The following is a 288,358-nucleotide window of genomic DNA, read 5'->3' as shown; positions in this document are numbered from 1 at the left end:
AGGACTTTTCGGCATTATCTCTTTGATCCTCACAATGACTTTCTAAGGCAGTCCTGTTAGCCTCCTTTTACAGGTAAGGAAACTGAAGAGGTTAAGAATCACACTCCCGGGGGTAAGTGGCAGCTGAGAACGGAACTGCCTATCACAGAAGCATTATGAAAACGGGAAGACCCCAAAAAAAGGGTGTTTGTTGTTGATGACTGTTTTGAATGTAGGCAGAATTTAGTGACTGGAGAATAGCTTATGTTTGAGCAGTTAGAGAAGGTCCCAGAGGAAAGAGTTGGGTCTGCAAGGAAAGTAAACTTTTATGACTGTGTTGTTTCAGAAGACTTGGCAGCGCTAGTTACTCACAGCTCGCCTGTATCGCCCTGTTACTTAATCAGTATTATACAGCACCACTTAATCCTTTTTATGGCTTAGCTTGTCTCGTAATATTGTTGCACTGCTGATAAACCCATTCGCAGAAATGATGTACCTGTAAAAAAATCGACACCATGCGTGGTTTTTAAAGTAAGGATGCTTTATTTGTGAAAGTTTCCATTATATCACAGCATTCATTACAACACAGACACTAACAACAGGATTACCTAGTAAAGACTCGGGACAGACGAGACCGTTTTTAAAACAAGTATTTGTTGCACTGCCCTGTGAGATTCCGGAGGCACGGCGTGAGTCCTCTTGAACCATGGGTTAAAAGCATCCAGATTACATTTTCATCATGACATACATCAAGTTCTTCAACAGTTAAAACCAGATTTAAAAAAAAAAAAAATTATTTTTTTAAGTAGAAAAGCATCTCAGTCCTGAGAACCGGCACAGATTTCCTTTTTTTGGCTAATAAAGGCAAAATGTATTATAACCTCCTCTGTAAAGGCTTTTTGCAGTCAAAGGTCCAGAAAAGCTGGCCATTTTAATTTCACGAAAACACACATGCTTAAATCGAAGAACTTTTAAGGTCGCATTACAGGGACGGCATCATTCTGCTTCCTTTGAGAATCAATTAGCAACTAAACAACTCCACAGGCTCTGTAATGATGCACGGCTGTGGTATTTCCCCAAATCACCTGGAGCAACGTAAATGGCAGGAGAGCTTTGGTCACCAGGGAAAGCATGAAAGGATATACCACACCTTCACGAAGTTATTCAGGAAAAATCCGGAAAGAAAGAGTAAATGGCTGAGGGTACACGGCAGCTGTTTCAAATAATAAAATATCATTTGCATCTCTGCTGAGGGTTTTGATTTTGTCGGCTGGCAGTGTCCCATGCATTTTTCTTGAACTTCCTGCTCATTTTTTTGAGCTTAGCCAGTTATGATTAAACCATCAAGTAGGTACACTTGTTTGTTTCGGATATATGAGAGACAGTAAAGCTTCATTTCAAATAGAGATGCCCAAGAGGAAAAGATTAGAAAGTCCTGTGCAAAGCTGTGAAACACTGACTGGCAATTTAAATTGGAATCAGACAATTCAGCATGAATAGGAAAAAAAGAAAACCCTCACATACACAGTGTGTGCAGTGGAGGGGGTGAGGGATGGTGAAATAGGTTTTATTTTTAGAAGATTTTGCTAAGTTCTTTATAAGCATCTCAATCTTTGTTAAAAAGAAACAGCAGATATGCACATTTTCCTTAGGGGAGCATTTTTTTTTTTTCATATAAAATTTTAGTAGTTGGCTGCCTAGAGTGAGGCTTTTTGTAACAGAATATACAAATTGTATTTTTTATGGTTCCTTATTTATAGGGAAACAGCCGTTTTAATAAAATGATTCACTTAGATTATTTTACTGCTTTTCATTATGGATCTTCATATTTTTTCATTTGTTTATGTCTTCCTCCTAGTTAAAATTAAGATGTTTGACTCTGCAATTAATCCCAAATGCATTTGATTTTGAAGTACTGTCTTCTTTCAAAAAACTTATTAAAATATCTTTCTACAAATATGAATTTCAAAATCAATACACACCATTTGACTGCTCATAGAGGTCATCCCCGGAGTGTGTTAAACGTTACTCAAAGCAAATATCTATTTCTTGGGAGTGGGGGAAGGTGGTATAAACTTAGCACACGAAAAAGAAAAAATCACCTTTGTCCCTTCCAAATTATAGGAGCAATATTGATACCTGCCTACTGCATTTTTTCACAGTGGCAAGGCGTTTGGTTTTTATTTGTTTTGTTGGAGGAATAGAGGTGGCTTTTGTTTTGTATTTGAAATATTGTAACCTAAAGTTTGTTCTATAAAAGGGTTCCTCATGTGTTATGTGCCGTAGTTTATCTTCAGTCATGAAGGAGAAATATTGTATTCAACAATGTAACTTGTGTTAAAGAAAATTTCTTAGGATTATATATCTGAACACCAGTAAATCCAGTTTAAAGCAACAGAGTTTACATTTGAAGAGATGAGGATGGTAAAATGTATCGCATTATATGAATGCCTTTTTCATGCCTGTTAGCAACTTAGGAGCATTGTGACAGTCAACTGAACATTTATGGTTCTAAAAAAAACCAAAACTGTATCAATATAAGTTATTTCTCATCTTATTTCAGATGCAAGATCAAAATCAATGTTAAACACAACTGATGTTGTTAGTGTAAAATTAATCTGCTAAAAAATTTGGAACTAGGGAACTTAAACACTGGAAAATTCAAGAGAACATTCTCTTTGTTTTGAATATATCGTATTGCTGAATGTTCCATATATTGCTATGACAACATACAGTGCACCTAAAGATTTGTAAATAAAGTGAGAGATTCCAATTAGAAAATATGTGTAAAGATAAATGTTGCCTTTATTATTAATACATATTCTCCCAGAACATGTAGCTAAAAATGTAAAAACATACACACACACACACTCAGAGCCTCGCCTCTACCTAATTTGCTGAATTAATGTTCCTTCTCAGAAAATATATACTTTGAATAAGATGGATTAAATATGTTGGTTGGATTTTAGAATGCAATAAAATAATTACGTTAAAAATGACCATCTTTAAAGGGAAAATAGCTAAGTTGGGCTAATTTATTATTATTACTCGTTGCATTTAAAGAAACTTGGCCTAGAGATCAAAGTGCATTTTGATTTGTTTGAAAATTGTAAATGAGCCATTCCCAGATTTCCAACCCCATAAAGTTAGAATGCAGTCTGTGAGTACTCTGTGCTCTAATCAAGAAGGAAGGGGCTTCAGCTTCAAATGTCAATGCTGTAAACATGTTAAACCTGGAAAATATTTTCGAAGCAAGCAACCATGTGTAAAATTTACCGAACTTGTCATGAAAGGGCTGCAGCTGCAAACCTGCAAACTTCCCACTTCCGTGAAGACTCCAGATGCTGAGACGAAGAAGCGAGGTTTTCATCTTGGCTTCCCAGCTGTTGCACCTCGGACTTTGCCTGCCACTATCCTCACCACCAGTTTTTCCCCAGGTAAAGGAGCAGCGACCAGTTCACGCCAGAAAAGCAAATCCTGGGCTTCCTTCAGAAAGTGCTCCATGGCATTTACGACATTGCCAGCCCAACATTCCACCATAGATGAGTGGTTGCAATCTATCCGGCTACCCAGAGAAACCAAGTTAGTTTAACAAAAGCTTCCAAAATGCAGAGGGAAAATCATCAGCTAATTATAAAATTAAGCAATTGTCTTGTGCTATAGCCAAAGAGGATTGCCAGTAAATTACACTTATGCATTATTTCACGAAAACTTTTTTAAAACCATGTTTGGTGCATATAACTAAAAACATCTTGGGATAAATTTAAAACTTTGCTTTACTACAGAAATATAAAATCTGCCAAATATCATCATAAACAAAGACAATTTGATGAATTTTTAAAAATTACTAACACTTTTTAACACCACTACCATTATATGTAATATTTACAATATGCAATCTTCTTTTATAATGTGAAGTGTTTTTAAAATGAAATCTGCACTTAAATGCCAATATCCTCTCCTTCTGGCTTCTCACTTTATGACACTAACATAGGATCTCATTCACCGAGCCAATTGAAATTTTAATAAAAGAAAGCAGGAGTTTCTAATAAACTCCTGCAGTGAGCTGATAATACTAAACATCTTTAGCAGCATGGTGTTTTTTATTATTATTTTAGCTGTATATTAATATGCTAGTATTTGTAAACTCCCTAGTGCCACTAGATTTATTTCAGAAGCCTTCACTACATTCTTCTATTGTGAAAAGTTTATCTGACAAAGAATAATTCTTTTTCAGTGGTTTTCCACCCAACAACTCCATGACAGGAAAATATATGGTTGACAAATGTGTTGTGACTATGCATTCAGTCCTGGAAGGAAGAGTGACTGATTTCACTTGTGTGGTGCTGGTTCTGGGCTAACCAGGGGAACTGGCATAATCCACAACTGCAAGGGAGGCACTGTTTGTGATTTAGCAAGATATATACTGACCTACATCCGACACCACCATACCTCTGAGATAACCTTATCTTCTATTACATCCCCTCAATACCTCCACCGCCCCTCATTTCCCCACCCCAACATCCCAACTAGAACACCATCACTCTTCTATCTGAGCAGTAGGGACTGTGGCTGCATGAAGAGTCCACTTAAAACATAATATACGAGGATCCGTGTTTACAATGTAGTTTGGAGTATGGAATTCAAATAAAACCATGGGGGATATTCTTTTATGATGCTGTGTATGATGTGGAAGTGTTACTATCAATGGACAATGAACTCCAACATATATTGTATGTAATAAGAGTCAACATTTAGGCCCTGTTTATTGTGTGTCAGGCCCTGTTCTAGGCAGTTTACATATATGGAGCCCATTTGATCCTTTCCACAGTCCTGTATGGCAGATACCGTTAGTCCCCACCTGATAGATAATAATAAAACTAAGATGCAAGAAAGTGACTTGCCGAAAGTGACTCATGCAGTTAGAATGACTGTGTCAGATACAAACTCAAGTAGTCTAGGCAGAGAGTCCAGCTATCCATCACTCTGCCTCGGTGAACTACATTGTATTAAGATTGAAACTATTTTAACAATTAGTTCTCACTGGGGCCGCTCCTATGGATTACACCCATTCCACTGTTTCTTCGCCCACAGTCTCTAAGTAAGCAGGATATCTCTGGTTTTCTTAATCTTAAATTCAGGAAGGGAAATGAATCCCCTCACCCTCAATCAGTACTCCTCCTCCCAATCTGATTAGGTAACAACAGTAAATAGATATATGGTTGGTGTCTTTAACACAAAGCTGAAAGGAACGCAGAAGTAGCCCAGGCTGTGCTGGCTGTTATGGGCCTTGTGAGTTTAGGATAAAGCCCAGAGGATGCATGACTTGAGAAGCAGGGGATCCTCGCACAAAATTTTTAAAGGTACCCTTTCCTTGAGGCTGTCAGAGCCCAGGTAGAAGGCTTGGTGAGAAGGCTCACCATTTTCAGTGAGCATCCTGTACCGGGCTGGGCGGGTCCAAGGTGAAAGAAAACATACGGGCCCCTGGGGCCTGGCATGAAGAACCGTGATGCCCAAAGCACACATTTCAGGAAAGGAAAACTTTGTTTCTTCCAAAGCCAGGACACCGAATCAGCTCAACAGGATAATGGCAGCCCCAGGGGCGGAGGTTGGGGGAGAGTTTAAGCAGATACACAAAATGCATCAAAGCTAACCCCCAAAATTGCAAGCCTCCGTTTTCCCCAAAACGTCTTGTCTCCATCATAAGGCCAGGTATTGGTTTTCAGCAGGTCGCATAGAGGGCAGCACCATGCCGTCTCTTGAATTACAACTCCGATGCGCTCACATTAGATTACTGACCAATACGGCTCCTAATAGTCAATCACATATTGTCCATTAGGCATTCTGGAACTGGTTTCTACAAGCAGGCTACCAGAAGCTATAGGCACATTTGAAAAAAAATAAGGTAACATTTGGTGATAGAAATACCATATATCTTTGTTTAGAAGTAGTGGCTTCTATTAAATTTAATGACTTCCCCTGTGGCTTTAAATCAAGGGCAGCTTCTGTTAAATTTAATTACTTTCCCCTGCGGTTTACATGGCAAAGGTGTCAGTGCTACTTGCCGAGTGCTTCTAGCCAGAGTAAAAGCTTGGGTGTGATTTGCTCCATTATACGAATGCGTTCTCTCATAATTTTACTTTCTCCCTCTATCCAACATTTTGTGGACATTTTATTCATGAAATCTGCCTTGGGTATCCTGAAAATTATTCAATTAGTAGCCTATGATTGACAGCTGAAATCTGAAGAAAAAAAGAAATTCTAATAAATTTCAACCCAAACATAGCCTATACTCATTTTGCCGCTTTATTGTACCAACGTTTAGTGTTTGTCACACAACAGCACATTAAACGTATTATGCGGAATCTGCAGAAAGGGGCACTGTCTTAAATTCTCTGGATAAGGCTCTTACTATTGCTTTGGTTTTATTAGTTGCATGCCTAAGCTAACAATTTTTACTACTGGCCATGTCAACAGCAATTCCAATTGCTCTTCTGCCCCCAATTGTCAAAGTGCACATTCAATTGCAGCTACCTAGGAACGTTGCCCTTTATTGAGTTGCCACTGGGATTATTCACAGAAGTGAATTCCTAAAAGTTTGCTTCTCTCAAGATGAAGTGGATCTTCATTAACATTCTGAAAATGAAATGCAGCTTCATAAAAAAAATAAGGCAGCTTTCAGACCCTTTTAGAATTTCAGAGAAATTTTGCATTATCTTTCCCATGATTCTATGCTGATGTCAGGCTGTATTTCAACCGAAATGACAATGAAATCATTTCAATTCCATGCAATGTGCAAAAAAACAGTCAATTTTTCACTTGGCAAGCTGAAGTCTAAAGTAATTAAGCACTGCTGTGTGGGAGGCAGCTTCCTGCTCTGAAGTCAGCCTGAGATAATTATCATATTAAAGTCAAAACATCATGTGCCGCACTGATAGATAGATGGATGGAGAGATTGGGCATCTATTAAATGATCCATTTTGTTATGCTTCCTGGGAAATGTGCCATTGATGCCAATTAAGAAATATATATTCCAAGTGAGTATTTCTAAGTGACAAAACTTCTATCCAGTAAATTGAATTTATTATTTACTGATCATGAAGTACTTAAAGTCATAAAATCTAGATAGAGAGCAACCTATGAGGAGAATTACACGCTCTGACTTGCTTTACAAACCCCTCATTACCCAATTGCCATGTTAGCATAAAGTTCCTCATGATGACATTTCTAGCCAAGGTACTAAGTTTTGTCTGTCAGGAAAACTCGAACTGGAATAATAAATAATAATAATAATAGGATATCACAGATAAAATGTAAGCATTCAGAAGATTCAAAGGCACAAACAAGTTCAGTGAAAAATTCATGTTTTATGTGTTTAAAGGAAGGTAAATGAAATACACCTCAATGAGTAATCTTTCTTAAATATCTTTGAATCTCTGCTCATGGCATTGAAAAATGAAATGACTCCCCCCAACACTGAAGTAGGAGACTAATCTAGTCACACAATACAGCTGAAAGCACTGCAGCAAGATTAAATTGTTAAAATTCTTAGCAGGCTCATTTATTAAAAGTTAATAATTTATTAATATTCTTTCTCCAGTGACCAAACATACGGTATTATTTATGCTTTTATAATGATACTTGGTTAAGAATATACTTAATAAAGCAGTTTGGTCTGTGATTTAAATCTGTCCCCTCTTTATCAAAGTTCACATTCCATTATAACGGACAATAACAGGCAGTTTATTTTCGTGTAAATATCAGCGAAAGGAGAGAAGACGATGTTGGCTCTCTGAAAGAAGAGGGCATCTCCAAGTCAGGATCTTTTTTTGAGTAGAAAAGAATAGGCACCTCTAGGTCTGCAGTGAAGGTTATGTTTGATCTTCTAACTACTTTCTATGGGATTTATTCGCCATCATTTCCACTAGCTTATTGATACCATAAAGGATGGAGAACTAAAGCAATAGCCCTTTAAAATCAGAGACAAGAACTTTGAGGATCAAAACTAATATTTTTCTTGTTGACAAAAAAAAAGTAGACTTTAAAATACAAAAATCCACCCATATAAAGATTAAATGATAATTATTTTCCCAAGGAGGTAATCTAAATAGGCTGCCTTAATATCCGATTCCGTCCATGCCCTCTAGCACATCACTTGATCGGGGTTCCAGTGAGTTAGGCACTCATCTGAGCAAGGCTGGCATCTCTACATTCCAGGCTGTTCTGATAGACAGTTTCAGGCCTCTGGTTCTCTGTGTTTCAACAGAAATCCTAAAATGAATGCAGTTTTAATTACCTGGTATGGGGGAGAAGGAAAAATGGAGTTTTTATTAGGGCTGGTTTTGTGTGCCCTGGAATTTAGTGGGGAAGTTTGCTGCCTGACTTATCGTCCTCCTCCCTGCATTTTCAGCAACACCACTGTCTGTTTACTACAAATGGCTAGAAAATTTGAGGAGAAGTAATAGTAACGGAGAACAGGAAAGAGTAAAGATTTCCTTTGATTCTGTGTATGTGATGTGTACATGTGTTTATAAAGACAGATGCACGCATATCCACACATGCGTATATGCAGAAAAAGCATCCCATTTTAAACCAAAAAGGGAAGCCTCTGAATGAGTTAAAAATGAAAATCAAGATGTTTTTATTTTGTCCTTAACTGGAGTTATTTCCTAGTAAACTACAAAATTTTGTTTTGCTTCTACTTTGTTTCTACTTGCAAAATTTTCTGAAATGAAGACATGCATCGTTGAAAAAATAGATTCACTTTTCAAAAACAATTTTTTTTTAATTTAGCAAGAAATATTTAGTCATTTTATAATGCAGTCCAAAACAAAAGGGAGCATATAGACTTCAGGGTGGGGAGACCGCTTTGCAGCAGACAGTCCTGCTAGAAGAAACCAGAAAAGGGGTGCCTGGGTGGAGCTCAGTTGGTTAAGGGACTGCCTTCGGCTCGGGTCATGGTCCCGGGGCCCTGGGATCAAGCCCTGTATCGGGCTCCCTGCTCAGCGGGAAGCCTGCTTCTCGCTCTCCCACTCCCCCTGCTTGTGTTCCCGCTCTCACTGTCTCTCTCTCTGTCAAATAAATAAATAAAATATTAAAAAAGAAAAAGAAAGAAAGAAAGAAAGAAAGAAAGAAAGAAAGAAAGAAAGAAAGAAAGAAAGAAAGAAAGAAAGAAAGAAAGAAAGAAAGAAAGAAACCAGAAAAGAGGCGCGAGGTCTCCTCCAGAGCAGTCAGGAGAGGGAAGCCAGCCCAGGCCGGTGGAAGAGCACTTACTGGGGGCCACTTATGTCCCATTTTGCAGATGCAAATAAACGAATGCATTTAGAATGGCCCAGAGAGAGGGAATTTGGTTCCGTGACTAGAGCAGCTGTCTGCGAGTAAGGAGATCTAGGTTTCTATTTCTGACCCTGCCACTGACTCACTTTGTTAATTGGGACATTTAGAACGCCAGTCTTCTTTTACTCCATCTGTAAAATGGAGGTAGTAATATGCCCAGCTTACCCTTTAGCAAAGCAGAATTAGCAAATAGTCTGAGAAAGAACGTGTGTACATTCAGAGCATGATTCGTTCTGAGAGAATTTCGGTTCTTCATTGTGAATTCTAGCATCGTTTTCAGCTGCCAAAATCCAGGTGCTATTTAGAGAATTCAACCTCAAACATTGCATTTATTTTCTGCCCTTTAAATGTCCATGGTTTTGAGGGTTTTCTCACCATATTAACTGCAACAGTGAAATTAGATTGTTCAGCTTCAGTTTATAGCCCATTTCATTCTTTAATTTCTGTGTTCAGAGATGATGAGTTTTGGTTTGCATTCACCCTGTTCCAGAAAAATAATAGATAAAATGGGTTTTCACTGAAAACATTTAAACTTCATGGAAAAAAAAAATCTGGCTTTCCCTGCCACACGGAGTATTGTGAATAGAAGTAGAATAATACACGTGAAAGCAGTTTAGGCTTTTCTAAGAACAGAGTCCCCGGCTCTCATTCCCGCCCCCCGGCACACAATTTTGTACAACTAAAACCGAGTTAAAACTACCTTCCGAAGCTTATTTTGATATATTTTGGTTATGTATGGGAAAGCATATCTTTAAGATAGTTCTCCTAACATGCTAAAAACTGAAATAGATTAATTCTATCTCAAACTCCTAAATCAAATAAACAAGACATCAACGCGTGTAACCTTTCATTCACACTCCATCCGCCACCTCATCCTTTACTCGGCTGCACTTCACCCATGGTAATCTTCCGTCTCGCAACAAATGTCATATCCAGGAACTCATACATCTTCATCAAAAGCAGTAAGTGTAGCACCCGACATGAAAGAACACCTACATAAACATAGGCTTTTTTGCCTTCAAGTCTCTCTTATACTGACACTGTTAACACAAGACAGCACTTCTCAGCACTAGAAACACACCCCGGAATTCGTTAAGTGTTCAACACCTTCTCTGACATCATATGACAACACCCAGCAGCGGTGTCATCGGATTTTAAAGCAGACTGGCATGGAGGAAGTTTATGCTTCGGAATTAAGAAGAGATAAAGGGAGTATTTCTTGCACTATCAAGATAGTTCCCCCAAGGTGCTAGAATAATTACCTGACCCTCAAATATTATTTTTATGCCTAATTTATCCAATCACTCCTGGCAACTAAGGCGATAAGAGGGATTTTCTTCTGTCTTCAAATTTCAAACCAAGGCAAAGAAACAAGGTTTTTGGAAGGGATGCGCTAATGGGTTTTCATCAGATGGAGTTTCCTGCCACGTTCACCAACGCCGTCACCTTGGAAAGTATGATCATTTTCACCGTGTACACGGGCGGAGTAAGAAAGGCAGTCATTCTCTTCCCTCTCGTGTTTTTACAACTTGATTTGCCTTCTAATACTGTGGTAATATCACCTTAATAGTCAAGAGGATGCTAACATCTCTTGAGCCCCTTGCACAGAGTCGGCACCCTGTTGGGTGCCTTCAAGCATCTCACAACAATTCTCACAACAACCCTGTTATGCCAATCTTGTTGCTCCCAATTTTTCACAATGAAGAAAAGTATTAAGCAAATTAGGAGTAAAGCAAGCACGTCACAAGCTGGAAAGTGGCAGTACCAGGCTGGACTACATACAGCAGGCGCTCCACGAATATTTGTTAGTCTGTGTGTGACTCCATACCCAAATACGTTCTACTGCTCAGGACTGTGCTAAATTTTTAGTTTCAGTGTACAGCACCCTACCCCATGGCCTTCCATCAGTACAGCTGAGGAAACTGAAGTTCTGAGAAACTGTAGTTGTATGGCTAGTTAATACCAGGCTCACACTTGGATTGCCCCTTCGATGAACTCATATATGGGTATTGATGAAGAAAAACAGACATGGTACCACCAACCAATAAATTTACCACTGGAGAGAAAAGTGATGTTTGTCATGAATCTGTATAATACTTTTTCCAATCTGCATATCTCGTAGGCACAATTATTGACTTGAGCATACCGAACGCAAGGTCAGGAGATTTGGTTCGAGTCCTGGCTGCGCCACTTATTGCAGATACTCAGTTTGACTTGCAGAAACGGCGAGTGAAGTATCTCCTTCCACTTTGGCTTATCATGCATTCCAGGCATCAGTACCTGGAACAAAGCAAGTCCTCAACAAGCACTTGTTGAAAAGATACATGAAATGATTGCCCTCACAGGCAGTTACACGAGCAGTGCTTGTTCTAAGTGGAGTTGAGGAGTGATAACCCCACGTCTCTAGGCCTTGGGTTTTTGTTTGGGTTGTTTTTTTTTTTTTCCCATTGAAAATACAAGCTCCTAAATACTTATTTAGAGAAAGCAGCTGCCTTTTAAAGTTGTCCAAGACTGTACATTTGTGTAATTTATCTTTTAATAGTTCATTTGAGCTGATTTTTACATTAGTCTTTATTATACTTTAAGCCAATAATTGTCTTCTTACTATGGTCAATGCAAAGATTTAGGTCAGGGGTCAACAAACTTTTTCTGTAAATGGCCAGATAATAAATATTTTAGCCTAGTGGGCCATATGGTCTCTGTTAAAACTACGCAACTCAGCCATTAGAGCACAAAATCAGCCAGACAATATGTAGACAAGTGAATGGGCTGAGCTGGGTGTCAATAAAAATTTATTTTAAAAAATAGATGGCAGGCCAGATTTTGGGCTGTATAGTTTGCCAACCTCTGATCTAGTATCTAAGTGACCACCAGAGAGCGGCGTGTCATCATTATCGTGTTATCGCAGGTGCTTTGTAGGTAGTTAGTGCTCAGTACTACTTTGAGGAGCTAAAAAACTTTTTGAGCTGTGCGAGGCACCATACTGTGCATCCTACAGAACATAATGGAAAAGAAGATGGCAGCCTCGATCGCTTCTGTCCAATGTCACACCTGAGAAAAGAGTTTATCAAGAAACACACCCAGGAGGGCTAATTGGTCCATGCAGTCCCTTCCTTGATGTTAACACAGGCAATAGAAGGTGTTATAATAGGATGTTCCTTTTAGGTTTGGGGCACGTTCGTTAACCTACAATATATTCAAGTTTCTGCAATAATAAACTATGAGCTATAATATCACACCAATGACAAATGAGAAGCACACCTGAATGATCCTTGTCAAGTCAAACACTTCAGGAAAAGCGCTTAGCAGGAGATGATTTTAGAGCTGGTTTTTGAGAGGAAAGCATGTAGAGGGGAAGAGAAAAGAAAAGGCATCCCAGGTGGGAGGGAAAACATATGCAAAGCCATAGAACAAAGCCAAGTAAAAGACAAGTAGATTAGCTTACATGAAATGGTTGGTAAATAACAAGACACAATATCAAAGATTTGCACAAGACCTTGCTCACTCAGACTTCCTCTTCTTTGTACACATTATTTAACTTGAGAACTGGAACTATAGTCTAACAAAAAGTTCTAACAAGCTAGCCATGTGGAATGAGATGATTTGTGGAAATGGTTCTTCCTAAGCACGTCTACCAGAGGTGAATGTTTTTATATCATGGGTAGTAGACGAATGGCAACAAAGGAGTGAAACTCATAAAGAAATTTCCTGTTGCTCCACTAGCTTTAACCAATTGAGGTTCCACCAGGTAAAATTCTACCTAAGCAGCGGGCTATCCCAAGTATAAGACCCAAGCACAAGAATTTCCTGGACTTGCCAGCGATGCTGAACCACCCTCATTCTATGGTACATGTATGGTATAGCATCGTTCATCATGTGGCTGTCCCCTCTACCGTCTTGAACTGACAGTCCTTGCAACAGGCCACAGCTATCAAAATGCAGCTGCCTTTAGTGGGCAGGTAAACCTCAGGAGCCAAATCTTTTTTTTTTTTTTTTCGCTTTCATAGAAAGCAAAGTTCGTTTTTAAGGCAAGGGGCAAAATAGCTAACCCATATGCTCCCCACTTGGAAAAGCCTCCTGTTTGCCCTGGGGTTAGAGTGTTGGCCTTTCTGCATGAAAAGCTGCTCTCACAGCTGGCTGAGAATATTCAAAGGTCTCTCAGGTCAAGGCAATACATATGGCTCAGAGATGGGGTCTCTCTTCACCATTCATCCTGGAAAAACAAGTGTTAGGGTAGAAGGTGGGAAGAGGCCTTGGTTCACAGACTCGTTTAAGAATTTGTTGGTTAAAAAAAAAAAAAAGATTTTTTAGTTAAAAGAAAACTTAGGTGCCTGGAGAGTACCTCGTGAAATACACATTTCATTTCCCTAGCAACTCAAGTTGACCAGATTTCTAGTTTTGTGGAGCCTCCGAGGTGGCGTAATTCAAACAAGAAAATAAAAAAAGCCTCATCAGTGAAAATTAAAATAAAAAGGCAGAGCACAGAAACAGAACCAAATGGACAAGGCATGTAATTTTGTATGGCAACAAATGATCTCCGAGATTCTCTGTGGTCCCGTAACCTACCACACACCGCAGCTTTAAAAACCAAAGTCACCCATTACCTGGAATGCTTCAACTGGGAGACCGAACACACTTCTTGGGTTGACATTAATTACGATTAGTAAACTGCTTCGTTTCTTTTAAAACACAAGCCTTGTCCTGGAAGACTGAGATGGGATTTGCCTCTGATGGAAAGCAGGAGAGCAAGTGCCTCAAGTGGGCGAAGGCGCCAAGAGGAAGCGCCACGTCTCATTTCTTGCACCGGATCTGCGGCGCACATTCTCGAAGACAGTGACACCTAAAGGGATTTTGAAATAGCCGGGGCTGCTACATGGCAGCAATCCTGACAAAGTCAAGGGCATGTCATATTTTGGAAAACTGATGAGTTTTCAGGTTTCCTGTGCTTGATTGTCCCAAGTAACCATGAAAAGAGGATCAAATTCCGATTTTAATGACATGCCTCAGGGTGCCCTCAGGACAACTGCCATTTTTATCTTAGATTCTGCAGGTCCTGGTGAACAAAAGGGGGGAAAATCAGCTTTGAATAGATTGCTTACGCTCTTGTCAAAAGTAATCCAACTCTGAATATCTATATCCCAAAATATCATCATGTGGGCAGTTTTTATTAACCTAAAGAATTAATAGAGCAGAATATTTAAAATGGGGTTTCAGTTATTGATTCTCCAATTAGATCTTGTGTTCCCTAGGTGCTGTGTGTAATCATGGTTTTTGCTCCGTCTCCCGCGCTCGCTGGCTTGCTGTCGCTGCTTCTCTTTCTCTCGGTGTCTCTGTGTTTCTCATAAGCAGGCATGCTCTGAATACACATGTGGTGCATAATGACCAGATCTGGGAGGCGAGGCTGCATTTGTGGATTCCGATTATGCTTTTGAAAAATATCCCCAACCCCCAAATTTAGTCTTTTCCAAGCTTATAATCCCCGCTCTCCTTCCTCCTGCACAAAATAATTTTTATTTTGGAGTTGACTATCATAGTATGTGGCAGCTTAGCCAGAGAGCAGGGCCTGTGTGCTTGTTAACAGCACCCTGATGTTAACAATGAACTAATTACTTTTACTACTGATGTGCTCTGGGGCATTATTTTCTTTCTGTATGCTTTCCTACTGAACTATTGTCATTACTCAATCAGAGGACTGAGAAAAGCAAAAGCAAACAACAACAACAATGAAAAGTGAATACATTTGCCTTCCTAGGGCTGAAAGCAGAGTCTACATCCTAGGTCTCGTTTTTCTCCACTTTCTTTAATTGTGCATTCCTTGGGAAGTAGGAATGCCTTCTGATGCATTTTTACTTATTTATGAAAAATAGTATAAAATCATGCAAGGCTCCTGGGATCCTCTATCACATTTATAACAATGATGCCCCAGTGAACTGCTTAAGCACGGATCAGCTGCAGACCGAGAAGTTACTCTTTCTTCTTTACAGAAGCTGCGTCAAAGTGGTAAAACAGTTTGTGGTGTATTCCCTTTTCGATAAAAGCGCCTCTGGAAAGGAGAAGTATGTGCGTTTCTCCATTTGCACCATAGTATTTCCAGTTTTATTGGAGTTGGGGGGCATGGCAGGGAGGGGAAGCTATGAGAAAGGATCACATTAGCCCAGAGAAAGCGATGATCAGAGAACATTTGCAGTGGGATAGCATTTGCAGCAAAAGTGTTATTTTGCCTGAAGATAGAATTTGCTCACACAACTGATTTTCTGTGATTGTTTTTATATAAAACACCCACCCTAGACCCATTCGCACATCTACCCAAACAACAATATTTCACTTTCATGTCAAAAGAAGTTGGCATAGAAAATTCGGAACAAAACATGGAACCTGAGGCATTGAAACGACAAATTATGACAGGACCTTTCAGCTAGTCTTAATAAAGAAGATTAAAGCAACATGTAACCTAAGATGTATGTTAATAAAACAAGCGGTGAAAAATAATAACTTGACTAACCTAATAACAGACGCATATCTTTACATTTCAATTAGTCTTTTGCCAAAGCTGTCTTTTTTTTTTTTCAACACTTACGAATAGATTGCGATCGTAGAAAAATGATGATTACCAAGCCCGAGTGTTCTCGAAAATATGACTATTTGGGTTGTTGTTTGAAAATAAGTCATCTTTCGCATACGGCAACTTTTCCTTCCAAGCTACCTCATTTAGAGCAAGGATCAATCATTGTGTGTTCAGACGCTGCTCAGTTTCCCAGAGCTGTCAGTGCCCACAGTCTGCCTGCCTCAGAGGGCTGGAATTCTGATAAGAAATCAGAAATGTAAAGGCGGGGATGAGAAATCTTGGGGCAGGGGGGCAATAAGAATTAGAATAGTCTTTATCTCTTCTAACTCACAGACCAGTGTGTAGGGCCAGAAGGAAATCAGCTTCCTACTAATAGTGCAGCTTAAACTTCGTTGCTAAAATATTTCTTCAAGTATGAGTTCGAGATTCTCATTTTGATTCTTTTGTTCTTCCAATAGTTATTTTCGCACTGAGATGTTGAACGTTTAGCTGTTTTCCTGCAGGAGAGAAACTATGCTAATACAATAGGGCTTTGTTCCTGCTTCTTGACCGCGTTGAGCAATAACAACGTGAAAAGAAGCCGTAGAAGTAAGGAAGCAGCCTGATGGCATCCCTCGGCTATTATGCTGTATTCGCTTCACCATTCAATTTGTAAGTCTGGCTCAGTTCTCGTTCTGATGTAAAACTGTAATTTTATGTTGCCATATCAGAATTTTAGGAAGTTGTTTCTTTTATAAAGGAAACATCTTGAAGACAGGATTTATGAAAGAGTACAAAGGTAAGCAGTGAAAACTCTATCAGAAGAAATATCTCTGAGAAGGATTATACTAAGCTATACCACTCAGGTATCTTTCAATAGCTGTAAATAGAATCACAAAACTAAAATGTGGGCCAGCGCATGGATCCAGTGAAAAAATGAAAACCCTAAACGATGTCAAAATTTAAAATCAAACATCACCAGAAGTCGCTTTGTATTTTTAAAGAGGTGAAAAAGCGTCTGATTAGAAACCAGATCATTTAAAGCTTCTATGGTATATTTCAGCGAGAGAGGGAGAAGGACAGAGCGCGAGAGCAACATTTGGGAGTGAGGCTGTCGATTCTTTGCCAACTACAATTTTATTATTTAGCCTCTGTGGATTTTTTCCTGTGTCGTACAGATGATAGACTTGACTTAGACATAAATTTTTTATCTTGGTAAAAATTAAATAAGGCTTGAGCAATACCAAAATTCAACTAATGTTTTTTAAAAATATTTTCTCAGGAGTTTCTACAAGTTTATGTCTGAATTATTCGGCCGCAATTTGGACTTTCTGTTATGAAATATCTGCTTTTCCTTGTATTAAAACAATAATCCATGATATTCCCATGCATCATGTGTCATAATTTTTTAAATTGTATATGATTTAAGCAACAGTGGTGTAGAAGCCAAAATGAAGAGAAGGACAAAACACTTATCTAGACGGCTTTAATTCTATGAGCCTCATGTGGACAAAAGCAGGGTCCCAAGCACTATTTTCTCCTTGACCGGATAACGGTCATTAACATCTGGGGAGAGTACATACAAGGGGTGTTTTGAACAGACTGCAATCAGTTTAAGTCCTAATGAACTGAACGATGCAGAAATTGATGAATTCCACACTGGGCTTTTCCACATATTCATCCATATTGTGATTGGAAAACACAAGATGTAATTACAATGTTGGCTGAGCTTAGCTCTAACTATTTCTATCCTGAGTTACCAACCACTTCCACTCCTGGCTACACAGGCCCCCCCAGCCCCCAAAAGGAGGGTATCTTTTCCTAGTTCTAATTTTAACTTGAAAAATCACATCGCAGGAAACCCAATATCCTTTTTAAGAGTAAGAACAATCAAAAAATGTATAATATATTCAGTTCATAGCAGAGTGAATCATTGGGGCAACTTCCAAGATATGAAAATGTATCTGTTAAAGCTTAGACTTGGCTTTGTCAGAAAAGCAGTATTAAAAATAGCAAGGTGATTATATAACTGTGGGAGGGAAAAGTAAGGCATTAGCAAACAATGAATGAAGGAAAAAATAAATCTAAATACCATCTTTATGAAGGAATCAAGAAATGAATTGTCCCAGAACAAGAGTATAAGTTTCCAGCCAATGAGTAATCCATGCAAGAAGACAGATGTATTTTCTTTGGAACTAATGCAGCACAAGTTACTGATAAATACTTGGAATCGCCTTGTACCTTCTCTCAAAGTATGACCCTAGGCTATTTTCTTTCTTGTCATGACTGTGGATTTAGAACAGGTATCCTTAGCACCATTTTGCAGAGTGACAAAGCTGTGGCCTACATTGAATTCTCCTAATTTCCGTAACATCAACTCAGACCTCTTATCTTTTTCCTTTCTTTTTAAATACCCTAAACCCCATCTAACATAAAAGACACATAAGTGTTTTCTAAGTGTCTATTGAATGAGGAAGCAATTGAATAACTAACTCTGTAGGCAAGGATGTACAAAAAGAAAAAAATATTCTCAAAGCGCAATTCCAAATTTCTGTCTCAATTACTTTTATTACGGACGCTACCTACAGCCAGAAGACATCCCAGATTGGCCACTGCATTCATTTATTCAAGAAATATTAATCAACCACCACTGTGTGACAGGTGCACAGATACAAAGATGAATATAACACGGTTTGTGCTCTCAAGAACCCCAAAGGACTGCGAGACAATGTCCCTATAGTTATAAAATGATATGATAAGTATAATAATAGAGACGGCCACAGGATACTACCGTAGTTCCAAGGAAGAATACAAAATACAAAGGAAAGGTGTGGGAGAGATTCGGAAGCAGCTTATCCAGCTAAAGAGGGAAGGGGACGGGCATGGGCAGGGATTTCAAGCAGAAGGGTTGCATTGGGGTCCCCAAGGCTACCCTCAGGTTTTATGGTTCTCTAGGAGGACATATGGACTCAGCATATACTCACAGCTATGATTTCTTACAATGAAAGGATACAAAGAGAAATTGGCAAGGGGAAAATGTGCATGGCGGTCCAGGGGAAACCACAAATAAGCTTCCAAGAGTCTTCTCCCAACCGAGTCACACAGAATCCACTTAATTCTCCCAGCAGAGTTGTGACAACATGTGAGAAATATTGCCAACCAGGGAAGCTTGTTGGAAACATAGAACCCAGGATTTTTACTGGGGGATAGTCATGGAGGCATCCTTTATCTAGAACGTACCAACATTCCAGACTCACAGAAGGAAAACAGGTGTTCAGCACAAACCATATTATTTGCATAGTTATTAGCTCCCGGAATGGTTGGAACCCTCCTGAAATCCACATTTCCAGATGCAAGCCAGGGACATCCTTGTCACCAGGCTTTTCAAATGATAGCCGTTAGGCCTCCTGGATCAACTCTTTTTTACAAAGGGGTTAACATGAATAACTTCAGATAAGCAAAAACTAGCTAAAGGCTTTTGAGTAAAAGGAAGATCAATTAAATGTTAGGCTAGGATGAGAAATGCGCTGGGTATGGACACATGAAGCAATAGTTCTGTGTGGCTAGAGAGAATGAGTCAGGCAAAAGTTGGCTGAGGCTAGATCAGGGAATGCTTTGAATTTTCAGAAGTTTAGGTTTTATCCATGGGTGGTGGTAAACTAATGAAGAGTTCTCGGTAGGAGAGGGACAAGGCCATAGTTGCCTGGAAACTCTAATATTTTTAATTGATGAGAATCGCAAAAGAGAAACTGCTCCTCCCTTTCCCTCATGTACCAAGGCAATATAATGTGTGGTGAAGAGCGTAGACCCAAGCCCCACACTCCGACGCTCTAATCCCAATCTGCCACCTACTAGCTGTGTCCTTGAACAAGTTAACGCCCCGAGCTTCACTTTACTCACCTCTAAAAATGGATAATAATAGTTGGTCACTTCATGGGCATTTGTGTAGGAATTAAATGAGCTACCTAAAATTTCATCAATTGGAGTCACCATCCACTGTAAGACACATCAGACAAAAGAAAATACTACCAATTAAACCATGGCTCACTGCCTTTTTATCACTTAAAATTTTGTTTTAGTTACAAGTTAGACATAGCTTTTCTCCAATATTACTATTATGCATACATAAAAGGGAAAATACAATGAAATGAATTGGTTGTTGCTTTACAGGAAAATGTCCAAATTATGAGCAGTCCTCCTACAACATTTGCTTCACTAACACTACATTTTACTGGCTTTTCCTGCTTTTCTGAACACATGCTATCTTTTGGTTTCGGTGCTGAATCATAACGTAATCATTTTTACAGTGTTCACCGCTGAAACTCAACGTAGGTACCAAAAGTGCATACAGCTCAGCCGAATGATGATGGTGCGAAACGCCAGCCGTCCCTAAGGTCATCACACACATAGGCAACAATGACTGTGCTGTGACTTCTGCCTGGATGACAGCAGTCACGAGGTGCCTCAGCTTATAACACATATTCCATTGCCACAGATGTTAAAACGTGGGGGGTGGGGGTGGGGATGTGCATCTCAAAGTAAATGAAAGGCAGTAATAGAAGAGGTGGATTATTATGAGCCTCAGGAAGCTTCAGCTTCTCAATCATAGGCCCTTTCCAAAGCCCCACAGAGAGCCCTAGGAACGTAATCACACGGTCACATTGTTTTGAAAATTTTGTTTATCTATTAAAAAATTAAAAAATAGTTAAAAATCAGTGATCTAAGCATCTAGTTAAAGAAGCTAGAAAAAGAAGATCATATCAAACCAAAAGTAAATTAAAAAAAAAAATGAAAGTAAAGAGAAAACAATACAGTAAGTTAGGAAATCAGTGATCAAGAAAACAGGTAAAACCTAGAGAAAAATCAACAAAGTCAAAAGTTGGTTCCTTGGAAGGATTTATAATATTGATAAACCCTTCGTAAGAGTGATCAAGAAAAGAAATGAGAGAAAATGCAGATAGTTAATAGCAGAATAAAAACAGGATATCACTTGACAAATATTTAAAAAGATAGGAGGATACTATGAGTAACCCTATGCCAATAAATTTGACAGTTTAAATGGAATGAAAAATTGCTTGAAAAACACAACTTAACAAAACTGATAGAGAAATAAATGGAAAATCTGAAACGGCCCCATATGTAGTGGGCAGATTCTAGTAATTCCCTAACAATTGTCCCCACCTCCTAGTATTCATGCCCTTGTGCAATTCCCTTCCCTTCAGAGTGGGTGGGACCTGACTTGCTTCTAATAATAATGTAAGGCAAAGTAGGGGGGACGTCACTTCCATGATTATGTTACATAAGACCGTGATTCCTATTGTGCTAGCGGACTCTCTATGGACATTCTCCTTTCCCGGCTTAGTGAAATTGCCAAGTAGAGAGGTTCACATGACAAGAAACTGAGAGGAGCCTCCAACCAACAGCCTGTAGGGAATTGAGGCCCCAATTTCGTGAAACGAACTAAATCCCATCAATACCCAGATAAGCTTGGAAGCAGATCTTTCTCCACTTGAGCCACAGATGAGACCTCAGTCCTATCCAACCCCTCAATTGCACCCTTGTGAGAAACTCTGAGGGAGAGAACTCAGCTAAGCCATGCCTACCTCTCTGGCTCTCACAAAGTGTGAGGTAATAAATATCTGATGCTTTTAAGCAGCTAAGTTTGTGGTAATTAGTTATACTCGGAGGACAGGCCTTGATGAGAATAGGGGACATTGTTCCCGAGCTTCCTCATACCTGTCACACCTGCCACCTTTACCCACCTGTCCCTGTTCATTTTATTTATTTATTTATTTATTTATTTATTTATTTATTTATTTTTAAAGATTTATTTCAGAGAGAGAGAAAGAGTAGGAGGGGCAGAGGGAGAGGGAGAGAGGATCTCAAGCAGATGCCATGCTGAGTGCAAAGCCCAACATGGGGCTCGATCTCACAATCCTGAGATGACCACCTGAGCCAAAACCAAGAGTCCCCGATGCTTAACCAACTGAGCCACCCAGGCGCCCCTCACCTGTCCCTGTTCTAACAGTGAAAACTGTCCTTTCTTAGTGTGATCAATCCATTTCCTCAGGCCACAGGGTGACTTCTCCAGTATGGAGGGGGATGAAAACAGTTCATGAGGGGGACAGGGGTCAGTCGGAGTCAGGGTACCTGGGGGATGTAGGGGGTGTTAAAATTCTCCCTGGAGGCAGCACAGGGCAGGGGAAGCAGAGACATGCCCAGTATGTCCTGTTCCATCCCTTAGAAAGCCATCCCTGCGATAGATAAATACAAAACTCATTTTTTATTGAATGTGCAATAATGTTCTCACTTCAAAATTTCAGGCCCAGAAGACTTCAGTGGTGAATCCTATCAAACAATTAAGGAAGAAATAATACTAATCCTACAGAAATGTATTTCAACATACAGAAGAGGATTTTACGAGGCCAGTATAACCTTGAAATCAAGATCTAACAAAGTTTTTACAAGAGAAGAAAATTACAGACAAATACATTTCCTGAAGATGGATATAAAAATCTTTAACAAATAAGTAAATTAAATCCAGAAATATATAAAAGAGAAAACACACCATGACCAAATGAGTTTATTCCAGGAATGGGGACGGCATGGGCAGGGTCAACATTTGAAAATCAATCAATGTAATTCACAGCAGAAGAAATGGGGGGGAGGGGGAAAATCATCTAAATAGAAGCAGGAAAAAAAAATTGGCAATGCCCATCTATGACAAAAACTCTCAGCAAGCTAAGAATAAAAGGGAATTTCCTCACCCTGATAAAGATATGTAAGAAAAACCTGTAGCTAACGTCATTATTTAATGGTTGAATGTTAAGATTGAAGACAAGGGAGATATGACTGTTCTCACTATTTCTTTTTAACAGTACATTAGAAGCTCTAACTAGTGCAATAAAGGAAGACAAATACATAAAAGATGTAACTATTGAAAAAAAATAGTACAACTGGAATTAGTCATAGACAATATGATCGTGTACATATAGAACCACATGGAATCCACAAAAAATGACAACTGATAAGTGAATTTAGTAAGGTTACAGAATACAAGGTCAATATTAAAAATCAATGTCATTTCTATATACTAGCAATGAACAATTGGAGCATGAAATTTTAAAAAATGCAATATACAATACTACCAAAAAATATCAAATACCTAGGAAAAAATTTAATGAAAATGTGCAAAAATGCTATACCAAATACTATAAAACAGAGCTGAGAAAAGTTAATAAAGATGTACATAGATGGAGAGATACATCACATTCATGGATTGGAGGACTCAATAGTGTTTCTATGTCCATTCTTCCCATGTTTACCTATATCGTCTACCCAATGCAATCCCTATCAAAATTCCAGCAAGCTTTTTTGAAGCAATTGACAAGTTAATTCTAAACCTTAGATGGAATACGATAGATCTAGAATAGCAAAATGTATCTTGAAAAGAAGAATAAGCTAGAGGACCTGTATTACCCGAGTCCAAGAATTATTATGAACCACAATAATCAAGACACTGTGCTACTCGCGTAGGATATTAAATCAATGGAAAAATCAGTCAAGAAATAGACCCTCATATAGGTCAATCGAGGGGCGCCTGGGTGGCTCAGTTGGTTAAGCGACTCCCTTCGGCTCAGGTCATGATCCTGGAGTCCCGGGATCGAGTCCCGCGTCAGGCTCCCTGCTCGGCGGCGAGTCTGCTTCTCCCTCTAACTCTACCCCCTCTTGAGCTCTCTCTCTTGCTCTCTCTCTAAAAATAATTTTTTTTAAAGATTTTATTTATTTATTTGAGAGAGAGAGACAGAGAGAGAGCATAAGAGGGGGGAGGGTCGGGAGGGTCAGAGGGAGAAGCAGACCCCCCACGGAGCAGGGAGCCCGATGCGGGACTCGATCCCGGGACTCCAGGATCATGACCTGAGCCGAAGGCAGTCGCTTAACCAACTGAGCCATCCAGGCGCCCTCTCTAAAAATAAATTAAAAAAAAAAAAAGAAGGTCAATCGATTTTTCACCACAGTACCAAGTTAATGGGGAAAAGAAATTTTTTTAGAAAATGTTGCTGGAACAACCAGATAGCTATGTGAAAAACTAATAACAAACCTGAGTCCCCATTTCACTCCACACACACAAATTATTTCTAAATGGATCATAGACCTAAATAACCAAACAAAAAAACCCAGAACCATGAAGCTTCTAAAAGAAAACATAGACACAAGAACATGTTTTTGCAACCTTGAGCTAGGCAAAGAAATCTTGGACAGGACACAAAAAGCAATAACCAAAAAAGAAAAATTTGATAAATTTGACTTCATCAAAATGACGTTTTTCTGCCTATCAAAAGACACCATTAAGCAAAAGAATAGGCAAACCACAAACTGGGAAAAAAATCTTTAAAACATGTATGTATATTGTATGTATCTTTAAAGGCCATGTAAATATATACATATATAAAACATACATAAACAAGTCTTACAAATCAAGAATAAAAAGACAATTAAATTTGAGCACCTGGGTGGCTCAGTCGGTAAAGCATCTGCCTTCGGTTCAGGTCATGATCCCAGGGTCCTGAGATCGAGTCCCCCGTCGGGCTCCCTGCTCAGTGGGGAGCCTGCTTCTCCCTCTCCTCCCTGCTCGCGCTCTCTCTCTCTCACTATCTGTCTCTCTCTCTCCAATAAATAAATAAAATTTTTAAGAAAAAAGACTACTAAATTTTAAAAGAGCAAAAGACTGGGACACTTTACAAAAGAATATAAACAAATGGTCAAAAGCACCATTCAGTGTTCAGTATCAGGAAGATGCAAATTAAATCCACAATACGCTACCACTTCACACCCACCATAATGAAGAACATTTAAAATATTAAAAATGCCAAATATGGGTGAGGATGTGGAGCGACTGAAACTCTCACAATGGTGGACATGTATAATGGCATAACCGCTTTGAAGAATAGTGTGGCAATTTCCTGTAAAGTTAAATATACATTCATCCTACAAACCTGGAATTCCATCCTAGGTTCTTGCCAAGAGGAAATAAAAATTATCCACACAAACCATTGTACTAGACTGTCAAAATGTCAAAACCTGGAAACATCTGTTTACTACCCATCAGTAAAACAATGGGTAAACAAATTGCATTATATTCCTAGAACGGAATGCTACTCAGTAATAAAATAGTGAAGTACAAATTCAAGCAACAACACGAATGAATCTCAAAAACATTAAGATGAGGAAAACAATCCCGATGCAGAAATATACTGCATGTTTTCGTTGGTCTGAATTCTAATAATTGGCAATGGAAGTAGGAAGTGGTTGAATTCAAACATGGGCTGGGACTTGATGAAGAGACCTGAGCAAACTTTCAGGGTGGTGAAAATGTTCTGTTTTGGGGGGAGCAGCGCTTATAGGTTCAGAAGAATTGTCAGAACTCATCAAATGCATAACTGAGATGTGTGCACTTCATTGTATTTTTTTTTTTAAAGAAAAGAGTGGAATTGAATCTTTATTTATAGGACACTGCAAGGGAAGAGATTCCACATAGAAATAAGAAACGCACTGAGAGGAGGCGCTTCATACAGGTTGTACAGCTTGGAACTGGTCAAGTAGAGTTTCATTGTAAAAAGTGCTACAATAACAAAACACATTTAAAAAGAGTTCTTAGTAGAGAAACAGTAAGACAAATTTCTACCAAACAGAGTACACAACCAACAACTTTCTGCCTCAGCTGTACAATCTAAAAGTTAAAGGTCCCGGGAGTGCCATCCTGAACTTGGAACATATAGCCTTCAGAGGTAGCTTCTGGCACAACATTCTGATCTTCCTCTTCCTCTACAGAGAAATACTTCTCAATCAAGTTTAATGAAGCTTTGTACACAGACTCATTTTCATGGTTTTGTAGAGCTTCAATTTTGTCCAAACCTCCACATTCTTCAATCATCATACTAAGTTTCTCAGTTTCACCTAGTTTCTCAGCAGCCTGAAAGATGTTTGAAATGGCATCCAGAATAAACAGAATAATTTTGGTATCTTTTGCAGTTAAGAGGTTCATCAATGGTTCTATTATGCCACAATGAATGAGGTATACAATCTGTTCAACTGTCCCACCACGTGTATAGTTGGTCACAGCCCAGACAGCTTCCTTTTATGTCTTAAAGTCTGCCTTAGAGAGAACACCAACGAGGAATGGGACTAATCCATGATTCACAACTTGCTGTATCTGGTCCTGGCGACCAGCTGTGATGTTTGACATTGTCCACGTAGCTTCCTTCTGAATATTAGTTTTGGGGTTCGTTAGGAGGCTGGGAAAAGCAGCAAGTGCTTCTGCATCTATTACAACCTGAGTCTGTTCATCTGTCCCAGTGACAATATTTCCTGGCTCTTAGCGCAGGAGTCACAACTGGCAATTCAGTAGCTCCTAGAAGCTTCACAAGCTGGGGCGCAACTCCTGTTTTCACAACCATTTCAATCCATTCATTTGGACCATCAGTGAGGTAGGAAATGGCCCAGCAGGTATCTGCCAATACTTCTGGATCATCATGATGCAGGAGACGGACTAAGGTAGGAAGAATCTGCTCAACAGCATCTAATGGGGGTGCAGGATTCTTGTTGCGACAAAGGTTTGAAAGTGTCCAAGTAAGGTTACGTAAGTAACCACATGCTAAAGATGACATATGAGGAACTACAAGGAGAGCCAATAGCGAGTCAACAGCACCATACTTGATAACCAAGTCTCGAAAAACTGAACCATCACCTGCAATGTTTCCTAGAGCCCATACAGCTTGTTCACTGATGTGAGCATGGGAAGATGCCAAAAGAGAAATGAATGCTGGGATAGCACCTCCATCTACCACAGCCTTGGTCTGTTCCGATGTCCCAGAAGCAATGTTAGTGAGAGCCCAAGCAGATTCAAACTGAATGGGACTACAATCAGTTCTGCCCAAGAAGGACACAAATTTTGGAATCAAACCAGCCCGGATTTTGTTGTCTATGGGGGGCTGTTTTTCCCTAGAAAGCAGTTTCCTAGCAGCTTGAGTAGCCTGGAGCTGGTTTTCCAAATTGTTGCTATTTATGCCTTTGACAATGTCATCAACAGACCAATTTACAGTGTCCTGGTTGTTACGGTTTCCTGTAGTGGAGAGGTAGCATCATCAGGAAACGAGCTCACATTTCTCCTTTTCAGCATCTAGTCATCCTTCTTAGCTTTCCTCAGCTCCACATTAACTTCTGTTCGGCGCTGCCTCATTTCTGTACTGTCTTTCCCCTTGTTCTTGAATCTGTTAAGGTGGGCAGCTGGTGAATTAGCATTCTCGTTGGTGGACACGGTTATGAGACAAAGGGAGAAAGATCCACGGCCAGCTCAGGCTTCCACAGGAGGCGGTCCGGGGCATGCAGGCTGCGGGTCAGCTGCCCTCAAAACGTCCAACGCGGATCACCCCAAAGACGGTGTGGACTTCATTGTATGTTAATTACATGCCAATTAAAATTTTTAAATTCCAAATCAGCAAGCATATATTGAACACCTACTCTTTAGAAAACACTATTGTACTGTGAAAATGGCACATTTTCTGAAATTGAGAGGAAGGTAGATAGATCCACACCCTTAGCCAGGTAGCCCTATCTCAGCCAGCTGGTTAGTTAACAAAAGTTTTATCAAACCTGTATATTCACACCTAATGCACATTTAGGAAATACTTTTGTTCTTAAAACTCAGAAGAAAAAACAATTAAACTTACTCCTCCAGACTAAATGGAAAAACTCCTGCCAAGAAATGAGTTTCCTTGAAATGAAAAATCAAGGGCATTCAGACAGTTAGAAAACATCAGAAGTAAATAAAAGGTCAGCAGGAGAGGGAGGATAAGGTTGATCACCCAAAGGCCCTTTGGCTAAGATACCATGACCTCTCCTAGTCATAAAGTGACTGGCTCTATCATTGTTATCACTCATGGCTCCCACCAAGTTTCTCATCACAAAGACCAAGGCCTTATCCAATTAGCACTCACTTTGCAAGCAAGATGGTGGGAAAACCCATTCCACTTGCTTTCAGGTACTCCACATGTTCAGAGAAACTCCTCTAGTAACAAACTATAGAAATGACCCCTGAAAGTATAGTCTTTCCACTTGCTTTCAAAACGCTGCACTAGGTAATTTCATTTGATTTTTAGTGACTTAGTTATTGCAATAACGGGGTAAGGGGGACTCTTTATGGAAGGATTTGAACTTAAGGTACCCTGATCAGTTTTTATTTGTATTTTTGTGAGTTTTTTGCGGCTGCTTAACTTAAATATTTTGTTTTAAAATGAAATAAATTAATTTAAATATTTTCTGGGATCAAGCCTTAGAATGATCTACGTTTGCATTTGATTAAACATCTTTGCCACCATTTCTTCATCCTTCTGGAGGCTTTCTGTGGTTGAAGAAATATTGTGCACTGTTTTATAAGCCACATAGAAGCCATGGGGACATACCACATGGTACATAATACATAGGTGCCTGATAAATATTTGTTGCCTGAATAAATGAACAAATGTCATGGTCATAACCAACATTTCATAATGCCCTACCCAAATCCAAAACCGAACATGGTTCAAAATACTGTTCGGGTTATGGGCTTTGGGGTCAGTCTCCAAAATCTTGATTCCCAGGTTGCAAAATTATGAGATTATAAGATTATGGGTAAGTGTCTTAATTTTTTTTAGTCTCAATTTTATCCTGTGTAAATGGGGATTAAAAACTATTCTCACCTGGGGTGCCTGGGTGGATTAGTTGGCTGAGCATCCGACTTGGATGCTCTTGGTCTCAACTCAAAGACTCAACGGTCATGAGTTCGAGCCCCATGATGGGTGTGAAGCCTACTTTAAAAAAAAAAAAAAAACTATTCACACTTAATATCATATAATGCTTACAAAGCATTTTATAGCTGGCTTGTAAAAATCTCTCAACAAGTACTTGTTGCTATTATTTTTAAGTTGTTCTCCATCACTGTTTTGTATTATTTTGTTATAGTCTGATAGCAATGGCGCAAACTCTGGAGCTCACCCCCTCTGGCCGTTAGTTTCCCCATCTATAAGATCACCAGTAATGGTGATGGTACCTACTGCATAGGGTTGTAAGGAGGATCAAGTAAGTTAACAAGTGACATGCCTAGAATTGTAAAAACATCATTAGAGTTAATTGTTCCTGGTGGTGGCATTAGTGATATGTCCACCTGGGTAACTGTGCATTCAGTGTCACCTAGGTTTGAATCCCAGCTCTTCCCATTACTTTGCTATGTGTTCTTGAGCAAGTTAATTAACCATCCTGTGCCTCATTTTCCTCGTGCACAAGAGAACATAATAATAGTACCCATCACACGAAATTACAGTTAGGATCAACTGAGAGAATACACGTAAAGCACTTAGATGAGGGCCCCGAGGAAAACAAGCAAGTAACGAGTATTTGCTGGTATTGTGAGGGAGTAGCGATCATCATCAACCTCATCATCCCTGCCAAAGGAATCCACACTTACAGTTGAAAACATCAACAGATAAGAGCTCTGTCTAGAAAGAATGCATAGGCAAGATTCTCATGTAGCATTTCTTTCATACCCGAACCTAACAGTTCATGGTTCAAAGGTCCTAAATCTCTGAGCTGTTTTTTTCATTTTCCTACCCATCTAAATAGTTCAAAACCTCCCACCAACAAAGGCAACCCTTCCACATTAGCTTTGGAGGTCATTTTCACATGAATTCTGTTATTTCTTTAAAACTAAAAATATAATAACTGCAAATCCTGCCCCATAAAAATCAAGACTTGTGAATTCTGTGCCCAAAATTGCCACTAAATTAAATGTCCTTGGCTTACTCATCAGTTCTCTGAGTTGTGTACATTCTTCCTCAGTAAATATGTCCACAAACTAACCTATAAACTTAGGTACACCCAAGGCTGCCTGTAAAAAATAAACCAACTCAGGACACCAAACAAATACTCTACATTGGTTATAATTACCATCATTAAAATTCCAAGAAACTGCACCAGGGATGTGGTTGTAGTTGACCTTCAGTATTACTGGCCAAAGCTGGCTATTGTAAACCAGCCATGCCTCCTTAACTCTGTCCAGTGGGCAAGCATTATTCAACAGCTACCAGAAAAAAAAAAGAAAGAAAGAATTAAAAGACCCCAAAGCTGAGCGGGAAGAGCTATTAGAGACCAATCTGCGTAAGGAGAAAATGATAGTAAAAGATGTTAAGTAACTTGACCAACACTATAAATTATTTGAGGTAAACTTAGAAGTCAATTACTAGTGATGGTAATAAGAATATCTTATTCAGAAAGCCCGTTACAGTTTTCAGAGCACTTTTAGACTATTGTATTTGATCCTCATGGCAACTTGATGAGGTAGAAAAAAAATATATATATTATTATCTACATTTTACAGCTACAGAAACAGGCTAAGAGTGGTGATGTGATTTAACCAAAGTAACCCAGCAAGTGCATAGCAGAGCAGAGATCAGAAGTCAGTGCACCTGGATTCCTGTCTCCTGCTTTTATCTACTGTCTTAGACTATAATATCAAGTCATCTAATAAAAGAAAAGCTATACATTATTATGGTCTGACTGTGTACCCTCAAAACTCATGTGTCAAAATCCTAACTCCCAAAGATGATGGTGTTAGGAAGTGGAAGCTTTGGGAAGTACTCAGGTGATACAGGTGAAGCCTTCAGTAATGGGACTGGTGCTTTATAAAAGAGGCTCCGGAGAGAACCCCAGCTCCTCCACCAGGTGAGGACACAGCAGGAAGGCATTGGCTATGAGCTAGGAAGAGGGCCTTGCAGAACATGATCATGTTGGTGCCTCGACCTTAGACTTCCCAGAACAGTGAGAAATAAATGTCTACTGTTTATAAGCTACCCAGTCTGTAGTATTTTGTTATAGCAGCCTGTAAGATTAAGACATTATGTTTCAAGTGTGTGACTTCACTATTTGTTTTGTGGGAGGAAGAATACAGAATATTTCTTATGTATTTTCCTCATATTGTAGAGACAGAAGGATCTCTGAGACTTTATTTTATCCTCCTGTATCAAAGCAGGATTTCATACAGGTCATATCTGGCAGACCAGGCATCTATTTGAAGATAACGTGTTTTTCAAAATCCTCAGGGAATGTAGTCTCAAACAACTTCATCCACAATATATTTTTACAAAATAATTTGACCAAATTGGTCTTCTATGCTTTACCTAATATTTTATGGAATTCGTAGAAAACTAAGATTTCTTTTGTATTCTAATTCAGAATAATTCAACTATTCTAAAAGTGAAGAGTACGTTTGAGCATCAATATATATTTTATTTTAAAATAGCAAAAGTAATTGGTGGTTTAAATACTTATAAAGGCCCCGATTAACCGAATCTTACCAGTGAAATGCATCTCTTGGGCTATTGTGATTGGTTCAGTGATGGGCACATAACCCAGGCTGGACCAGTGAGTCAACAGAAGATGTTTCCTAAGGCTTCTGGGAAAGGAGCGATATTTTCACTTCCTGCTGGATGTGGAAGAAAAGGCCCAGTACCTGGTGCTGTTCAAAGCACTTTGATTCAGCAGCCTTGGGTGAAAGCCAACACTGGAAGTTTGGAAAACAGCAACAACAAAACCAGGAGTTTGGTGAAATGGTTGATGCACAATATACAGCCTTGTTTAAAACATATCCTATTTATTCACTTTAAGTGACTTGAGCCACTAAAGGCCCTTAACTCTTTAGTCATTCTGATACCAAGTTCCCAGTTCAAATGCAGTGTATGCAGTGTGTGTGTGTGTGTGTGTGTGTGCAGCAGGCCGCAGATGCTGGTCCTTCCATGAGGCAGAGGAAACAGAGAGAGGGAAGAGGCCTTTCTCTGGCCACACAGACAAGTGACATGTGGCATTACTAAGCAATGTATCTTGTGGCCTGGCCAGCAGGAGATAGCCGATGATACACTGGCAGGACCCCAGGGGGATGGAAATGCTGCCCACTTCCCTGGGGAGTCTTCTTCACTTGCCCAGTGGTCCAGGAACCTAAAAGATGTAGACAACACAAGCTTTGATATCAAGGCCTTTAGGAGCTCGTACATCAGGCTACCAAAAGCTAAACGCTCTAGGAGCTAGTAGATCAGCCATCATGACCTAGAGACAGAAAAACTTTGCTACTCAGTCATACCCCCAACTATTGATGCCTAAGGATAAGAGGTGCCTCCAGGTGAAGTGGCTGATGGGGGAGTGTCCGTCATTTTTTGAGCACTTTTCTTTTTTCATTTCACAAGTATCAGGTACCTCAAAATAGTGGATAAAAGCCCTACATCGGAAACAAGATTACAAGAGAAATTTCATCTCCACCAACCTGCTACTTCCACCCTTGCTTAATGGAGAGACTGCCATCTTCTGTGGCCTGTCGTGCTACAGAAAATTCAACTGCAGCTCTTAGAAGCTCTCAAAGCTTGTAAGAGGACTGTTTAAAATTGTCCAAGTTTTAATGGACCCATCCTAAGACTAACAATCAATTATTATAAGTTGGATCCTTGAAGAATAACTCTGCTGCCCACTTCCTGTAGACAGCAAACCCAGCCACATCCTTGGCTTATAGAACTCACCACACTCCTCAAACCACAACACTCCCTTTAATAGTAACTATAGCTTACAGTCGTATGACCCCTCCCTTTCCTCAAATTACATACAGTAGGAAATAACATGTCCTTAGAATGACCCTTAGGAAATCCTTGGGTAAGCCGAGGAATGGGATCATCATTTATCAGAAGTTCTTGGATAGGATGTTTCATGGGAGATAATCTGGCTTTTCCCTAAACCCATACACACCACTAAGCCACAGAAAGAAGCTGAGGAGGGATATATGTGGTTTTTCATTAATGCTTTTGGTCTTCCAAGCACAATTTCTTTTTTCCTGGACATCCCCCTCATATTCTGCTTACCATATTCTACTTAATAACAGGAGTACTCAGGAAGGAAGTGCTAGTGTCTTAGTCCATTCAGGCAGCTATAACAAAGCACTAGAGACTGGCTGGTTGATAGACAGTAGAAATTTATGTCTCATAGTTCTGGAGGCTGGAAGTCTGAGATCAGGATGCCAGCATGGTCAAGTTCTAGTGAGAGCCCTCTGTGGGTCACAGACTGCTGACTTCTCATGGTATCCTCACACAGCAGAGAGCAGAGGAATGCAAGATTTCGTGATTGTTATAAGGGCATTAATTCCAATCAGGGGGGCTCCACCCTCATGATTTTATCTAATCCTAATTACCTCTCAAAGGTCCCACCTTCAAATACCATCACATACTGTGTGTGTGCGGGGGGTGGGGAGGAAGGGGGTTCAACATATAGATTTGGGGGACACAAACATTCAGTCTATAACACCAAGATACACTGAGATATCTTGGCCAGCTTAAATACTTGATCCTTTGGAAAGTGTGTAGCCCAGATTGCCAGTTGCAGGAATATGACTCCTACTTCATACCTTTTTTCATCAGATGTTAACTCTGAGTAAATCAGGAAAACCCCAGCCCATTTATACCTTCAAACTAGTCCAGTACTCTCAACAGCTATAATATTTTGCCTCCTGTTTGCCCTAAACATGTCTTATCTTATTTCTATAATATATAGAAGATAGTTTCACCTGTTTTCAATGTGTTCCCTAACACTGAAAATGTAATCCCAATCTAATTTTTAAGTATACTCACTAGAGTTATGTATTTCATAACTGATAGTGTCTAGTTTAAAAGGTAACTTTCTCTCTATAGGGAACATTTTCTTTATTTGGGGCTTCAGTCAGGCTATCCCTTACCAGTTTGTAAGATCCATGACTCTTTTTCTGGAAAGTAGGTAGACTCTCAGAAGAGCAGAATGAATATCAGACATTGACACATTAATGAAAGGTATATAAATAATTGTATTAATATGTGAACAACAACTTTGAGTGAGTCATAAATTCTTTCTATCACTTAAGCCCAGAACAGACTGGCACTAGGGAAAAAAAATCAGAGACTCTTCTTTCCCTTCCTCCTGTAATTTTCTTGCAAAGAGCATATTCACTGATGTTTTTGGAGAGCTCAGTTACTGAAATCTTAGGAGAAGTAGGCTATAAGATTAAAATATCAATTGATAGTTACCATATTTCCTGCAAGAAATAACCTCTTTCTCATGTTCAAAAAACAAAAAAAAAAAAACAAAAAAAAACCTAGAATATCTTCAGGTAACCAAATTCAAATAGTTACTAGACAATTATGTATGGCATTTTGTAGGCTATGAAAAGAAGCAACATACCATTTCTGATCTTAAAAGCACACAAACTTGGTCAGAAAGATAGTAAAGATTTATAAATGCTAGGATATAGTAATTTTTCTTTAAAATAGAGAGCCACATTTTTTGAGACCAACAAAAAAGCTTTATGAAGATGGAAACTTCAAATCAGGTCTTGAGAAATTAGGTAAGATTCCAGAAGGAGCACTCTGGGAAAGATTGAAGTAAGTAGGTGAGGAAATAAGTAAACTCACTGATTAATTAAGTTATGTGTTAACAACGGAACTAAGAAGCTCCCAAATGAGAGCATAATAAATTGCTGCATATAATAAATAAGTAAATAGTATATGCACAAGTAATAAATACATGAAACTTTTCAGCTGTTTCATTTGGAAGGATGTGGCCCTCAACAAGAACACTTGATGTTACCCTCTGGCAAGATACAGCTGGAACTGTGAAGTTGAGTGCCAGTGGTTTAAATTAAGAAACAGCTTGCGATATTAAAATTAAGACACTTTTGAATAAAGCAACAAGACATATCACAAAATTCACAGAGCTATAGAGCCTTTCATATGGTTCAGCAAATACAGGAGCAGGATTCTCTTTATTTATTAATTTGATATGCATTCATTAGGTACCAATTGTCTACCCCATATTGCACTAATTACTAGGAAGATGTAAAAGAAAGCATGGAAAGAGTCCTCTCCCAACAGGTTGCCTAATATCTAAGAGGTGAAATAAAATGTGTTAAAATAAAGTGGGAGGAAATTTCTAGACAAAATATGAGAAATTGAGAAATGCAAATGCTACCTACAGTTTTTCTCTCTCCCAGGGGGCTCACAGCACATCATAATTACCTGGCAGAGAGTATCATTCTCATAAGCATTTTGCAATGTGATTGGCAGGGATGCAGAGAATCTAAGCGATCTGCATAAAAACCTTGTGAGCTGAGTGGGAGAACTAGAAATTAGTTTTATATATGGTATATTGCCAGGAATACTGGTAGGTCCAGGGTCAGAATTCCTCAAGGTTATTTTTCACTCCACTTTTGAGGCATCAGGTGATTCCAGAAAAGTTATTTCATATCTCTGAAATAAGGTTTCTCCATCTGGGGATGATATCCTGGGATATCTACTTTGCCTACCTCACAGGGGTCCTGTGTGAATTGAATGAGTTGAGCGAGGGGGTAGGGAATTTTAAAGAGCTTCATAATCCACAAAACATTTTGTAAGTATATGGTAAAATATCATTATTGATTGATTGATTGTGAGCCTTACACAGTGTAGGTAAAAGGGGAAGGATGTGTTCTGTAAAGACTGACCATCTGGAGAAATCTGCTATTCCAGTTGGTAAGCATGCCAGTAGGCACAGTCTTAAACTTTGGGTGGCAGAAGAAGTGAGAAGAAGAGCTGAAAAATAGATAAAAAAGCCTCAGGTGCCCAGGCTCAAAACTAGAGGATAATAGAGGCACCTGTGGAAGCGTCTAGATTACAGAGGATCTGGGCAGCCCCACTGCATCTCTCTCAACTCTGAAAAAAAGCACTGACGTCTTTTCAATCCCACAAGATAGGTTCATAAATTAACTGAAAAAGAGAGAAAGCCAGCTGGCCCAAACGTGACTCCCTCGTTGTCACAGAGAAGTACCACAAGAGAAAGCAGTAAAGACCATAAAATTGGGGACAGTATAGAAACACGGGGATCTGGCTGCTCGGTGAGCACCAGCATGGAACAATGATCATTCCTGGAGACCTGCTCCAGCACAGACAGACACCACTGAATGGCCGATTAATTTCTAGATGATGCCATCCAGCTATGTCATTCCCTCGGAATGTTGATGCCAGGAAAAGTAAGGTGAAAAGTAAAGACTGGCAAAATCACGACCAATTGAGTTTCAATGTGAAATGACTAAGAAAAACATGAAGTGACTGGGGTCATCTAGAATGAACTAGAAACATTTTCCACCATGAGAGAGTATAGAAAACCTGACATAGAAGTGAGGTATGGAAAAATTTGAAGCAGAAGGTCTATGTACCATAAAGAAAGGAGTGGGAAGATGTTGACAGAAGCAAGTGGATGGTGGGGGCACACTATAGGGCAGCCCCTAGTAGTCTAGCTCTGTGATCCTTAAATCGTAATGTGCACACAAATCACCTAGGGGGCTTGTTAAAATGCAAATTCGGATTTTTACTGGTCTTGAGGGTGTCACTGAACTCTCAGTTTCCAGCAAACGCCAGGTGAGGCTGAGGCTCCAGTCCACGGAGCATGTTTTGAGTAGCAAGGGTCTAGGTGACAGGTGACCTAAACCTGAACGAGGCAGTGACAATGGAAACGCAGAAGAGAAGACATGGCTGAGAAGCAGTCAGGAAGTAGAAATGACAAGACTCGGTGACTGATTAGGGAAAGAGGAAACATTCATGATGACTCCAAGATTTTTAGGCCTGGACAATAGGGCGGTTCATAGTGCTATTAACGGAGTCCTTGGTAAATAAAGGTTTGTGCAGAAACACCGCAAGACCTTTCCACATGTGTGTTTTACGCATACTTATTTCTACCAAGTTACTGAGACACACTCCTACTGTGTGAGATTGTTTTTGGAGTCGTTTGAGATTGGGATCCATCTCTCTTTGCTTAGTGGGTTTGGGCTACTTTGTTTTCATTGCGCATTGTTCATGGCTTGCCCCTGAATAAACTGAAAATACACCATTAGGGAGACTGGCTGACATGGAATGTAGAAGTACTCTATGGCAGCATGAGAGCTATAAAGGGAGTCCTTCCTAAGTAAGGAGGAAAACATGGCGAACAGGTGCTTTAAGATTTTCCAAGTAATAGTCCAGAGAGGGCCCTGGACGCCAGCAGCCATCTTCACTTGCTTGTGACTTTAGCTCTGTGTCCGAGAGAATGATAAAGAGATCAGGAGAGACCTCAGCTTCTGCTGATGCTCAAGAGTCATTATGGGCGCAGCAGAGAGTTAAGAATGGTCCACGTGGTTGCCAAAAAGCATTCACGGAGATGAACTTTTGGACATGGTCGTGAGATTCTAGTTCTTGTTTCAGATTCTTAGTGAATTCAGAGCAGATTAGACTCAAGCCCCAATCTGTGCTCTGTGTGCGTGCTAGGAGGGAGGGGGGCCCGAGCGACAGAATGACAAGGGGGGCGGGAAGGGTGGTGTTGTGCTTCTGTGGGCTGGTTTCCTTAATGCATGGAGGTAGCACTTACAGCAGTTCATGGCTTCCCCAGGAAACCATTCTAAGTGGGCCACGTGCCCAATGGTTTCTATCCCAGTTAAGTAAATAAATGAAATATGCTAATTAGCACCCTATTAGCTCACAGCAGGGAGTAATCCATGGCATTTTGATTGGAAAGAATTCTGTCATCCAAAGACTGGTCTGTAACAGAATGCAAACTGGCCCAATTTCCTCCCTCCCTTCCCCGTGGCAGTTGTCCAAATGTCTGAGAAGCAGACCTCACAAATGTGTGCAATTCCAAGGGTGTCGCCGGGCTCTGTGAGAGCACCTCCTGGCCTCCGCGGAATCTGGCACTGCGCTGCGCTCTGAGAACAGATTGATACAATCCAGAAATGTGGGCCAGAGCTCAGAAACATCGAGCAGGTTTGGGAGGATCTTTAGGGGGCAGCTCTTATTTCTTTCGTTATGAGAATATCCCCACTTGTATTCTCTGGCCCTCCCTGACTCCAATCCAGAATGCATTTCCTTGACTCAGGTAGGCAGGCATGTGGCCACGGTGCGGTTCCGTGGAAGGAGGCCTTCTTATTAAAATGGTAGAGCTGCAGGGTTTCAGTTGGGGAAAGGGCAAGCTTGGGTAGGTTCATATTTTTATTGTTTCGGCTGCAGGGAAATTCCACCTAGCTCCTGTTCTCCTAGCCCTATTTAAATGCTTGGATTCACATCTTGCCTATCTCCTACCAGTTTGCAGAAGGAGGGATTTAGGGGCAGCATGGACCCTGAAGGAAAAAGCTCAGGACAAAGACATGTGTTTTCCAATTTGCTCTTTTAAAACATCCACTTTCCAAGAGCTCTGGGTGTTTACAGGGATTGGACATCATGACACATGTGTCAGGTTGCCTCAGAATCTATCAGAAATCCCCATCAGAGTGGGACTTCCCCAATGAAGCTCACTTATATCACAGTGAGGCTTCGAATACTTTTTCTGTTCTTGATACCAAACATTACAGGGATCACCTTGTATTTGCTGACGGCTGCTTAATAAAAGGGGTGGGGTGGGGAGATAGGGTTTTTAATCATCTGAATGTTATAGAGGTAAGTTGCCAGTATTTTTTTTTTCTTAAGTTTGGTCCTTTGTATGATGACCTACGAGAGCCAAATAGATTATTGAATGCCTATGACAAGCCACATGAAAACACTTTTCTCTGCACGCTCTTGTATTTCCTGCCTGATAAAAAAGTGATGATACTTAAAGTTTAAAATTGTTAATGGAATATATTGGTTACAAGTACATCATTCTTTTTTCTCCCCCACCCCAAAGTAGTTTTTCTTTTACCTAGGAAGAGAATCTATTTATCTTGATTAGATATAAATTCAAATCGAATGCTGAATACCAGCTGTTTTATCAGCAGCACTTTAAAATTCAACTTTAAATGAAATCTTTAAGAAAGCAAGTCCAAGAAAAATCTTATAGTAAAATTTGTGTCTCACTCACTAACATTACTGCACTACATTGATTGCAGTACCTGAAGAAATCGTTAGGCACCATATGACAGTCATGTCTGTTTAGAATTTTTTTTTTTTTAATCCTGTATTGGAAAATGAAGCACATTACCTAAATGATTCAAATGGCAAAAAAAAAAAAAAAAAAAAAAAAGTCATTCCTAAAAGCCATCTGTGAATTAGCATATGGGCTTCTGGAACCCAACATCTTGGTTCTGTATGTGAGTCAGAAGAAAAAAAAAAGAAGGAAGAAGGAAAGGAAGAAAATGGCATCCTGTCTTTAAATATGAAACATGGAATGATTTTCTCCAATCAAGGGGACTTCAAAGAGGGAAGACATTTATGACAATGAAGCAGTCAGCTGGACCTCACAGCAGCTTGCGCCAAGACTGGTCCCAAGAGCAGTCACAAAACTCTTAAGTGAGCCGAGACCAGACTCTGCTAATAGAAAAATGTGTTCCTGAACCGGGGCTCTATAAATCTAGGCACGTTCTGTATGGAGTATAGGCTTTGTTGCTTTGGCAAATCTGTCTTGAACTGGAAAGCAGTTGAGTAAGGAATTAAGCGAGAATGGGTATGAGTTCAAAACAAGAAGCCTAGCAGTGGTAGCAGCCACTGAGATTACTAGGCCAGTGTTAGTGAGCATTAAAAGACCCACATCGGCACCACTCCCTGCCCCCAACCCAGTTGTCAAAGTGTAACTTTTCTGCTTGGTAAAAAGCTGAATGTTCCTCTTGCATTTATCAGATACTGTGTATCTGGCTTGAATATGTAAATTGATATAACCTAGCCAAGTCATGCAGATAGAGGGATGATGCCTACATGCTTTTACATATTTTGGGTTTCTGGGGAAAATTTTTCCTTGAAATTCACATGTTCCAAATATCTGTCTTACTTTGAGCCTGAATTCAAAATGGAGAACTCACAACCTGGGAGTGAGAACAAAAGACAGAAAGAAACTCTCTGTTGACACTTTAGACGTGGTTGCGAGGCCACTCAAGATGACAACCACCCCCACCGCAGTCCCAACTGACAGATTACAAGCAAACATGCCCGCTACCTGGTAATTCTACCTGCTAATTACTTGGAAAGATTCAGATACTCAACAAGTGACCTGAATGTTTTCGTGAGTTTGAGGACCAATGAGGGAGGGGTGGGGGAGGACTATAAAAACCGCACAGTGAAGTTGACCCTCAGTCAAGAGCTGTTGAAATTCTATCAAAAATATTCTTGCAGCATAATGAAGCTTTTCAGGCAATCTCCCCAGACTTTTGCCTTTGCCAACAGTTACAACAATAAGGAAAACTTTATTAGTGGATATGAATTAAAAACAAGAAGCCTAGCAGTGGTAGCAGCCACTGAGATTACTAGGCCAGTGTTAGTGAGCATTAAAAGACAATTGTGTGTGTGTGTGTGCTGACTACAGAAACACCCACTGAGCTGTTCACAGGCTCTGCCAAGTGGCAAGTGCACCGTGAATTTCAGATAAGAGAAGACTTTGGATTCCAGCCCTAGAGTGATACTTGGGAGGTGCATGTGTGTCTTTCTGCATGGAGGAGAGCAGACAGGTGTGTGTGTGTGTGTGTGTGTGTGTGTGTGTGTGTGTTAGGGAAGCAAGAAGGATGAAAAGAAGCAGATGAAGAAATGCAGAGACAAGTGGACACTCCTCCTTTTGCTTGTTTTTCTCCTACTTCTTCTCAGTCCTCTCAGTGGGATAGCATCCAGTGAAATCCTGGGACCTCTCCCATGGTGATGGCCAACATTAGTGCTGTGGCTGGCTCTGGCTGTGAAAAGAACAGACCCCTGAAGGGATTCCTGGTCATGGAGCACTTACTGAGGCAGAGCTGAGAAATTCAGATGGTGAATAATTTGACAAGGTCACACAAGTTGCCATTCAAAGTAAGAGTAATTAGTTCATTCATTCAGTGGACATTTCCTGAGTGCCCATTATGTGCTAGATGGAAGAAATACATGGTCCCTATGTGTAATTTAAGCACAATCATAGCTGCTATGGAACTCATTTACTAAAAGGAGAAAAAAGCACAGTTTGCTACCTCTAGGAAGCTCATAGTTCTAGAAATAATAACTATCCTTATATCTTTACTTTGTACTGTGACAAAAGCTATTTTATTGTATCCTCACTATACCCCTTACAAGGTAAAGAGTATTATCTCATAAATTTATAATTGAGGAAAATGAGCCTTGACCTTGCTCAACGTCACACAGCTAGGAAGCTAGGAAGCTAGGAAGTTCAAGCACCAGAACTTGAACTCAGGTGTCTTGATTCCTGTGTCTGGGACATCACACAGCTAGGAAGCTAGGAAGCTAGGAAGTTCAAGCACCAGAACTTGAACTCAGGTGTCTTGATTCCTGTGTCTGGGACCACCATCCCTGCTGTCTGGACCTTGGCACACTTGTGAGTTTTGATGTAGCAAAACTCAATTGAAATTCATACCTGAGATCTCCAAGCCCCACTGGAAGCTGTCCACATTCAGACCACATGCCAGACTGTTATTACAAAGATGCAAGAAGAGACACAAAAAAGACAAGAAAGATTTCAAATCAATAACTTAAATTTACAACTTAAGGAATTAGAAAAAGAAGAAGAAACTAAACCCAAAGCTAGTGGAAGGAAGGGAATTATGATGATTAGAACAGAGATAAATTAAATAGAAAACCAACAGAGAAAATTAACAAAACCAAAAGTAGGTTCTTCGAAAAGATCAACAAAATTGACAAAACTTTAGTTAGGTGAACTAGGAAAAAAGAATACTCAAATTATTAAGATCAAAAATGAAAGTGTGAACATTTCTGCTGATTTTATAGAAACAAGAAGGATGATAAGAGAGTGCAATGAGCAACTACATACCAATAAACTGAATGACCTAGATGAAATGGAAAAGTTCCTGGAAACACAAAACCTACCAAGACTCAACCACAAAACAAATAGAAAATCTGAATAGACTTCTAGCTAGTAGAGAGATTTAACCAGTAGTCAAAAATCTCCCAACAATAACAACAAAAAGCCCTGAGCTGATGACTTCACTGGTGAATTCTACCAACAATTTTAAGAAGAACTAACACCAGACCTTCTCAAATTTTTTTCAAAAAATTGAAGATGAGGGGCCACTCCATAATTCATTTTATGAGACCAGCATTACCCTAATACCAATGGCAGACAAAGGTACCACAAGAAAAGAAAACTATAGATCAATATCTCTTATGAACACTGGTGCAAAAATACTCAACAAAATATCAGCAAACCAAATTCAGCAGCATATTAAAGGGATTACTACACCAAGAGCAAGTGGAATTTATTCCTGGGTTGCAAGGATTGTTCAACATAGGAAAATTGACCAATATAAAACACCACATTAACAGAATGAAGGAAAAAAAAACCCATATGATCGTTTCAATTGATAAAAAAATTCAACACCCTTTCATGATAAAAGCATTCAGAAAACCAGTAAGAGAAGGAAACTACCTCAACATAATAAAAGCAATATGTGAAAAAAAACCCAGCAAATATATCCAATGATGTAAACTAGAAGCTTCTCTTCTTAGATCGGGAACAAAGCAAGATGCCTGCTTTCATCACTTCCATTCAACATAGCACTGGAGGTCCTAGCCAGAGCAATTAGGCAGAAAAAGAAGCAAAAGGCATCTAAATTGGAAAAGAAGTAAAATGATTCTCCTCACAGATGACTGATCTTACATATAGAAAATTAAAGATTCCACACACACACACAAAAAAAAAACGCTGTTGGAACTAAATAACAAATTCAGCAAAGAAGCCAGATACATAGTTGACACAAAAATCAATTGCATTTTTATACACTAGCAATGAACAATCTAGAAAATGAAGTTAAGAAAATAATTTTACTTATAAAAGCATCAAAAAGAATAATACTTAGGAATTAACTTAACCAAGGAGGTGAAAAACTTGCACAATGACAACTATAAAGCATTTCTAAGAGAAATTAAAGAAGACAATTAAATGGAAAGATATCCCACGTTCATGGATTGGGAGACTTAACATTGTTAAGATTTTGATGCTACCCAAAGCAATCTCCAGACATAATGTAATCCTTACCAATCCCAGTGATGTTTTTTGTAGAAATAGAAAAATTCATCCTAAAATTCATATGGTATCTCATCATCCTAGAAAGGAAGAAGCTAGAGAACTCACACTTCCTAATTTCAAAACTTACTATAAAGCTACAGCAATCAAAATAGGATGGTACTTGCACAAAGACACACATGCAGACCAAAGGAATAGAACAGTCCAGAAATGCACCCTCATATATACGGTCAAATGATGTTCAGGGGCACCTGGGTGGCTCAGTTGGTTAAATATCTGACCCTTGATTTTGGCTTGGGGTCATGATCTCAGGGCCATGAGATAGAGCCCCATGACAGGCTCCATGCTCAGCCGGGAGTCCGCTTGAGATTCTTTCCCTCTGTCCCTCTCCCCACTCATGCATGCTCTCTCTCTCTAAAATAAGTAAATAAAATCTTTAAAAAAAATGATGTTCAACAAGGATACCCCAACCATTCAATGGTGAAAAGACAGTCTTTTCAACAAATGGTGCTGGGAAAACTGGCTATCCACATGTAAAAGAATGAAGTTAGACTCTTACATTACACCATACACAAAAAGTGACTCAAACGGGCATTTGAGTTGGTCCCCAAATGACCTGAAACATAAAATTCTTAGGAGAAAATACAGGGCAAAGGCTTCATGAAATTGGTTTGGCAATGATTTGTTGGATATTACCAAAGACAAAAGTAACAAAAGAAAAAATAAACAAATTTACTTCCCCCAGAGTAAATGGTTCAAGAGCAAGGAGGAAGCCACATGCTTCCTATGACCAAGGCTTGGAAGCCCCACATTATCACCACATTCTGTTTGTTAGAATCAAGTCACTAAGTCCAGCCCTCACCTAAAGGGAAGAATTAACTTATATCTTTTGAAAGGAGGATTATCAAAGAATTTATGGATATATTTTAAAATCACCACAGTAATCATATTAAGGCTAAAAGAGTGTCAGTAAGTTTTTCTTTATTAACCAATTTTCTGTATTGTATTTTTACAGTAAAAAAACTTGAAAAGATAAACTTGCCTTTCATTATAAACATTATCTCTGTATTTCAATGCACTCAGCAAAATTTTGTTCAAAAAAAGATACCTCCAAAGGTCAAATTCAACTCTGTCAATTACTCCTTTGGTCTTTATCACACCCCCTGAAATTAATACACAGACAGTTCATCCTCAAATGGCCACCATACTCTGAGAGGAAGGAAGATTTGGGGAAGCAAACCTAAAGCACAGGCCTCACACCTCTCTACTCCCTGAGGCATTTTTGTGTCTATCCCTCAGTCCAGGCTGACCTCCACATCAGCCTAGCTGCCCTTAGAATTGTCTTAAGTTGTACGAAAGCCCTGTGCCTTTAGCTTTTCTCGGTTCTTACAAGAAATAGCCATCTGAAACCTGTTAGTAAAAATTTGGTAAATCTGTTTTCAAGGACACTAAATACTATGCCTCTCAGTACCATTTATAAAAGATCCCATTGGAGAGATATCTTTTAGAAGGGTCTGCCAGGAAAAAAATTGCTCCCGTGAAGAATAAGTGCACTTAGACATCTCTTGAGTTATAAAGCTTGACGTTCTTTTTTTGTTCTGGCTACAAGGAAACTCACAGTAATGTACTGTCTTTTGCAATTAACACAGGTCTCTTCTTTTACATTATGTTGATTTTACAATACTGTAACCTTATTTTACATCAGCCCTTTATTCAAAGCCATGAAAAGTATTTTTTTTTTTTTTTAGGAAAAAAGCAGGTAGGAACAACCATTAATATTTTAGTGCTTATTATATGTTAACCACTAGCTAAATCTGTATATGTGTAGTGAGGTCTGCAGTAAAGGAGGAACTTTTATTTTCTTTTCAAGCAATAGAAGTTCAATGTGGGAGTGGTTTACAGTTTTCCGTTCTCCAGATAGAGACCTTTGGAATATCCTATTGGGAGTAGGAAGTTGAGATTATTACCAGGAAAATGTACTGTAATGTAATGTAAATGTACTGTAATGTAATGTAAAATGTACTGTAATGCAAAGCAAGTTCCTATCCATAGTTTTTTTGGGAGAAAAAAAACTGGACGTCGCCATAAATTTTAATGATCATGAAACTAAGATAGTGAATGTCTTGTTTATTTCTACAATATAAACTAGATTGAGCTTTAACTATGCTATATCTTGGCAGATGTTGAGAAATGTGTTTCCAAAACATAGATTTAGACTGAATTTAGAGCCCACACATAACATTGCTTAAGTTGGAAAAAGCCTACTTTTTGAACAATATACTCTCAGCTTTTTAGCTTGATTGTCTTGTCAGGACAATGGTGTTCAGAACATACATCTGGGTGGGGTTAGGAGCTTCCCTGAAGGAAATACAAATTTCCACTACCAGGTGGGAAACAACATGGCCTTGGACAGAGGGAGGGGAGGTGTTCACACCCCAATCTCATGCTGAGGACTGAGACAGGTGGGGGCTCTGAAGTGAAAAGCACTGTGATCTCTAGATAGTTTCATGATGAGTGGGACCTCTCCTGCATGGAAGCCAGTGGGGAGCAAAGCAAAGACCTTCAAATGGGGGTCAGAGCCTATAAACCCCAAAAGTAATTACCATTGGGAGTAGTGTATATCATAATTTTTACGCCTTCACTGAACATTTATTGAGGACTTTCTCTTAATCAAGTAGTGTGATTTTTATATATACTTCTAACTGACTTAATGTTATTGGCCACAATACTGGCTTATATTTGTTTTACTCTAAAATGATTTCCTCAGGGGCGCCTGGGTGGCTCAGTCGGTTAAGTGTCTGCCTTCAGCTCAGGTCATGGTCCCAGGGTCCTGGGATCGAGCCCCACGTTGGGCTCCCTGCTCAGCAGAGAGCGTGCTTCTCCCTCTCCCTCTGCCTGCCGCTCTGCCTACTTGTGCTCTCTCAATCTCTCTGTCAAATAAATAAATAAATAATCTTTAAAAAATTAAATATTTTCCTCAAAATAAAAAAATTTAGAATATAAGCATTTAATTGGCCGTCCACTATAGTCCACATACTTTCGTATGGATAGTACATGAGAGCTGGGGGTGCCAAGGAATAAGGGGGTTGGGTGCTCCAGACACTCTCAAAGAGTAGAGCACATTCTGTAATCTTCACTCCTCTGTTGTTTCTCTTCCTGCCATTTATTTTTGGCAAATAGTTTTGATGCATAATAGCTAACAAAGGTAAGTAAATGAAGTGTTCAATTTGCCACAAAGAATGAGAATCATACTCAATCACTCAAATGCAAGTTTTCCGGCCAGTCAAGGATACAGTAGAGCAAACCAAGGGTAAAGATCAGCAAGCAGTAGGGCTTGGTGGGTCTTTTGACATTAAGAAGGACTTCATAAATATCACTGCAGAATGGAAGGGTATGCCAACATTCTTATAAACGGTATCTGTGAGAAACTAACAGCCAGAGGCAGGTCATAGCCTGTCTGCTCTTATATCCCTTAGAATGTTAATTCATATCAACCCTATTTTTTTGCAGATTAGGAAACCAGAATCCCAGAAAGTTTTGGGAAAAGCTACTGAATGTTTCCAGCTAAGAATTATTATACAGCCAGTGTTTGGACACAAGCAATCTGACTCTAGAACCCACTTAATGGGTCACTTTAACTGCCTTCAGCTCTCTGTAGTATTATTTTCTTATTCTTCTCTGTATTCAGTTAGACTTCATCAAATAAGACTCAATGGTTTTGAGCTGGTAGAGGGGGTAATGGTAAGGGAGTGACTGGGTCCATGTTTAGAGCAAAGTAGAACTGGGAGAAAAACCTAGTGAGAAATTACCAGTTGCCTACCTCCAACATCCATTTTCCCCTCCTCCTCAATAATAGAATCACCATATAACCATGTACCCAGCTAATAAGTTAACATTTCTGTTTCCTTTTCAGACACCTGTGTCATATGATTATTTTTTCGTCAATAAGATTTATGCAAAATGATCCTTATAAGCACATGGGCATACCCACTTCATCCCCTCCTCCTTCCTACCACTTAGGACTTGGATAAAATAGTGTGAGCTCCACAGCGATCATGGGCCATCAGACAACCCTGACGAAGGAAGCCATATACTGCTGATAGTGGAACAGAAAAACAGGGACCTAGTGCTCTCATGACACTACCAAGTGGTCAAATCAGTCCTAGAAGTTCTACTTCATTTGCATGAGCAGGAAATAAGCTATTATTTTGTTTAAGCTAGTATTACTTTGGGATTTTCCATTACATGTAGTGAGGGATTGCCTTGTTGGTCGTGGTTGTATTGAGTTTTTTATTGCCCAAAAGTATCTGACAGAATAAGAGGGATGGGGCCTGAAATCTGGCCTGAACCCCTCAACAAACCATAATCTTGAGATGAAGCTGAGTGCATTTGGATAAAGAGGATACCATTTTCTCACTCATCCAAAGGACTAATCTTCTCCTGGAGGCCATGACCCTATCTAGTGGGGACACCTTTTGCACTATATGGGCTAGCTGAGGTTTCATTTTAACTGATTCAAGTTCAGAGAAGTGAGGTATGCAATGGCATGGGGTTATAGGGGGTATCTGGAGCAGACATCTTTCAGAGAAATAATAACTACCAGGATTAATTTGCAGGACTTGTATTTTTTCTGGTATTCCCAGAAATAACTTGGGGAAAGGGGATCCAATGGAAAACCGGCCTTCCTACAATCACTAAGATGAGGGCCGAGGGTTCATTTTTGGAAGGGAATGTGACTTTACTTTTTAATCATGGGCTATTGTGCATTCATTACCTCATTTAATCCTCAAAACTACTTTAAAGTTGCCATTCTCCCAGTTTTACAGAAGAGAAAACAAACTGAGAGTAAAGAAGTTGTCCAAGAACACAGCTTAATAAAAGGCAAAGCCAGGACTCTAACCTTGATCTGTCTGCCTCCCAGACCTCTGCACATAGCCACCACTCTATATGTCAGCCTGGCTGCACCTACATTGTCGCGTGTCCGAATCAGCGAAGTACTAAATTTGGTTGAGCTTAAGCTTGGTGGAAACTTAAAAACACTTTATGACGGGCCCCGCTGATGTGTGAGAATCTTGTTGTTTAGAAAAAAGAGGTTGCCTCCCTTCTGAAGTTATTTCTGTCTCTGAGAAGACGAACACCCCACAGATGTGTGAGGCAGCCAGGATTCCCACTCAGCATGACACAGCCCACCCAGCATGGAGAAGCCAGGCCCGGAACCCTCTGTGGAAAAGGGCGAGTCCTCTTGAATGAAATTTCTCCTCTCGAGCTGCAGCCTCCTTCCCTCCGGTGCTCAACTCTGAGTTCATCTTGGGATCACCCTACCCTAAGTTATTTTAAGGCAGTATTAATGTTTTATGACTCATTTCCTAGTTTCCTGCTGGGGAAAAAAAAAAAAATCACAGCCTAGGCATTCGGTCTCAGACACTGAAAACAGCTGATGTGTAATTTGGAGACGTGTATTTTATTGTGAGTGGGAGGATATGCAAGAAATAGGAAAAGATTTCTGTTGGAGCAATATCTGCTCCTTGTCCTCCCTTTATCCTGGTGCCCCTGCAACCACACACATATACACCTGGGCTTCTGCGGACTTCTGCACGCACATTTCCTCTGACTGTAAACTCTCCCCTGGAGACACGAAGTGTTGATATGCAGCAATTTTTGCCTCAAAAAGTTGACTCAGGATCATCTCAGGGATATGTCGTTGGATTATCTTACTTTTTTATTCTCTCGGCATCTTCTTTAGCCTCAGATGTGTGTGTGTGTGTGTGTGTGTATGAATGTGAGTGGGCATTCGTGTGTGTGTGTGTTTAACCATTTGAAATAATATATATTTCTTCCTCCAAATAAAAGCCAATGCTAAATAAAGAGAATACTAATGTAATTGGCCTAGTACATAGGTGAGGTCAGTAATGCATGCTTTTGCACATGGTTGAGAAGAAAGGGAATTGTTAGTATCTCCCTCTGAGGGACACAAAAGGCCCTGGGCTGAATCCATTCCCAGGGAGTTCTCCCACTGACCCCATGCACAGGCAATCCAGTCATTCCTGAGGCATGCTCCTGGGACTACTTCACCCACATCACTCAGAGGGGAGAAACAGGTTTCCTATGGGCAATTGGTGCAAATGGTGCTAAAAATAAAAGCAAAAGCAAAGACAAAACAAACAAGGGGAAAAAAACTAGGAAGAATGGCTTACAAAAATAAATTCTGAAGAGTCACTCACTCCACCCCACAGTTGAGACCTGAGGTGCTAGGTTCAGGGAGCCAGCCATAGTCAAAGCTGTGAGGACAAGTGTATGTTAGAGTTAAAAGGCATTTTGGAGAGCAGAGGTCTGCCACCATCTTACATTTGCATACTGGCAAATCTGTATGAATTTCTACAGACTGGTAGGATTTTAAATATACATCCTAGTGGTGCCTGGGTGACTCAGTTGGTTAAGCGTCTGCCTTCAGCTCAGGTCATGATCCCAGGGTTCTGGGATCGAGCCCCGCATCAGGCTCCCTGCTCTGCGGGGAGACTGCTTCTCCCTCTCCCTCTGCCTGCTGCTCCCCCTGCTTGTGCTCTCTCTCTTCTGTCAAATAAATAAATAAATAAAATCTTTAAAAAATAAATATATATCCTAAAGAAAAATATTTCTTTGTCTCATGTTAGAAAAGAACTTTGGGGGGGTGGGAAAGAACTGACTTTCTTAATCTCAAATACTTAGGTCCCTTTTTAAAAAAATGTTAACAATCATTGAGGGATGACTTTATGCTAATCACATTATATGTTATCTCATTTACTCATCACATGTTCATACCTGACATTGGTATTATTTTTCTCCCCTTTTAAGGGATAAGGAACCTGAGTCATAGAGACTAAGTAGCGTATTCAAGGCCATATACATTTGAAACAGACCTGTCCTGTCCTAGCACTCAAGTTTTGGAACCAAACTTATGCTCCCAGATGCTTTGTCTAGATTTGTTCAGCAGGAGATGGGGGGAAGGAGGTATTAGGGCAGACTATTGGAACATGTGTTAGGGAAAAAGACTAAAATTGTAGGAGGACCTTCTGTGACACAACGTTCTGTGTACATCAGTAAATGAGAGCATAATTTTCATGATGCACTATCTTAGTACAATAGTTTAAAGACTGCACATTTTCTTTGTAATAACCTTACAATAAACTATTGTACATTTTTCATAGACCAAAGTGATAAAATTATAAGCTCATGAATGATCACAAACAACTTGTAGATTCCTACTGAGCAAGGCATCATAATGCTCAATAAATTGAAACTATTACATTGTTGTTCTTGTTCTTATTATGGAGACATAGTATCTTGATGTCTTTAGAGCAAAAGCATTTCCACAGTTCATCTCTAACCAAACCATGGAACCTATCAGGGCTCATCTTAAATGAATCTTCTCTTCATTCAATCACCAAACATTTATTGAGGGCCTTCTCTAGGCCTGGCACTATTCTAGGCTCTGGAGATACTGCAGTGAAGGAAACAAAATCCCTACATTCTAGGGATCCTACATTCCAGAGGAAAGACAAGCTTTGAACAAATAACAAATGTATGTTGTATGTATAGAAAAAGTAAGCTGATTAAGGGACAGAAAGGAGTAGTGCTTATTAGCTGGCCCTAATCTAGACAGGGTAGTTGGGGAAGTGCTCCCTGAAGAGGTGATATTGAGTGACGTGACTATGTGGGGGGATGGGCATCCAGGCATGGGAAGCAATGAGAGGGAAAGTCTTAAGGTGGGACCTTCACTTCTGTGTGGTGGGGAAATGGGGAAGAGGCCCGTGGGGTTGGAACACAGTGAATAAGGGAGAAAATGAGGAGAAGAGTTGCAGAGTAGACAGAGCCAGGTCTCTTAGGGGCGTCTAGGCCATGCAAGGAAGGCTCTGACTTTTATTCTAGGTAAGATGGGAAGCCCCTGGATGACACTGAGCAGGAGAGTACTTATTATCTGACAAATTTTAAAGAATCACTCCACTCTGGCTACTGTTTCAAAAATAGACCATCATAACTTGTGGTGAGCATGGCATAATGTATAGACGTGTCCAGTCACTGCGTCGTACACCTGAAACTAAAGCAACCCTGTGTTGCTAACTATACTTCAGCAAAAAATAATAATAAATAACGAAACAGACCGTAATATCTAATGATACTAATGATAGGTGACAGCCACTTCGCGGTTTGGAGGTGACCGTGGTACTGAATGTCAACTGCACTGATTGCTGGTGTCTCCACCCTCAACACACACAGAAACTGAGCCAAGGCAATTCAAACCTGCCCCCAAGGGAAAATGTTAAGGTGGGGGTATATGAATTGAGCAGGAATGTGAACTTAAATCATAAATATGAACTTAAAAAGTATACATTTTTTTTAAGGTATTTATTTATTTATTTATTTATTTATTTATTTATTTATTTGAGCAAGAGAGTGCATGCATACAAGCCAGGGAGAGGGGAAGAGGGAGAGGAAGAAGCAGGCTTCCAGCTGAGCAGGGAGCCCTGGGGCTCGATTCCAGGACCTGAGATTATGACCTGAGCTGAAGGCAGATGCTTAACCAACTGAGTCATCCAGGCACCCCAGAAAGTTTACATGTTTCTACTGAAGCCATTATGCTACAAAGTAACAGACTTCTGTTCTGGCATAAAGTGAGCGGGGAGCACCTCCAGAAATCCCAAACTCTTCCCTCCCCTCTGAGATGGACAAGGAGACACTGATGGAGTAACACAGGAATGGTCCAACTGCAGAGTGAGCTGGTGATTATTCACCTCAGATTAGGGCCAGGCGAGAAGGGGAAGAGGGAAGGACAGGCATAAAAGGAGAAAGCCAGGGTGATGGGAAGTGAAGTGGGTCTGCAGGAAATTACTAGGAGGAAATTAACACTGCAGGCCTATGAGGCACCAGGCTCCCCACAAATGTGATCTTGCTTAACTGGCACAACAACCCTGTGAGGAAAATGAGGCTCAGATATGTTCAATAGCTAGTCCAAGGTCATGTAATTGGTGAGTGACAGAGCAGACATTTAAGATCAGGCTTTTTACTTTTTCCCCAAAGCGTGTGCTTTTTTATGCAACATCTAGTTATACTGATGGAGTAGGCACAGCAACAGTGAGAAGACTGTCCTAAATAAATGTAAAAATAAATCTTGGGCTATTCATCACCCAGGGTTTATAAACAAGCCATCTCCCTGTGGCAGGACCAAGCTGCAGAGAAATCTCAGTGCACACATAAAGAAGCATCATTTAGTTTACAGTGCCCTCACCTGCTGGATGAGAGGGGTGGGGTGTGGAGGAGGAAATATCCCCAAAACTCTTTTACCTGGAACCCAATAAATAAAAAGGGAAACAGAATTCCAGCTGATGAAAAAAAGACCTCTCACATCAAGCTCTCCCTTTCATGCAGGAAACATTCATTGTTAGTTTTAACCAATTCTTATTAAATCTCTACCTACTTTGGAATTCTACGGAGAACCTAAATGGCAAAATGTTTTTAAATCATAGTCAGCAGCCTGAGTCCACCTCCATGAATATCATCATCACTGGTTAATACTTCCTTTTATGCCTTCATTCAACGAATGCTTATTGAACATCAATTTTGTGCCAGGCACTGGGATAATTTGACAAAGAAATTTCTAAATCCTGCTGGTGTTCATTCTGAAGCAACCAAGTCTCCCTGACACATCACTAATTCTTAAAAACAAATACTGACCAGAAAGATCCCCAGTTAAATTGTATATAAAATCTACTGCCTTTGGAATTTGGAAATTTACACAATATGAAAAAATATGACATACCATTTATTGCCCTTTATTTTTCAGTAGTCTTGCATCTTGTTCTCATTCTCTTAAGTCTGGTTATTATTAAGTAGAGAGCATTCTCAGCACACTACAGCATATTAATTTCCTTTGGCAAACTGTCAACTGGAATGACTGATTTTTATGTGTGGTTGGCATGTGCGTGGACAGAGGCAGAGGTTGCTAAAGCTTCCTCATGAGTTATGAAACTCAGGGCTGAGTGTGGGGAGATGAGAATCCCTTCATGGACCAGTGTTGCCCATCTGGCTCGCCACCTTCTGGTTCCACCAGCATCTCCAGAATTAATATCTGGAGGCCCTCCAAGGAAATGTTCTCCGTGGCCAGTACCCAATTGAACCTCAAGTCACTCTGCTGGAATTATTCACGCCAGAAGAGAGTATGGATTTATCTCGAAGGCCATCACTGTAGTATTAGACCAGGGTGTGCTCCCTTCCTGGAGATCTGCATGTCAGAGACACTAATCCTCCTGCCTGAGGAGAATGAAATCAGGCCAAGGTGACCAAACTGCCAAACCAGGCAGCCCCACATTAGTCAGACCTCCCTGGGATAGCTAGATACAGAGAACGGAGAACTTTGGAACAAAGACCACCACAGAGCCAGTGGTGAGCTATAATACATCAAAGACTGGAATCACCGTGTTGAAGTTGAGAGCTGAAAGGGAGCGCCAAGTGGAATGTCTTTACAGAGCCATCCAGAGGAAGTAGGTGCTTTCTCTAAAGACATTCCACCTTGAATTGCAAAGCCAGGCCTGGACTCCACGACCCTAGAACGCCCACCCCAGCTGTGCATGGAGCCATCGTGAGCAAATCTCCCTGGTGCTGTGTTTTCCAGAGCTGTGTTCTCGATGCACTGTCCAAAAAGCCCCCAGGAACATGGTAGCTGAAAACAGGTGTAGGCCTCTCCATAGGTGCTTCTCTCCCCAACTCTTTTTTAAATAATCTCAAACTCATAGAAAATTTGTACATAGAGTACAAAGAGTTGTTTTCCCTAAACCCTTTGAAAACAAGTTGCTCACAGGATATCCTGAATCCCTACGTACTAGAGTTTATACGTCCTATAAACACAGATAAATCTCCTATATCATTTTTCAAATTCTCAATATATTCCTCTTATATTATCAAATACAATCATCAAAATTAGGAACTACAACACTGATACGTTACTACCATCTAATCCACAGATTCCATTCAAGTTTCCTGTTTCCAAAAAACATCCTTTAGAGCAGAAGAGTCCAGTCAGAATCATGAAATATACATGTAGTTGTTACAGCCTTCTTCAACGTGGAATGGTTCCTGGGTGTTTTCTTGACTTCCATGACCTCAACACTTTCAAAGATTCCAGGACAGTTTTGAGGAATGAACTCCCTTTATCTTTGTCTGGTAAGAGTCAGGTTTTTACACTTTGGGCCAGAATATCAGAGAAATGATATATAATCAGGCCGCACATGATTTGGGCTTTTCTTACTCCTGATGATGTTACCATTGATTACTTAATTAAAGTGGTTTCTGCCAGGCTTCTCCACTGAAAAGTTATTTTTCTTCCTTTTCTAATTAGTAAGTATTTTGTGAGGAATGATTCAACCTACACAGTTGTCCCATTCCTCATCAAACTTTCAATGTATTCATTCAGTTACATATATCAGCATGAGTACACAGATTCCTAGTTTATTCAAAAGGTTGTATATAATCTGTTACCAGTGTTACTTGTTTTGATACTCACGTTGTCCCAGGATTGGCCAGTGAGAGCCCCAGTCAAGCTGGATCCTGTGTCCTTTTGGCATGTTCTCATCATTCTTTGAACTCAGTGCTTCCAAAACAACCAGAATTTGCAGACTCATCTTGTTCTTTTCCTGCCCAGCTACTGAATCAGCCAAAGATCTGGGTGTTTGGTATGTTTGTTGCTATAGGTCTGTGACCCTCGGTGTACAGGACGGGGAAGTATATATATACACACACCAAAAACAAAAACAAAAATAAAACAAAACAAACAAAAACAAGGCATACTCTTATATTTGTTCCTGAATCTCTCTCCACATATTGAAAATCATGAGTTCACACTGAAACCCCAATTCTAATACAACACTATAGTGTTCAATTTCATTTTCCCAATCCCATGTGTGGAATTCCCTTTTCTAGCAGTGGAAAATCTGCTTCACATTACACTGAATATATTTACTTATCTGATCACGCTCTACTGAGGCCACTGCAGTCTTCTCCTGCAGACACCTGCCTCCTGTGCTTGAACTCTGACATCACATGGAGACACTTCTGTGGGCAGCCCTGCTTGCCTCACTTTAACCCGAACACCCCAAACTGGGCTGTGACCAGCTGTGTGGACACTTTTCTCCCGCCAGTTTGGAAGGCCCACAGAAGCTTCCTCTCACCTCCTGGAGACAACTGGTAGGGGGCGCCTGGGCGGCTTGGTCGGTTAAGCATCTGACTCTTGATTTCGCTCAGGTGATGATCTCGGGGTCATGAGATCAAGCCCTGTGTCAGGCTCCCTGTGGCTCCATGCTGGGTGTGGAGGCTGCTTAAGATTCTCTCTCTCCCTCTCGCTCTGACCCACCACTCCGCTCTCTCTCTCTCTCTCTCTCAAAAAAAAAGACAACTCCGTAGATTCAGCCCTCCCTAAGGGCTTTATGGAGAATTGTTCAGGGGGGAAAATGAAAAAAAAAAAGAAGAAACCCTGCCGTCTAGGAAAGGGAGCTCTGTCAACCTCTCATTCTACATTTTACATTTTCACCCTCCCAAGTGACAGGCCATCTTCGCACGCAGCCTTTCTGTGCCCATTCTTCAGGCAACTTTCGATCCCTTACTGTAGCTACTTCTGGATGCCCTTTAATATTGTGAACAAATAGATCGCCTGGTATTATGAAGCCCGTATGTGCGGGAGCCTGCTCCTCTGAGATATGTGGCGTGTAGGTGGCTGTATTCACAGCTCATCCCCCTCCAACCATTTTGTTCTCAACCCATTTCTGTGTGTTCCGCCCCCGCCCCCCGCCCTTTATTTCCAAGTGACATTTTTAGTCTTTCAAAATAAAAAATAAATAAATAAATAAATAAACAAAACCTCGATAGAAGTCCTCAAAACTGATCACACCAAGCCCGCCGGGGTCCAAGTATTTCGTGAAGTCCTTCACCTGCTCTGCCCCGTAGGCCGGGGCGAACCGGACGAAATCCTCGATGCCAACGAAGCCGTCCCCCTCGCCGCCCGGGCGACGACCTCGGCTCGGAGGCGGGCTCGCTCGTTCGGGGGCAGGTCTGGCTGGGGTCCGAGGGCCGGTCCGGGTCCCCGGGACCCACGTCCAGCGTCAGCTCGCCCACCGCGGGCGAGGGGAAGCCGGGGAAGAAGGCGACCTCGCCCCCCACGTGCTGGCTGTGCCTGAAACCCTGCACGCGGAGAGAGGCGCTCTCCGGGCAAACCGGCCGTCCGTAATCCTCTGGCTTTCAGCCCGGGAAAGAAGCGGGCCGAGTTCTGGCAGCTGCCGGTCGGGGTCGGGGTCGGGGTCCCGGCAGGCGGCCTGGGCCGGCAGGAGGTAAGACATGCCCGGGCCCGGGGCGAGCGCACAGGCGCTCTCGGGGCGCCCGCCCGGCCCCGGGGATCGTCCGGCGCTCGGGTCACCCCTTAAGCCATCCAGCTGTGACTCTTTCCTCAATGACTCTAATCCGTATGAACTCCTGTTGCCTGAATTTCTATTGCACTTATAGTCAGTACAACAAAGCCAGCGCTGTATTTTTATTTAAATTATCTCTCGAAATAGGCTATAAATACCTTGGAAGTCGTGACCATCCTTCTACTTTTTTGTTATTTCCTGCAGTGTCTAAAAAAAATATTAGGTGCCTAATAAATATTTCACTGATTGATTGGTTGATTGATTAACATCTGGTAAGTGGCAAGAGTGGTGTTAGTAGTCAATATCCTTTAACCTATTGTTTTAATACATACCTACTACTTTGAATAATTTCAGCTGGCTCTGGGACATAGGGGCTCTCCGTGGTTGTCTGGTACCTGGTCCAGAGTGTGAGAGCCTAATAAGTGAGATGACTAGGGATTTAATCAACTGCTCAATAATGGGAACGGAATGGTCTTTCTAGCCGTGGGCTCAAAATTGGGTCAAGACAGTATTTTTTAGAAATGTATTATATTAAAACTTATTGTGCCAAAAAGAAATGAGCTATCAAGCCATGAAAAGATATGGGGGAATCGTAAATACACACTGCTAAATGAAAGAAGCCAATCTAAAAAGTCTACATACTATACAATTCTGATTATATGACATTGTGGAAAAGGTAAAACAATGGAGACAGTAAAAGGATCAATCAGTGGTTGCCAAGGGTTAAGGAGGAGGGTGGCATGATCAGGCAGAATGCAGAGGAGTTTTAGGGCAGGGAAACTCTTTTGTATGATGTTATAATACATTTGTCCAAATTCCACAGAATGTACACCACCAAGAGTGAACCCTAATGTCAACTGTGGACTTTGGGTGATAATGGTGTGTCAGTATAGATTTGTCAACTGTAACAAATATACTACTATGGTGCAGGATACTGAGAGTGGGGGAGGTTGTGTGTATCAGGAGTATATGGGAACTCTCTGTACTTTCCACACAATTTTTCCGTGAACCCAAAACTGTTCTGAAAAATAAAAGCTATTAATATTTGAAAAAGAGGGAACATAATGAAAGTCATCTAGAAAAAAATACTAAATGAGCGATTTCCTCTAAAGATCAAGAAAGAAAGAATGGGGACAATTATGACACCATTATGCAATGAAAAGAAGAATGACAGAACCCTGTTATTACTAAAAGACAATCTAGAAAACAAAACCGTAGTCATAGGATATTTATGGGAGGCAGGCTACATGCCAACCACCACAAGAAGTATTCAAATAATGAGACATTATCTCATGTAATCTCATTTAATCCTTATTTATTCCTCACGTAAATGTGTTATTAACCCACTTTAAGATGAGGAAACTGGGGATCAAAGTTGGTAGGTGGCTTGTCCAATTTGATTAATTCAAGAAAGCAGGGTTGTCTCCAGTGGACCAAGGAGTGTGTTACACTGAGAAGATCCTACAATAAGGACCATCTTCTGTAGACCTGACAATTTTAAGAGAAGGCAGCCATCCAACCCACTAACCATATAGCATTCAGGGCATAGGAAATGGAGAAATGCATGAAACAACAGACTTCACTCGGAAGGCATAAGAAGGCTCCATAAACAAGATAGCATTAGAGCTGGGACCTGAAAGATGAGTACAATTTCTAATAAGCATGAAATGTAGGACAAAGTATTTCTGATGGGAATAATGGCAAAGGCAAAGAGGTGTAAAGAGCAGGAGGCCCAGAGTAGATGAAGTATGGCCCCAAAGAGAAATAGAGAGCCACTGCATCCCTTGAGGAGGAAGGTTACACAGTTCAATATATAGTTTTGGAATATTATTTGTGGCAAATAGCAAATGTCCTTTGGAATATCACTGTGACAGTGTGGGACTGCCAATCAGAGAGAACCAACGCTGGGGACAAGGAGACCAGAAGGAGGCAAGGGTGCTACAATGACATCCAACTAAGGCAAAGGCAGAGCAGGGTTTATGGAAGGATAAAGCAATCAGGTCAGAAGTACTGAGGTTTGGGGCACCTGGGTTGCTCAATCCATTAAGCATCTGACTCTTGATTTTGGTTCAGGTCATGATCTCAGAGTCATAGGATGGAGCCTCAAGTTGGGTTCTGCACTCACTGCAGAGTCCGCTTCTCTCCCTCTCCCTCTTTCCCTGTTTGCTCACTCTTTCTCTCTCAAAAATAAATAAATAAAAAAAATTTTTTTTAAAGTACTGAGGTTTTACTCAGAAAAAGTATAGTACACTCTTCAAATTGCTTCTGAGTAACTTTTATCTCAAATGTTTGTCTAAATATCATCTCAGTGAGGTCACTTCTAACCACTCTATTTAAAATTGCAACTTCACCTCAGAGTCTCAATCCCCTTCATGTGCCTTACTCTTTTTTTCATAAAACTTATCAATGTAACTGCTAACATTCTATATAATTTACATTTATAATTATTTATTGTTTTTTTTTCTGTTTGTCTTCCCTCACTGGAATAGAAGTTTCATAAAGAAAGACATGTCTGGGAACACCTAGGTGGCTCAGACAGTCAAGCATCAAATCTTGGTTTTGGCTCAGGTCATAATCTTGAGTTTGTGGGATCCAGCCCTATGTCCATCTCCGTGTTCTCTCTGCCCCTCGCTGCTCCTGTGCGTGCTCTCCTACTCTCTCTCTCAAATGAATAAATAAAACCTTTCTTTAAAAAAAGAAAAATATGTTTGTTTAGTTTATTGATTATTCCAAACACCTAGAGCACAGCCTAAGACATAGTAGATGTACAACGAATATTGCTGAATGAGTGAATGAATGCGAGTGTGCGTTGACTCATGCCCAGCAGTGCTTTAACGTAAGCAACTGAGATAGCATAAGCTCTCTAGGGTACTAAGAGATAAAATATTCTTTATTAAAACATTTATACATGTAACTAGGGAGAAGTAACTAGAAAAAGGATCCATGATTAATAAAGGAATATAACACCAGTCAAGAAGACCGTATTTTTACATCTACTAAAACCTTCTTTGGTACTAATATTCTTGTAGATGGTAGTGATTGATGACAAGGAGGGATGCTTTAGGTGTGGGGATTGAGTCAAGGCAGAAATCCATGACAAGATTTGAGAAGCCATATTTATCACTTTAACATGCCAGATTTATTTTTTATATATTTTATCTCAATTAATTTTTGTAAAAGCATGTCATCACTGTAAGGTATTGCTATTTCTATTTAATGGAGGAGGAAACTGAGACCCAAAAAGGCAGCCAGCTTGTCCAGTGACATAGTTCGAACAAGTGCATCCAGTTTCAATGCCTGTGTGCTTATCGCTATGCCAAGAAAATTGTAACAATAACCAGGAAAAAAAAATTTTATTGACCATTTATTCTGGACCAGACACTGTGCTCCTCACATTACAATAGCCCTATAAGATGGTTAACTTTAGTTTACTGTTTTACATATGGAAAGCCTAGCAAAGAGAGTTGAAATAAATTGTTCATGAGTGCATGTCTAGAAGGTTCTAGAACTAGGACTCAAACACAGACCTCATGGACTCTAATGCCCATGCTCATAACCACTACACCATATTGCCAAGTGGAAAACAATGATAATGCCAGATGGAACAGGCTGAAGTTTTGCTGATGTAGGGGAAAGAGAACTAGTAAAAGATCGGTTTCCACAAGGCAAGTGCAAAGAGATAAACATTTAGCAAATTAATGCAGTAATTTGAAGGGTAGTTTGAGCAGATGCCATGTGGAAGTTACCAGAGAAAACATCAGTTCTTTAAGCCAAATGGTATTTTGAGAGTATGAAAAGAATGTAATTATAAGATTTTTTACCATAAAAACAAATCCATATACATAAACACTTAGCTAAAAGGAGGACGGGGCATATTGCTGAGAATATTACATTAAACAAGTCTTTTACTAATTAATAAGATATTGGTCACGTGAAATTACAAGTGCTCAAATGCAGTGATCTTGGCATTTGATGTACGATTACTGATGTTAATGTTTGCACAGGAATATGAATCTTTCCACTCACTTCTCCCAGCGGAGAGTCCTGTGAGGCCATGACAGAAGCTGAGAATGTCTCATCCGTGACAGTTTGGGGCCTGCCAACTCAGAGAACAGAGACAGGAGCTGTGCAAGAAAAAAAAGTCTGAAGGGAGCTGAAATCAGTCCCCAAAACAAGGATGCCATGGCAGAGACCAGCAACTGCCTACAACAGATGCTGTGCTTTTCATGTGAGCCATCTTGCCTCTTGCTTTTATCTGCACATTGAGATGTACGAGAACTAAAGGGCCAGGTGGTAAAGGGAAGGAACTTAAGAGTTGACAAAGAAGGCTGACATATATGAACTATCTTACTGGATGATGAATAATTCAAAGGCCGTAAGTAAAGCTAATCCATCTTTGTTACCCCAGCTCCGGGTGTGGGCCTAACAAGTTGCTCAGCAAAAGTCTGTTGACTAAAGAAGGACTGGTCTCATTGATCAACACAGCTGTGATGATTATTTGACTTTAATGTGCAGCTTGGACACACCAAGGGATAAAAACCAACTACTGAAATAATCAAACATCCCTAACTGCCTATATATAGCTCAGTTCTCTCCTGCCATATTAGGAGATGATAACCAGAAGCAAAATTCACTAGTCTGACGCGAAGGTTGGCCTAAGTACGTTGGGTCTCAGTGCCTCATGTCAGACACTCAGCAGGTATTAAGCGTAGGTGTGCACAGGACAATGTGGAAAGAATAGGGCACATTCACACTGACCATTATGGGAACTAGATGCACACACACACAGAGGAGAGCTCTCTAATGAGCCATCTTCACGTTAAACAGTGAGGAACACTCACATCTCTTCCCACACAGTCCAGCCTCCTCACTTTGAGGAATGGAAAAAACAAATGCTTTTCTCATTCTATCGCATTTATTCTGCAAGCAGTCACCATCTCTGCCGTCGCCCTTCTGAATGCCATGCTCAGATGGAAGTCCCTGTCTTTTTTTGCACTGTGTAAAAAAATAGTAAGTTAGAGGTGGAAATAAAGGCAAAACAACGATGGGGCAAAAGCAAAATAGCAGAGAAATACTTGACGGAGTGGAATCCAACAAACCGATTTGGTAGCTTATATTTTGCTGGTCATTTGCAAGTCCATCTTAGGAAAGTTAGAAGTTAAAAATACCATAAAAGATCACGTGCACAACACATAATTGGTACTCGGTGAGTATTTGTCGAATTACTAAATTTCTCCCAGCTTTCACAGGACCATGCCAGATGGGAAGATTCAGCATCATTGTGACAACATGGCCAACTCTGCTCCCCTGGCTTCTGTCACACCACGCGTAGCTGATTCTCATTCTTCTTCTCACCCGGTCTCCTTCATTGGCATTCTCTTCCTCTGTCCACTCAAAGATGCTGTATCCCCCAGGGGACTGAGCTTAGCTTTTTGTTCTTCCTACTGCACACACTCCGTGAGTGTGCTGAATCTGGCCTTAGCCCCAGCCTACATGGGAACGATCCCCACGTCTCCATGTCCAGCCTGGACTCTCCCCTGAGCTTCCTGTGTCCTCGCATTCCCTGTCCTCTCCTGCTGTCCTTCCCCACGTCCTCGTCAGCTCTCTCCTGGACCACTGCAGTGTCGCTCATCCTCTCCCTCAGTCTTTCTTCTCAAATCCATTCCACCCAAGCTGCTAAACGCAAACTAAACCATACTAGTCACTCGCCTCAGTTTGAATCCCCCACCCCCAACCACGACCTATGGCAGACCACTTCACCTCCCTAGTGCGGCAACCATGTGTCTCTGCTGCCTTTTCTACCCTCTGCTACATTCTTTTTTAAGATTTTATTTATTTGTCAGAGAGAGAGAGACAGAGCACAAGCAGTGGGGGAGCGGCAGGCAGAGGGAGAAGCAGGCTCCCCGCTGAGCAAGGAGCCTGATGTGGGACTCGATTCCAGGACCCTGGGATCATGACCCGAGCCAAAGGCAGACATCCCTGCTCCACTCTTTATCTCACTCTCTAATCACTAGCAATTCAGGCTGCTTGGGACTCCATGCTGTTCCATGCCTCCCAGTCTTTGCCTTCATTGTTTCCCTAAACCCTACTCCCTTTCAAAGATCCAGTTCCAGCAGCTCCTCCTGCCCTGAGGCCTTCCTGACTTCCCCGACCCCCTGTGGACAGGGCAGGCACCCCTGATCCCGCGTTACCCTGTGTCATACCCCGGGCTATCACTGAGTTTGCCACACTGCCTTCACATCATCTGTGAGCAGCCCTTCCTCCTCCCACAGAATCTGCACTGAGACAGGAGTAAGCCCGGACTTCCTTCAGCTTTGGGTATTCAGCCCATAACGTTGGTCTCTGATACAGAGGATAAAAAAAACTCAGCAAGTATCTGTTGAATACAACTGAACTGATGGTTGCAGATGTGTGCATTAATTAGCATCTCAACAGTCTCTGAGCACATGACGACTAGAGCACAATCAATTATTCCATTTCCTAAATTCCCCTGAGGAAGGAACCTGCCCCACTCAATGCCATTCAGAGGCACAATTGCTTAACTGATACGGCCAAACAGGGCCTCAAGTACTGAGAAAAGTTCCATTTCCCTCAGCCGGGAAGGTTCTGAGCCACACAACATGATCCTAGAATCCTCGTCACCTGGCCTGCCACTTTGGCGATTGGGGCCTCTGTTGTTATGACGTGATGCCTAATTAAGTATACCTCGAGTAACAGCGTCACAGCCCAGAAGAACAATTCTGCCACAGGTAGACTTCCCGTTAACTTCACCGGAATTCCCATTTCTCTGTCTCTGCCCTGTGTGCAGAAATAAATTGCCGATTTTGTAGATGCAAGCACATTCTCAAACAACTTGCAACTACTCCAAATACCAACGACCACGTGAGGGGGGGAGGAGATGAAATGCAGTTTGTGGGAAGTAAATTCTTGATTATGTTGGAATTAAAGGGTATGTGCTTTGCTGCATTCTCAAGAGTTCCAGAGAAGAGGCACAGCAGTGTTTTACCCCTCTGCCAAACACAGGGCTGGCAATGTGCTGTGCAAAATAAACAGATGGAGAAACATAGAAAGGTTACCACCATCTCTGCTTTTTAACTACATTCCTCAAGGGTCATCACGAAGAGAGAAGTCATAATTATAGCAACAGAGCGGGGCTTCTCTTGCCTCTTGGAAAGCTTTATAGGCCAGTTGTTTACTGCTAACTTTTGGTGAAAGACTAGTTTATCAAAATTTTATGGCCCGAGCGGGAGCCATTACATATGGAAACTGACCTGACTGTTAGTTACCAGGGGGGCCAGAGACTGGTATTCAAAAAATAATAATGTGACTATTGCAAAGAGAGAACAAGATTGTCCTAAGAGATCGTTTTGAGGAATCAAGGCACTAGTTTTCTGCCAGCTCGATGTGCAGGGACAATATGTGTGTTGACCCCACTGAAAGAGAGAAAAAAAGGAAAGAAGCTCTACCCTGAGAATTGGTGAGTTGGCATACATTTATAGAGTTGGAAACAAGTCACGGCTAGCATCCAGGGCTCACCTTGAGGTTACTGAATAGATATGAAATAAAACTCCAAACAGCCCGATGTGTACTAAAGACTGGCTGACATTCAGCTCTTTGCCGAGCTGTTACAGATACACAAATGGTGGTGAATGCTGTGATGTCCAAGTGTTCTTAATCCCCTCTGTTGCTTCGTGGCTTTTCCCATGGTCAAGAGCTTCATCCAATGGGGCGCCTGGGTGGCTCAGTTGGTTAAGCAACTGCCTTCAGCTCAGGTCATAATCCTGGAGTCCCAGGATCGAGTACTGCATTGGGCTCCCTGCTCAGCGGGGAGTCTGCTTCTCCCTCTGACCCTCCCCCCCCTCATGTGCTCTCTCTCGCTCTCATTCTCTCTCTCTCTCAAATAAATAAATAAATCTTAAAAAAAAAAAAAAAAGAGCTTCATCCAAGGCATTATCCTTTTAGACCTGTTTAACTGGGCTCCTACCTGAAGACTTTCCCTTTTCCAATCCCTTCGTTCTAACCTGACATTGGTTGTGTAGACCTTAAATACTATTTGGGTAGCACAAATATCCACCCACTTCCACTCTTTTAGAGAGCTGTTGGGTCCCTCTTAAACCCTATGTTTCAGGCTGAGGGGAAGATGCTCCTAATCATAAATCCTCCCTCCTAGACACAGGGGTAAGCGCTTCACCTGGAGGGGACTAATCATGGCACTCCATTGCCTTTGCCACAGTCGGGGTACATGCTCAAAATTTTTACTGGTATGGAATCAGCAAAATTTGAGACTTCTGCACAGATGGATTTACTGTGAAGCTAAAGAGGTTCAATCCTTCGGGTGCATTACTAGAACAGGCTCCTGGGGGTCTTGGACATGCTGGGAGTTATAGAGTGTCCTAGTGCGGAAGGAGTGAAGGTTGCAATCATGAGCATTTTGATGTAGGCACTGCTGGTAACTCATCTAAAAAAAAATCTCAGAGGATGGAGACCTGAATCTTCAAGGCTCCAATAATTTGGTGAGGTTTTTTTTATTCTAAATAATTTCTAATTTATATATGTAAGTTTACGTCCACAATTTTCTATTCTTTTTCTTAAAGAGGGCCCCTCAAATTATATAAATGGCAGGCTTCTATTCCAAAGCACAGCTCTATGTGTATCACTCTTCGAAATCTCCTCTGAGATATGTCTCATCCCCAGCCACCTTCCTCACGACCCTCCTGCCCACATGCATCCCGCGTTCCATCCTCCCCACTTCTTCACTCCTCCGAGGTCCTGCACTTTCCAGCTTAGTCTATGCATACCCTTTCCACCTGGGAATGCCCATTGGGTCAGCCAAAGACCGATCCTTCAGGCCCTGAGAAAACCCCACCTCCTCCATGAGGTCATCCCGAATTTTACTTCTACTGTCTCTCCATGCTCCTTGTAGAAAATGAATGAATCTTTGCTTAATGAAATTGGATTAGGTTAGGATACTCATCGCAATGGGCCTTGCATTAGTTACCTGCGTGTCCATTTTTTCGTCTTTATGAACTTCTGGAGGGCAAGACTCTATTTGCTTCAAGTTTACATCTCTATAGCTCCTATCATGGCTGTGCACAAAATGAGAGCTCAACAAATAACTGAACTGAATTGAAGAGATGTGCTCATTAAATGGTTGCCGACTGACTAGAGGATTTCTATTTTGGCATATACATCCTGAGCTCAGAGACCTGTTGTGCTGCCATGGAGGCAACCATTTCTTTCCATTTTTCAGGTTTTCCTCCTTCAGCACAAGGAAGCGCACGGTGGGAAAACAGGTATAGCAGTCTTGTACTATCCGGAGTGGAAACTGAAGTCCTGTTTAAATGATTTCCCTTCGCCTCACAATCCCAGCCCCCAATTATAACTCATTATGCTCCTGCGAGTCCCTGCCTAGCATGGGTTATTGGTTTGTAATATCCCCTGGCAATCAATATCTTACCTTTTTACAACTTTCACTAAACAAACCTCGCTGGAGGGTATTTGAAGAAAGGCATAGCCAGGGAACCTGACAGGTAGACCAGCAAAGCAAAACCACTTTTCCAAACCCTCTGTTAAGGGAATAAAAGCCATCTATGTAAATAAATAGCAAGGCCAACCACTTTTCATAGTGGTTAATCTGCTTCTACTCAGGGTATGTGAGGAGAAAACAATGAAGATTGTAAATTGCACACGGGCCTGGATTGCTCAGTTCAGATTCAAGGCATATCACTTGGGGTTAGCTGGGGGCGATTTGTTAACCATCTGTTAGTTTTTGTTCAAAGAAAAAAATTGTTCTTCATGCAATTTTTAGGTCCAGATCTACCTGGCAGGGCCTTTGCTGTATTGTATGGACTTGTTACAAGGATGCTGTTTGCCCCAGAATATTTCCTTTGTAAGGCTGGAATTTGAAGCTCGTTCCTTTCTCAAGCTCAGGCTGCCAAGATGAGGAAGGCATCTTTCTTTCCTACTAGCCCCAGGTATGTATCTCACTTACAATGCAGAGAGAGTAGCTCAGACAATCAGGGGAGTAGCTAGAATCCACAGGCAGACACGAAAAAAAAAAAAAAAAAAGGATTCCATTTTGGGCTCGACCTCTGCCTGGTCCAGGAAGATTGCGTTTGCTATCGGTGTCTGAACAAGCTCCCAGGGGTTAGTGAGCTCTCCCATTCGAGGCTCCCCTTTGTCACAGGGTAAAGAATTTATTAGTGAAAAATTTCAATTTCAGACTTTAAAATTGTCTTGCTTGGCCTCAAGTTCTGTCCATACCATGTATTTTACACTTCCTATCATTGTTTGAACATCTTTTTTCACCCTGTAATCCCTTCCATGTTTGTTTATAAAGGGATTTTGCTTTAAAACAGAGGAATTATTACTTCATTTGAGCGGTTTTATCCAGTGTCCCAAAGGATTCTTAACAGGCTCATGGTAGTTCTTAATGGATTTAGGAGAGCTGCGCATGCACAGTGCCCAAGTGCTGGTCCGTCGGCCGAGCTCAAAGGGCGCTGCGCTGGCCAGCCCACGTGGGGATGGCGTGTGTTCATCACTACCCTCACTTGCTAGAGCTGCCACAGGAAAGAGCCACAGCCTGGGTGGCTTGAAACAACAGAAGCTTATTGTCTCACCATTCTGGAGGCTGGAACACTGAGACCAATCCATCGGCAGGGTGTCTTCTGACAGTGGTAAGGACGGGTGGATTCGCTGCCTTCATCTTCACATGGCATTCTTCCTGTGTGAGTGCCTCTGTGTCCAAATTTCTCCTTTTTATAATGATACCAGTTATATTGGCTTAAAGCCCACACTAATGATCTCATCTTAACTAGTTACATCTGTAATGAACCTATTTGAAAAAAAAAAGGCCACCTTCTGAGGTACTTGGGGTTTGGACTTCAACACAACGATTTGGGGATGGAGACACGATTCAACCTATAACAATCACTAAGGAGACGCCGTGAGGCCCTTGGAAAAATCCCACCCCATGGGTCAAGACTTTATGTCATTTATCAATGACAATCTAGACTAGGATATGCTTTGGTAAAAATAACTCATGGCTTAACATACTAAAGGTTTGTTTCTCATTCATGTCAAAGTCTGATGTGGGTCTGGTAGCCTTTTTAGGGATAGAGGAGAGAGACAACTTTCCTTTAACAGTGAGTCAGGGATCCTCCAGGCTGCTTTCACCTTGCATCTCCAACATCTCAAACTTCTTCCTTTCCAGCCTTGCAAATAGACAAGAAGAGCATGGAGAACTCACCCTTGTTCTCAACTGCTTTAGATTAGAAGTGACACATACCATTTCTACTGCAAGTGAATAGACCAGAATTCGTCATGTGATCTCAACTCAACTGCAAAACAGGCTGGAAAATATAGAACAGCATATGGGTGTTTGGTGAGCACAAACTACCCTTGCTAAATCTTCCTTCACCTAGAACATGATAGATTTGATAAGCAATTCTAGGACGTAGAATAGAAAAGCATTAGTTTAAAACCCGGACTTTGAAGCAAGACTGGGTTTGAATGCTAGCTCACCACGTAGTAGCTAAGTATATTGACCAAGTCACTTCATCTCTTTGTCCCTCGTTCTCCTCCTTATAAAAGGGGGATAATAATACTTCATATCTAATAAGCTTTTTCTGAGAATTCAGTGTTATGAGTTTTGAATATAAGTGTTTCTAGGGCATGATACCACAAGAATTGAGCCATTTCATTTGCAGAAGATAATTTACAGATCTTAAAACAAACAAAAATGTGGGGGAGGGTCATATATGAAATATTTTGAAAATTTTATTGATCTCAGTCCTGAGTAATTATGTGTCTTGGTGCTTAGTAAAGTTTGGCAGTGCGAATGAGAAAGAACAGTCATAATTGATGTCATCACTGTCAATCATTTCACTTATAAAAGTAAGTTAGGTCATGTTTCTCCTATAAAGCTGGGAGCAGTTGTTTCTGTAGAGCATTGTTCACCCCTTACACAGATGAGAGAGCCTCCATATTAGTGGCAAAATTTCACCAGAAAAGTTACGAGAAAGAGTGCAAGTAGTAATCTGATTCTTTTTTTTTTTTAAGATTTTATTTATTTGAGAGAGAGAAAGAGAGGGGGAAAGCACAGAGGGAGAGTGAGAGGGAGAAGCAGACTCCCAGCTGAGCAGAGAACCTGACGTGGGGCTCAATCCCAGGACCCTGAGATCATGACCTGAGCCATAGGCAGACGCTTAACCAACTGAGCCACCCAGGTGCCCCAATAATCTGATTCTCAATATCATCCTTAGTAGAGATAAAAAATGGGACTTTGTTGAAAAAACCTTTTTTATATTTTTAAACTTTTTAAATTGAGGTAAAATGCACATAACATAGAACTAATCATTTTAATATGTACAATTCAATGGCATTTCATATATTCAAAATGTTGTGCAACCTACTTCCAAAACATCTTCATAGCCCTAATGGACATCTTGTAAGTATTAAGTAGCAGTCACTTCCCATCCCTTATGGCCTCTGAGCCCTTGAAAACCAATCTCCTGTTTTCTGTCCCTATGGATTTATTAACTGGGGATATTTCATATAAATAGAATCATGCTATATGTCACCTCTGTGCCTGGCTTCTTTTGCTTGCATGATGTTTTCAAGGTTTATCCATGTTGTAGCATGGATCCTTTTAATGAGTAAATAATACTCCATTGTATGGATTTACCATGTTTTGTTTATCTTAGTAAATGGACTTTTGAGTTGTTCCCATCTTTTGGATATTGTAAATAAGTGCTGCCATGAACATTCATGTGTAAGTTAGGTTTTTTAAAATATCTGTTTTCAGTTCTTTTAGGTATATATCTAGGAGTGGAATTTCTAGGTCATATGGTAATTCTATATTTAACTTTTTGAGAACTGCCAAACTCTTCTCCACAGTGACTGCACCATTTTGTATTTCCACTAGCAACATGCCACTGTTCAATTTCTCTACGCCCTCATCAACATGTCATTTTCTGCATTTTTTTTTTAATTGTAGCCATCCTTAGTGGGTAGGAAGTGGTAACTCATTGTGGTTTTGATTTACATTTCTTTAATGTTAATGATGTTTAGCATCTTCTCATGTACTTGTTGGACATTTGTATATCATCTTTGGAGAAATATCTATTCAAATCCTATGCCCATTTTTAATTGGGTTTTTGTCTTTTTGTTGTGGGGTTGTAAGAGGTCTTTATGTATTCTGGATACTAAGCCCCTTATTATATGTGATTTATAAATATTTTCTTCCACTCTGCAGTTTGTATTTTCACTTTCTTGATAGTGTCCTTTGATCAACAGAAGTTTTTAATTTTGATGAAATCCAATTTATCTTTATTTTTTTTGTTGCTTGTGCTTTTGGTATATCTGAAAAAGCCTCTTGGAAGATATTTATTTTTTTAAAGTTTGACTCACAAACCAATTAGAAAGAAAAACTAATTTATTAATCAAGACCTGGAAAGAGGAAAGCAGTCTTCTGTGATCCTCGCCACTTATCTTTGATCAAGAATTCACTAAAATTAGTTTCCAATTTGTAATATATTTCCCCAAAACATGTGTCTGTCAGTACTATGTCTTTGTAGTTATATGGAGAATCAGACAGGTATGAGAAATATGCAGAATACAATTAGATGTCATTAAGTGCTATGGCCCAGAGAAGCAAAGAGAATATGAAAAAGATCCAGAATTTAATCAGGAAATTTAGAAAATAAAGAGCAAACTGTTGGCAATTCATTATATCCTGGTTGGGGGCAGAGACTGGCACCTAACCAAATTACCTGAAGCAATTAGATAAAAACATATCTTGAACCCAGAAGATAAGCGTTGCTACACGAACCTCATCTAAAGGATGTAACTCGAAGTCTTCGTTTTCATAGAGAGTACTAAAAAGAGCTCCAGGTGTCCATATTTGAGATAAAAAGAATAAACCTGAACATGCAAAGCCTCAGATTTCACATCTGAGATGAAAACACTATTCCCTTCATGAGTGTCTTTCCAAATCCAGGATGGTTTAGTATTAATTATACAGATGATGAAGTATTAATACTTTTGTGTCAAGTTCAAGAATAGGTTTTTAATCATTGGGACACTCTGTTTATATTCAGTATTTAAAGTGTTTGTAATGATTTAGAATTGACATAATAGAGATTCTGACAGATTAGCCTTGTGATTCCAATTTAAAATATGTAATTAATTTGTGATTCAAGTTGAAGGTGTAAGATTTTTGACTAAGTTTGTAAACAGAATAAGAATGCTTAAGAGAACTAGATTTACTATATTTATATGTTTAATAATTTATTAGACTGGAAGACAGTTTTGTTCATTAGAGATATAAACTTGTCTTGTCTGGTCAAGTACCTAAAGTGCTTAAAAAGAAGACTGAATATTACATTTACAGCTGCAGTTTAAAATGCCCACGCTTGTAAATGAGACTGATTGTTTAAAGAGATATTGGTTTGTTAAATCGATCAGACACATAATCAATTCCTTAAAGTCATGGTTCTTAGTTATTAAAAAATTTATACTTTTAATAACAACCATATTTGTAAGTTGAACTTCAAAATTTAGGAAAAACTACAGGGCCTTAATTTTAAGAATTCAATACTAATCAAAATTATAGGTAAGCCTGATTGTACAATATACTGGATTTTGAAATTCTCAAATTTTATAAATAATGAGGGTGGTTTCCAATATAGAGAATCTCTAGTAATGGACTAATGGATATTATAAAGTAATTTCTCATTGATCTATTTTTGTTTGGATTGCATTATTTAGAAAGAGCCAGAGACCTTTCTGGCTAGCAAACTAGATATGGTAAGCTGAAGATGGTTCTAGCCCTAAGTTACAGTTAATATGACTCCTAGGACTTGAGTGGTTTTTGGTCACAAAAAAATCAAACAGAAAATGAAAGAGAAATGGTCAAAATCCTTAGATAGACAATATATTTGAAGCATCCCCATCTATAAGTCATCTAACAGACTGCAGTTATGTGAGATGCTCTTCTGTCATCATGCCCACTCGAATTGTTTAATCAAGGAACAGTCCTTCTGAGATAAGAGAAATGCAATTAATGAGCAAAGGTCAACACGAGATAGACTGGGTGTAGGCAATTCCACATAAACTAGGGAAAGGCTTAGCTTTTTTTTTTTTTTAGTAAGTGGAAAAGTCAGTCTCCTTCCAAGCAATTAAAAAAAGAGAAAAAACAGCTTTAGAATAAGGTATTGTTCTCTGAATTCTGCTAATGAAGAAATATAATTGCTGCAACTAATACGTGTCTCTGAAACACTGGTGTGGACTAAATCTCTCAAGAAAGACAAGGTCTTGACATTCAGGATGGCTGAGCTCAACATCCTTTTAAACTGCTTGCATATGACTTTGTGGTTTTAAAATGGAAAACCTTTAAAGACCTGAAGGAGTGAATAACTGATATATTTCTCTAGTGGAGAATGAAGTGCCATCAGATGGCTTAAAAGTATGTCTTTGGAGTCAGATACCTTGGGTTCAAATCTTAGCTCAGCCACTTATTAAATGAATGACCTTGGACAAATCACTAATCCTCTGGAAGTTCAGTTATTTAGTAGAGTCATAAGTAGAGAAGGTAATAACTATCTCTTCGGGTCATGAAATATTGGAAAGAGCTTAATACCATGATCAACACGTAAGAACCACTCAATAATTTATATCGCTGCTTTCACTTGCATTGTTAGATGTAGGAAATTTCTGTAAAAGGACACGAATCCCCCATTTACATGGTTTCAGTCTTTTTCTGTCTCCAGCGTCTGGCCAAGAAATATACTTTAGTGTTTTACATTAAGTTTGTGTTTTTCATACTGCTTAAAGCAAGTTATCTCTTTAAGAATCAAGAGTGATACACTGTCATCTGTTAAACATTTGAAGAAAGGACATAAATGCTGAAGGCTTTTATTAAAATGTCTCTAGATATGAAATAACATTATTCTCATTGAATGGTCATAAATTGAGAAATATGAGGAAAGCCAGTTGACACAGCTGTGAACATCTACTTATTGTAAAGCAAAAGTTGACTTTTAAATACTTTGTCCATGTACAAAACTACAAAATTATTAAAATGTGTGATAGTTTAGGAATGTTAGACACAATTTGGTTGTTCTCTTAATTGGTGTTTCAGTACTTCACTATTATTTAAATTAATTCTCACAGATCAGCCTTGACCAGTTAAAAGCATTAATAAAACAACCAGGGTCATACCTTGTATGTTGTTGAGTAAATTTGGGAGCCTGGGGATGACTGTAGGGAACAGTGTCATCTAAGGTCTCTGAGGACTCCCTGGAAAAATAAGGCTTCTGAAAACCACCCCATGGCTCACATCCAATTACCTAAATTTCCATAAAGACAGTCTTCTTGTAAGAAAACTGCTCTACTTGATAAATATTTATTACAATGGGACTTGAAACTGGATTTAGTGGCAAATGGCATTTTTCAAAACAATGTGTTTCCTATGGTTTCAATAAGTAGCAATTTTTACTGAACTTATAAGAAACTGGGATTTCATTTTTTTCATTAAGGAGTATTTCAAATAAATCAGTATTTCAAATAAATCAGTATTTCATTTTTTAATCATTTTTTTATCATGAATAAAGGAATTGTATACAGATATGGACCAGCTGTCCTTGATCTTCATTAGAAGGGGGAAAATTAAATTAGGAAAGGAAGCCCTCAAATGCACAGGACATTTAAAAGATGAGAATAACCAAAGAAGGTTTTGGAACCTCCATGCTTGGAGGTCTTCCAAAGGACAGTCCACAACCCACCCGGGGTGACGAGGTCCTCCTGGGCCAGATGCCATTGCAAAGACCCAATTAATCTAAATATTCCATTTTTGACAGATATACTCTTGGGGTTTCTATGACAGGAAACTGAAATTTATAGTTGAGGAGTGCATCTATGATTGTTAAGCACTGAAATATCTGCCCAAATTAGCCTGACCCAGGATGTGGACTTTGATCTCAAAATGGTTGAATCCTGAAAATACTGTCATTGTCTTTAAAAGCCCCAAGAACTGGAGACAGCTTTTTAAGTAGTATAATTAGTGTGGAAGCATAACCTAAAAGAAGACTTCATCACACCCAGCAACTGGGATGGTCCTTCCTAAGACTCCCATGTACCAAGTTAAGAGAAAAAAATCTTAAAACTAACTAAGGCACACTTAGGGCTCAAAAAATTGGAGCACTTAAGAGGATTTATTTAAATCTCCCAAATAACAGCTTGAAAACAAATCCTGTTAAATGTTCCATTTCCCTATTCTTGTCACAAATTTTTGCTTGGCCCTTTCTCTTTTATTAAACTCTGTAACTATCCATTATATTGCAACATAACTTGAATAGTTGTTAGCAATCACCTGCAGCTACTGGCATTTTTTAAAGCAAAGCCTTAAGATTGCCCACATGGTAATGCTGGATTATGAAGATATGATTCATCAGAGAAAATAAACGGAGGCAAATTTTTGAAATGCTGTGAACACGCACCCTCTTCTTCAGATCTTTTCCCCCGTTAGCATCACCTGCAAGAACTGTTTGCTCTAAAAAGGATTGCCAAAACCAAGTTTTCAACTGAATATATACTACTGTAAAAACCCAATGGGCTTTGGTTGTCCCAGAGGCTGGTAAGGAAGACCAGCCAGGTCTTATATGCAAGAAGACTCAAGGAGTTGGGAAAGCCTTAGAGATACGGGGGCTGACACATGACTGCCAGGGCTAAGATCCTTGCACTGCCTAGGAGGGAGGCCTCCCACAAGCACAAGCAGTGCACCTGGATAGACACTGTGAAGGGATGAAGAAGATGATGCTGATGGTCCATTGGGGGAAAGAAGCCATCCTAAGAAGAGAAAGTGGAAGTCCAACACTTGACCAAGGGACATGATTGGGGGGCGGGGTATGGGTGGTCACAGGGGAGGAATGACTTTGAATATCTCTCAGTTTGGTGACACTCATTATCTTCAAAGGAAAATGCATATAATAAATACTGAATCACATGGAAGAGGCAAGCTGTCAGAGATGAGAAATGAATAAAGCAAGAGAGAGAAGAGTGTTTTCCCCCTTCCATGTGGAGACCACTGGAGCAGGACCAAACAACAACTGGAACTAAGCTACTTGAAAATAGCAGAAGAGAATACCATAAATATCTGGGAGCCTCACAGCCATTGCTGAGCATCAGGGCAGAAATAACAAGATGAGACATGTAGGTGTCAGCTGTATGAAAAGACTTGATAAGAGACCACAGGACACTTCTTTCATTGATAGGAAGGATTTGCAGGAAGTAGGGTTCCAGGGATTTCACCGGTGGGGGCTAAGCCAGAGATTATTGTTTTCCACTATTATTGTGATCCTGTTGGGGTGCAGATAAGAATCCCATAGAAAGCAAGTATAAATGGTATACTGAGCAATCTGAACCCTAAAAGGCTCAGTCCTGTTGCATACTTCTCATAGGAGAGATAACGCCCTGACATGATTTCTTCCAATCGCCTCTCTTTATCTGCACCTCCTTGCTGCTGGTGCCCCTTCATCTGGCACTTGGTCGGCATCCTGGCCAGATGGTACAAGCCCAACTAGCTCCTACAGAGTCCTAAAGGTCCAAAAGGAACTCATAGACCTCTACTAAGATAAACAGTAGTATGACTGTGGGCAATATTTCCATTCCCTCTCTTCCTGATAATATTTCATTCCCATCTCTCACCAGCTCCTTTACCCTTTATTCAAATCAGCAAATCCATTTTATATGCAGGTGTCCGCCTGTAGAAAAGAAGCCAGTCTCCTTTTTTTTTCTTATTAAAGTCCCCCTTACAAATTTAAGAGGTTCTCTTAGATCTCCCCCTCACTTTATTCGGTGGGTGGAGGAGGTAGATGTTCCAAGAATGTAATACCCACTAAGCGGACAAATTCTCTGATTATTCTTCTTGACTCCTTTATAAAATGGAGAGGATGATAAAAGAGCTAGTTTGACCATTTTTTAAGTAGGTTCTGCAAGATTTGGGGAGGCTGCATTTAGAATGGGAGGCCTACTGTTCTCCTTTTAGGGGATTTAGCTGCATATTTGAGGCACAGAAACAGTTCAGTTTGACATCCTGTTACATCAAGTAGACACCTTAGTAGAGAGACTTCAAATGAGGCAGCAGAAATGCTGCTACTCAAAGGAGCAGTCTCAAATCTTTCTTAAGGTAATGCCACTGTCATTCTGTTGATACAAAATATGACAGCAATTATTATTTTTTATCTCTGTTCTATGGACAATGAAAGTGGAACTCAAAGATTAAGCAGCTTGCCCAAGATCACACAACTAATAAATAAGGGGTGAAGACAAGACTCTCAGTTCTGTCTTGAACTGAACTTTACCATTTGACTTCTTTTTTGTCATACTGTCACTAGTATCTCATACTTTGTCCTCTTAATCGTGAATCTCTTATCTGATTAAATCAGTATCCATGGGTTTATGTGCCTGAATACTTGTTACTAAAAACATAGCATCTCAAGTAGATGTTATTTGGACATTAGCCTAAACTTACAGCTAGATCCTCTATATGCAAGGGAGTAATCACTTGTAAATTGATTCTTCATATTCTAACTCTAATTGTTTTGGTACAGTTGAGAATTTATTCTCTAGTCATGTGAGGAGAGCCCGGATTCGATACGTATGATAGTTCTTATGTAAATATTCTCAACTCAAGACTATCTCATAATGTACATCCTCTAATAAACAACAGGCCAATTACAGGACAAATAGGGGAAAAATCATTAGTGAGACTAGATGTAGCATATCTGGCTTCCCAGGCAAATACTTCTGCAAGAGAAAAAAAATTAATCGGACTCAGCTTGACCTTAAAGAAACTGCAATTATATTTAATCATTTTATCATGTCCAATACAGCATATCAACAGTACTGGTGAATTTTAACATTGTGTCTAGAAATATCGCTAAATAATGACACATAGATTTGGTAACTTTGTATAGGGTAGCCAACTTTTAATTTTTTTTCAGATTTTTAGAGACGGGGTTTTTTTAAAGATTTTATTTACCTATTTATTTTTTAGAGAGGGAGGAGGAGAGAGAGAGAGCATGAGCAGGGGAAGGGCAGAGAGAGAGAATCTCAAGCAGACCTGCCGCTCAGCATGGATCCCGGCTCAGGGCTCTATCCCACAACCCTGAGATCATGACCTGAGCTGAAATCAAGTCAGATGCTTAACCGACTGAGCCACCCAGACACCCTGGCACTGGGGGTTTTTTAGAGAGGTTTTAGGTTCATAAAAAAATTGAGAGGAATGTACAGAGATTTCCCATATACCTCCTACCCCCACATATACATAGCCTCCTGCATTATCAACATCACTCATTAGAGTGATGCATTTGTTACAACTGATGAACCTACTACACTGACACATCATAATCACCCAAACTTCATAGTTTACATTAGGGTTCACTCTTGGTGTTCTACATCTTGTAAGTTTGGACAAATGTATAATGACATGTATCCACCATTACAGTATCACACGGAGTAGTTTCACTGCCCTAAAAATCCTCTGTGCTCCACATAATTCATCCCTTTCCCCCACCTCAAGCCTGGTTTCAAACCACTGATATTTTTCTGTCTCCATGGTTTTGTCTTTTCCAGAAAGTCACATAGTTGGAATAATACAGTATATAGTCTTTCAGATTGACTTGGTTTTTTTTGTTTGTTTTCATTTACATTCCAGTTAGTTAACATACAGTGTAATATTTGTTTCGAGTGTAGAATTTAGTGATTCATCCCTTACATACAACACCCAGGGCTCACTTGGTAATATGCATTTAAGTTTCCTCCATGTCTTTCCATGGCTTGATATCTCATTTCTTTTTATCCCTGAATAGTATTCCATTATCTGGATATACCACAGTTTATTTAAACATCTGTGTGGACAGGTTTTTGTGTGGACATAAGTTTTCAGGTCCTTTGGGTGAATACCAGGAAAGCAATTGCTGGATCATATAGTATGTTTAGTTTTGTAATTAACCCCAAACTGTTCTAAAATGGCTGTTGCATTTTGTATTCTCATCAGCAATGAATGAGAATCCTTGTTGCTCTACATCCTCTCTAGCATTTAGTGTTGTCAGTACTCCAGATTTATGCCATTTTAATAGGTGTGTAGTGGTATCTCATTTTAATTTGCATTTCTTTGATGACATAAGATGCGAAACATCTTTTCATATACTTATTAACAATTTAAGTATCTTCTTTGGTGAGGTTTCTGTTACAGTCTTTGGCTCATTTTTTAATCCAGTTGCTTGCTTTCTAATTGTTGAGTTTCAAGAGATCTTTATATATTTTGGATAACAGTCCTTTATCAAATGGGTCTTCTGCAACTATTTTCTCCAAGTCTGTGGGTTTTCTACTCATTTTTTTGACCAACTTTTAATTTTGTCCTGAGTTTTTCTAACATGACTCAGGACATGTAAGACAAAGACCAATTTAAGTTCTTAAGACTGCAAGGGTAAGGGCCAGGGCCCAAGCCAAAGTGAATTCAAAAGACAAATGCCACTTTATGAGTTTGGGAATGAAGAGGCTTTATAGATAATCCAGTCTAACTCCATCTTGACCTCCCTATCAATTATTGGTATCCTATTACATATCATATCTGAAAAAGATTGTTTGACCTGGTGGTTTCCAAACTTGGTTTTATATCAAAATTATCAAAGAAGTTTAAAAACAATACAACTCCTAGACTCCCAGTCCTGGAAAGAATTCTCAGGTGGGCTTGGCAATCTATATATTTATGCACCCTCTCTAGGTCCCTCTGATACAATCCAGCCCACCTTCAGACTATTCTGACTATTAGAAAGTTCTTCCTTCTATTGCCTCAAAATGTACTGAACTGTAGATTTATATTCATTGGTACAAATTTTAGTTCTTGAAGCAAAATGAATAATGATTCTTCCCTCTTCTCCCCAGCAGCTTTCAGATACGTGAAGGCAACTACTTTGTCCTATATGTCCTTCTCCACTTTCAAACTATCTCGAGGCCTGTGATCTCCAGCTTTTCTAACCTTTCCCATCATGCCAAGATTTAAGTCCCTTTATCTTCCAGGTTGTCTTTCTCTGATGCTCCTCGAGTTATTTTATTAGTTTTAGATCTTTGATCCATTCAGACAATGTACCCATTTTTGCAAACAGAGATCACATTAGTTTATAGGTGGACATATCACACATGGTCCATTGAGTAAGATCTCCAAACCATTTTTTTAACAGAAGTTGTTGCCAAGCTAGTTCCCTCCCTCTTTCCCTAATTCTGTATCATTATAGTTTGTTGACTTTTTATTTAGACCCACATGCATGACCTTACAGTTAAATCCTTTAAAAACTTGTCTTCTTAGATTCTGCTTATTCCTTCAGCTTGTCAATATCTTCATTCATACTAGTCATTTTGTCCTCCAAAGTGACTTGGTTCTTCAAAAAGTTAAAAATAGAACTACCCTATGATCCAGTAACCGTCCTACTGGGTATTTACCAAAAAACAAAAACAAAAACACTAATTCAAAGAGAAATATGCACCCTTAAGTTTATTGCAGAATTATTTACAATGCCAAATTATGGAAGCAGCCCAAGTGTCCATCCATAGATGAATGGAAAGGAGATATGGTATATGAGTACAATGTGTACAATTCAGCCACAAAAAATAATGAAATCTTGCCATTTGCAACAACTTGGATGGGGCTAGAGACTATAAAGCCAAATGAAATATGTCAGTCAAAGAAAGACCAATACCATATGATTTCACTCCTATGTGGAATTTAAGAAACAAATGAGCAAAGCAAAGAGAGAGAGAGACAAACCAAGAAACAGACTCTTAACTATGAGAACAAACTGATAGTTACCAGAGGGGAGGTGGGATGGATGAAATAGGTGATAGGTGATGGGGATTAAAGTGTACATTTATGATGATGAGCATTGAGTAATATATAGAATTGCTGAATCACTATATTATACACCTCAAACTAATATAACACTATATGTTAACTATACTGGAATTAACACAAAAAACTTAATAATAAAAAAAGGAGTAGCTCTTTTGTAAGTTCTTACATAGTTTTTTAAAAGATTTTATTTATTTGAGAGAGAGAGTGAGAGAGAGAATGAGCAGGAAGAGTGGCAGAGGTAGAAGAAGAAGCAGACTCCCCTCTGGGCAGGAACCTGATGCTCGGCTCGATCCCAGGACGCTGAGATCATGACCTGAGCAGAAGGCAGATGCTTAACCAACTGGGCCACCAAGGCACCACAGTTTTTATGTATTCTCCTTAGTTTCCTTAACTCCCAGTCACCAAATCTCGGGGTTCCTAACATGTTCCGTTGTCATGGGAGTAATGACATTTAGAGTACAACCTTCTGTGCTAGGAGACTCAACATCATGTAGAATATCTTGGTTTTCTTAAAATTTCTTTGTCCCCTTGGCTCTGTTTTCCCTGTATAATTTCAGTTCTGTCATATTTAGTTTCAAGATTAGTTTCCTTCACAAACAACAAGCAAAAACAATTAAGGGGTTGTGGGGTATTTTTTTTCTTTTCTTTCAATATTATGCCATCAGTCCTTAACAATTAAATAAATTTTGTGTTTTAATCTGGTTGATATTATTAGTATAGGTTGAGTCCATTTTCTTTTAATTGTGATTAAATATCCTTATTTCAATAATTTATCCATGTCCTTTTAATTTACTTATTCCAAAAAATATTTCTGGGGGCCTTCTATTTGCCAGATCCTTTTCTAAGCTGATGATACATTTATGAACAAAACAAGGACAAAGGTCTATTCTTTGGAGCCTACATTCTAGTCTGAGGAGAAAAAAATCAGCAAACAAGTATAAATATAACATCAGGTGGTGAAAGTGCTATAATGAAAAATAAGGTCATGTAAGAAAGAGAGCAAATAAGGGTGATGAAGGAAGGCCTCTCAGGGTCACATTTGAGCAGCGTGGAAGTGAGGGAATGAGTTGTATGGATTTCTGGGTGTAGAACTTAATAGGTAGATAAAATAAAATAAAGCCTTGAGGTGGGACTGTTTGGTTTGCTCACTGCAGTGGATAAAGTAGAGTGAGAAAGTGGGGAGGTGAGTAAAATAAAATGGAATACTGAAAAATAGAAAAGGAATACAGGGAAAAAATTAAAATAAAAGTAAACAGATGGAACAAATAGAAAACAAATAGCAAGATGGAAGATGTAATCCAACCATATCAATAATTACATTAAATACATATGGTCTAAACCAATTAAAAATCAGAATTGTCAGTCTGGTTTAAAAGCAAGATTCAACTATATGCTATCTGTAAGAAACAGCTGTGTATAAGAATCTTTAAATATAATGATTCAGTAAGATTGAAAGTAACAGGATGAAAAAATATATATAATCACTAACCATAAGAAACCTAGTATAGGTATAATAATGTCAGAAAAGAGACTTTAAGACAAGAAGCATCATCAGTATATAAAGAAGGACATTTTATAATATTAAAAGGGTATATTCATCAGAAAGACATAACAATCATTTTTTATTATGATAAAATGTATATAACATAAAATTTACTATTTAACAACTTTAAGGTATACAGTTCAGTGGCATTAAGTAAATTCACATTGTTATACAACCAGGACCATCATTCATCTCCAGAACTTTTTCATCTCCCCAAACTAAAAATTTGTACACATTAAACAATAACTTCTAATTTCCCCCCTGCCACCACCCCACTCCTCCAGCAACCACCATTTTACTTTCCATCCCTATGATGTTGACTGCTCTAGATACCTCATATAAGTGGAATCATTCAATATTTTTCCTTTGGTGTCTCGCTTATTTCACTTAGGAAAATATCTTCAGATTTCATTCATTTTGTAGCATGCATCAAAATCTCATTTCTTTTTAAAGCTGAATATCATTCCATTGTATGTATACACCACATTTTGTTTATCTATTAATCTGTCAATAGACACTTGGGTTGCTTCCACTTTTTGGCTATTATAAATAACACTGCTATGAACATAGGTGTACAGATATCTGTTCAATTACCTAATGTCAATTCTTTTAGGTATGTACCCAGAATTGGAAATGCTGGATCATGTAGTAATTCTGTATTTAATTCTTTGAGAAATAGCCATACTCTTTTCCACAGTGGCTATAACACTTTACATTTCTACCAGCTCTGCACAGGGGTTCCAATTTCTCCTCATCAACACTTATTTTCCCTTCCTTCCTTCCTCCCTTCCTTCCTCTCTTTTGTAACAACTGTCCTTAATGGGTATGAAGTAGTATCTCACTGTGGTTTTGATTTACATTTCTCTAAAGGTTAGGGGTGTTGAGCATCTTTTCATGTGCTTATTGACCATCTGTGTCTTCTTTGGAGAGATGTTTTTATTCAATTCCTTTGTCCATTTTTCAGTTGGGTTGTTTGTTTTTTCTTATGAGCTGTAGGTGTTCCTTATATATTCTGGATGTTAGTCCCTTATCAGACATATGAATTGCAAATATTTTCTCCCATTCTATTGGTTGCTTTTTCACTCTACTGATCTTGTCCTTCAACACACATATAACAATCTTAATGAAGTTCAAAATACATGAAAAAAAATTAACCAAACTAAAAGGATAAATAGACAAATCCAAGATCACAGTTGGTTCTTTTAACATCCCTCTCTTAGGAATTGATGGAATAACTAAACAAAAATACCTGTCAGAATAATGAAGATTTGAATAACAAAGCTGACCTAATTGACATTTAAAAACAAAAGTTAATAACTGCAGACTAAAATTTTATAGACTATGTTATCTGAGCACAATAGAAGTAAATCAGAAATCAAAAACAGAAAGAGATCTACAAAATGCCAAAATATTCCTAAATAACTCATGAGCCAAAAATAAATAAGTTTTAGTTCAATTAAAATAGATTTTAATTAAATATGTCATTGAATGGCAACAAAAATAGAACATACCAAAATTTGTATAATGCAACTAAAGCAGTGCCTATAGGGAGATTTATAGGTTCAAATACATATATTAGAAAGAAAAAAAATGTGTAAAAATAGTGATCTAAACTTCTACCTTACGAAGCTAGAAAAGAAAGTGCAAGTGAAAACCAAAGCAAGTAGAGGGAAGGAAATAATAAATATCAGAGCAGAAATCAGTAAAATAGAAGACAAACAACAGAGAAAGTTAACAAAATTAAAAGATGGTTGTTTGAAAAACTAAAATAATTGATAAAGTTCTAGTGGGCTGAACAAGAAATCAAGACAGAAGAACAATCAGTAAGAGGAGCTATGACTCCAGATCCTACAGAACTGAAAACTATATTAGGGCCATTCTACTCCTAGGTTAGACATAGAAAGTTACAAGAGACCATCATTCTCACTCTACCAACCAAAACAAGGTAAATCAGATGAACTATAAAATCACAGTATTATAAAACCAATTAAAATACTGAGGATAGAAAGAACCACAAATGAATTAAATGCAAGAAATTGAGGAGCCATGTTATGTAAGAAAGGAAATACTCTCAAGGGCTCTCATCCCAGGCAGAAATGTGAAGGATGAAGAGTATACCCTATAAAATTAGGATACAAGATAATAAACGCCATGTATGTCTGTATCCTGGTAGTAAAAAATTGGAAAGTAGGAGGTTTTTTTTTTTTTTTAAGATTTCATTTATTTATTCATGAGAGACAGAGAGAGAGAGTGAGAGAGAGAAAGGCAGAGGGAGAAGCAGGCTCCCCAAGAAGCAGGGAGCTTGATGCAGGACTCGATCCCAGGACCCCGGGATCATGACCCAAGCTGAAGGCAGACGTTTAACCATCTGAGCCACCAGACGCCCTGGAAAGTAAGAGTTTTTAGCAAAAGATTGGAAAGTACGAGTTTTCCATTTAAAAAGCACTGAAATTTATAATGCTTAGCAGTACATTTAACAAAAACCAAGTGAAACATGTATATTAGAAATTCAAATTATTCTGAGAAATATTAGATATTAAAGAAATCCTCAACAAATGGATGAAAAAACCATGTTTATAGAGTAGAAGACTCACTAATGTTAAGATGTTAACTTTACTTAAATTGATGTATAGATTCAATGTAATCCTACTCAAAACCCCCGAAGAATTTTATTAAAATTGACATACATATTCTCAAATTTCTATTTTAATATAAAGGGAATTAAAACAGCAAACAACATCAAAAAAGAAGGCAAAATAAAGCTGGATTTTAAGATTTCATTATAAAGTTACAATAATTAGGTGATATGTATGTGGTATTAGTGTAAAGATAGACCAAAAAAATCTATGAAAAAGATTTGTGAAGATATATATATATGATCAAGAGATTTTTGACTGAAGTACAAAGATGATTCAATGGGGAGAAACAAAATCTTTTCAACAAATGGTACTGAAACAATAGGATACACCTAGGGAAAAATAAATAAACTTCAGCCTCTATTTCACTCAGTACACAAATTTCTGATAGATTGTAGACCTAACTATAAAAGCTAAATCCATAAAACTTGGAGAAGAAAATATAAAAGAACATCATCACCTTGCAGTATGTAAAGGTTTCTTAAATTGGACACAAAAAGGAACACTGGCCATAAAGAAAATGTTGATAAAGTAGGCAGCATGAATATTAAAGACTTGTTCTTAAAAATATATACCATGTAAGCAAATACAAAGGCAGGCAATGCACTGCAAGAAATTACTACATTACATACATCTAAGAAAAGATTTGTAAACAGAATATAAAAAAAGCTACTATAATCCATAATAAAAAGAAAAACAGCCCCATTTTTAAAAGTGGGCGAAAGATTTGAACAGTTTATAAAAAGAGATGTGCAAATGGCCAATAAGCACATGAAAGGTGTTCATCAGGGAAGTGCAAATTTAAACCAAAATGTCCTACCACTTCACACACACTAGACTGGCCAACATTAAAATACTGACAACAACATATGTTCGTGAGAATGTGCAGCAAGTGGGACTCTCATACACTTCTGGCAGGAGTATAAAAATACTACAACCACTGTCAAAATTAGCAGTTTCTTCTACAGTTAAACAAATATACTACCCAATTATCTAACAGCTCCTCTCCTAGATATTTATCCAAGGGAAATAAAAACATATGCCAACAAAAATATTTTTATGAGAAATACTCATAGTTGCCTTATTCATAATAGCCAAAAAGTGGAAACAACACAAATATCCATCAACAGAAGGATAGAGTACAAACCAAAAAAACAATACAACCATGGCATAGCCATACTGTTAAGCAATAACGAGAAGAATGGGTTATTGATACAAACAACAACTGGATGAATCCCAAAAAACATTATGTCGGGAAAAAAAACTAAACACATACTTTATTATTCCATTTATACAAAATTTAGAACCAGGCAGAACAAATCTAGGCATGAAAATCAGAACACTGCCTATGGGGATGGGGAACATTCAGATTCATCTCAATGAGAGACAAGGCTAGAAAAGGAGAGAGAAGCAGGGATAGGGAATGAGAGAGAGAGAGAATAGGAAAAGAGACAGTGCAGATGACAAGTAGGGAGAACCCTTTGGGGAAGTTCTGCTCTAAAGAGATTTAGAAAAATGGCACATGAAGGAAATGTGGACTCAAGATAAGGTTTCTGGGGGGATGCCTGGGTGGTTCAGTCGGTTAAGTGTCTGACTTCAGCTCAGGTCATGATCTTGGGGTCTTGGGATTGAACCTGGTGTTGGGCTCCCCACTCAGCGGGGAGTCTGCTAGTCTCTCTCCTGCTGCCCCTCCCCCCACTTGTGCACACTTTTTTTCTCTTTCTCAAGTAAATATATAAAATTGTTAAAAAAAAAAAAAAAAAGATAAGGTTGTTTTTATAAAGTTGGGTGATATTCCAGAATTTCTGCACCATGATTTGGAAAAGAGGGAGCATATGAAGATGCAGGGGAAGAGGACACAAATGTAGAAGTGATGTTTCTGAGAAGGCGAAATGGGGGAGGATCCAGCGTATGAGTAGAGGGGCTTTTCAGAAAGGGCTTTGAACAACCATCCTGGTTTCTTTAAACATCCCAAATTAAAAGAGATGGTGCACTTAAAATGTTTATTGCTGTTATATTCGGTTGTCAAACAAACAAACAAACAAACTCCTGTTGCTGTTCCTTTTTCTCTTCTGTGATGACACAGAATCACACACCATGGGTGAGATTTCACAACAATGTGATCTTTCTTCCAGCATGCAAAGAAAGCAAAGTTTGTTAACTAATGAAGGAGGATGAATTTGGGTTAATGGATGGTGACAAAGGTTTTGGAAACTGATAACTTCAATAGCTATTCTCAAAAGATAAGCACAGCAAAAAGGGGAAATATAAAAAACTTTTTGGTCCAATTCAGGTTCAAGAGCTGAATTAAGGTTACAGGAGAACAAATGCTAATCATGCTTTTGTCATTCTGAACAGATTACAAGCTCCGGCTCTTCCATAAATGCCGCACATATCCTTAACAGCCTGTGATTTCTGCAAGCCTCACTGGTTTAGAATTAATATCAACACTCCATTCGCACCACATACAGGACACTCTCTCTCTCTCTCTCTCTTTCTCTCTCTCTCTCTCTCACACACACACACACACACAGACACACACACACAAAGCCTGCGCTCAACATCGACAAATACCCACAGTTTGAGATTAATAGTCAGGAATTAGGAGGGCAGGAACCTTTGATAAAAGCCACATGTAAAGGCCAAAGTGGATTTTTAATATTGGGGACAACAAGCATTAACTAATTTTTCCTACTGGAGTGCACCGTCCTTTAGTCTCTATTTTTGCTCCTAATTGTTCCTGCAGGTAGTAGGTTAACACATAACGGTACTTAGAGAAGGAAGCAATTGAATATGGCATAGATACCGAAAGAAAGGGCTCAATAAAAGAGCAGCATGTGCTCTAATCTGGCCTTTTACAACATCCACTATCAAAGAGCTTTGGGGGTTTAAGGGGATTAGATACCATAACCCATCTGTCAGGTCATTATGTAAGGAAACACTCCTGCTGTTTTCAAGGGAAGATGCCCTACTGTATATTATTATCATTAAGCATTTACAGAGTATTGTAGACTTGCAAAGCTCTTTCAAGGCCTTTTTATTTGTTGTTCCTTACAAAATGCTGTCAACTCTAAGTCTTACTTACAAATGAAGAAACTGAGGTACAGGAAGATGATGGCAAACACCTCAGTTCCCCAGGGAGTAGGAGGAGCTATGAGAGGAACTTGGAGCCCAGAGAAAAGAGAATACTTACTTTATAGCCTTCTACCTAAAAATACACCAAAGGTTTTTGGAATTCCGTTTGTTTGCTTGCTTTTTTTTAAAGCCAAGGGTAATTCTCTTGTGTTTTCCTGCAATCTTATACATTATTCCATAACAAATACTTTTGGGTTATATTCTGTAGACTCAAGTTGTATCTTAACAACAGTTGTACATCATGATTGACACTGTTCCATATGGGAGGAGAAGCAGGACGCGTTCAAGCATGAGCGCGTGTAAAGATGGAGTGATATATCGTAGCTATCATTTACAAAACTGGAGATCCCAAATCTAAAGCATAATGAGGCAAAAATGAAATACTACATGACCATTCATCCATGTTGCTTATAATTTGCTAGAGATAATTTAGCATTCTAGTAAACCCTAAGCAAGCAACTTAATATACAGGGGGAAAAATAAAGATGCCTGCTGGAAAACAGCAAAGCTATCTACTATGGGCTCCCTGGAGAGCTCTAACACGTCACAATAACATGGATGCAGTTACCTGTAACATTTCTTTTTCTGGGGTTTTCCCTCCCATTTAGAACAGAATTATGGGACTCAATTTTGTGAATTGTAACATGAAAGGATTATAGTTTTCCTCTGAAAGAGAATTAATCCCCACTTAAAATAAAGGAACTAACAGCACTGATATATTTAGACCTTAATGTCAGAAGATACATTCCTCAATTGTGCAAAATTGTACAAATATACTGATCGAACTTGAAGACTTAATTAAAAGACCATGCTTTGTATCTTTTAAATTTCCTGTATCTTCCCCCATTAAAAAGGGGAAAAAAAACTCATACCATTCTTTAATCATGAGTTGATAAAGATTACTGATATTCACTTACTTATTACCTACTGAGGACCTACTGTATCCCAGACACAATTCCTCTCCTAAGGCGTCTACAGGCTGATAGAAGAGATAAGATCTATCCATATATAACCATATATACAAGGTAGAAGGTGATGGTAAGTAAGTGATAGGTAAATTATTCTGGAGTCTGAGGAAGAGCCCAGCGCTGGACAGGATTACCATCTCCTTCGCTGGGGGAGGCAGGGCAGGGTCCTGTGAGGTAGGAGGAGAGATGCAGGAAAGCTTTACATGAGAGATTTCAGTTGAGGTGGTCCCCCAAGAATGTGTAGGAATTGGGCCATCAGGAAAGGAGCAAACAGATCATTCCAGGAGAAGGTGGTGGCACAGGAAGGGCCAAAGAAGATACTTGTAGGGGAGCATGAATTGTAGTTGGGAGTAGTTCATAGTTACCACTACAGCCTAAATGGTTAGGCTGGATCACAGCTACATGTGAAAGAAAATAGGAGAGAAGGCAAAGCCAGACCAGTTAGTGCTATGGTTCATAGGTTTGGTTAATCATCAAGGAGATTCCGACTGAGGTGGTCTGGTGTACAGCGTTTGAATCTATGTAGCTATAATTATCCATAAGTCATTTGGAAACTCAGCCAGGGGCTAGTGGAGCCTTGGCTGCTTTCAATTGCCTCCCATTCAACGGTCTCCTCAATTCATACTCACTCCCACAGGCCTTCGTTACCTATCATCTGGAGGAGTGCAAGAGCCTGCTGCCTCACTTCTCATCATTGCTAGAATCATGCTTCTAAAGTGGATGTATGCTCCTCACCAATCCACTTCAAAACCACGTATGGCTCCCCATTGCCTATTACAAAGGACATGGCATACTAGGTTAGTCGAAAGCTGGCCCAGCCTACCTTTCCTTTATCTGCTTCCAGCACAATGTGCACACACAACACACACACTCCCAACGTTCCAGAAAGCCCATTCAGCCTCTGTTGGAATGCTCTGTGCTCCCCTTCCTTTCCAGCAAAAATTCTAATGACATTTAGCCTTTTGCTCCTGGAATTTATTCTAAAGAAATCATCTAAAGTGTCTATGCTAAAATCATGTTAAAATGTCTCTCTTTAGTCCCATTTCCTGTCATCTCGCACCCCACTCCCTAGCACCAGGTAGGTGTAAGAACTACTTGCAGTTTTCCTTGTCTTCCTGCCTTTGCACATGGTCTCCCTCTGCTTGGTGGTTTCTTGTTGGCTGATATTACCCCCCTCCCCTTGCTTTTCAGTTCCCTGGATTTTATCTTTATTTTTTTTTTTTAAGATTTTATTTATTTATTTGAGAGAGAGAGAGTGAGAGACAGAGAGCATGAGAGGGAGGAGGGTCAGAGGGAGAAGCAGACTCCCCGCCGAGCAGGGAGCCCAATGCGGGACTCTATCCCAGGACTCCAGGATCATGACCCGAGCCGAAGGCAGTCGCTTAACCAACTGAGCCACCCAGGCGCCCTGGATTTTATCTTTAAAGGGCCAGTTCAAACGTCCCCCTTAACAAGTTGTCTCCATTCTGTTAAGCAGTTAGCTTTTCCCTTCACCAAACTTCCTAGCACCTTGACCGTATCTCCATTAGCACACGCATCCCACTGCATCAGAGCGGTGTCCAGCCCATTGCTCTCTAAACCACGAGGACCCAAAAAACAAGAAGCATGTCTTGCCCAGCTGTCAGCTTTATCACTTCCATCAAGCCCCCTAACATTTGTGAATAAATTAATAAATGGTTTGGTGAGAACCATTTTGCAGAGGGGTGTTTTGAGGGCTGTTGCTGAGATAGACTTATAGTAGTCCTCCCTTATCCATGGGGGATACATTCCAAGACCCCCCAGTGAATGCCTGAAACCACAGAATTACCAATATATATCCTGCCTTTTCTCCTACATATGCATGTCTATGATAAAGTTAAATTTATAAATTATGTACAGTAAGAGATTAGCAGCAATGACAAATACTAAAATAGAGCCCTGATAACAATATATTGTAATAAAAATGATGTGAATGTGGTCTCTCTCTCAAAATGTTGTATGATATGGTCCTCACCATTCTTGTGATGATGTGAGATGATAAAATGCCTACGTGAGGAAGTGAGAAGCGAGGTGAATACGTAGGCATTGTGACGTAGTGTTAAGCTACTACTGACCTTCAGATGATCCTTCAGATGATCCTTCAGAAAGAGGATCATCTGCTTGAGGATGGCGGATAACCGAAACCAGGAAAAGCAAAACCACAGATAAGGGAGGGCTACTAGATAGGTTCGTTGCCTGTTAAACATGAGTGGTAAAGCTAAGTGACGTGTCAAAGGCAAAGTCAAGCTCAGGTGATGGTGATGATGATCTTGTCAACAGAAATCAGAAAACATAGGATGAGAAAGAGGTTAAAAGGAGAACGTTGACAAATTCAGCCGGGGGCTTCAGGAAGAGGAGAGAGTTCTGGGTTCCAGGCACAGACGCAGAGCCACACGGATCAGCTCATTCATCCCTCTCCCTAGGCTGGGCAATCAGAACCTTTCCATGCTCTGCCTATGGTTCTCCGATTCTCCGTCTTTTAGCTCTCGTGCTATTGAGATGCAGTGTGGGTTGCTATTCGTCACTGTAGGACTACATAAGAATCAATAGATGTGTAACCAGTTTATTGAAAAGGGCTGAACGTAAGGAGTACAAACAGGAAGCAGCTGTATTTTCCTCCTACCGCTGCCTTTCAACATGTCCGATTCCCCTTTCACGTAGCTTTAGGACATTTCGGGCAGCTCCAATAGCTTTCCGGCCATTTTCAGCAACAACAACAAAAATCCGTCTCATGTCAGTAATTATGACTCACTTCAAGGTAGTAGAAGGCTCTGTTAAATTTAAGACTTTAATCTCACATCTCATTCAAAGCTTCTCCCTTCCCCCAACACAAGCTCAGAGCCAATGTGATACCAGGCTCCTGTTGAAGAGAAGCTGGGCACGGTCTCCTTCCTCACCTTTGTCTCCTCCACCGCCAACTTCTGGCTCTGCTAGAGTCTGAGCAAAGCAAGGAGTGTGTAGAGAAAGGAACAAAACATTTTCACTTAGGTGGTGCTGACTGTAGTTCGGTGTTGACTATTCCTACTTACTTATATACCATCTGTGTGTTCATGTTATCTTTTTTGCACGGTCCCTGTGTGGGTACTACAAGTCCTTCATGCACTGATGTGGGCCCTCTCCACCTAACTTCTTACCCCCCCCCACACACACACACACTCAGGTGAAAGCAGCTGCAGCCTGGTGACTCTGAACGCTTGCTCTACAGAAAATATGTATTTGCGTGACACCGGATGATGGGAGCAGAGGCTTGCCTAGGTGCTGCCCCCTCTCCCTGCACAGGTGGCTCCATAAGCCCCACAAAATCCTGATGAACCCATCACTCAATAATGAATAGCCTTCTTTGTCTCTGGGAGATCAGCCTTGTTATAACAGGAATGAAAGGAGAAAGAAAAACAGTCAATGCTCAGTTTTTATTTTTTTATTTTTTTTAATTTTGTTTTATTATGTTATGTTAGTCACCATACATTACATCATTAGTTTTTGATGTAGTGTTCCATGATTCATTGGTTGCGTATAACACCCAGTGCTCCATTCAGTATGTGCCCTCTTTAATACCCATCACCAGGCTAACCCATTCCCTCACCCCCCTCCCCTCTAGAACCCTCAGTTTGTTTCTCGGAGTCCATAGTCTCTCATGGTTCATCTCCTCTTCCGATGCTCAGTTTTTAAATTTTAAGGTAATTTTTAAATTTTAAGGGAGACTTTTGTCTCTGGTAGCGGAGACAAAAGTGTGAAGGTTCTTGCAAGCTTTTCCTTACAAGAAAGGCAATTTTGCAAAAAAATAAATTTTTTTCTTTTAACTCAAAAGCATGGTTTGGGGAACTGGGCAAAGAATAAGAAGGAAAAGCATTGAAGAAGCTCAGGCCGTAAAGTTTATGCCATAAACACTCATTAGAAAGACCAAAAAAGAGCTGGGTTATGGCACTGCAGAGGAGATAAGGAGTCAGAGGGCTGGAAGAGGAGAATGTGATGGGTGGGAGAGGGCCAGTGAGGCCCAGGATGGGGGCGTGAGCCAGGAGGAGAAACACAGTGCTCCCAGAAGCTGCCCAGCCTTGGCCAGGTCAAAAGCCATGTTTTACCAGCACCAGAGAGGCATAGAGAAGCTTCTCGTTGTCTTATGTCTATTCTAAGAGCATCCAATGGACCACTGCACATCACTTACGCTGAGAAATTCCATCAGCTGTTCTTTCATTACCCTCCGGGAACTTACTCTGCACGGCAATGTATTTATCACCTGGTGATCATGCCTATAGGTACAGCTCTGTACTGAATCATCCTTTGTAGATAATCCACACCCTCCCACTGGCCCTTCAGTAGCTCAGGACACCTCAAATTTCCAACACATTGCTCCAAAATCTTCAAGTGATAGTATCCCAGCAGAAGGAGAGACCCCCAGCCCTCGGCTGCTACACATGGATTGTACTGAGTGATTACTTTCACCCAATACCCCTAGCACTATCCCCGCATGCCAAAATACTACAGTTACATGTTGTTTCTCTTATGATAAGGTCTAAACACACCTTAAAACAATAAATCATGGCTTACCTAGCAGAGAAGCATAACAACAACAAAAATAAAACCTGTAAATTTGGAAAAAGCAGAATAAGGCAAGGTAAGTTTCCATCCTAGTACTACAAGTTATTCACATCAGCTATCATAACCCCTTTCACCACCTGAACATGCAGGAATATGGGCTTTCCTGGGAGCTAGGCTTCAAACCAATTTCTCCCTTGTCTTACATATCATGAACAGTATAACGAGAATACTTCATTCTTTTCTAGAAGCTATAAGCTACATCATATAGGTTTCTTGCCTTATCAAAAGAAAACTAAGAAGGAGAATATGTAGAAGTGGTAAGTTTGTGAGGAATTCCAAAGTCAAATCAACATAGGTATGTAGAGACACTATATACTGAATTTGGTAATACTCCATTTTCCAAATTAAATACCTAAAATTTACCAGGTCCTAGAAAACACTGACACTGCATCATTCCACATTTCTCTAGATAATCACAAGTATGTATGCCATTCAGCCTTAGAGAAATTTCCCAGGTCTTTTGACATGAATTTGTATTGACCATTTCAGAACCTATCAGTGCTGACCTCAGCAATTCCAAGTTACAACTCCTACCTTCCATCACTTTCCACATCAACAGCCTGAAGCATAGGTGGAAAAGCTTCAACATTCAGTTCATTTCTTCCAGTCCTTGGGGGAGTGACTACAGTTTACATAGTCTATTCACGACTATAGTTGTGAGGTACTTTGTAGGCTATAAGACGAGATGGTACTCGATAAAATTGTTTTCTGTTTTTTCAACATTTTAACAAGCACTTACCAAGAACCTACTTTGGTATGCTAGAAGCTAAGAACACAAAGATAAATGGGAAATAAGCCTTGCCTTTAGGAAATTCATAATCTCTTTTATTTGGTGTATTTATATGGCATTCTCTTCTTTTTTCTGTTCAACTTATCTAGATAAATGAAGTGTGCATGTGAAACTTTGCATTCATACTGACGTTGCTATGTTTGAGGGAAAATCTGATTCTCCCTCCCTCTCTTTGTGGCTCTCCATATGAGTGTCTGAAGTCTATTTCTTTTACTGGTTCTCTGCCTCCCTCCACATCAAACTTCCTCGTATTGATTTTGTTTTCCTGGATGAGTTAAATGAAGGTGCATTTTATTTGTTAGATTTGTTAGATTTTTGTGTTTCCCTGATCTTAAATTTTAATTTTTACACTTTGATTTTTTATTACTTATGTAGCCCTTGTATGATTTTCTCCCTCTACATGTCAGTAGAATTTGACAGAAAAACACATTCCCTATCTTCCTAGCTGACAGATTCGAGGTTTTTATATGTTTATGTATATATGTGTGTGTTTGTGTGTGTGTGTATGAATATATCTATATGTTTAGATTTTATCCCAAAACAGGTCCCTATGAAATACAATGATAATAATAAAAACCCATAAATAATAGAGGGATGATTACATTCCTTTCTCATTTCTACTTACTGTCTGATAGCAAAAGTCCTAGTCTATGGGTTTCATTAGGCTTGACCCGATTTCTTTTATCTTCCTAGTAGGTGAGCCAGGATAAAACGATTTAATTTGAGAGCAATAAGATAATAAAAAGAAATAAAAAGAAATCAGGAAATGGATGGATTATGAAGAAAAATAAAAAGTCTGTAATACCTAGAGAATAACATATTAACAAACCCGCTTCAATCACCGTTTTACTTTACTTCACATCCCTATATAATTAACTCCCTGGTTACAAAAGGAAATCAAGTTTTACAAGTATATTAATTGCCCCCTAGTTTCTGAAACTCCAACATTCTAAAATCAAATTATTCACGTCATTCATTCTTGTTTTGGGACTCTCCATTATTAAGCGTTAGCCTTAGCCTTAGCTCAAAGTACTGACTGACTATATCATAGCTGGTCTTTCCTGGAAATTTCGCCTCCAGTCTGCTTGTGAACTCCCAGCTTCGGATTGCTGCAGCTGCCCCTTTCTCTGAGGCCACATGCAGCTCTGAGTGCTCTCTGCGGGGACCTTCCACCCTTTGTTCTGACAGCTGCCTTCCCTCTGGGTCGTGTTACCTGTCTGCATTTGGAGTTTAAAGTGCAAGTGGATGGCACCGCTTGCAAGGCCACCTCGAGCCTCCCTGAGCTCAAACATTGCTGGTGCTCTACTTCTCCCCACCCTGGTCCGTGCAGGCTCCCCGCTCAGCTCCCACAGCGGGACTGAAGGAATGCAATGAGGTCAAGATTTCTGGAATACATACTCTGCGCCACACAATCTGATAGGTGTTTCGAGATACAAAACACAGAGAGAGGAACCTTGCTTTAATTAATTAGCACACAATTTAATAGGAAAAGGATATGAATCATCACAAAAAAAGGTTTTAATGCAACTTTAGAAGACCTATCAGCCTTAACATAAAGAACCAGGGCAGTTCCTAATGAGGATGTTAGGGGCAGGTAGAGATTTCAACAGATTTCAGGTAAAGGGAAAAGCATTTTACAAAAGGAAAAGCAAGGAGGTAAACAACCGCTTCTTCCAAGAATTGCATGAAACAAATGTTACAGATAAAAAAAGAGGCTCAGAGAGGTTATGTAAAAGGCTTAAGATGGAGGAGTGATAACATTGGATTGAGAATGAATGCTCAGATCTATCTGACTCGAGTCCGTGCTCACCATACTATTGCCTCAGAACAGAACGCGACTCACTGTCCCCGGTACCCATAGATAACAGTATGAGACGCCTTCTCAATGCTGTGTCCGTGCCTGTGTTTCCCACAGTATGTTCCACCTAATTTCAACAGGCTTCCTTCCCCATTGCTCCGCTGAAACTGTTCTCGTAACGGTCACAAACAGCCCCATGTTGACCAACGCACCTCTCTCCTCGCCTTACTCCACATCTGTGGAGCTTTCATCTCTTTGAACTAATCTTTCCTCTTGGCTCCTATGACCCATCATATCCCTGGTTTTCCTTGGACCTCAATGGCTGCTCGTTTTCAGTCTCCCTTCTCTCCTTCACCACCTCTAACCGAAGAGTACACAGGCATGGCTGTGTGTCTTTCTACTCTCCATCTAACTTCTCTTCCAAAGTGAGCTCATTCCAATACCACTGTTGTAAGTGTCTCCAACCTTGTGTGCCAAAATGACAAACGTGTAGACTCTGGAGCCAGGCTTCCTGGATTCGGATCCCAGCTCCACTGACTAAGCTGGTGACCTTGGGTTAGGTGCTTAACCTCCCTAAGCCTCACTTCTCTCATCTGAAAGTAGAGAGGATAATAGTAGCTGTTTTTATGTACAACCATCTTCTCAACACCTCCACTTGAGTATCACATTGAACATGTCCCGAAACTGAATTCCATATTCCCTAGCGCTCACAAACATGTTCCTCCCCACATCAATAAATGGCACCACCATACACTCAGGTGTTCGAGTCAAAAAAGTATAAAAACATCCTGATTCTTTCCCTTTACTGACTCCCAACACGAGCAGGTTCCATCTGCTCCTCGTCCCAAATATATTCCAAATCGCTCCAGTTTTCTTCACCTTTGCTCTCCCGCCCTAATTGAAACTACCATTACCCCTAACCTCAACAATGTTAGTAACCTTCCAGCTGACCTTCTTTTAGTCATTCTTGCCACACTACAGTCTGTTTTCCACACAGGAGTGAGAATTACCTTTCTTAAAAGGCATAGCAGCACATCACCCCTCTGCTTAAAACTTCCAGTGGCTTCCCACTGAACTTAAAATCAGAGTCCATACCATGGCCTAGAAAGCCCTGTGTGAATAGCCCCTTCCTCTCCATCCTCATCTGTACCGTCCTCCCTGACACATTACAGGCCCGCCACTGGCCTTTCTTTCTCTGTTCCTTCAACACACTATCCTATTCCATTCCAGGTCCTTTGAGTGGAATGTTCTTTCACTGGCAGAGATATTTTACCACTGGATAGCCAGCTCTTACAAGAGTGCCTGAAACATAGTATGTGCTTAGTATATGCCTGTTTGATTGCCTGTTTGCTTGATTGAGGGTTTTTTAAAGTCTGTAAGTCACGATCTCATTCATCTAATTTATAGTTTAAATTCTTTAGGGGGGCTTTCTGTGTAAAGGGACTCCGAAGTAAAATAGTTTTAAATGTGTAGAATAATTCTTAAATTATAATTATAAAATTGTGACTTTTAAAGTTATATAGTTATTCTGCAGCTATTTTATATAGATAGATAGATAGATAGATAGATAGATAGATAGATAGATAGATCGATCGATCGATCTCCGATCTAGGGATGCTTTAGAAAAAGTAGGTGACTCACTGAATACATAAAATTCATTATATTCTGAGGTAACCATGTCAAGTATGGAATTAGACCCAGGGTCTTAGATATAATTACTGTTTTTTAAAAACTAAGTATGAAAGGACAAGAGCAGTACCAGACTTCAAGGGTACAAAGACATCGGGCAACACCTCCTTGTGGCATTAACATTCCTAACTTATGCCTGTCAATATTCCTGAGAGCAAGCTACAGAAACCATGCAAATATTTACACAGAATTTTTTTAAATCCACAAGCTTATTCCTATAAAGACTTCTAAAAATAAACCTTTAAAAAATAAATGTCTTAGATGTATTTTAATTTTTAAAAATTTTCCTGAATTTAAAATCACATGAAAACAACTTTCCTAAAAGCACAGAATTAATACATTTATCTGTAGACATGACCTTGTTTTTTTTTTTCTTTTTCTGCCCTCACCCTGGTAAATGACCCCCCAGAGGTTGACGAGTATCTAAAGACCCATAAAACATGAATTTAATAAGTATAATAAATCATTTGTCACTGGCATTTTTAAGATTTGACCTTATCGAGTTTAAACTGATATGTTTTGCAGGTACTCCTGCTGTTATATGGAAGCAATATAAGCTTAATATTTAGTTACTGCAACCCAAAGACACCATGTTTTACTGAAGTATGAAAACCTTGAGAGGAAATAGTGTCTCTAAAATACTTAAGGTAAGATTTTAAGCCACAAATCTAGCAAAAATTTTAAAGTTAATTATAATTAGTTCTTTGAAAGTACATACTTTATTGGTGAAATCTTCACACTTCTGTTTTATGGTCAAATGTCAGTTGTTTATAATCAGGGCAGTGAGTACACTTTATAGTACTGAAGTCTTCCAAAAGACAATTTCCAGACATACCAGTTTTCTTAAATTTAGATATTATGCACCTTGATTATGTTAAAACAATATGAAAATTAAAAACCCACCACTCATACGTTTAAAACTCTTGCAGTTTTACTTAACTTCATTATACCAGTTGGAGAAAATAGATCCTGTTGAAAACCATTTCTGACAGTAAAAACAATGCCAATATTCAGAAACTCATATACATGGAAAAGTGAAATCATAAAGAAGAAACACACTGTGCATAAAAAACACCTGAAAATAAAACTATGATCTTTACAGAATGCATCATCAACTGCCATTTTCCTAACTAATCACTGCACCTTGTCCACCAAGTTCAGAGGCAGGTTAAGTAATAGGTCCCTAAATAAAGCATGGGGACGATGCCACTCACAGTATAAAATGACCATGGAAATGTATTTCTGTAAAGTGTGCTTATGTTGCTCTCTCTTGGCGAAAAAGTGGTACTGTTCAAATTGATTGCTACTGGGTTTTTTTAAACTTTTTTTTAAGGTTTTCTTATTAAGAGAAACAGTCTGTTTTGATACAGCATTTTCAGTGCCATTTGCACAAATTAAGGTGCTAATTGCCAACCTTAGAACAGCTAGAACTACTTTAAATAATTCTAAGTTTCTAAATTGACATGAATTAAAAGCCAGTTAGAGCACACACTCAAACATTTTCATTTATGGACCCCCAGGAAATTTCGTTCTGTAATAAGCAAAGTAGCAAAAAGAATGAATAGGAGGGTACTAACTATGTGAGAAATGCTATGTGAGCATGGAAACCTGATTCACTGGAAGAAGGTAAAAATAATTGCAGTCTTTTGAGTGCTCTACTGATTTAACACGTTTGCAATAACAAACCACAATCCATTTGAAAAGAAAATTTCATGGACAGACAGACACAAGCAGTGGCAGAAGGTTCAAATGTTTAAAAAAAACACAACACTTGGGTGATGACCAATTTTAGAATCAGAACCAGTGGTTTACTGGAGCCAACTGGTATCACCTGGCGAGAGCTGACCGTGCTCGTAACTTCCTAGTTGCATGGTTAGTGACACAGTGTTGATAGTTGAGATCTGTCATGGCGGGAGTGTTTACATGACAGAAATTGGCAAACGCTAATATAAATTAGAGTTTTGTTTGAGTGTGTGTGTTTGTGAGAGAGTGTGTGTATGTGTGTGTGTTTGGGGGGGGGTCCTCACAGTTAAACATTTACCAGCATACCACTAGAAATGCCAAAATGTGAAAGAGCATGCCAAAAAAACCTTTGCCTTTGATCAATGACAATTGATATCAAATTAGCAAATTTTCCTAATTGCAATGAATGTGAATACTGGATAAAGGACCTCTCAGAAGTCATTACATGTTAACCAATGTATAAGTGAAGATACTACCAAATTTAGTGTAGTATCTTGAAACAAAAGGCATCTTTCCCCCTCTTTAATCCACTTAGAAATCCAATGATATATAGCACTTTGTCAGAATAGAAACTATTTACAATGACTATTTCATCATATCCTTTCCTCCAAATCAAGAGTCTTTTCAGAGAAGCACTCCAATCATAGTTTTAAACAGATCTCTACAACGGTCAAACAGAGCTGGGTAACCTTTGGGAAGTTTTTAACTTATCAAAATGCCACACTCAACCGAAGTGAGAGAGTGTTTTGTATGCTTTTGTATTTTTAATATGAGACTGAATAAAGTGGGTGTTCAGTGGCATGAATGAAGGCATAAAAGATGCAAGCCGAAGTTTGTTTGACAAAGACTTGAAAATGATGTTCCACAAGCCAAGCCCTTTGGGTGCTCCCTGGGTTACACTCCCTTTGGGAAGCAAGACTCAGACTTTTCAGTCTTCCTTTCCCTTGGAAGGCTTACTTGTACATTTAGAGAAATAAACTCAAGAAACCACTGTTAGTCTGTTTAAAGCTTAGAGCAGGGCATCAGGAAAACAGAACTTCTAAAGTATCAGAGTCTTCTGCAGCTCACGTACGTCAAAGGCACTGAAGTGAGCTCCTCACACGGCCTAGCAGCCTGCATCTGTATGATGTCCAGCTCACTGTGTGGGGAGGATGATCAAGGGAAGGTTTCGATTGATTATTATGCCAGTTCTGTCTGCCCCCTGGACCCACTTGAAGATGTTATACCTCAAGGTTATTATTTTATTGAAAAGAATATAATATTAATTAATGATTACATATAAATAATGGAAAGAGACTAATCGAGCGACAGTTCAGTTAAATGGCTCCAACAATGTCACTAACAGTGACAGCACAGCTGAGCAATTGATAAACAGTACCAGACATCGAGGGCAAAAGTAGTGCCATTTAAATTAATCTTTCCATGTATTTCTTCATGATGAAAACCAATAACAAAAGCGTATTTTAGATGAAAAGATGTTAGAGAAGATACAATCGTTAAAGCAGCAAGACTTGTCTCTTTATCATTAAAACCTCGGAATGGAAATAGCTCTAGTGATGTAAGATTGTTTCTAATATTATTGACAGAAGGACAAGAAGATCATCATATCAGTAACATAGAAAGAAAGAGCTATCACACTGCAAAGAACAATCAATGGGAGCGCAATTTTCAATGTTACAAGTCATTAAATTGAAGATATATGAGAATCAGTTTTAAATACATCATCGAGATCTATTATGAAACCATGCAATATAAAGATAACTTTTTAAAAACTGCACCAAATCAGTAAGGTATTTATTTAATAAAATAAAAACCTGACTTCTGGTACAGTTATTTTGAAGGTGGTTTATCATAAAAAAATGACAAAAAGACTTCATCTCATTGATGTCTTCAGAAATGCACAAATCAATCTTCATAACCACCCTATGGCTACTATCACTATTATCCCCATTTTACAGATAAGGAAAATGAGAAACAGGGTATGAAGGAACTTACTCAAGAGCAGACTGGTAGGAAGCAATGGGGCTGAGATTCAAATCTCAGATTCAAATCTCAGATTCACTTCATCTCCTGAATCCTTTCTCTTAGCTAGTATACTACATACCTCTCATCATTTGGATTAAAGATAGAACTGTAAAAAGTCCAGGAGTCCTTTCTGAAGATAATCATTTTTTACACTAAGTAAATTTTTTTCACAACAATGAAAACATGTTTAGACAATTCCTTGATTGCTCTTCTTCATTCCTCATACAAAATAGGTCAAAAAGTCTTAAGGATTATTCCTCAGAAATGCCTCTTAAATCTGGATTATGACCATCCCACCAGTTCAGGCCCTTGTCCTAACCTGCCTGCACTCCAGTCACAGTGTCCTACTTCCCTGCCCCCAATGCCTGTCTTCCTCCCTCTCCACAAGACCAACATAGGCAACACCATAACATGCAGACCCCAACTCCTCATTACTTGATATTAAAAAAAAAAAAGATCATTGATTCCACTGTGTAAAGGGTAAAATCCAAACTGTTAAGAGTGTTATCTAAGGATTTGGTGATTTGGCCCCAATCTACCTCTCTCCTTCCATCAACACCCCAACCCATGTTTTGGCATGCTGAGTTTCTCTGTTCCCTGAGTGAGTCAGGCCCTCTCACCTCTGACACCCCCTGAGTCTGGCACCCCCCCTTTTTAATCCCATATGTTGAAATCCTGCTCATATATTAAGACCTAGCTGAAATGCTCTCTTGTGACACTGGCCCCAGGCCTCCCATACAGCATACTCATAATTTCTGCTCTACTCCCACAGACCCTTCATATCTCCATTGCATTAGGATTATCTAGTAATGAGTGATTATGTATCTACCCACCCAGAATGTGAGCTCTTCATATCCCAGAGCTCAGTTCAGCAGTGTTTGGCAGGTAGGAGGCCTATTGTTGTTTGTGGTACTAACACTCATCATGCCCTGTTGAACAAAACCAGGAGTAGTCAATAAATATCTTTCATTTATTATGATTTTTCTCCACACCTTTTTGTTTCAGAAGAGGCTTGTGTATGGTAATTGTATAATATTTATACCTACCATTTCCTAAGAATATGACTATTCTTTACAGATTGTTGAATTCACCCTTCAATTCAGTGTTTACTCAGAAATCCAATGGTTAGAGGAACTTATTGGGAACTGAACAACTACATTGTCCCCTTGTCCAAAACTGACATGCTATAAGAGGAAGAACAAGGTGGAGAGCAAGGCTAGAAAATGTGTGATGGGAGAACCTGGAGCATGGTCCAGAATACCAGATTGGCTTTAGGAGCCCTTAATCCTAAAATACATTAACAGAATTGTGTTTCTCTGGAGACAGTAGAGAAAGTTATGTGGAAATAAAAATAACAACAACAAATATTTATTGGGAGGCTGTGCCAGGCTCACAACTCTACATGGAATATCCCAATTAATTCCCTTCAACACTATGAAGAAACCCCTACTCAACCATGAAGAAACTGAGGCCCAGAGTCATTGAAACCCAGGTCATCTGGCATCAGAGGTCACTCTTTTCATTAGCATCTTACTTCATTGGGAATAACAAAATCTAGGGGGTTTGGTTTTTGTTTTGTCTAAAATTCTTGGCTGTGTAAATAACTTACTTTGTGATTTTGAGAGTGAAATTACTGGGTCCACAAAAGGTTTTTATTGAATGAATGAAGATAATTACCATCTGGTAACAAGTTTCCTTAGTCCCATTCTTTTTTTTTTTTTTTTTAAAGATTTTATTTATTTTTCAACAGAGAGAGAGAGACAGCGAGAGAGGGAACACAAGCAGGGGGAGTGGGAGAGGGAGAAGCAGGCTTCCCGCCGAGCAGGGAGCCCGATGTGGGACTCGATCCCAGGACCCTGGGATCATGACCTGAGCCGAAGGCAGACGCTTAACGACTGAGCCACCCAGGCGCCCTCCTTAGTCCCATTCTTGCAGAACCTGAAGCCCAGTGGTACCCCACCAGATTTAGAATCACAAAGTAGAGTCTTTGGATCATCGGTGAGACATTTTTTATATACAATGAGGAAATTACAATACTTTGCTACAGAAACTAGTGCTTCCTATTTTCCTCACAACAAAACTGTCCTGTAGACAAAGTTGCCTTTATTTTTAGGAAATGAAGACTCCCCTACCCATGTAGTTCACACCAGAACCAGGGTTGGAATTCATCATCTGCTTCCTTTTCCACTGTATTTTCTATTACATAAGAGATAATAATAATAAAGTAGATTAAAAATAATAAATTAAGGAAAATAATAGAAACTCCAGTCTTTGTGAGGAGCTTCATTTCATTTCCCCAAAGTCTTGGGATTACTTGGCAAGGTGTTATGATGCTATGGAGTCTTGTAGAAATCTGTAATCCCCATTTAATAATTAATTACCTAGGTCAGATCTGGAAACTACTGTGGAAATTTCTAGCATGTACAGGGAGAAGTGAGATCAATATTAGAATATTTCAGGTCTAGAAGTGGGCTTCTCATGGTTTTCCAGGACATATGATCTCAAGAGATTCTGAGCAGCCACAGGACTTTAGAGAAGTTGTAACCATTTACCTGCTGCCCAAATAAATAGGACACTAGGATTGTGAGCCAAATAGGTTAAAAAAAAAAAAAGAAAAAAAAAATATATATAAAAATCCAAAAGCGTAAATAATAATGCAGAACTGGGATCTGTCTTTACTCTTTCCATACACTTATAAGAACTCAGTGTTTTAGTTAAAACAACCAAAATGGGCAATGATTATACTTCTTAAAATGAGAGCAATATGGCAATGCTTCTTCACATGGGAAAAGTGGAACTGAATGAGATGAAATGGAGAAACTTAGAAATGGTCAGAAGAAATGAATTCAAAAGCAAATTATAAGTAATCTTTGGCTGAGAAACCTAAGCTAATTTCTGAGGAATCTACTTATTTGTTATTTGTACTAAATGTTTTATGACAAGTCTATTGCTTCAGTTTGGGAAGAATCAAAAACATAGTGGAATTACCTAAAGTTGCTTATTTTAAAAATCCCTTCAGTTTCTTCCCCAAATTTGAGTTTTCCTTTGTACTTTTCACATTATGATGTAGAACATTTACTGAATAAATACCAATTTGAGCTAAAATGATATTAGGTTTTGATGATCTACCTATTTTTAGCCTAAGGACTAAGTGATTTTCTGAATTCACAATTTCATCATTTTAATGACAATGAAGTAATATGCTTGAATGGTTGTATTAAGGTTTACATACTCTAGATTTTTCATATACACTATGTCATATATTTTTCCCTAAGTCAGATATATTACAAACATGCAGATATATTTTTACTGCTAACAGAATACTGCAGGCTTCCCATCAACATCTGTCGTTTCCTGACTTGTTAATTTTAGCCATTCTGACTGGTGTGAATGAGATCTTGCCATTTGCAACGACGTGGATGGAACTGGAGGGTATTATGTTGAGTGAAATAAGTCAAACAGAGAAAGACATGTATCATATGATCTCACTGATATGAGGAATTCTTAATTGCAGGAAACAAACTGAGGGTTGTTGGAGTGGTGGGGGTGGGAGGGATGGGTGGCTGGGTGATAGACACTGAGGAGGGTATGTGCTTTGGTAAGCGCTGTGAATTGTGCAAGACTGTTGAACCTCAGATCTGTACCTCTGAAACAAATAATGCAATATATGTTAAGAAAAAAAAAAGGAAGATAGCAGGAGGGGAAGAATGAAGCGGGGGAAATTGGAGGGGTAGACGAACCATGAGAGATGATGGACTCTGAAAAGCAAACTGAGGGTTCTAGAGGGGAGGGGGGTGGGAGGATGGGTTAGCCTGGTGGTGGGTATTGAGGAGGGCACGTTCTGCATGGAGTACTGGGTGTTATGCACAAACAATGAATCATGGAACACTACATCTAAAACTAATGATATAATGTATAGGGATTAACATAAGAATAAAAAAAAGAGAATACTGCAGGCTTAAAAATGAATTTTATTATGTTCCTTGACCTTGTTAAAGTTATTTATTATAACCCTAGCAGTAGCCTATCTATAATAGAACATAACTTGGCTAAATTTATATAGCTGTGAATTATCTTTGCAAGTTTTTGTCACAACAGTGTCAACTTAGTACTTAAAGGGTTTATGTCTGCTTACACCTGTTCTTAGGACAAGATTTGGAATTTGCTTTTTCTTACTGTATGTTTTTATTACTGTATCAAATATTGAAGGCTGGCTTGTTATAAAGGTATAAAGATGGTGTCACTTCTGTACAATAATCAAGACACTACTTTCTAAGTCAAAATTTCAACATTTTTTTTTTAAAGATTTTATTTACTTGACAGAGAGAGACACAGAGAGAGAGGGAACACAAGCAGGGGGAGTGGGAGAGGGAGAAGCAGGCTTCCCGCTGAGCAGAGAGCCCGATGTGGGGCTCGATCCCAGGATCCTGGGATCCTGACCTGAGCCGAAGGCAGACACTTAACGACTGAGCCACCCAGGTGCCCAAAATTTCAACATTTTTGATAACTATATAGAATAGTTCAGTTTAGGCCATTAGAGTACCATTCAGTATATAACTCTGTAGATATACTGAATAGTCATATATGTACTACATTTTTAAGAGGGAGATTAATTGGACAATATTTCACATGGGACAAAACAGGACTGAGTGAGATGAAACTTCTTAAAACTTCCAAAGTGCCTAACATATTGCTTATGGAAAACCTAGACATGAGAAAAAAATTGTTTTGATAAATTTTGTCTCTCATAAATAATACAACAAACTTTTAACACATTCTAGCTCTGAAGGAAATTTGTTGTAAACCAACAGGACTTTTCGTTTGTATAAGAAGATATTTTCCAATGGTGCTTCTAGATATACTATGTGTTATACAAAGCTTTTATCCGCTGATGGGTGACAATAGATTCTCATTAAAGACAAACTTTATCATTAATATCTTTTCGTAAGAGCTTGGACCTCATTCTGACCACATTCTAAAGCATTTTACACCACTTTGCATATCACCATTATGTTGCAAATATCTAATATAACTCATTTTTACCATTAAGGCAATTTATCTAGGATTATTATTCCTGGGTCAAACCAGCCTTCTTGAAACCCTGGTTCAAATATTCCTCTAGAAATGGCCAAATTCTCAACTAACAAGTGCAAGTAAATTCCTGCACTATATTTGTCACTATTCATAATTATACCACCAATGCATATTTGATAAATGATTAAATAAATACCTTGATTACTTTATTAATAAATAAATTGGTTTAGTGTGTTGTTTTCCAAAGTTTGGTCAACAGAAGACTAGTCCTGGGAGATGCATTTCAATTAAAGGTACCATAGTGAAATTTGTTTAGAAACTAATGTACGTTCTAGTCTCTTGCTGAAGACTCTCTCCAGATCTTAAGATACTAAAGACTAAGAGAGGTCCTGAAAGAAGAGAAACACATTCCAATTTTTACACCTACTGTTTTATAAATCTACCTGATCATGGGGCTAAGCATTGTTGTCACCATGTCCTATACATACATGAACAATCATTAAGAGATAACTCTTTCCAAATTAATTTAAAGATCTATTATCTTCCTCTCTGCAAAAAAGCTAAGTGTTAGTTTTGATTTAAGGCACTATATGAAGTTTTCTACACTTGAAATTATTTCAGGATGATTTATTTTATAATGTAAAAAGATTTCCAGTCATTTAATTGAATGAAATATATACATATGTAAATCTATCTCTCTACCTATCTATATATCTTATAAATTATTTTATAAAATAGGGAAATACCAAACTACTCACATTGGCCTCATCCTTATCTGTCACTGAAAAAAAAAAAAACTCAAAAAGTTAACTTGTAAAGCATTCATAGAATATTTTAACCTTATAAAAATAATGACAAATTTTAAAAAATATATTTTTAAAAGTCAATATTTATACCAAGTGGTTGTCAATTCCAAAAACTAAGTCATACATGGCATTAATGTTACTACCGCATAACAAGATTTTTAACCAAAGTACTTCCTTTCTTTAAAGGAAGAATATTCTCACTTCTTTCTATATAAACATCTTAAAGAACAACGGTATGAACAGCAATGAAACTAAGATATGCTTCTTATTGAGGCTCAGTATGATGTTTTAACGATGATAAAACTATAAATTCCTATGAAAAATAAAAGTCATAACTAAGATGCTGACATAATTCTATTCAGACTAGTAATACTGTTGTTATAATCAATGATACTAGAGAGATATAAAAGTGTCATTTCTAAATTTTAAAAGGGTCTGCCTTTCAGCTAACTAGGAGAAAAATTGACACCAATTTTGTTTACTCGTCCTGACTTTAATAGCAGTAAAAATTATCCCCATAATGCTATTGCTGAAGAAAATTACTGTGAAAACATTTCATCACCTGAAAGCTTAATTAGAACCAGTCTCCTGTACTACTAAAAAGTGTGTGTGTGTGTATGTCTGTGTGTGTGTATGTGTAAGACAGAAATAACCATTTGATGACATGTTGTTGCTTTCTTATGTTAAACATTTTTTATTATAGTAATTGAAATAACTTCACCATACAGATATCACATGCTGAAGCATGACAATGCAATATTAATTGCACATTGTGTTGACATTTCAAGCATATTTTCTGTAACAACATTTGCATTCATATACAGGTAGTAAACCACATGGGGATAATTTGAGTCATGATTCATGGTAGCAAATGTATTGCTTTCAAGCTAATCTTGAAACCCAGAATCTTCAACAAATCTACTAATAGTCGATATTGTAGCATGTACAGTGGTAATTATACGAACCAACCAGCTCAGGACCAAGAACTGCCATTGTTAACCTTTGAAAGAAAAATATCAGCATTATCTGATTACTTTTGCAAGTCTTCTTACCCACTTAAAAAATATTAGTCTATTGAGCAATGACTGTACCAATAGTTTTCAAGTTAGTGGTAGGGATAAAATAAAAGTTTTATGTAGCCCTTCTTAGATAATACAGCCCAGTTAATGCAAAATATGTTATCTGAATAGTTTTTCTTCGATATACCATATACCCACTTATGACAAGGCAAAAAATCACCAAAAAGGGCCGCAATCTCAAAGACTGCAGTAAGTTTTAATATACCACTTTTGGGTTGCAAGACTGTTATTTGTAGCCATGTATCTTGGTTCAAATAGTCTAGACAATGTTTTTTTAGGCATAGAAACTTGGTTCTTAAAAGCCCCAGCAGACAAACTGAACTTGATCTAATAACACATTTTATCTAAGTTTTATTGGTTCTGAGGTAAAAATATACCACCATAAAATGCAAGGAAAGCCAATATCTAAAAGGCAGGATTGATCCTTTCTGGACTTTGCCCATCAAAGGTCAAAACTTCAAAGGTTAAAGTGAAGAAGAAGAGGAGGAGGTGAAGGAAGGAAAAAAGGAAGAGAGAAAAAGCTGTGTAAGGAATAAAATTTTGATCATGCATATATTTCCAAATTTTTTATTTATTTGTAAATAATATTAACCCAAAATATTTAGATAACTAATTCAGAACTTGAAAACATAAATTTCTCAATTTAAAGAGAAAAGCCAATTTTCAAAAATCATTAGATCACAGCAACACAACTAACTGAAGTTACACTTTTTATTGCTTAACCCTTAGAACCAGGTAAACCAAGACTCAAAATGTAAATTAGCATTATAGAACAGAAAAGGAAGGAATTTTCTGTCACTCATCTAGAGGTATTTGATATTATTTTTTAAAGAGAACACATTTAAGAATGAATCAGTGCTTTGCAGAAACCTAGAAATAATAGAGCTTATGCAACTATCAATTTTTTGGTACATTTGAAAAGGTCAAATATGTGTATATTCAGATTTAAAAAGAATTTTTATGTGGAATGGCTTTGACATGCTAAAGATGAAAGCATTTGGATGAATTTATATTAAAATGTGAAATTTCAAGTTAGATAACAAAATTCTATAATCATATGCTTTCCAAATTAAAAAGAGGATTAGAATGAAGTCCTTAATGTCTAGAAGCCTCTATCATCTAGTTGCTTGTAAATATTACATGAAAAGAAAGTTGTGTTTTTTTGTTTGTCTGAGTTTGGTTCATTTTAGTTTTAGGGAGGAGGAATTAGTAGGCAATTTTTGTGTATTTAGACCTAAGTTAGACATATGAAAAAATCTGTATAAATCTTTGGGTCTGGCAGAGGTTATTTCCATATTTGATCCTGTTATAACTTCGTTTTTATACATGCAAGGTAAGTGAAATGCTAGTAAAATAAAATTTGTTGCTAGTAAAAATAAACATAATATGAATCACAATAGTTCCTTCAACAGATTACATAAAGCAAATGGTAACTAATTACAATGCTGGATAATTAAAGTGAAAACAAATCTGCCATCTCATACCATGTTCATAGATGAGATTTAAAATAAAGGTTGCTTTTTATATAATTCTGGAAATGATTGCAATCATATACAGTTCTGGAAAGCATTCTAATCTTAGATTTACAGAATGAGTAGGGATATGTTTTTTTATAACAGAATGAAAATACATTTTCATCTTAAGTAAACCAAATTCCCTATTAAAAACTCCTGGTAATATTGAATAACTTCTGAAGTTTTTCAAATAAAGTTACTTTCTCTCCTAGAAGAGAGAATCAGACCCGTACTATCACTTATATTGATATGTTTCCACTTTATGAATAAAAAATTTATAATAAAAACTAAGGAATATTTTATACCTCTAAAACATTTCTATGGCCTCTAGAGACTTTCGTGGTTTACTACTGAATCTTCTCTTCGTAGTTTCTCATTATGGAATAAGCACTTATAGCAACCATAATCCACAGCATACCAGGTAGTATATATAAACAATGAGCACATGGCTTTTATTCACAATTTTATCACATCAAACTAGATCAGTATAAATATGCAAATGTCAGCAAGAACATTCTAGTGCTCAAAAAAAGCCAGATCTAAGTAGCTAGATAAATTAAATTTGTTCATTAATTAGTTAGGTAGTTTCACACATTTTAACTTATTTTTCAAAGGTTCTTAAATTGTGTGTGTGTGTGTGTGTATGTGTTTTCTAGGGGGAGAGGGTTCATCCCCATGTTGAACATTCTTCTTATTTGTTTTAAATAAAAATTTCACTCTTTTATCACTAAAGACAGAAGTCCCAAAGCACCCACTCTAGCATACTAACCATTTTGATTTAAATTAATGCAAGTGAGTGGCCAACAAACTGGATAGATATCATATACCAGACACTTGAAATTATGTCTCATTCATGGACAACTCATAAATTTAAAAGAAAAATTATTAAAAATACTTCACGAAAAGACCTACTTGTTTATACTCTTACAATGATTTTACAATATCCCAATTTTTGCATTATTTATTCTAAGAAATCTGTAATATATTTAAGAATTCACAAAATGGAGTCACAAACATTCAGAGTTACACTGTAATTTCTTTTATCCTGACCTTATCCTGTTTTTCCCCAAAGACAATAACAAATTCTTCTTTGGGATGCATTTAACAAGGAAAAGTATCTATTGGAATATAGATGTTAGGTAGTCATAAAGAATCAAGTAGTGATGATTTAAGGAAAATCCTATCTTAGCCTATCACAGCCTCAGAATATGGCTTTAAAAGCAAAATATATCTAACTTAGTCAACTTTAGGTTGCCAATTAATCCTTTTTGCAAATTAAACTAGGACAGTTTGCTTCTCTCAGTTCTCCTGCTTTGGGGCCATTTCTTGATTTACTGGAAGTAGTTTCTAGGACAGTAAAAGGTAAACATTCCTAAATTTTGCCAATAATTAGCATCTGTGAAAAAATAAGACTGTTGGGAGAAGTTTAAAGGAACTTCTAAAAGATGAATATTGTAATTTCTAAGGATTTCCATGTCAGTGATAGTGCTGTTTATATTTTTATGGAAAACTGAAAGCTCACTCATTGTTTTTGAAACTATAAGCAAGAAAAGGAAGTAAATTGCTATGAAATGTATGCATAATAACTTCAGACACAAAGAAAACTTCATCCTCTATTTTGATTTTAGAAAATTCTCAAGGGTACATCCATGACTAATAATATCTAGTAATCAGAATCTTCTATTTGCAATAATTAGATTATTTTCTATGCTGCAATGTGAAACTATATTAGATTTTACAATGTAAGTTGGTCTCAACATTAAGAGACTTCTAAAATAAGTATGACACATTATCCTATAACACCAAAATGAGTTTGAAATGTCAACTCTTCTACTTCTGGAGAACGGAAGAAATTGTATTTGACCATACGTACCCACTGGAGATATACTTTCCAAATAAAAGTGAATGGTATGAGATACAAAAATCAGATGGAAAGATTTTGTTATTAACATCATTTTCTGTTTCTTTATGTGACTTCCAATGAAAAGTAGAAAATAAAATCTAGTGTACGTTTTTTTACTTGTAACCCACTGGATTGTCTTCCATTTTGGATCACTATATGATCTTACTAAAGCCTTACTGAAAATGTACATTATCACAAGTAGCTAAATTTCCACATAGAGGAATAAAAATACTGGGAAAATCAGGTTGAGATTTTTATAGTACTCTGAAGTGTGCTACAGTAATGATAAACCCGTTTTATATTTAATCCTATCATCAAGCAACACCAGGCTTCTAGCTTTGTTTTTCATTTTAAATGGCTACTATATATAAGAGAATTAATAAGGTATTATACTATTAATGCTTTTTCAAGTCAAAAGAAGTATTATCTAGAAAATAATTTAACACTGAAATGGGATATTCAAGATCAATTTTGTTTTATATACTCTGCAGCAAAAATAACATTTCTAGTAGGAAGGAATTAATTATAAACCTAGCAAATTCTAGACATTCACATCTTTGTGTAAACAATTTAATGGTTTATTACATTTCCAGAAAGGTTAAGTCTTATATCCAGTTTTCTGCTAATTCTTCTTTCATATATTATAATAAATATATATGTGTTATTTGAGTGCACGTGTATATATTTTCACACATATATGTCATATATACATAAAACAGCACTTAATGGTCACTTTCTTTGCATGTTTAAATTGGAGGGAAAAAAATGAATTGCTATTATGCATAATCCATGGCAATCTTCCTTTCTGTTTCACAAATGGCCATATCGGGATGTAAACAAAACATTGGAGCGAGTCATTCCAGGTGAACTGTATTTCAAGATGTAGTTTGGTGTTCTCATGAAGAATTGTGTACTTCCTGGTAATAAATACCTACAAATGACAGTTAAAAAATTATACTTTACAAACAAGTTAATATTAACATCTCTCACTAAAGTGTTCTGTGGTTAATAATTTATGTATGCTATATGAGAAACAATACTATAACAACAATGCATTCTACATTAAAAAAAAAAAATGTTCTCTCCCAGACTGAGGTGGGAAGGTGGAAGATGGTCATAAAAGCCTCACCTAAAGAGCAGAATATAGATGCAACATATGATCTTAGTATCCCAAGACATCCCATAAAGAGCCATTATACTCACATGCTAGGAAACTATTTCCATGGCTCATGTTAATTTGAAATTCATCATTAATCTCTATAAATAATATGTGAAACCAGTTAAATATTTCTTAAAAACATGTGATATGAGAATTTGGCTAGCCACATTACCAATAATTGTTTCAAGGATGTTGGAACCATTAATTATAATTTAATAATATTTCATCAATGTATTATGACTATAGGTAATCTAAGAGAAAAAGTTAAAGACTAAAATTCATAATTATAAAATTTATCTTCCTAGACCACATGGTTCTTATGATAACAACACCAAAAACAATCATGATTACAGGTTACATGCAACCCTTACAGCCAAATGTATTTCAGAATACATGAATTTCCCAGATTTTAGAATGATAGAGTGTATATACTATATATAATATAACATCTCCACTGGGGCCTTGGTGCAGCATCCTGAAATCAAACCATTAATCTTTCTGTTTGAGCGAAACATATGAATACTCACAATAAACAGGATGAAAACAACAAATAACTTCATGTCAATTCAGGTCAGGCCAGATTTGCCAATAAAAAGTTACTCTTCCTTTCTTTTTAGTTTTCAGAGATTTGAGAATAAGTAATTATAAATAAGAATGTGCACCTGTATAATTTGTTTCTCTCTGGAAAAACTTTGGTTAGCGTTAGGCCACTCCAATCTATATATCTAGAGAAAAATGGAAATCCACAAGGAAATCCACATGAGCGAAAGCACATAAACATTATTATTAAAAGTATAAATCTTGGTAATGACAAGGACATGCTATAAAATCAGGACAAAGACATCTATGAGGAATTTCCAAAACCAGGGGTAGCAATAGAAGGAGATTTGAAATTTTTGAAAAAATAAACAATGGTAGAGCATCAACTCATTTATTTTTTTCACTTTACATGAGAATCTTCCAGCAACAGTGTCATCTTTCCATAGATACGCAATGAAACTGAGGGCCAAGAGTACCATCAGCTACCTATTCTACATTAAATAATGTTGATACCACTATACTTCCATGCCAATGGAAAGTTACATTTATAGTTGTGTTATATGAATTTTGTAGAATATGAATTCATTATGATCAAGCTACATACGACATTCAGATTAAAATGGAAGAATTCTCCATAACATCCATAAACATCATTTTATCATGAATTATCTAATAATATCTTCTAAATCTATTACCTAGTATCACAAACTATAAATAATTGCTCAAATCATTAAGTTAATAGAGCAGTAAAATAATACACAACAAACCAAATCGAATCAAAATTGCACAATGGGTGATGAATAATGAAACAACCGATTTCTCACATCACAGATTATATGAATTATTTTCTTAATATCACTTGGGTAATTTATATGGATTAATTATTATGTCAAGAGCTAGTGGAGTCATGATGATTAATCTGCTATCTTCTGTCATGAAAAGGCTCCCTTCCTACCTAAGGCAAAGGTACAAAAGAAAATAAGGTGTTTGATCAAAATCCACTACTTTTTATTAGTTGAGAGTTATTCTACCTTCTATTGAAAATGCATTCTGATTATACAGATAATTATCAGAGTAAAGAATAACTTCTACCAACTTCCTTTTGAAGAATTTCCAAGCAACAGTTACTGCTGACATTATGTACGATAACATTCACCTATCCTTTTGAGTTAAAGATCTCCAGTCCACAGAGAAAAAATAAAAGCACAAAATCCAGGGTTACAGCTAACCTGTACTATTTTATTTAACACTATGTCATACTTAGTGTTTTCTGTGTGCTCAGCACTATTCTAATTGCTTTACAAATATTAACTCATTTACTTCTCATAACAATTCTATACAGTAGGTATTGTGTGTTTCATTTTATTGGTGAACACACTGAAGCATACAGGGGTCAAATGTCTTGCCCACAGTTACATAGCTAGTAAATGGCAGAGCTCGGACTCAAGCCCACGTGTGCCAACTCCAGCATCAGTGCTCCTGGCAGCTATACCTATATTGTCATTTCTCTGTATGAATCTCAGTTTTAAAACTAATGGATACAATGATTATACTCATTTTCTCAAAACTACAAAGTATACAGTAACCTAGAAAGTAGAAAAAGATTATACATCCACAAACCTAAACTTTTTAAAAGAAGCAGAAAAAGCTAAAATGAAACTTCTGTAAGAAAAAAAGTTCAGTATGAACTAAAAAAAGCATATGAAATTACATTGAAAGAAACACTTTGTTTCCCTAAAGCAAGTGCTGTGGGGTATTTTAAAGCATTACAGGGAAACACAATGGATTATTTGCCTTAATATCTCCATTAATATCTCTTGGGAGATCCCTTACTAGCTGAACATCAAAGATTATTTTTGAAATGTTCTTTGCAATGAAATTAAATAATACAATTTGATTGTTTTTAGCAAGAAGAATATCTCTGGGGGGCGCCTGGGGTGGCTCAGTCGTTAAGCGTCTGCCTTCGGCTCAGGTCATGGTCCCAGGGTCCTGGGACTGAGCCCCGCATCGGGCTCCTTGCTCGGTGGGAAGCCTGCTTCTCCCCCTCCCACTCCCCCTGCTTGTGTTCCCTCTCTTGCCGCTCTCTCTCTCTCTCTCTAATAAGTAAATAAATAAAATCTTTAAAAAAAAAAAAGAAGAATATCTCTGGGAAGTACGTTTATAGACTATATATATACACACATATATATACATATGTGTGTGTGTGTGTGTATATATATATATATATATAAAGAGTTTGCATTAAAGCACCAAAAAATGTGAAAAGTTTACAGCTTTACCTTTATTCTAGCTTACAAAAACAGCTAATCTGTAACTAATAGCTAATTGAGAAGTACCTCCGACCCCTATTTGCTTCACACATGTACCCTCACTCCTCATCACAGAGGCTAGGTGTACACAACCTCACATATCCATCACATAGACATAAAACATGCATTTGTCCAATTCCTACTTGATGTAGAATTGGTCTGTCATGTACCAACTTATTGCTGACCATGGAGGATCTCTAGAACATGAACATTTCAAGACCAGTAGGGAATTAGCCTTGAAAATGTAAGCTACACCCACCTTCTGAGATTTTCCTGGAGTAAGATGAGGACCCCTGATACCCCCAAAATAAACTCAGCTTCCTGGTTTGGGGAACAAAGGTAAATAAAGTTCATCATAATATTTATCCTGTGTTTTAAATTTTTTTCTACTGTGGTATAATATATATAGCATGAAACTTACTGGTTGTATCATTCAGTGCATTAAGTACATTCACTATGCTGTGTAAACATCACCACAATCTAGTTCAGAACTTTTTCATCCCAAACAGAAACTCCTTGCCCACTGAACACTAAATCCCCATCTCCTCCTCCCCATTCCCTGGTAAGCTCTGTTCTACTTTCTGTCTCTATGAATTTGTCTACTCTAGATACCTCATATATAGTGGAATCTTATACCGTATTTGTCCTTTTGTGTCTGGCTTATTTAATTAGCCTGCTTTCAAGGTTCATCCATGTTGTAGCATGTGTCAGAATTTTATTCTTTTATACAGACTGAATACTGTTGCATTGTATGTCTGTATCACATTGCATTTATCCATTCATCTGTTGGTGGACACCTGAGTTGTTTCCACCTTTTGGCTATTGTGAATAATGTTGCTATAAACATTGTTGTACAAGCATCAGTTTGAGTCCTTGTTTTTAATTCTTTGGGGTATATACCCAGGAGTGAAATTGCTGGGTCATACGGCAATTCTATATTTAACTTTTTGAGGAACTAGCAAACTTTTCCATAGCAGCCACATCATTTCACATTCTGAGATAGTGAGTGCAATGCATGAGGATTCCAACTTCTCAATATTCTCACCGACACTTACTATTTTGCATCTGGGGGATAATGGCCATCCTAGTGGATGTGGATCATTCCATTGTTTTAACTTTGATTTGGGCTAGGGGTTGCGGGAAGCTCTAGTTTCAAGACCCACCTCTGCCATAGCTAGCAATGTGGATTTGGAGAAGTCATTTAACCTCTTCGGGCCTCAGTTTTCAGTTTTCCCATCTGTGAAAAGAGTCCAGTAGTTTCTTCCATGCCTAGCTCACAGAGTATAAAGCCAATGAAATAGTGCACAAGAGTGAAATATTATTTACATGTTATGAACATCAGCCTCACAAGGCAAGACCATCCTTGTTCTGAGAGATGTTTCAAGCTATCAGAGCCTGGGGCCATAATGGTACCATGTATTTAACTCAATTGTAAAGTATAGTACACATTTGAAAGAGCATAAAACATAAATGTCCAGCTTAATGAATATTATAAAGTGATTACTTGTATAACTGCTACCCAGGTTAAATAACTGAATATTCCTAGTACCCCAGATCCCTGTATATTTCAGCACCCTCCCTTCTTCCCAATATCTTCCCCATTTTTTTATAGAGTGTTCATTTTTTTTCTTAGAAGTTTGTAGGAGTTCTTTTTTGACCTAAGAATCTTATATAGGTTATAAATGGGTTGCAAATGCCTTCTTCCATTCACTGACTTGCTTTTTCACCATCTTAACAGGATCTTCTATGGAATAGATATTCTTAACTTTAACATAGTAAAATTCATCTTTTCATTTATGATCTGCTCTTTTTGACCCTATTTTTTATAATCTTTGCATACCTCAAAGTCATGAAAATATTCTCCTGCATTATCTTCTGTAATATTTAGTTTTGCTTTTCACATCTGTGTAGTTAAATCATTGGAGATGATTTTTGCATATGGTGTGGGTAAAATCAAGTTTCTTTATTTTTAATTATTATTTAGAAACCCAATTGTCTCAGCACCACTTTTTAAAACAAATTTCTTTTTCCCATTTGTCATAAATCAAATGTACCTCCTTTTCTCATAAATCAAGTCTCTCTATACACCTAGGTCTACTTAGGACTTTTCTGAATGGTTTCATTGGTCTGTCTGTCCTTTTGACAATATTACACTGTCTTAAATTACTTTAACTTATTCTAAGTCCTAGTACACTACAGTTAATAAACCCTACCATTTTATTTTTCTATTTCAAACGTGTCTTATCTATTCTTGGCCCTTTGTTTTTCTGTATAAATGTTAGAACAAGCTTTGGTCAGACTGTGCCTCCCCCCAAAAATTTGTTGAGATTTATACTATGATTACATTGCATTTAGAGATGTTTAGAACTATTTAAGAGCTGACACTTGATGATACTGACCCAATGATGTTACATTTTGCTACATAAAAGTCTTGCACATTTTTGTTACATTTATTACTAAGTATTAACTATTCTTTGATGCAATTGAAAATGATATCATACCTAAAATTTCATATTCTTGCTGTTTGCTGTTGATATAGGAAAAATATAATTGATTTTCTTATCTTGACATTGATTTCATTAAACTTCTTAAATTTACTTAATAATTTATCTGTAGATTTATTTAGATTTCTACAAACACCATCATATCCATCAGTAAAGAATTTCAGTTTAGTGCCTTTTTTTTCTTTTGCTTGCCTTATTGAACCAACTAGGACCACTACTACAATGTTAAAAACAAGTAGCAATAACATGCACTCTTGTCTTATTCCTCATCTCAGAAGGAAAGCCTTCAACATTTCATCATTAGGTATGTTTGTTATAGGCTTTGTGTAGTTATTCTTTATTAGACTAAGGAATTTCCCTTTTGTTTCTAGCTTGCTAAACATTTTTTAAAAACATGAACATATATATTCAGTATATATTTATCTGTATCTATTGAAATGATCTTTTATTCTATTAAAATCACATTGATCACTTTTTAATGTTATTTCACCCTTAAATTGATGCAGTAAACAGAAGTTGGTCACAATACATTATCCAATTTAAAGTTCCTGGGTTTATTTTGCTGGTATTTTATTTAAGACTTTTGCATCTATGTTCAGGAGTAACAATGAACTTTCACTATCCTTTGACATATCTTGGTTAGGTTTTAGTATCAAAGGTATGGGAGCTTCATTAAACAAGGTGGAGAATGTCCCCTCCTTTTCTGTTCTCTGGATGGGTTTAATAGAATTGAATAGTGAAGACCTGTGAATTTGGAATTATCTTTGTGAGAGGGTTTTTAATTAGTGATTCAATTTCTTCAATAGTTAAGACTATTTAGTATTTTCTATATAGGACTTTCTAACAAGAAATTTTGTCATTTTTGGTAATATGTGTTTTTCCAGGAATTTGTTAACTTAATTAACAAATTTGTTAACTAAATTACCAAATTTATCAGCATGAAATTGTTCATATTTTCTTATAAAATTTTCAGTGTTTGTAGGATCTGTAGTGATGTCTCTATTTTGTTCTTTTTTTTAAATTTTATTTTATCATGTTATGTTAGTCACCATACAATACATCATTAGTTTTTGATGTGGTGATCCACGCTTCATTGTTTTCGTATAACACCCAGTGCTCCATGCAGTACGTGCCCTCCTTAATACCCATCACCAGGCTAACCCTATCTTTGTTCTTGATGTCAACTATTTCCTTTCATATTCTTGATCAGTCTCACCAGTTGTTTATCAGTTTTATTAGTCTTTTCAAAAACACATTTTTGGCCATGTTGATCTTCTTTATTCTGTTTGCTTCATTATATTATTAATTTCTACTGTCATTTTTATTTCCTTTCTCTATATTCTTTGGGTTTATTTTAATGTCATTTTGTCACTTTTCAAAATGGTTGCTGATGTCATTTAATTTTTGCTTTTCCTCTTGCCTAATATGTTCATGTAAGTCTACAAATATGTCTGCAATAATGATTTGTCTACATACTACAATTTTTTGTTTGTAATATTTGTGTTATCATCCAGTTCAAAATATTTTCTTATGTCCATTATGATTTCTTAGATTCATGAGGTAATTAAAAGTATATATTTTTTATCCTTCCAAAGTATGGATATTCCAATTATAATTTTTGCTTTTGTTTTCTAGCTTAGTGGCATGGGGTCAGGAAAAAAAACCTCTGTATGATTTAAGTCTTCTGAAATTGGTTGAAATATGTTTTATTATTATACTATATGATAGACTTTTGTAAAAGTTCCTGGTGTGCTTGGTATTTTATATTCCAAGATTATTGGATTCACTTCTATATATGATAGTTAGGTCTGTTAGTTATATTGTTAAAATGTTCTATATCTTTAACAAAATACATATATATATATGTATTTTGATATATATATGTATAACACATGTATATATGTATTATGATATACATATGTATAATACATATATATGTGTGTATATATGTATATATATATGTATCACAATACATACATATATATCAAAATCTCCATCTATGGCTGTAGATTTGCCTATTTTTCCTTGTAATTCTGTTAACTTTAGCCTTGCAAAACACTGGGAACACTGTTATTCCTAGGAATCCAGGATATTCACCAACATCCCCATCTTTGGCAGGCCTTGAACTCCTACTTTTTCCCTTAGGCCCATGAGTCTATCAGAAGTATTATTCAGTATAACAAGTTCTCACTAAGTACCTGATTAACACTCTGATGTCTTCAAACAAGGTTTTGATATTTTGTCTAGCTTTTTTAGTTGTCATTAAAGGGAGGATTTGTCCAAAACCCAGTGCTCTATTACCAAAGGCAGAAGTTTGAACTCAGTGGTTTTTAAAAATGTTTTTAACCATGAAACCCCTTGTGAAATGAGCTTATATGGAAGTTCAGTACATGAAATATAGAAACACAGAGATGTTGATGATACAAAGTATTTGGAGATCCCAAAGCTTCCCAAGTAAGTATAGTTAAAGTATTGAGCTGGTCCCAAGAACTCTAGTTTCATATATATATCATATATATATGTGGGTTTATTTATCAGTTTTACTTGCTTAGTTATGAGTCTACCTCTGAGAAATGGCTTTCCACTTGGTATGCCTATTAAGTTATTATTTTTCTAAGACTTCAAGATTCAAGGCTACTCTGTTCCATGGAATGGATGGCATGTACACCTTAAGGCCTCTTCAGAAAGATCATGCAGATCTTTGGTCAAGATAAATATGGTCCATAAACCTGACTGATGTTATCTCTATTTTCTTCTCTTTTAATTTTATAGATAAATTACCTAAATATATATCTCCTCATAAACTATTTAGGTATACCTCATATATTATTTATATTAGGCATATATATTAATTTATAAATATTAATTTATACTTTATTAGGTATACTTCATAAATGAAATTTATCTATTAATAAATAACAAATTAAGCGATTTCTACATGTAAAGTAAAAAGCTATAGGTTCCTAATTAATAAGGGAAAGAAAATATGGCCAGTTTTCATGTTTTTAAATTAATGTGACATTGACTTAGGTTTTAATAGCTAGATATTTATTTCTCTCTCCTCCTTGTGTTTCCAAGTAGAAGAATTTCCACCAAATTTCTGGCCTTTTACCAGAAGTGAGTTATCTGATTTCCAGGTTTAAAAGAAGGAACCAGGTATGCTTGGCTCAGTCCCTTTCTCTTGTTGGATCAGCCTATCTGCAGAAAGGATGCATTCTTACTAGCTCACTAGCCAACACTAACAGAACTAGACTTTATGGGGTAGTGTTAGTGGAAGATTTGGTTTGATCTAGCTCTGCCCATGATTGGATCAGTACATTTAATTCTAGAGTTCAATTTTAGAGAACTCACTTGGCTCAAATCTACACCATTGTCCCTCAATGTGGCTTTACTCAGTAATAAAGCTACATCCTGATGATCATCTGTCTGATTCCTACATCTCTCTCTCAAATGGTTCTGAACTTGGGCAGGAATAAAGGGTGTGTTTTACTAACCCCTCTTTCCCCAGAATGCTTATAATCATCATACTGGGGTTATACTGAGCATTTATCCGAAGTCCAGAACTCAAGATTCCAGAGTAGGAATATCTCTTCTGACCACCAGAAAACGAAGAAAATAAAAAGGCCTGACACAATTGTAAGGTGTAACTTCTTCTCCAGAGTGACCTCAGTCTATTTGCCCACCTACAAAAGTTACAAGAGCCCTCAATAGAAAATGTGTTACAAAATCTATAATCGCAAGAGTAACATTGAAGAGTTTGAAACCATCCTTCCTAGACTGGAACTTAAGATTTTCCTGGTCATGCTCCCAGAGTATCACTCCTTAAAGTGAAACCACTTAATTTATATGCTGTAAGGTCTTAATGATGACCATCATTCTTTTAAATTATATGAAAATATTAATGAAAGTAATGTAAGTTTTGGGGCGCCTGGGTGGCTCAGTCATTAAGCGTCTGCCTTCGGCTCAGGTCATGATCCTGGGGTCCCAGGATCGAGTCCCACATCGGGCTCCTTGCTCCGCGGGGAGCCTGCTTCTCCCTCTCCCACTCCCCCTGCTTGTGTTCCCTCTCTCACTGCCTCTCTCTGTCAAATAAATAAATAAAATCTTTAAAAAAAAAAAAGTAACGTAAGTTTTATTTCAATAATTTGCTTCAGTCAAACCATTAAACTGTAGAATATTGCTTTGATATTTACATATTTCAAATATTAATGGCTAGCTTTACCTCTATCATTGTTGTGATCACTCAGCTTCTATTTGCAGGGGGAGAGTTAAAACATGTTAAAGGTACGACAATAATATAATGTCAGAATCCAAAACAAACAAAGATTAAAAATACATCTTTCGGGTGCCTGGCTCAGTCGTTAAGCATCTGCCTCTGGCTCAGGTCATGGTCCCAGGGTCCTGGGATTGAGCCCCGCATCAGGCTCCCTGCTCAGTGGGAAGCCTGCTTCTCCCTCTCCCTCTCCCCCTGCTTGTGTTCCCTCTCTCGCTGTGTCTCTCTCTGTCAAATAAATAAATAAAATCTTTAAAAAAAAAATACATCTTTCAACACTTTTTGTGAAATATATCCAAGCCATTCTGCTGGTGCAGATCAGTTTTGTAAAAAGTTAGCTTTATTATATACTTCCTATGATCTCTTTAAGAAACAGATCAATGTCTAGGTGTTTCAAAAGACAGTCCCAGCTATGGTGGTTATTTTTCCTCATTGCCTATTCAGGGGTAGTTGAATACTATCATCATTTGACTATCACTTAGTTTTTCAAAGTCACGATTTATTCTCTTCTATTCAGAGTAGTACTGCAACTTATACATACTAAAAATAAAGTCACATGTTCATCTTTAATTCTATTGGGCACTATGATTGTACAGAGAAATGCTAAAATGTACTATTTTTTCAATCTGCATATTTTTGCAGCTTAAAAACAATATTCTTTTTCATGATTTGGAAAACCACCTATTTTAACTGGACAGTATTTATTAAAATTCAATTTTTAAATGGAACCTAACAAAATTCACCTCCCATAGATGCATGTCATGATGAAGGGAGTAAAGATTAAACTAAAGGCATCTTCTCAACTTATCAGGCTGAAGGATAAATTTGAAATCTCCCTATTGGTGAAAAAAGTCAAGTTTATGACCATTTTTGGATGCTTTTACTCAGCATTTGAAAGCAAAATTATATAAGCCAAATAATCTCATTTCCAAGTAGGTTATTTCTGTCACCTTCAGGTTTGTGGTTGCTGTCCTTGTTTGGTCCTTTAAAGGTAAAGATGGTGCAAATTAAAAGTCTTTTGTAGATAACAGCATGTATGAATTTTTGGTCTTTAGCTTTTTCTCTAACTATGTAAATAAAAAGAGACTTTCAATTTCAAACTGCACCGTGGCATTACTTTATATAAAACTCACAGGGTGTAGAAATGTAAACAAGTACCTGGAATTACCCCAATCAGTACCAATGCCTGAGAGTGATCCTCTTGAGTCAGTTGCATATTTGTAAACCACTAGCAGGCACTGTTTACAAAGTTCAACCAAGCGCTGGCAACACTGGAGCTGCAAAGGAGTCACCACCTCCGGGCTTTTACTGAAAATACTCTCCCAAGAGGATCTGTTGGCATGGAAACAGACATGACCTCATATGGCTGTTAAAAACGACAACCAGCTTTATCACTTACCTAGCAGCAAACCAGTAAGGAAAAGTAGAAATGGCCTCAGACATTTGAAGTGACTGCAGATGGTTGAAAGGTATAAAACAAATATATATTTGAAAATTCATCTTTATATTAAAAAACATAACACAGAATTCATATACTATTTGTCTTTAAAGACTTTACTGATGCCAACTGTAGGTAGCTATCAGGATGGTTTCCCAACACCTCCTAAAAAATTGAGTTACTCTATATTAAAGTGTATGTAAAATACTGAGCTTATTTCTCAAAAGTTAGATATTCTAAAACTTTAGGTTTCCTTGAAAGCTACCTTTACCTTTACATTGATAATGATCCCACAAAAGAATTTAAAATTTGCTTCAATTTAATTTGTGGCCTCTCTGGATTAGGAGAATTTAAGTGAATCCCTTGATTATGACCACTCCTCTCAAAACACTTAGAGATGTAATTATGTCCATGATATTCCTAGAGCACAGGTTCTATATTCTAGAAGTCATGTTATCTCAGTGAGTACTGCCTGACTATAATCACAAAGGTAGTATCCTGCCTCCTTAAGTGCACTCAGCTTCTACCAAAGCACACAGGAGTACACACTTTCTTGGTAAACTTCAAGTGTGTGTGTGTGTGTGTGTGTATGCATGCGCACAGGTAAACAAATACATATAAATGTACTTACAATTCCTAAATTTACCATAACAATCCAATTCAGGAAACACCTCACCACCAGCCACCACCAGAAAGAGACAGAGACAGAGACAGAGACAGAGAGAGACTTATTTCCTTAGTATAAATGAAACTTTTCTAGTCTCAAGGGGAAGGTTTTGTTTGAGACTTGGTAATGGTTCAAGTCTCATTTTACATAAACCGATTCACTTAACCCTTAGAGAAAGAAAAGAGTAGATTTTCAGAAAGAAAAAAATATTAAGGAAAATATTTTTCTGACAAAATGTACTTCCCAATGGGAAATTCAAAGACTCCATTTTCAATCTTCTGTGGATATTTGATATCTTTGGAATTTTTTAAAATGTTTTAGAAACTCAAAAAGGTATTTTTTAGTAGAAAGGCTACTGTTTATTTTTTCAGGAGAAACGTGGCCCTAAACAGATAGCATGTCACCTGTGAATGACAGGTTTTCTTAAAAGGAGTAAGATTCAAATGAGTAGACTGAAAGGAATAAATTTTCTTCCATATTCTGAGATGTTCGGGACTAAATATAATATTTTTATTATTTTTAAAAAGTTATTTTTATTTAAGAAACAGTAATATGCTAATTAAATTAACTCTAAAATAAATTTTAATACTAAATATAAGAAAAACTGGCTATAATACATATGTGTTTGCATATACCCATATATACCTATGCATGTGTGTATGTATAACCAACTTAATTTGATCAAGAAAAATACTGGAGAATACCAATTAGGGCATGTGTTTATAATTAGTATTTCCTAATTTCAAAGCCCTACATGTTTAGGCCCAGAGAAATAAAAATTTCATATAAATACAAATACATACAGGAAAACATTCTGTGTTATGACTGTCTGCTTAGCACTTTCCTCTCTACTGAAATTCTGAACATTGCTACATCCTCTCCTCTCAATTTGGATATATTTTAATTTTGATCCTTTGGACTCATTTGATTAGATCCACTATCAAGTTACACACATCATGGTAATTTTTCTTTTTCTGATTTGGAGTATAGAGGTAAGAAAAGAACAAATAAAATGGAAGAAAGATAAAAGAGCTTCTATCACACTCTAATTTGATGTAACATTCTGAATACTATGTAAGTTATAATCTGACCAGCTTTGGCTCCTCATTCTCTCATTCTTCCTTAAATATTTAAAATAAATATATGGACCAAAGTCCTTTACCAATTTTTGGTGTGTATGTTCACCACCTCTAGCCAAAGACCACATTCTACTCTATTCATTCATCTTTAAGTGTCAGCACACCAGAACTCCTCATAAAGAAAAGAAGAAGATGAGCAGGACTTGCTTCACTTGGTACCAGGTTAACTTTTTCTGCACAAAGGAAACCCATCCTTCACACTGAGTGTATTAGGACTGTGTCCCTCACCTCCTCTCCACCACCTGGCACAGCTGAGTGAATGTGCAACACCTCCGTAACACTACAGCACCTCAGTCTTCAATACTAACACAAACAGTTTTGAGAAGGTGAAAGGATGTAGAAATAATTTACAATACCAGTGCCTTTATCAAAGAACTCAAGGTCTTATCTGACTTCTTTCTGAATCTAAATTCCAAAAAAAACAGAATTGAAAAAGAAAAATTAAGTGGTTAAGAAGTTCTGTTTGGTACTCCCTAATCCTCAGAGATGTTTAACAGGAAACAACTTTATATGATACTTTTTAGTAATATAACAATAAGGTACAGAATTCTAAAAACCTCTGGCAACAAAGGGGAGTTGTTATTAATGAAATCCAGAGACTCGAAAAGCCTTGCATTATCCAGCAATCCAGTATTTTTCACCAATTTTCTCATCGAAACATTTAATAAAGCAGTTATCTAAAAAGTAAAACTGATTCATTTCTTTCTCCTTCTCTGGTAGATGTCTGAATGGATGACTGAGTGGACCAAAGTTAAGTAGCAGAAAGGAGAAAGGAAAGTAAAAGCAAAACAAAGCAAAACAAAACCAACCAAAACTGGACTATACCAACTGGATACACAGGAACAATGAGCTGGAAAGTACTAACAATAACATATTCAACTGAAAGTGATATGAGAACAGTAAGAGTCAGGTCATTTTTACTCTGTATGATGCATACATTTTTAAGTGGGATAGTAAATCTAGAAGTGGACTGATTAGAATATTCCTTACCATTTCTTCTTGCCCAAAGATTCTAAAAGAAAAGCTTTTCCATGACAAACTTCCATGGGAAAATGCCTTTGGCTAGAGGGTCCAAACAGATTCTCTTCTTTGGGGTTCACATATCATAGTTTTGAGTGGAGAGAGGACTTTTCCAAACAATATATTTCTTCTCCCATTTACCCCCTGCTTCCTCCTCTTTGTTTTACCTGGAAAACTATTCTTCCTCTTCCTACAAGTCTCAGCTGAAATGTTACGTCCTTTGGCCACATTTCCTGAGCTCTCAGGCCTGAGTCTGAATCCCATAGCACCTAAGCTTCCTATATCCCAGTAGAACATGGAGGATAATTTTATTCATGAAAATTCCAAGAGCTGTTCTCCTGCAGAGAACACATTCAGAATGTAGAGCATCATGTGATAACAAGAAAAGTTTCCATGTGATAACAAGGGTCACTGAGCATGGGCTTCAGCAGCCTGAAAGAACAAGAAAGGGGGATAAGGGTGTATTCTATTTGATGTATTAGTAAAACCCCTGGGCCAACTCTAGGGAAACATACCACAAAGATCTACAGTATTCTTTGATGTTTCTGGATGTGGACAGGGAGTGGTTTATTTAGTTTTGTTATTGGGGTGTTGACAGGCAGAGGCAAGAATCAAGGTGGCCCAGAGTTATTTGGATTATATTTTTCCAAGATTTTACACCTAACTGTGAAAGACAGTTGTGCCTTTTATTAAAATCATTCCTTTAGAAGTGAGTTAAGAGTAGATTTTTACCTTGACTACTAGGCTGTTAGACCAAAGGTTAAAGGAGTATTCATTGACTAGACATGATTCAAAGGATTAATAGACCTATTCTGGGTCCAAACTGGGAATCAAACACACACAACACTCTGTGACTTAATTAAATTGAAGAAGCCTAAGAAACCCATTTGTAAGGCTACAAAATAAAATCCAGTGTTAAACTCTTCTCTACAGACCACCAAGGTTTTAAAGAAATGGATGGAGAGCGGAGGTCAAATTGGACTCAAAGCTACTCCTGCTCTATTTGCCCAGGTGCAAGGGGCTGGGGATTTGGCTAAGGCTATGGGACTTAAATCAAGCAAGCCTGTCAACCACTGGGAATGCTGCTTTGAGGCGAGTCAATAAAGCATACAGTTAAGAGCTTGGGCTCTTGAGTCAGACAACCTGGGTTTAAATCCTGGCTCACCTAGTTACTATAAGAACTTGGGCAAATTATATTCTCTCTATGCTTTGATTTCTTCCTCTGTACAATGAGAATAATAACAATAATAATTTATTCAAAATATTAAAGTGGCAATTATAAGAATATTTAATATGTATAGTAGTATCAGGTCAAATGCTATTAACTCTCATTATCAATACTAGTAGTAATAGATACCACCAGAGAAATTTAAGGGGAGTATTGTTCAAGGAACAAGAGAAAAAGATTCTGAATCAATTAGAATATATTACCAAAATAATTCAGGGAAGAGGAGTCCCAGAGGCAAAGAAGAACCACTGTATGGCATCTTTGGGGTCTGGAGTTGGAGTTTACCTCATGGACTCAAAATTACCAGCACCAATTTCAGTAGCAGACTATCTGACTGCTTTCCCTGCTGAAGAATAACTAGCATTCTAACTGATGTGGAGAACAAAGGCAGAAGGAAATGTAGATAAAATTAAATTTCCTTATAACCTGCAGCCCATTGACAAATACTTGAGGCAAGCAGAGTGTGACCTTCCTCCAGGAACTCCCAACTGTCTTAACATTAGTGCTTTGCTAGAGGGAAAAACAACCTTAGCTTGACAATAGCTAGGTCTCCAGGATCCTATGAGTCTTCTTTAGCATATGAAAATCCTTTTGGATTTTCCCCCAGCTCCATAGTATATAACTAACTGCTCCTCACAATACCAGGGCAGCCTTTCTGCCCATGGGCCCTGTCCCCATGCTTTAATAAAACCATCTTTATACATCGAAGACATCTCAAGTATTCTTTCTTAGCTGTTGACTCTGAACCCCAACATTTCCATATCACAACCAATGGACCAACAAACAGAAACAAAATTCCAGTTATGAGTCTAGATTGAGAGAACTTCTACAGAGAACCATCAACTAATGGGCCACAGAATATAGTTCAAATGTTCCACTTAAATCTCTGTAGAAAATAATTTATAGCCAAGATTACTCTCAGATTTTACTACAACCCAGAGCACCTTATAAATTCTTCCTGTTTTTAAATGGCTACTGAGGGGACGCCTGGGTGGCTCAGTCAGTTAAGCATCTGCCTTTGGCTCAGGTCATGATCCCGGGGTCCTGGGATCGAGCCCCACGTCAGGCTCCTTGCTCAGCAGGGAGCCTGCTTCTCCCTCTCCCTCTGCTGCTCCCCCTGCTTACATTCTCTGTCAAATAAATAAATAAAATCTTTGAAAAAGAGAAAGAAAGAAAGAAAGAAAGAAAGAAAGAAAGAAAGAAAGATAGAAAGATAAAGAAAGAAAGAAAGAAAGAAAGAAAGAAAGAAAGAAAGAAAGAAAGAAAAGAAAGAAAGAAAGGGAAAGAAAAGTAAATGGCCACTGAGGAACATGATAGTGGTGAGAATAAGTCTGAAAATGGTATGAATAAATTGGTACTAGAGGACTAGAATATTTAAATGGAGGACATTTGGAGCTCATTTGGAGTATTGAGAGAGATTAGAGAAATAAGAAAGAACCAGCATGTTAGAGAGTGTTGTGTCTCTAGCTAAGAAGTCTGGACTTTAGGGCGCCTGGGTGGCTCAGTTGATTAAGCGACTGCCTTCGGCTCAGGTCATGATCCTGGAGTCCCTGGATCGAGTCCCGCATCAGGCTCCCTGCTCGGCAGGGAGTCTGCTTCTCCCTCTGACCCTCCCCCCTCTCATGTGCTCTCTCTCATTCTCTCTCAAATAAATAAATAAAATCTTTAAAAAAAAAAAAAGAAGTCTGGACTTTAATGATAAGTGAGGGAAATCACTATAGATTTTAGGAAATGACCCTGACAGTAGGATAGATATGGGAAACAAAAAACTGGAGACAAAAATGTCTAGAAATCTATTAATTTTACCTAGCCCTTCTACCAAAAGGTTCCTCCTATCTGAAATCCTATAATACTTTATATAGGTCTCTTTTATATAATCAATATATATATATATATATATATATATATATATATATATATATATATATATATATATATATATATCTTATTTTATCTACTAGAAGCAGCAGAACTTATTGGTTCACACCACAAACTCTGGGGCCAGGCTCCCTGAGTCCAAATCCCAGTTGCACTAGGTCATTAGTGCCTATCTATGCCTCAGTTTCCTCACCTACAAAATGGAGATAAAACATAAAACTTGCTTCAAAGTGTTGTTATGAGGATTAAATCACTCAATATACATAAAGTGCTTAGAACAATGCCTGGCACATAGTAAGTAGTATAGCTTTAGCTATTATCATATTTAAGAGTCTTGCAGTCAGGCTCTGTGTCAAAATCAACTTTGTCTCTCCAAAAGTATTTAACACAGTAGAAAGTACTGGGTACTAAGAACAATGAAAAAGAATCTAAAGTAGCCACAGTGAGAATATGACAGAAAAACTAACAGGATTTAGCAAACCACTGAATATAGACTGGGAAGAAGAAAGATACAGATGACCCTGACATATCAAACCTGCATGACTGGGAGAATAACAATGGGATTAAGGGAAGGCCAGAAAGGAAGCTATTTCTGAATGAAAGGGAGGTGCCTAATGTTTGGCTTTAAATATCTTAAGGCTAAAGTGACAATGAGTCACAACAGCTTTGGCAGGATTGAAATTTTGGAGAAGAGCAGGAGTGTAGCCATATTTTGGAAGTCTGTTACATGAAGGCAAGAGCAGAAGAACCTTAAAGATATTCATTTGTAATGGAGATTTTTCATTAAGACTACCTTGGCACCGGGGGGGGGCAGGGAGAGTTCCAAGATGACGGAGTAGTAGGGGGACCCTGAACTTACCTTGTCCTTTGAATACAACTAGATCAACCTTTAATGATTTTGCGCAACTAGGATCAAAGGAGTATGGAAACAACCTGCAGAGTTGAAGCCAGATAATTTGGCAGAGGCAAGTTTCAGAGCCCTGTATTGGGGGATTGGGAAGCAGTGCAGCTGGAAGAGGAGGAAGCCCAGTTGGAGGAGCAAAGTCAGGAAGAGGGAGAAAGTTGGAAAGATTGCAGCGGTTTGTAACCTCACAATAAGCGGTGATGGGTGGGTTGCTCAGGAAGGGATTGCCCCCCTTCCTGGAGGGCATTTGGAGGAGCATATTTGTCCTTTCCAGAGACAAAGAACAGCTGGGATGCCCTTGAGTGGAGCTCAGCATCAGCATCAGAGGGGCACACAGAGGGCAGAAAACCTCTTAACTTTTTGGTGTGAACCACAATAGGCTTAAACCTCTGTGTGGCACCAATCAACCCCTTTGCTAGGACTGACAGAGTGAAGTGCAGACTGGAGCAGATGGTGGGTAACATGACCACTGCTTTTTGCTGTCTGCCACAATAGATTCAAGCCTCTGCAATGGCTTTTCTGGGAGAAAGGGGAGTAGGGGACTGAGTCAAGTGCGGATGGCTGATAACCTGGCTCCAGCTTTTCACTGAGCATTGCAATAAACTCTAGCCTCTGACTGCCCACTGTGTGACGGCTTTTAAGGAATGGGTCGGTGCTGGGCACACCCTGAGCTTCCCCACTGAGCAGGCGCACACATTACTAGGCCCTTTAAAACTTGGGAGTTTTGAATCCCAGCCTCTGGCCAGAGATAAAATACAGGAGATCTGTGGCTCTGGGCATGCCAATGACCCAGGCACAGACAGATTAGGGCAGGGAACTGACAAGGGCCCAGGTCACAGGACATTTTGTAACAGGGCCAGCTGAGCAGGAGCTGTTGGGAGTTCTGTTCCCCAGAGACAAAAGGGTGAGGTGACGCCTTATTCTACTTCTTGCACCATCCCTCCCTCCTCGCACCCACCAGCACAGTCAGATTCCAGAGAGAAACACAGCACCTCTAGTGGAGGCTGGAGTCCCCTACACTAAACCCCTCCCCTCTGACCTGGCAGGAGTATCTTTAGGAGAGCAAGTCAGCTTGTGAGCCAGCACAGCAGGCCTCTCCCTCAGAAGACCAACACAAACCCCTCCATCTACCAAGTCTACCGATTAAAGAAAGCTGAACAACATCAGCTTCCAGCTTAACTTCACAAACAAATCAAAGCATACCTACTTAAAGGAACAAACACTCCCCACTACAAGCAAGGAGGAACTATGTGGAGGAAGGACCAGTGGGAAAGAGCAGCCAAAACACAACAGCAGAGTGTACACAGCATACACCAGAATCACTCCCTGCACATGTTGTTGTTGTTGTTGTTGTTGCTGTTTTTGCTGGGTTTTTTTCTTTTTTCTTTTTTTCTTTCTCTTTCTTTCCTCCTTTCTTTTCTAGACAAAATGACTAGAAGGAGAAATTCACAGCAAAAGAAAGAGCCAGAGGTAGTACTCTGCCATAGATTTAATCAATACGGATATAAGTAAGATGTTGGAACTAGAATTCAAAACGATTATAAAGATACTGGCTGGCCTTGAAAAAAGCATAAAAGACACTAGAGAATCTCTTACTGCAGATAAAAGAACTAAAATCTGATCGGGCCAAAATTAAAAATGCTATTACTGAGATGCAGTAAAAAAACGGAGGCGCTAACTGCTGGGTAAATGAGGCAGAAGAGAGGGTCAGTGATTTAGAAGACAAAATGATGGAAAGTAACGAAGCTGAGAAAAAGAGAGAAAAACAACTACTGGATCATGAGGGGAGACTTTGAGAAATCAGTGATACCATAAAGCACAATAATACTCGAATAATAAGGGTGCCAGAAGATGAGGAAAGGGGGGCAGGTTTATTTGAACACAGTATAGCTGAGAATTTCCCTAATCTGGGGAAGGAAACAAGCATTCAAGTCCAGGAGGCACAGAGAACCCCCATCAAAATCAATAAAAATAGGTCAATACCCCAACATATAATAGTGAAGCTTGAAAATTTCAGAGATAAAGAGAAAATCCTGAAAGCAGCTCAAGACAAAATGTCCTTAACCTGCAAGGGTAGAAACATAAGTCTGGCAGCAGACCTGTCCACAGAGACTTGGCAGGCCAGAAAGGATGGGTATGATATATTCAAGGCGCTATATGAGAAAAATATTTAGCCAAGAATACTTTATCCAGCAAGGCTGTCATTCAGATTGGAAGGAGAGATAAAGAGCTCCCAGGACAAACAGAAAATAAAGAATTTGTGATCACTAAACCAGCCCTGCAAGAAATACTAAAGGGGATCCTTTGATCGAAGAGAGCCCAAAACTAACAAAGACCAGAAAGGAACAGAGACAACCTACAGAAACAGTGACTTTACAGGTAATACAATGGCACCAAATTTATATCTTTCAATAATTCCTCTGAATGGAAATGGACGAAAAGCTCCAACTGAAAGACACAGGATATCAGATTGGATTAAAAAAAAAACAAGATCCATTGATATGCTGTCCACAAGAGACTCATTTTAGACCCAAAGACACCCCCAGATTGAAAGTGAGGGGGTGGAGAACCATTTATCATGTTAATGGACATCAAAAGAAAGCTGAGGTAGCAATCCTTGTATCAGACAAATTAGATTTTAAACCAAAGACTGCAATAAGAAATGAAGAAGGACACTATATCATAATTAAAGGGTCTATCCAACAAGAAGATCTAACAATTGTAAATATTTATGCCCCTAACTTGGAGCAGCCAATTATATAAACCAACTAAAAACAAAATTAAAGAAACACATTGATAATAATACAATAATAGTAGGGGACTTTAACACCCCACTCACAGCAATGGACAGATCATCTAAGCAGAAGATCAACAAGGAAACAAGGGCTTTGAATGACACACTGAACCAGATAGACTTCACAGATATATTCAGAACATTCCATCCTAAAGCAACAGAATACACATTCTTCTCGAGTAGAGGACTTCTTACATTTTTCTTTAATTTCCTGGTTGACCCACTTAATCTTTAGTAGGATGTTCTTTAACCTCCATGTATTTGTGTTTCTTCCAAATTTTCTCTTGTGATTGAGTTCAAGTTTTAAAGCATCATGGTCTGAGAATATGCAGGGAATAATCCCAATCTTTTGGTACCAGTTGAGACCTGATTTGTGATGTAATACAATTCTCGAGTAGAGCATCCTACTAAAGAACATATGGGTCAAACAGGAAATTAAGAAAAATTTTAAAAATTCATGGAAGCAAATGAAAATGAAAACACAAAAGTTCAGAACCTTTGGGATGCCGCAAAGGCAGTCCCAGGAAGGAAGTATATAGCAATACAGGCCTTTCTCAAGAAACAAGATAAGTCTCAAATACACAAGGTAACATTACACCTAATGGAGTTGGAAAAAAGAACAGCAAATAAAGGCTAAACCCAGCAGGAGAAGATAAATAATAAAGATTAGTGCAGAAATCAATGAAATAGAAACCAAAAGAACAGTAGAACAGATCAACGAAACTGAGCTGGTTCTTTGAAAGAATTAATAAGATTGATAAACTCCTAGCCAGACTTATCAAAAAGAAAAGAGAAAGGACCCAAATTAATAAAATCATGAATGAAAAAGGAGAGATCACAACCAACACCAAAGAAATCCAAACAATTATACAAATATATTATGATCACCTATATGCAAACAAATTAGGCAGTCTGGAAGAAATGGATGCAATCCTAGAAACATGTAAACTACCAGAACTGAACCAGGAAGAAATAGAAAACCTGAACAGTCCCATAACCACCAAAGAAATTGAAGCAGTAATCAAAAATCTCCCAACAAATAAAAGTCCAGGGCAGGACAGCTTCCCAGGGGAATTCTACCAAACATTTAAAGAATTAATACCTATTCTTCTGAAGTTGTTTCAAAAAATAGAAATGGAAGGAAAACTTCCAAACTCATTCTATGTGGCCAGGATTACTTTGATCCCAAAATCAGACAAAGACCCCACCAAAAAGGAGAAGTACAGGCCAAAATCCCTGATGAATATGGATGCAAAAATTCTCACCAAGATACTAGCCAATAGGATCCAACAGTACATTAAAAGGATTATTCACCACGACCAAGTGGGATTTATTCCTGGGCTGCAAGGGTGGTTCAACATCCACAAATCAATCAATGTGATATACTACATTAATAAAAGAAAGGACAAGAACCATATGATCCTCTCAAAAGATGCAGAAAAAGCATTTGACAAAATACAGCATCCTTTCTTGATTAAAACTCTCCATAGTGTAGGGATAGAGAGAATATACCTCAATATCATAAAGGCCATATACAAAAAGCCCACAGCAAAAATAATTCTTAATGGGAAAAACAGAGAACTATTCCCCTAGGGTCAGGAACACAAAAGGAATGTCCACTTTCACCACTGTTGTTCAACATAGTACTAGAAGTCCTAGCCTCAATAATCAGACAACAAAAAGAATATAAAAGGCATCCAAATAGGCAAAGAAGTCAAACTCTTACTCTTCACAGATGACATGATACTCTATGTAGAAAACCCAAAAGACTCCAACCCCAAAATTGATACAACTCATACAGGAATTCAGCAAAGTCGCAGGATATAAAAATCAATGCACAGAAATCAGTTGCATTCCTATACACTAACAATGAAACAGAAGAAAGAGAAATTAAGTAATTGATCCCATTTACAATTGCACCAAACACCATAAGATACCTAAGAATAAACCTAACTAAAGAGGTAAACGATTGGTACTCTGAAAGCTAAAGAACACTTATGAAAGAAATTGAGGAAGACACAAAGAAATGGAAAAATGGTCCATGCTCATGGAATGGCAGAACAAATATTGTGAAAATGTCTATGCTACCCAGAGCAATCTATACATTCAATGCAATCCATATCAAAATACCACCAACATTTTTCACAGAGCTGAAACAAATAATCCTAAAATTTGTATGGAACCAGAAAAGACCCCAAATAGCCAAAGGAATGTTGAAAAAGGAAAACCAAAGCTGTGGCATCACAATTCTGGACTTCAAGCTCTATTATAAAGCTGTAATCATCAAGACAGTATGGTACTGGCACAAAAACAGACACATAGATCAGTAGAACAGAATAGAGAACACAGAAATGACCCTCTATGATCAACTAATCTTTGACAAAGCAGGAAAGAATGTCCAATGGCAAAAAGACAGTCTCTTCAACAAATGGTGTTGGGGAATTGGACAGCCACATGCAGAAGAATGAAACTAGACCATTCCCTTACACCACACACAAAAATAGACTCAAAATGGATGAAAGACCTAAATGTGAGACAGGAGTCCATCAAAATCCTAGAGGAGAACACAGGCAGCAACCTCTCTGACCTCAGCCGCAGCAACTTCTTCCTAGAAACATCGCCAAAGGCAAGGGAAGCAAGGGCAAAAATGAACTATTGGGACTTCATCAAGATAAAAAGCTTTTGCACAGCAAAGGAAACAGTCAACAAAACCCAAAGACAACCGACAGAATGGGAGAAGATATTTGCAAATGACATATCAGATAAAGGGCTAGTATCCAAAATCTATAAAGAACTTATCAAACTCAACACCCAGAGAACAAAGAATCCAATCAAGAAATGGGCAGAAGACATGAACAGACATTTCTGCAAAGACATCCAATGGATGGAATATTACACAGCCATAAAAAATTTAAATTTTGCCATTTGCAATGACGTGGATGGAACTAGAGGGTATTATGCTAAGTGAAATAAGTCAGTCAGAGAAAGACAATTATCATATGATTTCACTCATATGTGGAATTTAAGAAACAAAACAGAGGATCATAGGGGAAGGGAGGGAAAAATAAAATAAGATGAAAGCAGAGAGGGAGACAAACCATAAGAGATTCTTAACTATAGGAAAGAAACTGAGGGTTGCTGGAGTGGAGAGGGGTGGGGGGATAGGGTAACTGGGTGATGGGCATTAAGGAGGGTACTTGATGTAATGAGCACTGTGTTACATGAAACTGATGAATCACTGAACTCTACCTCTGAAACTAATAATACACTATATGTTAATTAATTGAATTTAAATAAAACAAAATTAAATTAAAAACTACCTTCTTTCCACTGAATTCAAATCAGTTAGGTGTTGTGTTCATATTCATTATCTCATCTAAATCAGCTTAACTGCTATAAATTATAGCCAAATACAAAAAAACTGTATACAGTAAAAAAAAAAAAAATCCATAATTTAACAGATCATTATAGAAATTCAACCATTTTATTGGGCTTCCTATGTAACTAAATAGTAAAATGTTAAAAGTAACAATAATAAGAGGTAACTTAGAACTTACCCTGAATCACAGAAACAGTTCCACAGTCCTTGGCCATGACTCCAGAGTAGGCGATTAAAAACCCTGTTGAAAATCCGATATAAACTTACTTCCTCGACATCAGGTACCTTCCAGATACGTGGAAGAATTGTACGAATACTTGTTTTTACTATGTCCAAAACCTAGTGGAGAAACCAAAGTTATTTCAAAATCTAAGTGTATAAGTGTATGTCTAAAATTCAAAGATGAATATATATAATTCAAAGATAAATACATACACACACTCATTCGCTCAATAACAGCACAGAGTAAAAATCCCAGAAATAGGTCCATGCATTTATGACTCTCTAGTGGCAAGTCAGACCATTGGAGTAAGAAGAGATTAAGTTTAAAATCTAAATTTAAGTTAAATCTAAATTAAATAGTTAAGTTTTATTAAGAAAGTAAAGTTGAATCCTCACTCACTCAATTAACAAAAATCAACTCTAGAGGGATAGGGGCCTTAAGCTTAAAAAACAAACCATTAAATATCTTAGTGAAAAGTACTGGTGAATATCTTTTAGTCCTTAGGTTAGAAAAAGATTAAGTCATAAAAAAGTATGGACCATAAAATATTAATAGATTGATTATATTAAAGTTAAGAATTTCTGGACATCAAAAGATACCTTAAGAAAAATAAAAGATCAAGTTACAAGCTGGGAAAATATACTTAAAACATATACCTCCAACAAAAGATTAATATCAGAAATACATAATAAATGCCTAATAAATTGCTAACAAACACTAATGACTTAGGGGAAAAAAACAGACAAAAATACATGATCTGGAATTTCACAAAAGAGGAAATAAATTTGCCCAATATATATAAGACATAAATATTAAAACTATAATAAGATATCACTTCATGCCCATTTAACTGACAAAAAATTAAAAGTCTGACAATACCAAATGCTGGAGAGCTAGGGTTATGCAGGGTCTCTTAGACATTATTGGTGGGAGTACCAATTGGTGCAGTCACTCAAAAATAGCTTGGCATTATTTCCTAAAGTTAAAAATTCATATACCCTATAACCCAGCAATTTTATTCCTAAGAGAAACTCAGGGGTTAAAAACAAGACTCATGTACAAGAATGTTCTAACAGCTGTTCACAATTGCAAACACCTGGGAACGACCTAATTGTCCTTCAGTGGGAAAGTGAACAAATAAACTGGTACACTCATTCCCTTGAACTATTATATAGTAATCAAAATGAATGAAATACAACAATGCACAAAACAGAGCATCCTAGTAATATAATAGTAAATTTTTTAAAAATGCAAACCTGAGATTATATATAGTATGAAACCTTTTTAATAGAAGTAAAAACAACTAAATTTAAAATACATATGGGGAAGAAGCATAGACATAATAAGAATTTATAAAGAACAAAAGGAACTAGTGAATCCTGAATTTAAGAAAATGACTACCTGAGACATTGGGAGGAGGTCCAGGGAGATGGAGGAGAGTCATTTGGTTAGATAATAATAGGTCATTGCCAGGAACATAGCTTTTGTTTTGGATGTTGGGGTCACAAATGGTAAAATTAACTTTAAAAACACTAAATAAAAGCAGGCCAAAGACTTACCAATAATGAGAGATTATCATGAAATAAGGACTATGATTCATCTAATTCTGAACAACTGAAATCCTAGAGGTTCTAAAAAAAATGGTAAACACAAAAAGCGGCTTTGTCCAATTCACATGTATTTAATATTTATGCAATGCAGGTATTTCCAGTGAAAACTCTTTTTAAAAAAGTAAGCAACAACAAATACAGTTATTCAAATTTCAGTTCACCAAAGTAGATTTTTACCTTTTTTTTTTTTTTAAGTAATCTCTACATCCAACACGGGGCTCGAACTCACAACCCTGACAGTTGTATGCTCTACCAAGGTTTTTGCTTTTTATTTTATGTACCTAATTGAAGGAACTGCCTATAAATATGTGAGTGAGTGGTAAGGAGAGAAAGAAGCTTGCAAATATAAAGGCTGAAGGAAGACAGGTTCCTCTCAATTGGCACAAATGTATAGAGAATTGGAAGCAGATAAAAGAAGAATTTAATTTGTCTCTCTTTAACAGCCATATTTTATTTTATTTTTTTTAAAGATTTTATTTATTTATTCATTAGAGACAGAGAGAGAGAGGCAGAGGGAGAAGCAGGCTCCCCACCTAGCAGGGAGCCCGATGCGGGACTCGATCCCAGGACCCTGGGATCATAACCTGAGCCGAAGGCAGACGCTTAACCATCTGAGCCACCCAGGTGCCCTAACAGCCATGTTTTAAAAAGTGATACTAGTTATTTCTGATAAGGCAAATGTAGAACAAACATCAGTTTAAAATCAATTCAGTAAATAATTTTCAAAATATCATTTTATTTAGAGAAGAATGTCAACTCCAGCTTCTCATGAGGAATGGTGTGAGCAGCCTCAGGCCTTCCCTTCCTGTTCCCGCTTCCTTCACCATGAAGTGGGAACAGTACTGCAACCCCCACAGCAGGTCAGCGGCATGTCAGATGAGGAGGCAGAGAATAAGGAGAGAGAATGCAATCTGCAATAATGCTGCTTGGGAAAAAAATTGTCCTGGAAGAGCTTATTACTACAGATAACAAATTCTTAAACAGTAAGAAGGATTTTTTTTTTAACTTTAATATGAATTATTCACAATAATACTGATATGCCTACTGGGCATGAATGCATACCTTTTATTTTTTACCATTTTCATTTAATCATTAGTTTAACTCCTATTAGTTTAATCTATTAGTTTCTTTTGCATACATTTTATGGTAAAATGTATATGATGCGTAAGAACCGAAGAGAAGGGCAACTAATGTGTTATCGCCTACCTGCTCTATACTAAGCACTATACCTGGTACTTCACTTAGTGGAGACTCTCTTGGCCACTACTCTGTACATGTTTTATTCTTAGTTTAGAGGGAATTTCAAAACCATGATGGTCTAATATTCTAGCCCACCCACACATGACAAAAGCAACTTCTGAAAGTGGCCGGGAGTTAGGGGTGGAGAATGCTTCTGCTCTACTCCTGATGTTTCCTCCAATATGGAGAGATAATAAAATATTCTAGGACTCTTGCAACACAAGCATCTCTGCCTGGGTGATCTCCCAGAATCGTGAGGCTAGCATGGTCTAGGCAACCCAGGAACTTGCCCCTTCTCTTCCTGAGCAGCTCATGGGGAACATACATTCTCCTTTGCTTCTCTTTGCCTTCGATTTTAAAGGAGGCAAGCTCCCTGGTCCTGGGGAAAGGAATGGGTTAGAGAGACTTATAATTTGGAGGGCATGAGGGCATGCAAACCAAGGGTACAAGAACCTGACTCCCTCATTTCCCCTCTGAGCATTCACATACACTCCTTCCTCTGCTTGGGACAGTCTCCCTTATCTATTTACCTGGTGAACCTACACAGGCAGACCTTTACCTGCCACTGACCCATGATCCCTTCAGCCCCCGTTCTTCCCTATTAATAATTAGCTTGCTTTATTTTAATTTCCTATTTAATATTAGACTGTTACCCACATGAAGAGAGGTATTATGCCCACCTTGGTAAAAAACTTATCATGTCCCCAAGGCTCAGCAGGTGTTTATTTTAGTGAAACTGTTCCTTGCAGTAAAGTGAAAACTATGCATCCAAGGTAAAAATCAGAGCTAACATTTATTGAGGGCTTACTATGGACCTCACTATGGACCAGGGACTGTTCTAAACACTTTTACATATAGCAATTCATTTAATCCTCAGAACAAAAACATAAGGTAGATACTAATTGGTCCACAGTTCCCTTTCAAAAGATCTTGAGGCTAGATTCCATAATCATACACATTACTATTTCTGCAGGAAAATATGTGAATATGAAAACCAAGAGACAAGACAAAAATAACACATAACTTCCTGTCAGGTCATTGTCACCAAATGAATTCAGGTAAGTTAAGTTGTGCTGCCTGGTGATTATGAAAATTTTTTGGTTTTGAGGACATTTTTGGATCTCATTTTATGGAGGAGAAAGCTCAGGCATGGAGCAGATAAGTAACTTCGCCAAGATTACACAGCTGGTAAATGGACAGCTGTGTAGACAGATCTCTGCTCCTAAGCACTACCCAACACTGCCTCACAATTAATTCGATCTATCCAGGTGTCAACAGCAAACCCTAGAAAAGAATCAAATTGTCACTTCTTAGATTCAGATGCGCCTCTAGTCAAGTAATACTTGGGAAAATGGGTGGGGTCACTGTGTACAGACAAGACTGCCCAGCACCCCCTCCATCAGGGCCAGGGCAAAGGGTCTAATCTGCTTAAAAGGCTATACAGATGGGGGACACTGACTGCACCTTTAGCAAAACATCCACTGAATAATTTTAGTAAGGCAGAGAGCAGACAGGCAAGAAATCAGAGGTAAATTAATGCTCGTTCATTTGTAATGCTATTTTGGATATCTGGGTGCTTTGGGTTAGAACAAAATGGATGGAAGATGACTAATTTGTGAAACACAAAACAAATGGTCAGCAAGGTGCCCTTTGTGTTTATCTGTGGACTCAAGTGAGGCTAAGTTATAGAACACAGGTATCCATTTCTTGACACTGCGACTTTTAAAAGCATCCTGATCCAACATTAAGCTCTCCACGGGAAAAAAATAAATGGGAGATTCAGTCAATGAAAACATTAATGAAATGAAAAGATCTGTCTTTTCCATATGAAATAGAGCACATTTGAAGGCATAAAGTACACAAATTCATATTTTGCAAGAACATACAGATGTTGAATGACAAACTGCTCCATATGGCTGAACAGTTGGTTCTAAATTAAAATAATGGCATGAGGTGAGGGAGGTTTAGAAATAACACTAAAATCCCTGCACGCTGTACTAATGATGCATGCAGCAGCCGCAGCTATAAGGCACAGGCATTTTTGCTGATGCAAAAGGAACAGCTCTATACAGCATCTCTGTCAGCCCAAATGAAAAAGAGATGGAAAATAACAACATCAAAATGCATGCAGAAGCAACTACAGTAGGTATTAAAACGAAATTGCTATTTAGAGAAGAAACACTTGACCAACAAAGATCTCTTAGAACTCCCAAATAAATGCAAATATAGTAGAAACTTAGTATCACTATGTATTTCTCTTCATCCTCCAATCTTAGTTTATGCCTAGATATCACATCAAGAATAAGCTTCTCAGCAAATTCGGCATTCTTCACAGTCCACCAACACTGCAATATTTTCATACTTCACATCTATTCCTTATAAATTATATAAAGCAGCTGCATTCTTGGCAGAAAGCTAAGTTATGCAAGTGTGGAGTTACCACAACATGATATTAAGTAAGATTAGCTGTTTCCGTTTTCACCTGGTGAGGATTCTTTTCAGTATTTAATTCCCTCATCCTTGACCTTTAAAGTTTACATCCATGAAGGAAAATCTGAAATAGGGCATGTGAAAGAGTTTGTGTGTGTGGGTTCTAGTCTTAGAGTTTTATAACATTTTAATAAGCAACCAGCAAATGCTTTGATCCTGTAACAGAAAAAGGGAGATACATATTTCAACAATGGTCTATAAATGGAATTAAGAGATTTCAATGAGAGTTTTAGGCATTCCGCACCTAGAATAGTGCTTGGGACATGGTAGTCCTCCAATTAATATTTTTGAATGCATGTTAGAATGAGCAAATAACTAAATGAATGAATGAATAACTCCCAAAATCTCCAATGTGCTTAGCATAGTTCTTGTACAAAATGGCAACCGATAAATATTTGTCAAGTTAAATTGTATCACATACAGCCTTTGTGGCATGCCATTTGACTCACCCTGCTTTCAAGAATGCAGTTAACTAGTTGACAGCCTCCTTATTCAGGATCCACTGCAACATTCAAGCTTACGCTCTCCTCTGCTCCCAACCAAAGGATTGAGCATGGATGGGAAACCAGAGAAGGGTTCTTTCCACCTAGCATGATCCCTCTAACAGACAACCTTTGATCTGGCACCCCATCAGCCCTACGAGGAGGCTCTCTCAGAACTTCACTAGTCTGACGTTCTTCCTCCCCAACGCTCCTGCCCTCCCTTCACCACTGTCAGACCCAAATTGCAGTCTGAAAGCTCTTCCTATCCACTTGAACTCTCCCTCTCTCTTTTATCTTTCTTGGGTGTTTTCTTTTATAAATCTCTTTCACTTATAATTCTATCTTATGTCTGCTCACCAGGAGACTGAACTGACACAGCCTTCCAATGATTACTATCATCCCAGCCAAAAGAAGGATAGATCTGACTAATCCACATCTAGATTAGACTAACTAATTAGTAAATTAGTTAGGTCTTTGGCCTTCTAAATAGGTAACTTTTTATAATATCTAATTCTACATTCCACAGCTGACTCACATTCTAGGTTTCTTTCTGTTTTCTTGGATGCTGTTTTGGCTTTATAATAAGCAATAGCACAGAGATAGTCAAATAAATGGTTAATATATTACAACCCAACAATTTTTTTATACCTCATTTCTACATATTCTACATAAAATAATTCTACATATGAAGAATTCTTAGTACAGTATCCTCCCCTTCTCTGTGGATTCACTTTCTACGGTTTCAGTTACCCGAGGTCAGCCACTGTCCAGAAGTAAATGATCCTCCTTCTGACCTATTGTCAGAAGATCAACAGTCACCTCCTAATGCTGCATCCTTCACTTCACTTCATCTCATCATGTGGGCATTTAATCATCTCACATCATCACAAGAAGAAGGGTGAGTACAGTACAAGATGATATTTTGAGAGAGACCCATATTTTCATAACTTTTATTACCATATATTGTTATAATTGTTCTATTTCATTATTATTGTTGTTAATCTCTTACTGTGCCTAATTTATAAATTCAGCTTTACCTAGCCTTAGTACTAAGGAAGGAAATCAGCTTGCATTTCGTACCTTCCAGGGCAAGAGTACCCTCCCATATGATGTGTCACTTCTTCACAAGAACACTCCAATACTTAATGTTACAAATCTCAAAGAAGTAAAGGGCAGAGGCAGTAGTGAACTCAAATCCATGTGACTACAAGTCTAGTACCTCTTTGCACTATTTAATATTAACATATAAACATATACAGCTTTTAAAAAGTTTTTTCAATGCACTTTTCAACTCATTATTATATTGGCTCTCATGTTGCAAGAAAAAATATTTCAGTCAGTCATTCTCTGATCCCACTTTACCTCTGATTTCATCTGAAATAAACAAGATTGGGAAGAGGTAGAGAAAAAAAAATTTATATATAACATAATATATATATACCTATATAGAAATCAGACAAACATATTTAACTTTGTCTCAATGATTATTTTCACAATATATCTCTATACTTATCCTATCTGGGCTAAGTTTTAAGTTTCACTTAATTCATTCTACTGCTACTGATTAAATGAACAAAATGTAAAAAAAAAAAAAAAAAACTCCCAATTAAAAACTCTTTGTTTATGTTAGAGCTCAAGACCTCTACTAGTGGCTGGCCTGATGATTTGCATTCATGATGTGTATATTTGTTATGCTTCTTTTTGTGAGCATGGGTGAAAGAACCTATAAACTTGGCAGTGTTAATTTTACAAAACAGGAAAGTTTTCCAGAAATTCATTTCCTTATTATTCAAATAATTACTCATGGGTGAGGGCTCTTCACTGACCCTTGCTTAAGTAAGGGGAGGAATGCCATCACACAATGAATGCTGCTGAAAGCTGCCTTCTGTTCCTTTTCCTAGGAACGTCCCACCTTCTACCACGTATCTGAGAAATTAGTCTGTTTTGGAAGACGGTCTTAAAGAACAAAATGGTTGAGGGAAGAAAAGGAAATGCAGTGACCATAACCACAGCAAGAAAATCGCCACAAGTAAGTTGCAAGTGTGTAAATTCTGGGCTTTCCCTTTCTCATCATAGCCAGCCTACCATCCCTGAGCCATCTTTCAGGGCCTCGGTGAAAGTATGCAACTTGGCAGGATAAACTTGCTCTAGTTAAGATCAGCCCTTACTGCTTAGAGAGTCAAAATTCAAGCTACAAATTCTTCTGCCAAAAATAGAACTATTAAATTACCTATGTAGAAGTTTTACTGTAATTGCTGGGGTAGTCTAAACTATGGGAACGTAACAAGCTTTGTATTGAAGATGGGATGTCTTACTACTAATTTTTACAAGGACAGAGGATATATAGTACTTTTGGCTTATGCCAAAATGGAAGAAGCAACAAAAGGGCTAAAAGAAAAGGTAACTAGGTATATAAGTTGTACTAAACACCATGCCCCCTCACACTGGTGCTTCTATTCCTATAACGTAACAGTGTAGGATAAACGTGGAGATATGGAGGAAAGGATTACACAAACATAACTCACTCCAAATATTCTTAGAGTAAATCAGCAGAGGAGAAATAGATACTGGCAAAAGTACTTGCAAGTAAATTTATAAGCAATTGTTTAATTTTACTCAAAATTTATAAACCCAATTGAAGCATAACAAGCCTAAAACATGAAACAGTTTCTTCCAATTCACAAATATAACTATGCACACACATCATCTGATTATCCCACACAATGTTTATCAGACCTTCTCAAACCACATGTAAAAAAACAGAATGACTGTCTTAATTTGTTGTTGCTGTTCAAATAAACACACATCACTAGTTAAGAAAAACGGAAGCAGAAAGAAGCTGGCCTGCCATTGACAGAGTTCATAAAAGAGTCTAGAATTGAATCAACTTCATAAATGTTTATAGGAATCCTCTTACAGGTGACTACAAAGTAAGACAAGCCCTTGGCTTTTAGAGAAGTGGAAAAAAATTAGTACAAAAACCTCTCAAGGCAGATCATAAGTACAAATGAGTACAAAATACCATGAGGATTTAGAATAAGGAAAGTTAACATCTGATTGGAGGGGCGGGGAGTCCAGACAGGCTTCACAGGAATGCCTGTGTCTCCCTGTCATTCTGCCATTTTTAAAAAGATTATTTTAACTTGAAAAAAATATAGAGAAATATACAAAAACAAAAAGAAAAATGACACCAAATGTCACCACTTTCATTCCCCTGGCTCAGTAAGTCTACCTACCCTACAGAAAAACATCATCTTAACAACTTGGTACCTAATTTGCAAAAACTAAAAAAAAATTTTTTTAAATAGTACATACACATAAGTCATTTTAAATTTTTAAATAACAGTATTTTAATAAGTAGTATTTAATAAAATAGTATTTTAATAAAATAGTATATACACATAAGTCATTTAAAATGGGACAATACATATTATTATGCAACATGACATGTTTGTTTAATTTACTATCTTGATATCCTTTTTGGCTGGCATATAGAAGGGATAAAGTTGACAGAGGCATCGCTTCTTCGATGCCTTCGAAGCCCATGGCAATGATGACCTTACTGGACATTCTTGCAAACCCTCTAATGAAGTTTTCCAGCGAGAAGATAAATGAGAAAGTTCTTACCTAAGAACATATTTAGAAGGCCACCCCGGGTCTGCCTAGCTCCACACTGTCAACTACAGTACCCACTAGACATACAAGGCTTTTTAAATTTAAATTAATGAAAATTAAAAGTTTAGTTCCTCAGTCACAATAGCCACATTTCAAATGCTCACTCAATGGCCACATGTGTCTAGTGACCACTGTATTGCACATCACAAATAAAGAATATGGCCATCTTTGTAGAGAGTTCTATCAGACAACATTCATAGTCCATCAATCTTTTTATTTCAGCTGGCTAGAGAATGGAAGTTAGTGACAAAGACTACATGGGTGACTAATGGAGAAGGAAAATGAAGGCCACCCAAATCTGGAAGGCTCCCGCTATGCTAAGGTGATCCACACATAGTTGGCACTTATCACTCTGAACCCAGAATACCTCTGGACATTTGAAAAGGGACACCTGAAAGCTGATGTGCTCATGGCCTCCTGGTGACGGCTTACTGATTGTATCCTTCACTCATGATTAGTGAAGTTTGGCTAATTTTACTAATGTATGCTTGTTTCATATGTTACAAGTCATAATCCTGTGCTATCTCTCAGGTTAAGATCTATGATTCCAGCATAGTATTAAATTTAATGCAACTGAATAGTGTGGATGCACTATAATTTAACCATAAATCTATTGATAAGGCATTTAGGCTGCTTCAGATGTTTTGCTTTCACAAATACCACTGCAGTGAATGCTCATGTATGTCAATCTATCATATACTCAGACAATTATTCAGTAGGATAGAATGCTGAAAGTAATTTTGCTGAGTCATAAGGTTATGAACATTTGTAATCTTAATAGATACTGCAAATCACTGTTCTGAAGAGTTGTACCAATGTATTTTCCCTCTAACAGTATAGCAAAGGCTCTCTTATCCATACTATTTCCATCACTGATATTAACTGTCTTAATTTTTTTATTTTTTATTTTTTATTGTTATCTTAATCACCATACATTACATCATTAGTTTTTGATGTAGTGTTCCATGATTCATTGTTTGTGCATAACACCCAGTGCTCCATGCAGAATGTGCCCTCTTTAATACCCGTCACCAGGCTAACCCATCCTCCCCCAACCCCCTCCCCTCTAGAACCCTCAGTTTGTTTTTCAGAGTCCATCATGTCTCATGGTTCGTCTCCCCCTCCAATTTCCCCCCCTTCATTCTTCCCCTCCTGCTATCTTCTTTTTTTTTTCTTAACATATATTGCATTATTTGTTTCAGAGGTACAGGTCTCTGATTCAACAGTCTTGCACAATTCACAGTGCTCACAGTAGCACATACCCTCCCCAATGTCTATCACCCAGCCACCCCATCCCTCCCCACCCCCACTCAAGCAACCCTCAGTTTGTTTCCTGAAATTAAGAATTCCTCATATCAGTAAGGTCATATGATACATGTCTTTCTCTAATTGACTTATTTCGCTCAGCATAACACTCTCCAGTTCCATCCACGTCATTGCAAATGGCATTCCTTTTGATGGCTGCATAATATTCCATTGTATATATATATATACCACATCTTCTTTATCCATTTATCTGTCGATGGTCATCTTGGCTCTTTCCACAGTTTGGCTATTGTGGACATTGCTGCTATAAACATCGGGGTGCACATGCCCCTTCAAATCCCTACATTTGTATATTTGGGGTAAGTACCCAGTAGTGCAATTGCTGGATCATATGGTAGCTCTATTTTCAACTTTTTGAGGAACCTCCATACTGTTTTCCAGAGTGGTTGCAGCAGCTTGCATTCCCACCAACAGTGTAGGAGGGTTCCCCTTTATCCACATCCTCACCAACATCTACCATTTCCTGACTTAATTTTAGCCATTCTGACTGTTGTGAGGTGGTATCTCATTGAGGTTTTGATTTGGATTTCCCTGATGCTGAGCAATGTTGAGCACTTTTTCATGTGTCTGTTGGCCATTTGGATGTCTTCTTTGGAAAAATGTCTGTTCATGTCTTATGCCCATTTCTTGATTGGATTCTTTGTTCTCTGGGTGTTGAGTTTGATAAGTTCTTTATAGATTTTGGATACTAGCCCTTTATCTGATATGTCATTTGCAAATATCTTCTCCCATTCTGTCAGTTGTCTTTTGGTTTTGTTGACTGTTTCCTTTGCTGTGCAAAAGCTTTTTATCTTGATGAAGTCCCAATAGTTGATTTTTGCCCTTGCTTCCCTTGCCTTTGGTGACGTTTCTAGGAAGAAGTTGCTGCGGCTGAGGTCGAAGAGGTTGCTGCCTGTGTTCTCCTCTAGGATTTTGATGGATTCCTGTCTCACACTGAGGTCTTTCAACCATTTGGAGTCTATTTTTGTGTGTGGTGTAAGGAAATGGTCCAGTTTCATTCTTCTGCATGTGGCTGTCCAATTTTCCCAACACCATTTGTTGAAGAGACTGTCTTTTTGCCATTGGACATTCTTTCCTGCTTTGTCAAAGATGAGTTGACCATAGAGCTGAGGGTCCATTTCTGGGCTCTCTATTCTGTTCCATTGATCTATGTGTCTGTTTTTGTGCCAGTACCATACTGTCTTGATGATGACAACTTTGTAATAGAGCTGCAAGTCTGGAATTATGATGCCACCAAGCTTTGCTTTCCTTTTTCAACATTCCTCTGGCTATTTGGGGTCTTTTCTGGTTCCATACAAATTTTAGGATTATTTGTTCCATTTCTTTGAAAAAAGTGGATGGTATTTTGATGGGGACTGTATTGAATGTGTAGATTGCTCTAGGTAGCATAAACATTTTCACAATATTTGTTCTTCCAATCCATGAGCATGGAATGTTTTTCCATTTCTTTGTGTCTTCCTCAATTTCTTTCATGAGTATTGTATAGTTTTCTGAGTACAGAATCTTTGCCTCTTTGGTTACATTTATTCCTAGGTATCTTATGGTTTTGGGTGCAATTGTAAATGGGATCGACTCCTTAATTTCTCTTCCTTCTGTCTTATTGTTGGTATATAGGAATGCCACTGATTTCTGTGCATTGATTTTATATCCTGCCACTTTACTGAATTCCTGTATGAGCTCTAGCAGTTTTGAGGTGGAGTCTATTGGGTTTTCCACATAAAGTATCATATCATCTGCAAAGAGTGAGAGTTTGACTTCTTCTTTGCCGATTTGGATGCCTTTTATTTCTTTTTGTTGTCTGATTGCTGTGGCTAGGACTTCTAATACTATGTTGAATAGCAGTGGTGATAGTGGACATCCCTGCAGCGTTCCTGACCTTAGGGGGACAGCTCTCAGTTTTTCCCCATTGAGAATGATATTCACTGTAGGTTTTTCATAGATGGCTTTTATGATATTAAGGTATGTACCCTCTATCCCTATAATCTGAAGAGTTTTGTTCAAGAAAGGATGCTGTACTTTGTCATATGCTTTTTCTGCATCTATTGAGAGGATCATATGATTCTTGTTCTTTCTTTTGTTAATGTATTGTATCATGTTGATTGATTTGCGGATGTTGAACCAACCTTGCAGCCCAGGGATAAATCCCACTTGGTCGTGGTGAATAATCCTTTTAATGTACTGTTGGATCCTATTGGCTAGGATTTTGGTAATTTTTGCATCCATGTTCATCAGGGATATTGGTCTGTAATTCTCCTTTTTGATGGGGTCTTTCTCTGGTTTTGGGATCAAGGTAATGCTGGCCTCATAAAATGAGTTTGGAAGTTTTCCTTCCATTTCTATTTTTTGGAACAGTTTCAGAAGAATAGGTATTAATTTTTCTTGAAATGTTTGGTAGAATTCCCCTGGGAAGCCATCTGGCCCTGGGCTTTTGTTTGTTGGGAGATTTCTGATGACTGCTTCAATTTCCTTAGTGGTTATAGGTCTGTTCAGGTTTTCTATTTCTTCCAGGTTCAGTTTTGGTAGTTGCTACATCTCTAGGAAGGCATCCATTTCTTCCAGGTTATCTAATTTGCTGGCACAGAGTTGCTCATAATATGTTCTTATAATTGTATTTCTTTGGTGTTGGTTGTGATCTCTCCTCTTTCATTCATGATTTTGTTGATTTGGGTCATTTCTCTTCTCTTTTTGATAAGTCTGGCCAGGGGTTTATCAATCTTGTTAATTCTTTCAAAGAATCAGCTCCTAGTTTTGTTGATCTGTTCTACTGTTCTTTTGGTTTCTATTTCATTGATTTCTGCTCTGATCTTTATTATTTCTCTTTTCCTGCTGGGTTTAGGCTTTATTTGCTGTTTTTCCTCTAACTCCTTTAGGTGTAGGGTTAGCTTGTGTATTTGAGACCTTTCTTATTTCTTGAGAAAGTCTTGTATTGCTATATACTTTCCTCTCAGGACTGCCTTTGCTGCATCCCAAAGATTTTGAACAGTTGTGTTTTCATTCTCATTGGTTTCCATGAATTTTTAAAATTCTTCTTTAATTTCCTGGTTGACCCATTCATTCTTTAGTAGGATGCTCTTTAGCCTCCATGTATATGAGTTCTTTCTGACTTTCCTCTTCTGATTGAGTTCTAGGTTCAAAGCATTGTGGTCTGAAAATAGGCAGGGAATGATCCCAATCTTTTGGTATCAGTTGAGACCTGATTTGTGACCTAGGATGTGATCTATTCTGGAGAATGTTCCATGGGCACTAGAGAAGAATGTGTATTCCGTTGCTTTGGGATGGAATGTTCTGAATATGTCTGTGAAGTCCATTTGGTCCAGTGTGTCATTTAAAGTCTTTATTTCCTTGTTAATCTTTTGCTTAGAAGATCTGTCCATTTCAGTGAGGGGGGTGTTAAAGTCCCCCACTATTATTGTATTGTTGTCGATGTGTTTCTTTGCTTTTGTTACTAATTGCCTTATATAATTGGCTGCTCCCATATTAGGGGCATAGATATTTACAATTGTTAGATCTTCTTGTTGGATAGACCCTTTAAGTAGGATATAGTGTCCTTCTTCATCTCTTATTACAGTCTTTGGTTTAAAATCTATTTTGTCTGATATAAGGATTGCCACCCCAGCTTTCTTTTGGTGTCCATTAGCATGGTAAATGGTTTTCCACCCCCTCACTTTCAATCTGGATGTGTCTTTGGGTCTAAAATCAGTCTCTTGCAGACAGTGTATCAATGGGTCTTGTTTTTTAATCCAATCTGATAGCCTGTGTCTTTTGATTGGGACATTTAGCCCATTTACATTCAGGGTAATTATTGAAAGATATGAATTTAGTGCCATTGTATTGCCTGGAAGGTGACTGTTACTGTATATTGTCTGTGTTCCTTTCTGGTCTATGTTGCTTTTAGGGTCTCTCTTTGCTTAGAGGACCCCTTTCAATATTTCTTGTAGGGCTGGTTTCATGTTTGCAAATTCCTTTAGTTTTTGTTTGTCCTGGAAGCTTTTTATCTCTCCATTTTCAGTGACAGCCTAGCTGGATATAGTATTCTTGGCTGCATATTTTTCTCGTTTAGTGCTCTGAATATATCCTGCCAGTCCTTTCTGGCCTGCCAGGTCTCTGTGGATAGGTCTGTTGCCAATCTAATGTTTCTACCATTGTAGGTTACGTATCTCTTCTCCTGAGCTGCTTCCAAGATTTTCTCTTTGTCTCTGAGACTCATAAGTTTTACTATTAGATGTCGGGATGTTGACCTATTTTTATTGATTTTGAGAGGGGTTCTCTGTTCCTCCTGGATTTTGATGCCTGTTTCCTTCCCCAAATTAGGGAAGTTCTCTGCTATAATTTGCTCCAATATACCTTCTGCCCCCCTCTCTCTTTCTTCTTCTTCTGGGATCCCAATTATTCTAATGTTGTTTCATCATATGGTATCACTTATCTCTCGAATTCTGCCATCGTGATCCAGTAGTTGTTTATCTCTCTTTTTCTCAGCTTCTTTATTTTCCATCATTTGGTCTTCTACATCACTGATTCTCTCTTCTGCCTCATTTATCCTAGCAGCACCCCCATTTTTTATTGCACCTCATTAATAGCCTTTTTGATTTCGACTTGGTTAGATTTTAGTTCTTTTATTTCTCCAGAAAGGGTTTCTCTAATAACTTCCATGCTTTTTTCAACCCCAGCTAGTATCTTTAAAGTCATGATTCTGAACTCTAGATCCGACATCATACTAATGTCCATATTGAGTAGGTCCCTGGCAGTCAGTACTACCTCTTGTTCTTTTGTTGAGGTGATTTTTTCCGTCTTGTCATTTTGTCCAGAGGAGAACAGATGAATGAGCGAACAAAATGCTAACAGGGTAACAATGTCCCCAGAAAATATACCCTAAACAAATCAGAAAAGACCTGAAGCTGGGGGAAAAGAAAGGGAAAGAAAAGAAAAAGGAAAAAGAAAAGAAAAAGATAAAAGCAAACAAAAACAGAACAAAACAAAACAAAAAAACAGAGTAGGATCAAATATGATCAGGCTGGTGCATAGATCAGTGCCACACACTAGATTTTGGGTGTATCTTGGTCTGTTAGAAGAAAGTGCCTCCCAAAATTTTAAAGAAAGAAAAACTTATATATGTACAAAAATAAGGGTTGATATGATGAAGGGATGGAATATGACTGTAAAGATGAAAATTATAAAAAATTTTATAGAAGGAATTGATAAGAAGTTGTTTGAAAAAAGAAAGAAGAGGTTTTAAAAAGAAAAAGAAAAAAAAAGGGAGAGAATATGATCAGGCAGGAGACTAGAACAGAGCCATACACTAGAGATTTAGGGTATATTTTGATCTGTTAGAAGAAACTGCATCTCAAAATTTTAGAGAACAACATATATATATATATATGCCAAAAATAAGGGTAACTACTATGAAGGGATAGAATATGACTCTAAAAATGAAAAATAAAAAAAATTTTTTTAAAAAGGGATTGATAAGATGTTGATTGAAAAAGGGAAAAAGAAAAATTCAGAAAAAAAAAAAAGACAGTTAAAAAAATTAACTTTGAAAGACTAAAGAGTCATGGTAAAAAAGCCATGGATTCTATGTGCAGTATTCCCCTAGCGCTGGAGTTCTGCCGTTCTCATTGGTCGGTAAACTTGGTCTTGGCTGGCTGTTCTCGCTGATCTTCTGGGGGAGGGGCCTGTTGCTGTGGTTCCCAAATGTCTTTGCTGGAGGCAGAATTGCCCCGCCCTTGGGCTAAGTAATCTGCTCGGGTTTGGTCTCGGGAGCTTTTGTTCCCTGCAAACTTTCTGTACCGCTTTGGAGGCCAAGAGTGAAAATGGCGGCCTCCCAATCTCCGCCCTGGAGGAGCTGAGAACTCGGGGCCCCACTCCTCAGCGGAACCCCAGAGAAAAGCAGTCAGTCACTCCCATCTCCCCGGTCTCCGGCCGCACTCCGTGCTCGCCCGGCCTGTGACCAAGCATTTCTATCTCTGGCACCCAATCTGGTGTGGAGGCTCCAAACCCAGCAGATCCCTGCGGTGCGCTCCCATGCCACTCCTCCCAGGGGAAGAAGGGGAGTCTCCCCGGATCTGCCACTTGTTGGGTCCCTGCCGGAGGAGCAGTGGCCCGACTGTGCCCTGGATCACGGTTTATGACAACCCTGAGCTGAGAGCCCACACCTCGGCTCCGTCTCTGCAGCCGGCTTCCCCGCTCTGATACCTGGGAGCTCTGCTGCACTCAGGCACCCCCGGTCTTCCTGTGACCCCGAGGGTTCTGAGACCACACTGTCCCATGAGGGTTCCACCCCCTGCTAGTCACTGGAGCGACGTCCCTCAGTGGAGCCGACTTCTAAAAGTTCCAATTTTGTGCTCCAGGGCTCTATCACTTGCCAGAAGCGGCCGACGGAGGCCCCCTCCCCCACCGTCTATCCTCCCGAATATCGCCTCGGATTCACTTCTCCGCACGTCCTACCTTCCAGAAAGTGGTCGCTTTTCTGTTCAGAGAGTTACTGCTATTCCTTTCTTCGATCTGTTGAGTTTGTAGGTGTTCAGAATGGTTTCATCCCCATCCAGATGAATTCCTGAGACCAGACAAAATCCAGGTCTCCTACTCCTCCGCCATCTTGCTCCGCCCCCTCTGTCTTATTAATTTTTGCCAATATGAAGGTTTTTACTTGCTTTTCCTTCATCATTAGTGAGGCCAGGATCTATTTACATGTTAATTGGCTATGTGAAGATCCATAAATTGTCTTTTCATGGCCCTTTTATGTACTTTGCCATTTCTTTTATTAATATTTATAGGATAGTTTGTCTTTTGCTGGTTGATTTGTAGGAGGTTTTGGTTTATTGGTGTTACTTTGTATTTTATGTGCTGCAAATATCTATCTTCCTCAATGCCCCTCCCCCATTCTCCTCACAGCTGCTACTTTTTAATTTGTTTTAAAGTTTTCATGTAATCAAATCTGTCAATATTTTCTTTAAGTCTTCTGGGTTTGAAGTCTTTCTTAAGAAGTGGTTTCCCCCATTCTAAGATTACAAACATATCCTTTCCTTTTAAACTTTTAATGTTTTCTTTTTTTACATATAAAGCTCTAATCCACCTGGAATTTATTTTTGCATATAGTGAGAGCTAAAGCTCCAACTTAATTTTCTTACAAATAGATAGCCAATTGCTTTAGTATCATTTAGGGGGAAAATTATCATTTCTCCACTGCTTTAAAATGTCACATTTATCATGTATTAATGTCTTATAAACACTGTAATCTGCTTCTGGATATTTTATTTTAATGAGCAACTCACCTACAGTCTTTCACCTTCTAGATTACAAAAAGTACATGGACTTGAGGAAATTTAGGGTTCCAATTCTAATAAGAAGTCCTTATTTTAATCAATCAAGGCCACATTCAGTGACTTGGCAAACATGTATTCAGGACTTATAGTATGTTTTCAGTCTACCTCTGTACCAGCTTCGCTATACCCTCCTCGATGGCAGCCTGGTGTTTGGCACGTGGCAGAACACCAAGCAATTATTTGTTGAATGTGTTAATGCAAAATTGTAAGTTCACTTCACTCAGATAAAAGTATATAATTTAAAAGTCATCATTTGATCAGTGTCAACTTTCAGCTTATTAGCAATAAATCTTAGAAGAGGAAATGATAGCTTGCATTCCTGAAGGAACACAACTTCATTAAAGCTACTAAAATAGTATACATCCTCCAAAATGATGTTGCAATGCACTTGATGGGCTGCTCAGGCTGCTGGCCACTCCCCTCTCCTGTCCATGATGACTATCACATACCTTTTACTGTCTCCTTCAATCCCTAAAAGCCCCTCCCCATCAGAAGAAAACCTTTACATCTTCCCTCCATGAGGCCAGACCCTGCCTTCCCTCCTATGAGAACACATGCTCCTGGTTAGGACAAACCATCCCAGCTTACTTACACAAGGATTTTCTATCACCTCTCCTTCCTGTGCCATTCCTGTCTTCTAGATCATTTTCATCAGCACACAAACAACTGCAAATATCTTCATCTTAAAAACAAACCAAAACAAACAAAACCTTGTCATTAACCCACGTCGCTCTCCAGCTACCATATTTTCCCTTTCCTCTCTACAGCAAAACTTGAAAAGGTGCCTGCGCTAGCTGTGCTTTTCATCCCTTGGAACCAACTCCACTCAAGTTTTACTCCCTACCATTCCCCAGAATTGTTATGATTAGGTAACTACTAACTTCCACATTGCCAAAAACAGCAGTCAGGTCTTCCTGCTCATCATACAGCCCCTAGCAGCCACATCCGACTCCACTGATCACTGTGTCCTTAAAATAATTTCCTAACTTGGCTTCAGAGACATCCAGTTCTCATGGTTTTTCACGCCTCACTGGCTGCTCCTTCTCAGTCCCCTTAAATTATCCACCTTCCCCCCAACACACACACACACACACACACACATCTCTGGTTTCTACATGTAGAAGTGACGCAGGTCTCAGTTCTTAAAGCTCTTCTATTTTCTGACCACACTCACTCTCGAGGTAATCATCCAGTCCCGCCAGTTTAAATATCCTAGTTGACTCTTCAATTTTCTATCTCCATACACAACCTTAGCTCTGAACTCAAAAACTCACATATACAACTACATACTCAATACCTTCAATTGGATGTCTAATCAAAATATCAGGCTTAATAAGTCCAAAACCAAAATCAAAGTAAAATGAAACAACAGTAATAATAGCTGGAAACGCTTGCTCTTTCCCAGCATCTGCCCATTCAGTTACCACCCTAGCTAAGCAACCATTAGCTCTTGCCTCCATCACTCCAAAAACCTCCTAGTTGGTCTCTACTTCTATTCTGCTACATTCCCTCTCCTCCAGTTCTATTCTCTAAGCTCTTTTGATCCTTTTAAATTGTAAACCAGACTACATAACTCTTCTGCTCAAAATTTTCCAGCAACTTCCCATCACTTGGAATAAAACCCATGGTGTTTATACAGCCTCTGAAGCTGTGATCTGACCCCTGCCCATGTATCCCACTTCAGTGTTCACCACCACGTCATTCTTGAACGCCAAAGGCCAACTATCCCATACATGAGGGAATGAAATGATGCCTTCTGTGCCTCATGCATGCATCAAGCTGACTTGTGACTCAGGGCCTCAGTAACTGCTCTCCCCTCCTCCTGATACATCGTACTTGCAGGGATCTGCACAGCACTATTCCCTTTAGGTCTCTGCTCTACGGTTACCTTCTATTTTTCACCCTCATTTATTTTTCTTCCTGGTACTTAAAACTACCCTACATTCTAGTACATATTGTTTATTATCAAACACCTTAACTAAAATATAAGCTCTATGAGACGACGGGGCTTAAATGAATTTTCTTAAATTCATTTTTTTAATCTCAAAACCTAGAACAGCACCTGAAACATAGTAGCTGTGTAATAAATATTTGGTAAAGAAATGAGTAAACAAATAAACATGAACATGGTTTGATTATGAATATGGTTTAATGATCTTAATACATCACCCGAAAGGGCAAACCTATTTTTTGGCATTACTCACTTTCCGTTGTTTTACAGAGTCCAATTTTATGAGCCAATATGAAGCCACTTTTGTTTTATGATACTTCCAGTTATCAATGATCTGTTTTGGGGAAGAAACATTAAGAAATTTAATCTAAAATTTTCCTCAAAAGTAACAAAGAGCAAATGAATGGGTTGAAGCCAATTTTATTAATTTGTGAAACAGAAGCACTATAATATCACTTGCAATAAAGAATGTCTACTTTCATAAAGACGTGTGCAAAGATTTCTAAGTTAAAGAAGCCATCAGAATCCAAACTCTTCTCTTCTTGATATAAAAAGCACACAGTCTCTAATAAATGGAAGTCAAATGTCTTCAGGTACATAGGATTTGGGAAGTAGCCCAAAACACAGATTTTCCATTTTAATTCTAAGAGCTATATTTAACACATCACCCTATATAATAACAGAATATTGAACAATACATTAGAAGATAGCCTATATGTAATCAGGATTCTATTATGCCTTTGTTTTGTTTTTATTGGGTTTTTATTGTTACAAATCTGCAAAATTTCCAAATATATATTCTAGTAATATATACTGTAGCAAACAAATTAAAATATTTGCTGCATATAGTAAACATATAGTAAACAACCTAATGTCTTATATAATTACTCATTATATTTTACTAATTATATAAGCCAATTCTTTATAAAACAATCACATCAGCCACAAATATGAGTTCTACTTTCTGATTATCTGATTTTTCTTCTACCTGATTCAAAAGGTTGGTCTATAACTAATATCTCTAAGAAATATATGTAAAATGGTACAAAATTTTTGTCTTTACCTAGAAAAGAACTTGATTGAATAAAATAGCATGTAAATAAAAACACATCTACATAATGCTTTACAAGTAATGTTAATTTTTCCTCCTTTTTCCTTGATGTAACAAATATCAGCTCATTTGTAAGTAAGATGCCATTTTCATTTTTTAAAATACTCATATAACAAAATAATGTATAATATTTGGGGATTTTGCTCATAACTATGGCATGATTACAAAATAGAAGTTGCCACTATTAATTTTTTAAATTAAGAAAGTTAAATTTTTGTTATTATTTGTTGTAGGGCTTTTTGGTTTGTTTGTTTTGTTTCAGAAAGACCGTTGCTTCAGACAGGTCTAAAGTAATGATAAAATGTGAAAAATGCCAAGTGCATCGTTCTGGTTCTTATCCTACTACTGGCCACTAGATGGTGCCTTCTCCTCTGGAACAACAACAGCAACAACAAAAACAAACCAAAACAAACCAAAAAAAACCCCACAACCCAAAACCAAAAACCAAAACCCCAAACAAAACTAAACAAAACAGGGAAACCAGAAAACAATCTTCTGTTACTGAGGGATTACCTAGGAATGTCAATTTGAAACAGATGTTTAAATGAAATCAATCTCTGAAGGAATGCTCTTTCACCAGAAATATCTGAATAACTTGGAACTTCTTTCTAAAATAGGAGTAAGTCATTGACTTTAATGTGAATTTTCAGGACTGTGTCATTTTAGAATGTTCCACTGGGTGGTGCAAATGTGTTTATAAGAAGAAAAACACACCCGACATAAGCCATTTCACAATTTGACAAAAACCATTCAAGGTATCACATTCAAATATTCTTGACATTTCATACCCAGGGCCCTATTTTTTTTCATTACAACTCATCCCATGTTAGATCCTTCTAAATCTTTACAGAAGGAAGCTTAACTTTGATATTTCTTTCATCATTAAAAACAGTAATTATTCTTACTTGATGAAGCAATTGCATCATTAAAATAAGACTAGATACTAAAAGATACTTTGCATTACTGATTACGTGATCTCACTGCTCATGAATCATAATAATTAATATAAGCCCTGTATTTTCTAAAGCTTGTGGAGGTTGAAAAGAACACCAGTTAAGTTTACCATGTCATTGAGAATAATGCCATCAGGAAATAAATTTTAATATTTTAAGAAGAATAATAAAAAGTTGCAAGCTCCTTGAAATTTCATATACGTCAGATACTCACATCTTCTATCAGAAGTAATGATTCTGCATCTGATTTTCCTGGAAACCGGATCTTCATGTCCTTGAGGACAAATAAGGTCTGACTTGTTAGATCGTCTTCTTGTTCCTTTGTTCTCAGTTGCCGCAAAGACTCACTCTTAAATTTGAAAGAATACAGATATTTGGAGGGGGTCTTATTTCATTGTGCCACTATAATCTGAAAGATATTTCTAGGTAAAAATGATGCACTTTTAATTTAAAAAAAAAACAATGAAAAAGAAAATAATTTATTTTACATTTATTCTTAGGGTTAACTGGATACAATTTCCCAAGAGTGTCTTTCACACTTCCACACAGTTATAGTTTATTTAGCTCAAAATACTAAAATAAAAATATAAGTGTTTAAAAAAAGACTTCCTGGTCAGTTCATTTGTTACATATACCCTAGGCAATTCTTGATTAGAAAAAATAATTATTGATTGATACCAAGTGAAATTCATTCATTCATTTATATTTTCTAAACTCTTCTATTTGGGAACATCATTCACATTAAATAAACAAATTAAATAAATCCCTGGCCTATGTGAAGGTACAAGGAGATATCTATTTGAGCATCTACAAGTGAGCCTAGTTGCAAAATAAACTCGCTGACTTCTTCAACACGAATCTCTGGGATTCATGCTAAGGAGAGAATGATACATGTTAATTTAAATATAAAGAAAACATTATCAACAATGTTAATACTTCAGTGCTCTAAGGATAATTTATCAATGGTTTGTTTTTTTAACCTATTAATCAAGAGTCCCATTAAGGAAAATTTACTGTCCAACAAATTCCCCCAAATTTACAGCTGTACTGCACAATACACTGCAAAATGATATACCTACTCAGATGAAATTCAACAAAATTATCCTACACCATCAGCAAATGGAAAATAAAATGCTATTCTCAGTGTCCATCCTCAAGTTCTATGATATAGAGGAGTCTGCTTTTTAAGTTACAGGTTAAGATAGATGAATTAATTCAAATTCCAGAAGACCATGAGCTGAGTTACAGAAAGGATCGGGGGTTCAATCTGCCCCCCTCCCAGACAATCCCTTTGCCATCTAAATCCTGAGTACTGTGCTTCCTGTAATCTCAGAGGAGCAGAATCAGTGACTTACCATCTGAGAGTTAGGAGAGCTGGCATCATTAGTGTGAGGCAGATGCCTCATGTAGGAGGAGGCACGGTTTAAAGAATGTGACCGGGACCCTGAAGTTGGCCGGGATGCTGGTATCACTTGTTGCGCAGAAAAGGGGCGGCTGTCCGCGCTAGAAGGTGACTGAGAAGAGATGGACCGAGGGCAACTGACTGAGCGCCTAATGGAGCCTATGATAATGGACAGGAGGGACAGTACAGTAGCAGAGTTAGTAAGTTTCCCACTGTATTGGATTTAAACTAACAATTAGACCACATGGTAGCAAAACGGCAATAAATGTGAAAGCATAGACATCATCATGAGAATATGAGTTTGAAGTTAATTCTTCAATTTAAACAGTAAATTTGGTGCAGAACCCCTATCATGTATTAAGAATGGTTACCATGAGAACAATTTTTTAAACAGTTCTGTTCTTGAAACATGACATAAAAGAACCAGAAGAAAGGAAAACTAACATTTATGGAGCACCTTCTATAAGCCAGGCATCTTGCTAGGTGCTACACTTTCATCTTAATCCTCACAGAAACCCTCTGAAGTAGGAATCTGCATTGTCTGGAGGCTCAGAAGAAGAACTTTCTCAAGATCACATGACGAGAAAATGGCCAACCTCAGGTTTAAGTCCTGACCTATATAATGTCAGTATCCTCCCTTTCTTTCTATAGCATGATGCCACCTACTATCTTTGCATTAGACTGGTCATTTATTAGAATCTGTGTATAGGTTAAAAATAGAATATTTTATAGCAAGATTCATAGGGAGGGATGGAAAGGAGTCTAGAGAGTGGCCAGAATAAATGGATGTTATAGAATTTAGGACATGTAAGAAAAAACAAAACAAAACAAAACCAGTAAAACAGAAGAAAGACATAAAGATTATCCTAATAGAGTTTAAATATATAATTGGTATTACAAGAGTAGTAGTAGACAGGTAGTCTTCTTATTCACAGGAGAAAAGAATGAAAAGAAAACCTAGATTTAAATTCCCATAGTAGAAGATTTAAGTCAAGAAAAAAATTTCTAGGTCTAGAGGGTTGTTATCAGAACAAACGAGGGAAAACCAAAGAATATCTTCCCCAATGAATATTGAGACCATTTAAAAAAGAGAACCAACTGTTCCAGGTAAATTTTGATTCCTGGCACAGGGAAATAGAATATCACTCAATATCATCAACAGTTATATCCTTTTTAGTTCATTTTGTAAATACCCTCTGTTCTATATTCTCTCTCTCCTCGGGGAATACATCAATCTTCATTAATTAAATAATATAATAAAACTCACATGAAGGCAGGTTGAATACCCAAATATTTCTCTTCATTAGCCGTTGAAAAAAAATTAAGCCTTTTAAAGGCAATGGACATAAACCTTATATTTAGGGATGTATTTCTATAGGATATTTTGAGCCTAATACCATTTGGTTCTGGTGAGTATAAAAAATATACTCATTAAAGCTATAAAAGATGTTTAAAAAAAAATTTCCACTTGTTCCAATTATTAACCTTCTTCTGAACCTAAAAGTCACATCCAATTTTTTTAAAGGACTATGCTTCTAGAAAAGAGCTGTGTGAGGAACATATCACTAGTCAATCTGCTACTAGGAAAACACAAAAGCATGTGCTACTACCTACACCTTGTTTCTGCCCTCTTCAAGGGCGTAAGGTGATAGTTTGGACATGTATAACCTGATCACAGGTGCAGAAGGAAAATATCCTTTCTCTTGAATCAGCACAGATTCCCATTTTTCCCCTGCATACAATGGAAATTCAGACAGAATAATTAAATCACTAGATACGCCAATAATATTTAGGTAGATGAGCAAAAAATGGTTGTAACTTGCATATACAAGTTATTTGAGAAAAATCTTTCATATAGTTTTATATATGAACATCTTGTATCAACCCAAAATATATCTCTGAAACTATAGCAAGTGTAAATTTCCTAAGTTAGCTCTCTACACCAGAAAATGTTACACATAATCTGGATTTTGTCCCATCATTAGCATCACTTCGGAGAGAAAGCTCAAAGAGGTTTTGTGGCTATGGTATTCCTTAGTGTAATATTAAAGAGAGAGTATAAAACAAATGGAAACCTTTGTGGTAATTCCTAATGACTATAAAAATAAAATATAACTAATAAGGAAGAAGATATATAACTGAGCTAAGTTAGCTTTAAAATGTGAATTCACACTTAAAAACATTTTTAGTGCACTATTTTTCTGATCTCAATTTATTTTTGGTCTGAAAACAAAGAACAATGTCAGAGCTATAGAAATCTTGGCAACATTTTCGCAACCCTACCCTCATCCCTGTTGGCTTGCGCTCTTAGGGATGCACACCTTACACAAGGAGTTAAACAACCGATAAGATCTGGACAAGACAACGTCAGCTTCCAAAAGAGAAACAGAGTCATACATTCAGAGACACACTGAAAGTACTTAAGGCATCTTTAAGGAAAAAAGGAAGTAATTGATAAAATAGCTAGCAAACTCTAGAACAGGTGCTCACAATAGACATCTTAAATGAGTAAATAAATAAATGAAATGCAATATAATACATTATTTCCCCTCCAAACACATGAACTCTCAAAGACAGGAACATTAGCATGTATCTTTATAAAAACAATTCAGTAAAAGAAAGTAAAGGAAAAGAAAGAATATTAAAAGTCTTCATGATAATTTGGTAAGAGATAATTAAAGATCTTCATCTGTTTGTGCTGCATTCCTCGTGGCATTTTGCCATAAGTATGGAAGGCCAGGTTTAAAGCACTCTCATTACCAGAGAACTAACATATTAATATTAAGTAAACCATTGCTGGAAATCAACGAAGGATCACAGTTGTGTTTACTGCGTGACTGAACTGATCCTTCTCATGGAGCCCTGGGACAATGGAGGACGAGGCAGAGACAAGAGAGATAGGGGTTAAGAAAAGCCCTGCCTTGGAGGCAGCATGGGGAAAGAGGGATCCAAATGAGCCTGAGAAAACAGCAATGCCACACTGGACTTCGGGAGATGAAAGAATTGTGGACATATGTGAAATCAAAAAAAGGAATGAATGACAGAATGGAGGAGAGAGAAAATGTGAAAAGAAAGGAAGAAAGAGAAAAGAAGAAGGCGGAAAGGAAGCCAACAGAGCAGCTGGTTGGTTACTGTCCGGAATACTTGCTGTAGGTATCCCAAAAGTCCTCACTTAAGTGCTTAGCCCTGATGAAAACAGGAGGGAACAAAACTTCAACTATTTCACAATTGCGTGGCTCACAGAGAGGTTCAAGTCAAATGCCTGGAGAGATACACACATTTTTTAAGAAGAGGTGAGCATATAAAATAAAACTGGTGACCAAAAGGGAGGCAAAGTGGGGGGAAATGAAACGAGGGAACATAACTGTCTTAAAAGAGAATGCAGCCCGCAGATCAGCAGCCATGAGGCCCATTTCACAAAATCCATGCAACAATCCAGGACTTCACAAAAACTATGAAAGAGAGCAGAAAGGACTCGCAGAGATCCTTCATTCAGCCTGTTTGTTTTCCATTTGCAGCCCCTGGAAGGGACTATGCGGTGTGCCCAGGTCAGGTGAGGGAAGGAAGTGGGATGGAGTCCAGGTCCCCTCACACACGACAAGGGTTCTTGTGGCCCAAGGTCTTTTATTGAGCTCAGTAATTTCCGTTCCATAATTCTTCACATAACAACGAAATTAGAAGAAATTAACTTACTGGATTGTTGAATTAATTTGTAGTTGCTGGACTGTTTAAGGTTATACGTAACTTGCTTTTCTCTGTTCTTATTTTGGTACTCTTCGTTCTCGTTGTCCTCGGATTCTGAAGCGCTGCGGCTGCTGTCGTAACTGCTGTCACTGCTGTAGTATTTCTGTCTTTTCATTACCTCAGAGCTCTCAGGCATGGAGGACAGAGGCTAAACGAGAGGGAAATGGGTTCTCCTGTCAGAACTCACAACACTGCTAATAAATTATTAGCATGAGGAGCTACTATTCTTAATTTCCCGCTTATGCTTGCTGCTTTTCGCCAAAGCCTGAAAACCCCCCAAAGCATGACTGCCTCCAGGCTGCTGTTGGCCGCCGGGCTAGTCACTGATGGTTCTGCTTTGGCCAAATGGTCCTTCTTCAATGCTACACAGCTCAGTTGTGATGAGGAAAATGCTGTTTCTGCGTGATTTGAGGAAATGACCAGAGTACCCACAAAGAATAACAAAATAAAGTATTTGAGATGAAAATGGAAATATAAAAATCAGAGATGTAATCAGCTTTTCTTCATTCCATACAGAGAGATTACTCATTACTCATCAAAACGCAGACATGTACTTTTGTTGTATCATTGATGTGCAGAGTCACTCAGTAAATGTGTGTTTGTGTGTGTGTGTGTGTGTGTGTAGCTTGTGAGAGAGAGAAGAGAGAAGGGCGGGGGTGGGGGAAGAAAGGCAGAAAGAGTAAGAAAGCAGCGGCCAGTTAAACCACTGCCAGGAAAGGGGTGCCTGGTGGCTCAGTCGGTTAAGCGGCTGCCTTTCGCTCGGGTCGTGATCCTGGGGTCCTGGGATCCAGTACCGCGTTGGGCTCCCTGCTGTGTGGGAAGCCTGCTTCTCCCTCTGTCCCTCCCCCTGCTCGTTCTCTCTCTCTCAAATAAGTAAATAAAATCTTTAAAAAAAAAACCCACTGTAAATAAAATAAGATAAATTACTGTAAGTATAGTAAGGCTACATCATTAAACACAGCCTATGAGCCTATCCACTCAGATAATGTGTAACCCAAAGCAAGGTATTCCTCACATGTCTAATTTGCTGTGGATATTTTTCCAAATAAAAATTTTTAGTTAATTGTATACTTTCCAAATTGGTTCTGAACAGCTCATGCCTCTTCTCGTAGGATTTCTAAATCTGACTTATAGGTCTGGCCATAATGGAGGAACATTGCTCTTTATTGCCCATGCTACATAAAATAAGTGGTATCATGTAAAAATCAGCATGGCAAGAATTTTTGGAGGCTAGGTGCCATGTAGAAGGGTAAATCTGTAATGATACAAAATGCCCTGCTGTTATGTTCCAATATTTCCATTAGAATTACTTGTCTCCAAACCTCCCAATCAATGTGTTTCCAAGGATGCCAGCCCAGGGAATAAAAGATAAGGGAAGTAGGCCAGCTTCACTTCGGAAAGAATGTGCACAACCAAGAACAAGACATTTTTATGACTTAGTCATTTTAAGAAACTATTTATTATACAAACCATATGCCTCTTACTCCTGCTGGGAAAGGTTCCTGTCACTATACACTAGATTCTTGTTCTCTGTTAAACAAAAATGCTCTGATGCTAGCAATCACCATCATGAAGCCCTTGGTTACCATGGGATTTCTCTGAAATAAGGTATATCTTCTCGTGTATCGGTGTAGGATGAAAGATAAAGAGAGAAAGAGCATTTCATGAAGTGTCTGGAAGACACAGTAAGCCAAAGCATGATCCTCTTAAAGTTACTGCCTTTGCAAAGGGTGAAAAATAACCAAAGAAAGCAGGAAAAGTAATTTAATGCACTATGGTACCAACTTGTATTTGAAAGTATGTTTTCCTTTTGATAGTCTAATATTTACTGAGTACTAACAATGTTCAAAGAGATATGCATAAAAACACTGACTAGTACACAATCATGGAAGAGTTTGATAGTCTTGGGGAATATGAATTCTAGACGAGGCATGTTTCTTCAGAAGTCTCGCAGACCCCAAAGAAACAGTGGCACAACCAGGCTTGCTAGTAGTGTCCTCTTACACGTAGGCAAACAGCTTTAGGGGTTCTTAAAGAACTTGACTACATAATGAGTTAGTTGAGCCTATAAAGAATCACTAAGGGAAACGGATAGCTGAACCTTTGTGTCATATATGCATTTGGGACTTTTGGACCGACACACTGTTCAAGCAATAATTAATAAGAAGTGATAGCAGTGTGAACTTCGAACAGTACCTTAACTACAAAATGGAATTTGTAAATTGGCATTGAGTTAGGACACAAACCATACTACTAATTATTATGTCCAATTTTATTATGAACTGGGCCATACATAAAAAGTATGTAAATAGCATAAAGATTAGTATGTCCCTACCACCCAGCTGGAAAAAAAGAACAATGCTAATAGGTGATACTTTATGTGGTATTTATTATTTATATAGGTAATTAATATTCTTAGTTTCTCAAATAACTGAAAAATTATTATTTCTCCTAGTACAAGTTTCATTTAGTCTTCACTATCTTCCATTATTCTTCTACCATAAACACACCGGAAATTAATGTTTACCATGTGATATCATCCCTCTAAAAATGAAAGGCTGCTTGGAAGTTTGGCTCACCCCAGATCCTCAGTGTACATAAAGTTAAAAGTTATCAAAATGCTTTTACTTCAGACTGATTATGCAGCTTTCAACAATTTTGAAATATTACCAGCATTAATACCTACAGAAACTAGTCAATTCATTTCATTTCAATAAATACAGATAGTTTCTACTCTTGCCTAGAATAAGAGGGGTTGAAAAAATATACAATGTAAATTCTGCCTTCCAGGAGCTTATATTTTTATTTGGATGATAAGCCTTATTTAACGAAGCAAAGAAAAGTATGATAGACGGCTGTTCCAGGGCCTTTGCATTTGCCATTCTGCCATAAATATTGTGCCCCTAAGTTGTCTCACAACTGGTTTGCTGAATTGCAATAATTAATACACAAAGCTTAGAACCTATTCACTTTTACAGATACTCTAAAATATATTGGAGGCATTATTAACTGCACTGTCCAGAATTCTTCAGTATAAAGCACATATTTCAGAAGAACGGAGCCTGACATCCAAGGTCTCTGATCTCCACCAGATACACATCTTTCGCCAGGTTCATCTTGCACTATTTTACTCCCAGGAACCTTCCATATGAGTGATACCAAATTCTTTCTTGTTTCTCCAATACTCTATGCAATGTCACACCTCCATGTCCTTGCCTTAAGTATTCCCTCTACCCTGAATATCCTTCCCCTGCTCCTAAATGTTTAGAGCACTACTCATTTTTTAAGACCCAATTCCAATGTCACTTCCTCCAATGAGGCCATCCACAGTCTACCAATCCCTTTTTTCTCTATGTTGTTGTAGCACTTTCCACTCCCTTTATTACAGCACTTGCCACAATATACGCTGGACTTTGGTTCACCTATCTGTTCTTCCACTAGCCAATGAGGTCCTTGTGGACACATTCAACAAATTTAACTAGTGGCTTTTGATAACCTTCTAAGTACTAAACACTGTGCAAGCTGCTAGAGATGACAATATGCTTCCTACCCTCAAAGTTCTTACAAGTTCATTCTAAAGCAAACATGCACACAATTGTCACGAATGCTCTTAAAGTGTTATTTGTAGCACAGTAGAAGAAGCAGAAGAAGGAAGAGTTAAGTCTAACTAGGGGAGTGAGGGAAGATTTCACAAAGGCAGCAATGGTTCAGCTGGATTAGAAGGGGATCTGTAATCAAGCAATGAATGGATAATTTTTTTAAAATAGGAAGGCATTCCAGAGGCATGGAAAAGGCATGAAAGCATGACAGAGCATGATGATGTGTATAAGGACATAGCGATAGCTTTGTATTGCTGAAATGTAAACTAAAACAACAACAACAACAACGATGACAACTAAATAAAAAACTTTCCAAGATTTTGCAAATTCACCATTTTCCTACTCTACTAGCAAGGCCTTTATCATATAAAAAAAGGAACATGTAGATCATCACTAAAGAGAGGATAAAGGTAAAGCAAACACCTGCCCATTTTTGCTTGCATGAGAGCTTTCTGTTTATTCCTAGAAACCATACCTATTTTAACTAACACAATTCAATGTTACTGAGTCAACAATAAGTGGGCCCCCCCCATGAGGATTTCCAGAGTCATGATTTGCCTAACCTATAATGCTACACATCTCTGATAATTGTATGTCTAGAGATATGAGAAAAATGTAATACTGAGTATAGAATAAGGGTACTAGTTTTAAGTCCCTCTTGGTCCTAACTCATAGGGTTTTCACTAGCATTAGGGAAAGAATTAAAAAATGAGGAAAACTTGGAGCACCTGGGTGGGCTCAGTCATTAAGCATCTGCCTTTGGTTCAAGTCATGATCCCAGGGTCCTGAGATTGAGCCCCAGATCGGGCTCTCTGCCTCTGCTCAGCAGGGAGCCTGCTTTTCCCTCTCCCTCTGCCTGCCACTCTGCCTACTTGTGCTAGCCCTCTCTCTCTCTGTCAAATAAATAAATAAAATCTTAAAAAAAAAATTAAAAATGAGAGAAACTAACAAAACAAAACTTCTCCTGAGTATATCTCCCTAACTCTATCTACACTGGACACATAGTCCATACAGTTCCTTGAAAGGGGCATCAGTCATTCTTACAGTAAGAACTATAAAGGTAAAATCAACTGTACTTAGTATCATCTACTTTGATAGTAAAGAATGTATAGAAACAGCACCTTTGGTCCTCGAGGCTTGGCAGTTTTGCCCATCAGTTTTTCATCATCAATTTCACATTGTTCCAGAAGATCCAAAATATCTTCTTCCTTAAAAAAAATATTAAAACTGTGATCACTAATGCACTCTAGAATTTTTCCAAGATCATTAATCTCCATAAAATAGTGTGCAATAAGGAGTCCTGGAACTATTTAATGAAGATTGCTCAGATCAAATGAGAAATAAAGAGTTATGGAAAAATCTCTTGAAGAAACCTTCACTAAAATCTGGCAATTTAAACTATACATAGCTGAAATCTATTATGCATTAATATCATAAACAAATGTATCCTTATGTTCTAGTACACTATTAAAATCTTAGAGTACAATACTTCAATAAATTAGCCTATTGAACATTTTAAAATTTCCAAAAGTTCACTCTAGTTTTCCAGAGCACGGTTTCATCAATCATTTCTATATTAATTAGTGCAAAATAATATGACTTCAGAAGAAAATTGATGATTGGCCTAATAGTTTCATTTAGAATGATCTAATGTTAGTATTTGGTAAATGGGCACAATTTAAGGTAACTCTTTCAAAATTTTAACTATTGTGCAAGAGTATCTTTAGAACTTTATGAAAGATTTTCATTCTTTGGGCATAATACTTGCTCTTCTAGAGTCACTGTGATGTCAAGGGGAAAGTTATAAAAACATATACTGAAATAGATTTTGAGCAAACCAGAGTAAATAGAGTATAATAGCTACACTGAAAGAGGTATAATCAATGGCTTCCTTGAGTTATTTATTCAACCTATAAAAATACCGCATCTCCATTTATATATTTATGACATATTTCAGTGTCTCTTATAAAAAGATTTTTGAAGAAACTAGAAATCTTACTGTGCAATGGAAATTTGTAAAATAAGTTACTCTCCATCCCAGTCCAACAAAGCTTAGCTATTAAAATACCAAAATACTTTTGCTATAATGTTTTGATTAAATAATAATCCAACAACGAATTCCTGTGACAGCAACACAAGATAGTTAAAAAGAAACTCAGAGTTCTGTTTCTGCTTAGGAGAAAGAAGATCATAATAGATAATACTTTCATTATAGCAACTAGAAAAAGATAAACTAAACAATCATATTTTTTTAAGACATCAGAAAACTGTGGATAAATAGTGTAAAATAAACTAAATACCAGAAGGGGAAAAGTTCAGGTAAGCAGATATGAGTAGCCATTTTCTACTTTGGAATCATTTGTCAAGTCTGCACACAGATGGGCAGAGACCACGTCTATAATAGGCTGGGATAAAGAGAATCTAATAGAGTTTTCAATGGTCATGTGGGCTAGTGTAACATCTAGAATCACCCCACAGAGCTTGTTCTCTTCACCTGCTGGGTCTCTTTGACAGCAATTTTAGTGAGCTTGTAGAGGAGTGGTAAGACAGAGGCATGTGAAAGCCGGTAATACTCCTCTGTAGTCTTAATACCAATAGAAAATGAGGTCTGTAATAAACACTGAATAAAGTTCATCCTTCGGACCCTTGAAACAAGACAGTACACTAAAACTACCACAGCCCAGACTGGACCAAGTTCAACTTTTCTTTCTTTTTTTTTTTTTTTACTAGAAATAAATTTGACATATAACATTGTGCAAAGACACATTTATGTATTTAATATGATTGTCAGTGTAGTAATAGTTAGCTTCTCCATCACATCGCATAATTATCATTTCTGAGATTGGAATAATAAATATCTGTTCTCTTAGCAAGTCTGGTGATTAGAATGCAATGTTGTCTATATACACTATACTGTTCATTTTATCTCTAGGACTTATTTACTACCAGTTGCAAGATTGTATCCTTAAACAATCTCTCTCCTATCCCCCCATGCCTGAACCCTGGTAACCACCATTTCACTATTTTTATGAGTTTGGCTTTTTTGGATTCCACATAAAAGTGAAATCCTATAGTATTTGTCTTTTTCTGTCTGACTTATCTCAATTAGCATAATGTTCTCAAGGTCCATCAATGTTGTCACAATGACAGGACTTCCTTCTTCCTCACGGCTGAAAATACTCCATTGTACATATATACCATAACATCTTTATCCATTCATCCATTGACAGGCACTTACATTGTTTCCAAATCTTGGCTACTGTGAATAATGCTGCAATAAACATGGGAGTGAATTTATTGCTTTGATATCCTGTTTTCATTTCCTCTGGGTATAACCCAGAAGTGGAATTGCTGGATCATATGTTAGATCTATTTTTAACTTTTTGAGGAACCTCTGTATTGCTTTCTATAGTGGCTGAGCCAATTTATGTTCCCACCAACAGTATACAAGGGTTCCCTTTTCTCCACATCCTCACCAACACTTGCTATCTCTTGTCTTCTTGATGATAGCCATTCTAACAGATGTGAGATGACACTTCATTGTGGTTTTGCTTTGTATTTCCCTGACGATTAGTGATGCTGAGCATTTTCCCATGTGCCTGTTGGACATTTGGATGTCTTCTTTGGAAAAAAATGTCCGGTTAGCTCCTCTGCCCATTTTTTAGTTAGATTCTTTTTTGTTATTGTTGGTATACAGTTGCATGAGTTCTTTAAATATTTTGGATATTAACCCCTTATCATATATATGGTTTGCAAAAATTTTCTCCTGTTCTGCAGGATGCCTTTTCATGTTGTTGGTTATTTCTTTTGCTGTGCAGAAGCTTTTAAGTTTGATGAAGTTCCACTTGTTGATTTTTGCTTTGTTCAACTTTTCTTTGGCTGAAAGTGATTAGCCCCTTACCTTAGCATCCTGAAAGAAGAAAGATACACCTTTTTTTGGAGAAAATAATATCAGTTCAATTTTAATGAGGCTTTTATAGACACTGTCAAACAAATAAAAATTGTAGGATATCCAAAATAACAGGAAAATGTGACCCATGATAAAAAGGAAAAAAACATTTTAAAGAGCAGGTCCTTAAATGATCCAGATGTTAAAATTAACAAACAAGGATTTTAAAATAACTACTATATACATATTAAAGAAAATTGATGAAAAATGAAAAAAAGGAATGGAAGATGCAGAATTTCAACAGAGAAATGAGATTTAAAAAACCAAATGGATAGGGGTGCCTGGGTGGCTCAGTCGGTTAGGCGTCTGCTTTCGGCTCAGGTTGTGATCCCAGGGTCCTGGGATCAAGCCCCGCATCGGGCTCCTTGCTCTGCAGGGAGTCTGCTTCTCCCTCTCCCCCTGCTTGTGTTCCCTCTCTTGCTGTCTCTCTCTGTCAAATAAATAAATAAAATCTTAAAAAAAAAAAAAACAACCAAATGGACATTCTTGAGTTGAAAAATATAATAAAAAATTAAGAAGATATTATGACAGACTGGGCAGAGCAAAGATATGTCAGTGGAAATTATCCAAACTGAAGCACAAAGAAAGATAAAGAAAGGAAAAATAGAACAGAGTATCCAGGAAACACAGGATGCTTTCCAATGACCTAATATATGTGTAGTTAGAGTCCCATAAAGAGACAAAAACAAAATAATGCAGCAGCAATATCTGAAGAAATAATGGAGGAGAATTTTCCAAAACCAATGAAATACTAAATTAAGCCAGAGCTTCAAGAAACTGAGAAAATTACAGGCAGGATTAATACAAAGAAAGCCACACATAAACACATCAAAGTCAAGATGCTGGGCGGAGGGGGGGAGGCAGCCAGGGAAAAAGACATATTACATTTAGAAGGAAAACAAAAATAATGATGGTTGAATTCTGAATAGGAACAATAGGAACCAGAAGAAAAATAAGTGACATCTACAAAAGTGCTGACAGAAAAAAAAAAAAAAAAAAAGCCTACCTAGATAGAATTCTATACCCAGTTAAACTCCACTTAAAAAAGATAAAATGAAAGAGAATTTCTGACCAAAAAACAAGAGAAACTGAAAATTAATCAACACATTTATGCTACAAGGAATATGAAGTACTACAGAAAGTTTCTTCAAACTGAAGAAAGATAACCCTTGTTAGAAGCATGAATCTGCATGACAAAATGAAGAACACAAGAAAGGGTATATATGTGAGTAAATAGGAAAGGTTAGTTAGAAAACTATTAAAGACCACTGATTGCTTAGACAATACTAACAATGTATTCTGAGGTTTTTAACATAAGTAAAAGTAAAATGTATGTTAACAGCACAAAGTCAGAGGGAGGCACTAAATGAAACTAAACTGTTATGATCCTTAATTCAAGGATCCTTAATTCAAGGTTATTATCATTTAAGGACGTATATTGTAATTTCTTTTTAAAAATATTATGCTACAATATAACTAAAAGCCGAAAGAGAAGATAAAATAGTATAACAAAAAATAATTGATTTTTCCAGAAGAATAAAGGAAGCAACAAAAAAATAATGAACAGATGGAATAGAGAACAAAGAGCAAAAGGGAAGACATAAACACACCTATACCAGTAAATGTGTGAAATGATTAAGAGACAGATAGTGTCAGACTGAATTTTAAAGCAAATATGACCCAACTACAATGGTATTTACCAGAGATATTTTAAATATAAGAACACAGATGAGTGGATAAATAGAAAGATATGTCATTCAAACAGTAGCATAAGAAAGAAACTAGTTGGCTACATCAGTCACACAAAGTAAACTTACGACACAGGATATTATCGAAGGGAAAGGTAAATATTTCATAATGACAAAATAGAAAGGATGAATTCATTAGAAAGACACCTTCGTAACTTCAAAGTATATGAAACAAAAATCGACAGAACTAAATCCACAATCACAGCTGGAAGTTTTAACAATCTCTTTCAGTAATTGCTAGAACTAGTAGGCCAAAAAAATCAGAAAGGATATAGAATATTTGAACAACACTAATAGCCAAATTTACTTATGACATGTAAAAACTCTATAACCTGTAGAAGTAGCACATTATTTTCACAAACACTTGGAACATTCACAAAATAAGTACTCTAGTGAGTTAAAGCAAGCATCAATTCATTTTACAATATTAAAATCAGAATGTTTTCTAAACTAGAATTTTTTAACAAAAATAAAGCAAGAAAGTTTCAATGTATGGAAATTAAGCAAAAAACTTCTAAATAACCAAATAAAAACCAGAAATTAATTTAGGATGGCAGTTAATAAAAATATAATATGTAAAAATTGCTAGATACAAGGGGAATATACAAAAAAAATCAGATGTTTACATCCTGAAAACAAATTTAAAAATGAAAAATTTTAAAAACTATATTATTGGCAATAGTAGCAAAAACATCAAATACTTAGCAATAAATTTAATTAAAGATGTGCAAAAACTATACACCAAAAGCTATAAACACAGCGGAATAATTAAAGACTCAAGTAGATGGAGAGATATGCCATATTTATGGATCAGAAAACTCGGAACTGTTAATTCCCCAGTACTGTTAATATTACTGTTAATATAGATTCCTCACAGTCCCAATAAAATCCAGCAGCCACTTTGTAATACAAAAATTAATCAAAATTTAAAATCCAGTCAATTCTAAAATGTATATCAAAGCATAAAGGACCTAGAAAGGCCAAAAACAACAGTACTGAAGATAGTGTGATATTTGTGCAAGAAGAGGCTCACAAACAAATGGACCAGGGCAGGCAAAGTGGTGACATTTAAACTAGATTTTGAAGAAGACAAGGAAGAAGGGAATTAAGATTTGAAGCCTATTATGTGACAAGTACTTTAAGTAGACTATTTTAATTAACCTCAATTTTATTTTTATTTTTTTTAAAGATTTTATTTATTTGTTTGACAGAGAGAGACACAGCGAGAGAGGGAACACAAGCAGGGGGAGTGGGAGAGGGAGAAGCAGACTTCCCACGGGGCAGGGAGCCCGATGCGGGGCTCGATCCCAGGACCCTGGGATCATGACCTGAGCCGAAGGCAGACGCTTAACAACTGAGCCACCCAGGCACCCCTCAATTTTATTTTAACCACCAACTTGTCAAGTATAGTTTTAATACTACTGTATTAATGATGAGCAAACTGTTGATCAAATAGTTTAGTCTAAGGTTACATAATTAACACATGGGGGAGCTGGAATTTGAATGTAGGTCTATCTGGCTCCAAAATGCCTAGGTTTTCTAGCAGAAAAAGTACGGTTAGGGGAGAAGAGTAATGAGAAGATGAAACTGATGCAGTATCCACCGGAGAGACAAATAACAGTACAGAACAGGTGATAGAAAATGAACAAAGGTCTCCTACTGTCTTGATCAAGAAAAACAAAAGGCCACAGAATATAATTCTACTGGTGGAAACGTTTGTGTATGTCAAAAGAAAGACTTTGGAGGAAAAGAACATTGAGGTATACATTATTCCTTCTGCTTCTGTCTCTTAGGTGTAGCCAGTTCAAAAGTGGCTCTATATCTTGTTGCAGAATTTAAGTGAAAAGACCATAGCAAAATCTACCTATAATGAACTTTATCATTTTTGAATCACTCAATATAACAGGGTATACAGGAAGTGGGAGGTTATCACTGTAGTGAAACGTCCAGTAATATAAAGTACAATTTAATGAGTCCACATAAACTTATTTGTCCAATGGGACTTTAGCAAGCACAATGCAAGCACAGGCTTGATTAGCACTTGCACACTGGGTTTGTCCTCTTGCAATGCTTCCTTTTGAAACTCCAAGCTACCATGTTATGAGATCTGGGTACCTTGCTAAGAAATCATGTAAAGAGAAAGAGACATTGAGCCAGCTCCCCAGATGTTCCAGCTATCTTAACTGAGACACCAGACATGTGAGTGAAGCCTTCCTGGATTTCCAGCCCCAGTTGAGCTTCCAGATAAATGCAACTATGATTCACTCCAAGCAGGCCAAGCTGAAGAACTACTCAGCTGAGCCCAGCCAAGATTACAGAATATGAGCAAGCAAGTGGTTTATTATGCTACAAAAGATAACTGGTAGACATTTTGATAAAGAGCCTACTGTGTATGTGTGTGTGTGTGTGTGTTTTAATTATTTCTCATATGCCAGGTCTATGCAGTATATCAGGGGAAAAAATACTGTATAATGTTAGTTACAATCCAAATAATGAGAGCATCGCAAAACGCTAGGTTAATTCAATGGATTTTTTTTATTCAGTTACATATACACACCTCTGTAAAAAGACATGTTTATTACAATAGATTGATATTACAACATAATAACATTCTCTACTGCATAATCTGTCCTGTTAGACATCTTATTTATGAAATCACTTGGTTGGTTATGAAATGCTACCAACTATTAAAATAGAAGGAAAGTGCATCTTAAAACAAATGTTTTTGTATGTGGGACTAAAGTGGGTTGTTTTTAAAGACATATCATTTAGCTTCATTCATTTTTCTCTTTATAAACATTCATTCCTTTACCTTCATCCTTTTCAAAGGATTATTCAGCTCTCGCTGGAATGAAGCTGCTCTCCCTGAAAGGAAGGTCTGAAAGGCAACAGCCAACAAATTTTCGTACTTTTCAAGCAGAGTTTTATCTTCAGGAGGATAAATTCGTCTACAATAAATCAGATAAACCAACTAGTTTAAAAGAAGCTATTGCATTGCAAGAGTTAAGTTCAATTACATAGATACTCCTTGACCACCTACTCTCTGCCAGTTACTTTACTAGGTGCTAGAAATAAAGATGAATGCAGTTATAAGAAATTCACACAAATTTTCATCAGTTACCTACACAAATTAAAGTTTATCTAGAGAATGGTCATTAAACAATGAGGCTCCATAAATCATAGTATAAGGATTTGGTTGTGGAGCGGTGGTTGGAGAATTGCAATCGGGCATATTGAAGAAATATCTTCATGGGAGAGAGCAGGTGATGAGGGATAATCTGGAAGTGTGCAATTACGGTGTGGTTACTGACATATACAAGAATACAGGCGTTCATCTTGGTATTCTCTTTTGGGGTGGTGGAATGTGCCTCTCCAAAGAAGAGAAGAGGGTAGAGGTAGAATGAGAAGAATGTGTTCCCAGAGTTGCTGTTGATGGTGTTAAGGCAGAAAAGAATGTTTTACCAGGGGTGTGAGAAGCTCTGTGGCCCCCAGTCCTCCTAATTCTGTTAAGTTAACATCAAGCTTGGGAAGAGGAGCAGTCTTTCCAAGAACACAAGGAATTTAGAGGGGGTGTCCTCTTTTATCCTGTCAAAGGATTCTATGGAGAGGTTCCAGTTCAACACAGTCCACACCCCTCTGTATTGCCTCATACCTGCCTCCTTCAAATATTTTCATTATTTGCCTGGTTCCTGATATATCTGAGTTTAAACAAAGTAGAGCAACCACTCTGAACTGAGAGAAAGAAAACTAGGAGACCTAAAACCTGACTTTCTCAAAATACTACATTAAAAGTAAATAAGGTCACAGGATAGTATCAGATTTAAAAGATCTCATACAACCACCCATGACGCTGGCTAGCAGGAATGAAATAAACAGTGCTCAAAATAAGTCTAAAAGGTTAAAAATGTAGAATAGTTGTTTTGACATTTCTTCAATCTATAAGAAAACGGAAGCACAGTTACCTATAATTCCCCATATGCCGATTTTCATGTTCTTCTTTTAAAATCTGCTTTCGTAATTGAGCGAGTCTCTCTTTCTAGAAATGAAGAAATTTTACAAATAAAATCTGACCAATGAATTATGCAATTCAAATTGTAGGTATATTGTTAAAATTTTCATACCAACTCTTCTTTCCGCCTCTCTAACTGATGTCTCTGCTGTTCCCAGTCTGAGGAACCTGGTAAGAGCCTTTTTATTGAATTTTGACCATAAAGTCTCCTTTGAGCTTCAGCTTTTTGTTTGGCCAAGTTTCTCCTTTTATCACTGGTCCTGAAATATAAAACACAGGAATTCAAATAAGCCCTGATCTTATCCCTGTGAGGAGAATTAGCAGAAGAGGAGACACAGTGGAGATACAAATCAATGTTTTATATATATATGTGTATATATATATTCACATACATCATATTCATCTAATCCTCCATCAAATATGGGTCTCCATATAGTAAACTGGAGGTTCCTTATTCCCAGGGGTTGTGATGGAATACTCTGAGCAATCTACATTCTTTTGGATTTTCTTGAGATTAAAAGTATATGCTTACAAAATGAACTTTGGGGTATATATGGAGCCATACTATAAGTAAAACATTGTATTAAGAATTGTGCAGGCTTGAAAGACAAGTCTAACACATAGATGCCCATGGAGCACTCCATCTGGATGGAGAGAAAAGGCACATCTATGATGTAAACTTCATTAGCGTATGTTCAAAATGTTAAGAATTGTATTAAATTCTCTTACTGGAACAACACTAAGAAAAATAAGGAAAATGAATTCCAACTTTCCTTTATTTTTAAGTCTAGAAATTTCTCACTATTCGAACTTTTAAGAAGACAAAAACACCCATAGATTATATCCTGAATTGGTTGGCAAAGACATGAAAAAACATAAGCCTACTTACATAATAATAGTAAATGCAAAAAAAAAAAAGTATAGGTATACTGTTTGAATAATCTAAAATATTTGATGCACTTGTGTAAGCTAAATAAACAAAAATTTCACTTTCTATATCTCTTCTATTCATTTCTTTTAGGATAATTGAAATGTCAGTTAAATTGAGGCAAATCGTTCTTTGATCAAGCAAAAGAAGGGGCCATATGAAAATTTCTTAAGAAATATATATATCAAAAAAATAGGAAAAAAACAAATTCATGTATCGATCTTTTTTAAATAATGCTTTCCATATAAAGCTACTTCTCAAGCAAGCAACTGCTAAATGCTTAGAACCATTTAAAATAAATAAATTGCTTGGAAGCATTCCCCAACTCTTTTAGAGTTCTTTAAATGATGATTAGAATCAATTGAAATCATAAAATCCCTGGGCTTAAATGACCTCAGAGGTCCTTTAATCCAACACCCTAAACACTGTTTGAACACTTAACAATGGCAGATGACTCACTACTTCATTAAGCAGTTCAATTAAACTTCTAACAAATTTCTTTCATAATGAGCCAAAAGCTTTCCTACAAAACAGCATTTCAAATATTTGAGATCCATAATCACATACACTGCAACCAGCCTAATAATATTCTGTTGATGGAGCAATCCCCTTTCCGAGTATATATTCAAAGGAGTTGAAATCAGGATGCAAAGATATATCTGCACTCCCATGCTCATTACAGCATTATTCACAATAGCCAAGCCATAGAAGCAAACTAAATGTTCATCAACAGATGAATGACAAAAAAAATGTGGCATACACATATAATGGAATATTATCCAGCCTTAAAAAAAAAAAAATTCCTTTTTTAACTCTGTCTTAACAACTACCCTGCCCTGTTAACCCTGTCTTAACAACTACCTCTTTCTTCTGTTTACCCAGGCAGCATGACACAGTGGGAAGACCCCTGAACAGAAAGGTAGAAAATCCATGTGTTTGAGGGTTGTTACTTTTTTTAACTTCCTGAATGAACTCTGCTTTAGTTTCTTCTTGTAAGGTGAGGAAGATAATCTAGAGATTTTCCTCAGGTATTCTCCAATTCAACCTTACACTCTATATTGAATAATTATACCAACACTCTAAATTAACTATTTACTGTAGATTCAGAGCATGATATGGAGAAAAGGAAAAGCAGTTTGTAGAGAGGGAAATATATTTAAAAAGAAAACACTAAATGAGTTTGAAGAATGGAATCAAGAAATTCAAAATATAAAATATGAAAAAATTATAAGCCAATCCCATGTACAAGTGATTGTTCTATGCCAAAAGTGGTGAAAACCTTCTAAATGAGGGAGGAAATACTTTACCTGATGTTTAGTAGCTTTAGCGCATTTAGCAGCACTCCCCTTTTTACATCATAGTCTATTTTCTGATCAGTTCCAAAGCTTGGAGCACGATTAATCTGAAATTTACAAAGAAAACAATGAGAATAGCCAAATGTTGGTAGGTTAATAAACATTCAATACATATTTATTAAACTAATGCAAGATCCCCAACCAACAGAGAAACTCTACAATAAATCTCAAAGCTCTACATGATAGATGGCCCAGTTACCACTGCCACACCTCCCTTCCCCACCACCCTAAGTCAAGGAGTTTCAAGGAACTGACTGCTGTCACCGTCCCCTTCTCCCTGCTGCCTTAGCTCAGGATCTTTGGTAAGCTTTTGTGCCCTCTCCCTCCTCTGCACCCTCTCCAACCCAACACCCTGCGCACTCTAGGTTTTAAGTTTAGGGAAGTTAAAAGTGACTCATTCTGACAAAAAGGTTAGAAGACCAGTATTAACCATAACAAGAATGATGTAACAAAAATAATATGCATGTTACCAATACAGTAATAATTAAATGCATTTATTTAGCATATAGAAACTATACCCTCTTTTCACGCTTCAGATCTTCTGGATGGATTCATCTATTGCTGCTTAAAAAATAAATTATTTTCTTTCTACCTGGATCAAACAATAAATCATCGATTTTCATTCCCAAAGACACTTACTATATAACTCAGAAGATACCATTAAAAGTAGCTGCAGACTAACCTCTGAGCTTCTCTAACTGCATTAGGACTCAGGGGAATAAAGGAGCCATTTGTGGGTGTTCTTTCCAACATCATTTCCAGGATTTCATTAAGAGGAAAAATAAGAAGTAACAGTAACTGTATATGTCCTGAAATCCATTATACAATCTACTACCACCTCAAGAGCTGGAGTTTTTGTTTTTGTCTTTCTTGCTATGAAAATGTAACTGGAATAGCAAGTGTTTAAGAAAGTTAATTAATTCAGTTGGCTAGAACACTGCTGAGCTCAAAACTACAGCTTAGCTTCATGACCACCACCTAACCTCACAGCTTATCTCAAAAAAATATGATGCCACTGTCATAGAAGAGGGTTGTCTTATACAATCCCGTTCCACAAGAGACAAAATAATTGACAGTATGCATTTCACAACTGGCAGCTGTAAGAAATATAAATAAGTAGAAGTATGTACATAGAAGCTAAACAGACAACAGAAAGATCACCTGTATTCCCATTACCCAGTATACTGTTATCCATTTGATAAATGGTGTACTGCTAATCATTTGATAAATGATAAATATTTGCTATGCATACATATTTATAATATTTATTTTATCTTCCAAATACATACCTATACTAACAATATTATTCTATAATCCAAGTTTTTCTTTTAACAATATATCATGAAAATCTTTCATGTCATCATTTTGATGCATGGTACTCCATTTATAGAGATATGCCAAAGTATATTATGCTTTTGCTGATCTCTGATTTAGAAGGTGATTGACATATTTCTGCCTATGTGATATGGTCTCAAGGAGAAGGGAACAACTTGGTAACTGTAAGAACATCCATTTATTCCAGGCAAATTTTAAGAAAGGGAGTTTATTAATCTGCTACTTCAAAACTCTAAGTATTTCCTCTTACAAGTGCAAAGAAAGGGTACAGTAATGTATTTTATATGGAAAATTTTAACCATTCCATACTGATTCAAATCTCTGCAATTTGTAGTACATTAACAATTGTTCTGCTGCTACATGGGACAGGATTATAAAATGAACCAGACATTTAGGAACCAATGACTAAGTGGTTCACTGAAATGTTATCTATCTTTATAGAATTCCAAAATTGCCATCTGGAATTCTACCAGACATATCCGTCCTCTAGGATGGAAGTAACCTCAGACCCTCTCTTACCTGTCAGAATATTCCCTCTACTACCATAAAAAAGAAATTGGGTCTAAGGAGAAATGTACCCACACAAGATAAACGAATATGTGAAAAGGTAGAAAAAAACTTTTTTCAAGTCACATTTTGGATTTTTCGAAAGTTTTATGATAAAGGTAAAGTAAGAACTAAAGACAGAAGAGACTCTGAAAATTCAGGTTCCATTCAGTCAAAATTCTACTCTGGGGCACTGGGGTGGCACTATCAGTTAAGTGCTCAACTCTTGGCTTTGGCTTAGGTTGTACTCTCTCTCCCTTCCTCCTTTGCCCCTCCCCACTGCCTCTCTCTCACAAATAAATAAATAACTCTTAAAAAAATATATACTCTGTGATGTTGATGGCTTCTTTGGTTCTCATTTCCTACCCCAATTCTAGAACAAGCAAAGCTCAGCAAATGTTAGAGTCTTCAAATTCAGTAGCTTGTAAATGCATGCAAAAATGAAAACTACTAGAAAGCAAATTAAATTAATAAATACCATTTATTAACCAACCAAATCATAATTTTACTATCAAAACAAGCACAATCATTTCATGCACATATCAAAGTATCCATAATAGATTCTAGGCTCCCAAATTAGTGCTGTTCCCTTGGCCCAGTAACTTCTCCCCACCTAACCCCCATCTTTCCCAACCCCCAGTCCCCACCACACCTTCCACAGCCTTAAACACCCTGCTCAGGTGTTCCCTCCTCTGCAAAGATTTTTTTAACTGTCAAATACACACTTGTACACAGAGAGATTAATCACTCTATTGCTTGTGCTGGTAACCCTGTTCCCTACTTGTACTTGTAACTATTATCATAAGACACATATCTGAGTCCGCACTCGACCAGGTGGGGGTAAGTATTCTGTCTTCTTGGATCTCCACCCCCTGACACAATGACTTGTTGAAATTAATTCAAGGGTAATTAAATTATTAGCAGCATATTCATATCCTACCCAATTTCCATATTTTTCCCGAAAAAGGTTTCTGTGCTTGAAAATTTCTGCAATTTTGCCACTATGAAAGTACCTGCAATTATTCCAGTTAACTAAAAGTTATCATATTCTCAGATGCACCTTCTATCTTATTCCACTTGATGGTGCCAAAAGGTTTTTAACCAACATATGTTAGACCGACTACAATTGCAGCTGGGAGAAAACACAAAGAAGCAAGATCTAAATAAGATTCTTTTAATTGTTTTAATATAATAAATGTTCATTATCCATAGCTGTTGGTTACTCTAAAGTTTTTGTAATGGTTCTGACTGATCTGGAAATGATGAAGAAATGAATCGAAAATGAAAATATGTTAATGCAAACAATGCTATTTAGCTGTTGATTATTGTCGAGGTTTTTAGTGGTTATTGATCTGGACATGATGAAGAAGAGAATAAAGTATGAAGAAACATTAATGCAAACAATGGTGTTTTGAGCCTTTAAAAAAATACAAAATTCAACCATTCAGTCAATTCTGATTTACCAAGATCATACAAAGCTCATTAGACAAATGCTTTTAAAAACAGGTAACTAATTATCTATAGTCCTTATTCCCTGCTCTACTTTTCAGTTCCACCTCAGGCATGTGCCTTCACTTCTTCCCAAACCCATCAGATAAAAGACAAGCAGCAGGAGCAGGAAAAAAAATACAGTTAAGAACAGGAAAGGATAATTGCAGACAAAGTAGGAAACCTAAGGAAGAAAATGTCAGGCTCTAGTAAGATGCAGAGTCAAATGCTTTCATATACATGTAAAGAAGGAAGCAAAAAGATACCAAAATTCTTCACATTTATCTTATTTCTAGGACCCAGGCAAGAGCAAAATTTAAACATCTGACATCTGTATTTGATTGGAAATATAATATACATTCCTGACACATAGGAGATTGAACACACACACACACACACACACACACACACACACACACCATTAGCCCTCAAATTGGAAAAGTATTCTTTCCTAAAAATATACTTTGAATGTCTTATCTATCACTCATTCAATTTGCTTTTTCAAGTTACAGATGGAACTTCCAACTTCAAAATCATTACCAAAAAAAGAGATGATGAACTTAAAATGAAAGGTACTTGTTGACTGTACCTTCTATAGCAATATGCTCCAAAATGTAACTCATCTAGTAAACAATGGTGTTTAGGTATGTGCTGTTTTCCTGATAAAGTTTCCTAAACACAGTGCTCTGTGCCCATGCGCTCTATGACTCCAGATCAGGGGTCTGAGAGGGAACTGCTGAATGGGGTAGTATAGGACTACATGACTTCTGAGTTTTCTTCTGAATGTTATAACAAGCATGACTGGAAGGAAAGGTACAAAAATCTTAAACAGAGACTATTTTTATTTTTCCCTTATATCATTTCATCTTTTCCTAATATTAAGTGATCTTTTATACTGACAGAAAAATAATGAGGACTCTGACCATACCAGGGACTGGCAGCACACCCAAAGGCACACAGTTAGCAGGCTGGACATGAGGGGAACCCCAGGCGTATTATATGGCCTTCAGGGAGAATCCATGCCAGCTGGGGTAGGAGGTACTGAATACTGATTAGTGAACCAATCGGAGCCTCTCCTTGGAGAGTCTGAATGGGAACCCAATGAAGACAAGGAGGCTGTGGTCCCGAAGCCCAGGCACCCACACAGAGGAAAGACAACATCCAGAAGTCATAAAGTGGTAGAGGCCGTGAGGCTGGGAAAATAGAGGAAGAAGTAGGTAACACATCAGTAAAAGCAGATCCACGCATATATTCGAAATTCCTGGCCTAGAAAGTCACTCAACATCAGTTTGGGGAAAGTAATATCAAACATATATTGGTCCAGTCCTGGAACTGTTCTATTCTCTCAGTTTTTTGTTCTCTTCCTCCGACATGCTCCATTCAGGCCTCTTTCTGCTCAGTTAACGAGCCAACTGTGCCAAGTACACATTTAAAAAACATTTGTTTTCATGCACAAGAACAGTAGTAACTTCTCTTTCTTCTTAAAAGAAATGCCTTACCTCCAGAAGCCACGGCTTTAGTTTTCTGTCCAACAAGATATCAAATCCCAGGACTTCGAAACAGACACTTTCACTTCCTGGAGGTTGACCAGGTCTGCACATGCGATACGCATGCAGGACATGAGGCTCTGCCACAATCAAAGTCTTTACAACCAACTCCTGCACATACAGTGATTAAGAAAAACAGAAGGTGAAAATGCCTTACAAAACAAGTTTGCATATATGGAAATAAGGCCTGGACTCACAAACAGCACGCTGGCCAAGTCCCCAAAGCTCTATGGCATGTGGCCCCGGCCACTACTCTGATTCCACTCACTGCACGCCACTCCTGCCCTGCTCATTGCACTACGGCCACGCTTGCCGGCTTAGGGCTCCGGGTGATAACGGTTCCCCCCTTCTGGAACACGCTTCCCGACAGATACTCCCATGCCCGCCTTGATATTCAGAGAGGCCTTCCCTGACACTGGAGTCAAAAGTAGCCGCCGCCATCCCTTACTGCACCACTTGGTACAATGTAGACTCGGCTGATCTTTTCCCTTTTTTGTTTTTGTGAGGGCCGTGTCCTTGTGCCTATATTAGTTCCTGCCATTTAGGAGATGCTCACAAATATCTGTGAGCAAGTAAAATAGGAGTTGATAAATGTGGCTTCTATCTATCATAAGGTCATATGCTAGCCTTCTCAGGAACCATACAGAAGGGTTTAGGAGTGACAGGGAGGAAAAATCCCAAGGAGAGGAAACTATTTCACAAACAGCATAGAACTTCCACTTAGACAAAAGCTGGAAGGGCGGGACAGAACCCAGGAGAGGTGGGCTTCTCCGTGTGCTGCTGACTTGGCATTTCGTAAGGCTGACCTGAGACGAGAGTCCTGCCGATTACATAAACAGCTATCAACACTTTCTGTGAGGACACACAATACTACCAGAGTGAGTTACTAATGCTCGTAAAGCAAAAAGTTGGCTTACTGGAGTTTAAGAACAAGTTACGGATTGTGGAAAAGCTGTCTGGCAGGGGCTTCTTTGCTTAGAATATACTGTCTTTTTAAGTCCCCCTCTATGGGTATAGGCAATAGAGCATGGCAGTTAAGAACCTGGCTCTAACATCAGGCTTTCTGAGTTTATTCCTGGCTTTGCTACTCGCTACATGTATAACCTCAGTCACGTTGCTTAAACTTTGTGAGTCTCACTTTCCGCAAAGGTAAAGGGGAAATAGTAACACCTACTGCAAAAGACTGATGTAAGGACAAAATGAGACTCCAATGTAAAACTCTCAGCATAGTGCCTAGAACAGAGTAAACCTTCAATAAGTGTTAACTACTACTACTGTTATAGTCATTCTATCATTCCTCCAGAACCCATCTCCTATGTCAGGTCAGAAACAAACATTCCACTACCTGGTGGGAGCAATATTCACTACATGGGAGAAAAAAATGAGAGACAGAAATTAACCTTGCTGTTACCCAGAATCCCAACCCAGATCATATTTGGGGTAAGTATCAGAGATGCCAGGAGAGGTTGTTCTACAAAATTTTAATCAAAATAAAAAATTGCCAGTAACACTAAAGGATACAAAGATAAGAGCCAAAAAACCACTTCATATAAGTCTTTGGATATATTAGTGAAGTCACAGGAGAATAGGAGAAAAGAGGTTAAAACCTTGGCTAATAAGTGTTTGCATGAAACAACTCAGGCAGGATGGGCAGAGTGAATATTAATGAACCCTGAATTACAAATCTGTGTTTTTTCTACATAAAACACACATCTGTAAGGAATGCAAACGCAAGACTGCAGCTATATGTGAAAATCAGGAGTGATGGAACCAAACACGAATCTAATTCCACTAACGCTTTTGAGAACTTCCAACCTAGTGTCATTGCTGTGAAATGTGATTTGTAGATTTGTACATATATGTAAGTATATAAAAAGCATTCAGGGGCGCCTGGGTGGCTCAGTCGTTAAGCGTCTGCCTTCAGCTCAGGTCATGATCCCAGGGTCCTGGGATCGAGCCCCGCATCGGGCTCCCTGCTCCACGGGAAGCCTGCTTCTCCCTCTCCCATTCCCCCTGCTTGTGTTCCCTCTCTCACTGTCTCTCTCTCTCTCTGTCAAATAAATAAATAAAATCTTTAAAAAAAAAAAAAAAGCATTCAGTAAGGATGGTTTTATGAGTGATTACAAAGGTTGTAATCTCTGTGGCTTGATTTTCTATTAATTTCTTATTCATTCTTGACCTCCACAAAAGTACGCATCTCTGTGCTATATAGGGGGTATTACTGTATGTTAGTTTTCATAAAGAGACAGTCACTTTTTAGAGAAATTACCCCCCCAAAAAAAGTCATTAGGAAAAAAGTCCTAAGTTAAATTCATGAAATGTGCAAACTACGATATTAAGATAAAAATTTACTGATTGACCACCTTCTCTACCTCCTCCTGTTTTTATTTTTTTATTTTTTTTTTAAAGATTTTATTTATTTATTTGACAGAGAGAGAGCGCGCGACAGCAGGAATACAAGCTGGGGGAGTGGGAGAGGGAGAAGCAGGCTTCCCGCTGAGTAGGGAGCCCGATGTGGGGCTCGATCCCAGGACCTTGGGATCATGATCTGAGCCGAAGACAGACGCTTAATGACTGAGCCACCCAGGTGCCCCTCCTCCTGTTTTTATAATACCTTATTTCATTAACTCATCTTAAACAGATATCTTTATATGCAATTCTTAATAAAGATAAATATAATTATAAAATATGTGCTTGGAAAAGTTAATAACTTATTAAGTATTAAATCATTGCTTATTTGTAGATTGTTATTATACATTTTAACTAATGTAGGCAAGAATGATGCAAAATTTACCCATTTATAGAAGGGATCATAAATGTGTCAGAGCTTAACAGGTGTACATTGCCCATATTGAAGTTATATATGAGAATTATATTTTTGACTCTAACAAAAGGTTCATTTCCAGACCTTCTTATTAACATTAGTCTTACTTCTATGCCTTCTCCTAATTTAATTATGTAGGGAAAGTACCACTTAAAGCCAATTTTTCTCTCTGATTGATTCTCTCTATACATTCTTCACCACGGCAGTCCAAGAAGTTCCACCTTTCCACAAGGACCTCTCTGAAGAAGTGAAAAACCAGATGGAAGTGAAAAATTCGGTAAAGAAAAAGGAGTATCACAGGGCATCAAAAACTTTCTTGTTCTCACTGAGCTATTCATCAAATGATCCATTCATTAAATCATCCAGGTGTCATCATGAATGATCTTCCGTCAATGAGCTATTGCCCCAAAATAACAAATTTCACCCCTTCGATGCATCTAACCTGCTATGAAAATAAACTATCATTATTAAAATATTTTTTTGAATTTCTGTAAAATTGGCATTGGTAGAATAAATAAGTAGATAAATAAACACAGCATTATCGTAATCAAATTTCTTGTTTGGATGTATTTAGGCTATCAGGAAGATAGACTAGAAAGTTAACAAGTTGATGGGCCTCTTACAAAATCCAGTTGACAAACATTTTTGCTGGAGCCCCTGAATTTCTAAAAAGTTCTGAATGTGTTGCCAATATTTATAAGTCAAGAGACTTAGAGCTTCCACTGACAAATTAGAAGAACGAGCCATATTGGGCCCAAAATACCATGGGGCACCAAAAGACTGGTGCTGAGTAGTGTCCACCCCTTCAGATGTCTTACGCTTTTCAAACTACCACAGTTCCCAGCACACCCTATTTACTTCTATCCAGACCATTTCACTCCTTTTTACTTGTCTAACACCCAAGGGTCTCTGGATTACATTCTGTGATATAGAAATAAGGTGTAAAAAATACCAACCAACAAAACAACAAAAGGATAAATATAATGATGCTGATTTTTCTGATTTTCTCAAGAGAACCAAATTCAACTATGAACTTTCGTGTCCATTTTCCATGGTAGATATACGTAAGTTATATAGTATTTGTCCCAAAAGGAAAGCTAAATCATATTGCATAGTCCTATCATATTAAGTCCTCTTCTAACTTTGAATACCATTGTGATACTTCTGCTAAGATTAATAAAGGGTCGTTTTCACCGAGGTTAGCTTCTCAGATCTGCTTCCTTTTCTCTTTACCCTTATCATTTGCAATGCCATCCACTGCCATGGCTTTAATTATCAATCCCACCTCAAACATACACTTTTAACTGCCTGCTTGATCTTTCTACCTGAAAAAACATTTTAAGTTCAATAAATCTCCAGTAGAACTCATTATCATAGCCTCATGACCTTTTAACAATTTAGTCCAGGTGTTAATGCCTCCAGAAAGCCCTCCTCCAATCTCCACCCACAGAAAGCTACTATATGTGGTCTTCCTCTACATTCCCACAGAATCCAGGGCATGGCTCTGTTGTTGTATGTGCTTACATTTTATTAACAACTTCTGTGTGGGTCTTTCCTACCAAACTCTAAGTTTTTTGAGGATTGGAGCTGTATCTTATAAAAATCTTCAGATTGGGCGCCTGGGCGGCTCAGTTGGTTAAGCGACTGCCTTCGGCTCAGGTCATGATCCTGGAGTCCCTGGATCGAGTCCCGCATCGGGCTCCCTGCTCGGCGGGGAGTCTGCCTCTCCCTCTGACCCTCCCCCCTCTCATGTACTCGCTCTGTCTCATTCTCTCTCTCTCAAATAAATAAATAAAATCTTAAAAAAATAAATAAATAAATAAATAAAAATTAAAAATAAAAATCTTCAGATTATCAGTCAGAAACAAGCATATATTATGAGTTCATTAAATGTTTACTGAATGACTGAATGAAATGAATGAATAGAACTCTTTTCCGTCACCTATAAAACCAGGCTCTAGATCTTGTCAAAATAAATTCCCTTCTACTCTATTTCAAACCCATTCTCCCTATAATTCCTCCTTAAAACTGCAGAGGAATGTTTGAATACGTCTCCTTGATTTTGGACACTCAGTTAACTTCAATGCTGACCTCACTGTCACCTCTTCTACTGTGGTTCATTTCAGGCCATTCTTTTTACTTAAACTACCTCTAGGTGCCTTCCTCTATCTACTTTTGTTCTGTACTATACCCATTTTCAGATTTATCTTTCAAATTCATAGTCTTTGGCCTTATTACTCTCCTCCCTTAAAGTCTGGAAGGAATGAATCCTTATTGCCTATCAAGCTAAGCCTTGAATTTCAGACCTAAAATTTTGCCTCCACATATCTTTTCAGCCTTAAGTCCCCACAAAATTCTCAAAAATACCATATGTGCCAACCTGGGCCACTTATCACTATTTTCATACATCTATGCCTTTACTTATGCTTTTGTTTGCACCTAGAACTCCCTCTCTCCCATCCTAGCAGTAAAAATACTGCTTATCAAGGTCTGTCACAGTTCCCACTTCCTTCATGAAAATAGTTTATTTGCCCAATCTAATGTAATCTGTTCTTTATTTAAAATGCTGATGATCCTTTAAATTAATCTGAGGAAAGACAGTTATAATTGTGAAAATGGTATAATCTTACTGAAATATCACTCCAAAACTTAGCAACATCATGTTGATTTGCTTGTAGGAATTCTGTAAACCACTTGATGGAACGTTTGCTCCCTTTGTTTTCAGTCTCATCCCTTTCAAAACGCTCATTGTGCTTGTTCACAGAGTAGTTTGTTAGATGCATGTATAACTGGGTCTGTAACAAGTAAGAACGAGAGTTATCACCTATGAGACTCTAGAACTATGAGGTTTCACAGAACATAAAGCAACCAAAGATGAAAGACAATTTTAAAGTTTAAAATATACAGATCGACAATTTCATCATGATTTAGATAATTTTCAAATTAAATGGAATGGCACATTTCCAATAAAAGGATTACAAATGTAGTCATCTACAAAGTTACTTTATATATTATTCAAAATATATCTACTATAGAAAGCATTAAAATAATTGCATGAAACTGAAATTACACACTGCTAAGCAAGAAAAACACTGTCTGTTTTTGTTAATTTGCTTTTAATGTTTTTAGGGACAGTTCTCACCCAAATTTATTTTGGGAAGAGAATTTTCTGAGAGAGAATTCTATGTTTTTTCAAAGAAAAGTAAAAAATGATATCTCAAGTAAGTAGCATAAATCAAAAGGCAGGACTACCAAACACAACCTCTGCCTCCCACAGGGACTGGGAGGCCACTTGAACTCATTCACAAGACAGAGCGCAATTCGAATCAGCAGACAGAAGCACTACACATGCTGTACAGAGTCTAAATGATTACCAGTAAATTTACAGTACTCCTTACTGGAGCTGTTATGCCTTAGTCTCTTTACACTTTTACATTTGTTGATACTGTTATCCTCAAATAACTTGAAACAGAATCCAAAATTTGAATCCTCTCATAATTGTCAACTAATACACACCTAATGATTCCTTATTAATCTAGCATAAACATTCATCAAACCTATATATCCTACCCTCATGATCCTATTCCCAGAAATTAGAGAGCAATGTTGCATCACAGTGAATATGTACTTCATGTACATGATTACTATTTATGTTTTTTAATAACCAAGTATATTTGTATCATATTTTATTTTCACTGCAGTGACTTAGGTCTACAGTATAAAATGTGCAGAAGTGATCATTTGAGTTACATGTTGTTTACAAACCCATGTGCCCATCACTAACTAGGAATTTATTTTTTCATTCATTCAACAATATTTAAGGAGCACCTACTTACTATCTGCAGAACTGGTAATGGGCACTGTGGATACATAGATAAACAAGATAGACAGAGTCCTTACGCTATGAAACTTAGAAAAAGCTTTAAATTAAGTGATATTTAAAAGAAAGAGCATAAATTTTATGCTTGTCTAATTGTAAGTGCTTGATCTGAAGAAAAAGGAAATTAATCAAACTATAGCATTTTCTAGTTTCCAAAATATAAATCATTTTTCAATTTGAAGAGTTGGAAAATAATTTATTGAGGAGCTCTCCATTTGGCAGGAATTTCTAAAAATAAATAATAATAGCAGTAATAAAAACTCTAGCTATCCTAGTGAAAAAGTGAGTAAAAAATGGAACTGTGCATTTTTCTTAAAACAGTATCTTTGTAAGTAGGATTGGAAATTCCAGTTTCACATCTACCTCAACAAAAATCCCCTTCTAAGCAGTTCATTGCCAGTTGGACATTGGCCATAAGCAGTGAAGACAGCTATAAACCAAACAGCAACCTGCAAGGAATGAAAAGTATATAACTATTCTCTGCCTTATTTTTTAGCATATAGGCTCAATACAATGAATTGGGTTATACAAAACTTTTCAAAAACTGGCCAACTGCTATACTGGTAGCAAAAAATAAATGGCTATTATATTTCAATGCCTGAAATTCTCTGTCTTATGATCTTCTTATATGTAGCTTACCAATATTTAATTCTTATACATACACACAGCTCTTCACAAAATACATGCTCACTATTTTAAAAATTGGAAATAGGAAGAAAGAAACAAATATGCAATAGTATGCCATCCAAAACCAACCAGTGAGAGCATTTTGATTTATTTTTTTCCAGCCTTTTTTTCTGAAGCTTACCTTTTACATAACTGTGATCTCACTTTAGATAAAATTTTATATTTCTTTTCTTTTTTTTTTTTTTTACTCTTTCATATCTTAATCTAGGAATTTGATCGTGGAGTTGAAAAAGGTGAACTTTTAGATTTTAGAGATATATAAGGAACACTGACACTTATATAGGACAAGATCTTCTTTGTACATGTGAACCAAAGACACAAGATTACGTGAATCAAAAGCACTTGGCAAAGTGAGACCTAGAGGTTACGTTTCCTGACTCCCAGATTTTCCTTACGATCTCCTAATCCAGCGTATTTAAGCAAATCACATACGTATAATTTAAGATATTAAAATAAATCACTTAAATGAGCTTACAAGTCTTATCCTTTCCTATGTCTTCCCTAACTCTTTTCTCTCAAAACATGACTATCTGCCTTACAATGTATTATAACCCATTCTTATCCACACCAATTATTTTAATTATAATCTAAGAGCTGACAAGTCTCAGATTAGGTCTATAGCTTGGTTCTCTCATCTGAACTCCAGACCTATGCTATACATCCAAATGCTTATAGCACAGATCCATTTGGAGGCTGCACAGGCATGTCAAACCAAACACACCAGCTTCCTGCAAGACCTTTAATAGCCGGTCAATAATACATCATCCACCCAACTGGCCAATGCCAAAATTCTTGAGTTTTATCCTCAATTTCTCTCTCCCTTTCCCTTGTTCTATAAATCCAACCTGTCAGTATATCAATGTTATCCATGTTACCATAAATATATCTTAAATCTATGTTCTTATTGTTCGTATAGTCCTATTGCTACTACTTCAGATAAGGCCATCTTTCCTCTCACATATGGTTAGACTAGAAAAGAGCTTCTCCCTTATTCTCACTTCTCCCATTCATCTACAACTACATCCATCTCTCACATTCCCCACATACAGACCAGGTGACCTTTTTAAGACAAAAATCTCATTCCTTCTTTCCTTCTTTAAAATCTTTCAATGCTTCCCTTCTTCTTAGGTTAAATTCCAAAATCCTAGACATGGCCTAAAAAGCCCTGAAGGATCTGTCCTCTAGGCTCTTCCTCCTCATCTCTGAATACCCACCCCTTCATGGTCTGTATTTAGCCATATTGAGTATGAGTGCTTTCTCCAGACGCACCATAAGTCTGGGCCATTTTTCTCTATGGACTTCCACCCCACTCTGCCCTGCCCCTGGCTAACCCTCCATTATTCATATTTCACTTTACAAACTCCCTCTCTAAACTTCATCTCCAACTGGGTTAGACGCCCTTGCTATGCACTGCCATTGCCCCCTCAGTGTCTTAGACCATTACACTTACCATCAGGTATTATAATTGCTTATTTTATTTTCTGCCTCCCCACTAGACTGTTGCTTTTGAGAGGTCAAGCACTGTAGCTGTCTTGGTCACTGTTTTTCCATAACCAGCACAATGCCTAGAATCCAGTAGAGTTCAAATATTACTTGGTGACTGGATATATTCACACCTTATGGCCTTTAAAGAGATGATTCTTTCCTTTATCTTCCTTTCCAGTGAAAACTTTTACAGTTCCCTTGTTCTTCCTTTGCCAGGTTTACACTATTTTTCATTAATTGAACATAGTAACATTTATGAACAGTCATTATGTAATTTTTAAAATATGACCACTTTTAGGATTTTTTTTTAATTTTTATTTATTTATTTAAGACAGAGAGAGAGAGAGAGCATGAACAGGGGAGAGGGGCAGAAGCAGGCTCCCCCGCTGAGCAAGGAGCCTGATGCAGGACTCGATCCCGGGACCCTGGGATCATGACCCGAACCAAAGGCAGACACTTAACTGACTGAGCCACCCAGGTGCTGCCTTAAAATATGACCACTTTTAGTGCAGTTAATTGTGTGCATAACATTGGAGAAGAACAATAACCAGGCTTTTGACAAAATGGGAAATAATACTTAATTAAATATAATTTTTACTATAATTAGTAGGTCCAAAAATAGGGTAGAGGTTAACTAAACTTTTAAGTATGGATAATAAAGTTTGTGACTCTCATGATAAATTATCATAATAAATTACAGTTCGACCTTCATAAACCATAAACTGCAGTTATGACTTTCATCAATGAGTTATGGCTGCATAAAGGAAATCTTAATGGAAAAATATCTACAGAAAGTTCCATTTAATAGATTTTAAAATACACACTGAAACTACCAATTTATGTCTCTACTTTACATTTGGTCAATGTAAATTTACCATGTTTTCTTTTGTGCAAAGTGACAAATTAATAACTCTACTTTCTGATAACTCTCACTTTCTCTGTTTCAAATATTTTCTCCCACATCCTACATGTTAAACCATATCTGTCATATAAAGCTTGCTCAAATACCACCTCTTCCATGAGAAGCTAAACATAAACTACCCCTATACTCAACTCGATGACACTCTGTCTGTACTTCTCAATGAGATATTATTTTTATTTACATTTCTAAATAAATCATTTCCATCCAGGGCCAAAGAACATACACATGTGCTTTGAAATCCATTTCTATATAGGGTCACTGTATACACATGTGTACATGTCATTTCTATGCAAGGCCACTACATACACATGTGCTTTGAAATCCATCCTTGTGCTCACAGCACTCAAAGGGAGTGCCCTCTCCTAATTAGCCTGCTGGAGGAGACACCTTTTTTTTTTTTTTTTTTCTAATTTTCACAAATCTGTCTATAAATTAGAAGCAGTCTTGTTTATGTACACAATTGCTGACTATAAAAACCTGGTAAGAGGTACTTTGATTCATATAATCTTTACACACAATGCATGCTCTAAAAAGTACAAGTTGAACAAATGAATAAAACCATATATTCTGTCTGGTATCACTTACCAAATTAGACTCATTAGGTGGAATGTATTTCTCTGTTCCCATTCGCACAAGTCCATCATGGTAGAGAAATATTTTCAGTGGATCACACGATGTCACCAGAATATAAATTCGTAAATCAAACTTGTAACCTTCCATTAGGAAAGGCTTTTCAATGTATTCTTGAACAATCAAATGATCCTGAGATGGAAGTTTGTCACCATTTCTTATCAAAGAAATCCTAAGTTAAAAAAAAAAAAAGAATTAAATGACAAATTTGATATGGGGTCAAGATGTTTACAAAGTTACACATAATACTCAAGAGGAAAATGGTGGAGTAGGGAACTCCAAAGTCTGTCCCTCCACAAATGCAATAAACAGCCAAAAAATTGTCAGAATCAACTTTTTTGGAAACCTAGAAACTGACCAAAAGCTTATAACAACCAGGGAACACTTAATCAAAAAAAAAAAAGCCTAATCTATGTAAAAGAGCTTTGTGGCATTTTAACTTACTCTGGTCCCATCCCCCAACCTCAACTTATCAATGGCCTTGAACAACAGCCCATGTTCCCAGTACAGGTTCTGGTTCTGGAGGGAGCAGAATAGACCTTATTCTTGTGGTAGTTTTGTTGTTGTTACTGTTGTTGTTTTACCTGTCTGGAGGCTCCCTGAAGGAACTCAAGGACTGCTCTTATCTTGCCTAATTAGGAACTCTCCTAGTGTTGAGGCAGCTACGGGGGGGGGGGGGGGGGGGGGGGGGGGGGGGGGGGGTTGAAAACATTTAAAGACAAATGCATTAGTTCCTGCTGCCTATGACAACCAATAAAGGTTGGAGAAAACAATATACTAACTAAAAATATTGGGAAGAAAAACTGAAGTATGAGAATCTTTGGGAAATAAAAGCTTTGAAAAGTTCAGACATATTTCTGGAAATCTAGAATGCCATGTGCATGCTCAGGAAACACTTGAAAGGCCCTACCTAAGCTCTTACCTCTGGCTAACCATCAGGCTCTGCACAAGCAGGAAATGATGAGTAGGGCAGAGTTTTAAACTGCCTAGTAGGGACTGGAGGAGATTATGCTAAGTAAAATAAGTCAAACAGAGAAAGTCAATTATCATATGGTTTCACTTATTTGCGGAACATAAGGAATAGCTTAATATACTTATTTTGCTTTAAATTTCTAGCTATTGAAAGAGTAACTACCTTACCACTTTTTTCTCCAAGTCAGTTTAGCTCTACCACATCAACTGAGTTTTACCCTCCAAGCTTACTCTAAAATTATTATAAATACAAATTTTATGTTTTAGAAAAAATTAGAAAACATTTTTTTTTTCTCTGTTTTGTTGTCTCCTATTAAAGTCTTTCAACTGACTTAATTTTTAAATTGAATAACAGAAGCCTGTGGGACAGGGTAAAATGGCTCAATAAGTAGTTCCAAAAAAGCAATAGAGACCCATTTTATTATTTTTTTCATATTCAACCATGAGTGAATGCTCACATTTATTCTTTTTGCCCAATTTTTTTTTTAAACTTTTATATGTTCTGGGTGAAAAATACCTACCCATGACCCATTGCACCATTAGCTGGTTTTACTATAAAAGTTTTCTGCTTTCTTTTTTTCTTCAATTCTTTCATGTAGTTCTGGAATTGCATATATTCAGCAGGAAAGATCCATGTTCGAGGAACAAAGGTATAATCCAGAGGCCGGGACTTGATCATTCTGTAAATTAGAGATAATATGAAAAGTAATTTCTATTCAAACTTTTCTAAATTTTCTTTGTGCTACTAACATCGCAAGGATTTAAATTCCCACCAGTTCTTCATTTACTGATTCATTCAACAAATGTCTATAAAGTACCTACTATGTGCTGGGCATTATTCTGGACACAGGGGATACATCAGTGAAAAATACAGACAAGATTCTCTGTCCTATGTAGTAATTAATATATTGATAGATCATTCGAGTATATACTATATGCTAGGCACTAGAGATATTAAGATAAATTAATATGGTCTCTACCCTAAGGAATTTACATATAGGTTATTAAATACAATGTGGTAAGTGCAATAAAGACATACATGGCAAGGTAACATGTGGAAATAGTCATTAACTCTGCCTCTGGGATGAGAGGTTGGGTAGCAGGAAATAGTTCACTGCCAGGTACCATTCATGTTGCTTCTTTAAAGATAATTTTAAGTCCTCTGAGGCACCCATCAGGAGCAGTTTTGATCAACTTTTACTATACTGTTTTTGAAGTTTAACTACTTTTCTGAGAAAACCATGTGAGCCTCTGAGTATACTAGAAATTTTGTTCTGTTTTGTTTTAACATGAACTACATATGCCTATACATGTGGTTTTATGGCTACAATGTATGTCCTGATATTTTTATATTTGCTACTAATCAGGCTGCCTATTTGATACATAACTTAAGGATAAAACTAGGTATAAAATGTTTACTTTTGATTAATCCCAAATATTAACCATTTTGTACATATTGATCCCATATTGATTTTGTACATAATTGATTTTGTACATGTACATATACATCCCAATAAAAATGAAGAAATTAGAGGAAATATTTTAAAATATTATCTATTAAAGAAAATTTGATTATTTCAAAAAAAGGCCCTTTTAATAAATGTATGCAAGTCTTTTATAGATAAGGAGATATTGTCTCCAGATGAGATTGGTAAAATCTAAAATGGGACCACAGAACATGGGGTGCACAGAGGTTGGGCCTACATTCTAAAACTAGGGTATGGAATATATAAGCCACTTGGCCTCCACAACTGTAGGTTCCTATGGTTATCATATTTCAAGTGCTCTTTCAAGAAAACCCTCTAAGAAGGTTATATTTCCACCATGAGAAGGGAAATAATTACCAACTCCACCTGTCAAATCCAGAATAAGCCAATAAGCTAAATAATCTCAATACAAAATAGGCTAACATTGACCGGTTTGAAAAACACACATACACACATATACACAAAGCTAAAGGAAACACAGTAACAGTGCTAATGTCCTTGTTTTTGTTTCCAATACCTTTAAATGTATTTATTATATTTTTAACAATGATATGAAATTAGATCAATTTAAAGTTTTAATTAAAATAATATATTTTAAACTAACCACATAGAGTATTTATGAATGATACCATTCTTTCACATATATATATGGAAAAAATCCAAGCATGCATATATTCAAGAGAAATACTTTATTCCATTTAGCAATCTAGCACAAATCATTTGATGTAAAAATGTATAGCTTCAAAACAGACATGCAGTCTTAGGAATTTGGAAATAGGGAATAATTTCTGCTCATAGCTGTCATGGATTTACTAAATGATATTAAACATGTAATTTAGTTAATTCTATTTTTATATAAATAGGTCATAACTTTCCATCTAATAGAAGATTCCTTTTTCCTTAAGGAAAATTCCAAGGATTCTATAAAAATGAGAAATTGCCTATTTGTAATAGCTACTAATGGGTCTACATTTAACCCTCTTGCCTCTCCCAACCATACCGACTTCTGTTCTCTACAAAGCAGGTAGAATGATCTTTTCAAAATGCAAATATGGTCATTTTAACAGCTTCACCCCCACCCCTCCTCTCCTGTGGAATTTAGGATAAGGACTATAATCCCAACCATCACTGTTCAGCTAATCTCTCCCATTCCCATCAATGTCTCTGTGCTCCAGCCACACCTGGCTTTATTTCAGTATCCTGACTATTCCTGCTGTTTTCCACCATATGACCTCAGACCATACTATTCTTCCTGCCCAGAAAGCTGTTCTCTACCATTTTCACCGATAAACTCCTACTCAGCATTCATATTTAGGCTTCCACATCACATCCTCAGGGAAACTCTCCAATGCCTCCCTCAGCCAGAAGTCCTTCACTGTGCACTGATTTACAACTATGTACCTCTACTTCATTGCACTTATCACAGTTGCAACCCAAAGTTGTAAAAGCCAAAAATGTGATTTTGATCACCTCATGTGCCCAAAGGCCAGCATACTGCCCAGCATATAATAGATATTTAATAAATATGTTAGATGAAAGTAAATGACTTCAATGAAACACATGTCCAAAACTTTACAGAGGGAATTCCCTTTCCTCTGAAGTCTGTTCTTCCTATAACCCTGTGTTACTAAATTGCCCCACCTACACGATCTCCTAAGCCATCTTGGACACTGCTCTCCTCCTCCCCTTTGAGTCTCACATCACAGCAGCTTTCCAGTCCTGTCAATTCTATCTCTTCCCTGTTTTCCAGAAGTATTTTCTCTACCCCATTCCCACTATCTCTCCTCTGGTTTATCAGATGTTGACAATCACCTCCTTCAGGGCTTCCTCCTTCCTTCCTCCCTTCTTTGAATCCGTTATCTACAGGCCCACCAAGAGTATCAAAAACAACATTTCTCTGCTTAAACCCATTAAAAAAGTTCTCCTTTCTCTCAGGATAAACAGAAATATTTGCTGCATAAAGAGAGTAAAGAATCAATGATTAAATGATTGAATAAAACATAGTAACATGGTGTACCCAGCCTGGCCTTTGCATTTATCTGCAGCATCATCTCAGACTGAGCCTCCTGGCACCCTACAAAACCACAGAAACTGCTTAGTAGTTCCCCAAACATATCATATTGGTTTAAGTCTCCATACAGTTTCTCCCACTGTTGTCTTTGCCTATAGTCTCCTTGCCTTCTTCTCAAAGGGTGAACTCCTATACACTTTTCGATATCCATTTTGCATTTGAATTCTCCAGAAAACCATCTGGGCCCTCCTAGAAATGACCTCTGTCATCATCCTTGTCACAGCCATACACTGACTCTCCCCTAATGTGGTACCATCAAACTGTATTATATGTATCACTCTTTCTCTCTTACTAAAATTTGAGTTCTAGGCAGGGACCAGGACTTCTTTGTCTTGTTTACTTGTTAGCAGTCTCTAGTCTATAGTAGACACACAAAAAATATTTGTTGAGTGAGTGGGTGTGTAAACTTTCACATGATGCATATAAATATTCAGCTGCATACCAAGTTTACTAACCTTTCTCTGTTTGAGTTTTCTTTTTTAAAAATTTTCTCAAATTATCACTCAACTTCCTTAAATGAAAAAAACCCTAATCCACAGAAATATAAATTGCATAAAATTTCTGCAGTTCATTTGGTATAACACTTGAGAAACTGTGAACGTTTTTTCCCATAAAAGCAGACTGTCACTCCAAATAGTGGTCTCTTCAGAGGTAAATACACATACACATATATCCCTGGGTAGGGACATACACATGTGTCTATGTGTATGTGAGTGAACAAAAGCACCTGTGCAGTGTCTGGCACACATCAGATGCTCAATAACATACAGATGCTCAATAACCAGGATATGAACATACACGTACACACACAGTGTATTATGTTGCTAAATTGCAGTAAAAAAGAAGCCTGAGATTCTGGAGACCAGGATTCTGCTCCAGCTCTGCTATTAACTATTTGTTGGACTTGTGCAAGATACTCATTTCTCTGATTCTAAGTTACCTCCTCTGCAAAATGAAGGAAGAACCAGGAAACTTCTAAGACCTGCTAGCTCTAAAATTCTATCTCTTCCATCAAAATATCATTTCAAATCGGGGCGCCTGGGTGGCTCAGTCATTAAGCGTCTGCCTTCGGCTCAGGTCATGATCCCAGGGTCCTGGGATCGAGTCCCACATCGGGCTCCCTGCTCGGCGGGAAGCCTGCTTCTCCCTCTCCCACTCCCCCTGCTTGTGTTCCTGCTCTCGCTGTTTCTCTCTCTGTCAAATAAATAAAAAATCTAAAAAAATATATATATATCATTTCAAATCAGTGTAACCTGGTGAAAGATACACTATAATATTCAAAACAAACTTTGAGAAGGTCTTCTCTATTATAAGAAGATGAAGATTACTTGGTCATATTTCTTGCTAAGAAATCCTTTCGACAGATCTCCCCCATTCCTGGAAAATGGTTGATCCTCTGAAAAATACAAAGGTATTTAATATTTAATTTAATATTCTCATGGACTTGATGAATATATTCATTTATATTATAATAGAGTTATATCCATCCTCTGAGTTTAATGTTTTAAAAAAACTATTAATGTAAAACATTTAAAATTAAATGACTTATAATGACTTTATAGGATTAAAGAATCTATAATAATCAAAGAATAAAATCGCAAATTTTTTAAGAAATTAGAAAATGGTGTTTACACAGATATTAAAGTTACAATTTTCTGTGTTGAATAACTGGTGATTCAATGTCCAAATTATTTCTAGTATTCTATATTTACTATATTCATACAGATAAGCATTGTAGAAATACTGGCAAAAATGACCTTGTTTGTTTCCTATAGTCAATTTTGTATTACACTCTACACTGACAAACTATACAAAATGTCGATTGTCTAAAATTCTGTGTATTTGGCTTTTTAGCTTGATGTCTCTTTTTTAATATGTTTGTTTGACAGTCTAAAAATAAATGAAGCCAGGTTACACATAGCAGACATTACAAGGTATTTCCACTTCCTGATCTCTCTGTGCAATCTATTCCATGTCACTCGTCTTTAAGCATAATGCAAAATACCCATGTAGGAAGCTTTTTCTCCTATTAATTCTTCCTTAAAGATGGAAAGAGGTTAAAAGTTAGATTGGAAGGAATTCAGGCTTTTATGCAAAGAGTGAGTACAACCGGACAGCAACAGAACAGGCTATTTAGGTAAGTTAGAACTGAAATTTAATATGTCCACACATTAAGAACCCTATCTAAGTAAAATTATAATGGAATTCATATAACTCTCCTAAAACCAATAATTGGTCATGATTAATCCCCACCTGGTAATTCTGCAGCTCTGCAATCTTCTCCTGCTGAACCGCAGAATCACACCATATAAGGTTACTTGTTTCATCCTCATCTGGAGTTTTCATAAATCCCATTTCATCTATTACTAAACGAACTGCAAATAAATGATTAAGTGAAATGAAAATTAAAATACTACTGAAATATATTCATTGTGGAAACATTTTTGATATATTTAAATTTTATCTCACAATATTTCATTTGCAAAATATCCATTAGTTACAGCATACCCTTATTTTTAGTTACAACAATTTATCTAGGGCCAAATTATACTCACAGTAACAGAGAACTGCTTTTAAGTTGCACTCAAAAGCCTTGGTTTCAACCCTCTGAGATTTAGCAGGTACACAACACTGCTCAAGAGTTCAGTGATTATTCATGGCCCAGGGAAAACATACACACAGCTGAGACAACACCTCTACTCAGGCAAATGTACTTCATGGCTTTTTTTGTGACCTTGGGCTAAAAGGGAAAAGGTAAAAATAGTCCCCGATCATTAGACCTATCCTATACTTTCCACCTTCCCAGTTCAAATTATTTTTAGCAGTTAAAACCAAGTCAGCTATGTTGACTCAGTATATGAAATAATGAAGCAGAATTCACAGTAGAGATCTGGAAACTGGCCCTCCTATCTGCTCCTAACCCTTTAATCCTATTGAAAAAATTTATGCTTGGAAGAATGCTTGTTTTTCAGTACAAACTATTTATATGCTCCCCTCTGATTAACATACTAACATTTGTCTTCCAATGAATTTCAAGTTTGGAATAAAGATAAGCAAAATATTTAGGATAAATTTTGGGTTCCAACAGAATTCTGAGTCTTTTTTTTTTATAAAATATTTTTTTATTTTGGGGCGCCTGGGTGGCTCAGTCGTTGAGCGTCTGCCTTCGGCTCGGGTCGTGATCCCGGGGTTCTGGGATCGAGCCCCGCGTCGGGCTCCCTGCTCTGCGGGAGGCCTGCTTCTCCCTCTCCCACTCCCCCTGCTTGTGTTCCTGCTCTCACTATGTCTCTCTCAAATAGATGAATAAAATCTTTAAAAATAAATAAATAAATATTTTTTAATTTTATTTTATTGTGTTGTGTTAATCACTACACATTACATCATTAGTTTTTGATGTGGTGTGCCATGATTCATTGTTTGCGTATCAACACCCAGTGCTCAATGCCTTACGTGCCCTCTTTAATACCCATCACCAGGCTAATCCATCCCCCCACCCCCTCCCCTCTAGAACCCTCAGTTTGTTTCTCAGAATCCATAGTCTCTCATGGTTCGTCTCTCCCCTCCGATTTCCCCCCCTTCATTTTTCCCTCCCTGCTATCTTTTTTTTTTTTTTTAACATATAATGTTTATTTGTTTCAGAAGTACAGGTCTGTGATTCAACAGTCTTACACAATTCACAGCGCTCACAGTAGTACATACCCTCCCCAATGTCTATCACCCAGCCACCACATCCCTCCCACCTCCCACCCCCTGCCACTCGGGCAACCCTTTTTGTTTCCTGAGATTAAGAATTCCTCATATCGGGGCGCCTGGGTGGCTCAGTCATTAAGCGTCTGCCTTCGGCTCAGGTCATGATCCCAGGGTCCTGGGATCGAGCCCCGCAACGGGCTTCCCGCTCGGCGGGAGGCCTGCTTCTCCCTCTCCCACTCCCCCTGCTTGTGTTCCCTCTCTCGCTGTGTCTCTCTCTGTCAAATAAATAAATAAAATCTTTAAAAAAAAAAAAAGAATTCCTCATATCAGTGAGATCATATGAGTCTTAATAGAAAGGTGTAACTATATAGCAGCACTTCAATGTTTTATTTTTAAATGTTTTCCTTTTACTGTATACCCTACATATGAGGAGAAATGGTAAGAGGGGATCAACTGTCTGAATTTACTTGGCTCAAGTATAAAAGTGATGAGCAGACACTTGTCAGTCTCAAGTCCTAGAGACTCTTGATGGCTTTTTGGCTGAGGAGAAAGAAAGGACTTTTTATGCAATGGTTCCTAGCACACAGACATAAAAGAAGAGAACAGTGATTGGAGGTGCGTGATGCTGGGGTCGGGGAGGAATGCTGAGCTGAAGTTGCCATTTTCCATGAGAGGCTCGGGAAAACTTGGGGCTGTTCTGAAGGTCCGGGTGACAATGTACAAAGTAAGAGTTGGGGGAAGGGCTGTTCTCTTGTCTGCCCCAGACCACCATGCAGCTTTGGTGACCTGAGGGCTTGGGACTTGCTGTGCCACCTAGGGCTCACAGGAAGGACAAGGGCCATAGCCACCCAGCCTGGGAGACTGCTTTACCTCACTCATAAGCAGAAAATAATAATGAGGCCAGAATAGCAGCTCAAGAGCAGACCTGTTCCTGAGTTCAGGAGAGACGTTGTCTGGGGCTGCTCAGAAATAACCAAGAAGACCTTAAAGAGAGAAATGGACCTGGTGGCAGTTACAGAGGGAGGGAGTATAATGAGCTACTACAATGTGGTTATGAATGTGTACATGAACCAGTGAGGCTGGGAACATTCAGGTTATATAACAATAGTGGAAAAGATCCATTCTTTCCTTAGATTCACAAAAGAAAATCTGTAAGGTCAGTCATATATAAATCTCTTTTATTATGAAATTCAAAGCTTGAAGAGCTGACAAAGTTGAACTTCAAAGAAAAATACAATGCCGCGTACTAAAATGTCACTTTTTTCAGGTAAGCTATTTAATCAAATTTTTATTTGAACTGAAATTTTAGAAATCAATTGGAATCTTTTAAGGATATCATCCTCCACTGCACGGAAAAGAAATCCGTTTAATGCGTCAGCTCCAAATAGAAAGCTGTTGACAGCTAACGCCTAACTCCACGCCTTTAAATGCTGATATTTTAGGAGCTCTCTTTTAAAAGGGGGTGAAATACTTGCCTCCATACTGAATTTCTACCAAACCAAACGCCTAATTGGTAAAACAGGGATAACCATATGAACCATTTCCTCACGTTTCCCTTTGCATACTTACATACCCCGCTCTCTGATCTTTCTCGTCCGCATTTAATAAAAATTAACAAAAATACATTCCTCACAATTTGTCCTATGATCTTTTGCCTTGACCCACAGAGCTCTCAAAGGCTGTTCAGGAGTTTTAAAAACAGGAATCCATGCAACTCTCTGAATTTTAGATACAGAAGAAACATTTGTGTTTCTCATTTTAAATTCCAATTCACATTTTATATAGGCAATATGATATAGTAAAAAGAAAACTGAATTGGAAACAAATGAATTCAGGTTCAAGTTCCACTTTTGCCATCTGTGTGAACTTGGTAAGTTGCTAACTCTGGACTTGTTTCTTCAACTTTGCTATAAAGGATGTATAAAAAATAATGTGGAATTTCATAATGTAATAATTATAGAACTACTGAGAGAATGTACTTCATTATTCCACAACATGTCTTCATAAGAAACTATTAGAGAAATTTCTCTCAAGACTCAGGAATACAGAAGTCATATGTCCTTTGAATAACCAGTATGATTTTATCTTCTGGGCACTGTGCATCCTATAACTGATTATGATTTAATATTTGCTTTGGTTGCTAGGAAGCTCTGAGTTAAATCCATGTCCATCTCTAACTATAGAGGGTCTCATGGTATGTATTTTGGATTCTTGCCAGCCACAAGATTCATCTTATTTTACTATCTTTATTTTTCCATGTTTATTTTCTTATGGCTATAAGCCACTTCAAATTCACCTCACTATTAGAGTGAGGAAAGGCAAGGAAAAGAGAGGAAGGGAGTAATGCAGCCTATTTTACAGGGTTATTTGGAAGATTAAATGAGATACTGCATGTGGAAATGTTTGGTCAATGGTTATAAAAATATTACTATTAAAACTACAGCAAAGTAGTCTACATGAAGAAACAGGCAACACCAGGGCAAAAACACAGGTGTGCTGACTATGGCTTAAGTGTATTTTCATTATGTAATTCAAACTGTCAAGAGAGCAGGAGTTAAATTATAAGAAGTAAGCTGTTGCATATCACTTGCTTAAATAAGGGAGAAGCAAGGTAGCACTTTCTCCTTGACACATGGCCAATTCTCTCTTTTCCTTCCCCATACTTGGCTCTGTGTTCTCCCAACAGTCCCTGATCCAAGGACTGAGCCAGGAATTCTGTTAAACACCACAGCAAAGGTTCAGCAAGGAGGTAGGAATCAGTATAAAGAATGCTAAGGCAACTTCAGCCCTGGGAAAACTTCCTGGGAAAGTGAGAGGGAAGTGAACTGAAACACTCTCCTATAGATCAAGGTTCCTTATGAACCCCACCAGAACCTTAAAAGTAAGAGGATACGTTAACACCAACCATCAATCACTTTAACAATGGTCACCTTAGTCTTGTTTCTAGAAAACATGCTGCAAATAAACCCTGAATCTTTTGCATCTCACCCTCCCATGCTAACTTGCTTCAAGTCCCCGCCTCTGAGGACCACTTGTTCGAAGAGAGTCTCGGGGCACCTCAATTCCAATGAAGTATTCCACTGATTGCCCAAGAACTTTGGTGAATTACTGTAAATGGAAATGAGACTCTCAAAGATGAATAAGGGTAAGAATAATTAACATCCTTGAACTTCGTATGATTTTCCTTAACTCTTTTTTTTTTTTTAAGATTTTATTTATTTATTTGACAGAGAGAGAGACACAGCGAGAGAGGGAACACAAGCAGGGTGAGCAGGAGAGGGAGAAGCAGGCTTCCCGCTGAGCAGGGAGCCCGATGTGGGACTCGATCCCAGGACCCCGGGATCATGACCTGAGCCGAAGGCAGGCGCTTAACGACTGAGCCACCCAGGCGCCCCTTTCCTTAACTCTCTTAAAGCAGAATGGCTAAGAGGAAGATTAGTTGAGTACTTCTGGTATTTGTTAAGAGTTCTGCAATGCTAGGCAAGTGTATCTTAATTTAAAACAATTATTCTTCTTATCTATTCTCTATACCACAGATACTGCTTATACATTAAAACTGGAATTTCATTAATAAAAAGCAACAGCGTCATCAAAACAATTTTTTAAAACACAGAGAGAAATGTGTTTCTACTCTCTTCCTGAAGTCAGTCATTGTTTAATAAAAATCTCAAATTTTGTACTTTTTTAATTTTACATCTAACATTTTAATCTGTTTAATGTTTCCTTCATACTTGATTTAAAAAATAAGTATTAACCAAAATCACATATATATAATACCATCCCATGAGTAGCTAAAGCTTTTAGTTTACATTGATGTTTTTGTTTATTAACATGTTAAATATCTCATAAAAAAGAACAATTTAGAGAAGGCATTTAAAAATCAATTACACAAAAGATATCTCCCTGAATTTAGTCTTTCCAACAGTGAGGAAAACCTCATGATTCTGAGGAGACCCACCAATTTCAAACTTTGTCCCAGCAACATTTGCTGTAATGGTTCCCTTCTTTTTCTTCTTTCGGATTTTCCTTTTCATTGTGCTTTGATAAGGCAATTCTGTATTCAGATCCAGGGGAGAGGGTCCCTGAATAACTTTAAAAGAAATGTAAACCAATCAGATATCACTAAAATAACAAAAATTCCATAGCAGAGAACACAGCTGCCCCACCACAAAAAAAAAAAAAAAAGTAAAACTATAAATTCTGGTTCTTTAAGAATCCTCAATTAATTTTTGATTCTTAGAAAAAATTCTCAGTGAGGATGTATAATAACGTGACTACTTCAATCCGCTTACCTCTTTCTTGAGGCAAAGACGGCATTATTGCCTGCGCCTGTTAGTGTGTGTGCTGCTATACCAAGCTCTCAGGAAATCTGGAAGGCCTGCATTCGCCTAAGTAGGATATGGCTCCAACTCACTGCAAGTTCCCAGCATATTATCTTGGCGGAATCCTCAGATTTCAGGACACTGAAGTTATGGGATGAGAAAGTACCTGCAGGGATTTTTAAAACAAAGTCATTTAGAGGACAACTTCTATGAAATGTTTCTGTTCTTTTTAAAAGCCAAGTGAAGGTGAAAGTTAATGTATTCTATCAACAAGTATTTGTTAACTTACTAAACCGTATGCAAAATGCCAAGTGATAGTTCCCTGTCCTAAAAAGTGCACAGGGAGGAGATTTTATTTCAGTCGCATGTCATATTTACACACAATAAATAACGTGCCATACACCAACAATAACCATCTATTGAACACTTACTATCGTGGGCCACTTAAGCCACTTAATCTTTCAACAAAACCATGAGGCAGAAGCTTTTATTCCTGTCTTACTGTTAAGTAAACTGATCTCAGAAAGGACAAATCTTTACACAACAAGTGACAAATTAAAATTAACATCTCTCTGATGTCAAAGTCAGTGCCCTTAACTAGGACTCCACACAACCTTCAACCCAATGTCTGACACTTAGGTGCAGCATTACTTTTCGTATGACAGTGAAGTAGGTGCCAGGACAGAGATCACATACCAGAAGAATACAGAGAAAAGGGATTTCTCATTAAGGAGGGGGGCAGCAGTCGGCGGGGAGGAAGGTGACGACCTCATAAAGTAGACCACATTTGAATTGTGCCTTAAAAAATGAAAACAATTTTGTTATTACAACGAGCTTATTTGGGCACACAGAGGAATGCTATAAACATTTTTTAATGAACTAATTTGATTTGGCTACACCGCAGCATGGCCTATATTACACCTGTATTTTCACTGTGTATGTATGAACCTAGGTATTCATGCCCTGACTATACTATACTTCCCAGTCTATACTATCAATTTTCTAATTTCTCCCTTCACAATGTAAGAATCTTTGAGTTCTTGTAAAATTGTCTCTAAACACATTGAAAAATTATAAAACCTATTATGATAAACAAAGGTATGGTATCAAAACCTTTATCAGGAGATTATTAGGTTTATCAGAAATTCAGCTACATAAAATGTGACTCTTATATACATCACATCCAATAGTCATTATTAATAATAAGATTCATTGGGGCGCCTGGGTGGCTCAGTCCTTAAGCGTCTGCCTTCGGCTCAGGTCATGATCCCAGGGTCCTGGGATCGAGCCCCGCGTCGGGCTCCCTGCTCCGTGGGAAGCCTGCTTCTCCCTCTCCCATTCCCCCTGCTTGTGTTCCCTCTCTCGCTGTGTCTCTCTCTGTCAAATAAATAAAATCTTTAAAAATAATAATAAGAAGAAGAAGAAGATTCATTATTAAAGAAAATTTAGAACTTAGTTTGTTCTCAGGTACCATTTTTAGTAGAATAGTTATCTAGAATAATTCAATCTGAAAGCTAGGAAACTATTATTTATTACAGACCAACTGTGGGCAGGCACTGTTAAGAATCTAAAATATCTTACCTCATTAACAAACCTGGAATTTAGATATCATTTCTGCAATTTTCCATATGTGGAAATTAAGGCTAAATAAGTTAAATAAGCCAAGGTAACAGTTTATAAAATAGAAAACCTAGGTTTTGAACCCCATTCTGTCCAGTTGTCCATACTATTCACAAAGCCCCACTATTTTCAGACACTGTGCTAATATACTATATAGACATAAAAAAAAAAAATTGGCAACCCAATTGCAGTACAAGCTGCAAGATATGGGCGTATTGTGGGAAATCACAATACTTCAAACCAAACAGAGAAATCACAGTAAACATCCCTAGCCTGATCTCAGCTCCCAATTCCAAGCTGGAAATAGACTGGATTGCTTTTCAGAATAAAGAAAGGAGTGGTCTAAAGTTCAGTGTGATTTCTTTCTGGAAGCTCTCTGATACCTCAGGGAGGTAACTATTTGGGTTTACAAGTCCTTGTCCAACAACTTGTTACTGGAGTAAACAAAGATCCTCTTATGGTAACAGAGTACGTATTATATTTAAAGTAGGTGACAAAGTCAACAAGAGTGTGAGACAATGTCTGCCTAACTATACTGACAATAAGTTAGTAGTTGTTACAGGCTCTAAAAGCAGATTGTTAATTTCTGACTTAAATAATGAGCCAAACTACTCTGATTAGTATAAAGCTCAAAACAAGAACTGTTAACTCTTCCCTCACCACACAGGAATTTAAAGGCCTTAAATTTAGTCTATCCATTTATAGGCCTTATTTAATTTCTACCATCCCAATTCTAACCATTTCACTTTATTCTTAGTGAGAGACATGAGAGGACAGACTGATCACACCGCTCAAATGAGCCATGGTTACCTACTTTTCAGAAGCACACAGCATGTTTCAGTTACCTCCGAAATACTTTAGCCAAGGGTTTCTTAAACTCGGCTGCAAAGTTTGTTTACCTTCAAAATTCAGTCTTTAAATATGACATATTGAAAATTTCACAAAGAAGCTTAATTCTGCTTGACTGGAGCTATTTTAAAAGCTAGGGAATGAGAGCAAGAGAAACAAGCTGTGGTTTAAAATGTAGTTGAGATCACAAAGTTACATCAGATTTAATCTCTCTTTTCAGAACACCAAGGCAGCTATCCATATTCAGACGGTTTTCTGCTTTTTTCCTTCATGAAGATACTACAATTCAACAAATACTTTTATATATCAGTGTCTATTCTCAGTGAATGAAAGAGACAACAATTTTCTTTGTGGTGCTTGCATTCTAGTGCGGGAGAGACAAACAATAACAGCGAACATATTAAGTAAACTATAGAAAATGCTAAGTACTATGGAGGGAGGGAGCACAACTGGTTAGGAGATCAAGAGTGTGGGGGGAAAGGAAGGAGAAGGGTTGCAATTTTAAATACAGAATCCAGATAGTCCTCATGGGGAAGGTGATATTTGAAGGGGAGTAATGACCTGTTGTCACAAGTGGAGTTGATAAAAATCTGATGCGTATGTGTACATATGTGCATGAAAGCATGGTGAGGGTGTGAACATGTGTGATGGGGAGGGAATGGGGAAACATTTCTGTGGCAGTGAGCACTCTTAAAGCCCTCCAATATGGTTCTTTTTCCTAAATCCTGGTGTTCCTTGGTATTTATTTTCTACATTGACTTTTAAATTACTATTTTCACACTGACAAGGAGAACAAACACGTTTCACAGTGTATATAACTAGTTTTATATACTTTTGATAGTGTATCACTCTTCTGATGGACAGGGAAAGAGGAGGGGCAGAGAGATCCCAACCCCTCCCTCCACTTTGTGTCCCCAGTACTGATATTAAATTTTCACACACTGCTGATGACTCTCTTTGGTTCTTGTCTCCCAGCATCATAGTTCTTGGCATCTGAATTACTCCCATCCCCCTTCCATACTCGCTATCCTATTGTATGACTTTTCAGTTCTCAAAACCCATCAAGAAGAATCTGTTTTAGGACAGGCTACATTTCACGGCAATAATAAACATCCCCCAAATCTCAGGAGCTTAAAGTACCTAAGGTCTATTTCTTAATCATGCTACATACCAACCAGGGATGCTCTGCATTTCAGTCACATAGGAACCCAAGCTGTTAGAGCAGCCATCACCCTAAAACAGTCACTGCGCCAGAGGGAAAGAGTTTTGGAGGATCTTGTATAGATAGGCAACTAATGACACACAAAATTTCTACTCACAAGTTAATGGCCTAAATAAGTCATATGACCCCTGCCAACAAGAATCATACCATATGACCAACAGGAATAAAAGCTAGGAGGCGCCTGGGTAGCTCAGTCAGTTAAGCATCCAACTCTTGATTTTGGCTCAGGTCATGATCTCAGGGTCGTGAGATTGAGCCCCGTGTGGGGCTCCATTCTGGGCATAGAGCCTGCTTAAGATTCTCTCTCTCCCTCTCCCTTTGCCCCTCCCCTCACCTCATAAAGGAATGAAAGCCAGTAAGTAACACGAACAACTATTACCCATTACAGACTCCAACCAATTAATCACTCCCTATTTGAACCTTGCCACCTACCCCTGGACACTATTTTCTCGTTCTCCATAGCTCCACTTTATAGTATTCTCCTCTGACTGGGAAAAAAAAAAAAAAAAAAGGCTGAGACTTGTACTGAGCTCCATCTGCCCCTTGATTTTATACAATGGATAATTAAACTTCTCCATCCTTAGCTGCTATGGACTGTAATAACACCGATGAGGAAAAGGAAGAACACAAGTAAGTAAAGGGGAAGGATGGGGTTGATGCAGTCACTTAATATAAAACATACTATGTGCCCAGGCACTCTTCTAGGTTTTTCCATATAAAACTCTGATCTTCACAACCCTAAAATGTGCCCTGTTATTATTATCCACATAAATAGTTGTCTAAAGAAAAGAGGTATAATGAACAATGACATTGAAACACAAGGTATAAGAAAATTTTTAAATGTTAATTCTGCAAATCTGCCTCAAAATAATCCTCTCTGCATTTCTAAACTGTAATTATCTGATGAAAGATGGTTCTACTATTGCTTCAAAATAATTGAAAAATAATAAATATAGCAAAAATTATATACAATTAAGCTTTTACTTTGGGGAAAAAACACTCTCCACACATATAGTGTATTACTGGAGAGAGGTTATTGCAAGCTGCGGTCAGAAATCTATTACTTCATGAAAATTATCAAAATGAGGCAGTTATTTTTTTGTGTGTAAAGAAGGTAATATTTCCAGACATCAGGTCATGAATACAATTTTGCCTATTGTTGCACTGTAACACATCATTAAATTTCAGCACTTGGTTCCCAAACCAAATTTTATATATTATTTTTATTTTCAAAGAGATAGTGATTTTCCTCAAGTACAAGTAAGAAAATGAAGGTAAGTGAAACATGTGCCAATGTTTCAACATTAAAATCTGAAATGTTTCTTATTTGATATTATCAGGATTGGATTTAATGTGAGCTCTAGACCAGGGGTTTCTCAAACTTAATGTGCATGCCAATCATGTGGGAATATTGTTGAAGCTCAGATTCTGACTCATTAGTTCTGTGGTGGGGCCTGTGAGTCTACATTTCTAACAAGTCCCCAGGTATGCTAGTCCACAGCTCACACTTTGAGTAGCAAGGCTCTAGATGACCATAATGTTTAATACCAGACTGATGTAAATTTTTTTTAACTTAAAGTCTTTCTGTATAACATGTGAAAATTACAAAATTATGAAACAATTTTAAAATTCATATAAGTGATATGAAATTACACATTAATGTTAAAGGGCCCTATGAGTCAAAAAAATAGAATAAAGATTAGGAAATGTTGGCCTAGAGCAGTGATTCTCAAAATATGGTCCAGGAACAGCAGTGTCAGCACCACCTGCAAACTTATTAGAAATGCATACTCTTGGGCTCAACCCCAGAACTTTTTAATCAAATTCTGGAAATGAGGCCCAACAACTGACAAGCCCTCTAGGTGATTCTGATGCAGGCTAAAGTTTGAGAACCACTGGACTAGAGGGCCAACAGCTGGTAGCATGGGCATACTCCAGGAAAGTGGAGGACATTACTGCTGGAGTCCATTCCCTCCCCACTGGTCTTCTAAAGTAGAACCACATGGATGACTTAGAAATCACCTGGCCAAGCAAGAAGTGCAAGAGAAAGCATTTGCCAAGCAGGACTCTGAGCAGCTAGAAAGGAAGATATTTGCTACAAAGGATCTTATTTACTACTGGAGACAGCCCTGCTAAGTGAGGTAAGATTTTGTTAATCTAAAAAAATAGTTTACATTCCTTATTTGAGCCCAAACCAGCTACCAATGCTGACCAGTCAAGACATTCATTTTAAAGATAATTTACCAAAAATCATTAAACATATGAGGAGGATTAACAGCAACCACAAAGATCAATAATATACCATCTCCTCTGAAGCACTGAGCCAGGAGCATAGTAACTTGACCTTTTCAGAAATGAAAAGTGGTGGGTTGTGGGGAGAGGGGTTGCAGATGGACAACAACATTGCGTATACTGTTGGTGCATACATACAGTGAGAGAACTATACACAAGTAAAAATAAATGAGCTAGAACTACATGATGAATCACACAAATAATGCAGATGAAAAAAAGTTGAGAAATACAAACTAGTATATTATTAATATAAAGTTTAAAATTACATAAAATAATAACATATGGTATACACTGAGAGAGAGAGAGAGAAAGATCACTTAGGAATTAATACATATGAAATAAAAGTGTAAAGAACTACATGGGGATGATAAAGACCAACTCTGATACCTCTTGAGAGGAAGGGAGAGGATGCAATAGCCAGTCCTGTTCTACAGAGAAAGGGCACCAAAGATGTCATTCCTATTACAAAGAATGAATATACCCTTATCATGGTTTAGGCTTCTGAAATAATAGGTAAAAATAAAATAGCCAAGATTCTTTTGTTTGAACCATCATATGTTTCCTTGGAAGAATTGTGTTCTAAGTCAGTCACACTGTTGGAAACTTAGGTCTGATCCTGACTCACAAGTAATGTGGAGTCACTGAGGGACTTAAAAAGGAGTAACACAATCCAACTTTCTGTTTAATAGATTACGCTGACAGTAATCATGGGCACTGGATCGGAGAGGGGCAAGAATGGACACAGGGTCCTAAGAGGGTGTTACAAAAGTCCAGAAGAGAGATGGTACGAGCTTGATCACAGATAGAAGCAACAGACAGAGGGCAAAAGAATACTGCTACTACAGAATAGGAACAGAAGTTGGTGATCAGTAAAGGAAAAGTAATCTCAGATGGCTTGCAGATTTCTGGTTTAGAGGAACTGGGTAGAAGATGGCGTCATTCATCAAGAAAATGCCTGCAGAAAGAAGAGTCATTTTGAGGGGTAAGATGATTTCAGTTTTATATTTGCAGAAAAGCATAGAAAAAAAGAGAAAATAACACAACAGAATTAGTGATTGTAGATAAGGAAAACCACTACTTTTATATATAAAATAGTTTTAATTAAACAGAAAGGTCCATTCCAAAGCTAACTGCTCCCATTTCTGTGCTCTCTGCCAAGAAATTACAATAGATTTTCAAAATGCCCAGCTGCCTGACTGGTGAACAAATGACATCACCCAAACAACAGTCCTAACAATAATACATTGGCACCACTCAGTGTGTGCACAAATTAAAAAGGTTTTCAGAGAAGCTACTTACTCCCTGAACATAGAAACTTTTGTCTCTTTCTCAGACGGGGTATATTCCCAAAAGCTAGATCTGTAGTGTTTTAGACCTGAAAAAAAACCATTTGATCAACCACTTCTAAAAACCTGAAAGAGGCCAAGTGTGACATTATATAAGAATAAACAGAACTACTATTTATTCATTCTAGTTACAATTAATATTGACTTTGAGCAACAGTAGCTCCCACTAATGTACTGCTTGTTTTCCAAATTGCCTTAGCCTGCTTATTATTGGTTCGATGTTTTTCGTTAAATTACAGCATCCATACAAAATGTCCACTAAGCTCTGTAGAATGTCTTACCTTTGAAACTTAGCCTAGTATGACACAAAAAAACAGAAACTGATAAATAGGTAATGATACTACAGCATACCTTGAAGGCATTTTTCCCATATTAATAGTTGTTTTATTTTCAGTACTTAGAATAATGAAAAGGGCAAAAATCTTATTCAGTAAATGTTGAACTAAATAAAGTTCAAAAACGTAACATCTATAATTCAGTTAATAAAGTGACAAAAGACAAGGTGATTTCATAAAATGCTTAAGTAGGGTCAAAAGCCTCTATGGGTGCATTTCCTTTAGAATATAATACTGCAGTTCTAATTCTCCAGTAGCTTAAAAAAAGTCTCACTTGCTCCTTAGGAATAACATGTGATGTTATCAGTTAATTTTTGCATATATCACTCACTTTTGTGAATCCATTTTTGCCTCCTCTCATTCCCTTACCCTGCAAAGAACAGTACCAAATCTAAGACAGTTGAACCTCACATCCTCAAAACACCCAACCTATGCTTGACTACAACAAGACTTCTCTTGTTCTAAGCTATGGAGTTGGAACTGTGGTCCTGTGGACCCAGCTCTCCCTAACTTTCAGTAACCTAGATCACAAGGTCAAAGAGAGGGACTAGGAGAAGCGGAAAATTTCTAAAATATCCAGTTCTCTGTTCTCTGCCAGAAAATGCACAATAGATATCAAAATGTGCAGCTGCTTAGCTGGTGAACAAATGACATCACCCGAATGTCATCTGATACCAACATTTATAGTTTTAAATGTCCAGAACTTAACTCTTTAACTTCCCCTGAAAACCTGGCACTTCTTCTTATGTTCCTTATCTTGGCAGAGGACATCACTATAGCCAAACATCCAAGAGACAGATAAATTAGAATCATCTTTTTTTTAAAGATTTATTTATTTATTTATTTGAGAGACAGAGACAGAGAGAACGAGTGGGGGGCAGGGCAGAGAGAGAGAGAGGGAGACGAAGACGCCCAGCAGAGCAGGGAGCCCAACCCTGCTCAGCTTGGTCCCAGTACCCTGAGATCATGACCTGAGCTGAAGGCAAACACTTAACTGACTGAGTCACCCGGGTGCCCCAATTAGAACCATCTTTAACTCTTCCTTTGACCTTATTTGATACCAATTCAGTGCATACCTCATTACCAATTTTAGGGTATGATTAGTTTTATTATTTGTATTTCTAGCTACTTCTAAAATGAGTTTTAAATCTTAAATATATAAAATTCATTGCATTGTTAAATAAGCCTCCTACATCATCCATATCAGTTAATAAGTTAACACATGTCAAAAGACCACTAGCTACCTGCCTAATAGCAATCCACTAGTTCTTCCATACTAACAAAATACTGGGTTGTTAAGGGTGGCATTGTGCCAGTATGAATAACCACATTTCCCAGACTTCCTTACAAGTGTATATGGCCATGTGACCAAATCCTAGTTAATGAGATATAAGTGGAAGTTGTTGAGCAGGAAGGGAGACAATTGGTGGACACTCATTTACTTGCTTTTTTTTTTTCCCCCTTCCACCTGAAATGTAAATGCAACTGCAGGAGCTGCAGCAATTCAAAGATACATTGGTTTTATCATGGAAATGCTACATAAGTTTTGGACTGCCTACATCCAGAGAAAATAAACCTCCATCTTGTTAACTCATTATTACTTTAAGTTTCTGTTACCAACATCTAAATGCACCTTGTAATGGACGTGCTATTCCTACAGAATTTATTGTTTTGGTTTCTGAAGAAGATATACCAGCCTAAATGCAAAGTCATAAGCACAATGCCTTTGGACATATCATTTTTGCCACAGCTTACACTCACCTATTTTCTGTGAGCAGTAATCTGGATATCTGCTGGTAAAGCACTATTCCCCCTTGATCCACATGCTTTAGATGGGGTTGATGCCGATCCTGGCTCCAAGACTGGCCAAATGACTTAGATCTAAAATAACTGTGGAATCCCATCTTCCTGGCCATGGAACTGGTTCAGAGACGAACACAGGATCCAACTAAGACCAGCAAGAGTCAAGCCCAGAACTCATTTTCAGATTCTTAAAGAATATAGCTTCTCTTTTGAGCTGGATTTGAATCTGAGAGGGTACCTACCTGCATTGCTGGTCCCCACCTCACACCCACACAGAACCTAAGGATGAAGTCACATAAAGAAGGCAGAGAGAAAGATAGATAACATATTCCCGAACTAAAGAATTTCTTTTTTGCTTAAACCAGGTTCCTAACCACTACAAATAATAATGAACTTAGGTTCCATTTTTAATTTTGTTTTTTAAATAAAGAGAATTACCACAAAATGACCTTCCATAAAATGCCACAACTCAAATGAAATAAAAGGAAGCTTCATTGTACGTTTCCTCCATAAGACAACTGGCTCCCAGGCAGCAGCTTTAAAAATGTCTTTTAAATTACATATTCTTCAATCTCAAACACAGAGCCTGAAACATCGGAGCTAAACTACTGAGCTACCATATCAGAGGGATACTATTTGTTAGGGGGTTTTGAACTTAAAATAAGAAATTTTCAATTGTATTAACTTCTAGAATCAGGTAAATTTGACACAGTTTTCAAATCCCTGTAAATTAAATTAAATCCCAATAAAATTACACCATGGTCTGAGATTCATGCTGTCAAAGTTTAGAAAATCCATACAGAAAAAAGAAAATGTACAGGCTGAGCTCATATAATGCTCTGCATGCCTCCATCAGCTAAACCAAGATGTGTATAACTGTTAGATCTTAAGGAAGGAAAGAATAATACAACTATTTTGTTTCTAGGTGCAAAGTGAATTTATAAGATCAATCTTTGTAAAGAAATAAAATACTAATAGGCTTTATCTAACAGGCCCACTGTTTTTAAAGATTATTTATTTATTTATTTATTTGAGAGAGAATGAGAGACAGAGAGCATGAGAGGGAGGAGGGTCAGAGGGAGAAGCAGACTCCCCGCCGAGCAGGGAGCCCGATGCGGGACTCGATCCCGGGACTCCAGGATCATGACCTGAGCCGAAGGCAGTCGCTTAACTGACTGAGCCACCCAGGTGCCCCCTTAACAGGCCCACTATTAAGAAAACTAATTAAACTTAACTATATTTCAATAAGTTTAGCCTATTTTAAAATAAGAATATTTCCCAAAAGTCATTCCAGGCATTTTAAAACACTGTTTATCTGGCACTATAATCTTTGATGTGAAACTAGTCCTTTTATGGCAATGCAAAGGTAAGAACTATTTTTGTCCTTTATTCTAATGAACAATAATGGAACACAGAATAGAAGCAGTGCCTGAAGTTAACCAGAGAACAGTAATATTATATCCAGACAATGTGTCTTACAATGAAAATGATCTTAACTGTGATGAAAAATAGCAGTGTACCGGCTTATCAGAATTTCTAGAGTGCAGAACTAATGACAACTTCAAAGACATGGTGGGCCTTTACTCTATGCCAGCAGTTCTCAAAATTAAATGTGCATCAGAATCTCCTGGAGAGCTTAAAGATTGCTAGGCCCCAACCCTGAGCTTGTGGTTCAAGGCAGCACAACTCATACAAGACGTCACTCAACAGCAGGGCTGAGAATCTTCATGTACTCTTTGATTTGGGCAGGATTAGCTCAGTGGCAAAGAGTTGAGTCTGCAGAAAAAGGACATCAGTACCTGCCCCTGCACAGGAAAAGGGGAAGCAAGGACTGCCTTGTGAGTGATCCATTTCCAAACCCAATTCTGACACCAACAATCTGTGTCATAACTGCACAAGGCACTAACGTTTCCAATTATTAATCTGAAAAAAGAGAAAATGGAATTAAGACCCCCTCTAGCTCTAAAATTCTAAAATCTTTGGCCACAAAAAAAGAAAAAAAAAGTATAATTTAGGGCACTCATGATCTGGAAAGGTTTTCTACTCAGGTCTCACTCAAAATATAACTTCCAACATTCTGATTAAAATTGGACCCAGAATGCAGAACTTCCAAAACAGTGGAGTGAGGAGTTCAGCAATTCTGCTCTCCCAAAACAATGATAAAACTGCCAGAATTGTCAAAACCCTTTTCAGGACCCTGGAAAATGCCCAAAGGCTTACAAGAAGGCTTTATTCAACAAGAACTACTGAACTCGGGGTAAGAACAGTGGAAGCGGCATTTGAGCTTGGAGACGTCCCCATACCCCATCACCCTCCACTTCCATCCATGCAGCTGTTCTACCTGGGCTGGGCAAGGCATGAAAGGCAGCACTTCTGCTGCTTCAGGGAACTCACCTGATTTGGAGAAAAGTGTGGGAAAGCACCATGCCCCAGGCACTGTCAAAAAGAATAGCAAGCTCCCTGGCAAAAATCAGAGGAGGCCAATATCATAGCTGTGTGCGGTTATGACCCTGGCTAACATTATTGGACCAGAAAAATACTGAAATCGTGAGTACCTACCCCTCCATCACACCTAATCCCCAAGGAAGTTGCCTGCCAGTTTCTCTGCTCTCCTTACTCATCACCTCTTTTCCTCACCCTTCCACTATGGGGATAAGAATTTTAGTATGAGATCCAAAGGCAAACAGATTATACCTAAATTCATGTTTTCTATGAAGACATTACTCCACCTCCACTGTGCAGATGACAATTATATCTACTTCTTAACTCTCAACTGGGTTCTAGGTCGGTAAGACTGTAAAGCAGCTGAGCTCCAAGCAGAATAGGTTTTATTACAAACACTAATAAGAGTCAGCGAGGATACTGGCCTGGAAAATTACCATTTCTTTTGGTCTCTTGAGACACTGAGGCTAGAGAACAGAGATATTTTTCTCAACCTAGGACTGACGTCCCATCTTCTGCTGTCAAAGAAAAATGAGAATGCTGACTTCATAATCTCAATCTATAACAATGGAAAATGGAATTTTCCTTCACCCAAAGAGGTGGTAAGTTGCAGTGAGGAATATTCATAATAAACATTAAAGATGTAAAGTTAATAATGAATATTAAAGAAGTTCTCCCTGCTGATGCTTTAATTTTATATAATTTATTCTTCTTACTGACAAGAATGAGTTAAAGATTGGCAAATGTTTATTTCAATATAAAATCTATGTTCTCAGAATGAGAACATTCTTATTCATTGTAATAAAGAAAAATTTACACAAGAGAGCAATTTTCCCTTGAATACAGCAACACCTTCTGAGCACCATAGGCACTCCATAAGTGTCTTGAATTAAATTAATAATTTTAAACAATTGTTGCAAAAAATTTCTATTCATTTTATTGTTTACAATTATTATCTGAAAGTAAACATGTATATTCTTAGAAATTTATCGAGAACATCCATTTGATGATATTCAATGTTAGTGCTTTCCTGGTTACATTATTTTACTCAGGTTTACTGTTAGTAAAATGACCATGAAGTAATAAAGTAATCTGGTAAATAAAATATTTAGGTTTCTAGGGAGGATGCAAATACACTAGAACAAGCTGGTCATGACAGATAATGGTTAAATTTTGCAGTTTACTCTCTAGATAATACTGACTCCAATCAATGTTACATTAATAAATTTGAAATGTTATTTATAAGTAATAATTCATATAACACAAAGCTAAACATACTGCTTTTGTGTACATAAACTATCACTTTAAGAACAATCCACTGACTTTAGTACTATTAACATTAGAAAACCGAACGCAATAAATTAAAATCCCAACAACTGAAACCAAACTCAAAACAATATGTTACTAATTCATTCATTTAAGGTAGCTTATAATTTTTTTCACCCACTAAAGAAAATATTCTAGGAAGCAATTAAAAATACAGCAAAAATCTAAAATATGTAATGTGTTTAAGCTCTTAACTTGATAATTCCACTTCTAGGAACCTATCCTAATAAAATCACCCAAAATGTTGAGGCATATTAGTGAATAGGGATGTACATCAAGACATTATTTACGGCTGTAACTGAAAACAACCTAAACATATCCAATAGAGAAATTTAGTAAATTATGACATAGCCAAACAATGGGTTATTGTATAATCATTAAAACTGGCTATGAAAAATTTTTACTCATGTGGGAGGCATATAATTATTTGAGAAAGAATATAAATGATTTACAATAAATTGTATAATATCATTTATTTTATCATGAATGAGTGATAAAATTGTAGAATATCTATTTTAATTTACTAAACCTAAACAAATATACCTCAGCTGGGATATAATATATATAATATATTATATTATATATCCATCTATCTGTTTTACATGTCACAATCCATTTTTTTTGTGAAAGTTCAGAATATTTTAAAGCAAAGCTATGGAAATAATCAATTAGGAATCATATGTCAGGATGAATTTTTCTATACAGTATTAATAAAACCTCTTAAAATAAATCTATAAAATTGGCTAATTCCAAAAGAGACTGATTTCTAAGTAGTACATAAGCATTATGAGTGTGAATTACATTTTGCATTTATTTTGGTACTTGGAATATTTACTAAACTACCTCTGAGGTTAACACTTCTAGAGTAAATCAAAATGTAAACTAAGTGATCCCAGATTCCAGGAATTCAAGCCAAGACTCAGATCATCAAGTAAAAATAGCTAGCAGTGAAGTTACAGTACCAGTTATATTTGTTTGAAATGCTATTCACACCCCAAATCAGAAAAATTAGGAACACACAGTACATACTGAATTCATTTAAAAAATTTTTCCTTTTGTGGGGTGCCTGGGTGGCTCAGTCAGTTAAGCGTCTGCCTTCGGCTCAGGTCATGATCCCAGGGTCCTGGGATCGAGCCCCGCATCGGGCTCCCTGCTCAGCGGGGAGCCTGCTTCTCTCTCTCCCTCTGTCTGCTGCTCTGCCTACTTATGCTCTCTCTCTCTCTGTGTCAAATAAATAAATAAAATCTTTAAAAAAACAAAAAATAAAAAAATAAAAATTTTTCCCTTTAGAGACAAATGGAAAGAAAGTAAAGTCCTAGAAATCTTTTTTTTCCTAATCAAAGTGGGAGCAACTGATTTCAGTTTGGCCATGTCAGGTTTGAGATTATCAACATCATGTCCACATAGAAACTCCAGGCAGCAGTCGGAAATTAAAATAATTACTAATCAAAAATAAATAAATAAATGACCTGCAGTTCTTCTTCCCTTGCCTGCCTTTTTACTTGTGGGTATTATTCAAAAGATCTTAGTTTGAGTTCCCCAGAAACAAACCCTAAAATGAGGATTCAAGTACAAGTAGTTTATTTAGGGATGTGCAAGAAATACTGATAGGGGATCAGGGAAGTGAGACAGGGAAGAGAAGGCAGCCAGTAAAGGGTAAGTTACAAAGCCAGCTACACTGTGGGCGGCTGGAGTTTAATTCCCTAGGGAACTCAGAGACCAGTGTAAAATACAACTGCTTCAGAGTTAACCCAAACAGGGGTCAATCACTGGTTAAGCACTGCTGTAGGGGTGCAGTATGTATTAATTTCATGGCACTTCCAGCCCTCCTGGGAAAGTGAGTGAGAGTTAGGGGAAGGAGGCCTGCACAAAGGGTCCCTAGTCCCAAGGCTTCTGGAAAAGTCCTCTTAAGCCCTAGGGGAAGAAATGCGGACATTGGCAGGCAATTGAAAATAGGAAGAGCATAATGAGGTGGTAAGGTGCCAGGGATATGGGCAAGGCACTGAGGGCATCAACTCAAACAACTATCCCTAAATTACATTATTTGTGCCCAAGACTTCAATCATCCTTTACCTGATGGATCCATTTCACACATGACCTTTAAATTCAACCAATAGAACATCCACCACAGCCTGGTTATCATATTAAAATATTAGCACTGGTTCTTAGCAAGGTCTGGTATCCAGTTTCCATATGGAGGATTTAAGAATGACAGTCTGGCTTAGGTGGGTGGTGCTAGAAGATTTGATATTGCATAGCAAATATACTATAGTTTATATTGTTTATTTGTTGTATTTGCATAGCAGGTTTCTATATTTACTTAGATTGGGTTTGTGTGTGTGTGTGTGTGTGTGTGTAACTTTGATGGAGTTGATGGGAGAATGGTCATATGTGGCTCACATCCACAGGATACCCCTCAGTGGCCCACAGCCAGAACGTTAATTGTCTGTCAACTCTACTGCATTCCCTGGAGTTTGCTGGACTCTCGGCTCTGTATCCCATCCCAGAATGCATCTTCTGGACCCTGCAGTTTTACAGCCCACTCAGTCTTATCTTCTAGTTCTTGGCACATAATCCTTGGTTCTTCCTGCTGTTAAGGTTCTGAGACCTCTGCCATCTCCAATAATGAATTTCCCATTCTAGTCCCTCTGCCCTGTAAAAACCCATCAATAGTCCTAGATATCCTAAAAATAGAAGGTAAGTGAAGGACAAAAAAAGATATGGAAAGAAGGGATTTAGACCAGCTGAACCTCTAGTTCCTAATTCTCCTTAGAACTCCAGCTCCTACTGCCAAAGCTTTTCCCTCACATTTCATACTTAGTGTCATTTTCTATCTCAAAACATCAACAATCCCAATAAGGACATATGTCTACCAAAAGACCCAGACAAGAATGTTAATATCGGCTTTAGTAATAATAGCCCAAACCAGAAACAACCCAAATATCAATGAAACATAAAATGAATACATAAATTGTGGTATATTTATATGATGGAACTACACAACAATACAAAAGAATGAACTACAGCTATTCACAACATGAACTGCTAACAGCACACTGATGAGTGAAGAAAGCTGGGTATAAAATAGTGTGTCTATATATTCTGTATTATTTCATTTAGATGTGGTTCAAGAATGGAAAAAACTAAAACTGGACCACTTTCTTACACTATATACAAAAGTTCAAAATGGATTAAATATCTAAATGTGAGACCTGAAACCATAAAAATCCTAGAAGAGAGCACAGGCAGTGATTTCTCTGACATCAGCTGTAGCAACATTTTTCTAGAGATGCCTCCTGAGGCAAGGGAAATAAAAGCAAAAATAAGCTATTGGGACTACATCAAAATAAAAAGCTTCTGTACAGCAAAGGAAACAGTCAATGAAACTAAAAGGCAGCCTACTGAATGGGAGAAGATACTGCAAATGACATATCTGATAAAAGGTTAGTATCCAAAATATACAAAGAATTTATAACATAACATAATAAAATTAAATTAAAAAAAAAAGAACTTATACAAATCAACACTCCTAAAACAAATAAACCAATTTAAAAATGGGCAGGAGACATGAAGAGACATTTCTTCAAAGAAAACACCCAAAAAGACACACGAAAAGATGCTCAATATCACTCATCATCAGGGAAATGCAAATCAAAACTACAATGAGATACCACCTCATACTTGTCGGAATGGCTAAAATAAAAAACACAAGAAACAAGTGTCAGTGAGGATGTGGAGAAAAAGGAACCTTTCTGCACTGTTGGTGGGAATGCAAACTGCTGTAGCCACTGTGGAAAATAGTATGGAGGTTCCTCAAAAAGTTAAAAATAGGACTACCCTATAATCCAGTAATTGTGCTACTGCATATTTACCCAAAACATACAAAAACACTAATTCAAAGGGATACGTGCACTCCTGTTTACTGTAGCAATGTTTACAATAGCCAAGTTATGGAAATAGCCCAAGTATCCATCAATAGATGAGTGGATAAAGAAGATGTGGTATATATATACAACTGAATATTATTCAGCCATAAAAAAGAATGAAATCTTGCCATTTGCAATGACATGGATGGAGCTAGAAAGTATTATGCTAAGTGAAATAAGTCAGTCAGAGGAAGACAAATACCAGATGGGTTCACTTATATGTGGAATTTAAGAAATAGAATAAATGAGCAAAGGAAGAAAAAAAGAGAGAAAGAGACAAGCCAATAAACAGTCTTAACTATAGAGAACAAACTGATGGGTACCAGAGGGAAGGGGGGTGGGGGAACGGGTGAAATAGGTGATGGGGATTAAGGAGTACACTTGTCATGATGAGTACTGGGTGATGTATAACATTGTTGAAATCAATATTGTACACCGGAAACTAATATAACACTGTATGTTAACTACACTAGAAGTAAAAGAGAAAAAAAAAAAAGAATGGGAAAAACTAAACCTAAAGTGATATAAGTCAGAATAAAGGTCACCCCTAGGCAGGATCAGGGATCACTGACTGAGAATAGTCATGAGAGAACATTTTGGGATGCTGGAAATGTTCTATATCTTGACCTAGGTGATCTTTACATAAATGTATACATACTTAAAAATCCATCAAGCTGTACCCTTAAGATTTGTGCAGTTTACTCTATATGTTACATATATTTGTGTGTGTGACCTCAGTTTTTAAAAAGGGAGTAATATATAACCATCAGAAATAGGAGGAGACTCCAGGGTCACAGAATTCAAGGGAGAACAAGATTTCCAAAAAGGTACAGTTTAGGCAACCATTTGAGTATTACAGAAGGAAAGATCCAAAAAGAAAAAAACCAAGAAGTAGTCATTTTATTAGGAAAGTGCAGGTTGTGATTATTTTGCAGACAGCAACAGAAAAAGACTACCAGTTTACTAGATAGGAGGAAGAGATGACCTTCAAAAAGTAACAGGGGAAAAAAAAATGGCATGTAGTTTAATGGAAAAAAGCCCTAAAGGAAAGATTTGGGTTTTCTTGATTTTTTGTTTTTTTGTTTTGGTGAAGAGAGATATGATAGAAAAAAACTTAAATATGTTTGAGAGCCAGTATGTTAAAAATAATTAAAAATACAAGAGAAATGAAACACCTAATGGGCTAGGTACAAGGGTCCAACTACAGCGCACACACCAAACCCAGGCACTACTTATTTTATAAATAAAGATTTAGTGTAACACAGATACCCCCATTTCTTTATGTATTGTCTAAGGCTGTTTTTGCCCTAAAAAGGCAGGATTGAATAGTTGTAATAGAAACCATCTGACCACACACAGAAAAGTTTACTGACCCCTTCAACAAGTATCCTCTAGGAGTCAAGAAGAAAGAGAATTAACAGAATTAGGAAGGTTACCCCTGGGAAAAGAGTAGAAAATGTGTGATTATGCCAACATGTAGTGAAAGAGCAAAGGAGGGATATAAAAAATGATCCCTGGCGCGCCCGAGTGGCGCAATCAGTTAAGCATCCGACTCTTGGTTTCGGCTCAGGTCATGATCTCAGGGTCGTCAGATGGAGCCCTGCATTGGGTTCCGAGATCAGCGTAGAGTCTGCTTAAGACTCTCCCTCCCTCTCCCTCCCTCCCTCCACCCCCTGCCCCTCTCTAAAATAAATAAATTATTATTTTTTTAAATTAGTCCTATTCTATGCTAGGAAATGAGCAGTGCTCTGAATACCCATAACAAATCAGAAATGGTTTCAGGCTCCCAGAAACTAAGCCAACTATGAAAACATTAACAACTACTACTGATACATCTATGACTACAGCAATGACTAATGTTAATATCAACTGCTTACTGAACACTTCCACCTGGATATTCTCAATGCCACCAAAAACTCAAAATATCCAAACCAAACTCATAATCTTGGCACCTTCCTCTCCCTCAACCCCTAGTAATTCCATCCTTAAGTCCTGTTTTCTTTATCCTCTGACTATCTCTGGAATCCATCTACTTGTTACAATCCCCTTAATCTCCACATCTAGTTCTAGTTGCCATCAATCTCTCATTTGGACCACTGCACTAGGTTCCTAATAGATGTACTGATATCCACTCTGAGTCCCCTGCAATCCACTTTCTACAGTATAGATTCCAAAAAATATACACACACAATGGAATATTACTCAGCCATAAAAAAGAATGAGATCTTGCCATTTGCAACAATATGGATGAGCCTAGAGGGTATTGTGCAAAGTGAAATAAGTCAGAGAAAGACAAACACCATATGATTTCACTTGTATGTGGTATCTAAAAAACAAAACAAATGAACTAAGTAGAAACAGACCCATAAATACAGAGAACAAACTGGTGGTTGCCAGAGGGGAGGGGGTGGAGGTGAGCAGAAAAGGAGTGGGAGATACAGGCTTTCAGTTATGGATTGAGTAATTCACGGGGATGAAAGATATAGCATAAGGAATACAATCAATAGTAACATAATAGCACTGTATGGTGACATACACTTGTGAGCATAGCATAATATATAAAGTTGTCCTCAAATCACTATGTTGCATACCTGAAACTTATGTAAGACTGTGTCAACTACACTTCAATTCAAAAAAATGCAAATCTAATCATAAATCATGTCATGTTACTCTCCCATTTCCCTTCCCCCCACTACCCTAGCTGGCTTAAACTCCTTTAATAGCTTTCCAAAAAATGCTCATCTGATAAAATTCAAAAGCCCACTCATGGCCAAAAAAGACCTTTCCAAAAAAGCCCTTGGTACTAGTCAATTTAACTAAGCTAACAATATTTCCTAGAAATTAGTTCCAGGTTAGTTAGCCAAAAAGAAATCTGCATGCAATTTTGAGTAAAGCCATAGGCATTGTGCTCTGAGGGTCAGTATAAGGCACCACACACTGTTTGCTTGTACATGTTGACACTGATCTGTCTGCTCCCCTTGTTGACATAGGAAGCATCTGAGCCTACAGCTACTCCAGCTCCTTGCCAGACCTTCAGGTTTCTGAATCCTGGCCCATCTAGCTTCCCTGGACCAGGCACATGTGAAGCTCTTGGCAAATAATACCAGCTCTTTCTGGAGGACAGCCCCATTGTCAAGACTGGAGAGGGCAAGAGTCAGGTACAGGCTCTAGTTTGTTCTTAGGGGTTTCAATTTATTCTAGTGGGATCTAGTTCATCTCAGTTGTTCCTTCTGATTGCTAACCCTGCTGACCCACCACCAGATACAAGATACAAGCCCTCTATAAACTTCTTATCCCTATCATAAATGTCTTATTCCATATCACTCTTAGTGATTCTGCTTCCCTAATGGAACCCCTAACAGATATGTGTCTACTAGCCTGCCTGTCTTTCCAGCTTGATTCTTAGCCACTTTCTCTGTGTCATAACTACCCACTGCATAGACCCACTACATAGACTTTATACATGCTATTTTTTCTGACTGGAATCCACCCCCACCTGTCCCTGGCCTTTGCCTAGTTAGAGCCCACCTTCCCTGACATTATTCTCACAGCATCAGGTACCTTTCCTTTATAGCATTTATTATAGCTTTTTTACATTTATTTTTAATTAATTCTATCTCATTCACCTAAAAACTTGCAAAGAACAGGGACTTTATTTGATTCTGCTCACAGGTGTATTCCAAGAACCCAGAAGAGCACCTGGGACATGGTAAATACTCAGTAAATATTTGTTGAATAAGTGAATGAATGAATGAATACTTGCTCTGTGCCAAGCATTATGTTAAATGCTTTATGTAGATTATCTCATATAAAACTTACAAAAACACTTTGAGAGTAGTACTATTATCATCCTCATTTTGCATATGAATAGATGAAATTACATTGCTATAAGTGGTAAGACTCATATCCTTCCATTTATGTGCAAAGAACAGTTTTACTCAGGCATTCATTCTCTTAATCTCTTTGCCCTTCACAGCACTATAAGACCAGTTTAATAGGACTATTTATTTTTTCATGTGACAAATGAAGAAGCTCATATTTAAGAAGTTAGTTAACTTGCCTAAGGCCATACAAGGTACCAGCTACAGCTAGAACACAGATCCAACACCAAGTTCATTGTTTTTTTAAAAACTTGATCCCTCTACCTCCTTGCACCAGGCCCCAAATTTATCCCTATACTGTGATCCACATTCAGATTTACCAAATCTCCAATCACGACTGATCTCCACAGTAAACTCTCTATGAGCACTATTTTCATTTTAGAAATCAATAAAGGTGATGGGAAGACATAGCACAGCACTTTAAACAACACACAGTTGTATGCTAATGACCAACAATGCCATGGCTTATTTTTTACTGGGATCATTTAAACATATTTCAAACTCATAGTAAAAGGGAATGGGGAGGGCGCCTGGGTAGCTCAGTCATTGGATGTCTGCCTTTGGCTTGGGTCATGATCCCAGAGTCCTGGGATCGAGCCCCACATTGGGCTCCCTGCTCTCCCTGCTCAACGGGAAGCCTGCTTCTCCCTCTCCCAGTCCCCCTACTTGTGTTCACTCTCTCACTGTCTCTCTCTCTCTCTCTGTCAAATAAATAAAAATACTTTAAAAAAAAAGGGAATGGGGAAAAATGTATATCATACCATATTTATATGAAAAAGTTTTTCAAAGGATGCAGCTAATTTTTCATAAGGAGAAGGAAGGAAGAAGAAAGAAAAAGAGTAAGGAAGGAAAGTGAAACAAAGAAGGTGGGAGGGAAGGGTTGAAAGTTAAATTTTCCTTCCTAGCAAAATCAAGCCAGCTTTTTCAGTCGCATAGGAAAGTATGATTTCATTAGCCTCTACACAATATGCTTAGTCATTAATCCTAAGTAAATCACATGGCCTCTGACAAAGCTGTCCTAAAAACCTATCTGTGTGACACATTCTGTATTTCAATTTTCAGTCACAAGAGATTCTTATAGTTCCACAATGTCAAAGGAGATAATTTGAGAATGATGACAGCAAAATAAGACGACAGGGCAGATAATCACATTGACAACACATGTCAGTCTTCGTAAAACTCAACTCAACAGTTTAGATACTTCTCACAAATTCTAGAATCCAATCTAAGTCAATTATTCCTAGCTTGGGTTTTATCATATTGGAATGCCCTAGAAACAATCCTTCATTCATTCAAAACCTACAATCAAGAAACCTACAAGAAGAAAATGTTCTTCCATTCTCTACTAATATTTTACCTCCAAACTGTTCTATTGCTTTTGAGTGAATTTAATCTTGTGTCTACAAAGGCTAACAATGTAAAGGATTAAGCACTTCTTTAGGCTTAAAATTCTTCAATTTTCTTAATATTCTTAATAGCAAAGCTTTTTAAACTAAATTATCTGTAAAGCCTCTAAAAGCTAATTTCTCCTCCTGGAATCAGATGTTTCAACATTAAATATATCTAATTTCAATTTTGAATATATGATGCCTGTTGGCTTACCAAGCATTTCATTTTCAAGTGCACTGACAAGCAGGAATAGCAACTTTTATTCTTAGTCACAAAACTTAAAATTCTTTAATTTCCTTTTCAAATATCTGACTCTACCATAGTACAATTTTGGATTATGCATTTCTGTAAGTCACTGGCACTGGACAATGAATAACATGTACTAAATGCTTAATAAGCACCAAGCACTACTCTAAGAACTTTACATTTATTAACTCATTTAAATTTAAGTCTATACGCACCCGACAAATGATTTAATAATTAATAGGGTGAAAGAAAATGCACAAAGGAAAAAATAAGATAAGCATGCATTTCATCTACGCAGAGTTGATGTAGCAATTTACAAACCTATTTACTTGACAGAAGAAATGGTTTGTTGTTACTTTAAGATGTGCTAAATGTAAAAAACACATACATCCTGAAAAAAGAATGCTTCCCTTTTTTTTTTACAAATACAGTTTTTAAAAAATGCTTTCTCAGTCACCATTATAAAAGCTATTATTGAAAACCAAGAAGCAAACTAAAGATTACAATAACAATGAGTAAATTTTTATTTAAATGCAAAGAAAAAGAACAAATTATATATTTGAAATAAAGCAGTAATTTAGATGTTCTTTTTAAAGCAGTTACTATAGAAACTTGTATTGCAAAATAAATATAATAAGCTTTCTAAAATCCAAATCAAAACAAACAACAAAAGCAAGCAGCATACCAGCAGATTCCTAAATATATCTACTTCATACATTGGAAAATACTGACCTTGTTAACAAACATGAAAAATGTTCTTGTCATCATGACATTAAGCCTAACAGATATTGGTGTCAAATGAATGATAACATGGCAGAAGCATCTGTAGGTTAACACTCACTTCTTTGTACAATCTAGAAAATATATACCAGATAAAATCTACTACATCATATCAATATACTTCCACTAAAATTAGGATTGTTACATATTTGAGGTATTTATCATAACAAATTCTCTGTTATACCTACCCTACAAGTCATTGTGTAAAGTTTAAACTTTAATTTAAAATTACTTTAAAGTATTCAATCTATATTTTTGAGGCAGTTCAATGAAAGCTAACTCTGTAATTCATTGAAATAATTACCTGGGTAACTGAGCTCCTGATGATAAAAGTAGCCATTTCCTCTCTAATAAGCAAGTGCTCTTCCTTTTTATGTCAGCCATATGGTAGTCTATTATTTGACAGAACAATAAGAAAACAAAGCAAGTATTTTCTACATGATATGAAAAGTGTTTAGCATATTGCCTAAAACACAGTAAGCACCACAAAAAAGTTAGTTACAATCATAATTGTTGATATTATTAACCAAGGAAACCAGACATGATGCAAACATCTACCATGCCCCACATATTGCACTATAGCTTTACAATTAGGCATTTCAACATAGACTGCATCAGAGGAGCTTTAAAAAATATCAATGCCTGTAAAATACTTAGGAATAAACTTAACTGAGGGTGTGAAAAACTGAAAACTACAAAACATTGATGAAAGAAATTAAAGAGGACACAAATGGAAAGACATCCCATGTTTATAGAATGCAAGAATTAATACTGTTAAATGTCCATACTACCCAAAATGATTTACAGATTCAGTGTAATCCCTAGCAAAATCCCAAAGGCACTTTTTACAGAAATAGGAAAAACAATCCTAAAATGCATATGAAATTATAAAGGACCCCAAAAAAACAAAACAACTTTAAAAACAACAAAGCTGAAGGCATCACACTTCCTGATTTCAAAATATGTTACAAAGTTAGAGTAATGAAAACAGTATATTGGCATAAAGATAGACATACAGACCACTAGAACAACAGGAAATCCAGAAATAAAGCCATGTAAATACAGTAAACTTATCTCCAACAAGGATTCCAAGAATAAATGATGGGAAAGTATAGTCTCTTCAACAAATGGTGATGGGAAAACTGGATATCTGCATGCAAAAGAATGAAACTGGACCCTAATCTTACACAATACATTAAAAATCAACTCAAAGTGGATTAAAGACTTAAATGTAAGACCTGAAACTGGAAAATTCCTGAAAGAAAACAGAGGGGGAATGCTTCATGACAGTGGCCTTGGCAATAATTTCTTGGATATGACACCAAAAGCACAGGCAACAAAAGCAAAGATGGACAAAGTGGGACTACACCAAACTAAAAAGCTTCTGCACAGCAAATGAAACAATAAAAAAAGTGAAAAGACCACCTACAGAATGAGCGAAAATATTTGCAAACCATATATCTTATAAGAAACTCCTTCAACTCAATAGCAAAAAAAAAATAATAATAAACCAATTTAAAAATGAGCAAAGGAGAGGCTTGGGTGGCTCAGTTAGTTAAGCGTCCAACTTTTGATTTTGGCTCAGGTCCTGAGATCAAGCCCTGCGTCGGGCTCTGTGCTCAGCGTGGAGTCTGCTTGAGATTCTCTTCTTCTCCCTCTACCCCTCCCCCTACTTGCACTCTCTCCTTATCTCTCTCTAAAATAAATAAATAAAATCTTTTAAAAATTAAATGAAAATAAAATAAAAATGAGCAAAGGAAAAATCAACAACACAAGAAACAACAGGTGCTGGAGAGGATGCAGAGAAAGGGGAATCCTCTTGCACTGTTGGTGGGAATGCAAACTGGTGCAGCCACTCTGGAAAACAGTACGGAGGTTCCTCAAAAAGTTAAAAATAGAGCTATCCAGCAATTGCAGTACTAAGTACTTACCCAAGGGATACAAAAATACAGACTTGAAGGAGTACCCTGATGTTTATAGCAGCATTATCAACAAGAGTCAAACCATGGAGAGAGCCCAAATGTCCATAGACTGATGAATAGATAAAAAAGATGTGACATATATATACAATGGAATATTACTCAGCCATCAAAAAAATGAAATATTGCCATTTGCAATGACATGGGTGGGACTAGAGTGTATTATGCTAAGTGAAATAAATCAGTCAGAGAAAGGCAATTTTGGAGCTAGAATGTATTATACCAAGTGAAATAAGTCAGTCGGAGAAAGACAAATACCATACGGTCTCACTCATATGTAGAATTTAAGAAAGAAAACAGATGAACATATGGGATGGGGGAAAAGAAAAAATGGAGAGGGAAACAAACCTTAAGAAACTCTTAACAATAGAGAACAAAATAAGGGTTGATGGATGGACATGGGTGGGGGATGGGCTAGATGGGTGATGGGTATTAAAAAGGGCACTTGTTGTGATGAGCACTGGGTGTTGTAAGTGAATCACTGAATTCTACTCCAGAAACCAATATTGCACTGTATGTACACTAACCAAAATTTAAATATAAATAAATAAATAAATAAATAAATAAATAAATAAATAAATAAGCAAGCAAGCAAGCAAGCAAGCAAAGGACTTGAACAGACATTTCTCCAAGGAAGACAGGCAAATGGCCAACAGGTATAAGAAAAGATGCTCGACATCACTAATTATCAGAGAAATGCAAATGAAAGCCACAAAGAGATATCATCTATCAGGATGGCTATTATAAAAAAAAAAAAAAGATAGCCAATATTGGTGAGGATGAAGAAAAGTTGGAATTCTTGCATGATGTTGCTGGGTATATAAAATGGTACAACCACTGTGAAAAACAGTATGGAGATTCCTCAAAAAGTTAAAAAGAGAACTACCCCATGATCCAGCAGTTCCACTTCTGAGTATTTACCTAAAATAATTTAAATCAAAGTTACATAATATTACACTGTATGTTAACTAACTGGAATTTAAATAAAAACTTTAAAAAAATAAAATAAATCAGGGTTACAACAAAGAGATATTTGCACTCCCATATTCACTGCAGGCATGATTCACAAAAGCCAAGATGTGGAAACAACCTGAAGTTCCATCAGTGGGTGAGTGGATAAAAGAATGTGATGTATACATACAAATGATTATTCAGCTTTAAAAAATAAAGAAATCTTGCCATATATGACAATACAAATGAACTCTGAGGACATTATGTTAGGTGAAATAAACCAGTCACCGAAGGACAAATATTTCATGGTACCATCTTTACAAAGTATCTTAAAAAGCCAAACAAGGAGAAACACAAAGTGGAATGGTGGTTGCCAAGACATGGAGGGAGGGGCATATGGAGAGTTGCTATTCAGGAAGCATTAAGTTTCGAAAGAAAAAAACAAATACTGATGGATGGGTCCCAGCCCCAAACATTCCAATTTAATTGGTTTGGGATGCAGCCTGGGCACAGAAATTTGCTAAAGCTCCCGTGTGATTTAAATGTACAGCCAAGTTTGAGAACTGCTGTTTAAATAGATACGTTATTTCATTTAGTCCTCATAGATTGTATTATTAATTCCATTTTACAAAGCAGAAAACTGAGACTCAGAGAGATACAGTAACTTGCCAAAGACCTATATCTGTTCAACTCTCAAAACCTTTGCACTATACCATGCTGCCTTCTGAACTGTAAATATTCCAAAGCCATCAGTCAGTTTCTTACAATCTTCAAACTCTGCTGAGAAAAAAAATCAACTAGTTGCTTTGCAAATCTGCACAGTGGTATTAAAGGGGCCTCCTTATGAATTCTGAGCTCTGGTACAGGTTTTTGTTTTTGTTTTCCTTTCAAACCTGGACCCACAGAAGGTCATGAAATCAATTCAGCGAGATTCAATAGCATTTTTAAATTAAATAATAGAACAGATAAAAATGTAACCGTGCCAGACTGCATTGCATGTAATAGAAAAAGTACTAACTGTAAGTACTGAGTCTTGAAACTTTTATTTCTGTGTGTGTGTGTGTGTGTGTACTATGGCAAGTAGTAAATCATATTTCTTACCATGAGTTGCAGCCAAATATGTTTGAAAGTTATTCTAAGTAGGGATAAAATCATAGGATAAAAAGACAATCCTGAAAATATTATTCATTTTCCTTTTTTTCAAGATTTTATTTTTAAGTAATCTCTACACCTAATGTGGGGCTCAAACTCATAAGCCCTAGATCAAGAGCCACACGCCCCACGACTGAGCCAGCCAGGTACCCCTGTAATTTGTCTTCTGATTTGTGTACACTTATGTTTTTCTTTAATCCTAGAATGTCTTCCTTTGCTACCCAGCATTCAAACCACATCTTAGTTGTCCCCTCCTTTCCTTCTGTCTCCTAGGCAGAATTAACTGTTCTTTGGTGTATCACCACTGTTAACAACATCTACCACACTGTATCATATTTTTAAAGTATTTGATTTAAAAAGGGCAGTGTCTCTCATTCTCAGAAATATGAACAAAACACAGAGCCTGATATACAGTGTAGCTTAATTTTTTTTTTTTTACAATTAGGGACAGCAGCTCTCTATTATTTTACTCATGAAATTTTAATGATACAAAATATAAATTAAGAATGAATCACATCTTCTATCTTTCTGAATAATCACAAATTAGCACTAGAGCTACCTTAATATCTGGCTTATCCACACCTAGTCTAGATGATACTCTTCTCTGCCAAAGCCTACATCAAAGAAGAAGACAAACTTTGAATTAGTTCTACTGGATGAGCTTACATTGTTTATACCAGCCTACTCTCTTATCCATTTTAATATTAAATCACCTTCTCCAATTCCTATTTCTATACTTGCTATTAAATTAAATTAAAATAGATTTATTGAATACTTACCAAATAAAATATGCTAAATAAGTTGTGATTTGTTTCCATTTTACGAATGATAAGAGGAAAAAATATTTTTACTAAAATGCAAATCTAAAGGAAACAAAAAAAAATTATTCTCTCTCGATCTTAACTCCATCAAAGTTTTTATCATCTATATTCATCTAAATAAAGGCATCTTAAGTCTTCCCCATTTCTTGACTTTATTGAAATATTGGGACTATTTAATCATTCAAGAAGTTATTTTAAAAATAAATATTATATATACACATATACAAATATATGTATACAAATATGCAAACATATGAGTTTAATATTTTATATTCCTGACCAGTCAAAAGTCAAATATCGTCACAATATTCTGAATAATTAAGACTTTTAATAGCTATCATTCACTATATCTAGTAAGTACCAAGTAGCTGTGGAAACAACATATAAATTTAAATAAATTAGAACTAAAATTTATTCAGCATTAGGAGAAAGTTATTTGAAGTTATAATAGGATAGAAATGAAAATTAAAATTGGAAGAATGCCAGAGAGCATGCTCCATAAAAATCTATTTCAGTAATCCATGTGAAAAATTCTGCCAGTCTTTCTGCAAAGTTAACCTTCAAATTTTATAATTTTATGCAATCTTAAAATGTGAAAAAGAAAACCACATACCATTTCTTTGTTTCAAATTTTGGGCCCAAATTAAATGGCTCTACGATCTTCTACATTATGCAGCTTCACATAACATTATGCGCCCAACTATTAGAGTCAACAGCCAGCCGTGGCTGGAGCTGACCGGCAGACAGCATCGCTGATTCATTTCGGGAAGAAACAGGCTGCAGCATCCACAGCTCTGATGATGCCCAAAGAGGGTGAAGAATTGGCCATAAGCCAAGTATTTCCTCTTAGAGCACAGATAGGAGGACTATAAGTAGACATAACTTAGAGTTTGCTACATTTGAATCTTAACTCAAATGTGATACTTTGGGGCCAGAAAAAGAGGTGGAGGAAGGTACAATTAATAATTTCTATTTATTAACTTATTTAATTTATTTATTAATTTAATAACTATACCGTGGTCCTAAGGTTGGACAACTTACGAATGTTTTTAGGATACAACAATGTTTTCCTTATTCATTTAATTCCATTAACAAGAGTTGTGTGACGATTTCATCTATACTATGCTAAATATTTAAGTTAGTACTTTAAATAAAACTCCCTCTAGGTAGCCTATAACAAAACAATGAATTTCTTATTTTCTTCATTTTGGTGCATTAGATTTTATATAACATTTATCTCACCTACAAACTATTTACCTAAACATCATAGAGTTAAAATAATAACCCTTCATCTATTATGGAATCTGAGGCAACTGCTTAAGCAGGCCATCAGGATAAAAAATAATGCAGACACCAGTCAGAAAGGGAGATTGAGTTACAAATGTGCCCAGGGGGGCTGTATGAACCAAAACAGCTCTTCTTTCTCAGCTTCCCAGTCCATTTAGCTGGCTCCTCAGACAAGAACCCACCAATTAAAGGATGCAACCCAACCAAGGGACCCTAAACCAAAACCATATCCAAAACTCAAATGAGACAGATAAATTATAGACAGAAAGAAAGAAAGAATGAAAGAAAAAGAAAAGAAAGGAAAGGAAAGGAAAGAAGGAAGGAAGGAAAGGGAAGAGAAGAGAAGAGAAGAGAAAAGAAAAGATTGTTCCCCTTAATCACTCTTTAAAATGCCATACTGGAGATTTTACATATCATAGAGAAGAAATGCTCTTTGCCAAAAATCAAACATTCATCTAGCTTTCCTATGAGAAACTACAAATCCAACCATGAAAGCAAGATTAATAAATAGGTGGCATAAATCTAATCTTCAATCTTTCAATATTTTTATAATTGACTTGTAATTCATTTTATAACTCATTTTTTAGGGATCAGTTTAAATCAAAAGTATACCAGAAAGCATTCCAAGAAAGCAAGAGGTGTTTTCATATTTGCAGGAGAAGTAAATGAGAACTAAAATTTATTTTATTATAACATATAACATATAATACTATATATTAGTGATTATTAATAGCTAATTTTAATTATTAATAACTAATAGTTATATAAATATATAATAGAATTATAGTATGTGTATATTATAAATAAACAATACATATATATTGTAAATAAATGAGCCTTTATGTAAACCTGGACATTCTAATCTGGCAGTGATGAAAATGGAAATTTCTCATATGAAAGACATTTGGCTATGTTATTATCAAATTAGTTGCTTATAATTTCAAAACAGTTATGGGGGCTAGGATATAAACTTGATCCTAATTCATTCTTTAGTTCAACACATATTAAAAGTACCTAATTCGAACCTAAGACCATGACTTTCCTACTAAATTAGTTTGGACAAGAAAGATCTGCGCCTTTCACTGAAGCAGAGAGGAGAGCGTGTGCTCCAGCCTCGGAAGCCTGCAGACCACCACAGTGAATCTGTTAGTCCTTGTGGGTAGCCCCAGAAGGGTTTTTAATGATGTAGAAAATGGATACAGACTGTAGGACTTGCTTAAGGCATTCTCGAGGGATTACTACTGAAAGAAAATTCTACTCTAGTATACTAAAGACTCAGAAGATTTTCAGAGTCCATCAGGGTTCTAGAGGGGAGGGGGGTGGGAGGATGGGTTAGCCTGGTGGTGGGTATTGAGGAGGGCACGTTCTGCATGGAGCACTGGGTGTTGTGCACAAACAATGAATCATGGAACACTTCATCTAAAACTAATGATGTAATGTATGGGGATTAACACAAGAATAAAAAATTAAAAAAAGAAAAAGACTCAAAAGATTTAAAAAAAAATCAAACACCGATTACATCGTTTTGATAGTTGATTTCAAAAGACTACTAAGGAAGAAAACTAACCTTCTGGAATGCTTGCAAAATTACTACAAGCTAGTTTTACTGCTCTGTTCAAAAAGTCTAGGGCCTAATTCAACTTTTACTAAGTGAGAATTTACCAACCCCCAACAATTTGGTTTTCAGCCTCCCTCTATAGAGACTTGACCGATGGCTTAAAAAACACTCTAGAAAAAATATTTTGGTCTGAAGAAAAAAAAATGACATTTCTCTGTAAGAGAGGTGGAAGTGGTAGTCCCACGTCTTTTATTTGTACCGAAGGCTGTGCCACCTTCAAAAAGCATTTGGGGCCACATTCCATGTCATACATCTGGGACTTCCACCATCCACTCTTCTATGGTGCAAAACTGACTTCGGAGGAAGTTTTAAAATTAGTCTAGGGTCATTCCTTTAGTCTACTTTAGTGCAGAGCTGTAATAGCCTTCTACTTAGGTAACAGAGACTTGGTAAACTCCTGTCACTCAGCCCACCAGACTCTCAAATCATGGGATTCTTTACTTGACTGACAACAAATTAATTTGAGGGAATAAAGCCTCAAATGCACTGCCCCTCAAAATAATATGCATGAAGAAATTCCTAAAAGATATGCAGAACTTTCATTCTTTGAGACACTATACCATCCATTCATGAATGAAGCCAGTTATCAGAGAGCTATGTACCTGGGCCACACCACATGGCTGGTCACAGCCACCCTAACAGAACTGCTTTAAGAAAAAGAGTAGTTATTTATTGAGCACATACAGTCTTTACCAAGGTAGATGTTATTCTCATGTTAGAGAAGAAAATAATCAGATCTTGAGAGGTTATTTCCCCCAAAGACAGAGATCCACACCATGGGTCTAGATGAAGGACATTATAAAAAATAGCCCAATGAATCCTGCTGACTTTCAGTGTTAAGGGTGTTGAGGAAACTGTATTACACTATATACTGAATCCACTTTTAAATAAACTATAGGAGAAATTTCATTCTGGATTCTAGACAGGAACAACTTTGTTCCTCTTAGGCAACTGGTTTGTTTTTCTCATGGATGAGCTTTTCAATCATTAAATTTTTCATGTTTTCCTCTTTGCCTGGAAGTTAGAAAACTCAAAATTAAGTGTGTGCCCAGCTCTAATATACATACAGGATTTCAAACATGGATTTTGTGAGCTAATGTTTCTCCTAGCTCATTTCTTCTTTTTTTTCTTCATTGATATTCTCAGATTTGAAAATCTCATCTTATATGTTCATCCTATTACAAATCTTCAAATGCTAATTACCAAAATCTTGTAAAAACTCACCAAGTTGTACATTATACAATATATAAGTTATATTCAATAAAGTACTGGGGAAAAGTATAAAAGAAAAGCCATTTATAATACTCAAAATCAAAGGACAGTAATTCAAATATTTCCTATACTATCTTTGAGTCAATTCTTGACAAAATATTTTAAATTATTTCTTCCTTGCATAAGCAATCACTGAATTAATATTGTAATTCTATTTATTATAACTTATAACTTAAAATATAGTCATATATCTATATGTGGGTTTATTAAAGTTAGAATGGGGATAATTTTGAGGGATTTCATTTCATAAAGATTGCATTGTAAGGTTCTATCGGTCTTTTTATCATATTTATCCCAGGGGAAAGGACTACATATGGGTGAATCAGTGTGGAGGAAAAAAAGCATCTTTAGTGAAATAAAAGTATTAGTGGAGAAAAAGGAAAACAAGCACATGGAACAACTTGGTAAAACCAATGCCAGTTTGAGATGCACATGCCCATGGCTTTGGCTTCACTTTTCTCCTTGTCTTGGTTGTCTCAGTAGTGATTCTCAAATTTTTTTGGTGTTGGAACTCTTCACACTCTTTAAATTTTGTTGACTTTTAGTTTTTGTAGGTTATAGCTATTAATATTTACCCTATTAGAAACTAAAATGGATATATGTTGAAACCCATTATGTATTAACAAAAACATTTTATTTTTAAATAACGATAATTTTTTTTTAAAAAAAGAAATGAGCGGTGCTTTGTACTTTTAAAAATCTCTTTAATATCTTGCTTCATAGAGCACAGATTCTCTTATCCACTTCTGCATTTATTCTGAGAAGTTGTTTTTGTTGGAAGTATATGAAAAAATTTGGCCGCACAGAGATATGTAGTTGGAAAAAGAAGTATTGTAATAGCCTGCTCAGGTAATTATGGATATTTGAATTTGCCACAACACCCAAATTCAACAAACTGTAATTTCTTAGTACCACATGAGGCTGGTAGTATTCTAACAACCAGAACCAAATAAAGAAAGCACAACAGAAAGGAAACTACAAACCAATATCCCTCATGAAGTTAAATGCAAAAATCTTTAACAAAATTTTTGCAAATTGAATGCAACATATGTGTGTGTGATGTGCTTATATGACCAAAAAGGATTTATACCATGTGCACAAGGTTCATTCAATATTCAAAAATTAATCAATGTAATCCACCATATCAAGAGGTTAAGGAAAAAATCGTATGTCCACATCAATTAATGCAAAAAGAAATTTGATGTAATTTGATCTCCATTCAGGATGAAAAGTACCAGTACACTAGAAACAGAAAGGGAATCTTCTCAACCTAATAAAGAACATCTACAAAAAAAAAAAAACCTACAGCTAACATCATACTTAATAGTAAAAGACTGAATAATTTTCCTCTAAGATCATGAACAAGGCAAGGATGTTCACTCTCACCATTCTTATTTGGCACAATACTAGAATTCCTAGCACTTGCAATAAGGCAAGAAAAACAATTAAAGATTTATTTTAATTTTAACAGACTGTAAAGAAAAAAATTGTCTTGGTTTGCAGATGATAAAGAAAAAAAAATTCTCAAAGGATCTACAATCCTAGATCCAAAACGTGACTTCAGTAAGGTTTCAGGATACAAGATCAATACACAAAAACCAATTGCATTTCTACATACTGACAACAAAAAAATGGAAACAAATTAAAATGAATGTCATTATCAGTTGCTCCAAATAAAATGAAATAATTAGGTATAATTCTAACAAAGGGACACCTGGGTGGCTCAGTTGATTAAGCATCTGCCTTTGGCTCGGGTCCTGCTCCCAGGCCCTGGAATCGAGTTGGGCATGGGGCTCCTTGCTCAGCAGGGAGCCTGCTTCTCCCTCTGCCTGCCGCTCCCCTACTTGTGCTTGCTCGCTCTCTGACAAATAAATGGGCAAAATCTTAAAAAAAAATTCTAACAAAACATGGGTAATATCTGTATGATGAAAATTATAAATTGCTAATAAAAGAAATCAAAGAAGACCCAAATCCTGGAGATATCCCATGTTTACAGATTGGAAGAATGAACACAGTAAAGATGTCAATTCTCCCTAAATTGAAGTATAGGTTTAAACAATTCATATTAACATATGGTTAAATTATAGCAATTAAATCTTACACTGGACATTTTAAAAAGTGACTCCTCCAAAAAATTTTTTCAAAATTCAGTTTAATTTGTTAAATAATTACACTAGTCATCATAATTACATAGTCTCAAAAATAATCATGTGGACTTTAAAGAATAAGGTGGGAAAGAATAAAGAGCAACTTGAAATAATTCTGTCAATACACTTTTAAAATGCTAAAAGTAATCAATGCTACATAGGCAACGAAAGCAAAAATAGAAAAATGGGACTATATTAAACAAAAATTTTTTTATACATTAAAGGACATAATCAATAGAGTGCAAAGGCAACCTATGGAGTAGGAGAAAGTCATATATCTGATAAGGGGCTAATATCCAGAATATAGAAAGAACTCCCAACAACTCAAAACAAAAAAAAAATCCAATAACCAGATTAAAAAAATGGGCAAAGTACCTAAGTAGACAAATCTCCAAAGATGATATACAAACACCTGACAGGCACATGAAAAGATGCTCAGTAGCACTAATCATCAGAGAAATGCAAATCAAAACCACAATGAGATATCACCTCACACCCATTAGGATGACTACAATAGAACAATCAATCAATCAATAAGCAGTGTTGGTGAGGGTGTGGAAAATTAGAACCCTTACACACTGTTGGGAATGTAAAATAGTGTAACCACTATGGAAAACAGTATGAAAGTTTCCCAAAAAATTAAAAATAGAACTACCCCGTGATCTAGTAATCTCACTTCTGGGTATACATCTAAAAGAATTGAAAGCAGGGTCTCAGAGAGATATTTGCACACCTGTGTTCATAGCAGCACTATTTTCAGTGGCAAAGAGATGAAAGCAACCCCAAATGCCCATTGACAGATGAATGGATAAACAAAATGTGGTCTACATATACAATGGAATATTATTAAGCTTTAAAAGAGAGGGCGATCCTCACATATACTAAAAAATGGATGAACCTTTAGGGCATTACATTAAGTGAAATAAATCAATCACAAAAAGACAAATACTATATGATTTCATCTATATGAAGTATCTAAAGTAATAAAATACATAGAAACAGAAAATAAAATGGTGGTTACCAAGGGCTTGGGGAAGGGGAAAGGAAGGTTGTTTAATGAGTACAGAATTTCAGATTTGTAAGATGAGAAAGTGCTGAAGATCTGTTTCACAACAATGTAAATATATTTAACACTACCAACTGTACTTAAAAATGGTTAACATGGTAAATTTTATATCATGTGTTTTTTATCACAATACAAAATTATATAAAAAATACTAAATATTAAGTGGAAGAAAATGTTGCATTTGTGGAATGCCTACAAAATGTCAGAAATCACCCAAATAAACACATAAATCACAATATTTTCATACTACTCTGAAGGAAAATGTTATTAACTTTTTCTTCTAGAAAGCATGATAATCGATTTCATAATACCACAATATGCTCAGTTATATCAAAGAGAGGAAAACTACTGGACCATTAAGTAATTTTATCTGGAGATCTAAATATATGTATTCATAAATATTGCTAAGTCTATTTGCTTAATTTTATTCCCAGTAGAAGCTACACTTTAGGGGTGCCTGGGTGGCTCAGTCAGTTAAGCATCTGCCTCGGATCAGGTTATGATCCCAGAGTCCTGGGATCCAGTCCCACATCAGACTCCCTGCTCAGCGGGGAGCCTGCTTCTTCCTCTGTCTGCCACTCCCCCTGCTTCCCCTGCTTGAGCCCTATCTCTCTCTGACAAATAAATAAAATCTTAAAAAAAAAAAAAAAGGAAGCAGCTACACTTTAGTAACCTTACTTCATATTTATATTTATTCTCGTTCCTTATGGATTCTAAAAACAAAATTCACAGATATACTCTCAAGCATGTTATTGAAGTAAATATGCTATACTATAACCAATGAGGAGTACATTTAACTTTTAATTCCTTAGTTAAGGATAAAAATAGCTATCACATATTCTATGCCTGAGATAAATTTTTAAAAGAGAAAATGCCTCCTATTCTGAAATGACAGCCGCCTCACATATGGAGCAGTAAACTTTTCTTTCTTCCTGAAATACTCATTTGGCACTGATTTTTGACAAGTGAAAAAGCTTTTCCACATAAATACAGTCCACTTGATTTTAAGAAGCACTGATTACCCCCCTTTCAAATTTTCCTTAATATTTAAGATGTCTACTTTCCTTTAATTTTTGTAGCAAGTTGCAGAAATAACTTGTTTCGATTTTCCAGAAATGATGGGTTGAAATTTGTGTGTTGATCAAGGGGGATGCTGATGTGCACTAAATGTAGATGTCAAGAGATTTTAAAAAGGATTCAGTGGGGCCACCTGAGTGACTAAGAGGGTTAAGCTTCCAACTCTTCGTCTCACCTCAGGTCTTGATCTCAGTGTCATGAGTTCAAGCCCTGCACTGGGCTCCACACTGGGCATGGAGGCTACTTTAAAAATATAAATAAATAAATAAACAAACAAACAAATAAGTAAATAAAATATTCAATGAATTGACAAGTTATTTTTTCCTCAAATATCCTAAAAGAAGTAAAACCATTAAAACTATATTAAATGAATAAAAGTCATCCTTTTGTTTACATATAATAGTAAATACTAGCATCTATTGTCAAAATTAGTATCTAAAGGGACAGCTGTAGATCAATTTTTAATCCTACTATGATTGTGCATGAAAATTATACTTGGGGCGCCTGGGTGGCTCAGTCGGTTGAGCGACTGCCTTCGGCTCAGGTCATGATCCTGGAGTCCCGGGATCGAGTCCCGCATCGGGCTCCCTGCTTGGCGGGGAGTCTGCTTCTCCCTCTGACCCTCCTCCCTCTCATGCTCTCTGTCTCTCATTCTCTCTGTCTCAAATAAATAAATAAAATCTTTAAAAAAAAAAAAAATTATACTTGTTTTTTTCCTCTCTCTCACTCGATTTTTTATATTGTTGAAATGAAGAAACAATATTTAATATTCAGATTGAGACATGCTAAGTAACTAAATATTATCATCTTGCATGTGATCAAACCTAAAGGTAAATGAAAATGCCCCCGTCTCGTTTCATGTAAATTAAGCTGATTATAGAAAGTGTCCAATTTATATCGTTCATCTCCACAAAGTAGCTCACACATATTTGTTGGGTAACTGCAGACTGACTGATTCTAAATATAAACCGAGATGTGTGCTAAAATTATTGTCCTGATTTTTTAAGCAATCACCATGAGTATCACACATGGTTACAGATTTTATTTATTTAGTATCTTGAAAAATAGTTTAAATAATGACAAAATTACACATGAATATTTTCCCATCAAACGTAATGATTTAAATTAAATCCATAGCTGCCAACTTCTCCTACCAATACTGCACACATATGGCCATCCATATCATAAAACCAGTCACACCTAGTATTAGAACCACATCAATTAAGGCAGATTTTACACAAACAACTTTTAAGTGGCGTCACTTCCCTTACAAAAGAAAGATGGTACCACCTTAAAAGAGAGGTATACCTAAGCAGCTCTAAAATTCTAACCCAACAAAAAGCCGCAAAATAATCTTGAAGCTGCCGCCTGGATTACTGCTGACCCATCTTCCAAATCCACAAATGCTCAGTTTATTTTAAAAAGTCCATTTCTCGAAAATACACTAATGGAGGAGAAAGGAGAATTTATGTAAAAATAAGCTAATGCCACCTCGTTGAATTAGATGTGACACAGGCCAGACTTTGCAAAGTAGTGGGTAAAAGAGATAGAAATGTTCAAAATAATCCTTTGTCAAACATAATGTTTCATTTCACATGGCTAAGCAGAAGAACAAAATAACATAGAAGTTTGGAAACTCAGGAGCCACAACACAATTTTAAAAAAAATCAAACAATAAGGATGGGTCAGTGTACCCAGTGAATCAAGAATATCATCAATTTCAAAGGGAAGGAGTTCTCAGACCTTTGGCTCAGCCTCGGAGAAGACCCAGTGATCATTTGACCACTTAACTCTAAACCTTCAAAGGAGTCAGAGGAACATAGGCCAACCAGTCACTTGCAAGTAAAAAGTGAAGGAAAAAAAGAGTTAAACAGCTTTATCACTCACCTTCCCAGAGCCCAAACAATCCCAACACTTTGGCTTTGTCAACTACTATGTGTACTATGGGCAGGAGTGTGTAAATAAATAAATGTCAAATGGGAATTAACAGAAATAAGGGTAGTGGAGAAAAATAGGCAAGCCTATTTAAATTTAAGTTTTTTAACTTTAAGTTAACCCTAGGGAAACTGTTGGCTGAGCCCAGTTCAACTTTGACAGATAATGCCTAAGAGGAATGGAAATAAATTTACCACTTTCTAAGAGCTTAAGGAAATTGTTTCAAATAATAGGTCTCAACTAAGCACAGGACAAATTCTTCCTCGATGTCCAGCTTCCACCAGAATTCATCTGTCAGGTCATAAAAGGGGGGAGGAGGCTATTGTGGATTTGTAAAGTTGATGCTTCTGTTTTCATTTCCTTTCAGGTCTCCCAAGACTAATGGCACATTATAAAACCTGCCTATGCTCCCTACTTGTGTCCTCAAGGCACATTCACATCCCAGTGACTCCCCTTCCACTGGTCCTCAGAGACCCTTAATGGCCTCCCTGCCTCAGTGGCTTTTTTTTGTTTTTTTAATTTATTTATTTGACAGAGAAAGCACAAGTAGGCAGAGCGGCAGGCAGAGGGAAAGGGAGAAGCAGGCTCTCCGCCGAGCAGGGAGCCCGATGCGGGGCTCAATCCCAGGACCCTGGGATCATGACCTGAGCCAAAGGCAGCCGCCCAACCGACTGAGCCACCCAGGCGCCCCCCTCAGTGGCTTCTGATATTCCAAGTAGGATGGGGGTGGGATCCAGAGGAAGCACAGGTGAGAAACTGGGGGGTAAGAGGCCCAGCCAAAGCAAAGGAGGTAGTGGCACTCGTCCCTACAAGTGCTGGGGTAAAGGAGGCATAGTCTCTCTCCTCCTTCAGGGGAATTTCCTTTAGTGGAGGATCACTGAAAACAAGGGGAAGGTGGAGGGTTACTGGAAACAAGAGGAAGGAAACATCTGAATGCCCACGGGAAACACTGGGAATGCTCTGTGTCTCTCAACTGCCACTGTTCTCAGAGGCTGTCTCTAGCAATACACAAGGGAGGGAGGGCAGAAGTCGTCGATGTCCACCACACTCCCTTGTACCTTGTAACCAGGGCTTCTCCTGAGAACGGGCAGGAGGTCTGAAATTCCCACCCTCACCTATGCGGATTCTCTAAATCAGAGTGCAAGTTCATATGCTTTGCATTGCCAGGATACTGAAGCTGGAGACCTAGGAATCTGATACAGGAGGGCGGAAGAAGTTGAAGTTTGAAAGATAAGGGCGGGGTAGATACCTGAAGGGAGGATGGAGGGGAGGAAACTGAGGTCCACAAATACAATGCTAAAACCAGAATGTAGTCCATCATATATTCCCTTCTCTGACTATAAACTCTTGCCGACTCTCACCAAACACGCTCTCCAGCTTCATTTACATCTTCTCTCCTCAGGCCCCAACTGCCCGCCTTTCTCGCACTGCCCATGATTTTTTTTTTTTAATTGAAGTATAGTTGACATATAATATTCCATTAGTTTCAGGTCTAAAACATAGTGATTTGACAATGCTATACATTATGCAATGCTCACCACTACACCAAATAAGTGTAGTTACCGTCTGTCACCATACAAAGTCATTATAATATTATTGACTATATTCCCTATGTTGTACTTTACAACCCCATGACTTTATTTATTTTATAACTGGAAGTTTGTACCTCTTAATCCCCTTCATCTATTTTGCCCAGTAGCCATAATTCAAATAGTTTCTCTAACCAAAAGAGCAGATTGCCTGAAAAAGTGTAATCTGAGGAACCACAAACAGGAGTGAGTGTAAATAATTAATAATACGCCAATATCTTATAATTTGTAATGTCCAGAGAACATGCAGAATCCAGCAGAGTTTCAAAAGTTGCATGAAGTAGTCAAACTACACATCATAAGAAAAAATCATTGTAACTGTGTGGTGATGGATATTAACTAGACTTAGTGTGGTGATCATTTGCAATATATATAAATATCAAATCACTATGTTACACCTGAAACTAATATAATGTTATATTGATATATATTGAGATATATTAATTATATCTCAATTTTAAAAAATTGAACTAAGATTTCATACTTTTTAACCCAGAAATTTCATTTATGAACAAAGATGTTCATCACAGTCTTAGTTATTATCATCAAAAATATACCAACACTGAGGAATGGTTAAGAAATTATCATACATCTACCTAATGGAAAATTATGTAGATATTTTTAAAGTTCACTTTCCAGTTGTAATTAAGGGAAAATTAATGTTATAAAATTTAAAGTAAAAATATTTTAAAAAGTAATATATATATCATGATTAAAACCATGCACAGAAAAAAGAGTGAAAGGAAATATGAAAATCACATCAAAATATTAATAGTGCTTGTCTTTAGTTAGTACAAGTATGGTGATTTTTTTTTCCTTTTTATATTCTTATAGTTTCCAAACTTCATAATTTTATAACAGAAAGGGGAAGCTTTCAAAAAGGCAAGCTTCTTTGTTACTTGTGTAGAAAAATGTTACTTGTGTAGAAAACTCCTGGGTTCAGTTGACAATCCTTTTAATATCAGTACCCAGGAACTATAGCATTTTCTGGAAGGGCACTTGGAACAAGGTATATGGAGAATATGAGCAAGACCAGCCAAAGAGAAACTTGGCCGTGCGCCTGGGCGGCTCAGTTGGTTAAGCGACTGCCTTCAGCTCAGGTCATGATCCTGGAGTCCTGGGATCAAGTCCCGCATCGGGCTCCCTGCTCAGCAGGGAGTCTGCTTCTCCCTCTGACCCTCCTCCCTCTCATGCTCTCTGTCTCTCATTCTCTCTGTCTCAAATAAATAAATAAAATCTTTAAAAAAAAAAAAAAAGAGAAACTTGGCCTGCTTAGTAACCTACACTGCTAGTTCCCTGTGACTACCAGATGAGGAGCAGATTTCACTGCCTGATATGCAAGGTTCTTCACAATTTGTCACTGTGTATTCAAACAGTATATGAGCACTTAGCTGAACCTCCTTGTCTGGCTTTGTCTTTTCCTATCCAAATCCTTCCCATCTGGCAGAGTGACTGAATTCACTTCCATCCGTGAAGAGTTACTGATTCTGTTATGAAACCAGCCTCTGTGATTAGTCCTTCTTAAGGTGTTGATATAGCATTTATAGCACCACCTTTTCCTGATATTAGGCCAATTCTAATTATTTTGTTAATTACTCATGTGTAAGTAAATACCTCCCCAGCTAGACTTTAAGTTCCTTGAAGTCAAGAATTTGAATGGTCTGCAGACAGTAGTCATTCAACAAATACATATATATATACAGAAAGAGACAAGAGTGAGAAAAGATGCAGTGCTCAAACCAGGTTGGTATTATATTCACACTTGGTGATGTTATCTAAATAAAATGTGTTGCCTCTGTTTTAAAATGTTCCCGCTGACCATCACTAGGACATGCACTTTCTTTTTTTTTTTTTTTTTAAATAGCAGTGGGATCGTAGTTTTGCTTATTTTTTCATACCAATTCTGCCATCCTCCTTGTAGTTAAACAGACTGGACTGCAAGATGCCTCACAGAGGTTCAGGATAGAGACTACAGCCATATAAAGAACAAAAAGAAATGACCTCCTAGAAATCAAATTTAAGGGTCATCACGTGATCCTACTTCTCTCACAGTCTTGTGTGAACAACATATATAAATTTGTGCCTCCATTTTACGGCTTTATTTAGGCAATGGGCTTTAGTCTCTCAATATCCTCATTAATAATTCTCCAATGTAAACAGTTCAATACTTTAGAAATGACAGACTAAGATGATTATGTTCCTATCCGCCATCAAGTACTATTCCAGTACTTAGAGATAATGAGCATTTGTACTATAGCTACCTGCCTCTGGAGATATCAACAAGAGTTTCACATCTTAAGGGAGAATACATAAATCATAAAGGAAGGCAAATCAAATGGCCAAGCAACAGATAAAGAAAAACCTAGCATCCGTTATTTTTTCAGAAAGAGTACACAGGTCAATATAGTTGTTAACTCTGAAGGGCAGAGCAAAAACAAATCAATGCAGTTTCCCACTGTACAGAACTACATTTTGCTACAACACACATATTTTTTGTAAGTCAATACTTGTCTAGATGCCACCACTTACTAGCCATATGATCTTGAACCTTCTATTTCAGTTCCTTAGTCTGTAAAATGGAGTTATCACCTACTATGCCACATCACAGTGGAAATGAATCAAATAACATTATCAGTCTGGGTTTATCTGTCACCCTATCATGGGACGACACACCCCACAAAAACAGTTCAGTCACACACCCCATGAACTAGGTAACTGTTCTTATTGCAAATGTTTCCATTAAGTTTTAAAAAAGAAAAAGATTTCCACGTGTTTCGTTTTGTTTTACTTTCCTAATTGATTTTTCCAACATTTGAGCATCCACCATATATCACTGCCAAAAATGTGTTAAACATCTCCTGCAATGACCTAGCTCTCCTTTGCAGTGTTGTCCAGATATTATTTTTTGGCAAACGCTTTCTAAGAAAATGGGTTTTTTTTCCACATAATTCAAAGCCCTTTCTTACTAAAAGAACAACAATTCCATATACGGAAAGTTTACAGGTTGTTGCTATTGTTTGAGATCACTTATGAAAATTAATTTTATGTTTAATATCTAATGGGCCATCTATATGTACCCTTACACTTGGACATACAACTCTGTAATACAGTGGAAGATCCATGGGCTTTGGAGTCAGGGAGACTTGTATTCAAATTCCTGTTCGGTGACCTTGAGCACGTAATTTAACTTCCAGGCTCCTCACTTTCCACCTTTGGTTCTGGGTTGCCGTGATGATTTAATGAAATAATATACCTAAAAGTAAGTGTCTAGACTCTGGAAGTATTATTTCCTACCTCCCTTAAATCTTTTCCTCCTATGCCAAGACCAAGCAAACCCACTCTGAACACAAGACTACTTGGACACAGCCTCTATTTCAACATTAGTGGCGGAATGCTATGCAATGAAAAACTGAGTGGACGATGGCTTGAATTAAGTATCCAACGGAGCAAGAAGTAAAGAAACTGACAGGTATAGACAAGGGCCCCATACTTCACTCGCCTGTGGGAAAAAGACACTAACCTGACACACTTTAAAGATTGCACCGCACACTCACAGAGGTTTGTACCATGCTCTGGGAAAAGGACGGAATTACGGAACAAGCCAGCAGGGAGCCTCCTTGTTCACCCCACCCGACACCGCCCGCCTGGGTGGTACCTCTGAAGCCTGGAAACTGAGGTGAGAGCACAGCAACTGACCTCGTCCCCCCCCCCCCCCCACCACCCTCCCCCATTCCGCCCAAATCTCTCTCGGGGCACGAATGGTGCTGAATCATTAGTCCTAACAGTAGCAGCTCCCGGTTCCGCTGCTCCCGCGGGAGCCAGTGTCCCCAGAGCAATGACCGTCCCCGGTGGGGGCCGATACCTCGGGGGTGTGGGGTTGGTGAAAGGGGGTCGGGAAGGATCCGGGCAGCAGGTACTCACCGGGGTGAGGAAAGCCCAGCCCCGGTCTTCTCCTCCCGGCTGCAGGCGGTCCCTCTGCGGCCCCTCCGCTTCCCGCTTTCCCGCGGGCGGTTGCCCCCGGGCCCGGCAGCCTGCGCTGGTGGTCCGGTGCTCCCTCCGCCAGCCCGCCGCCCTAAGCAGCCACAGCTCGGGGCTCGGGCGCTCCACCCGGAGCAGCTGGAGCAGCTGTCGCGGCCGAAGGGGGTGGCGGCTACCGACGGGCCAGACCATTCGCGGGCTGCGGCCGGGGGTGCGCGACGTGCGGAGCGGGGCGGCCGCGGAGGGCGCCGAGGGCCGGCGACGGTTGGGAGGAACCAAGAACGAGGGGAACCCTCCGCCTCCCAGGAGCGCCGGGAGGGCTTGGGGGCAAAAGGGACCGAGAGAGGAGCAGCTGCTCTCCCTGGCTGTTGACCGAACACAATCCCTAAGCTTTCCCGGGCACCCCCTCCGGGTTTGCCTTGGTTCCGCTCAGGGCTCCTTTAGAACGCGGCAAACAGAGGACCTAGCAACGGGTGCGCCTGGGCGGTGTCCCCTCCTGGGGAGATGCGAAAGGGCGCTGGCCGGAGCCCTGCCTTCGAGCCACCTCCTCCTGCTCCACAGTGGGGCCCTATGGCGCCAGCTTCTGGTGCATATCTTACTCTAGACGTCTTACCACAAAACAGAGAGGAGCATCAGAGCCCTTGAAGGGGCTCCTCAGATCTTTTACCCAAGCATCTTTGTGGAGCAAAGAATTAAAAAGGTATCCAAGCCCAGCCTGAAAGTTAGAAAATAAAATTAAGTGGGCCCCCATCCTATAGGTGCTTTGTAGCTACAGGAAAATAAGGGACACTTTTCAATCACAGAGTTATTGCTCCACAAATATCGAACCACTGCAGTTGGAAAATGTACATTTTAACAGTTCCATAAAAGAGCATTAAAGAAATTCAAAAATATTTCAGGTTCACTGTCTACCATTTTAAAGATGAGTGTCTTGGGAGTGGGGAGGAAATCATATCCTTACATGAAATTAACTTGTATAGAACTGAAAAGAGAAGTTCCCACCATGACATCCCTTACTAAACTTTTGTGAAAGCTACTTGTGTGGTCCCTGCCCCTTTCACAACCAGTCTTAGGCAGGTTCATTTCAGACCACGGTGAAGATGGAGACAAGTGTATAGTTTTCCTTATAGAAAGAAAAAAAAAAGAACAGAGTTGACAACTACCTTTAAAATATAATTTAAGGGGGCAAAAGGAAAAAAAAAAAAAACACCTCCAAATACCTCAGTTAAAAGCCCTTCCACCGTTGAAAGCCATTCATTCTGAATTAAGGTTTTGTCCTTTTTTGAGTTAACATAATTTTTTAACATAAATTGAGCACCTACTATGGACTGCACTGAGAGTGTTTCCAGTTTCATTCCTTCATTTATTCTAGAAACTCCTGTAAAATTGGTGATATCTTTGCTATTTTTAAAGTAGACTGGGCTCAGAAAGTTTGTTGTGCTGGGTTCACGTCTCATAGTTAATGAGTGGCAGAACAAGCATTGCAATCTGGAGTTTTTGACTAGTGCCTTTCCACTAGAATGCTCCAGGAAACATACACAAAGCTTTCTCATAGCCAAGATTGGCCCTTGAATGTGAGCTTATTTATCCTTCCTTTGTGAAAACTAGGTTTCATGGTGGAGAAAGGGACATTTAAATATCTAAGGTGGATGTCACCCTGAGGTTAGAAGTAGGGATCTGAAAGAGGAGGCTGTATTTCACCCAAAATTAACCTGGAAACATCAATTAAAAAAAAAAAATGCATGGTTAGCCTCACGTGAGGGTGAGGAGGAATTCTCTACTACCTTTTGTTAATCATTTTTACATCATTATTTACACTATGTTGTGCTTTATACTACCCTTAAACTATTATTCTATATTACACTTTGCACTATTATTCTTCCCAGAAAGGAACAAGAGTTTTTAAATGGACTTAATGTCATGGGTCCTCATATACTTTTCCAGAATTTAAAGTAACAAGGCATTAATAACTCTCACAGAATGTTAAGGAAACTTTTTGAGAAATAAGGAATAAAATTAAATGGTTACACATGTTGTGCCATTGTTATTATGTTAACTGTTATTGTAAATGTTCACAACTCAGTACCAGCAAAAGAGAACTCCCCAGAGCTCCCTGTTGCTGAGGAGCTGGGGTACTAGATCCCTAGTGAGGCCAGGCAGCTGTGACTCAGGGCTGGGATGGCCTCAGCCTCAGAAATGTGTGATTCTTCTCTCCCCATGCAGTTGTTTCACTTTCCAAGGAGACAAAAAAGGAACAGACTTGGAGTAAAGAAGATGTCTTTTGAATTAGTATTCTCTCTCTGATTGACAGGGATATAAAAAGGAAGGATAAGGTCTTGGGTGGTTTATCTGAGACCAAACTAGGATTTAGAACCCGGTTACCAGTGACATCTCCTGCCATCTGTTGTATAAGTTGAGCTTCTTGGAGGGTATGTTTCTGAATGAAGGAGGAAGGGGACATTTTTGCCAGTGACATTTTGAGAAATTGTCAAAAGGAATGATGGGAATAGTGTGATGCCTGCATTCCTTCCTCTCCCATAGAGTCTTCAAATGCTTTTGAATCCACTGAGGGAAGAAGTTAGGTCCAGAAACTGAGGAATTACTTTCAGAAATGACTTTGTGGGATTTCAGGTGTAAGAAGTACTATTTTGGACCCTAGTGACCCAGAGCTAGGGGAGAGGGCCATTCTCTCACCCAGTCTGCCATCAGCTTTCGTGAAACCTCGCCACCAATAAAGAAGGACTCTGCCAGTAGAAGGGCATTGGCAGCCAATACACGGTCAAGATAACTTGACTAGGAGCCCAGAAGAGTAGAGCATTAGTGGAATTGCTCCTGAGCACCTGGAAGACCCAGCTGAGGATTTCCTGTCATGAATGAGGGACGTTGGGTGGGGGAAGGTGATTGTTAAACTTAGATGATTATTAAACTTTACTTAGGCTGCAGTATTAAGGTGGATTTATTTGTATTCACAAAACCAGCATGACCTGGAGACATTCAAATAATATTACTTTTAAAATGACATGAATAAGACAGCTAGAAAAAAAGAAAATAGGTAATGCCTTTGACAAAACTGCAGAGTGAGCCACACCATGTTCAACTTCAATTCAAGAGTATTAAATACCTGGGGCGCCTGGGTGGCTCAGTCAGTTAAGCATCCGACTCTTGATTTCAACTCAGGTCATGATCTCAGGGTCATGAGTTCAAGCCCTGCGTTCAGTACACATATGTACTGAAATCAATAAAATGTACTTCTCACTGTGGATTACTGTTTAAAAAAAAAAGAAAGAATATTAAGTACCTACTATGTATTGGCCTATTATGTATTGGCCACATACTAAGGCGTGTGGTGACATTGACATCCCAAGGTACTCTTGTGAGAATATTTAATAGTGTTATTTCTGTTTGCTTTTAGCTATCACTTTTTTTAATCATAGTATTTCTGAGGTAAGTACTATTATTATGTGAAGTACTATTTTCATCCTCATTTTATAGGTGAAGAAACTGAGAATTACAACAATTAATATGTCAAAGGTAACACAGCCAGAAAGTGGCCAAGCTGGGTTTCAAACCCAAACCAACACATGACATTACTTTCCACATACCTTTACTGCCTCCTGCTATACAGAAAGCAAGCTGTACATGGCATTTTTCGCTACAGTAGAAAATCTATTTTGTATCTGTTTTTTTTTAATCTATTTTCAACTCTCACGCCTAAAAGGAAATGAGTCATTTCTCAAAGAGGATTTAAATGAGAGTCCTCCCAATGGAAACATTGGGCATCCTTTTCTAGGTTTCTGTGCTCAGAAAAGAAATCCTGAAACAAGAAGTGATCATTGCAGCATAGAGCTGACCAGTGATTTCTAAATTCTTGCTACAGGTTCTGATTCCAGGAACTCTTGGGTGAGACCTTGGAATCTATATTCTTACTAAGCACTGCAAGTGATTCTGATGCACAACCATTTGACCAGTTTGACCACACCACTCAGGATGAGAGCAGTGTGGGGCTCACAAACATCCAGTCTCCTAGACTTAACCCTTTAACCCCATCACTTGTTGAAAAGGAAATGGGAGACTAGTATTCACATTTATTATACAGAGATGTATTTATTAAATTGTCACTGCCTTTTTCAGTATTCTTTTGATCATTCCGAAAAGTCTTCAGAAATCCTCAAGTTAAAGATTATACTCATTCACAATTACTATTGTATGTGGATACTTGGAACTTAAGGCTCTTTTCAATTATTACATGATATTTTACATAAGAGAAAAAGGAGACTAATTAGAACGGCATTAAATTTATGTATTAACTTTCGGAGAATTAACATGTTGATAACAGTAAGTCATTCCATCCAACATGATAGACTTCTTCATTTGTTTCTATTTTATCTTGCATTTCCCAAGACTATTTTTATAATTTTTTCATATATGTTCTGCACTTTTCTTACCAAATTATTTTTTTGGCACTTGTCTTCCAAATGAAATATTCTTCCCATTTCCTTTTCTATGAGATTTTGCTTGAATAGAGAGAGATGGGTTATTTCTGTAAGTTATTTTTTATTAATCCAACACAGCAAGTTCTCTTATTGTTTTTTCATGAAAATATCTTGGGTTTTCTAAGAAAACAGGCATATCATCACCATCTGGAACTTTATCTCTTTTTCTGTTATTTATACCTGTTATTTTATTTACATTTGCTAGAATCACCAATAGAAGTGATTATAGTGATGCCTGTCTCATTCCTGATTTTAAGTGAAATATTTAATTTTTGCCATTTAAGATTTGTTATTGGGCTTTTCTTTATTACATAATAATTTCTATCTGTTCCTGTTTTGCTTCAAGTTTCCCTTGGCATTGGTTGCTTGACCTTTATCTAATGTCTTTTCACCATGTATTGATAATGGTTGGGTTTTTCCCCTTTAACTTTTAATGTAATCAATATGTAGATAGACTTCCTGGAATTGAACTATCTTTTCTCTCCTCTACTGAAGGCTGTTTTGTCATAGTGGTTTAGTCTTTTGGTTCATTCCTCTATTATAGTCTCTAATATATTATTTAAACACGTGGCTTTTATAGTCAGAGATGAAATTGGCCCACACTTTCATTGTCGTTGTTGTTGTATTCCTTCTTTGGCTTTGGTATTTGAAATATTCTGGGTTCATAAAATGAACTGAGAACTTTCAATCTTTTTCTAAGTCCCACAATAGTTTAAATAATATTGGAATTATCTATTCTTTAATGGCCAGATTAAAAATTCAGCTGTGAATCCATCTGCCTGCTGCCTTTTTCAATAGGAGACCATTAATCACTTTTTCCATCTCTTCTATAATTGGTCTACTTAAGTTTTCTCTTTTTCTGTGTCATTTGTGATGATGTATATTTTCCTAAGAAAGTATTCTTTTCGTCTAGGTTTTTTTTTTTTTTTTTTTTAATGTACTGCTCCAGAGTCACCTTTAGTATTTACTTAAAATTCTTTTCATCTCTTTCTTACTTTCACATTGTTAATCTTGCCCAGGTCTCAGGTTCACGTTCTGGGAAGATGAGGGCTCAAGAAAAACTAAAACCTGTTTTATTGGAAACTCAGTAGGACATCGAAGGCACAAAACATTAATATTTGGGACCTCCCTGACAAAGATGGGTGGGAGTCTTTTTGTTTACTTTGGGAGTTATTGCTACTTGTTTGTTTTCCTAATTTCAGCTGGGCCCATTTTGAGGACAGTAAGTTATCACAGGGATCAGCAATACCAGCAAACTAGAGAGGAACAGCGTCGAAGGCAGCAACAGACTCTGATTTCTTATAAATTCAAGCAGAGGGGGGCACCTGAGTGGCTCAGTTAAGCATCTGCCTTCGGCTCAGGTCATGATCTCAGGGTCCTGGGATCGAGTCCCGCATCAGGCTCCTTGCTCAGTGGGGAGTCTGCTTTTCCCTCTCCCTCTGCCTCTCCCCCAGCTTCTGCTTGCTCGCTCGTTCTCTCTCCCTCTCTCTCAAATAAATAAATAAAATCTTTTAAAAAAATAGTTCAAGCAGAGGGGAAGAAAAGTGGCAAACGCTCTATGATAATTGGATGTCCTAAGTTCTGAGGCAACTCTGGCCAGACTGATTTCTTTCCCTGAAATAACTGAGGAACACACTGAATGGAATTAAAGGTACTTCAGGAGATGAAGAAAGAATCTAGAAAAGATGGAAAAAGAAAGCAAGAATACTAATTGTTGTAGTTACAATGCCTCCATTTGACCCATAGCTGCTGAAGTTTAAGGAAACAATTTTATAATCAAAGTTTGATGGAGAAGAAAACTTTGGGTGAGTCACAGGACCATTACCCAGAGTCATACAAGAAGTCAAAGACTGGTCCAAAGACTAAAGTCTAGCTTATCTAGCTTATAACCCATAAGGTTACCCCTCTTTCACTTAGGAAGGAATGATTCAAAATAAATCACCAACGAGGCAGATAAGAAATAAAAACTCTCAAATATTTGTCCTACTGACTTTGACTCTATGATTTTTATGATTGGATTCGAAGGACTACAAACTTATCTGGCCCGCAAGCAAAGAGAGTGATCTTCAGTCTTGTGGAGGGTTTCCATAAAGAGTGATATGTTTTGAAGAAAGAACATGGTTCTTCCTATCCAATGCAACCCCACTTCTTCATTCTATCAAGGATGTGGTTTAAGGCTTTCTGTTTGCTTTTTTCTTATAATTGTAATTTGCATATCTGGTTATTTTAAGGGTGACACTATAACATTTCTGGTTGATAATTATAACAAACCAGTTTGTTAATAACAGGATTTCAGTTCATCAAGTTCATCTCCAGAAAAAATTGTAAATAATTTAACCTAAATCATCCAGACAAGGTAGATTATTATGGTAAGAGAGCTAATAACAATAGTTATTTTTTTATAATAATAGTATTTTTATTCACTTTTCAATAAGTAAACTACACTATGCTAAGTACTTCATTTACTTCATATAATCCTCACTTAAATCACATGAAGAGACAATATCACTCCCATCTTACAGATTTAAAAACTGAAATTTTAAGTGTATTAAGTAACGTCCCCAGTGTTACAAAGCTAGAGATTGCCGAAGTGGGACTTAAGGCCACGTTTTTCTAAATCTAGCTCTTTTTGATTCTTAAGCTCCCATCCTTATTGTTCTGCTCTACTGCCTTACTAAGAGAAGCTGATATATTCCATCCTATTTGTGGATCCAAGTATCCCAAACATACAACATTTTATTACCAGGCCAATTCTTTAGGAAAACCCATTCCATTTGCCAGGCAAATAATACAAAATTAAACTTGCAAAACTTTTGGCTCACTCTCACATTCCAAGAAGAGTAATTTCCTTAGAAGTACAAGGAATGAAAATCTGACTCACAAGAAATAATTCTATCAAATATATTTCTGTACTACCTCTGACCTTGCCTTTTGGCTTAAATCACTGCCAAGACTAATAGATCCCATAATACTTTCAGGATATAGAAAATAATTAGTGATATTCATCTAATGATACAAATTTAAAAAGTATTTTTGATACTAGAGGTAACATTTATCTTCCAAGGCTATTATTCTCTTCTCCTTAAAGTATCCTATAATAATTCACATGATCATTTTGCTTTTTCAGAGAGTAAAAATAGGTTCCCTAATATTACTGCCTATTCTTCCCTTATAACTCACTGCCAAAACAAAGTAGATTAGCATTTCACATGCTCATTATTATCTAAATATTCAAAAATAAAACCAAGAACATGGAAGCAAGGAAAAACAGAATATATAACAAATAAGTCAATCAGAGAAAGACATGTATCATATGACCTCACTGATATGAGCAATTCTTAATCTCAGGAAACAAACTGAGGGTTGCTGGAGTAGGGGTGTGTGGGAGGGATGGGGTGCTGGGTGACAGACATTGGGGAGGGTATGTGCTATGGTGAGCACTGTGAATTGTGCAAGACTGTTGAATCAGAGACCTGTACCTCTGAAACAAATAATGCAATATACGTTAAGAAAAAAAAAAAAAAGATAGCAGGAGGGGAAGAATGAAGGGGGGGAAATCGGAGGGGGAGATGAACCATGAGAGATGATGGACTCTGAAAAACAAACTGCGGGTTCTAGAGGGGAGGGGGGTGGGAGGAGGAGTTAGCCTGGTGATGGGTATTGAGGAGGGCACGTTCTGCATGGAGCACTGGGTGTTATGCACAAACAGTGAATCATGGAACACTACATCAAAAACTAATGATGTAATGTATGGTGATTAACATAACAATAAAAAAATTTTAAGAATAAAATAAAAAATGAATAATTTAATTCATAAAACATTTCTTATTTTGTGGTCGTTTGCCTATAATTCCAATAAGAACATTGTCTCGCATATACAAATACCTAGGATAGTTGGAATTCATTCCTTCCAATAAAGGTAACTTGACAAGATAATTACAAAGTCCTTGTTCTCAGAGTCCTATCTCCTCTCAGTAAGTTACCTAGTTCTTGTCTAATTTGTGCCTGGTTCTTTACCTTACCTGTGGGTTTTGTTGATTCTCCAGTATCAATATGTCAATACGCCAAGATTTTCTGCTTAAATTATCCAGAATTAATTTCTATAACTTAAAAATGAAAAACACAATAATTCAGCTTCCACTTAGGATGTACAAAGTTGTAAAGATTATCACACTAAAACTAAAAACTGAAAAGGAAAACGGTAGTTAATCTATAAAAGTATGACTTTCCTTGAGGTTCAGAGAGTTGAGATCTGAGTAATCTGAGTTCCAGTGAGGCACAAGCTCCTTCAAGGAGAGCTGGAACACATGAACATTTTGACCTATAGCAGAGCAGGGGAAAAACTGGCCACCACCATGCAAATGGGTAAGAAAAATAATAGCTAAAATTAAAAAAAAATTAAAGACACATATGGACTGATGCATTAGTCTGGGATAGCTGGACATCCCAGAAACAAGGGGAGACTGCACTCACCCTCAAGTTGTCCTATAGACCTCTACAGGGTATTCACAAAAAGACTGGTGGCAGGGAAGGAGATTTGAGAGAGCCACATCACTAATGCAGGTATGAAGAAATAATGGGTGACTGTTCAGAAATGAGCACAAGGTCTTACTTGCTTCTGTTTTCTTCTCTCCTATGAAGCAAAAAGTTTAAATCACTGGGAAGAGAGGCAGCAAACCCTCTTGCCTACAGGTTATAGGCAAAAACTCAATGCATCTAAGGAAGGAATAGAAGCAAAATTCACCTGCTTCTGGAGAAGAGGCAAAAAAACCCATCTTGGATCTCGAATCTTACCAAAGTTCTGCTGCCACTGGACCAACCCCAGACATAAGGCAGAGTTTGGTTGCCATGGGCAGGATGTGTAGACATACTGAGAAAGCTCAACCTCCAAGGCCCAGCTGTCTAAGGCCTGCCAGAGAATGAGTTCGGAACAGGACAACAGAGAATCTTTCCTGCATCAGCATTCTACTATTGGGGGAGGGGCAAGTGTGTGAGTGGAGATCGAAAACTAAAAGTGGAGCAGAACCAATGAGAGAAACCCTTTAGCACTCTGTCTCCTGTCCAAGTCATAAAGGAGTAGTAGCTCAACTGTTAGAAGAATCTGAAGCCTGTGATACACTGAAGGCAACAAAAAAAGAATACCCAAACTCAGTTCAACTTTTGACTATATTGACTCAAGCCCACACTGAAGATCTGACAGAACAAGAGGTATTGCCCTATCCAGGAGTAAATACTATTTACTTTAGTCTCTACTGTCCTACACATAGTGTCTAGCAGTCAATAAAAAAATTGCAAGACTTTTAAAAAGTAAGAGAACACAACCTACTGAGAGGAGATAGAACAATAAACAGAAATAGATTCAGAGATGACACAGATGTTGCAACTATCAGACAGAATCTTTAAAATAATCATGATTACTATATTAAAGGATCAAATGTAAAAGAGAACACAAAAATCAATGAGGAATTTCAGCAGAGAAATAGATAAAAAAGCCTCCTAAATTTCTGAGGAAATTACATTATCAAAGAGGTTGTGAATGCAGACTAAAATAACACTTACCTCTGTGAGATTTAAAACAAACTTAGGTTCCCAAATTGGCACCAGAAAAAAATGAGCTGTGAAAGCTGGACGGGGCTGTCCAGAAAGATTTGCTTGTGAATTGGACATGGGATATGAGAGAAAGAGAGGAGTCAAGAAGGCCCTATTCATTCTGACTAATTGGAAATATGGACATACATTAACTGATCTGTAGAAGCATATTGGAGAAGAAGGTTTGTTGGTGGTGTAGGGCAGGGGTTGGGGGGAGGCAATAAGGAGTTCCATTTTAGACACGTTAAGCTTGAGATATTTATCAGACATTCAAGTGAAGCAGTCAAATAGAAAGTTGGATGTATGAGTTTGGAATTTGGGAAAGATATCTGGGCTTGAGAAATAAAATTAAGAGTTAAAAACATATAGATGGGATTTAAAGTCATGAGTCTAGTCAAAAGTATTAAGAGAATGGATATTCATAGGAACAGAAAAGGCCCCAAAACTGAGCCCTAAAGCATTCCGAACTTAAAAGGTCAAGAAGAGGAGGACCCAACAAAGGAGACTGATCCATTATCCCTAGATACACCTGATTGTATGAGGGGTTATATAATCCTGACAGACTGACAGTTATCACTGAGCTATATTTGATTGGTCACTTTAAAGATCTGGAAATATGCTTTATTTAAATAAAAAGTCATAATATTTTTTCACCTGTACTAGGTTTTTGAGCTTTTTAATTTTTTTAGTATGAAAAAATGTCATTTGTTATTCATACAGTATTTTTTTTAAAAGATTTTATTTTTTTTTCAAAGGTTTATTTATACACAAGCAGGGGGAGTGGGAGAGGGAGAAGCAGGCTTCCCGCCAGCAGGGAGCCCGATGCGGGGCTCGATCCCAGGACCTGGAATCATGACCCGAGCCGAAGGCAGATGCTCAACGACTGAGCCACCCAGGCGCCCCTCATACAGTATTTTTTTTAAAAAAAAGGTACAGAGTGGGGGGCGTCTGGGTGGCTCAATCGTTAAGTGTCTGCCTTCGGCTCGGGTCATGATCCCAGGGTCCTGGGATCGAGCCCCACATCGGGCTCCCTGCTCAGTGGGAAGTCTTCTTCTCCCTCTCCCACTCCCCCTGCTTGTGTTCCCTCTCTCGCTGTGTCTCTCTCTGCCAAATAAATAAATAAAATCTTAAAAAAAAAAAAAGGTACAGAGTGGTTAATTTTGAAACAATTTACATTTAGCCAAATGTCATACCATTTATACAAATCTGTCAATGTAGCAAATGAGATAAGAAAAGCAGGAAAAAAAAGTTTTGCAAAATTTATTTTTTTTTAAGATTTTATTTATTTATCTGAGTGAGAGAGAGAGTATGAGGTGGGGAGTGGGGCAGAGGAGAGGGAGAGCAGGGAGCTGAGCAGGGAGCCCCATGCGGGACTCTGTCCCAGGACTCCAGGACCATGACCTGAGCCAAAGGCAGATGCTTAACCAACTGAACCAACCAGGTGCCCCAAATTTTGCAAAATTTACACTTAAACATGAACTATTCCAAATAGTAGTAAAGAAAGTAAATTTGCAGTTAAAATTAAACTATAGCTTTTATATATTGATGAGAAAACTTTAAAGTTTTTCAGAGTTTTCTGTTTTCAATAAGAATTGTGGCTGAATACTTTTCAGACTCAGTTATGAAGTATGACATATTTCTGTGCAATAATCATGTGGTCTAGCTTCTTTATTTTGATGCTTTGCCATCTGGGGCCTTGCTGAACCCGGAAGGACTACCCCTCCCAAGGACAGCTAATTCCTAGAGATTCCTGGTAAGCTGCTAGCACGTCTTTCATATAGAAACTACCAATTTAGAGCCCACATTCCCAACAACTTCCTCTAATGGACTCTCAAACTCAGGGCCACTTTTACTAATAACCCCAGGGCCAGGTACACACAACTAGCCCCTATCTCCCAAAGACTGCTGAAATTATTCAAACTAGCAAATCCTAAACCTGCTTACCCTACCTCCCCTGTTCCTTCCCTCAGAAACCACAGTAAGGTTCTTGCCCACATTTTCCCCTCTCCCTTTGCCTCTAGACTGGCCGTGATACTCCCTATGTGGCCTTGCAGGGTGTGCTGGACCTTCTCCCTCCAGGGATCTGTGGGTATAAACTTCCTCTATAACACATTTTTGTTTGCATCTTACCGTGTGTGATTAAGATAAATCCCAGGTAACTGACTAAAACATTCTACATTTCACCTTACAGTTGGAGCTTTACTATAACAATACCAAAACACAAAAAACTAGCTCAGAAAAGGCAAAAATCCTCCTAATTCTAGTTTTACTTAATGTCTGGCTGGCTTCTTACTTTGAGAAACAAACAATAGGTTGTCTTCTCTCATTTGCTGCAGGAAGTGTTAACTTGGAGAATAAAGCTTTCCATCTTCATCGTGTAGCATAATTGAAGACCTCAAGATAAAAGGTTTTCAATTGATAGTAGCTTTTGTCATCTTTCCCTTTTTCTTTGAGTTATTTTTTTAAATTCATCTTTGAAATGATTCAAATTTTCCTCCAGTTCTACCGTATTTTCCAGTTTTCTTTTCTGCTAATTCTGTGCAGCCACTTTATTTTTACCTCTTCTATGTATATCTCAAATTAATGCAAGTTGAGTCTTACTGAATTGCTCTTTTGGCATCCTTTTATTAAAGTCATTAAAGGGGAAATTAATGATATTTTAATATGGGAAAAGGGATGTGGAAAGCTTTTGTCCTTAAGAATCTAAAGTGAGACTGAATGTTTATCTTTTGTGAGAGGAGATGCCCTAAGTTCCCCAAAGATTTGACTGCTCTGTCTAAGGAGCACTCTCGTGTATCCTTCCAGGGCCTCTCTCTGTCATCCATTTCCGAGTCACTGAAGCCATGTGGTGCCCATAGATGGAGGTTCCCCTGAGTGTTCTTGCCATGCCACACCATGCTCTGACTTATGTTCAAAGAAGTGCTAGGAATCAAAATCACTAAATTGTGCTGGTCTTCGGGGTGGTTTTGGCTAAAAGCTTTATAAAATGATAGATTAGAAATAGCAATGTTAAGGGGCGCCTGGGTGGCTCAGTTGGTTAAGTGACTGCCTTCGGCTCAGGTCATGATCCTGGAGTCCCAGGATCGAGTCCCGCATCGGGCTCCCTGCTCAGCAGGGAGTCTGCTTCTCCCTCTGACCCTCCTCCCTCTCGTGCTCTCTCTCTCTCGTTCTCTCTGTCTCAAATAAATAAATAAATAAGTAAAAATCTTTAAAAAAAAAAAGAAATAGCAATGTTAATAATGATATCAATGTTAATATCATTTAGAAGTTCACAAAGAAATTGGCTGGAAGTACCCAAGTAGAGGATGCTATTGTTCATATTGGGCTGAATGTAAAATAAAATTCATTACCACGTTAGTTTTTACTTTATTGTTGGTTTTTATAATAAATTTATTTATTATATTTATTTATATTTATATATAATATTTATACATATATCATAATATATTTATATATTATATATAATATTTATATTATTTATTTATTATTATTTTAATTTGTAGAGTTCTCTGTCAAGGGGTTGGAGTCTTCTGTGGGGAGGATGCTACCAAAGGAATCCTTAAAACATTGAGAAAATGTAGATTACATTTACCTAATTCTTTTTCCAATGAAGAGGTTGGTATATGTAAATAACAACTATTGTCAATTTCTAATCAGTTCAGATTCTGGATTAGGTGCTAAGGTGTCAACCTCCTTGTCATTTTAAATGTTAATATACTAATTCTGGAGTAGATCACAGCTCTTCCCAAACTAATTGTATTCTTCTGTATATTATTGTCATATCATATTGTATAATATTATATTATATCATATTATATTGTATCATATTATGCTGTATGAACCAAGACTGATAGAAAGATAGAAGTTTCAGGCAACTGAACCCGATTTGGAGTAATGAAGTCAAAGCTATCAAGGAAGCTAGAAGGGTCAAGTAGAAGGGATGAAAATATAACTGCAGACACCTCATTGTCTGGCAAACTAGAAAGTCGGCCTGCAGAAGCATGAGAGCATTTGGGAGAGTATGCTGCTGGTTACTTGGATAAAATACAACCTTCTCTTATATAGCTACAATTGAGCTAAAAAAAAAAAAAGAAAGAAAGAAAAAAGCTTTCTCTTGTCCCCCCTGGGGTTGTTTTCGTATTCTTTTTTGTTTGTTCTGTTTTGCCAACTCTGTTTTTGATTACTATCTGAAATTAGACAGGTCATGACCTACCAAAGGTTTATATCTTGCATACCAAAGTCAAGTCCACCTCTCACTGGAACAGCAATTGGTCCACTGTACTGGGCTCTGGGATATATGCTGGAACTCCCTGAGAGGTCTTACTCCTTGCTCCTTCCCCATTCCTTTCCTGCTTTCCCTCTCCACCCCACCTTGGGGCAAGGGTGGGGGCAAGAACCCAGGAAAGTTTTATGAAGCCCTGTCTCAGATACACTACTGGCAAAATTGCTTGCTAATTTGCAAATTAAAAATTTCTAAAAAAAGAAAATTTCTAGTGCAACTCAGGACTATGTTACCAATTGTAGGATTCCTGGAGACAACTGAAAGACTGATATCAATGCTAGACTAGTTCCAAAGACACAATACTGTTTATTAACAACAATTATAATGATAGCTGGTATAATTATTGTGTTAGACATAGCACTTTTTCCTCCAGTCATGCTAAGAATCTTATGAGGTAGGTACAATTATCAACCCCATTTTATAGTTAAGAAAACTGGTTTAAAGATGTTACCCAAGATGACACAGTGTATAGCAGAGCTGGAATTCAAACCTAGGTCTACACAACCTCTAAACTCGACTTCTGCACAAAAGAAATGGTAATTTAGTCCCTAAAAGTCATCCTCAAAATTTACCTCTCTCTCTTTATGCCAGTACTGTCTCCTACACAGACTATCCTAAGTCCCCCAATTCTAAGTAGCCAAAGCCTACTCTACTTCTCATCATGCATGTTATTCCTTTTTTTGATATCTGCCTTCCCTGAGCTCTGTAGGGACAGAACCAAGTCTGCCTTATTCCCCACTCTATCTCCAGGGCCAAGCACTTAGTATTCACTCAATAAGATATTTTGAATCTTTTAAAGTCTCAATAATTTTGGAGTTTGCTCTTTAAAATACATTAAAGCATATGATGCATACACCCTTTGCAACAATTTCTTTTCTATATGTATTCCTCTTGAGATGAATATGCTAAAACAAGAATTTGACCCCCTATGAATAAAATCCCTCTTATAACACCCATATATATAGAATACAGAATATGGCCATTAGAAAATGATTAGTTCTGTCATTTAAAAATTCAGACCCAGAACAATTATGTGACTAGACCAAAGTCACATAGTTATGTATAACAGAGCTGGAACCAGAAGCCTGGCTTCTAGTTTAGTGATCTTTTGAAGTCCAGCTATCATTTAATTCAGTTGGCAGCTTTTCCATTTATGGAAATAAAAATTCAGGGGTTTTGTAATTGTAGGGGGAAGCAATCTGATCAGTGGAGTTTCAGAGGATTTAGTACCGTGTGTACATGTAGAGAACCTGGGAGATTAAAAAGGTACCAGAATAATACTGGCTGAATACTCAGGTGTATTCAATATATTCAATGTCAAAGCATAGTGTAGAGAAGACCAGGAGCTTGGGTGGGAGTGTAGGTAGTAAGGCAACCAAAGAAACTTGGACTTCTTTGTGATCATAAAAATGCTTTTTCTCTTTTTAGTTTTGCATTTATTTTCTCTGCTTCTTTAGCATTGTGATCATCGTTGCATCATGTTACATAGCTTTAAGCCTTTCACACATATCCATTATACATAATATGGGAACAGACTCCCTGCCTTGTCTGGCAAAATAAATAGAGTCCTGTTGGTGCTGGTACCAAGACAAATACTCCATGATATGATTTCTGAGGTCCAAGAGAGCCATAATACTCATAAAGCCTGTGCATCTTTAAAATCATACTTGAGAATCCCCTACTTTCACTCACAATGTACTCCTCCAAAAGTCAAATAAATATGATGTGTGAAATTCAAGTAATAGGCATGCATGTAACAGAGGTGTGATGATTTCTGTACCAAAGGAATGAAGGCTTAATTACAATCATATTTTTTTTTAAAGATTTTATTTATTTATTTGACAGAGAGAGACACAGCGAGAGAGGGAACACAAGCAGGAGGAGTGGGAGAGGGAGAAGCAGGCTTCCCGCCGAGCAGGGAGCCTGATGTGGGACTCGATCCCGGGACTCCAGGATCATGACCTGAGCCGAAGGCAGACGCTTAACCACTGAGCCACCCAGGCGCCCTACAATCATATTTTTAGACACCATCTTTAAATGATATATTTTTTATCATTTGTATGTCTTTTAAAGATGTGGGAGGGTTTTTTTTACAGTTGATTGGCATTGTACCAGGTATTTTATTTCATATATTAGGCTTACTTGCTATAAATAATGAAGAGACAAAAAATACAATGGCTAAAACAAAATAGAAATTAGCGATCTCCCATGTATCAGTCTGGTGGTAGGTGGGCTGTAAGTGGCTTTGCTCAAGGTTATTCAGGTCCTCAGGAGTTCTTCTATCTTTTTGTCTTAGTTCACAAGACTGAAACTCACTCAATTCCCATGAGGAAAGGAACAAGGAAGTGAGGGACCAGCAACTTCCTTTCAAGAATGTGACATGGAGGTTGCACTTGCCACTTATATGTCATTAGTCAGATGGTCATGTGGCCAAACCTAGCTGCAAAGTAGATTGGGATGTACAGTTTCTGGCTGAGTCCGAAAGTTCTATTACTAAGAAAAAGAAGAGGAGAATGAATATTGAAGGACAAATATTAAGCAGAGATTTCACTCATTTTATGTATCTAGAGTAAATGTGTACAAATATATTTTTCCAATTAGACTTTTCCCCTTTGATTTTTTATGTACTTCAAGAAATCTTAATAGTCTTTGACAATGCTTCAGTTGGGCATCTATCCATCATCATCATCATCATCATCACAACAAAAGTAATAGCTACACTTATTGCTTACAGAGGGGTGGGCAATAGGCATTAGGGTGGTGTTAAGGGCATTTAAGTATTCTGTGACTCTCCACTAAAGTATTGGGGTTTAAAGTCATAGTTAATCCAGAATTTTAAAATTTTACTCCTACTTCCTATGCAATTTCCTTTTTTATTAAACCACTTAATCCCCAAATTGTCACCATTCCTCCCTAGTGGATGTGTAAGATCTATACTAATTCTGAGTATTTGATCTACTGAACCTGGAGCTGGGTGAAGCCTCAAGCTCTAAGACATCTAGTAAGCAACAAAAGAGAGAATAAAAGTCATCCAAGATAAACATATGTAAGCCAAACCAGAACTGACACAGTGATGAGATAAAAGAAAGGGTTTTTAACTTTCTTATATAAACATTTTTCAGAATATCCATTTTGAAGCAAGACTAGAAACATTCATTCTCTATTCTCCATGTTGCCTATCCATTCTGGTAATACAGTATTAATAAAATGGCAGTCTGGACGGCAGATTGGTCTATCTTAATGCATCTACAAGTCTCTAAAGTACCTTGGAGGGTCTCTGAAAGCTAGCATTAGTAACAGAGTATAACTTCTCATAACAGTTCTGTGATGGGAGTATTACCATCAGCTTAATTTTACACATGAGGAAATAGAGGCTCAACAAGATAAAATAATGTGTTGGAGGTCACAAATTTAGGAAGTAGCAACTAGGACTTAGATCATTTAACTATACTTGCCCAGCTGTGCCAAGCCCCAAATTTGACAACCATCAGAGTCCTCCTCATTCAGCTTTCTCATCCAATTAGTCACCAAGTCCTATTCTTTTAACTCTGATGGTTTCCCACTTGTTTTCACTTTTCTGTTACTACTGCTTCTGGCCTAGTTTTAGGGCCTTTCACTTCTGGCCAACATTACTCTATTTCTAATAATTACCTAGTCTTGCCTTGAATTTTGTTCCATTTCCAATCCGTCCTCCATATTATTGTCTGAGTGGTTCTGATCCTGTCTTTTGCCTGCTTGAAAAGCCTCTTCATTAGCTCTCAATAGCCTCCAAAGTAAGTCCAGACTCTTAGTTTGATATAAGATGCTTAGAAATCTTCCGTCTTCTTATCTCTTTTATTTTGATCCAGTTCCATCACCAGCTCCTCTACCCAGCTTAGCAGTCCATACATAAAACAGGGTCATATCCCTATCATCCAAGCAATTCTCATCATGGACTTGTGGAGAATAATTCTCTATCTCTATGAGTAATTATTCAAAAAAAAGTAAAGATAGATTGATTGATTGATTGATTGATTTTCGAGAGGGAGCGAGAGTGTGAGCAGGGGGCAGGGCAGAGGGAGAGAGAGAGAGAATCCTCAAGCAGACTCCATGCTAAGTACAGAGCCCGACATGGGGCTTGATCCCATGACTGGGAGATCATGACATGAGCTGAAATCAAGAGTTGGCTGCTTAACCGACTGAGGCACCACAGGAACCCCTAAAATTTTATTTTGAAAGCACAAAGGCCTAATCAACTATATTAGGTAGACATAGATATTTATATTTCTTTAAGTTTCTTCATAAACAATGATGAAATATAAGGAGATGCCTTTTTCCTGCAACTCTGCAAATATCCCTGCTATGAATGCCTGGGAGTTCCATTTTCTCTTTCTGCAATAAAGTAGGTAGTAAGTTTTTAGGTTACTCTATCTTTTGGTGGGAGAAAGTACCTCCAAAATAAATGCTATATAAAAAAGTATTTCTTACTCCCTAGAAGTTTTTTATTTCACTGTGTGGAATTGTGAAATGTCAAATCATGACTACAGGACTTTATGTAATATGTTTAAGTGTAGTCAAAATATTTACTCTCTTTCAGGCCCATCTTTCCTGTCCTTCTGATGGCAGGCTTAGTCAAATATCTTGCTGTGACCAATGAAATGGAGGAGAAATGGTGATACCAACTTTAAGCAGAAGTGGTAAGGGCCTTCATCTGGTTCCATAATTCTAGCAATGTCTAGATACAGGCTTCTTTTTCAGTCTGGACTCTAAAGAGATTAGAAGATGTGGTCCAGAGTTTAGTCAGTCTTCAGCTTACATGTAATGAGAGTAAGAAAGAAACCTTTGTGTAGTAAGCCATCAAGATTTTGGGATTGTTTATACCTCTACCATATGTAGTAAAAGTGAATTGCTACAATTGGGGCTTTGATATTTTCCTGTTTCATTACTTCACCATGTGGATTATGTGTATTATTTACACATCCTCATCCTTAATCATTTAAGCATCTTTGGTTGGCTTCCATATGTACCATAGAGGGCTCTTAGCATTTATTTTCAAAATTCAAAAGGGGGCAGGCATTTACTCTCAAAAATCTCAGGTTTGAAAAGGGATGCTAATGTCATTTAGCCCAATTCCCTACAAAGCATTTTAATATTCTATATGATATCCCTGACAAACTTCTGCTTAAACAATTCTAGTGATGAGAAATTCACTCCTTCCCAAGGAAGCCCACATCATTTGAGAGAGTATTACGTGTTAGAAAATTCTTCCTTACATTTAGTGGAATTTAGTTTGACCTTAACTTCATACAGCCAGTGGTTCTAATTCTACTCTCTGTGATCATATGCTTCCCTCTCTTTTCTTTGCCCACTCTCCTCTAGGCAAATTATTTCTGGATCATTCCAATGTTTGTCATAGATCATAATTCAACTTTCTCATTACTATACTGGTTGCTCTCATCTGAAAGTACTACAGTTTGCATTGTCCCTCTTTTTTTTTTTTATTAAGACTTATTTATTTGAGAGATAGCACAAGTAGGAGAGGCAGAAGGAGAAAGAATCTCAATCAGACTCTGCACTGAGCACAGAGCCTGATTCAGGGCTCAATCTCATGACCCTGAGATTAGGATTTGAGCTGAAACCAATAGTCAGATGCTTAACTGACTTAACTGACCACCCAGTCATCCCTGCATTGTCCCTCTTAATGTTGTGTACTCAGAACTGACTATAGTAATGAAAAAAGATTTTGATACTTTGTGCAGAGTAGAGAAAACCAATCATATCTCTTTTTCTAGATTCTGCATATCAATTTTTTGACAGTTGTATCACATTACGGGGGAAAGGAGTTTTTTAAGTAAAATTGATGTTTAGAAAAAGAAAACAGGAAAAAAAGCCAAATTGTAAATATGAATAAGATTATAATACTGGATATGGATGAGAATTTTTGCATTATATCACAAAATCATTTCAATGGCTTGAGCTAACCCTCAGGACTTTTTGCCTTTCATTTCTCTATCTAAATAATCTTCATCAACATGTTCTCCTTAGAGAAATACACTTCTCACACAATTCTAACTAAAGAATCATCTAGTTTTTATAACATTCCCCAATTTCCCTACACATTGCTTTCTCCCTTTTTTGTTTTCCTATAGCACTTTTAGATACTTCTACTAAGCCACTTACCACACTGCATCATAGTTATGTTGATATGTCTATAAGAATTCTCATGAGATACTGTCAAATTTAAATTTCTCTTCCTTGTACTTTATAGCTATGTGTTTATGGTTGTATGCAAATATGCTTATTATATACCAGATGCTGTGCTAACCATTGTACATATATTATCTAATTTAATGCTTATCACAACTCTATGAACTAGGTACTACTTTTATCCTCATGTTATATATGAGCAAGTAGAGGCTAGAAAGGGTTAAATAACTTGCCCAAAGTGGCACATCTAATATGGGGGAAGAGTTGGGATTCAAACTCAGGTCTGTCTACCTCCAGACTTTATTTATAGCAAATTAGTAAAAATTTATGGTTTGGATTATATATTAATTTTTCAAAACTCTGATGTTATGAATATAACAAAAGTACTGTTTCAAATAAAACATTACAAAATACATAGCCAAAGAAAACATTCCTTAGCAATCATTGCTTTAGAACATGTCAAAGCTCTGCCCCAAATCCTTCCCATTGCTTAGCAGATTCCTAATGTTTCTTGCTCATTGGGCTTTGTCAAGTTGACAAGGGGTAGACTTGTGATGGTTAATTTTATGGGTAAACTTCTAATAGTTAATTTCATGTGTCAACTTGACTGGACCAAGGGATCCTCAGTTTGTTGTTAAAACATTATTTCTGGGTAGGCATGAGATTAATATTTAAATTAGTAGACTGAGGAAAGGAGATTGCCCTCCCCAATGTGGGCAAGGCTCATATAATGTGCTGGTGGCCTGAATAGAACAAAGGCAAGGTATGGGAGACCTTGCTCTCTATACCTGACTGTGTGAGCTAAGACCTTGGTATTCTGCTTTTGAACTGGGATTTACATCATGGCTTTCCTGGTTTTCAGGCCTTTGGAACCACACCACCAATTTTGCTGTGTTTCCAGTTTGCAGACTTTTCCATAATTGTGTGAGCCAATTCCTTATAATAAATATCTTAATTAATTAGTGTGACATGCACATGCATGTACTCTGTTTCCCTGGAAAAACTTAACCAATGGGGGCAATTTTCTTCAGGATGTAAATAGAGTTATTTTCAAATTCAAACATTGATCTGGCTTTTCATCCTTTTCAAGGATTATCTTCTCATTTTTTTTTTCCTTCAGTAGTGTCTGGATACACAGGAAATAAAACCTTGAATCTACCAAATTATAGCAACCTTAATTTTCTGTATTTCATTGCTTCATCTTTAAAATAGTGGCAATAACACTACCAATCTTATAGGTTGTTATTAGAATTAAATTAGAGAAAGCATGTGAATGCTTAGAACAGGTTCTAGAACATAGTAAGTGCTCGGTAAATGTTAGCCATTATCATTGTAGTGGAAGAGGGGGTTTCTGGTTCTCTTAATGCCCTTTTATCCTTCCTTGCCTCTCCTACTGATGGTGTAGCTTGTCTGATGTCTGGGAGTGAGTAGGACTGCATAATTATCCCCGGCATCACTGGCTCTCACAGGCTTGATGATTCTTTGAGAATCTTCATCTGGTCTCCCCATTTTGGGTGGTCTATCTATAGCTTTTGCTTACAGGTTTCCCTGGCCTCCTGCTGTAGTGACTCCCTTGTAGATACATTGACTTTTGGACTGACAGTTATTTTCTGTGCTTCTGAGGAGCTTATGTCATATTCTGCATTTTGCTCTACTCAACATTTATCTTTTATAATATCTACACTCTAGTCCTAGAGGCTTTGTCTTTGATGATCCAAACTAAACCTTTTTAGAAATCAAAACAACAACTTTCCCCTGAAGTCCTAGCCCTTGAGAATCAAAAGTTCTTTGGTTTCAGACTGTGAGGCCTGCTGAGTGTTTTAAAAATTCCACTTAACATTTCTACAAACTTCTTTGTTGTAGAGCTTTATCTACTTTGCCCTGAAGCAACGACTATTAAAGCCAGTAGGTGGAGAATTTAGGAGCAAAGAAAATAATTTCAAGGAAAGAAAAAATCCCCAAATAATAGAAATGTGGTAGATATGATGGATTGACCTGACATGGAAGATATATCATGTACCTGCTTTAAACACATAGAAACAGTGCATAAAATACAAAATATTTTTTTCAACCTATTGGTGAACTCAAAATTAAGAAAGGGAAAATCCAAAGTGCCAGAAATGAGCAGAAATTCAAGTTAGAATGGTAGGTAATAGCTTGTAAGTTTATCAGGACTGACTATAGTCCTTAAAGCAGAGAGCTAGAATTTTAATGTTTGTATAAGGAGGCAAATCCATGGCACAGATGCCATTCAGGAGTGACAATAGAGTTGAAGTAGCTACATAAAGCTGGGGAAGGAGGTGCCTGGCTGGCTCAGTTGGTAGAGGATGTGACTCTTGATCTTGGGGTTTTAAGTTCGGTGCCTACATTGGGTGTAGAGATTTCTTAAAAATAAAACATTTTTTTTTCTTTTTATTAACATATAATGTATTATTTGTTTCAGGGGTACAGCTCTGTGATTCATCAGTCTTAAACAATTCACAGCATTCACCATGGCACATACCCTCCCCAATGTCCATCACCCAGCCACCCTATCCCTCCCACCCCCCCTCCACTCCAGCAACCCTCAGTTTGTTTCCTGAGATTAAGAGTCGCCTATGGTTTGTCTCTCTCTCTGGTTTCATCTTGTTTCATTTTTCCCTCCCTTCCCCTATGACCCTCTGCCTTGTGTGTGTATGTGTGTGTGTGTGTGTATATATATATATATATATATATCTCACATCTTCTTTATCCATTCATCTTTTGATGGACATCTAGGCTCTTTCCATAGTTTGGCTATTGTGGACCTTGCTGCTATAAGCATTGGGGTGCCCGTGCCCCTTCAGATCACTACTTTTGTATCTTTGGGGTAAATAGTGCAATTGCTGGGTCATAGGGTAGCTCTATTTTCAACTTTTTGAGGAACCACCATACTGTTTTCCAGAGTGGCTGCACCAGCTTGCATAAAAATAAAATCTTTAAAAAAAGAATAAAGCTGGGGAGCTGGGGAAAACTTTATGCTTCCTTCTCCATGGACTTCCCAATGGTTCCGGGAACAACAAAACATATGTACATATGGAACAGACATGTGGAACTAAATGAAAAACTCAGAAACAAATGCATGAATATGTGGAATCTTGGTATGTGACAAGGGTAGAATGAGAAATCATTGGTGAGGAGATGAACTATTCAATAGATGTTGGTAAAAAATTGCTACTCATGAAAAAATTATATACTTACCTACTCCAAGTGCAAAAATATACTCAAAATAGAGTAAATTCACTAAATAAAGAAAAAAATGCTCACAACTCTTAAAAGGTAATGAGAAAAATAACACGAGGTGTTTCTTGTATGTAAGGCTAGGGATTTTAGATTTTGTCCTATAGGTTGAAGGAAACACTGGAGTGTTTCAAGCATAGCCATGACCCGTGCAGAAGATAGATGTACCTTGAAGAATGACAATGGGGGACTGTAAACAACTTAATTAGAGGTTAATGTCAATTGTGGTTCCTGTTCCATATGAAGTTCTGCTGCTAGTGCAAATCAACATCCCTGAGCCTTGAATGCAAGGTGTTGATCCAGCATATACTTTTATTCTCTAAACCTATTAGGAAAACTACCCAAAACAGCTTATTTTCAGCTATGAGGGCCAGCAAAATACCTTCATGCTCCTACCTCATTATAGCAACTCTTTATCCCATGCCAACATCTAGTCTTTAGGGACCTTAATGGCTTCTACATCGAGTAGGCCATTATTATGCTATATTTCATGGATGACATCACGATGATTGACCTGGTATACAAAAGATAGAAACTCTTCTAGACATTTTGGTAAGATGCATGAATGTCAGGTGATAGTAAATAAATTCACAAAAAATTCAGAGGCCTGACATCTTAATGAATTTCTAGGGTTCTAATTTCTAATTTCTAGGGACATGTTAAATTACCTCAACCAAGGTGAAGGACAAGTTGTTGTATCTGTCTTCCTTATTACTAAGAAAAAAGCACAACAACTAGTGGGCTTCTTTGGATTTTAGAGGTAACATATACTCATTTGGGTGTGCTATTCTGACCTATTTGCTGTGTAATTAGAAAAGTTGCCAATTTTGAGTGGGATGCAGAAGAAATGAAGGTTCTGGAATAGGCCAGGCTGTCATGCAAGCTGCTTTTCCACTTGGGTCATATAACCCAGGGGACATGTTGGTGCTGAAAGTGTATGTAGTAAACAGGATGCTGCATGGAGCCTTTGAAAGGTATCTATAAATGAAATAAGTGCAGACATTAAAGATTTTGGAACAAAGTTATGCCACTGTCAAAATATAACTACACTTCTTCCAAGAAACAGCATCTGATTGTTATCGGGCCCTAGTAGAAAGGGAATACTGAGTTACCATGGGCCATCAAGTAACATGTAACCAGAGCTGTCCATCATGAACTGAGTGTTGTCTAATCCACCAAGTCATAAATGCTGGGTGTGTACAATAGCACTCTATCGTAAAATAAAAGTTATATATATGAGACTGGTCTTGAGAAGGCCCTGAAGATACAAGTAAGTTGTAGGAGCAAATAGCCCAGACACGTATGGCTTCTATTCCTGCTATAATTGCTCCTTCCTCTTATGGGATGTTCCCTGTGGCCAGTTGACTTAGGGGATAAAAAGTGTTTAATTTTACATACGGTTCTGCGTGATGGACTGTGGGCTACCACAGCATTATAGCCTCACTCTGGAGAGGCCTCGAAGGGAGTCCTGCCAGTGGGCAGAACTTTAACTAGTACATCTTGTTGTTCATTTTTCTGGAATACGAGAGGTGGAAATCTACTCTGAGTTATGGGCAGTGGCTAATTATTGGACTGGATGGTCAGAAAATTGGTAGGAACACAACTGGAAAACTGGTGACAGGAGGTGTGGAGAAGAGATATGTGGATAGATGTTTCTGGAAATGAAGATATTTGTGTCCCAGGTAAATGCTCATCAAAGAACAGGCTCAACAGAAAAAGCTTTCAATAAGCAGGTGGACATGACGACCAATTCTGTGGTCATCAGTCAACCTTTCCCTAGCCACCTCATCCTTGTCTGGTACAGTCATGACAAACTGTCCAAGGCAGCAGGAATAAAGGTTATAGATTTGGTTAGTAACACAGATTTCTAATCACCAAGGCTGAGCTGGCTAAGTAACCTACCAACCAACCATATGGGACTATTCCCCAGGGGAATCAGAGAGCCTCCTGACTGATTATATTGCTTATTTATGTCATGAAAGAGCACTTCGTTCTCATTATAATAGACACTCGAGATGTGGATTTGTCTTCCCTGCCTATAATGCTTCTACCAAAGCCACCATCTATGAACTTAGAGAATGCCTTATTCACCATCCTTATATTCCACCCCTCACTCCTCACCAAGAAGTTCAATTTATAGCAAATGAAGTATGGTAACAAAACACACAGAATTCACTGGTCTCATCATGTACTCCATCACCCTGAAGTAGCTGCTGGTTTGATAGGATGATGGAATAGACTTTTGAAGACTCAGTTAAAAGCATCAGCTAGATGACAACACTACAAGGCTGGCGTTATGTCCCCTAGGATACAGTGTTTGTTCGAAATCAGTGACCAATACATGATGCTCTCCCATTTCCAGAAGTATATAGGTCTGGGAATCAATTGGCTGAAATGGGAATGTTCCTTCTCAATATTACCTCTAATCAGGGCCAGAATTAGGATAAAATGAGTGAAGTATTCATATAGGGTAGAAAATTTAAATGAGTGTTAAAAAAGTAATCAAGATCAATAATATTCTAATGCAATATTTTCAAAATTTATGCAAAAATCATGCAAATAATTCACAAAATTTTAAATAATATCTTTGTTTGCCTTGTGACTCTATGTTATTGTGTAAAGGGAACAATCATTTCCTATCAGCTCAGAGTTCTCAGGCCCGTACGGACATATGAACATCAGACCACCATGGATTACAGTGGCATGCAAACAGATTAGGCAACTGCGCACTACCAATATAGTCACGTTTTTTAGTTGTTGTTGCATATTTTCCCTTTATACATAGGTACTTCCCTTTGTGATCCTTTATGAAAAGTTTTGCTTCCTGTGTCTATGACTTTGGGCTGCTGATCTAGAGTTTGGTCTCTGCTGGTCTATAGTTCTTTGTTCCCAAGGGTGGCATATTTCCATCAGGAGACACATTAGCAGTTCCATTAAATTAGAAGTTGAGATTGCTACCCACCTGTTTGGAGTTTGTTATGCCTGTGAATCAACAAAAAAGAGAGTTAAATGTATTATTGGGGTGATTGATTCTAACTATCAAGGGAACATCGCATTGCTACTATACAATGAGGTAAGGCAGAATATGTCTGGAACATAAAAGATCACTGGAAACAACTCATAATACTTTCATGTTCTGTGATAGAATTCAAAAGAAAAAACTACCGATACATACTACAACACAGATGACCCTCAGAAACATGCTACTGAACAGAAGCCAAATGCAAAAGATCATATATTGTATGAGTTCATTTATATGAAATGTCCAGAAAGGGCAAATCAAGAGTCAGAAAGTAGGTTCATTGTTTCCTTGCTGAGGGTAGGAATGGAAATTGTTTCCAAAGGGACATGAGGGATCTTGGTGGGATGATGGAAATGCTCTAAAACTGAATTGTGATGATGGCTAAACAACTAAGTACATTTACTAAAAATCGTTGAGAGTTGTACACAAAAAGTAGTATGTAAATTATACCTCAACAAAGCTGTTTCAAATAAGTCAATGGAAAACTACAACAACCCAATATAGGCAGGACTGTTAATGACCCAGACCCTTCAGAAATGAAAGTTTGAGTCACTCACCAAAGAAGGCACCATGACTACCAAGGTAGTGCTGAGGGCAAACAGGTAGCAAAAGGAGGCAATTATAGATACCAGCTACAACTATGTGACCAGTTGCAGAAACAAATCATCTAAGGTAAGATGTGTTAAAAATAGTTAGCCTAGTATCTCAGAATTTAAGTTATAGGCATCAAAAGTGTATGGGATCCATCTAGAAAAAAATGTTCATGATCCAAAATGTATAAGGAACTTTGTATCCTCTTTGGAGAAAGAGTGTACATGATTTTGATTCTATAAGAAATATTTGCAACATGTTAGACGGAAGTTTGATTTTGCTGTCATCTGCATTTGACAATTAAGCATAGTTTAAAGAAGTGTGTACAAATGTTAAGTTGACAGGAGGTGAACTGTAGGGGCTTTTCACTGTTTTAGCTTAGCCACACTGGATCTCTGTCTCCCCTCATGCCCTCTCCTGTATAGTCTCAGGTTAGGGTTGGCCACAAGAAAAACTTCTTCAAAATCTGTATGGTAGAAAAATTTTAAGCCTGCCATTTCTGTGTTCTAAAGTTTGATGCAGGGTGCCATCAGTGTGGCAGCTCACCCTTGGTATTGTTAATCTGGTAGTTAACCTTGACGCTGTGGGATACCAACAGGGTATATAGCTTTTCCAGCTCTCCTCAGATGTCTTCTAGTGTCCTGGGCCAGGTATATGTGAAATCCATGGTAAAGAATACCAGCTTCTGCTATAAACATTGGGGTGCACGCTGTGAATTGTGTAAGACTGTTGAATCACAGACCTGTACCTCTGAAACAAATAATACATTATATGTTAAAAAAAAAAAAAAGAAGAAGAAGAAGAAGAAGATAGCAGGAAGGGAAAAATGAAGGGGGGGAATTGGAGGTAGAGACGAACCATGAGAGACTATGGACTCCGAGAAACAAACTGAGGGTTCTAGAGGGGAGGGGGAGGGGGAGGGGGGGATGGGTTAGCCCGGTGATGGGTATTGAGGAGGGCACGTACTGCATGGAGCACTGGGTGTTATACGCAACCAATGAATCATGGAACACTACATCAAAAACTAATGATGTAATGTATGGTGATTAACATAACATAATAAAATTTTAAAAAAAAAGAATACCAGCTTCTCTAGCAGGTCCCTCATACCATTGAGGTTCAGGTTGTCCTCATGGAATCCAGTTTCCAGTTCCATTTATCATTGCAAGATCTAGTCTGCCCTTGCTCTCCCCCAATTCTCATCTGGCTCTCTTGAACTGCCAGCCCAGCTAACCTCTAGAGACGTTAGGCTCCCCACCAGATGCAAAGGCCATAGAGTCTGACATAGACTTCTTGACTAGCTTCTTCTACATCTGTGTAAAGTTTATCCCATAAAATAAGTCCCTTATTCTATATAGCTTATAGCTGTGTTTCTTCTCTGAATGAACCCTGCTGATACAGAAGCTGTGGCAACAATGCCGGCAAGAGGTAACCAACATTTTTATTTAGCATTTACTTTGCATCATATGCTATGCTAAGTACTTTACATGATTTAACCCATTTTAATCTTCACAGCAATACCATAAAGTAGACACTAGTTTCTCTCATTTTTGCTGATGAGGTAAATGAGGGTTAGAAAGTTGATGGAATAGAAATATAGAGCACCTAATACTGCACAAGGACTGGCCTTGAAAGCAGAGCTTACATCTTTGTCTCCAGAGTTCCAGCTCTGTACCTATGCTCTACTCTTTACACATTTTTCTCTTCATGTTCTCCTTTTAGTAGACTGGGATAACTTCTGAAATTTCCAGAACTAGACATGGCCCATGATTGTGTACTTTTAAAGACTTACTTTTTACGGAATACTTAATCTAGCCTTCCAGATACTATTAAGTCTTTTTAGGTCATGGCCCATGTGCTACCCCATCATCATCTGTCTATAACCCCAGAAATGTAGTTGTAGTAAAATATCATCTTAAGAGGATGCCTGAATAAAAAATGCATGAGTCAGACTTCATTCTATTTATTTCAGAAACTGTTTTACACAATCACTGATTCTGTATTTAGAAAATTATACATAATGCCTTTTTTAAAGATGCCCTTTCTAAAGACAGAATGCTTTCCTTTAATTGAATTAGGATATTCCAGGTATGTTGGTGTAGTCACACTTTTCCTTGCTTTGATATTTCAAGAGAAAAATCAGGAATTTTAGATTTATTCAGATCCTCTTCTTTAAAGCTTAGAAATTATTTTCCTACTTTTCCCCAACTATTTGGGTCACTTTTATTTTCTAAAGATATAAATTGAATATTTTGATATTTTTAGAATAACAAGATAAATGATACGTTATTTATTGGCTCCATCAATTTATTTTTCTGAAACTAGAAAAAAATGAGCTTAGAATTCATAAATTAGACCTAGAATCCCAAGGGAATTACAAAACTCCCCCTCTGGCTTCTTCCTTCTAAATATTGTATGTCTTTAATTGAAGAGAATTCTTGATCTTGTTAAGCCCAAAGAATATAAAATTTTTATTTCCATTCAGAAACTATTTTTCATCATTATATCAAAGGCTTTGAGAGTATGCAAGTTGCCATAAGTTAGCCAACGTAATACTGCAATGAGAGCTTAAAATGCATCTTGTCCTAGTTACATTTACCTAGTATCTAGGCTAACTAAAGCCAAAAAGACCCAAACACTTTCTTGACCTTGTAATTGTCTTCAAAATTTAGTCACACACACACACACACACACACATACACACACACACACCCCTTGAGGATGAAAAATTGATCTTTATTCTTATTTTTAAGCTTCAAAGAAATGTTTAAGAAGGACACCAGGGCATAGGTCCAGGAAAGACATTATACTGGTTGTTCACTATCATATTCTGTGTGTTCCCTCACTGAGAGTATGAGGCTTCTTACTTTCATCAGAACTGCAATATTAATAAATAATAAATTAATAAAAAGAATTAGGTAAATGCAATTAAACCAACTACAAATGTTTCTTTCTGATTTACTTTACTAAATTGGAAACCTCAAAGACAGTACACTCTCAGGACCAATCTAACTTGCAAATTATAGTATGAATCATATTCCTAAAGGAAAAATTATATTTTAATATAAATATAAAATATTTTATATTTATATTATATCATATTCCTGTTTTCAGATGCTATAAAACGGTCTCCAAATACTAGTCCAATCCAATTAAAATTTCTAATAAAAGCCTTATAGGCCCTCTAGAATTTAAACCCACACAACTTTCTTCTATATTCTAGCTCATGTTCTGTACTCCAGTCCCAGATAGGTCTGCTTATGAATGTTCTTTCATGTTGTTCACCTACTGAAAGTACCCTCCTAAACCCTCTTATCTAATCATGTCCCCAGCCATTTCAGAACATCATTCTTGAATCTCCTTCTTTGTGGAGCAACAAAGACTCTAACATTCCTCTGCAGCTGAAATGAGGCTATGGAGTTTGGAGTTTATTTTATCATCAGTGAAAGATGACTAGAGGTAATTAAGCAAGGGAGTGATATAATATGCTTATAAATCTCTTGTCTTTACTGTAGTGGCCTGGCTTAAGTAAAATAAAACATTTTTGAAAAAAGTGATTTAAATTCTGAGCTAAAGTGATAAATAAGAATTTGATCTAGCCAATGATTCAGACCATACGGAAAGATTGCTTAAGCAACCTTACTGGAAATGAAAAGCAAATTTGTAGTTAATTGTAATATCAATTTTCTTATGACAGGTTATTTCTTAATAATAATATCTACTAACATTCTGTTACTTATCAAAATGAAGTTTTAACTGAATCATAATAAAAGTATTAAAAGAGAAATCAGTGGAATACTACTAGCATGAGAATTTATTCCTAGTAGTTTCACTGGACAAATAATATATATATCAGAGGTTAGGTAGGTCTCTGATGGGTTTATACTGCTCTAAAAAATTTACTGTTTGCCTTTTCTTGTCCCTATTCTACTTGGTAATGTCATGCTAGTCCTGATCCAGGCCCCTTTGAGGAAGTATTGGTCAATGGGAAAGGCAGGACTCCAGCCATTAGGGCCAGTGGTTGCCTCCTCTTGAGCAGTCAGGAAGCAGGACCCAAACCTTCTTTAATCTCCTAAGCAGTATAGCAGATGGTGAAGGAAGAAAGTAAGAGAGAACAGAGAATAGAAAAGAGAGGACAGAGGAGAGTAGAGGGGAGGAGAGGGAAGGAGAGGGGAGGGGAGGGGAAAAAGGAGGGGAGGGACAAAGAGAGAGACAGAGTGAGAAGGAGTTGACTTTGGTCTGGTGACAGAGTGAGACACTAATTTTGGATGTAGTCTGCCCTGAAATGTCACTTTAAATGTCTTCTAGACAAGTGGTTCAGGGAACTTATGCCAGGTTCTTGGGTATAATGATAAAGTCTCCTAAGAAACTTGTACATAAGGGGCAATTATATCTCTATCTTCTCACCTGAGCTCCAGATTCATATATCTGGTTGTCTCTTTGACATTGACATTGATACTTGAAGGTCTAATGGTCATCTCTAAATTTGAATGGGTTTAAAACCAAACTCTTGATTTCCACTCTCAATCCCCAAACCTGCTTCCCCTCATTTCTCTTACCTTAATGAATGTCAAATTTCATTCTTTGAATTATTCTGGCTAAAAAATTATATGTCTTCCATTCCTCCGTTTCTAACATCACACAACCAATACATCAGCAAATCCTATTATTGACTTCTAGTTTTATACCATTATAATCAGAAAAGATACTTGATATGGATCACTCTTCTTAAATTTGCTAAGACTTCTTTTGTGATGAATCATCTATCCTGGATACTGTTCCATATGTGCTTAAGAAGAATGTATATTCTGCTGCTGTTGGATGGAATGTTCTATAAATGTCTGTTAGGTCCATTTGGTCTAATACCTGGTTCAACTCCAACATTTCCTTGTTGATTTTCTGTCTAAATGATTTGTCCATTGTTAAAAATGGGGTATTGAAATCCCCTACTATTATAATATTGTTGTTTATTTCTCCCTTCAGGTCTGTTAGTATTTGCTTAATATATTTAGGTGTCCTGATGTTGGGTACATATATATTTAGGATTGTTATACCTTTTTGATAAATTGACCCCTTTATCATTATATAATGACCTTTGTCTCTAATTACCATTTTTAGCTTAAAGTCTGTTTTTTTCTAATAAAAATATAGTTTCCCCTGTGTTCTTTTTTTTTTCCATTTGTATGGTCCATCTTTTATAATCCCTTCGCTTTGAGCCTATGTGTGTCCTTAAAGCTGGAATGAGTCTTGTAGGAAGCATATAGTTGGATATTGTTTTGTTTTGCTTTTCCATTCAGCCACTGTATATATTTCCATTGGAGAACTCAACACATTTACATATGAAGTAATTATTGATAGGTAAGGACTTACTAATGCTATCCTATTGTTTTTTTGGTTGTTGTGTAGTTCCTTTATTGTTTTCTTTCTCTCTTGCTGCTTTCCTTTGTGATTTGATGATTTTTCCATAGTAGTATGCTCTGATTCTCTTCTCTTTATCTTTGTGAATTTACTATAGGTTTTTGCTTTGCAGTTAGCATGAGGCTTACATAAAACATCTTATAGGTATGTCTATTGTACATTGATAACTATTTAACCTTGATTACATACAAAAACTCTACTCCCTTTTTTTTGTTTCTGATGTCACAATTTACCTCTTCTTATATTCTGTATTCATTAACAAATTATTGTATCCATAATTATTTTTTAATACTTTTGCCCTTTAGCCCTCTACTGGTGGAGTTAACATACCACCATATTACAGTGTTTGAGTATTCTGAATTTGACACTATATATATATATATATACCTATATAACTTTATCTCTGTTTTATGTATTTTCATATGTACTAACTAGCATCCTTTCTTTTCAGCTTGAAGAACTCCTTTTAGCATTTCTCATAGGAGATAAGTTTAGTGGTAGTGAATTCCTACAGGTTTTGTCTGGGAAAGTCTTTCTCTCTCCTTCATTTCTGAAGGATAGCTTTGCCAGGTAAAGTATTCTTGGTTGACAGTTTTGTTTTTTGTTTGTTTTTTTTTTCCTTTCAGCACTTTGAATATATTATCCCACTCTCTCCTGGCCTGCAAGTTTTCTGCTGAGAAATTCACTGATAGCCTTGTGGGGACTCCTTTGTAAGTTATAAGCTTTCCCCCCACTAGCTGCTTTTAAGGTTCTCTTTTTGTCCTTGATTTTTGACAGTTTTGTAATAATGTGTTTTGGAGAGAGTTTCTTTAAGTTGATATTGTTGAGTGACCTATAAACTTCATGAATTTGGATATCTAATTTCTATCTAGATTTGGGAAGTTCTCAGCCATTATTTCCTTAAATAAGCTTTCTTCCCCCTTCTTCTCTTCTCCTTCTGGAACTTCAGTGATTTGCAAATTGGTCCTTTTGATGGTACCCTGTAGTTCAGGTAGGCTTTCTTTATTCTTCCTCATTCTTTTTTCTTTGTCTTCCTCTGTTTGGATAACTTCAAAATTCTTGTCTTCAATTTCACTGATTCTTCTGCTTGATCAAGTCTGCTATTGGTGCTCTCTATTGCATTTTTCATGTCATTCATTGAATTCTTCACCTCCAGAATTTCTGTTTGGTTCTGTTTTATGATTTATGTCTATTCATTAAACTTCTAATTTTGTTCATTTATTGTTTTCCTGATTTCACTGAAGTATTTTTCTGTGTTTTCTTGTAGCTCATTGAGTTCCCTTTAAAAAGCTAATTTGAATTCTTTACTGGGTAAATCATGGATCTGCATGTCTTTGGGTTTAGTTACTGGAAGATTATTATGATCCTTCAGTGGTGTCAAGGTTTCTTGATTTTTTTTTTTTTTATGTTCCTTTGAGTTTTGTGTTGCTGTCTTCTCATTTGAAATGGTATCAGCTCCTCCAGTCTTTACTAAATGCCTTCAGGTGAGAAGTAACTTCCATTAGCCTTGCTAGAGATTGAGGTTTTCTCAAACCTATTAATACATCTGCTCCATGCATCTTGCTCCCTCTTGTGGTAGAATTCTTAAGCTTGTATGCCTTCTCTCAATCCTGCAACACACCAGGCTTAGTGCTAGCAGCCTCTTGTTTTCCCAAAGGTGGTGCCACATCTCAAGTTTGTGGTCTCTTGCTGGCCTGCAGATTTAGGCCTGCTTTCTGTGCATGCTCACTAGCCATCCTCTAAAGCTTGCTTTTGCCCACCATCTTCAGAACCATGCACAGGGTGTTGGCCAGAGTGGAGAGGCTGTGTGGGTGAGGCACACTAGGTGCTGGGTTTGCCCATGGACCAATTGGGGGTATCCACAGATAGGGTTTTCTCAGCACTTTGTGAGTAGGCTTCTTGATGGAGTTCCTAATGCAGTTAATAGGACCCATTGTCCCTTTAATGCCCTCTGGATCATATGTATCCCTTCCCCAGACTTTTCCCACCCTCCAGTCATGGAGCTCTCCACTTAGTTCTCTAAATGGGGTAGGAGAGAAATGAGTTTCTTTGGCAGCATTCACACAGCTGGAAGCTGGGTGCTCACTCATACTCTCCCTTTCCCCCACAGGAGAAATCATGGGCCCAGGAAAAGCTCTCTTAGCCCTAAACTCTGCCATTTTGGGGGAGGAGTTATTTGGGTAAAATCAAGCTGTTCCTCTTTTTCACTCCAGTGCATCTAAACTCAAAACTCACATTCCTCTTCTCTAACAGAGTGCTAGATCTTCTCCTCTGGAAACCTAGACTTTAGCAAAGGCTCTCTCATCCAAAGGTGATTGTCTAAGATTGTGTTCTCCAGGGGCTCTTGGTTTGGGGTCAAGAAGGGCTGGAGCTACTTAATCCATCATTTCACTATCTCTAGCCAGGATCAAGGTCCATCTGCCTATATTACCTGATGCATGGGTGGGTGAGACTCCTCCTGGTGCCCTTGGCCCACAGCTGTGGTGTTAGATCACACAGCTTCCACAAAGTCACTCTTATTCAAGAATGGGTCCTGAATATTTGTTGTTGGGGAAGGGGGAATAACGCATTAAACCCACAGCAAATAGCACTATAACCCATGCCTGAATGAAGCTTATCTGACACACATATTTTTCTATAAGATACATCACAGCTTCCTTGCACTTAGGAAAACATTCTCCGCCCCCCCAATCCCCCCACTGAGAGCTAAAGAGACTCCCCTTCACCACTTATTAACAGCATTACAGGGGGAGGGCTACCAGGCTCTCAGATTTTACTGTCCTCATTGTACCCCCCACCCCATAGGGTCAAGCATGACCTAAGCAGAACCTCAGAAGTTGTCACCAGCTCTGCACTCTGAAATAATAAGGACTTCAAATTTTCTACCAATTCCATTCTCCAATCCAACACACTTCCCAAATGAAGGGACGAGGATGGGATATCAGGAAACCTCATTAAGGGAGATAAAGGAGAAAATGATTTTAAGTGGTATCAACATTTTCTAAAGCTCAAATTATGCTACTGCCCTAAAACTGACAAATTAAATAACCCAACAAATGGCCATGATGCAGGTCAAAGGGAACTGATGCTGTTCCCTTCATTGTGAGGGAGAGGACAGAAACAACCGTGGTGGTCTTATGTCACCATAATGCTGATGTCATTCACCTTGGCTTTAAAATGTATTTTAACATCTGATAAATAAAGCTAGCTCTCTCTTTCTGCTTTTTGTTTTCAGAATTTTGCTGGCTATTCTTTTTTGTGGTGATGGATTGGGATTGGGATGGATGAAGGTAAAAAATAAAGCACTAGATTACAGGATGGCTATGGCATTTGAAAAGTATGGGAACAATGGTAATTATAAGAATTGTGGAGCTGCTGTAGGCTGTTGCTAACTCTTTTAGAAGCCTGAAGAAGAAAAAGACAAGCTCAGGTCATCCAACTATTAATTCATACATTAGTGACTGGTGAAATGGTATTGTTTAAGGTGATCTTTACCTTCTCCAAGCTCTGTGAAAATTAGACTCAAGATCTGTTTGTTTATAAGAGTATCAGTGCTATGATAAATATGGAATGCCCAGCCTATACGGGTCTCCAATATCAACAGGGCCTTGATAGGAAAAGGATGGGATCCTAAAACTCATTGGCAAGCTGAAACTAATACCACCAGAATACTCGGAATGGCAGAAGAGACCCCTACCCCTTGTTAGAAGAGAGCAGTCTCCCTTTAGCTAAAAATCTCGCAAGACCCTCATCTGAGACATGTGCCTCAAAGATAATGTGTGTCAGCATCAGATCTACCTTCTCCTTGAGCAGAAAAATGTTGTCTCTGCTTGAGGAGAAAATACAGTTGATCATGACTATTCACGAACTCCATATTTGTGAATTTGCCTACTCACTAAAATTTATTTGTAACCCAAAATCAATACTCACAGCACTTTCATGGTCATTTGTCATCATGTGCATAGCTGCAAAAAAATCTGAGCTGCTTGTTGCACACGCACCCAGCTGAAGTCAAACAAGACCATGTTTGTTTCAGGTCTCATACTGTTAAACAAGTGTCCTTTTCCCAGTCTATTTAGTATCATGTTTTCCACATTTTTGTTTCTTGTTGGTGATTTTTAGTTTTGAAATGCTGCTAGTGTTTCCAAGTGCAAGAAAGCTATGATGCCTTACAGAGTAAATATATTTGTTAGATTAGCTTCATTTAGTCATGATTTATAGTGCTACTGGCTGTGAGTTCAATGATAACGAATCGATATTACATATTTTTTAAAGATTTTATTTATTTATTTGACAGAGAGAGAGAGAGCACAAGGCAGAGAGGCAGGCAGAGGGAGATGGAGAAGCAGGCTCCCCGCTGAGCAGAGAGCCTGACGCAGGGCTTGATCCCAGGACCCTGGGATCATGACCTGAGCCAAAGGCAAACACATAACTGACTGAGCCACCCAGGCATCACAATCATT

The 288,358-nt window shown here is 37.7% G+C and overlaps 1 protein-coding gene and 2 pseudogenes across 3 annotated transcripts; all 3 read right to left on the bottom strand.

The window, feature by feature from the left end:
• Positions 1-25,429: 25,429 nt before the first annotated feature.
• On the bottom strand, positions 25,430-37,337 carry LOC123860325 (importin subunit alpha-1-like; annotated as a pseudogene).
• LOC123860552 (small nucleolar RNA U3) lies at positions 27,862-27,968 on the bottom strand (annotated as a pseudogene).
• A 69,317-nt stretch (positions 37,338-106,654) lies between the features above and the next one.
• TTLL7 (tubulin tyrosine ligase like 7) lies at positions 106,655-251,242 on the bottom strand. 3 transcript variants are annotated; one of them, XM_064588934.1, is made up of 22 exons: positions 251,000-251,241; positions 207,424-207,525; positions 206,698-206,893; positions 206,364-206,495; positions 200,969-201,090; positions 200,044-200,111; positions 195,679-195,837; positions 194,141-194,357; positions 189,212-189,376; positions 183,710-183,868; positions 178,794-178,888; positions 176,671-176,818; positions 176,512-176,585; positions 175,362-175,497; positions 167,974-168,060; positions 163,203-163,401; positions 159,463-159,668; positions 158,322-158,456; positions 156,297-156,377; positions 135,904-136,064; positions 122,437-122,610; positions 106,655-111,424 (listed from the first exon to the last, which is right to left on the bottom strand). In XM_064588934.1, the coding sequence occupies exons 3-22, from the start codon at positions 206,720-206,722 to the stop codon at positions 111,304-111,306; spliced, it is 2,664 nt and encodes an 887-aa protein (XP_064445004.1). In that variant the 5' UTR covers positions 206,723-206,893; positions 207,424-207,525; positions 251,000-251,241; the 3' UTR covers positions 106,655-111,303. The 3 variants fall into 3 exon arrangements, with proteins under 3 accessions (XP_064445004.1, XP_064445003.1, XP_064445005.1); XM_064588933.1 differs by lacking the exon at positions 207,424-207,525; XM_064588935.1 differs by lacking the exons at positions 106,655-111,424; positions 207,424-207,525 and adding an exon at positions 114,379-115,770 and having other exon boundaries at positions 251,000-251,242.
• Positions 251,243-288,358: the final 37,116 nt, after the last annotated feature.

The sequence above is a fragment of the Mirounga angustirostris genome, unplaced genomic scaffold (genome assembly GCF_029215605.1).
Source record: "Mirounga angustirostris isolate CCGP_5_RB_7025 unplaced genomic scaffold, mMirAng1.0.hap1 SCAF_4, whole genome shotgun sequence".
NCBI lineage: Eukaryota > Metazoa > Chordata > Mammalia > Carnivora > Phocidae > Mirounga > Mirounga angustirostris.
Note: the sequence above shows the minus strand (reverse complement) of the source record. Positions and strands in the feature narration are given on the sequence as shown.

Coding starts and splice junctions, on each gene's coding strand:
- TTLL7 (XM_064588934.1), bottom strand. CDS start 206,722: ATGCCGTCTTTGCCTCAAGAAAGAG. Junction 201,091..206,363: donor TGGGACAAAGTTTGAAATTG/GTGGGTCTCCTC, acceptor ATTTATTTGCAG/TTCGTTTAGTAATAGATGAA. Junction 200,112..200,968: donor CAGAGCTGCAGAATTACCAG/GTGGGGATTAAT, acceptor TGTATTTTTCAG/AGGATCAACCATTTTCCAGG.